At 39.8% G+C, this 288358-nt stretch overlaps 3 protein-coding genes and 1 long non-coding RNA gene across 11 annotated transcripts in view; 2 read left to right on the top strand and 2 right to left on the bottom strand.

The window, feature by feature from the left end:
* The window catches only part of LOC117024176 (uncharacterized), a 52905-nt gene extending 24438 nt beyond the window's left edge, over positions 1-28467 (top strand). For 3 of the 5 annotated variants that reach the window (XR_004423318.1, XR_004423319.1, XR_004423315.1), the window contains exons 4-6: positions 19326-19457; positions 22442-22920; positions 24481-25208. This is a non-coding gene — a long non-coding RNA (uncharacterized LOC117024176). Of the gene's footprint in view, positions 1-19325; positions 19458-22441; positions 23195-24480; positions 25209-27022 lie in introns of those variants that run through there. The other 2 variants (XR_004423317.1, XR_004423316.1) reach the window with 2 other exon arrangements.
* Positions 28468-127177: 98710 nt separating this feature from the next.
* Positions 127178-238608, top strand: PIAS1 (protein inhibitor of activated STAT 1). The gene is made up of 14 exons (XM_033107513.1): positions 127178-127289; positions 156937-157381; positions 199867-199951; positions 200219-200266; positions 201783-201873; positions 202529-202663; positions 209513-209618; positions 219162-219235; positions 228679-228839; positions 230520-230650; positions 231366-231546; positions 235219-235361; positions 237250-237287; positions 238088-238608. Exons 1-14 carry the CDS (start codon positions 127266-127268, stop codon positions 238379-238381), a joined length of 1956 nt encoding a protein of 651 aa, XP_032963404.1. The 5' UTR covers positions 127178-127265; the 3' UTR covers positions 238382-238608.
* Positions 238609-242172: 3564 nt separating this feature from the next.
* CALML4 (calmodulin like 4) lies at positions 242173-251840 on the bottom strand. Its single transcript, XM_033107514.1, is given in 6 exon segments — positions 242173-244753; positions 247472-247660; positions 249315-249455; positions 251575-251605; positions 251696-251767; positions 251769-251840. Coding segments are annotated over 6 exon segments (609 nt in total). The 3' UTR covers positions 242173-244649.
* Positions 251841-256820: 4980 nt separating this feature from the next.
* On the bottom strand, positions 256821-272053 carry CLN6 (CLN6 transmembrane ER protein). 4 transcript variants are annotated; one of them, XR_004423311.1, is made up of 8 exons: positions 271840-272019; positions 265498-265612; positions 261981-262079; positions 260694-260882; positions 260313-260368; positions 258270-258392; positions 257058-257395; positions 256821-256941 (listed from the first exon to the last, which is right to left on the bottom strand). XR_004423311.1 is itself a non-coding variant. In XM_033109582.1 (8 exons), the coding sequence occupies exons 1-8, from the start codon at positions 271923-271925 to the stop codon at positions 257288-257290; spliced, it is 873 nt and encodes a 290-aa protein (XP_032965473.1). In that variant the 5' UTR covers positions 271926-272053; the 3' UTR covers positions 257151-257287. The 4 variants fall into 4 exon arrangements, 2 of the variants coding, with proteins under 2 accessions (XP_032965472.1, XP_032965473.1); XR_004423312.1 differs by having other exon boundaries at positions 256854-256933; positions 257046-257395; XM_033109582.1 differs by lacking the exon at positions 256821-256941 and adding an exon at positions 262352-262448 and having other exon boundaries at positions 257151-257395; positions 271840-272053.
* Between the last annotated feature and the right edge of the window lie 16305 nt (positions 272054-288358).

Here is a 288358-nt window from a genome sequence, read left to right as displayed (position 1 = left end):
CTGTCCAAGGGCTTGGGTAGTTAGGGAGTATTTGTCTACTAATAAGACAATTATATTATTATGTCAACAGCACCTAGTACCTCAAAGGGGTGTTAGGAGGAACGAGCACTTGTAGAGAAATTTGTAACAGTGCCTGGCAATAACTATGTGCCATTATCATTGTTATCCCCATCTTGTAGATGAGGAAATTGAGGCCCAGAGAAGTTAAGAGACCAGACCCTAGGGGCATGCAGCTTGTAGGTGGCAGGGCTGGCACTGGAATCCAGGGGTTCCGTGGTCGCCAGTCACCTGCCTAGCCTGGGAACTAGACAACTCTTCCTCGGCCCCTCCCCCCAACCCCCAGGCTCCCTGGGAACGGAAAGCTGGCTGCCCTCCAAGACCCAGGGGCCCTGGAGCCCTGCCCCCGCTCCACCCTCCCCCATCCTCAGAACAAAGTACACTCGCCGCGGGAACATTCCAGCCCACTGATGGCCAGGCGGGCGCGGCGGCCACGCCCCCAGAGCAGCACAGGGCGTCAGCGCCGGGGGCGAGCTCCGTGCCCGCTCCTGGCCCCGAGCCCGCCGCGGGTGCAGACGCAGTTGCACCGGAGGAATTCTCTCTTTCCTAACCTCCGGGACACAAAACTGAAAAGGCCTAGGGGCACGGTGGGTGGAGCAGATGCCGAGGACGGCATTTGCCCAGCGGACTCAGAAAGCTGCATTCTCTGCGGCGCCAACGCTTCGCCGGCCTCTGGGGCGCTGGGCCGGTTCACCCCGACTGCCACACTTCACTCCTTTATATGAAATTAATGCATGCTTTTGTTAAGAAAATAAGGGTAGATAGAACTAGGAGAAAGATCTCATGAATCCTACCACTCTGAGACAACTGCTATTAATTTTGGTTATGTCCTTCCAGACTTTTCAATGCACAAAAACACTCAGGTATATTGACGTGCAAGGAAAGGATCATGCTACTACTATACTGTTTGTTTTTTTTAACTTCATAGACTTTGGTTTTCAGAGCAGTTTTAGGTTTACAGAAAATTGAGATAGTGCAGTTCCCTTATACTGCATCCCCACCCTCAGTTTTCCCTGTTATTAGCGTCTTGCATTAGTGTGGTAACTTTGTTACCATTGATGAACCAATATTAGTACATTATTAAATAATGCCCATACATTAAGCTTCACTCTTTGTGCCACAAAGTTCAATTTTGATGAATGCATGGCATCATGTATTCACCATTACAGTATCATACACAATAGTTTCACTGCCCTAAAAATCCGACTTTCTTATTGGTCCCTCCTCTGAACTGTGCAACCACTGGTCTTTGTACTCTCTCTCTAGTTTTGCCTTTCCCGGAATGTCATATAGTTGGAGTTACATAGTAAGTAGCCTTTTCAGACTGGCTTCTTTCACTGAGCAATATGCCTTTTAAAGTTTCTCCATGTCTTTTCATGGATTAATAGCTCATTTCTTTTTATCACTGAATAATATTCCATTGTATGAATGTACCACAGTTTGTTTATCCATTCACCTTTGGAAGGACATTTTGGTTGCCTCCGGTTTTTGGCAGTTATTAGTAAGGCTGCTGTAAACATTTGTGTGCAGGTTATTACACTGTTTTCTAGCTTGCTTTTTTTCAATTATGAATGGCTTTCAGTATTGTAAATATAGACATATATCATTTTCATGGTGACATAAGATTCTATCACAGTTTAGTTAACCAGCCCCAGTTGTTGAACATATAGATTGTTGTCTCTGATTCTGACCTCGTAAACCTGCCCCAACTAATTGGTCTACACTTGACAGTCTCTTGTAGTTAAGGCTTGGTTGCCTGATCCTTTTGTGCTTAAATGTCAGATATCCCACTTACTTACTGTGTGACCCTGGGCACCTGGGCAAAGTCTTTAATTCCTGATGACTTGGTTTTTCATCTGTGAAATGGGAATAATTATGGTACTTATTGTGAGAATTAAATGAGCTGATACATGTAAAGTGTTTAGAACAGTTTAGAACTTGCCACATATAAACCCATAAAATTTAGCTCATTATTTATTATCTTTTGAACACCCACTGTGTGTCCTGAACTAGGCATTGTGCAAATTATCAAAGATTAAATCATATATGTAATCGTATCCTCAAGGAACTTTGGTTTATCCCCATTAGGGGGATAACACAAAGTACAGTAATACTGTTTTCTCTGTGCCAGGAACTGTTCTGGAGCCTGGCAGTAGTAGGGCTGGAATTTGTACAGAGGTGTGGTTCTAACCGCCACACTACTCTGCCTTTCTTTACACATAATTCTAATACAAAACACAAAGCAAGATGGATCCTAATAAAGTGGAGATGAAGAACAGAGAATTCAGGGGGCCCAGTGATGGCTTCCAGCTGGGCACACCATCGAAGGCTTTATGTTAAAATCCATTCATTGAACAACACCGAAAGAGCGTATCTATACCAAGCACAGCCCTAAGCACTGGATGAATAAAGAGGCAAATAAAACTAATGGGGAGAATATAATCTAGTAAGAGAGACTGGAAACCAAGTCAACAAGCAAATGTCAGATGACAGCTTGTGACACAAGCTACAAAGGAAACGCAGGCTGCCATGATGGATACAGGAGGCATAGTAAGAGATTGCAGCCTTAATCAGATTTGTCTGGGAGGGGCCTTCAAAGTGGGAGAAGACTTTGAAACAGAGAACTGTAGGATGAGGAACCAGCCATGTGAGGAATTGTGTGCAATACTCTAGCAGCAAGAACCAACAAACTCCTGGAGGTAAAGGGGTTTTTGGTGTGTTCTAAATGCTATCAAAAGCCATTGTGGGAAGAGGTCAGGGAGCAAAAGGAAAATGGCTAAAGATGAAGTTGCAGAGTAGACACGGACCAGTCTAAGGACACAAACTTCAAGGGAATCAGGGGTTTTGTAGAGGAAAGAAATAATAATTAGTCTAGAAAAGGCAAAGAAGAGCCAGGAGGACTGCTACCCCACCTGCAGGCCTGAGGTACATAGGATACAGGAGAAAAACCAGCCACTACATGAGAGGGCTGCAAGAAAATCAATGTCCTCAAGCAGAACCAGATTTTACTGAAAGCAAGAGGAGGGGCAAATGAATGTTTGGAGAAGAGGTTGAGGATTTAGGGCATTTTGCTGAGGATTTAGCGTGAGTTCCAGGGTTACTGGTTGAAGAATGGGGGAAGTAGGAAGAGTGGGAAATTGGATTAGATTAAGGAATGTGCGTAAATCTAGGTGATGATGGATGACCATCAATGGATGTTGAATTTTATTACTATTTCTATTGAAAAGCAATTATATAATTCTTTATCCTGTTCATGTGGTAAGTTTTAATCATTTTTTAAATTTATGTCAATCTTACATTCTTGAAATAACACAAACTTTCAGGACATATTATCTTTTGTGTACATTCTTGAATTCACTTTGCTGCTGTTTTGTTGAGGATTTTTTGCATCTGTGTTCATTAGTGAGATTGACTTATACTTTTCACTTGTTATCCTTGTTAGGTTTCAATAACAAGGTTATGTTGGTCTCGTAATTTGAGTTTGGGTATGTTTTTTCTGTCTTCTGGAAAGTATGTATAATCATAGTATTTTTTTTTTCTTAAATATTTATTAGAATTTGCCAGTGAAGCCATCTGAGACTGGAGTTTTCTTTGTTGGAAGATTTAAATTATAAATTCAATTTCTTTAACAGATATTGTACTCTTCCAATTTTCTATTCCTTCTTTGTTGGTTTTGTAAGTTGCAGTTTTCTAGGAACTTTCTCAACTCATTTTTATTTTATTTGAAGAGATCAGATTGTTCATAACTTATTATCTTTATGTCTATAGGATCTGTAGTGATGTCTTTTTTTCATTTCTACTATTGGTAATTCATGCTTTTACTCTTTTCTTTACCAATTCTTCCATTTTATTGTTTTCACAAACCAGTCTTTTAACTTTGATCATATTTTTTATTGTAAGTTTGTTTTTGTTGTGTTAATTCCTGCTTTTATCTTTATAGATTGCTTTATGCTTTTGAAAATTTAATTGTTGAAACATAGAGTTAATATGACCCAGCATTCCACTTCTAAATATACCCAAAAGAAATGGGAACATATGTTCACACAAAAACTTGTGCATGAATGCTCATAGTAGTATTCATAATAGCCAAAAAGTGGAAACAACCAAATGCTACCAGCTGACAAATGGAGAAACAAAATGTGGTATATCCATATTGCATTTGTTTGCTCGGGCTGCCATAACAAAATAGTACAGACTAGATGGCTTAAACAACAGAAATTTATTGTCTCTCAGTTCTGGAGGCTGGAAGTTCAAGATCAAGATTTGGCAGGTTTGATTTCTCCTGAGGCCTCTGTCTCTTTAATTTGCAGGGAGTTGCTTTCTTGCTGTGTCCTCACACAGCCTTTCCTCTGTCCTTGTGCATCCCTGATGTCTCTTCCTCTTCTCATAAGGGCACTAGTGCTATTGGATTAGGGCCCCACCCTTATGACTTTATTTAACCTTAATTATTTCTTTAAAAGCTCTATCTCATGAAATGTACAGCATAGGGACTAGAGTCAATATTTATATGGTGACAGATGGTAACAAGACTTATGGTGACCATTTCATAATGTATACAAATATTGAATCATGGTGTACACCTAAAACTAATATAATATTGCAGGTCAACTATGATTCATTTTTTTAAAAAAAGTCCTATCTCCAAATACAGTCCCATTAGGGGTTAGGCTTTCAATGTATGAATTTGAGGGGACACAATTTAGTCCACAACAATGTTGTTGCATGTTTGTTAATTGTATAGAAAGTCTTTGTGTGAATATACCATGTTTTATTTATCCATACTATTGTTGATGGGCATTTGATTAGTTTTCAATTTGGGATTACTATAAATAGTGCTTCTATGAACATTCTATGTCTTTTAAGTGAACATTAAACATTTCTGTTGGATACATACCTAAAAATCGCTGAGTCCATTAAATATCCCTATTTTTCAGCTTTACTAGATACTGGTAAGCAATTTTCCCATAGGTCAATTTATACCCTTACCAGCAGTTACTGAGAGTTCTGTTTTCTCTACATCTTTGCAACACTTGGTAGTATCTGATTTTTTTTTTTCATTTTTCAAGTCAATTCCTGAATTAGTGTGCAATATCTTACGATTTTAATTTGCATTTCCTTCATGATTAATGAAGTTGAGTTCCTCTTTTGTGTTTATTCTCCACTGGGATATGATATATTGTGAAGTGCTTGTTCATTTTCTGTCATTTTGTTATTGATTTGAAGGGATTTTAAATATATTGTGGCAACATGAATACATCCTCTGTCATTAAAAATATCTTACACACTGTGATTTGCCATTTTACTCTTTCAACTAGCAAACAGTTTTATTCTTCTTATTTTTTTAATCATTTTTCTAATTTATCATTTTTCACTAATTAATTCATTATTTTGGTCCTGTTTTTAAAATCTTTGCATACTACCAGATTGTGATGATGTTCTCTTATGTTTTCCTCTAAAAGCTCTTTTGTTTTCCAGTCATACTTAGATCTGCAGTCTGTTGGAATTGTTTTTCATGTGTGATGTGAGATAGGGAACACAATTTTTTTTTCCCATATGGACATCCAGTTAGCCCAGCATGTAGTAAAAGATGTTCCTTTTCTCAATGTACTGCAGTGTTACCTTTTCTATAGATTAGGTGACCAAATAAGTACGTATGAGTCTTATTCTATTTATTGCTTTATTCGTCTATGTTAGGATTGATATATATTATCATTCTATTTCTGCCTTCTATTAGCTTTACTCTTTTATTATTCTATTAGGGGCTATCCCAATGATTACAAATAAATCTGTGACTTATCAAAGTCTAATATTACTTGGTAGTTTTACCTTCTTCATAGATAATGTAAGGAACTTAGAACACTTTACTCCATTTATCATCTGCCTCAACTTATATGCGATTTTTTAAAAATGAATTTTAGTTCCATACATATTTTAAACCTCAAAAGATATTCTTATTGGTTTTTAGCAACAATAGTCAACTAGATATATTTATATATCTGCTTATTTTGATGCTCTTCATTTCTTCCTGCATCTCTGTACTTCTATCTGATATATTTTTCCATTTGCTTAAAGAACAGCCTTTAGGATTTCCTTTGAATCAAATCTGCTAGTAATAAATTCTCTTAATTTTTATTTGTTGGAAAATGTTTTTATTTCATCTAAGTCTTGAAGACCGTTTCTGCTGGGTGTAATATTCAGCACTATGATGATATTATCCATTAAATTTTGGACTCCTTAGTTTTTTTGTTTTGTTTTGTTTGTTTTGAACTCCTTAGTTTTGTTGAGATTTTATATGTCATTCTATTTGTTGCTCTTTTGAAGAGAAACTATTTTATGTTTGAGTTTATGATTTGTGTAGGTGTGGTTTTCTTTTTTACATCCTCTTTGGGAGTTTGGAGGAATTCTTACATCTGTGACTTGGTATCTTTAATCAGTTTTGGAAATGTTATCTCTTTAAATATTGTTTCTGCTTCGTTTCTCTCTCCTTTAAATGTGGGACTCCAATTACACGTATGTTAGGCCTTCTTAGTGTATTGCTTGTTTTCACTTCTGCATTTTATTTATTTTTGGCTCTCCTTGCAATCTGGACATTTCTGTAGTTCTATTTTTTAGTACATTAATTCTCTCCTCAGCTTTGTCTAATCTGCCATTAATTCCACAAATGAGTTTTTATTTGTTGGTTATGGTATTTTTCATATCTAGGATTTCTATTTGGTCTCCTTTCATGGTTTCTAGTTCTTTAATAGAGTTCTGAGGGAATACAAAGAATTACTCAGCATACTCACAAGCAGGTATATACTGTTGCCCTCAGACTGGCTTTGGAACCATCTGAGCTGGAACCTATTGCAATACTTCTCTGTTGACCAACAAAAAGCTTCTTGGTTTATGGATAGAAGTTCTAAGGTGAATGGACAGCATCCTGTTTGGAAGACGGCCATTCTGACTGAAAAATAGTCAAAATAAGCTCAGTGGACTGAATTGCCTGCTGTTTGCCCTATGTTTGAGTATTTACTGACTCATGGGCAGTGGGCAGTGGCCTTGCCATATGTTCAGACAGAAGGGCAATGGAAAACTGACATATTAAAGGGATGGCCATAAGGAGCACAGCCCTATGGAAACCACCAAGGGAATGTGAGTGGTGCATTAATTTAAGCAGGACATGTTGATGCCCATCTTATTTGTGCCTGGCTTGTAGTTTATAAAGGTGACTGCGTGATGACACTTAGAGACTAATGCTATTGAAAGAAGATTTTTACTTCTTACATTTCCTGAGACGAGAAGGCATGTTATGCCACACGGGTTCACAAGGAAAAGCACCAGAGTTGGTCAGGAGGCAGAAAGGAATGAGGGGAAGGCCTAAGCCAGAGCCTTTATTGGAGTTTCCATGGGAAAGGCCAGGCAGGGCAGGGTAAACAGCTTATGAGGAGCTCATTTGAATAGTTCTGGTGGGCTTGGGGATGGGGTTGTCCCTGGTTGTCTGGTACTTGCCCTGGGTTGGTTTAGGGCAGGGGAAATACTGAGTTGGCTTGTGAGAGTGAGATGAGGTGGTTCAGAGTATGGGCTCTGGATCTCAGAGGAGATGTAAACAACTTTGGCCGTTAGTTTGGTCCTGTAATTAATGGGTGCCAAACAGACAAATACAGAATCTAAGAAAACACAGTTAGAACACCTGTGAGAGGAACCTCTTTTCAGGATCAGAAGGTCATTGGAGCCAGTGACTGCATATCCTGGTGTGCTCGCTTGAGGTGGCCATGTAGGTCCATGAAATGAATGAACATTATGGGGGCTGCCACAATACAGATACGGGCTGAATTTAGACCTATTCCTTTTGTGTCCTCTCAGGTACAAAGTGCCAATAAGAACTGTTCTATCTGTCAGCAAGAGAAGCAGAGACTGCAGATGGCTTCAGGGAAGATTCCCTGGGGAGAAGGCCCTGAACATAGCTGGCAAGTGGGACGGATGCTGGTAGTACCGGAAGGCTATAGGTAGGTCCTGACAAGAACAGAGCACTGACTCTGGACGGGACTTTGTGGTACGCAGTGGTACATGCAAATGCCCGGAGTACTGTAAAGGAACCAGAACTGAAGAGAGCACACCACGTTGGACTTCTGAGTCCATTTTTCCAGGCCAAGGGACGCACTTATAGCTCATAATGTCCAACAATGGGCAGGGAGCTATCCTCCTCAGAGTAATAGTCTGATAGAGAATTGGAATGGGCAATTAAAACATTAGTTGTCTGAAATGGAAGGAGATGTAGGCATGAAGTGCTGCCTTACATGCCTTCATGAGTGTGTGCTCACACTCCACAAAAGAGGTGTCAAGGCAGTGTCCCCACTACATAGATCCTCTGCTTTTTTGGTGGCTTTGGAAAATGGGGTGGGCTGGGGGAGGATGCTGGTATAACTGCAATTCTTCCGATGGAGGGGAAGATGGTGATATGGCTACACTTTTTTTCTTTCCCACATCACCTCAACTTCTTTTTCCTACCTGATATAGTGATCCTAGGAAGAGGGCTGCGACTATAAGTGTCAAAAGAACGGATGATTTCTAAGGAGGAAACATAAAATTTAAAATATAGTCAGAATTCCTAAGGGCCTGAGGAATAGAGTGAAGAAATAAAATGGAGTCACTATAGTCAAGCTGCTAAATTACTAAAATCAAGTAAGTTGAGGCATGAAGAAATGATCCTATTCTTGCTTTAATGGCCTGGGAACTTAAACTTTTGAACTTTCCAGTCTTGCATCAATGCCTGGATACACATAAGACCTCCAGATAAGCCTCTGATTACTCCGTGAAGGACTCACGTATCCACACCACCTGACATCCATTATCCAGATCATTGGACATAACCAGACCTCCTGGCACCCATCCTCCAGACCACTTGGCACCCGTCAACCAGACCACCTGACATCTGACTGATAACCATCCTGGACCAATCCTCGGGCTAAGAATGCAGGAATGATTATTCTTAAGAATGCACTTTTTACTATAAGAACTCTTAACTTTTCTTTCTTCTTCAGGACACTTTTGGGTCTTTGCCTAGCTGTGTTTCCGGTTTGCAAACCCTAAGACCCTTGAATAAATCTCTCATTTATTTCTAGCCAGAGCCTCCAGACTTGTTGAGTTCATTGGACAGGCCTAATGGAACAGTTTGTTCCTTCATCTGATCTGGCAAAACTGGGGTTAACAGTGAATGCAGCTATATTGCCTAGTGGTAGAAATAACCCCCTAGTTCTGCACCCATGTAACTTTGTCCTAGATGAATGAGAGTGAACTGAGAAGAAGGCACTTGCTAGAAGGTATTGTTGCCTATGATCTAGACCAGTGCAGTGACCCAACCTAACATCCCTTCCAAAGGTGGAAAGTTTTGGGTATAAATGGAGAGAAAGAGGAATAGTAACAGGGTAAAGGAATGAATGAATGAGTTCAATGAGGTAAATCCAGTATTACATTACCACTTCAAAAGAGGCTCAGAGCAAAAGATGATATTGTCTCTTAGCTCAGTTATACCAGATACCTGAAAGGGTGAAGTCATATACATCTGAGACCACTGCTGCTTTTGGAACCTGACAAGATGGAATGGAAACCTGCAAAGCTGAGTGACCTTGTCCTATAACACATTTTGGTCATATGATATGATAATGGACTAGACAAATGATCAGTAACTGAAGGGGACTCTGGTAATGTGCCAATATCTTTTCATTCTTATTTTTCAGACTACGTCTACCATAGTGTGAAAATGATACAACATTAGCATGGTTGACAAGGTAATAATACTAATAGTGATGGTCAAATGTGATGAGGCAGAAAAAGAGTTAACAAAAAGTGAGCTCACGGGGGATTAACAAAGGTGATTTAATCAGTACTTTGCACTGCCCAGTCACCCAGGCCTGTGTTCACTCACCAGGGACCACCCAGGCTCAGCCCCTAGAGATAAATTTTTCTGTGAAACACCCCTAGAAAGGAGATAAGATCCCAACCAGAATTATCTGGTATTTGGTGCCTGCACAGATTGCTGCAGCCTGCCCTTAGCCAGAACTCCAGCCTCATCATAATACAGTAATAAAATGAACATTATGGCTTGGCCCCACTGTGGGTTTTTCTGTATGCATTCTGGGTAAGAGCATGCACAGAAAGAAACCAGTTTTATAACCTGCACATGTCAGTCAAATGACCTCAGTCAAATGTCCTAAGTTTGTACGTCACATCTCTTGCTGTAAGAAAATCACCTACACTTTCCTATATAAGAAAAGCTAATGTGAAATGTGGGGTAGCTGTCTTCTATAGACATGGACATCCTCCTTGCCTAACTTTCAATAAACTTTTTCTTGCTTTCTTACTTTTCTGAGTCTCATGAATCCTTTCACTTTCTGCGAATGACCAGGGTTATCCAAAAACAATATAAAATGTATAAGGAAATTGAGTTAAAATCCTTCTATCCTTATCCCACACTGGCTTCTCCAAATGTTAGGCATATTCATGTTGGACTATTGCTCTATATGTTATATAAACGTTCCTCCAAATTTAGATGTTCAGATAGGGTCGATTATTTTGTTATAAGGGAACCATGGCCAAAGACCAGGAAGTGGCTGTGTTTATAAGAAAGCATTTGTCTGGTTTTTGTCCTGGGTTCCTAGAACAGAGCTTCTAAAACCCTCAGAATTTCCCAAGTGATCTTTATTATTCGTGAGCGTCTTGGATCACTCCTGAGTTTATGCTAAAGAGGTCACTGTAGGTGAGGCTTTAGGTAGCTTCAGGACTGGGGCTGATTGGAGCCCTGTGATAATCAGCCTGATCTCTCGACCTCCAGGGAGAGGATGGGGCCTGGGGATTGAGTTGAGTCCCATGATCGATGATTCAATCAGGCATGCCTACGTAATGCAACCCAAACCAAAACTGGAGACGCTGTAGCTCTGTGGAACTTCCTGGTTGGTGAACACACCAAGGTTCCAGGAGAGTGATATGCACTGAGTCCATGGGGAGAGGGCACAGAAGTTCTGTGTTTGGGATCTTCCCAGACCTCGCCCTATGTGTCTCTTTATTTGGCTGCTCCTTTATAATGAAATTGCAATCATAAAAGTAGTGCTTTCCTGAGTTCTATGTCATTCTATGGAAATAATTGAACCGCAGGGACTTATGTGAACTCTCAAATTTGTAGCCAGTTGGTCAGACATGCAGGTGGCCTGGGGGCCCTCAAAGCGTGGCTGGTGTCTGAAGTGAGGACAGTCTTACTGGGAACCAACTGTGCCTTGAGACCTGTGGAGTCTGAGGCCGATTCCAGATGGTTAGCGCCAGGATTGTATCGCAGGACACCAGTTGGTGTCAGAACACACTCCAGTTTTTATCCCTAACCCAAAGAAGTGGACAAATACTCTGCTCAACTTCTCAACCTCTCAGTTGCCTCTTCTGGACTCATCAAATGCCCAGTGGGGAAATGCAGCACTAAGTAATGAGCTTACCTCTCTAGTTTCCTTTTTCTGAATTTTGGCCCTATAGGTTTTCATTGCCTAGTTAGATCTTCAATCCTCCAGTCAGATGTTTTTCATATTCTGTCCAGATTTTCTGATTGTCTTCATTTTGGTCTGCATTATCCAGCCTACTATTAAGGAAAACATAAATCCTTCTTTCATAGATATTTTTCTTTGTTCTTAAATACACATTACAATAAATTTATCATTTAAAGCATTTTAAAGTGTACAATTTAGTGGCATTGTTATACAATCATCACCACTATCTAGTTCCAGAACATTTTCAGCACCTCAAAAGAAAAAACAAACAAACCTCAGATCCATTAAACAGTCATTCCCCATTCATTCTCTTTCTCCCCAGCCCCTGGCAACCTCTAATCTGCTTTATGTCTCTATGGATTTGCCTATTCTGGGTATTTCATATAAATGGAATCATGTGATATGTGGCCTTTTGTGTCTATCATCTATCACTTAGAATGTTTTCAAGGTCATAGATCTTTATATGTGGTATTTTCTTTGTTTTCTAAATATTCTACAGTTACTATTTTCATTTCCTTTTTGACACAAGGTATTTAGGATACTGTTTTCTAACCTTTGTTCTATTTTTTATTGTCAACATGGTGAATTGTAGTCAGAGAATACAACTGATTCTATTTTCATTTTTTTGTATATCATTTTCTTTGAGGCCTATTGTACTATCAAATTTTCTAAATGTCTCATGGGGACTTGCAAATAAGATATAGTCAGGATATATACATATATATAAAGAGAGACAGAGATAGTGTGTGTGTGTGTGTGTGTGTGTGTATTTTTTTAAACTGCGGTGCCAAAAAATGTATACACATAACTTGTATTCATCTTTTGTTATCGGTATATATTGTGTATTACAATTTTAATACAGTTTTTTCCTTTCTTAAACTGTATACATTTTTTTGGCACCCCCGTATATATATATTTTATACCTGTCTAGCTAGATAGTTATCTATCATCAATCTTATTAAATATATTACTCAAAATCTCAGAATCGTAACTTATTTTTTCTCTGTCCGATTTGTCAAAGTCTAAGAGAGGTCAGTTAAAGCACCTTAATACAATTTTATTTCTGTATTTATTTCAGCATTGCATTCTGTAAATTAATCCTTATAATTTTTGTACTTTTACTTTGTATATTTCAACGCTGTTAATGTCTCTTAGCTTTGTTAAAAAAAGCAAAATTCAACCTAGTAAATTTGAAGACCTGATTGGCTTTATTAAGCAATTCGTGAATCCGCAGTAGGCATCCTATCTAGCTACTAGAAGAGCTCTCCAAGGAGTTGTACAAAATGGAAGGATTTTATAGGAAGCAGGGTGGGGCAAGGGAGCTATTTAGGGAAAGGAAAAGGATTATTTTGGGGCTGGGACATCTTTTCTTTGGGGGATGAGAAGGGGAAGTGTTTTTATTATGTAAATTGCCTCTTCTTTCTATGGGGGACTGAGAGGGCCCATGTGACAGATGACCTTAAGGGTGCTTGACCAGAAAATTCCATACTGGTTGATTAAGATTATGTTTCTGGGAGGGGTTGAAATTGAAATTAGATCAGGAATTAAGTCTAAGTTTGGTGTCATGGGCTAAGCATAAGTGACGTCATTTTGGGCCTCGTTTTAGTAGTTTGAATATAGCTTGTTATTATTAACAGAATTCTTTCCTACTTTTTGTTTACATTTGCCTGCAATGTTTGTTCCTCCATTAATTTCATACTTTTTTGGTTCTTTTGTTTGAGGTATATTTCTTGTTGATAACATATAATTGGCTTTCATTTTCTTTTAAAAAATGAGTTTATATTAGTTTTATTTATCCCTATATCAGATAGGGTTAGTCTACTTCTGTCACATTGTGTGCTCTCTGCTTTTATGCTTTTGTGTGCTCTGCTTTTGTATATTGTTTCCCAACAATTTGGAAAGTATGAGACTTTTTAGTTCTATTGGTGGTTACCTTTGTAATTTTAAATAATATGTTTAACCAGTATTTCTCAATTCATCATCTTCAGAAAAGAAACAATATCATTTACTCTCTCCTAAGAAAAGTAAGGCCATTGGTGATTTAAAAACAATCTCCCTTGCAGTTGCTGTGGAAAACAATATGGCAATTCTTAAAAAACTTAAAGAATTGTCATATGACCCAGCAATTCCACTTCTGGGTACATATCCAGGAGAAGTGAAAGCAGGGTCTTGAAGAGATATTTGTACATCCATGTTCATAGCAGCATTATTCACAATAGCCAAAATATGGAAGCAACCCAAGAATCTATCAACAGATAAATGGATAAACAAAATGTGGGATTTGATTATTATTCAGCCTTAAAAATGAAGGAAATTCTGACACATGGTACAACATGGGTAAACCTTGAAGACATTACAATAAGTGAAAGAAGCCAGTCACAAAAGGATAAATACTGTATGATTCCTCTTACATGAGATTCCTAAAGTAGTCAAATATATAGAGACAGAAACAGTGTCATTGCCAGGGGCTGGGGGAAGAGGGAATGGAGAATTAGTGTTTAATGGGAACAAAGTTTCAGTTGGGAAGATGAAAAATGTTGGAGCTGAATTGTGATGATAATTGTACAATAATGTGAATGTACTTAATGCTATGGAAGTGTACATTTAAAAATGGTTAAAATGGTTAATTTTATGTTATGTATATTTTACCATAATAAAAAGAAACAAACTAACATCAATCTCTTTTCCTTCTATTTCCTTCCATCTCCTTTACTAATAACGACAATTTTGGTATTTTCCCCCATAAGCTGTTATCAACAACAATGAACAACAATAAAAAAAATGTAGGTTTGTTTTTCAAAATAACTGTAACAATTGTATTATTTTCCTGATAAACATAATCATTACAGTTATATATAGTTAATTATATGTTTAAATAGATTTAATGCTTAGCAACAGTCTTTTTGTACCTCAGTTTCTTCCTATGTAAGTTCTTAATTTGAATTCATGTTTTGGTGGTTTTTATCATGTCTTCAAATAGAATGATAGCTTCCCTGACGACAGAATTAATGATAAGAATGTTACTTCTCTTGTGATGTGTTTGGAGGAGGCCCCTTCTGGCCTGGGGATGGGAACAGTTTCCCTGCTGTTGCTAGCTCTGGGGTGCAGCACACACCATCCCTTTTTGTTTTTTCTCACCTCTTGCCTACACTTTGTCAACAGTCCCTTCATAAACTCTCCTCAGTTACCCAGCTGAAGGGTGGCTTCTGTTTCCAGTGGGGATGCAGCCCCTGCCTCCTCTTCCCTCCACGTGGCCCCTGCCTCCTGTCTCCTTTCTCCTTCGCCATCCTTCATTTCCAGTGGGGATGCAGCCCCTGCGTCCTCTTCCCTCCACGTGGCCCCTGCCTCCTGTCTCCTTTCTCCTTCGCCATCCTTCATTTCCAGTGGGGATGCAGCCCCTGCGTCCTCTTCCCTCCACGTGGCCCCTGCCTCCTGTCTCCTTTCTCCTTCGCCGTCCCTCATTTCCACCCCTCCCTATTCTCCCTGCTTTCTTCTGCTCCCTGTTGCAGCGAGGTGACAGGCAAATGTGTAGGTTAGCATATCTTGCTCCTCATCTGGTCTGTGGTTGCCCTTGTCCCTGGGTGGTCAAGAACAGAGTTTTCCTTCTTTCTGTGCTGCTCAAGATTCTGGCTGATTTTCAGAATGTGCACCCCATCGTCCAGCCCCAGAAGCCCCACCCTTGCCAGCAGCCGGACAAAGCTCGCAATTCTGTCCTTTGCTTTCTTCCTTATAGAAAGTCTATTCTATTTCCTAGTCTGACATCTTGTGTGTAGGGGTGGGGGTGGGAGGGTGGGAGGGTGGTGTGGTTGAGACCAAATCTCTTACATCAGTGTCTAGATGGAGCATTAGCTGGTTCAGGCCAAGGCATTATGAGTTGCATTTTTATTGCTTTCCCAATCCTTGTGTGCAGATTTTATTGTGCTAGGAGCTTAAATTGTAATAAACAAAGAGGAAAAAAAATTTTTTTTTAAATTACTCTGGCTAAAGACTCCAGTCTAAAAAATCCTTAACAGACCCTTGTAAGTCCTGTTGCTGGGAAGTATTTGTCCAACAGACCTGGAACAGTTTAAAAAAGGAGGAGTGGGGGTTTGGTTAACATTAAAGAAACACAAAGATTTTTCATCTGGCTCTGGAGGAGACCAGAGCTACAGAGGGAACAAGAAAAGAAAGAGGGGATTGAGCATTTTTGCAAACAAATGATAAAACTGCCTTTTAAAGAAGTGGGGGTGGGGGACCCCTTGTCCAAACAAGACATTTGCCAGGGTAGGAAATCATTTCTGCAATTGTTTACAATGCTCAGGCAGCCTGTCCAAAGTCAACATGGCCTGGGAGCGTTGCCCTGGGGCCTCCTGCTCTTTGCCAGCCGCCTGCCAGCTCAGGCTCAGCTATTTCTGGGACTTAGTTCCCTCCCTTGAAAAACGAACTGTGGCCCTCACTGTCATACCCAATAAAACCCCCAGTTTTTTTGCACCCTTAATCATGTTTTCCAGAAGAGTTGTCCAACTAGGGGCCTGGATGCAAAGTATTGGACTTGGGAGAGCCAGTTTGGGGGGAGGGGACCTTTTATTTGCAAGGTGCCAAGGTGGAAATTTCCACTGCACTACAAGATGGCTTCACCTGTGGCTGAGGAAACCTATTCTGTCTTCAGAGAGGAGACCCTGGCTAATGAACGTCCTGAAATGTATGCCCTTTCCTACAGATTATTCCACAAATCCAGAGCAAAGTTTGCTTTTTCTAAAAAAGTAACCATGATTATTAATAGCAACCATTTTAATCTAGATATCATTTTAGTGTCGAAAGACTTTCACTTCTGTTATCTTATTTGATCTCTACCATGAGACAGGCATTATCCATCTCATTTAATTAATTAATCCATCTATTTGCTTCTTGCTTTGTGGTGTTAACACAGTCACATGGTCTGAAAATTTAAAGGTAGATAAAGTATCCCTTCCACTCTGTCCCCCTCCTCCCAGCCTCCACCTGCCCACAGGTAACCACGATGGTTCGTTTCTTGTGTACTCATACCTTGCTAGAGAGGTTTTATGCATCTGTAAACATGTTGGGGTGGTGCAAGGAGAGAGTATTGCACGGAGACAGAAGAGTCCCAGGCACTCTTCCTAGTTCTGTCTCTAATTGCTCTGTGACATTGTGCCTGCCACTTTCCCTACTCCAGCTCTCACTTGTGTCATATGTGAAAATGGCAATACTAATAGCTAACATCCATTAGGCTCATATGTGCCTGCCACTGTGCTATGCGTTTTCACATGTATTTTGAATTAAACTCACCACAACGCTATAAGGAGGCGTTATTAGCCCATTTATCAATGACAACACTGAGGAATTAAACAACTTGCCCACATCATAGCTAATTAGGGGGAGAGCCTGAAGTTTATGAAGCACTTTCCATTAGACCTCATAGCCACTTCAACCACTGCGCTATTATACTGCCCCTCATCGATGATATTGGCAATACTGAATGATGGCTTAAGGCAGGAGGCTGGCCCAGAACGGTCCCTGCCAAGTCTGATATCTACAGTCCTGTGTCCAGTGCCTGTGAAACTCTGGCCAGGCAGCTCTGACTCACTCAGCCCCATTTAGATGGGATGGTGGACAGCTGGCGACGAGCAGGAGACAGCAGGGCAAGGCTCAGACATGAACCCTGGTGTCAGCCCCGTGCCTCCTTCTCTGTCCCTCCAGGGGCATCAGGACAACTCCTTATAAACAACAAGTTTAAATTTTTATTGAAAGTAGTAATGCACATAATTTAAAAAGTCAATAGTATTCAGAGGCTTATAGCAAAAAGACAGCATCCCAGAACAACCACTTTTAACTCTTTTCACTACTTTATGTGTTTATCTCCATTCTTCTAAATCAGGGGTTTAGTTTTCTGTAAAAAGGCAAACTTTTTCTGTAAAGGGCCACATAGTAAATATTTTCAGCTTTGTGGGCCATACAGCCCTTGTGGCAATACTCTACTCAACTTGTGGCTAGAAAACCACCACAGGCAAAAGGTAAATGAGTGGGAGTGAACATGTCCTAATACAACTTTATTACAAAAGCAGATTTATTTTCAAGAACAGATTTGGCCTGTGGGATATTGTCTGTTGACACCCGTTCTAATTGTTTAAACTCCTGTTTCTTAATTTCCTTAATTTGTAATTTTAGGCATTACCCATTAATTTTCCATCATGCTAGATAAAAATTTACCTTTCTTAAACAGCTTCCCTCTCTGCAGTTGTTTATCCTCCTAAGTCATCCTAATAGGGTTATATTGTCAGTTAAATCAATATTCGATGTTTGCGTTATTATGACTGAGTAAATACTGTTCTCTGCTAAGTCAAGTAGTATACCATGTGACATTTCCTTTCTCATACAACTTTTGTTTTTATCTGGAGTTGATAACTCATTCTTTTTTTCTTTTGCATAGTTTCTTTGACCTCAAACAGCCTCTCTCACACAATTTTGTACAAGGTTAAACAGATAGTGTTTCAGTGCCTTTTTTTTTTTCCTTTTAGTGCCATTGTTTTACTGGAGGCTCTCTCCTGGAGCCCACCAGCCTCATGCTCCAATACGGACTGGGTGCTCTGTGGGCTTGGGCTCAGCTCTTATCCTAGGACCTCCTTTCTTAGGCAGAAAGGAGAAATCCATCTCTTTTCTGTCTTAGATCTTTTTCCCAGATCCCATGTCTTCTTCTGTCTTCCTCATTTTGCTGGAGGATATCCTCTAGTAATTTCCTGAGAAAGAGTACATGGGAAGTAAAATTTTGAAATTTGGTATATCTGAAAATAGCTGTAATATACTGTCACTCTTAAATGATGGTTTTGCAGGGTGTAGAATTCTAGACTGCAGATCATTTTTTTCTCAATATTCTTCTAACAGGTTAGAAGTCTGATATATTTTTGATTCTTAGTTCTTTGTATACAATCTGTTTTGTCTTCTCTAAAAGTTTTTATGCTCTTTATTCCTAATGTTCTGAAATTTCAATATGATGCGCCTTGGTGAGGCTCAATTTCTAGTCATTGTGGCAGGCACCCAGTGTACCCTTTCAGTTTGGATATTCATGTCCTTCAGTTCTGAGAAATTTCTTTGTAATCTTTATTTCTTTCAAAATTTCCTCCCCTCCATTTTCTCTGATCTTTCTTTCTGAAATGCCAGTTCATTGGCTTTTAGACCTTTTGGATTGATCCCTTGATTAAAACTTTTTTCCTATTTTCTGCCCCTTCATATTTTTAATCTACTTGGAGTAATTTCCTAGACTATATCTTCCAACCCTTCTGTCTAAATTATTTTTATTCTGGCTACCATATTTTTGATTTCTCAAAGCTCTGTCTTGTTCTCTCTGTAGCTTTTTATAGCATTGTGTTCTTTTTACATGTTCACAGTATCTTCTCTGACTCTTCTGATGATTTTAAGTATGGATGGGACTTTTTTATTTGTAATTTCTATTCTGTTCCCTGCACTGTCCTTGTTTTCTCCAAGTTGTTTTTTTCTGTTTGTTTTATTCTGTCTTCACTGTTGAAGACTTTCTTCAACTTACTGGTAATCTTTGTCTATTCTTATTAAAGAATGAGACACTGAAAAGCTTTATGGAAGTTCTATATTCGTAATGAGACAGCACAGGGACTTGGGCCCATGCTGAAGGAATGCCAGATGGCCAGGAGGTAAGCTGACCCCAAGAATGCCACCACCCCATCACCCCTTACACAAAAATGCAGAAATTGCTGATCGTTATCTCCCTTCTAACCATTTACTTCCTTACAGATGTTGAAACCACTGTTCCACATGCGCAGTTGATCAAGGTTTGACGGCTACATGACCTTCCTGGGGCTGTGATAATGGGCAGTCTGCCATCTTGACCCCACAGCGCAGACGTGAACAAAGAAAACAGACGTGGTAAGGAAAGTCTACCTTTTTCAAAAAGCCCACCACTTTCAAAAAGCATGCCTTTTCATGCAAGCCCACTTTGTCTCCAGGTTATAAAAGCAGCCATGAGGAGCTAGCCCCCAAGTCAGTTCAGAGGACCTTCCTCTTCTCTGTGCCACTTCCCTTGTGCTGGAGCATAAGCTTAATAAAATTGTCTGGAAATTTTTCTGGGGTTTCCTCTCGATTGCTGTCTTAGGAAACCCAACAACCCCAATGCTGGTAATAATAGAGAGGGTTGTCAACTGGTGATAGAGTGGGGAGAATATTTGGGGGAGGAAACCCCATTATCAACTAAGCTTCTTGTTTTTAGCCCGCTATTCACTTTCTGCATTACCTGGTGTCCCCAGTCACTGAGCCTTTCTGAGTTTCTACAGAGTGAACTGGCTTGCTTCCCATGGTATCACCAATGTACAGTCTCTTAAAAGTCAGCTGCTTCTACTCAGAGACAAACTGGATCTCTCTATGAGCTTTTCATTCTCCCAACATGATGACAACTCTTATCCCGTATTGTTTCCATTCTCATACTCTTGGCCTTGTGGGTTTAGGGTTTGCTCCTATTACAGTGCCCCCTAACTGGTCTCTTGACTTCCACCCTTGTCCCGTTAGTCTGTTATAATTAGTCTGTTATCCACACACGAGCAGGAGGGGTCCTTTAAACACGTCAGTCATGACACCAGAAAGTAGGCATTCCATAGGACCCCGCCCTAACCTCTGAGAGGCAAAGCATGATCAAAAGGGGGGCAGGAACTGAGGGGAGAGACTGTCCTAGATTTAAAATTTTTAGGAGACATACTGAAAATTGCAACGCATGATCCTGAGTTAAACAAAACAACTGTAGAAAGACATTTGGGGACAATTGGCGAAATTTGAATATAGCTATGAAAGAATCATTAATGTTAGTAATGAACACGGTATCATGATTATGTAGGAAATGTCTTTATCTTCTAGAGTTGTATATTTATTTGTATATTTCTATATTTGTATATTTTCTATAGTTGTATATTTAATTATGATGTCTGAAAATTTGCTTTCAAAAATTCAGCAAAAGAAAAAAGATGAAGCAAACATGGCAAAATGTTAATAATTGTTAAATCCGGGTGGTAAATAGGCATTACCCTACTTTCCCTCCTTTTACATATGTTTGATGTTTAAAAAAGGGGGGTAGATGAGCAATATTACGCTATTCAAGACTTTCCAAGGCTTCCCGACTCCTTAAAGTAAATCCCAAAGCTCTTATCGTGGCCTTCATGGCCCTGCGAAATCTGGCCCCAGCTGCCCCTGGACCTCAATGCCCCACTAGCCTCTTCACTGTTCTCACCAAGACATCACTGCTGCCTCAGGGCCACGACATGTACTGTTGCGTCTGCCTGGCACATTCTTCCCGCACCCCCATAGTCAACGGACCACCCCTCTGCCTTGTTCAGGACTCTGCTTCAATGTCAGCCAATCAGAAAGACCTTTTCTTAAATAACATTTCCTCTCTTCTCCACGGCATTTCCTAGTCCCCCTTTCCTGCTTTTGTTTCTTTATAGCATTTATTATCACCTGCCCTTTTTTTATTGTGGTAAAAATGTGCATAACATGAAACTTAGCATTTTAAAGTATACAGTTCGGTGGCGTTAAGCACATTCACATTGTTGTGCAACCATCATCACCATCCATCTCTAGAACTATTGCATCTTCCCCCCGTTGAAACTCTGTACCCATTAAACACTAACTCCCCATTCCTTCTCCCCCTAACCCCTGCTGACCACCGGTCTACTTTCTGTCTTTATGAAAGTGATTACGCTAGGTACCTCACGGAAGTGGAGTCATAGAGTCACTGCCCTATTGTGACTGGCTTATCTCACTTAAGACAATGTCCTCAAGGTTTATCCATGTTGTAACGTGTCAGAATTTCATATCACCTGTCATTTTATATACTTATTTGTTAATTTTCTTACTATCACTATTATCTCCCCCCAACACACACACATGCTCCCTAGCCTCCACTAGAAGGTAAGGTCCTTGAGGGCAAGAAATGTGTCTGTTTTGTTCCTTCATTTTCTCCATGTAAGAAAGTCTAAACCTGTAGAGAATAGTTATAAGAGTTTATTTGAGCCAAACCAACAACATGTGACAGGAAGCAAGATCTCCAAGGCTCTGGAGCAGGGGTGTCCAAACTGCGGCCCGCGGGCCAACTGCGGCCCGCAATCCATTTTTAATTGGTCCACAGCAAATTCCAAAAATATATTTAGTTTACTTAAATAAACCAGGTGAGGCAATAGTACCTCACCACGAGTGAGTGGCCCGGCTGTTTGTGTATTTTACCGCATATGGCTCTTGGTGAAAAACGTTGAAAAAAGTTTGGACACCCCTGCTCTGGAGAGTAACAGCTTTGTAGTTTCTTTTATGCATTTGGAATTAAGGAAGATTACATGAGGGTGGGAGAAAGCAAGGCGGGGAATTGGATTACAAGATTATGTGCTCTCTGAAGGGTGGTCATTCCTTCGAGGGGTATTACTCTGGTATTCCAAAGGTGTGCTAACCTAGATGCACAAGAACAATGGACAGGGCTGGCTTAAAACCTTCCACTAAAGAAGTTATAGGCCTGGGGCGTGACTGTGCTAGAGTACCCGCCCAGTTACGAATTTATGATTTATTATAGCACCCCTTTTTGTCCACAATCTAGAGCAGTGCCTGGGCACAGAGTAAACATCCAATTAATGTTTGTTGAGTAATTTGCCTCCTGTTGAGGTAATTTCCCTTTTTTTGCGGAGCTGTCCTTCTTCTCTGAGCATGACTTGTCCATTCAGCAAGCAATTTTTAGCTTCCACTTGCTGAGGACTCTGGGGCATAGAAAGATAAGACAATGAAACCCATGCAGCTGAGAGGGTAAGAGTGATGGAATGGATATCTGTTTTCTTTTTCTTTTTTGTTCTGCCCAACATTTACCCTACTTTTTCTGATAATAGCAGCGGGATTTTCCTTTGGGAACTCTCCTTCACCCATTCTCAAGTCTATGTGGTTCTGAGGGATCCATCTTAACCTCTGGCTTCAAGGAAACACAAGCAACCCCAGGCTACCATTGAGATCCAGGTGTGGAACTTTTGTTGCAACCACGGAGAAAGAAATACAGCCATTCCACTGAGACTGCAAAACTGGGAGAAGGTTAGCCTAGAGCACTGAAAGCTTCAGTTTGAGAATGAAGACAAGCAGAGTTAAGAAATGGAAAAAATGAAACTGAGTCCTAATAACATTGTTTGGGCTCTTGGATCCAGCCATGCCTGAAGGCAAAGATTCATTTCCTGGAATTTTCAGCTTCCTGAGCCAATCAATTCTCAACTCCTTCCTCATTATTTGTTTATTAGTCTTACTTTGATTTGAATTGGATTTCTATTGTCTGCTATCAAAAGATTCCCGACCCACGTAAGAGAGATGAACAAAATGAAAAGTGAGTAGAGAGAAGCTTCTTGTGGAAACTCAGAGCTATTATCCAGGAAAGGGCTAAGAAGCTGGGATGTTCACCCTACGGAATAGGACCCCCTGAATGATAGGCCTATGTCTTTAGATATGGAAAGAGCTGCCGTGTGGGAGAGGAATTAGATGTGCTGTGGGTGATGCTGGAGGAAACATCAGGGCCAGCAGATGAATGTTTTCAGGAAAAAGATGTCAGTTGAGTTGAAAGAAAAATGTTGAGGCCTCAGGAGCAGCCCAGAGGCCCAGTGGTGAGTTGGGGGTGAATGAGCCCAAGGGCGGGGTGTGTAAAGTGAAAAAGAAAAGGGCAACCCTGCATGGGTCTCATTTTAGATAACCCTTAGGTTCCCCCTAGTCTGGAATTGGGAATTCTCTACCTGTGCTGACCATTGCAGGCAAAGAATACGTTTGTCACATGGAAACATTAAACACATAGCCCCTCCTCCTGGCCATTGGGCCCAGAATCCATGTCCCAGAAGTTAATTATCATTATACAATGGACATGGACTGAAGGTCATATTGGTCCATGGGTAGTAAGAGAAGTACATTTTTCCAAGAATTTTGAAAAAAGTTTTTCTTATTAGATTTTCTTTCCTGTAAAACAATATCTGGAACCAAACCATGCACTTTGGTTTTAAGAATTATTTTTTAATTTGAAGTGTCTGGGTCATAGCTCTGGAGAGTTTCTGGATGGTAACTGCAGCACAGTCTTAAAATAAAAGATGCTCCTAATATGCTACTATCCTGGGACCCCACACTGTTCCCATGGCAATGCAGGAGGTCTACAAAGAGGCCTCAGACCCTCACTTGCTTGTCTTCTCTGGTCCTGTAGACCTTGTTTTTGGAGCAGCATCCAAGCTTCAGAAAGTGTTTCTGGATAAGAAGAAAAGCTGTAGATACAAAGAAAATATATCCATCTAGCATCATTATGGTGTGGCAGGAAGAGTTTGGTCTTTGGAGTCAGACAGAACTGGATTCAAATTCTGACTCTACCTTGGATCCGACACTCAGTTTTTCAGAGTCTTACTTTTCTCACTTATAAAAGAAGGGTGATGATGCTTTCTTAATGGGGTATTTTGAGGATTAAAGATGATACTATTCGGTATTCAGTAGAGAGGATGGATGGAAATTGAAAGAATGAAAATAATATTTAAATAATAATTGCTAGAAGACCAAAGAGCCTTCAAAACCCAAAGGTAGACCTTAAATGGTTTTCAGGTTCAAGGAGAGGCAAGAGAGAGAGAGAGAGAGAGAGAGAGAGAGAGAGAGAGAGAGATTTTCTTGGGAGAAAGTCAAGGAGAGTATGAAGAATAGTTGGAGAGATTTTCAAAGCTTTGTGCAGGAGATCTTGATAGTTACCCAGCCAAATTCATCTCCCTTCCTTCCTGGGCAATTAGCTAGATTATATTTCCCCATCCCCCTTGCAGGTAAGGGGGCCCCTGTGACCCAATTCTCTCCAGTGGAGTATGAGTGGAAATGATATGTGTTCATGATTAAGATCATGAACATGTCTCCTCCTCTTTTTTCTTCCCACCAGCTGCAAACCAGATGTGGCTGCAAAACCAGCTTCAATCATGCAGATCATAAGTGGACTTTAGAGACAGCAGAGCAACGACTTGGAAAAAACCTGGGTCTTGACCGTGTGGGAGAAGAAGAAACTTTCCTCTACCTTTCACGGTTCTTTTAGCTGGTCTAATAATTAAATCGACATGAGATAGATTAACAAGAGAAAATAACCAAATTTAATTTCATACGTATGCATAGGAACCCCACATACATGAGAGAGTCAGAGACCCGACATACATGAGAGGTTCAGAGACAGAAAGGGAAAAGGAAGGATATAAGCCATTCTAAGCTAAGGATCATCTTGGGCCTTCAGAGGGGAAGAACATCATTTGCAGACTGATACAAAGAGCAGACGTTCAGGAATTGATACTTTTCCCTGCCATATAGATAGGTCCAAAAGGTTATCTCTGATAATTTCTAATGATGGGTAATGACTCCTAATTTAAATTCTTCTAGGTAGTTAAAAGGGTGAGGGACAGAAGTTTCTCTTGAGCCCACAGGGTCTTGGTTGCCTTTAGCTTAAAATAATCTGCATACCACAGAGGCACATCTTGGGATGACTCACTCTGAACCCTTACAACGGACTGTGTGTGCAGCAGAGCTGCCAGCCATCATGGATGGACTGTTTGAGAGAAAAATAAACTCTTTTGCTCCTTAAGTCACGGTTTTATCGGATCTCTTTGTTACAGAAACTGAGCCTTGCCCTAACATCTGGTATGGACCATCTTGGGTAGGGCATCCATTTCTCATAGCTGGTTTTCTTTAAATAAACAATAGGCAGTTGTAGTCCAGTGGAAAAAGCTGTAGACTCAAAGTTAAGAAATTGGGCGCTTAGTGAAAACTATAAACATTTTATGCTTCGCCTTATAGTTGACAAAGATTTCCTCTGTGAGGCATCATTTCCTCATCTGTAAAATGGCAACCACAGAAGTATGAGGAGTGAAAGTTTTGTACACTGTCAAATGTTATACAAATGTGAGTACCTCTTAGCATCTGGGCCATGGAGGGCATTAGACGTGCTCTATCTCAGACTGAGAAGCCAGCTGGGGTCCTTTGAAGAGGAACCAGGGAACAAAAGTGGTTGGAGTCTACTGCCTGGTCTCCTGGACAGATTGACATGAAATAGGCCAATGGTGGAATGTATTCCCAGCCAACTAATTGTAAAACTACGCAGAGTTATAGATATAGCGAGAGCCTGTATAACACCTCACATTGCAAAGAACAATCCTGCAGAGAAGCGCTGCACGGAAATAATGGCCGGCAGTCATGAGGCTGCCTTCCGAGATAAATTCTGGAGTTTGGCTCTAAATGCCAACATCCTTAGCTAATCTAAGTAATGCATGAGCAGGAAGAATTTGGTGGCTGGGAGCCCAAGTGCAGTTGTATAAAGAACTCTTAATAGCAGTTAGAAACCTTTGGACCTAGTGCATGATGGGAAATGTAACATTTAATCAAATCTGGGGGAGAGGGGCTGCTGAGAGGGCTGGGGGTGGGGCCTTGGGTCTTGGCAAGAGGCAGGCGGCTAAGGGGCCTCTGGCAGGGTCTCCACCACACCACAGATGGTTTTCATCTCTGTGGTTCCTTTATTCTGGGTGAGATCGACCCCTTCCAAGTCAGGAGTCCCAGATTAGAAAGTCCACCATCCTGTCGTTAAAAAGGCCAAGGAGGGGCTCAGCCAAAACCTTAGAAGGAAAGATGTCTCTCCTATTGAGAAGGGAGGCAGCCTCTTACCTCCGATGGCCTCGTGATTTTTTTGAACTGGAAAGTCCTTCTAGAGATCGTTTCATTCATTCCCTACCTCCTCACTGCCATCTTCAACTCTCATTTTACAGTTGAGGAAACGAGGCCCAGAGTGGGGAAACAAAATTCTCAAGGTCACACAGCAAATTAGGGTCCTTGGAAATCATCTCCTCCAATCTGAACACTACCGATCCCCACCCTGTTACTTTACAAACATGAATACTGAGGTACAGAGAAAGTGACAAACTTGATTTCAAGGTAGAAGGGGGAGGAGTAGCCAGGTTCCCTGGTACAAATCCAGGGACTTTTGACCACACAGTTCAGCATCTTCTCAGCTGAGAGTGATGATTGTGAAAGGCCCCTCTCCTGTTCTGGCTCACTTCGTCTCTGCAGCTGTTATCAGCTGGGCCGTGATGGGGTCTCTGCAGGACAGGGAGTGCTCTGCTGCCCAGACTGGGTCAGATGCCTGCCCTTGAACCAATCAGCTATGGCCAGGAGGCAGGATAATAGCAGATGATGACAGCTCCTACAGTAAGCAAGTAGGTGGAGCTAAGGGGAGGTAGTTTCCAGGAGAAAGGGATGCTGAGCAGGCAATTCCCATGGCCGTGTCCTGCAGCCTCCTTGAACTTGACTCTCCTCATCTGTAAAATGGGGACAGTAATTGTGCCCCACTATAGGGCAGTTATGAAGAGTGTGCATCATAATACGTATAAAATCTCTTTTATATAAGCACCTAATACATATCAGTATCCCTCTCCCTTTGTTTTTTTCAGAACTATTTTTAAAATTGGAAGCTATATCCTATACTACATATGTTAGAAGAAAAAGTGAAAATTTGGCCTGAAAACTCCAGTTTGAAGAAGAAAGTGACATGATTCAATTTTCAATTTTTAATGATCCCTCTGGCAGCCGGATGGAACATGATCAGGATAGAAGGTAGGAGCAGGAACAGGGAGAATGGTAGAAAGTTATTGCAATAGTCTGTCAGGTCCAGGCAGAAGATGCCTGTGCTTTGGTCCAGGGTAGTGGGAGTGAAGGCAGAGAGAGAGGCGGGACAGATTTGAGATATTCTGAGAGTTAACAGCACTTAGACATGGGGAATAAAAGTCAGGCACAAATCAATAATAGCTCCTCCATTTGGGGCTTAATGGATTGCTTTAAAAATTTTTTACCTTTATTTTATTTTTCCTGGGTGATTTTATTGGCTGATTCTTTAAAAAATATATTGTGCCTATTTTTAAAGAGTCAACACTTTCACATGATACAAAATAAAAATATAAAAGGTATACGACGAGTACAGTGAAAATTCTCCCTCCCCCAAGCACTGGGTCCTCTCCTTGGAAGCAACCCAAAAGATGAATTTAATGTACATCGTTCAAGGGATGTATTATACATATACAAGCAAATGTATACATGCACACATTTATATGGATCACACACGTATGGAATATAGATATCGTTCCCCTTTTTGTACAAATAATATTAGACATATTTTCCTGCACCTTGATTTTTCTGTTTAGGAATACATCTTAAAGACTGTTCCTTTCTTATTTATCTATTGCTGCACAACAAACTACCCCAAAACTTAGTGGTTTGCAACAACAACATTTCTAACTCGGTTTCTGTAGGTCAGGAACCTGGGCACTAACCTGGGTCCTCTGCTCAGGGCTTCTCACGGGTTTGGGGTCATCTCAAGGCTAAACTGGGGTCAGAGGCCACGCTCACTCATGAGGTTGTTGGCAGGATTCTGTTCCTTGGGAGCTGTTGGACCCAGTGCTTCGTTCCTCGCAGTTCTGGCCACATGGGCCTCTCTAATACGGCAGCTTACGTCTTCATGATGTAAGCATGCTAGGAAGGAAGAGAGTGCAAATAAGTCGGAAGTCCCAGGCTTTTAGAGCCTAATCTTGGAAGTGACAGCCACCACTTCTCCTGTGTTCTAGTTGTTAGAAGAAGACGTTAGGTCCCGCTGTCCCCCATTCCCTGCTCCCATCACAACACAAGTGTGAACACATTCACACACACAAGGCAGGCATTACACAAGGTGTAAAGACCAGGAGGCAGGGATCACTGGGCGCTATGTCATAAGCTGCCAACCACAGTTATCCAGCAGTCCATGATAAAAAGCATGCGTGGTCTGCTCCAGCATTGGATGGGCCCTTGTCCCTGTAACCAGGGCTCTACTGATAGGTTGACGAGTTAATTGTCTTTCACCCTCACTGGTCGGGAAGCTCATGAGAGCAGGAATCTGTGTATATGACGCTCAGCTAATACTGTGCTCTCTTGGGTACGGAGGGTGGAGAAAGCTTTCTCGGTTCTGTAATCAAGAATGCACGGGGCAATAAACTGTTGTTTGTTCTTATGAAACTGGGTGCTTTGAATAGATGTTTTGGAACATTTTTGGAACTCCAATCCAAAGGACTGTGGAAAGCACATTTGGACATGATTGTCACATAGAAAAGAAACTGTGAAAAGAGCCTGGACCAGGCTGGGCTGGACACACATAATATATATACAATATTCTGGACTGGACTGATCTTGGGCCATTCTGTATTTCTGTAATTGTCCTGCTGTTCACAAGAGCAAGAGGGTACATTCCTCCAAAGGAAAGTTCTCACTGCCAGTCATCCAGGGAGGAAGTCTGTCTTGGGGCCAAAATGGAAGACTCAGGATAAGGGCTTTTGGAATGACAGGGAAGTTTGTTCTCTCCCTCTCGTCTCTCCTTCTCTTTCTATCTTTTGGCTTTAAGAAAGTTGAGTCGTCCCTCTGAGGGAAAATATGCTCCAAGCAACCCTCCAGGTGAAGTTGAGCTGAGCCCAGCCATGTGGAGCAAGCTGGGACTGGAAAGGTAGGTGGCCCTGTGAGATTATCTGGGTACCAGTCTGCGGTCTGTGTGTGGGCACTGAGAAAAACCACATTAATCGTGGTAGTGAGGATTTCTCGTTTTACTCTTCTTCCCTGGTCCCCAAATTTTGTCAGTTCTGCTAGAAGCTGTGCCTGATTTGTGTTAAGTATGATACATTGAGCAAAGGGCCCAGCCATGCTTGGGGCTGAGTGGTTAAGAGGAGGCCAGGGTGGTGGGCTCAGTGGTGGCAGCCAGCTACAGAGGATGGCCACTTCACAGAGGGTGTGGGGACCCACTGAAGAAGCTGGAAAGGAAGAACAGAAAGGCAAGCTCTGGGGCTGGTGTAACCCCACCCTGAGGGCTCTCCAAAATAGCTCGGGACACTCTGCAGGGGCTGACTTCCATGTAAGCTAGTAGGGTTCAAAGTAAATTGTAATTTGAGTATTTAATGGAGATAAGACAGTTTATTATTGTTGGCTGGGGAAGCCTGAGTATTGCCATTCTATTAGATGTTGGAGTAGTAAAATAGATAATACCAATAATCTAGTGTGTCAACATTTTAATGGAACTTTTAACAAAGCATTTTTACATATGCCCATCTCTAGTTGATCCTCAAATAATCCTATAAGGTATGTAGAGAGATATTAGATTAATTATTCTTATTAATTACCAGGATAAACCACATAAATCTCCATATTTATAGATCAAGTGTCAACAATTTATATGGTTATTGGCCTAATATTATTATAAAAATATAACTATAATTATAAATAACAATAGGTACTTTAAAAAAACAAACAAACATTGTATGCCTGGCATATTGCTAACCTCTTAGCAGATTTATCTCCTGCTGCTGTCACAAGAACTTGATGAGGTGGGAACCATAGTGGATAAAGCAGTGATCCTCTTGGGTCCTCCATCAGGGCCCATCCTCCCAGCTGGGGATAGAGGCTACTGATGTCTTACAGTTCCTTCCCTCCCTGGAAATTGTCCTCCGCCACAAGTTGCTGCCTCCACCAAGACAAGGCCCAGGCCCTGAGGGTAGTCTGTAGCCAGTGACTGGCCAATGTGGGAATGTAAAGGCCTGGCCTCCTTGCCTCAATTTAGTTTCCCTCTGAAGGGCCATCCCTGCCCGAGCTCCCTGTAGAATCATCTGAGGTCTCAGTTATAACCACATTGGGGATCCGCTTCTTCCTCTTTCCAGTCCTGTCCTCACTTCTTGGGTGTATGTCCCGAGAGCATTGCTGATAAACCTTCTGCAGACACTTCTCCATCTCAGAGTCTCCTTTCGGGGAACCCAAACTGAGACATTTGGTGCCAGAAGTGGTCCTGGGAAGCAGTGGACTTTGGGGCGGGGTCCTTTGCCAGCCAGCTCTCAGGGAAAACCTCATCACTGGTACAGAAGGAAGGTTAGTCCTTCGCATGTTAGTAACTTCGTGATTGTTAAAGCGCACTCCTGGTGACCTGGGGTGGGATATAGGTGGAAGGACTCATACTGGCTTGTGCCGTGTCTCTGGCATTTAAGGAAAGGAGTGAGTCTGGGGACTGTGGAAGTCAATGACGACGGCTGAGAACAGTGATTTGCTAAAGAGCGGTAATGACCTTCTCAAAGTGAAAAATAACCAAGCAACAGGCAAAAGCCCGAGGGCCTCCTGGGCATTAAATCCTCCCTGCAGAGGGAGGACTAGGCTTAGGACTCAATGGTAAGAGTAGCAGAGCTCCAGAGCAGGTGGAACTCTTAGTCCTGACAAGACTTGTAGGCCAAAGTCAGAGCCCTATAAGAAAGGGGTGAGACCACTTGAGTGGGGTGGGGGTATATGAGTCAATGCAGTTGAGAACCTTGAACTCTCTGATTCTTCTGAATCCACTGGGCCTGCAGAAGTGACCCACTTCTTGTTGACAAATAGTGATCCCCTTTGTTGGAAGATCACATATGGTTTCAAGTGAGGCAGGTGCCCTACAAGATACTGCTTGTCTCCCTCAGAAAATGCCTCCACCTCCTTTCTGACTAGCTGATGGACAATAAGAATCAAATCCTAACTGCTGGGCCTGCTAGAGGAGGAGAGGGACTATACACCGAAGCAGCTACAGGATCGGGCTAACACGTTCAGGCAGAACTGAATCCTGAGAGGGTCACATTAAGAGAAGAGTAAGGTAAAGTTGGATAAGAGCAGGTATTGATATGGATGTACTCTCCCAATGATACAGGATTTAACACCTGGGCAAGGAACCTGGGAGGTGGTACTAACATACTTTAAAGATGGATTTTAGAAGCATGGGAAAAGCAATGATCCACACGAAGTGTGGTAGAAATGTCAGAACTGCTGTGGCAACAGTGGAGGAAGAGATCAAAAGGCTCAGAGACATGGGCATGCTAGAGTGTTTGAGTACATGTTTAAAAAGAGAAACAACAGGCCAAAATGGAGTCACTTTTGCTAAGCCACATCACCAAACCAAAACTTAATACCTAACCTAATTGTAGTTTTAGCCTCTTTGAGGAGTGCAATTTTAAAGCAATCAATCTGGAATTTCCTGATGAAGAGTGAGGTGATCTGTCTGATAAGTCCCCCTGCCTTCCTCTAAGGGAAAGTGTCCTTCCCTAAAATAATCCACTCTTTTAACTTCTTAGTCCTGCCCTCTTTCTGCCTTTAAAAAAGCTTCCCTCAGAGTGTTCTTGGAGTTGCTAGATGGGATGCTGCCTGATTCATGAATTGCTTAATAAAGCCAATTAGTTCTACAAATTTAACCTGTTGAATATTGTTCTTTAACATACACAAGGCCAGAAGACACACCAGCCAACCCTGTTCTTGGGGAGGCCCTGGAGAACACTCTATTTCTCAAAGCAACAGGAATGAGCCGGTGGTGGTGGTGGTGTGAGCCCCAGCTTTACTGACAGTAGGTGAAGCTATTACAGAACTGGGTTCCTGCCACCCACAGGGATTATAGAATTGCAAATCAGTAGAAGTCAGGTGGTGAGGCTTAACCTCTAGGACCCAGATGGGCACAATTATTGCAATGAACAGCAAAATCAGAGTGGCATTCAGGAAGGCCTGACCCAGCGGGCTATGGAGAGGGTTAACAGAACGCAGTGTTCCTAGAGGCCAAATAGATGGGTGGCCAACAGTGTACTCCTTAATTTAGACAATGAAAAGAAATCAAGGATGGAAGATGAGGGGGCTGAAGGCAGCCTGCCCCAGTAAAATGTCCTGAGTCCTTACTCTGTCTCTGGACCCGAGCCATTGACTAAAGGGCCTACAACACCAAGGCAAATGTATTCAGTAGTGTTTCCCCCAGTCCTTTTCAAAAAGAATCCATGGCCATTTACTTGTGTAACTGAGCATGACAAAGGAGAAATGGCAAGGACTTTGAAGAATTGTTGACTCCAGGGTCTGAACTGACACTGAGTGAGGGAGCGTGGGGGCCAGGTAGTAATGGAGCTCTGGCCTTGCTGTGGCTCACCGTGAGTGCCCCACGGATCTGCTGTTATATCGCTTACTCTGAATGTATAGTTGGAATGGACGTACTTGGCTCTTGGTAGGACCCCAACATTGGTTCCTTGACCTATGGAATAAGAGCTAGTATAGTAAGGAAAAGAAGGACAACTAAAGTCTCTAAAAGTGCTCCCCCCCCCGACCAAGATCATAAATCAAATACAAGACTGTATCCCTGGGAGGAATGGCAGGAATTAGTGCCCCCCTCAAAGATGAAAGAATGCAGGCCCTCTGTCATATTCCCACTTAATTCATTGAATAAAATGGCTAATGAGAGTAAACTCCCACAAACTTCACCAAGTAGTAGCCCCAATGGTCGCTGTTGTGCTAAGTACGTATCTTGGCTGGAGCAGATCAACATAGCCCCCACTACTCGGTGGACCTTTGACCTGTTTATTGCCTCCTTTTCTATCCCTATCAGAAAGGCAAATCAAAAGCAGTTCCCATTCACATGGAATGGATGACGATACATTCATGTCTTGCGTCTATCACAGTGTAGTCTGAAGGGACCTCGACTATCTGGACATTTCACAGAATATCACATTTGTGCATCATATCAATGACATCATGTTAATGAGACTAACTGAGCAAGAAGTGGCAAGTATGATGTATTCATTCGAGAGGGTGGGAAATAAGTACTACCCAGGTTATGGCCCAGAAGCATGCGTGAAGCGTATAGAGGTCCAGTGGCCCGAAGACATCCCCTCCAAATGATGGGACACTGCCAGCACATTTGAGTCTGAGTTTGCATGAAAATGTCCCCCACAGCTGCAGCTGATATCACAGGTAGGTGGGGGGATGAGACACCTGGACACTAGAGGTGTCTACTATATCCCATTTTACAAGCGGGGCAACTATGTCTCAGGGAGGTTAAATAAATTGCCAAAACACAGAGCTGGCAAGTAGTGGATCTAGGATTAGAATCTAGACCTGTCTGACTTCAAAGCCCATATTCTTTAATATCTGGGTTGTATAGCTAAGGAGCTTGGGAGCAGAGATTAAGTGGACTCTTGTTGCGTACGGGGCTCCCTGGGGAGCAGGCTGAGACCAATGGCTGTGCAGGAAGTTTATTGGACAGTGTTCTCAGGATCAGCACGGGGAGAGTAGGAAAGCAGGACGAGGCAGGGAGAGGGTGGGCCGTGCTGCCTCACCACGAAGATCCCAGGCAGTCCCATCGGTTGCTCTGGACCCCGTGTCTCTGCAGAGTTGCCCCTTGCTGACACGAAGGGGCTGAACTTTTACAGTCTTACATGGAGGCAGTCTTTGGGCTGCCCCAAGAAGAGGAGGTCATGTTGAAAGAGGTGGTCCTTTCCCGGCCGTGGACAAGTCCCCCAGGGAACTCAGCTAAGAGCCATCAGCTTTCAGCACTTGCAGCTGCTGGGGTAACAACTCCTTTAGCCCTGGAGGGGGCCCTGGAGAGATGCACCACAGCCCCCGCCATGTTCTTCAGGTCCCCACAGCTAGTGGCTGAGCGGGAACACAAACGGAGGTCCTCTGAGTCCAGACCTAACAAGGTTAGCCCTGTTTTTCCAGTTCTGTAACCTGCTCCCCTAGCTCATGGTGCATGACCAAGACCATGGGCTCCAGCGGGGGACCTTGATTGGAAACAAGAGTGATGCACTCCAATTTGATCAGAGGGGTCGGTGTTGTGAAATAGGAATCGTATGGACATCTGAGGAGAGACAAGAAATTTAATTCATTTAAAAATACTTATGGAGTGCATACCATATTCCAAGCTCTGCTGTAAGTGCTGCGAAAACCGGATGAAGGCAGCACAGCTCCTGCCCCATAGTTTCCTTTCTATGGAAAAGGACGCGGGGGAAGCCCTGGTCTTCCAGGGCACCAAGCAGAGGGGCCTTCGTGAGAGAAGGAGGAGCAACATGTCTCATCTTCCGGTAAGATGCCTACAGGAAAATAACACTCAGTTGATTTCTCGTCTGATTATCTGCTACATGTAAGTTAATGAGTAACGAAAGGTTGGTAAGAATTGTTACCTCTGGGAAGGAGTAAGATGGATGGAATGGGCGAGTAAAAGGGAACTTTAATTTTCTTTCTTTCTCTCTCTCCCTCCCTCACCTCTCTCTCTCCTTTCTTTTCATCACTTCTGTGGGGACAGAGTCCCAGAGAGCAGTTTCCAGGCTCTCGGCCTCCTGCGGAAAGGTGCTGGCTTGGGTAGTAGATGGCCATCAGCTGTGACTAGTTGGCCATCAGCTGTTACTGCTTAGCCATTAGCCACTGATATAACTGCCGTAGCTAAGCTAGCAAGCAGGGATTGCAGTTAGCAAGTGGGGTCGGTTGACAGAGAAGCGGACGGCAGATTGTGGATCGTGTGGCTCCTGCCTCCTGTGTCTCCAACGCAGCCGCCAGCGAGAATATACAGGTATGACTCCCCCATCTATGGCTCCCTGGGTGTTCCTTTTTGGCCTCACCATATCCAGCGGTCTAGTGCTGGGAGCAGGATCTGAGACCCCGCATGACAACTTCCTTATTTGTGAGGTGTGCCCAGGGTATATCTGCTGTGTCTATTGGTATGTCTGTGTGGGGACCGAGTCCCAGAGAGCAGTTTCCAGGCTCTCGGCCTCATGCGGAAAGGTGCTGGCTCAGTTATTAGAAGGCCATCAGCTGTGATCAGATGGTCATCCGCTGTGGCCGGGTGGCCATCAGCTGTTACCGGTTAGCCATTAGCCACTAATATAACTGCCATGGCTGTGCTAGGGGGTGGGTTGGTTGGCAGAGAAGCGTGGATTGCAGCTAGCAAGGGTGGTGGGTTGGTTGGTATGAACTCCCCCATCTATGGTTCCGTTGGTGTTCCTTTTTGGCCTCACCGTGTTCTGTGTCCACCCGCTGGGAGCAGGAGCTGAGTCCCTGCATGACAGTCTGAAACAACCCCTACTTTCTCTCCAGCTCTGGTTTCAGGTCTTGAACAGCAGTTGGAACTTCTCTGCCCTGTGTCCTCTGTTCCTTTATTCTGGGGACGCCTCCTGCTGTCAGCTGAGAAGGGGAAAGCATGTCGTTTGTGGAGATTCTATAAAATGGGGCACATGTTTGTGGTGCTTGGGCGAAGGAAAAAGACATTGTACAGACTTTAATTTTTACTCTATACAGTTCTGCCCTACTTGAATGTTTTATAACACATGTGATTTGTGTATTACATGTCTAGCTCTTGCTATTGTGAGGTGTTTTGTTGTTCTGCTTTGTGTGGTTGGGTAAGACAAAGGTCATACCTGAGGCGATTATTGATAAAATACAAGCATTTCCCTGACCGACCAAGGTCTCGTAACTGCAGATGTATTTGGGTCTGCTGGGGTATTGGCGGGCATTTGTACCCCATTTAGCACAAATCGCAAGGCCCTTGTATAACATGATAAAAAAGGGGCCTCATGGGATTGACAGAGGCTATAGAGCAAGCCTTTGTTGCCACAAAACAGGCAGTGCAGGAGGCACAGGCTCTACAAGTAGTAGACCCTGGGCGCCCATTTGAACTTGATGTTCACGTAACACAAGAGGGGTACAGTTGGGGCCTCTGGCAACGGCAGGAATGTCTCCGGTCGCCAGTGAGATTTTGGTCCCAATTGTGGAAAGGAGCGGAAGTCCGCTACTCTCTAATAGACAAAGAGCTGGCTGCTATATACGCAGCCCTAGTGGCCACAGAAGCCATCACAGGAACGGCACGGGTGTTGGTTGGAACAACCTATCCCGTCCAGGGGTGGGTCCGTACATGGACCCAGGGACCCAAAATGGGGATGGTATAGACCACCACCCTCGCCAAGTGGGGTGCCTACTTGGAGAAATGTAGCACCCTTAGTTCAAGCCCTTTGAGCACAGAGCTACAACAGGTCCTGGGGCCTGTGGAGCTTGTAGCCCAGGCTGAGCCAAGCGCTCTGCCTAGAGGGGAGGACTTGGAGCCCTTGCCCTACAGAGAAGGACAGCCCCCAGTACCTGAGGATGCCTGGTATACTGATGGCTCTAGCCGGGGAGCTGCAGCTGTTTGGACGGCTATTGGTGTGCAGCCCAAAACAGACACCATTTGGTTTGATCCTGGGACGGGCCAGAGTAGCCAGTGGGCTGAGCTACGGGCTGTGTGGATGGTAATCAGCCACGAGCCTGGGCCCCTAGTTATTTGTACTGACAGCTGGGCGGTGGTGATCCAGGGCCTAACATTGTGGCTCCCTACGTGGAAACTCCAAAAGTGGTTGGTAGGACACCATCCACTGTGGGATCACGCCATGTGGCAGGACCTCTGGGACCTAGGGCAGAGAAAGGAGGTGACCCTAATGCATGTCACAGGTCACTCTCCCTTAGTGTCCCCAGGTAATGATGAAGCAGATGCCCTAGCAGGATCTGATGGTTAAAACGGGCCCCTGCCACTGATGGGGCCCATTGGCTGCATAGGAAATTGCAGCACGCTGGAAGCCGAACCACGTGGCAGGTGAGCAGACGCTGGGGTCTGCCTTTAAAATAGCAGGAGACAGCAGATGCCTGCTATGATTGTGCCGTCTGTGCCCAGGACAGCCCCCAACAGTGGAGGCTCCCCTGGAGACTCAGCAGAATACGCAAGGGAGGATGCCCCTCACTCGCTGGCAAGTGGATAACAGTGGACCCCTGCCTAAGGCCCGCAATGCGAAATACGCGTTTACAGCACTGGACACTGCTACATGGTTGATGTTTGCTTGGCCGTGCCCAGCTGCAGATCAGCGGCATACAGTGGACGCTCTTACATGGCTGTGCGCCCTCTATGGTCGCCCCCAAGTCATTGAAAGTGACAGGTACTCATTTTATGGGGCAAGAAGTGCAGCGGATTGCAGATTGTGTGGGTCCTCCTTCCTGTGTGTGTCTCGCCTGGCCACCAGGGAGACTGGGGTGCAGGAAGACCCCTTGTTGGGGTAGAGGCGGATGTTTGCTCCCTGTGTCTCCAACCCGGCCGCCAGCAAGAATATAGTGGTATGACCCCCTACCCGTGGCTCCAGTGATGCTCCTTTTTGGCCTCCCCGTACTCTGTGTCCACCCGCCGAGAGAAGGAACAGGACTAGAGACCCTGCATGACACTTGTTTGTGTCTCATTTTTTCACATGGCAGAAAGAAGATTCTGGCTGACAAAGCAGGCCTGGCTCAAGACTTCTCAGAGTAAAGACCTGTAGGCCAGCAGCTGCCTTTGGCCAAACTGTAGAGGTGGTCAGGCAGCAGGCAGGAACCCAGGCCTCTGTCTGGGTTCTCACTCGGTGGACACGTCCCTCTCCTCTCTCATTGAAATCCATTTTCTTGAATGGCTCTGATTCTGATTGTGGATCATCCCGCTGAGGAGAAAGTTCTCTCCAGATGGGCTTTCTTTCTCCTGGGGCCTTTGTACTTGATGCTGAACCTTCTTGCTCAGGGTGAAAGGCTGTGTCCTGAGAAAGTAACACTCAGCAACGACTGATGATACCAGTGATCTGGTGATGGCAGACTCCCTAGAGATGACTTGTGAGTCCCTTGGGGAGAGCCAGGCTGGCTTTGGAGACAAGACGTAGGCAGGCTCTGTCATGGATAGCTTTGAATTGCTCCTGCTCAGCCTTTATGCCCACTTTTCTGGTGGTAGCACCACAATTTGTCCTAGTAATTTACTCTTCTTTTGTTTGATAGTCTTGGTGGGACTGCCATTCAAGGAACCCCACCATCCGTGGGCAGAGATGGGCCATGTCACCCGAGTTAGGCCATCAGGTATTCTCTCCTAGGAAGCTGAATCTTGAGTGGATGATACAAAACCAGAAAATGTTTGGGGCCAGTTCATCCTCGTTCTGGTGACTATCCTCTGGTGTCTGCTTCCCAGATCCCTGGCACTGCCCTCCTGCTTGTTTTTCCGGAGCATGGGGTTTTAGCTTTTCTTTCAGTTCTCTGTTGCCTCACTCCAATAAAGTGCTTTGTGAGTTACTCAGAGTCCATTTCTGTTACTTACCACCTAAGACCACTGACTAACATGGAACACCTGCCACCAAAATCTTTCAAGCCCCATTTTCTCCCCAAACAATGGTTCCGGCTTTTCCCTTTGTGTATGTATGTGTGGCTGTTTTATTTATGCTGTGGGTGTGGGTGGGCAGTGATTGAGCAGGCCAGGTTAGGTGTTAGGAGCTAGGAGACGTGGTGGGGTCAGTTGGATTCCTATATCAGTTCCCGAATCACCTTGTCAAGTTGGCATTGCACAGCCATGGAAGGGGACGTGTGGCACACCCAGTCGGAGCACGAAGCCAAGGCTGAACATACTGCGTCCTTTGGAAGTGCCAATTTGAAGATTTTATAGGGGTGCAGAGGCATGTTTTTTTTATTTTATTTAAAATTAAATACATATATATTTTGGCATAGAATATAAGAATCTGCAGGAATTTTTATGAGAACACAAATGTATTCTAAGAAATTTCCTACTGGCAAGAAGCCAATTCCATATGCATATCTAAACCTCTTGGCAGGATACATTCTTCTCTGCAACTATAAAGGGTTCTTTGGTGGAAATTTAGAGACGCACAGACCAATGGTGTTGGGAGCTTTGATTGCACTATACAGACTGTTCTAATCCAGGTCCCCCTCTGTCCACCCTCGGATTCCTTTTAGGGTTGGGCTAGAAGTGGGGGCCTCTCAGAGTCCTGTTATCCCTGACAGCTTTTCACAGACTCTACTGCTACCTTATTAAAAATGGGCAAACTTGTTAAAAATCATTCACCTAGGAAAGACAGCCCCTGCTTCCAAGGGTAAATGCAAGAAGCTTAAAATCAATGTGGCCGGTCTTATGATGGAGAAGAAGTCAGCAAAAACAAAACAAAACAAAAAAAAACAACCCAAATATCTCTTCTGTAGTGCCTAAGATTCTAAATATAGGGATTCCTACTATGTTCTGGGCACTTCGCACATTTAATCATTGCAACCACAAGGCAAAGATCATATTATTCCCAGGGTCTAGGTGAAGATACTGGGGCTCACTGAGGTTGGGGAAGTAACCCAAGGTCACATAGCTAATTTGACCATTTACCTTAAATATCGTTCTTATTCCACTTCCCCTTCTGAGATTGCACTCACGGCCTGAACAGGGAGTATATTAAGTCTTCAGCGTGAATGGATTTATTGTGTGCTGCCTTCCTCCCAATGGGAGGCCTCTGCTTCCCAGGAGGACCCTGGCCACCTGGGCCTAGGGTGCTGGAGAGAGGCCCAGAAAGGAATACAGGGGCTGAAGACAATTTCCCCCAAGGAGCCTGTACTGTAGAGTTTAAAAATGTGGGCTTTGAGGACGAACAGAGCTGGATTTGAGACTCCACGCTCCTCATTGTATGGACAAGAGGGGCAGGGCAGGGCAGAGAAGCCCACCACGGCCAGCAAGCCACAGGCTCCAGAGGCCGTGGTGGGGTTCCAAAGCAACTCAGTTCCTAGTGTCTACACAGAGGAACGGCAGCTGCTACACCTCCCACAACATCTGATCAAACAGCCTGCAGAATGTTACCGATTACGGAGAAGCTAATGGCAAAGGGACTGTGCATGGGCCTGGCAGCCGGGCCCTGGACAAACCTGCTTCTCAGCCACCTGCTCTCATGATCTCATCTTGACCTGAAGTGTCCATGCTGCAGGTGTTTCTGCCTCTCCCCGGACACTGCTGGCCCGGGAGCCCATCACGGGACCAGGACCACAGAACACCTTCCTGGACTCGTGGGCTGGAATCCACGGTAGTCACTTCTCCTTGCCGAGATCCCTGTGTGGCAAGAGTTGTCTCCCACCTCCAGCTTTCCCAGGACATGCTGCGCAGCTAACTGTACGCAGGCTGGCAGGGCAGACAGACGTCCCTTGTGGCCAGGCTCTGAACCCCTCTGACCCCGATCTGGGATTGTGGTAACCTCTACACAGGGAAGCCAGAATCGGCTACTTCATTGTTAATTAAAAATTTTTCTTTTGAAATTTCCTTTCCATTGTATGTTTCTAAGGGAAGAAGTTTCACTGTGAACTGTAACACTGACCACTGTTATGCTGTGCACAGAATATTCAGTGCCGGTGAACATGCAGGTCCTCGAGGAAGCACTAGAGTTTCTGCTACTGGAGGGCAGGGGCTCTGTCTTAAAGACACAGATGCTCTCGCCTGGAAAGTCCCTAGGGAGTGGTCCAGTTCAGCCCAGAGAGGGAAAGGGCTTGTGTCAGAACCCAAGGTGAGTCAGGCCGGAGTTGAAATGCCCCACAGGCAGTAAGAACTTACTACAGCGTGTTTGCTCCCAGCACAAGGTTATACCCACAGTTCACTCTCAAAAAATTTGTGATAAAGGAATGGATGAAGGAATGACTAGACCAAGCAGGCCCTGGACGTGGTTCTCTTGCTTCTCGATGAGGTGATCTTACTTTGACCTTGCCTCACCTCTCCAAGTGCCACTTTCACTGGCAATTGAAGCCAAACCAACTGCCCAGGTGGCAGCTAAGCCCCTCATGCTGTCACCTGTGACCTCAACAGCTAGGGCTACATTTCGGTGTCCCCATCGCCTAACACAGTGGTCTTTGAAGGGAAAATGCACCGAGGAGTTTGCCCAGTGAATGGATTTGTTGAATGGGTATGTAGATACGATGTTCTGCCCTCCTAGGTCATTCTTCACTTGGAGAGCATGGAGGCGGTTGTCCTTACTTGGATCTCCTTAAAGCAGACCTCTGGGCAACTGGGTCTCAGCCCCACTGGGGACCCTCTGAGGGGCTAGGAAGCTGTTATCCATCAACAGCTGTTCCTGTCTGGGTGAGGTTTACATCTGGGGCTATTGATTTTTACTTTCAGCCTCCCATGCTCCTGCTTCTAGAGAAAGCCCTCAGGCAGAGAAGCAGGCTTTTACATAGAAAGCCTGTGAATGCGGGAACTGTCCACTACAGCTGTAGGTGACTTCCAGGGTGGGCCCTGGGAACACAGGTGGGACACTGACAGCGTCTGCCCCGTCATCCCCACTCCCTCAGCACCAGCCCAAGCTGTCAACAGGTGCAGCAAGCCCAGAAGGCTGTCCGATGGGCACAGCCTGAGTCCGTGACCTTGGCCTCATCCCAGCCTGCGTCTCCCTACAAACAGTTCCAGAATGCCCCCATTGAGTTGATGGTCCCAGCTGCTTTAAGGAGCTGGTGGATAATGAAAGTAAAGCAATCCCTCCTCTCATGTTACTGTGAGTCCTCAAGGGGGTGGGGAAGTCAGGCACCAAGTGGGGAGCACATCTAGGAAGCGGAGTGTCCACTGGCCGGGGCGTCAATGTCTGTCACTAACTCACTGGGTGACCCTGCACAAATCACGTAGCCTCACTGGTCTTTACATGGCTCATCTAATATGGATATGATTGTGTTAAGTCACCATTGCCGCAATGCACTTTATAGTTTACAAAGCATGTTCACTGATCCGCTGTCTCATCGTTTCCTTATAGACTTGAGGCAAGTATTTTTAACCCTGCTTTTGAGTTGAAAATGAGGTCTGGAGAGGGTTAATGGCTTTCTTAAGATCATACAGCTACAAGTGTCAGCATAGGATCTTTACTTTTCTCTTCTGTAGCGAACATGAACACTCCTCCAGGGCCAGGCTTTTGTGAATTGTGGTGAAGAAAATGGAGACAAGATGACAGGTTGAGTGATGTGGTAACAATTGATGGGGAATGATCTATTACTTTTAAAAACATTTTTTGGGCCTTAGCGGAAACATTCATTTCTCCATTCATTCATTTATTAATGCATCTGTACATCAAACAAAATTCTGTGAGGCATCAAATATGTTCTAGGCATGATGAAAGTGGCGGGGGATAAACAAAAGAATCAGTTATGACGCTTGCCCTTGAAAAATTGCCAGTATGTAGGAAGACACACACTGAGACACAACTGTAGAAGAAAGTAACTTATTTATTCCTTTAATTTGTGAAAGTTTTTCAGTTTTCCAATAACCCTTATGGGAAAAACAAATACCCATAAGAAGACCTCGTCTATGGTAATCAAAACAGCATGGAACTGGCACAAAAACATAGATCAATGGAACAGAATAGAGAGCCCGGAAACAAACCCATGCTTATATGGTCGATTAAACTATGATAAAGGAGGCAAGAATATACAATGAAGTAAAGACAATTTCTTCAACATGTGGTATTAGGAAAACTGGATGGATAAATGCAAAACAAAAAAAAGAGGAAGAAGAAGAAATATAACAGACCACTTTCTTATACCATACACAAAAATGAATTCTAAATAAATTAAAGACATAAATATAAGACATAAAACCATAAAACTCCTATAAGAAAACATAGGCATTATACTCTTTGACATCGGTTTTAGCAATATTTTTTGGGGTAGGTCTCCTAGGGCAAAGGGGACAAAAGCAAAAATAAACACGGAACTATGTCAAACTAAAAAGTTTTGTACCATGAAAGAAACTATCGACAAAATAAAAAGGCAGCCTACTGAATGGGAGATGATATTTGCAAGTAATATATCTGATAAGGGGTTAATATCCATAATATATAAAGAATTCATACAATTCAACATCAAAAAACGAAACAATCCTTCTTGCACCAAAAAAAAAAAAAAAAATCCAATTTAAAAAAGGGCAGAGGACCTGAATAGACATTTCACCAAAGAAGTAATATGGATGGCCAATAGACATATGAAAAGATGCTCAGTATCCCTAATAATCAGGGAAATGCAAATTAAAACCACAATGAGATATCACCGCACACCCGAAGGGGTTCAGAACAGGCCTCCCCAAGGTGTGCTACTTTGGCATGTGGGTTATTTTGAGCTGAAAGCAATTGAAACCCTGCAGGCCCAACAGAAACTTTTACCTCAGACTGAAAGAATTTAAATTGGGGCTTTGTCTATAATAAGAGTTATTACAGAGATAAGTTCTTATGACATATCTACATGGCAGGGCAAACGTCTAATTATTGAACATCTGCTCTTCTTACTGTCCTGCAATGACCTCCCTCTCCTCTAAAGCCCCAGGTGCCTTAGTTCATTCTTAGCCATACATACCTCATTTTAACTTTTTGTACATGAACCTATCATGTATGTGGGGCGTCTGACTCTCTCACAGATGTGGGGTTCCCATATGTACATATGTAATTACATTTTGTTATTTTTCTTTTGTTACTCTGTCTCATGTCGATTTAATTATTAGACCAGTTGGAAGAACCTATAAAGGTAGAGGAAAGTTTCTTCCTCCTCCACACACTGTTCAGAATGGATATTATCAAAAATAACAACAAAAAATAAGTGTTAGTGAGGATTTGGAGAAAAAGGAACCCTCAGGCACTCTTGGTAGGATTGTAAACTGGTGCAGCCACTATGAAAATGCCTCAAAAAAATTAAAAATAAAACTACCATGTACCCAGCAATCCCACTTCTGAATATTTATCTGAAGAAATCAAAAACACTAATTCGAAAAGATATATGCACCCTATGTTCACAGCAGTATTATTGACAATAGCCAAGATATGGGATCAACCTAGGTGTCCTTTGGTAGATGAATGGATAAAGAAGATGTACATATATACAATGAAATATTACTCAGCCATTAAAAAAAAAAAGAAAAAAGAACTCTTGCCATTTGAGACAACATGGATGGACCTAGAAGGTATTATGCTAAGTGAAATAAGTCAGACAAAGACAAATACCATATTTTTCATTTACACATGGAATCTAAAAAAACAAAACAAATGAACAAACAATACAGAAGCATACTCATAGGTACAGAGAACAAACTGATGGTTGACAGAGAGGAAGGGGGTGGGGGATGGGTGAAAAGGTGAAAGGGAATAAGTACATCCTGCCAGTTATGGAGTAAGTCATGGGGATATAATGTATAGCACAGGGAATATAGTCAATAATATTGTAATAACGATGTACGGGGACAGATGGTCACTAGACTTACCTTGGTGATCATTTCATAAGGTATATAAATGTCTAATTACTATATTGTACACCTGAAACTAATGTAATATTGTATGTCAACTCTAATGCAAAAATAAATTTTAAAAAGGAGGAGGTTTGGGATGAGGGTAGGAGTTTGAGCACAAACTTGAACAACTCATAAGTTGTGTTGAGGGTCATGTATGCATGTGCGTGTGTGTGTGTGTGTGTGTCTGCATATGTGTGCAGAATCCCCCCACCACATTTCCCATCACGTCTCCCCAGTCATAGGAACTTTGTAATCACATCCAGCCTGGGACTTAACCAAATAGCATTCCACCACCCTCTGCAACCTCTTTGTTTGATCTTCCCCCTGGAGACACAGGTCATGAGGAAGAGAAAGGAGGCGACAAACTGCAGGGAGTGAGTGAGGAGCTTCCTTTGACTCATCTTTTAATGCAGGAACTGAAAACAAGATGCCGTTTCCCAAGGGTGGTTAGCACTACCCTGCATTAAAGGAACTCAGTCACAAAACCCTGGAGCAGGGGCCACCTTGGAAGTCACTAGTCAGCCCACTTGGTTTACAGAGCTCAGAAAGGGGCAGTATCTTCCCTGATGTCACAGGACAGGAAGGAGAAGCTTTGCTTAAAGTAGCCACTCGTGGAGCATGATTTCAGAGGCTTCCCCACCAGTTGCTACTGACACCTACTCTGCCTTGCATGGCACCCAGCCTTCTGTTCCACCATCAGAGACCTGCCTAACAAGCAAATGCACCAGGGGCGGGAGCTCAGTAAAGGAGACTGATTTATGCTAAGGCATAGATGACTGATATCATGGTTTTTGACACTAAGACATTTAGGTAGGGGGGCAGAGAAGAAGAGATCAGAAAGGCACTGGATCCTGAAAAGGCAAGAGGTGACTGGTTTAGAGGGAGAAGGGCACAGAGCTGGGAAAGGCACCAAAGAAAAGCTTAATACCTGCTTTGTAGGCCCTGGGTCCTGTGCCTGATTTTCTCTTTCCTCTGGGAAGGAAGCTGTGAGCTTTCTACAGTGTCAAATCACTCTTCGAGTCTAATCCGGTTGCTTTCTAGAGAGAATGTGTTTTAGATTTATTTTCAAAGTACATCTAAAGGTATCAGCTAGGTCATTCACTTCAGCTACCTGGGTCTGGTGGATGCCTCAGCTTTCATGCACAGCAACACTTCCTTCCTCCAGCCCTGTGGGGAATGAGGTATTTCTCAGGGTGAGGTTTCTGTTTTGTCTTGTTTTGTTTTTGAATAATTTAAGCTCCCTGCTTTATGTTTCTAATCTCTTCATATTTTCAATATGAACATAGTTCTAAGGGCATTTTACATTCTCTGAGTGTGTTGTAATTGTTGTTTATAATTTAAATCTAACCTTTTTCTTTCTTTAGTGTTTTTAATTACTTAAGAAATACATACTCATTGTAAAGGATTAAAAAATAGAAAAGTATGTGAAGTAAAAACTAAACATCACTTTATCGCTTTCTACTGCCAGAGGTAGCCACTGTTAGCTCTTTGGTGTATATCTTGTTTTTGTGGGGTTTTTTAAACAAAAAAGGAGTTATATGCTGCATCAGCAGTTCTCAAAGGGGGGTCTTAGGAATTCCTGAAGATCCCTGAGACAATTTTGGAGGGTCCACAAGGCTAACGCTATTTTTATAATTATATCAAGGCATTATTTGCTTTTTTCACAGTGTTAACATTTGTACGGATGTTACAAAAAGCAAAAGGGGGTAAAATTGCTGGTGCCTTTTATCACAGTGTTAGCCACAAACTGCCCGAGTGTTCGTCATATCCTTCACCACCACACACGCCGAATAACAGAAATGCCAGTTTCCCTGAGAATGCCCTTGGTGATTCACTTTATTAAATTTCAACCCTGGAATACCTGTCTTTAAGATTCTGTATAATGAGATAAGTACACACAGAGTACTTCAGCTGCATTCCAACTAGAGGAGTAAAACTTGTCCAGTTGTTTGACTTGCAAACTGAATTCAACAGGTTTTTTTTTTTGTTTCATGGAACATCGGTTTTATTTGAAATAACAACTAACAGGCAAACTGTGGTAGTTCAAATTTCAGAATTTTTCGGACATTTTCTCGAAAATGAATAAAATGAGCCTATCACTTCAGGGAAAACTGATAGTTTTTATTACTAGTGGTGAAATTCAAACTTGTAAGCAAAAATTAGAATTTTTTTAAACGAAAAAGGTATTTGCCACATCAGTTCTCAGAGGGTTTTCTATGAGTTATAATCGTTGCTGTGAGCTGGACAGCTTCTCAGCACTGAAAGACTTCAGTGGTGAGATTGGTGGTGATATTAACAAATGTGATTTTTTAAAATATTAATAAAATGTGTCAATATTATACAGATCTATATAACTCAGTGAACCAATATTTTTCAAGTGACAAATGCATGTTACAAAATCATGCATGGGTAAAAGTGAAAGACCGATGGCGTTTAATGTAACAGAGTAGGAAAAATTCACTGACATGGTTTCAGAATCCACATTGCAACTGTCAAAAAATTGCCACTTGTTTAATTCTGGTGCCCAACCAAGAAGAATACCCACAATTATTTGAAAAGTTTATTAGAATAATCCTTCCTTTTCCAACTACATATGTGTATGAGGCTGCATTTTTTTGCCTATACTTCAACCAAAACAATAGATTGCAGCAGATTGAATGCAAAAGCAGATATGAGGATCCAGCTGGCTTCTATTAAGCCAGATATTGAATACATTTGCAGAAATGTGAGCCACTGCCAGCCTTCTCTCTAAATTATGTTTTGGCATAGTTTATTTTCATAAAAAAAGTGTGACTTATGTAAACATGTAATGAGTTTATTATTTTTACTTTAAATAAATTAATAAGTACATTGTAAAAATGTCTTCATTTTCATTTCTAACATGGTAAATACCAATAGACATAACCCATGTAACATAAGCTCTTTGGGATACTCATCAATTAATAAGAGAGGAGTCCTGAGACCAAAGGGTTTGAGAACTGCTGCCCGAAATATTGTTCCAAAGCTGATTATTATTACATGTCAAAAAACACAGGTCTAGCTTACTCTTTTTAGCTATTGCATGTTTTATTTTTTCATAGTTTACTTAACCACTCCTCTATTGATGGACATTTAGATTGGTTATAATTTTTCATTATTATTTGTAATGAACAATTTATGTCCTTTGTACTTATGTCTTACATACTTTTGCAAGTATTTTTGTAAGACAAATTCCTAGCATTGTTGAATCAAAGACTATGTGCATTTAAAAAATGAATAGACACTTTCAAATTACATTCTAAAAAGATTTTACCATTTTAAACTTCTACCAAAAATGAGCTCTCTTGTCTTCTTACATCAAATATTTTATGTTTTTTCTTTCCTTTCTTTTCTTTTCTTTCTTTTCTTTCCTTCTTTGTTTCTTTCCTTCTTTCTTTCCTTCCTTCCTTCCTTCCTTCCTTCCTTCCTTCCTTCCTTCCTTCCTTCCTTCCTTCCTTCCTTCCTTCTTTCTTTCTTTCTTTCTTTCTTTCAATATTTTGCCTCAACAATGACTAGAATGGACTTACAATGAAAGTCAGAAAGAAAGATAAACTTAAAAAACTAGATAAGGGGTAGGACTGTGGGGGTGGGTGTTATACTAAAAATCTAGATAAATGGAAGACATGATAACTAAGCACTAAATTTTGCTTTGCCTTACCAGGCAAGTAAGGTAAAAGAAAAACATGGGATTTATGTATCTTCCCTTATCTAACAGTAGAAAGTCAATGAGCACCCCAAAAGAGACAGATCTATTCTTAACATTTATATGCTGAGTATTTCTTCACATGGATTTTTTTCCCCCTTTTCATCTTTAAATTTTTATCTTATTCCGGTTTATTCTATTTTATTGAATAGACAATACCTTTGTATGGTTTCAAAAGCTAAATAATATAAAAAAGTACACACTGAAGTGTCTCACTTTCATTCCATTTCCATCCACCCTGCTTCCCTGTCCAAAAGGTAACCATTTTTATTTATGCTTTCAGTGGTTTTGTGAGAATTCATGCAAATATAAATATGTATTTTTTATTTCTCTCCCTAAACGTGACATTCTCTATACACTGGTTTACACGTCCTGTATCTTGTTTTTTTACTTAACAGTCTATCCTGGAGATCACATAATATCAATGTATTGAGGAACACTGTCCAATAGGATAGCCTACTAGCCACATATGGTTATTTAAACTAAAACTAATAAAATTAAAATTGAATTCCTTGGCTGAATGAGCCACATTTCAAGTGCTCAATAGTTACCTATGGCTAGTGGCGACCAAATGGGACAAAGAAGAATATTTCCATCATCACAGAAAGTTCTTTTGGAAAGCACTGGTTATGAAGATCTTCCTCATTCCTGTTTACAATTAAATAGTATCCCACTGTCTGGCTGTAACATACTCTATGCTTCTAGTCCAATATTGCTGGACATTTGGATTGCTTGCACTATTTTTGCTGTCATAAACTGGGCCCTATTTTCACATCAACTTCAGGGAAGTTTTTAAAAATATTTTTGTTAAAAATATATTTAATATACAATATTATATTAGTTTCAGGGGTACACTATAGCTTTTCAACATTTATATACCTAAAGAAATGACCACCATGATAAGTTCAGCAACCACTTGACACCGTACCATGCTATCGCAATATTATTGACTGTATTCCCCATGACTTATTTGACATTACATCCCCATGACTTATTTGTTTTATACCTGGAAATTTGGACCCCTTCTCCTTTCCCCACCTTTTTAATTTTTCAATTACAGTTCACAGTCAATATTATTTTTATATTAATTTCAGATGTACAGCATAGTGGTTAGATATTTATATAATTTAAGAAGTGATACCCGATTAGTCTAGTACGCACCTGGCACTATACATAGTTATATCACCATATCATTGACTATATTTCCATATGCTTTACTTTACATCCCCATGACTATTTTGTAACTACCAATTTGTACTTCTTAATTCTTTCACCTCTTTCATCCTGCCCCAGCCTCCCTCCCATCTATCATCCCAATAAATCTAGTACCCATCTGACACCATACATTATTGACTATATATTTTTATGCTATACCCCACATCCCCATAACTACTTTGTAACAACCAATTTGTACTTCTTAATCCCTTCCCCTCTTTTCACCCACACCCCCGACCCACCACCCAACTGACAACTATCAAAATGTTTTCTGCATCTATGAGTTTGTTTCTGGTTTGTTTGTTTGTTTTGTTCTATAGATTCCACATAATAAGCAAAATCACTTTCTATGTCTGACACTCCACTCAGCACAGTAACTTCCAGGCCCCTCCATGCTGGCACAGAGGGCAAGAATCCATTCCCTGCCATGGCTGAGCAATATGCCATTGTATATGTATATATACCACCTCCACCTTATCAATTCTTCTATTGACGCAAGGCTAACTCCACATCTTGGTTATTGTAAATAATGCTGCAATGAACATATGGATGCACATGTCCCTTCAAAGTAGCATTCAGGTTTCTTCAGATAAATACCCAGCAGTGGAATTGCTGAGTCCTTCTTTGTCACTTATAGCTTTTTTTTTAAAGTCTGTTTTGTCTGTTATAAGTATTGCTACCCCAGATTTTTTGTTGTTTTCATTTCCACTTTCATGAAATAACTTTTTCCATCCTTTTACTTTCTGTCTGTGTGTGTCTTTTGATCTGAAGTGAGTCTCTTGTAGGTAACATGTACGGGAATTATTTTCTTATCCATTCAGCTCTCCAGTGTCTTTTGATTGGAGCATTTAATCCATTTATATTGAAAGTAATTGTTGATACATATGTAGCTATCACCACTTTATTATTCATAATTTTGATTTTTTTTTTCTGCCTTAAAGAATTTCCTCTAATATTCCTTGTAATACTGGTTTGGTAGTGATGAACTCCTTTAGCTTTTTCTTGTTTGGAAAGCTCTTTATCTGTCTTTCAATTTTAAATGACAGCCTTACTGGGTAGAGTACCCTTGATTGTAGATGCTTGCTTTTCATCACGTTGAATATTTTGTGTCAATCCCTTCTGGCCTACAAAATTTCTGTTGAAAAATCAGCTGATAATTTTAGGAGGGCTCACTTATAAGTTACTAGTTGCCTTTAACCTTGGCCATTCTAACTATAATGTGTCTTGGTGGGACCTAGTTTTGGTTCATCTTATTTGGGACTCTCTGTGCTTCCTGGACTTGTATGTCTATTTTCTTCACCAGGTTAGGAAAGTTTTCAGTCATTATTTCTTCAAATAGGTTCTCAATCCCTTGCTTTTTCTCCTCTACTTCTGGTACCCCAATGATACAAATGATGTTGTCCCAGAGGTCTCTTAAATTATCCTCTTTTTTTTTTTTTCATTTTTGCTGCTCTGATTGGGTGTTTTCTGCTACCTTCTCTTCCAAATCGCTGATTCGATCCTCTGCTTCATCTATTCTGCTTGTGATTTCTTCTGCTGCATTCTTCATTTCAGTTATTATAGTCTTCACTTCAGACTGGTTATTTTTTTATGGTTTCTATGTCCTTTTTTATGCTTGCTATCTCTTTGTTGAAGTTCTCACTGAGTTCCTTGAGCATCCTTATAACCATTGTTGTGAACTCTGTCTCTGGTAGTTTGCTTGCCTCCATTTTGTTAAGTTCTGTTTCTAGAGTTTTCTCTGTTCTTTTATTTGGGACGTATTTTTTCGTTTCCTCATTTTTGCTGCCTGTCTGTTTGTTTCTATGTATTAGGTAGATTTGCTATGTCTCCCAGTCTTGGCTGGAGGCCCTGGCACAGTCTCCCTGGTCACCTGCTCTGGGTGTGTGTTGTGTGTTCCCTCCTGTTATAGTTGAGCCTTGACTGCTATTGGCACATCAGTGTTTGGGATTGGCCTTTAGGCTGATTGGCTGTGAGGTTTGGCCACATCCACAGCTTACAGGCTGCTGTGCCAGGTGCTTACCCAACAGAATGGGATTTGTCCCTATGAGCTCTGGTGCCTGTTGAGACCATCAGGAGGTGGGTATGCCACTTGTGGGGCTGGTCTGCTCTAATCTGAAGCCAGTCTCCAAGTATGTTAGTTCTGGGGCTACTCAGGAGAGGCTCCAGTGCAGGCCCAGGTCACCCACTGCCTGTGACCAGTCAGGGACTACCTGATAGGAGATACAAAGCAAATCCCAGTTGTTCACTTCTTGTGCTAAAGTTGGAAGCATGTGGGAGAGGCCACACTGTGAACCAGAATGGCTGCCACCAGTGCTGGGCCTGTGGTCGCTCCCCAAAAAACCAGGACACCTTGAGGCCTGTTGCCACCTGCCCTGTGCCTTAAGGTTCATCTGCTAATAAAGCCTTGTATGGTACTCAGGTTTGGTGAGGCAGGGAAGACTTTTGGTCAACAGGTTAATGTAGACTCTGGTTTTGTGCCAGTACTGAGTCTGAAGCTACTCAGTAAAAGTCTCAGAGCACACCCAGGACAAATGTTGCCTGCCTGGGGCCCTCGGACTCTGATAGTTTTCCAAGAAAGATTGCAATGTGGGCAGGGCTGGCTGCCCTCAAGAAAGTGCTTCTGGAGTTGGGAGAGTTGGGTAGGGTGGTTTCCCAGTGTGTCAGCAGGGAGGAGCTGTGGAACTCACCAGACCAATCAGATTCATATTTGGCAGGAGAGGGTGGACCAAACACAGGAAAGATGGCACCCGCCTGCCACCTGCACTGGAGAAATCCCCTCACAGGGAAAATGGCAACTCTCCTCTAGTCCTTGCCTTGAAGCTGCACACCACAGTCTGCCCCCCATATGCCTCCGACACCCTCCGAATCCATCCATCTGCTGGAGCCCAGGGTGATGTCTTTGAGCGACTGCGTCTGTGCGTGTGCCGTTTTAAAGGATGTCTGGGTTTCCCACAGCCTTCAGGCCCACCCTGCTGGTCAGAGTCCCCACTGTTTTTCACAGCCAGATGTAGGTCTCCTTTTCCCAGCACCAGTACTCCGGGCTGGGGAGGCCAGTGTGGGTCTGGAGTCCCTTGCTCCTCTGGGAGGAACCACTGCAGCAGCCGAGATATCCCTCTTGATTCTCAACCACCACATGGAGTTTTGGGGCCAGGCCGTTTCATGTCTCTGCCCCTTCCACCAGTCTTGACGTGGCTTCTTCTTTGCATCCTTAGTTATATTACTTCTGTTCAAGCAGAATTTAGATGGCTCTTCAGTTATTGTTCTACGCGTATAATTTTAATGTGTTCATGGAAGGAAGCGCACACAGTGTTCATCTACTCCGCCATCTTGGATCTGTCCCTGAAAGGTGTTTTGTTTTGTTTTAATTTTATATACAAAGAGCTAGCATTGTTTTTTTCACCTGGTCGGTAGATGTCATGGATGATCCATTCAAGGAGGATCACTTAGTACAATCTGATGAAGTCTGTATTCTCTGTGTACTGACACTGGTGGCATGTATTGATGCTGTATTTCCAGGTCAAACCATGCTGGTTTGAGCAGGTGCAGCAAGAGCAAGAACCCTGGCTGCATTTTCACAGGTGGCTCCAATAAATCTGCTCGTCACCCATCTTGCTTTCAGGGGTACAAGGAGGCAAAAGGCACATTAATTTTGATAGAAGACACTCTGCTATAACAAAAGGCATGTTGAGATGAGGACACAACCTAAGTCAGTAATTACTCTGCAGCATGGGATCTCTGCTTTCATGAGTCTATCCAGTCCTTAGCTTTGCATGTCTGGAAATGCTTAGGCCCATATCACCTTAGCCACACTTATGCGAGAATGATGGGCATCCAAATTTAGCAATTAATTGATATTAAATGGAGTTGATTCTTTAGATTTACTGAAATCCTCATGCCTACTGCCTAGGACACTGCATTCCTAGAAGGCATCTCCCACCCAGGGAGATGGATAATACCGAGAGGTATTTCACTCAACGTGATAGGTTCCTGTTTCCCGACCAAGTATGTCTCTCCTTTGATCAGATAACTTGTGTCCACTGGATTCACCATTCTCTGTACAGTATTATCCCGCTGGGACATCTTTTTAGCTGCCTTGGAAGCTAGCCCCCTTCTGTTAACATATTCTTTCTTCAGAGAGAGCACGAGATTTCACCTTGCTTGGTGATGATCAAATATCAGTATAGTTTCAAGTCTTCCCCAAACTCTTCAATCATACAACCACAGTATCTTTCATAATGTTATCATAATATATGGTAGTTTTAAAATATGTCTGTACTATTAGTACAATTCTGTACTCATCTAGTCTTTAGGAGATGGAGTTTAATCCCCACCTCCACCCTTTTCCCCGCCTTCAGTGTGGGCTGGGCTTTGTGACGTGCTTCTAATAAATCACATATGGCAGAAGTGATGGTGTGTAACTTGTGAGACTAGGTCATAAAAGCACTGTGGTTTCTCCCTGCTTTGCTCCCTTGGGTCACTCACTTTGGGAGAAGCCAGATGCCATGTTCCAAGGAAACTCTAACTACCTGTCCTGTGGAGAGGTCCATGTGTGGAGGAACTGAGGCTTTGTGCTGAAAACTAGCACCAACTTGCCAGACGAGTGAGTGAGTCACACAGGAAGTGGATCCTTCAGCCTAAATCCAGCCTTCAGGTGACTGAAGCCTGGACAACCTCGTAATAACACTATGAGAGACCCTGAGCTAGAACCACCCAGCCAAGCTTCTCCTGACCCCAGAAACTGTATGAGATAATAAAAGTTTATTATTTTACACTACTAAGTTTTAGGGTAATCTGTTAGCGCGACAGATAACTGATATTCCCTAGATGGCTGGGATCATCCTCTTGTTTTAATTCCCTTCTCAGAGAGTAACCTCAACCTCTATTCTCCAGAAATACTGAAGAGCACAGTAGCCTGTGAACCATCATTTCCTTATCTGTAAAAGGCAAGAAAGACTGGTGTAAAGGGCACGAAGCAGGGGCTCAAATGGAAGCGGTTACTGATATTGTCGTCGTTGCATTATTAATATAATATTAATATTATTGTCATTGATAACAGAAGCACTGGACATCTTCTGTTTGCCCCTGTCTATCTACGTCTCATCTTTTTCCACTTTATTCTGTGTCCCAGGAAACTGACCTCCGTGGACTATATCTCTTGCACTCAGGCTTCTGGTCAGGTTTGGCAAATGGGAAATAATAATATGAGATAGGAGGGTGAGAGAAAAGTGAGCAGGGAGATATATTTTCTTGATTTCCTCTCTGCCAGGTCATCATAGTTTGGGTTTGTGCTTCCACCTAAGGCCACAACCCCTGTCAGGGGACCTTCTCCATACACTCCCTGTCTTAGGACTGGTCACCACTTCCTCCCTTCTGCCCCCTCCGCCTAAGGGCAGTAACTGCTCCTCCCTGTTGCTTGCCCCAGGGTGCTGTCCTGTTCCTTGGTAGTTTCCCTAAACTCTGCCCCCATACTTTTTAAACAGTCTCTTTATTAAACTCTCTTCAAATTACACCAATCCCCTGCAGGGATCCTGAGGTCAAACAATTAAGTTCACGAACTTTCCACCGAGCACTGACATGTATAGAAATGATGTCGTGGCTGTTTTTAATAATGATCCTGGATAAAAAAAAACATGATAAACTCTGAAAGAGTGCTAAGAACCCAAGTAGATACAAGATTAAACTTAGAAAAATCTCCCAAAATGGTGGTTGAGAATATCCTGAGTTGAATTCTCTGGCACATATGTGTACTGTAAGTATGGGAGGGACCTTGCTTCCCTCAAAATAGCAAAACCCAGGACCTGCAAGGTCAGCTCTGGAAGGAGCCTTGCTCGGAACAGAGAGAGGCAGAGTGGGAAGAATAAGCTGGCCGAGCCTTGACTTTGTTCCCCAAGTGGACATTTCTTAGTCTTAATCTCACCCACCTGCCCACAGGGTGCTTCCGCTTCCCTTTACTGCTTTCTCCTAGAATTTCAACAACAGCAACAAAAACAACTTTATAAATATTTCAGGAGAATGAAAAGGAGAGAGCTGGAGCAGGAACCACCCAGTTAAGCTGCTTCCCAGCCAGCATGGAGGATTAGGAAGTACCCTTTCTGTTTTTGTTCCTGGTCTGGCTAATGCTCTCTCAAGGCTTTAACACCTGTGCCACCTCACAGAAGGGGGCCAGCACCCCTCCCAGGCCCCTGGCTCGGGCATACTACTGTTAGAGGGTTGTCAAAAGGATGCGTGTGTGTGAAGTGCCTGGGACAGTGTTGGCGCCCAGTAGGTGCTATATTCAATAACAGCAGCAGCAGAAGCTGTGGTTATTCGTGAAGATGATGGGTATGGAACACAAACATGTTTTGACATCTAGGCTTGGAATTTCTGCCAGGAGCCCATGTCGAATGGCACAGTCCCAAGAGTGTCTGGGATAGACTATGAAAAAACATTTAAAGCCTGATGTCCACACAGATTATACAAGTAGTTGGCCTGTAGTTGACGTTTGTCAGTGAAATGAAGGAGAAATGACAGATCAATAATCAGAAACTTACGTTGTTCTTAACCACTGAGTAGAGTCTTTTTTTTTTTTAACTTTTTTTTATTAGTTTCAGGTGTACAAAACAATGTAATAGCTAGACATTCATCATTTCTCTCACACAGTGATAACCCCTCCCCCCATCTACTACCCCTCTGACATCGCACACAGCCATTACATTTCCACTGTCTCTATTCCCTGAGTAGAGTCTTTAGAACCCAGCTTAGCATTTCCATGGCTCAGGTTTATTCTGAATCTCAAGTACTATTCAGTGCAGTAAAATAAGGGTCGACTGGGGTTACTGAAGAGGGCAAGGTCTGCCCTGACCCTAAATGGCCCCAATTGGTAGCTTCTTGAGTTCTTATATCTCAATTATACTTTTTTTATTATAATTTTGGGCCTGTTTCCTCAGCAACCATATCTTACTGCTTAGAAAGTGAGAAATGTTGAAATGTTAATTCATATTAGTTGATTATAAATGTGTTGAAATGTTCATAAATATTGGTTGATTAATAATGTTTGGCTAGAGTATGCGGGCCCACTCACGTCCGAGTTCTGGGTGGTCCTGAGCAACCCCATAGCTCAAGAATCAGGATTTTGAAGAAACACGAGTTCTTTGTGGACGTGACCTGTGAAAGCTGCTCTAATGTAGTCACGCGGGTCGTCAACCAGCCGGGAGGAGCTAAGTTCGGCATTGACCTGCCCCACAAGAAAGCTTGCATTGACTCTGAGCACAGGATGGGCACTCTGCTGGAAACCCTGGGGAAAATAGGAAAGGCCATTTCCTACCTCAGCCCCAGTAGCAAGGCCGTGGGCCCATGGGATGGACCAAAGGGAACAGCACACTGACCCTCCCTTGGCTTCCACAGGCCTGGGACTTGGCAGTTCTGCTTAACAAGAGGAGTTCCCATAGAGACCCTCACTTGCCCTGCTCTTCCCTGGCTTCCCTGCAACAAAGTCGAGCTAAAAAAATAAATAAATAAAAATAATGTTTGGCTAATGACTAAATGCTTTCTCATATTCTATTTTCCCTCTTTATCAGTGACCGCTTTGAATCTATTATAAACTGGGTACACGGATGTCAAATCTTCTTGGAGTTGGGTATGCTGCTGGAAGGAGTCAGTTTTGGAAAGCAGCTTTTTTTGTTTTGGGTCCCTTATTACCCATGTGGAGCTCCTTTTGAGGAAAACTGGCTACTTGACCCTGCAATCTTGGAGCAGGAACAGGCAACCAAACCAACAAGAGCTGGCTGTAGATCAACCAGCAGCCCATGAGACAGCCCCCAAAGGACACCAGTAACTAACAAAACCAGACCCTTTCTTTTGGAGAGTGTAAACGTGAGTCTCAAAAGGGCAACCCATGCTGAGGAGGCTGGGGAGGAGGAGGAAGCCTGCAGAATACAGAGAAGGCAGTGAGCAGAAGCTCCAAGATAGAGCAGAGCAGCTTTGCTGCCTGGTGGTGGAACCCCGGAATCAGGGTCGATGGATGCCAACAGCCAGTAGGCAATGCTGCAGGCATCAGAGCTGCGTGATCCCCAAAGACCCCTAAACCATGTCCTGTTTGCTTCCAGGGCTGCTGTAGGGAGAGATTGGTTGGGCATAGGTGCTCCCATGGGCTGTTTTTGTTTGTTTAAAAAGGTGAACTGTGGAGGGGTAAGAAACTCAGACTCACTGTAACTAGAGTATCCTTACGTGCTTGATTTTTTTTTTTTAATTTAAGCATTTGATCTATGGATCCTGGAATATATATTAAAATTCACTCTAGAGGAGACATACTTTTGAGCTGAGGTCCTATTTTCCAGTTTCTTTTCATTTTGGGCCTGGCAGGAGGTTTTTATATTGCCTCCCAGGTGTGGGGACCAGCCACTTGGTAGGGCTTGTAAAGAATGAAATGGGTTTTGAAAAAAGTTAAACAAAATTCATTTCCAATATGCTGTTGGCTTTAAAATTCCTACTCAGAGTATCAGCTAGCATGACTTTTAGATGCTCAATTCAGTCACTGAATTCCTCTCCCTCCTCATCTCTGTTTTCTCAACACTTCAGGTCCACCAACTCCTACCCCACTTCTTTTTTCTTTCTTTTTTCCTCTCTTTCTTTCTTTCTTATATTTCATTATTTTCATCCATTTGAAATAGACCTTTTTGTCAATGGTGTGAACCACAATCCAGTTTGTTTTTCCCTAGATAGATCATCAATAATACCACATCGATTGAATTATTGAAATGTTTGTTTTTTTTTTAATTTTTAAAATAAAACAAATTTTATTCCCATCTTCTCATCCTCCTCCCCTTGGCAACCAGCAACTTGTTCTCTATGTCTGTGGGCCACCCCACTTTTTTCACTGCCTTCTCATACCGTCTTGGCTCCTTCACACTTGCGTTTCTCTGTGTTCTTCTGACACAATGTAATACTTTCCAGCACCAGACATTATTACACCATGTTGACAGATAAGAACCCGAGTGCTGGCATGAGGGACAGAGCAGGGCTCAATGAGGACATTCATTGCCAGCTGTCACTGTGAGCAATGGGCCCAGAAAAGCCAGAAAAGAAAGGCTTTCTAAGCAACCCAAAAAGAAATCCAGAAGGAGAGATGGACACATCTGACTACACAAATTATTTGAAACTTCTGAATGGCAGAAGATACCATAAATAAAGTCAGAAGGCAGTGAGAGAGGGAAGAAAAATATTTGTAATACATGTAACAAACAAAAGGTAAATGTCTTTCCTATGCAAAAAGTGTTCTACAATTTAATAAGAAAAATGTGAAAAGCCCAATAGAAAAGTAGGTTAAAGTTTGAGCAGGCAATTCACAGAGAAGCAAATGCAGATGTAAAATGATGATCGACCTTAGTTTAAGAAAAAAACTAAAAAGACACGGATACATAGTAAGGAAATGGCTGCACCCATACATTGTTTATGATTTATTAAGTGAAAAAAGCAAGTTGAAAAATTAGATAGCATGATTGACTTTCTGTACTTTAAAAAAGCATAAAGAGATAAAGAGTGATCAATGGGTAGGTCCATTTAAACTTAAAGAAACAAATGAAAAAGGATGCCCAGCAAGTTGTTAATCTGTGAAGTGGAAAGTAGGGTCTTGTGAGTCTTTGTATCGTTCTTTCTTTTCAAAAATAGTTGGGGCATGGGTGATTTTACTTTCTGTGTTCTCACTAATTTTCATCAAATTGCAAAATATGGTATCATTGCAAAGATGTTTGTGGTAACTGACCCATCTGTGGCACGCCTATTGGGCTTTAGGCTCTGTATGAGGGTATTTCCATGTTAGTTTCTTTCATCCTCACAGCCCCCTGTGAAAGATACTATTAGAACCATTTTGCAGATGAAGAAAATGGAACTTCAAGAGCTGAAGAGTCTGTGGTCATGGCTTATAGGCAATTCAGATAGAAGATGTGGGCAACACAGGTGACACCCAGGTGGTTTGGATTTAGAGGACTGGATTTAAAGGACTGGTTCATCCAATCTGATGAACCCCCTTTGAAATGCATGAAGAGCTCTTTAAAACTGGGTCTCAACGTGTCCTTCCCCAGCTGTCCAATGTCCCCTCCTTATGGTTTTTGATGTGGCTTCATAGAATTGCCATACTGCAGCCAGGGGACCCAAGTAATAGTGGAGCGAGAGGAGGCGCTTGAGGTCCCCAGCGTGAGAAGGCAACTTCAGCTCCCGCCCGCTTAATCCTGGGTTAAGCAATAGCAAATGGTAGTCCAGGTGTGTCAACTACCCACATTGTCAACACTTTCAACTCTTTTGCACCTTTTCCTCTGGACACAACCCCAGCTGGGAAATCCCCAGAACCCCCTTCCACAAAGCAGGCAGCCCTTGCCCAAGGTGGTGGCAATGACTCCAGACCTCTAATGAGTCTGAGTCTGTGTATAGGGCAGGGGATGCTAATCTTTCACGCTAGGGTTGGGGCACAGGGGGAAGTTTGTGTGGGACCATAGCTGCCAAGAGGAGCTGGAACCAGGGAGAAGGTGACATTTGAGAAGGGAGGGGATAAGGAGAGCAGGAAATCCAGTAGATCTGAAATGAGTCTGCATGGTTTATTACAAAACTGGAGAGTGGGTGAAAGGGTGTTTTGGAGCCATCAACCAATCCTGGGGAATAAGGTAGCCCCCAAATTATAAAATTCTATGAAAGAGACAACTAAACACCTGAGACAGGCCTTGGTTTGTGCTTATCTGATACGTGAGCGCGCATGTGAAGTCTTCCAAGTTCTGATGACTCGATTCACGTATCACGGCACCTGTCCCTTTGAATCTCCCCATCTTCTAGTTGAAGAATCTTCCCTCCTCCCTGACTGCAGTCCTCAGGGCAGGTCACTGCTCCAGCTTTCTAGAGGACGGAAGAATTGCTGAAGAACATTCAGTCCTGCCCACCAAATCAGGCTTGCGATCCCAGGGCAGCAGCCCTTCTCAGCTCAGTGCAGGGGCCTTCAGGAAGTCCCTGGCTGTTACCAGAGCGTGGCCTTCAAACTTCCTAAACTACAACCCTCACAAAGAAATCGGTGTTATAGCACAACCTGGTACACGGGTACTGCCTAGAGTGCACACGTGCACACTGAAACGATGGTTAAACAAACGCTACTTCATACTCACCTTCATCACCTGTAATGCACTCTTCTTTGTCTTCCATTCCATTCTTTTCTTTTTCATTGTTGAAATGTTTGTAGCTGTTCACAACTCACTTGGTTGATATCCAGAACAATGGGTTAAGACCAAGAGTTTGAAAAAAACTCAAGACAACTAAATTATGCAGACATTTTGGAGAGACTACCTCAGTTTGCCACAGCCATGTGTACTAGAGGAGGAACCAGGATTAAGGGCAGGTTGTAGTCCAAGGCCATCCCTCAGACGCTCCTCAGTAAGAGATTTGCAGTAACCATAGGGGTAACTGTATCGACTCATGTGATGAAAGAGACCATTGTAATTCTAGAATAACAATAAGATTAATTATTGAGGGCTTTTTATACACCAGGCCTTGTTCTAAGCATTTTACTCCAATGAATGCATTTAGTCCTTACGACACTACCATGCTGTATGTAGTATTATTAATCCCTGATGGACAGACTGTTTGAGAACTTAACCTCCAGGAAATAGCTAATAAGTATGGATGCTAGGCAAATTGGTTCCTGCAATATTCTGATTTATAAGAAATATATATTTAGTCATTCAGATGACCAAGATATATTTCTCATATATATTTGGTCTTCATTCACAGTTCCATCCAAAACCCTTGGAATTTCCTAAATGTCAAGAGCCCTAAAGGTGTTTTTTGTTATGTTAATGAGGTGACTTCTGGAACACTTGCCGCGCCAGTGGAGCCAACCACAGTAATTAGACGGTTGGAACCTTCAGTCCTGTCTCCTGACCTCAGAGGAGTGGAAAAGCCTGGAGATCAATCAGTTGCCAATGATGTAATCAATTCTGCCTATGTAATGAAACCTCCATAAAAACCCCAAAAGAGAGGGTTCGGGGAGCTTCCAGGTGAACACATGGAGGTGCTGGGAGAGTGGCACCCCTGGAGAGGGCATGGAAGCTCTGCATCCTTCCCCATAACTTGCCCTATGCATCTCTTCCTGAGTTATATTCTTTTATAGTAAATTGGTAATTTAATAAATAAAATGTTTCTCTGAGTTCTGTGAGCCACTCTAGCAAAGTAATCAAACTCAAGGAAGAAGGGGGTCTTGGGAACCTCTAATATATAGCCAATAGGTCAGAAGCACAGGTAACAACCTGAGCATGCTATTGGCATCTGAAGTGGGGAGGGTGGGGAGAGAGGGGCAGTTTTGTAGGACTCAACCCTTAACCTGTGGAGTCTGATGCTATGTTAGGATAGATAGTGTCAGAATTGAGTTGGATTCTCAGACACCATGCTGGTGTCCAAGAATTGTTTGGTGATCGGAGGGGAGGGGGGAGTGGTGGAAACCACCTCCTTCCCTGCCTCAGTCCATGTTGGAATTGAGTACACGAACCCATTTGGTTCAGAGCCTCCAACTCCTAAATGCCACATTCTTGGGACTTTTACTACCGGTTCATTTTGCCCTCTTTTCAAAAGATGCCATCCAATGCTGGGCTCAGCAGGCTCTGGCCAGAATTCCACAGTGGATTTAGGCTAGAGTTGGAGCTGTGGCTGGTTATCAATCCAGGACCTTGATGGCCTCAGCCGAGATTTCCTTCAGCACACATTTACTAAGCACCTCCAACTGCGAAGCTCAGGGCTGGGAAGCATCGCAGAGACTATCCAGCTGCTTAGCTGCGTTCATATGGAGTAAGAGGGACAGACACTCCCTGCCCACAGACCTCATTTTCGTCTGCTTTGGATGTGGAATCTCTGTATAAGCTCAGACTTGAACAAAACAGTTCTGCTGTTAAAATAAGTATATTTGTTTATTTATGGAGAAGCGAGCAAAACTTTTAGGGAGTTAGCTTCCTTTTGGAAAACAATTCACTGAACATTTTATGCTTATAGTAAAATGCACATAATATAAAATTTACCATTAGTGACATTTAGTACATTCACACTGCTGTGCATCAGTCACCACTATCTCACCTCAGAACATTTTCTTCACCCCAACAGAAAACCTCATACCCACGAAGCAATCACTCCCTATGACCCTCTCTCTGCTGCTCATGGCAGCCACTATTCTACTTTCTGTGTCTCTGGATTTGCTTATTCAGGATATTTCATGTAAACGAAATCATACAATACATGGCCCTTTGCATCTGGCTTTTTTCACTTAGTATAATCTTTTCGAGTTTCATCCATAATGTAGCATGTATCCGTACTTCATTCCTTTCTATAAATGAATAATGTTCCATTGTATGGTTATACCACATTTTGTTTATGCATTTATCAGGTGATGGACAATGGTTTCCACCTTTTGGCTACGGTTAATAATACTGCTGTGAACAGCTGTGTACAAATTTTTGTTTGTTTTCAATTCTTTTGGGGAGAGGGATGCTTGGGTCATATGTTGAATTTACGGAGGCATTGCCAAAGTGTTTTCTATAGTGGCCACACCATTTTACATTCCTGCCAGCAACGTACGATGGTTCTGATTTTTCCACATACTTGTTGTTTTCTATTTTTAAAAAAAATGTAGCCATTCTAGTAGGGTGTAAAGTAGAGTATCTTATTGTGGATTTGATTTGCATTTCCCTAATGACTAACGATATGAGCATCTTTTCATCTTCTTATTGGCCATTGAGTATTTTCTTCAGCAAAATGTCTATTCAAGTTCTTGGCCCATTTTTCAAGTGGGTTGTCTTTTTGTTGATGAGTTGTAGGAGTTTTCAATATATTCTGGATACAAGTCCCTCATCAGATATATGATTTGCAAACATTTTGTCTCATTCTGTGGGTTGTCATTATACTCTCTTGATAGCATCTTTTGATGCACAAAAGTTTTTATGTTGAAAAAGTCCAATTTATCCATTTTTCCCTTTTATTTCTTGTGCTTTTTGTGTCGTTTTTAAAAACCACTGCCAAATCTGAGGTCATGGAGATATACCCCTATGTGTTCTCCTAAGAGTTTTATGGTTATAGCTCTTACATTTAGGTCTTTGATTCATTTTGAGTTAATTTTTTAATATGGTGTGAGGCAGGGTTCAAACTTTATTTTTTTTGTATGTGGATATTCAGTTTTCCCACCACAACTTGTTGAAGAGATTCTTTCCCCATTGAATGGTCTCCACACTCTTTGAAAATCAATTGACCATAGATGTATGGGTTTATTCTTGGACTCTTAAATTTATTCCATGGATCTATATGTCTATCCTTATGCTAGTTGCACGCTGTTTTGATTACTGTCCCAGTATAGTAAGTTTTGAAATCAGGAAGGGTAAGTCCTACAACTTAGTTCTTTTTTCAAGATTGTTTTGGTTATTTGCAGTCCCTTGCAATTCCATATGAATTTTAGGATCACCTTGTTCATTTCTGCAAAAAAAAGCCTTTGGGATTCTGATAAGAATGGCATGGAATCTATACATTGCTTTGTATAGTATTGCCATCTGAGCAATACTACATGTTTGAATCCATGAACCTGAAATATTTTTTCATTTATTTAGATCTTCTTTATTTTCTTTCAGCAATGTCTACGATGTATACCTTGCATTTCCTTGGTTAAATTCTTAAATTTTAAAAAAGATTAATGGACTATTTTGGGGAGGAATTTTAGGTTTACAGAAAAATTGAGCAGAAAGTACAGAGTGTTGATACACCCTCTGATTTTATTTTAATGTTTTTATGCTATTATAAATGGAACTGTTTTCTTAATTTCCTTTTGGGGTTTTTCATTGCTAGTGTGTAGAAACACAACTGAGTTTTGTGTATTGCCCTTGTACCCTGCAACTTTGCTGAATTTGCTTATTAGCTCTAATTGCTGTTGCTATTTGACCTTTGCTCTAGTGCACACACACCTTCTCCCACCCCCATTTAATTGTTGAAGATACTGAGTAACTGGGACTTGCCCAAGGTCCTACTGTCCCTTTTGGCTGAGATTCCGCCTAGATTCGTATTTCCCTTGGTATTGGGAGCTGCAGCTCACTCCCTTAATTGAACCCTGGGGGTTTTTCAGTCTAATTTGCAGGCACAAATTCCAGCGAGTTCCTTCTACAAAGCCCCCTTTCCATCCCTTCTAACTCCCCAATCTCCACCCCCGCCTCTTTGCCCCCATTTAACCATGACCATGAGCCTAGCTGACCTCCACCCCATCCTGGCCCCCAGTTCTTGCTGCCTGGTCAGGGGTATAACTGGGGGTAAATTAAACCCCAGGACCCTTTGCTCCAGACCTCCCACTTGGAGCAGACAACCGCTGGGGGCACACAAGCTCTCTACTCATCCAACTCCCATGTGACCTTGGTCTCCCCAGCACCAGCTCAAGTCTCCCAGAGCTCTGCACACGCTGCCCTGGCAAGTCAGATCCTTTGCCTGCAACGTATCTGCCAGGAAAACAGTCAAATTCAGCATGCAAACCAGGATTATTTTAGGACTTAGGGCCCCTGCCCACCTTGGAATGTGGTTTACATGTTCACAAAAGGCACCCCTGAAGGTGGAAGTCAGAGAAGCTGTGGGCAGAGACAGAGGCGTGAGAATGTAGCCTGGAGTTTGAGCGGGTGGGGAGGGAGGGGGAAGGAGGAGCCGCAGGCCCAGAGCCCCACCCGGTTGCCTAGGTGATAGGGGAGCTGGAGGGGGGTGAGGGAGAAGGGTTGAGTGGGCTGAGTTGATCTGAGCATCTCAGATCTTAACAGCATTTACTAGCACCCATCTCTGCCTCTTCTGCTTCCAACAGCTCAGGACCTACTGGGGGCTGTGGGGAGTCCTGAGCCCAGGGAGGTCCTTTCCATTCTTTTACCCTGATACCCAGTGTTTTGTGGCTGGGAGAAATAGAATGTCAGCCCTGGTAAAGGGCTTGCCAATCTCCCGGCCCAGTAGCAACAGATCCTTGTTTCAAAGGAAATCTCACCCAAAACCCCAATATGCAAAACAGACACCTCAGAGGCTGATCGCCCCATTCACCCACCCCAAGACTCTAGGAATGCACTATCTAGAATGTGAAAATCTCTGGTCTGGGCCCAAACCCCCCTTGTACAGGTGGGAAAACTGAAGTCCGCAAACTGTCACTGACTTGCTCAAGGGCACTCAGCAAATGAGTTTGCGACAGAACCAGGATGGAAAATGGCCTCCCAAGACTATAACAGAGCCAGCAGAAAGAAGCAGAACCCTTTATGGAACAGAAGAGAACCGGGGTACAAGTTGTTTAAGAACCTGCAATTGCCAGATCTGTAGAGAGAACATAACTCGCTCATTTTTTTTTTAGATGAGGAAACTGAGCCCAGAGAGGGGGCCGTGGCTTGTTAGTGGAGTGACCCTAAGAGGGAGTAATATTCCCCTAGAAAGAAGACAAATGTGAACATGTGGCTCTTTGGCCAGCTCATGCAGTATTTAATGAAATGCCCAGGTGCCAGATGGTGTAGGGGGAGGAGTACTGGCCTGGGACTTTCACCCCCTCTGCTACAGACGAGCCCCATGACCTTGGGAGATTTATTTGGAAAGCCAACGGATCATCTCCTGGTTTATACGAAGTCCAGAAAAGTAATAGGATTAAATGGTGCTTCAGAGTGTTTTGTATTGTTTCTAAATGTCAGGGCCCCCTTGAGGAGGAAGGTGAGTAAGCATGATGTTCTTTAAAGATTGAATTTGACAGTGGGTTTTTAAAATGTCCGTTATTATTCTTTTCATTTTTTATGACTAATGATAAAGTAACACATGGCCATTTCAGAAAATGTGTAAAGTATAGAACATGAAAAAACAAAGCAGAAAATAAAATCACCCGTAAACATATCACCCAGCAGCAAGCATTGTTCAACATTGCTGTACATTTCTTTTTCGTCTTTTTTTCTATACTTCTTTCCTTGTACAGAGTATATGATGTTGTAATTTTTAAAAATAATGTTGTTCAATGATTAACAAAGCATAACAGGACATACCCGTACGTCACGTCTGGTTACTAGGAAAAAATTACAAAGCATATCAAAAAAGCAAAAAGCACAACTTGAAGAGACAAAGCAAGTATCGGAACAAGGCATTGGCAGGGATGTTGGAATTATGAGACTGGAAATTTAAAACAACTATGATTAATATGCTAAGGACTCTAATAGATAAAGTCGACAGTGTGTATGCAAGAACAGATGGGCAATGTAAGCAGAGAAATGGAAATTCTAAGAAAGAACAACAACAAAAATGCTAGAGATAAAAAAACCAAAAAACAAAAACCCACCACTGTCACAGAAATGAGGAATGCCTTTGATGGGCTTATTAGTAGCCTGGCTATAACTGAGGAAAGACTCTCTAAGCTAGAGCTTTTATCAATAGAATCCTCAAAACCCAAAAAGCCAAAAGAACAAAGACTGTAAAGAAACCTAACAGAATATCCAAGGACGGTGGGACAACCACATAAGGTATAACATACTTGTAATGAGAATACCGTAAGAAGAAAGAGAGCAAGGAACAGAAGAAATATTTGAAACAATAATGACTAAGAATTTCCCCAAATTAATGTCAGATACCAAACCGCTGATTCAGGAAACTCAGAACTGAGCTCAGAAGCTCAGAGAACACTAAGCAATATAAATATTATTTAAAAGAAAAATAAAAACCTACATTTAAGCATACCATTTTCAAATTACAGAAAGTCAAAATTTGAAAGAAGCCAGAGAAAAAAACATCTTACCTATAGAGAAACAAAGATAAGAATTATATTTTCTCAGAAACCATGCAAGCAAGAAGAAAGTCGTAGTGAAATATTCCAAGTGTTGAGGGAGAAAAAATACCCAGCAACTTTGAACTCTGTATCCTGCAAAATTATCCTTCAAAAATGAAGGAGAAGTAAAGACTTTCTCAGATAAACAAAAATGAAGGATATCTGTTGCCAGTAGATCTGCTTGATCTTATAGATAATAGTTTGCTCAAAATAACAATAGCAGTGATGTGTTTGATTACGTATGCCATGTAAAACCTTGTGTGTGTGGGTGTGTTGTGTGTATGTGTGTATTCTTATGTATGCTTATATTTAAGTGAAATGAATGACAGCAATGACACAAGGGACAAAATGAAGGAATTAGGATTATTTTGTTATTATACGGTACTCATACCACCTGTGAAGTGGTATAGTGTTACTGAAAGTGGACTTGGATTTATTGCAAATGTATATTGCAAATTCTAGGGAAACCACTAAAAAAGTATTCACTGATATATTAAGAAAGGAGAAAATGTAATCATATAAAATACTAAATTAAAACAAAAAAAAAGGCAGAAAAAGAGTGGGAGACAGAAATAGAAACAAAAAAAGGCAACAAATAGAAAACAGTAACAAATATAGTGATGATGCATCCACAAGTCAAGAAGCGCCAAGGATTGTCTGCAATCATCAAAAGCTAACAAGAGACCAGGAAGTATCCTCCCCTAGAACCTTTTACTGAAAACATTTTTGGGGGGCCAGCCTGGTGGCTCAGGTGGTTGGAGCTCCGTGCTCCTAACTCCGAAGGCTGCCGGTTCGATTCCCACATGGGCCAGTGGGCTCTCAACCACAAGGTTGCGGGTTCAACTCCTCAGAGTTCCGCAAGGGATGGTGGGCTCTGCCCCCTGCAACTAAGATTGAACCGGCACCTTGAGCTGAGCTGCCTCCCGGGTGGCTCAGTTGGTTGGAGCATATCCTCTCAACCACAAGGTTGCTAGTTGGAATCCTCGACTCCCACAAGGGATGGTGGGCTGCGCCCCCTGCAACTAGCAAGGCAACTGGACCTGGAGCTGAGCTGCGCCCTCCACAACTAAGACTGAAAGGACAACAACTTGAAGCTGAACTGCACCCTCCACAACTAAGATTGAAAGGACAACAATTTGACTTGGAAAAAAAGTCCTGGAAGTACACACTGTTCCCCAATAAAAAGTCCTGTTCCCCTTCCCCAATAAAATCTTTAAAATATATATATATATATATATATATATATATATATATATGTCTTTTATTTTTCTATTACAGTTGGCATACAATATTATATTAGTTTCAGGTGTAGTATATAGTGGTTAGACATTTATATAACTTAAGAAGTGATCACCCCAAGAAATCTAGTACGCATTGGGCACCATACATAGTTATTACATTATTGACTATATTACTTATGCTGCACCCTACATCCCCATGACTACTGTGTAACAACCAGGTTGTCCTTCTTAATTACTTCCACTTTTGCACCCCTCCTCCCATTTGGCAACCCTCAAAATGTTCTCTGTATCTATGAGTTTTTTCTGTTTAGTTTGTTGGTTTATTTTGTTCCATAGATTCCACATTTAAGTGAAATCATACGGTGTTTGTCTTCTCCGAGTTACTCCACTCAGCACAATAGTCTCTAGGGCCATCCATGTTGTTGCAGATGACAAGATTTCATTCACTTTATGGCTGAGTGATATTCCATTGTATATATGTACCACCTCTTCTTTATCCATTCATACTTTGTGACTGGTTCATTTCACTTAGCATAATGTCCTCAAGCTTCATCCATATTGTAATATACATTAGAATTTCCTTCTTTTTTATAACCTGAATAATATTGCATTGTAACACTCATTTTTTTATAACAACTTTATTGAAATATAATTCATATACCATAAAATTCATCCTTTCCAACTCTACAACGGACTGTTTTTGGTATATGCATAGAATCATCCAACCATTACCACTATGTAATTTTAGAACATTTTCAACACCACTGAAAGAAACCTAATAAGCATTAGACTTCATTCCCCATTTCCTTTCTCTCTATCCCCTAACAACTATGAATCTGTTTTATCTCTCTACAGTTTTGCCTCTTCTAGACATTTCATACAAATGAAATAATACAATATTGGGCCTTTTGTGTCTGACTTCTTTCACTTATTCATGTTAAAGTATGTATTAGTACTTCATATCTTTTATGGTTGATTAATATTCCATTGAATGGTATACCACATTTTGTTTAGCCATTCATCAGCTGGTGGACATCTGAATTGTTTCCACTTTTTAACTAGTATGAATAATGCTGCTATGAACATTTGTGCACAGGTTTTTGTATGGACATATGTTTTCAATTCTTTTGAGTATAATTCAAGAGCAGAATTGGTGGATCATATAGTAACTCTATATTTAGCATTTTGAGGAACTGCCAAACTATTTTCCAAAGTGGCTGTACCATCTGAAAGTCTCATGAGGGTTCCAATTTCTCCATGTCCTCACCAATACTTATTATTATCTATCTTTTTATTATAACCATTCTAGTGAGTGTGAAGTGGTATCTGATTGTGGTTTTAATTTGCATTTCATTAATGACTAGTGATGTTGAGCATCTTTTTATGTGCTTATTAAAATTCATTCTTAATATACATTTGCAAATATATTTTTAAAAGAATTTATTGGTATCTGTGTTCTCACATAACAAGACAAAAATGTTGACAAAGAAGCTTTTTTATTTCCCTCCACTTTTCATGGGATATTCCTCACACACTTTTATTTTGCTGGCATCTGAAGTTTTAGTTTCAGGTTGTTATTTTATATACTTTTTCCGGAAGTTCTTATTAAGATTTTTTAAATTCTTGGTTCACCTTTGGTTTTTGTATGACAGTGTTTCTTCTTGGATTTATTATTTCTTTTCCCTTAACTGGAGCACAACATCTAATGTTTATTTTGTTTAGTTTTGTTTTTAGAAGGAATCTAGAAAGGAAGACGTGAGTCAACTTTCTGAGTACTATTATGTCTGAAAATGCCTCTCTTTTATCCTCACATTTAAATAGTAATTTGGCTGTGAAATAATAAATTTAAGTGTCCATTTATGTCAGCATTTTGAAAATATTGAACTGATGTTGCCAAAAAGAAATTTCATGTCATTCTTTTGTAGTACGTAAACCTGATTTTTTTCTATGAGCATTTAATCTATTTTATTTATTTTATTTTTTTACAGCATTTATTTATTTTTAGTCAAATTACATAATAAATAATGTGCTTGTTGTAGAATATTTGGAAAATGCATGAAAGCTCAAATAAAGCAAAAATTATGCATAATCTGTGTACCCAAGTTAGTCACTATTAACATGCCAATAATTTTCCTATGTATTTTTTAATAAAATTAGAATCATGCTGTAGATACTGTTTTGTAACCTGCTTTTGTGTTCACATAACATCTACTATGAACTTTTCCATGGCATTGAATATCATTTTACTGTATCATTCTTTGTTTGTTTGTTTTGTTTTGCTTTTTTTATTAGTTCAGGTGTACAAAACAATGTAATAGTTAGACATTCATCATTTATATCCCTCACACAGTGATAACCCCCTCCCCCATCTACTACCCCTCTGACATCACACACAGCCATTACATTTCCACTGTCTCTATTCCTAGTACTATACTCCATTTCTTGTAACTATATATGTATATAAAATTATAGTTGACATTCATTATTGTTCAGCTTCAGCTTCAGGTGCACAGTGCAGTGATCAGGCATCTACATCATCCCTGAGGTGGTCTCCCTAATGAGACACGTGTCCATCGGATACCCTACAAAATCTTTACAACATTATTGATTACATTCCCCAAATTGACTTCCGTATCCCCGTGGCAATCTTGTGGTTAGCGATTGTGCACTTAATTTAGATTTTCCTGTTTATCCTTGATGTTTTGAAATTTCACTATGATTAGTCCAGATGTGGGTTTAAAAATTACCTTGTTAGTAACTGATGGACACTTTCAATCTGAAGATTTACTTTTTTTTTTTTTAATTCTGGGAAATCTGTTATTATTTCTTTGAATATTGTGTCCTATTATCTCTGCCGTATATTTCTGGAACTCTTATTAGATAGATATGGGCACTTCTGAATCTATTCCCCATATCTTTAAGTTTTCTTTTTGCCAGTCATCTCTGTTGCTTTGTGCTACACTCATTCTAAAAGAATTCCTAAACCTTTTCTTCCAGTTCCTTGATTCACTCTTTAACTGTGTTCATTTTGCTATTATCCCATCTATTTTTAAATTTTAATAATGATATCTTTTATTACAAAATCTCTAGTTGTTTCTCTTTTACAACTAGCTCTTCCTGTTTCATGAATAAAATACTCTTCTTTATCTCTCTAAGGGTTTATAATTACATTAACTTTTAATGTTCTGGTTACACTATTAACTCTCTTTCCTCGGTGTACAATTACTTCTCTGTTCGTTGGACCTATGCTCTCTTTTTTACAATATTGCAAGTATTTGGTGATTCTTGACCATATGTGCATTTTTGCAGTTGTAATGTCTTGTTAGGCTGATGGCTGCCTCTGATCGAGTAGTTTGCATATAGAGAGGGGCAAAACAGCTGCTGGAGCTTATACTCCGTGCTATTTTGACGGGCAGGACCTGCTGCTGGGTGGGAACCTCAGCAGCTGGTCTTCTAGGCTTGGATGTTTTTAATTCCTTCCAGACTTTGACAGCCTTTCAGTACATGGCCCTTTCTCATGAATCCAAGTGCTTACCCCTAGAGCTCTTACACACAAGGTACATGGAGAAATACAAGACCAACAGGCCAGGCTGCTCCTGCTACAGTTCCCCAATTAATTCCTCTATCAATTTCCCTGGCACTTTTTTGTTTCCGACTCCTTCCATCACCTCTAGACATTGACCATCTTGGTGTTTCTCCCTCATCTTGGGAGTTTCACTTCAGCTACTGCTGTTGCTGCTTTGCTCTCTAACCCAATCCTGTCTGCTTTCAGTCTCACAGAGATTCCTCACGTTTTGTGATCATAGAGAGCTCCTATTTGTTTGAACATATATGTCTTTGTCCATCTATCTTTTCTTTTTTCTTTTTTTCAGATTTCTATCAAAGTATAACAAACATACTATATTATATTAATTTCAGGTGCACACCTTAGTTATTCAACATTTATATACCTAAAGAAGTGATCACCATAAGTCCAGCAACCATCTGACACTGTGCTATACTGTCACAATATTATTGACTATATTCCTTATGCTGTACATTACCTGCCCGTGACTTATTTATTTTATACCTGGAAATTTGGACCTCTCATTCCCCTTCACCTATTCCCATCTTTTAAAATTTTTCAATTACAGTTGACATTCAATATTTTATATTAATTTCAGGTGTACAGCATAGTGGTTAGACATTTATATAGAAATGACCCCCCTAACTAGTCTAGTACCACCTGGCACTAATAATTACATAGTTATTAGCATATTGTTGACTATATTCCCTGTGCTTTACTTACATCCCCATGACTATTTTGGAAATACCAGTTTGTACTTCTTACTCCCTGTATCTTTTTCACCCTGCCCCCAAACCCCTCCCATCTATCACCCTAACAAATCTAGTACCCATCTGACATCATACATAGTTATTACAATATTATTGACTGTATTTCTTATGCTATACCCTACATCCCCATGATTACTGTGTAAGAACCAACTTGTACTTCTTAATCCCTTCCCCTTTTTCACTCACCCCTACCAACCCAACATTCTGTCAACCATCAATATGTTCCCTGAATCTATGAGTTTTTTCTGTTTTGTTTGTTTATTTTGTTCTTCAGATTGCATCTGTCTTTCTCTGTCTGACATACTCTACTCAGCACAGTTCCTTCCAGGTCCAGCTATGCCGCCACAGATGGCAAGAACCCATTCCCTTCCATGGCCAAACGATAGTCCACTATATGTATGTACCACTTCTTCTACATCCATTCTTTCATCAGCCGACACCCAGGCTGTCTCTACACCTTGGCCATTGTAAACAATGCTGCAATGAACAGGTGGATGCACACATGTACTCGAAGTAGCTTTTGGGTTTCTTCAGATAAATACCCTGAAGTGGGATTGCTGGGTCCTACTTTGTCTCTTGTTATAGCCTTTGTTTTAAAGTTTATTTTGTCTGGTGTAAGTATTGCTACCCCAGCTTTTTTTCTCTTTTTTTTCAGTTTTCATGAAATATCTTTTTCCACCCCTTTACTTTCCATCTGTGTGTGTCATTCAACCTGAAGTGATTTTCTTGGAAGCAGCATATGTAACAGTTTTCTTTCCTTTTTCTTAATCCATTCAGTTGTCCTACATCTTTTGGTGGAGCATTTATTTAATCCATTTACATTGAAAATAATTGTTGATAGATATGTAATTGCAATTGATATTTTTTTATTCATAATTTTGATTTTTTTTTTCTATCTTAAAATAGTCCCTCTAACATACCTTGTAATACTGGTTTGGTGGTGATGAACTCCTTTAGCTTTTTCTTGTCTGGGAAGCTTTTTCTCTGTCCTTTGATTCTAAATGATAGCTTTGCTGGTTAGAGTCATCTTGGTTGTAGGTCCTTACTTTTCATCATGTTGAATATGTTATGTCAATCCCTTCTGGCCTACAAAATTTCTGTTGAAAAATCAGCTGACAATCTTATGAGGGTTCCCTTATAAGTTACTACCATGTTTCTCCGAAAATAAGACGTAAACAGACAATCAACTCTAATGTGTCTTTTGGAGCAAAAATTAATATAAGACCCGGTCTTATTTTACTATAATATAAGATGCGGTATAATATAATATAATATAATATAATGTAATGTAATATAATATAATATAATATAATATAATGCAATATAATGTAACATAACATAACACCAGGTCTTATATTAAATTTTGCTCCAAAAGACTCATTAGAGCTGATTGTCCAGCTACATCTTATTTTCGGGGAAACAGGGTAGTTGCCTTTCTCTTGCTGCTTTTAGGATTCTCTCTTTGTCTTTAACCTTTGCCTTTTTAATTATAATGTATATTAGTGTGGACCTCTTTGGGTTCATCTTGTTTGGGATTCTCTGCACTTCCCGGACTTATATGTCTATTTTCTTCACCAGGTTAGGAAAGTTTTCAGTCATTATGTCTTCAACTAGGTTCTCAATCCCTTGCTTTCTCTCTTCTTCTTCTGGTACCCCTATGATGCAATTGATGTTGTCCCAGAGGTCTCTTAAAATGTCCTTATTTTTTTTGGATTGTTTTCTCTTTTTGCTGTTCCGATTGGGTGTTTTCTGCTACCTTGTCTTCCAAGTCGCTGATTCAATCCTCTGCTTCATCTAGTCTGCTGGTGATTCCTTCTACTGCATTCTTCATTTCAGTTATTGTATTCTTCACTTCAGACTGGTTACTTTTATGGTTTATATGTCCTTTTTCATGCTTACTATCTCTTTGTTGAAGTTCTCACTAACTTTCTTGAGCATCCTTACAACCTTTGTTTTTAACTCTGTATCTGGTAGGTTGCTTGCCTCCATTTTGTTTAGTTCTATTTCTGGAGTTTTCTCCTGTTCTTTTATTTGGCATGCATTTCTTTGCTTCCTCATTTTGGCTGCCTGTCTTTTTGTTTCTATGTATTAGGTAGATTTGCTGTCTCCTAGTATTGGCCAGATTGTCTTATATAGTAGGTGCCCTGGCACAGTCTCCTTGGTCACCTGCTCTGGGAGCTCCAGGAGTATCCCTTGTGTGGATTGTCATTACCCTCCTGTTATAATTGAGTCTTGGTTGCTATTGGCACATCGGTGAGCAAATTGACCCTCAGGTTGATTGGATTACAGCTGCTGTGTGGGGTGGCTTACCCCACTGAGTGGGATTCACCCTAGCAGGCTCTAGTGCCTGTTGAGACTGCCCTTTGTGTGTGCTATTTGCGGGGCTAATTTGGTAGTGCTCTGCTGTGGTCTGCAGCCAAATTCCAAGTATATTGGTTCTGGGACTTCTTGCGAGGGGCTACAGTGCAGGCCCAGGTCACCCACTGCCTGTGACCACCTGGTAGGAGCTACAAAGTGATCTGTGTTTGTCCACTGCCTGTGGTAACCCTGGAGGCATGTGGGAGAGGCCACACTGCGAACTGAGAATGGCTGCCACCAGTCCCGGGCCTGGGGTCACTTTGCAAAAAGTTAGGACACCCCAAGTCCTGCTGCCACCTGCCAGTTCCCTTACGGAAAAGCCCCTGATAAAGCCTTGTGTAATATACAAGTAGGGTGAGCCAGGGTCTCAGGTAGTCACTAGAGTGGGAAGAGTTATGGTCACCTGGTTAATGTAGACTCTGGTTTGGTGCCAGTGCTGAGCCTGGAGTTAGTCAGCAAAAGTCTCAGAGCACACTGAGGCCACTTGCCACCTGCCTGGGTCCTGTGCACTCCAATAATTTTTCAAGAAAAAGTGCAATTCGGGCAGGGCTGGCTGCTCTTTGAGAAAGTGCCTCGGTGTTGGACTAATTAGGTGGGATGGGGTCTCAGGGAGCAGGGTGGAGTAGCAGAGCTCACTAGGCCAATCATATTCAAATTTGGGGTGTGTGTGTGTATAAGGGGGTGCTCAATACAGGAAACATGGTGCCCACCTGCTGACTGCATGGGAGCAGGACCCCACACAGGGAAAATGGTGACTGTCCTCCAGCCCTCCCTTCCAAGCCACACACCTCAGTCTGCCCCCCATATGCCTCCAACTCCCCACCCCCCCAAGTTACTATCCCTCCACTGGAGCCCAAGGTGAGTGAGTCTGTGTGGGGGCCATTTAAGAGGACATCTGGGTTTCCCAAGCCTTCCATCCCACCCAGATGGACTCCCCATTTTTTTTCACAGTCATATGTTGTGGGGGCTCCTCTTTCCAGCACTACTCTGGGCTGTGGAGACCAGTGTGGGGCTGGAGTCTCTTGCTCCTCTGGTAGAAACTCCATGACTGAGATGACCCTCCCGGTTCTAAGCCGCCATACAGAGGTTTGGGGCCAGGCCTTTCCTGTCTCCGCCCCTCCTACAAGTAGCAACATGGCTTCTTCTTTTATCCTTAGTTATAAAACTTCTGTTCAGCTAGACTTCAGCTGGTTCTCCAGGTTGATTGTTCTATAATTTAATTGTAATTTTAATGTGTTCACTGAAGGAAGCAGGCACGGTGCTTACCTACTCTGCCATATATCTATATCTATATCTATATCTGTCCATATCTATATCTATAGCTATCTATCTGGATATATATATACATATATATACGTATATACATATTTATTTATTCAAAGTCAACATCACCAGTAATGTGACAAGAAGACATCATGTGCCTCCTGAATTGTTAAGGACGAATCATAGTTCTGTCATATTATATATAAAATATATATCATATATATGTAAATTCTGTATCTTTTTCACTTAATGTTATATTCAACACATATTTTCAGATATGCGAGTATAAATATGTGTGTGTGTGCGTGTATGTGTATATGTTTCCTAACTGTGTCTTGATATTTTAATAGAAAAGAGTATACTTATTGCCCAAATCTTGGTTCCTAAATATTAATACTATTATTCACAAAAGACGACCGAGGCTTCTTTGGAGAACTGACTGATTCTAGGACTGAGGCATGGTCAGTACAAGAAAGGCCTGGAACATCTTCTTGCTTCAGTTAGTATGGAAGTGCCAGAAAAAAATGATGGGGTTATATTGAAAAAACAAAGGAATCAGTTGAAGGTGCTCCCACTGGCCAATTCTGGGACAATTTGAGCATTAAAATAAATAATGATATACTAAATAACAATTCATAGAATAAATTAAATAAGAATCCATGCTAAAATAGAAAATGAATAAATAAATGGGGGAGAATGGAAAGTTCTTCTTCAGAGTAAAATTACAACTAATAAATGAGGTAGGATAGATGGAATCAGAAAACCACCTTTTGGCAACCACCATAGTAATGTTTCAAACAAGTACCGTTAACAGATACTGAAAGTAGTGGGTAAAAATTTAGCAGGAAATGGGATATTTTTATAGTCTCCAATCATCTCTCCTCAAGATGGTTATTAATTATAAGGGGAAAAGTAGTAAGTTTACAGTGGAGAAACCTGACAAGTCACCACCTTAATCAAATGATCAAAGTTAATATTACCAGTAAAGTGACAAGGAGACATTTGCCTCCTGATTTGTTAAGCACACACCATAGTTCTGTCATATTTCTAACAAAAATGCACAAACAAAATCTAATCTTGAGGAAACACCAGACAAATCCAAAGTGAGGGACATTCTACAAAACAACTGACCTGTACTGCTCAAAAGTACCAAAATCATAAAACACAAGTAAAGAGTAAGAAACAATTCCAGATTAAAGGAGACTGAAGAGACATGACAACTAACTGCAACCTGTGATTGTATCCTTGACCAGAAGAAACATTTTTTCCTTTTTTCTATAAAGGATATTACTGGGACAATGGTGAAATATTTATGTCTATGGATTAAATAATGCTATGTCATTATTCACTTCCTGATTTGTTTATTGTTATGTAAAACAGCCTTTGTTTTTAAAATAAAAACACAAAGTATTTAGGGATAAACACACACACACGGGCACATGTTTTATACCATTAATAACTCTGCCATGAATATTCATTTTAGGGCCTGCATAATAATACTCCACTGGCTGGATACGTTGTAATTTACTTAATCATAACCTTCATTTTGGATCTTTCTATTATTTCTAATTTTTCCCTATGATAAATAATACTGAAATGAACACCCTTATATTTAATACTCATCCACATTTCAGATTTCTTCCTTTGGATAAATCTGTAGAAATGTTAATTATTGTTCAGGGGTATGAAGATTTTTAAGAACCTTAATACATACTTGGCTCACATTAATTGGAATAACCTAATCGTGTTCGTGCATACTCTCATTCATTTAAAACTTTTGCTAAATTGAGGGGAATTATATTTCATATTGTTTTAATTGACATTTCCTGGATCATTAGAGAGGATGGTTTTTTCCCTAAAAATAGTGAACTTGGTAAGAGTTTGTTCCTGGTTCCTGAGGGACTCATGACAGTCATACATTCCTTTTAGGAGTGAGAATAGCAAAGCTGTTTGTAACTTCTAAGAAGTAATAAATAGTGATTACCATACTAGCGCATGCAATCAAATCATTTGTGACACAACCACATTACTGCACGAGATTGAATTGACAATTTATTTAGGCTCCTAGAATGAGGAAACTCCAGGGAGTGGGAAAGAGTGGGTGACAGGGGGAGGTAATTTCCTTGCCTGCTTGTTTACTTACCACCCCCTTCACATCTTTCCCCTCCTCCCTTCTAAATCTAGGTATGCATAGGTCATATATTGTATATGTATATACACATAATGTGTGCCTTATAATATAACATGTTAAATATAATCATTACTAATATAATATAATATGATCCATGAATATATAATGCGTGTGTGACTTTGCCGGGTATCAAGGGGATTCAGATATGAGGCCATCTGTCTTTCCTTTGGGGGCATACACTCTAGTGAAGGCAACAAGACTCACACCTCATGGTTCTAGGGCAAGGGGCTAAGCCCGGCCCCAGCTCCCTTTATAGGCTGGGGCAATGGTGAGATATTTGCATTGCCCATTAACCTGAGCTCCACCTTTTCTGAAACCCTCCTTGCTTTTCTTCCTTGGCACCTTGTCTTGCCTGGAGTTCCTTTTACTTACTGCTGCTCATCTAGCCTAATCTCCTCCAAGACCCACTCAGAGGCTGCCTCTTCGAAGAAGCCTTCCATAACTCCCCATTCTTAGATGCAATGGTGTCTGCGCACGCTCTGCCCTCTCCACCTCTCCCACGAAACTTAGCACTTTAGACTCGGCACTGCAGCTATTATTGTAGTTGTCATATGTCCTCAAATAAGCTGTGAGTTCCTAGAGGGCAGGACCTGGCCTGACGCATTTCTGTAGCTCTATGTCATCAATCACAGCTCCTGGCATAAAGAAGGCATTCCATGAACATCGGGATAAGGGAAGGAATGAACACATACATACAATATCCTTCATTTCACAGTTTTCCCACATCCTCTGCAATGTGCTCAGTGTGTGTACAAGATTGGTCTAAGTGTTGGGTCATCACTTCTGAGTTTTTGTATACAGTTCAGCCTCGGGGCAAGTTCCCAAAGGGAAAGCAGGAACTGGACATGTGAATGTGGAAAAGGCATTGGATGGAGAATTAGGAGTCTGGTTTTCTACCCTAGCTCTGCCACTACTGAGCTGTGTGACCTTGGAAGGTCATTTCTTCCTCCCTGGGTCTTAATATACCCACCTGTAGAATGGGAGTTAGGAGTGATCACCAAGGTTCTTTACTTCTTATACTTTTACCCATCTGGAACAAAGTGTGTTGACTGCCCTGACAGCTCCTGAAAGCCTGCAGTACTCAGAGACTAAACTAGAAAAGAGAAAGTAGCTGGAAGCCATTGGGTGAATATAAGCTTTCTAGCATCTTGAAGGCCATGGAGTTTCAATAAAGATGTTTCCCACGGATACCTTCTTTCTTTTAGATTTCATAAATTATTTCACTTACATACACTTATATACATGTAGCCTGTCTTAAAAAGTAATCGTGAATATGAAGGGCAAACCTAAGCAAACCCCAGATTAACTGTCTCATAAGCGTGTGTGTGTGTGTGTGTGTGTGTAAATGCATAGGAAAGGGCAGAGATGTTTACACACCAAATTGATAATAATGGTTTCCTCTAGGGAGGCAGGAGGGTACTGGGGTCAGGTACTCCAAAAGGACTTTAGCTTTATCAGCAATGTTCAATTTTTTACAAGGAGAATGTATCCTTGTATTATTTGTATAATTAAAATTATTTGTATAATTAATATTATTTGCATAGTTAAAAATTAAATAATAATCGGTAATAAATTGAAAGCTCCAGGAGATATTTAATGCTGCACTGCCATAATTTGGGGTCTTAGTACCTGTATGAGCATACCTCTTTATTTTTATTTTCCCATTTTTCTGTCTCTATATTTTCTGTCTAAATATGAGGATAGTAAATCATTAAATTTCTAACAACAAGAGATTGGTGAAATAAAGGTATTTCAATTCATAAGAATCTCCTGCAAACGTTAAAACTCCTGTCTCCTAACAGTATATATTTTCATGGAAAAGAAGCCGGTTGTTAAGTGAAAAAAGAATCAAGAATCAAAACTTTAAATAAAACACAAACTTAAAGAGCCATACCGTGGTGCGTGCAGTCCAGGAGGAGGGGACCGGGGGCACACACTCACAAGAGAGGTCATGTGTTTGCTGGGACAGGGCATCCACTTCCTTCTGAGCTTCCTGGCAGCTAGGGAGGGGAAAGGAAAACATAATTCCTTCCATAATGTTTCTTAGCAGAAAGAAGGATGTATACTGATTATGCAGAGGGGAAAAGCTTGCTATGAAAGTCTAAAAATTTTATATAAGTATCATTATTATTGTCTCATGAGGAAAGCAAGGCTCAGATTGATTAAGTAACTTGCCTAATATCCCGTAACCAGTAAGCAGTATGGCCGGAAATTAAATGGTGCTCTTCCATTCATGACCTTACTCTTTGCAACAGCAATAACAAATACATGTTGTTGTCCTCATTTTAGAAATAAGGAAATGGTGGTTCACAAAACTTGACGTGCCCAGGGGGACAGGAGGAAAAGGCAAAAGTAGGATTCAGACCCATGTCTTAGGACTTCAGCTCCAGAAGGGCCTCTGCAGCACCTCATCTCCCACCATCATGTCCTCCCCGTCCCCCAAGGCCCTAATGCCCAAATCCCCCACTGCTTGCTATTCTGCAGACACATGGCCTTTTCACCTATACGTCCCCATTACCAAATGTTCTTCCACCACTGCCTTTCTTGGAAGTTTTCTTATTCTTCAACATCCAAATTTCACCTTCTTTGCTCTCCCTGATTCATGATTATAAGTTATTCATGATCATAACTTCATTTGAGCACTTATCTGGACATACTGTAATTTTGTATTTATGTATCTACCATCATCTCCAGATTCTGAGTTCCGTAATACTCATCTTTATATACTCAGAGCCTAACATTGTGCCTGGCACATAATAAGTGTTCGACAAATGTTTGATGAATGGATGTGTAATATACAGAGGGTGCCAAAAGAAATGTGTACGCATTGTAAGAAAGGAAAAAACGGTATTAAAATTGTAATACTCAGTATATACTAGTAACAAAAGATGAATAAAAGCCATGTGTATGTATTTTTTTGGCACCCGTGGTATATTAACTTGCCCTTGTTCGGAGTGGCAGAGGGCATACAATGACTTAGAATTTTTAAAATAGTAAGAAGGATAATAAAAATTGTTCTGCCAAACAAAAGAGGAAAGGGACGCCCAGAGAAATTAACTTCCATTAGTTTCAACCAATGTTCTTTTTGTAAAATTTAATTTGCTAGAAGCTCAGTGTATTTTTAAATGTTTAAAGCACCTTAATGCATGATTAGAACTTTAATAATTAAAAACTTTAATATCTATGATTGAGAGTTAAAATTTGATAAGCTATTTAATTTCTAAACCTGATCCTTCTATTTTCTCATAAAGTGAAGTGTGATGGGATGACTTTCAGGATGGGCACACCTTCCTTGGCTTGTCATTGAGAAGGTCACTGATGGTCATCATTGTCTTTTCCTTTATTTCTGTCTGGCTGAGACATTTCTTGAAACACGTTATACCTATTCAGGGTTTCTAAACCTGTCCATGTCAATTTCTTTTGCTCTTGCATCATCACATACTGTGACATGAAAACATAATGCCATTCTTATGAAGTATGAGAAACTATCATGGATGCCTACTAGGACAAAAGAGGGATACCCTCTGTAATGGTCAGGGTCATAGCAAGAAGTAGAATTCACCTCAGATGGTTCAAATGAAGATACATGACAGAAGGAGATACTTGAAAAAATATACGAGCAGAATTCAGGGAACCAACAGGGGATGTTGAACACTCAGAGACTAGCATCTGAGAGAGAGAAGGAAGCTGTTACTGTTACCACCTGTAGGCCTGAAGGGACAGGAGGAGTCAATAGTTTTATGGAGCCCAGGATGAGCTGGATCCGGAAGAAGGGACTGCCTGTCAGGAGCTATAGCCATGGAGGGAGGCAGCCACTGCCAAAGACAGGCCAGGAGATAGAGAGGAAGAAAAAATATGACCCATATCTCTTCCTGTCCACAGCCTCCTGCCAACCAGAAGAGAAACGGCAAGGGGGGCCAGGAAATATACCCACAGGGATGGACTTTGGGGAACGGAGTAGGGCAGAGAACAGATCTGCGTAAGGTGTGTGTGTGTGTTGCCAGGGTGCAGGGGATGGCTAGCCAGCATACACTCTGAGAGCCAAACTAGAAAATCCTACACATGGTGGATGCCATCCGCCACTCAAAAGCAACGCTTGGTAGGTGACCGAAAGGGTTGAGTGCACCCGGTACTCCAGCCACAGTGCTTTGGATGTCATTCCCAGGAAGCAGAACTGAAATGGGATTTCAGTAAAGAAACTTGATTGAAGATGTATTGCATTGTACCCAATCTGGCAGTTGTAAGAACTCTCAGTAAGAGTGTGGACAGCTGGGGTGAGGACTCAGAGAACAGAATTTGGTCAGGTGTCTCAGCTGTCAGGGGAGAAGGTAGCCTCACCATCAGTCCTGCAAGGCTGGCTCCAAAGAAGAGATGCATCGGACTGTCGTCATAGCTTAGTAACATCTGCCATGAAGACCACAAGCTTCCTCTCCCAGTTCTGAATCCAGACTCCCCAGAGAGACTTGTGTTTTGTATTTGGCATCCCATATGGCTTTCCTCTAGAGAGAGAATGTGCTTATCAGCCCATGGAGGGTTCCGATTCTCTTGGCAGTTATAGTTCGTTGTGTATTAATAGATTGGCCTCTGGTGTATCTGATGAATTTGGGGATTCTGAATCAGCGTCCCTCCATGGTATTGCTCCCCAATCACATTTACTTCCATTTCCAGGGCTCAGTCACACCCAGATTCAATAACCAAGTATCTGAAGGTTTAGTGCAGAGGACAAGACTCTGGAGAGGGACCTGCACCAGGGCCTTGCCTCTGGACTGTCAGCCAGCCTCTCCAGAACACATCTGCACTTCAGTTCTCCAGCTATGCTGGGCTGCTGACAATCCATACTCCACCTGTCTTTTCCATCCTTGTTCTTATTAGATTTTAGAACCCAAAGCTGGCAGCCATTCCAGTACCTCCCCCTGCTTTTTTTTTCAGAGAAGAAGGCAATGCCAGAAAAAGGAAATAACTTGCCCAGGGTCTTAGCATGTGTTGGTGGCTCACCTCAAATCCTTTTTCATTTGGATTTGAGGTGAAAAAAATCCACCTCAAAGGAGAATAATGGATGGATGGATGGTTGGATGGATGGATGCTTGCATGGATGGTGCATGGCCAGCATTACTCCTCAATACATACTCCGCTGTGGTTGTGACAGAGGCTCTGGGTGCTTTGTGCCACCATTGCAGCCATGATGGATATTTCCTTGCACACTCACAAAGCCCCATCTTAGGCATCTAACCCCTTTTCTGCCTTGAGTCTTCCCCCAAAGCTGAAGAAACTCACTCAGCCTAAATGCAGGGTAGCCTTGAAGTGCAGAGGAGTCAACAACCCCAGGGGTAACCGTCTCCGTGGAGGATGAAAATCAGAGCTGAAATGCCCAAAACTCCCATCCTTCCAAGGAACAATTCTGAGGTGCATGCTATATGATTCCTCCGAGGTTCGCCAGCAGGATTGAGGCCCACCTGTCCACAGCAATAACCGACTCACACCTTCACTGGCTTTTCTCAATTCCCTCTCGCTCTCCCCATTCCTTACTCCTGCTTCCTGGGATCGTATCCCAGAAAACTCCCTGCACTCAGTCCTCGGCTCAGGCTCTGCTTTTAGGAGAACACAAATTCAGACACTGGTCAAATTGGTCTACTTCTCTTCCCCTGCAAGGAAGATGTTGCTGTTTATTCATGTACGTGTGCATTCCTTCATTCCAGATGAAAAATTCAAGGCTCAGAGTGGTTAAGGAACATTCCCAAATTCACAAGACAGTAAGTGACATTGCTGTGGTGGGTAGATACCAACTCGCAGGACAATTCTCCGTCATGGGCTGCGGAATCTCATGGCTGGAAGGACCCTCAGTATCATTGAGTGTGGTATTCTCAACCTGTTATTTCCTTCCTAGGAGCCCTTTTAGGCATCTTTTTCCCCCCATGTCACTGTCCCCATGAAATTTTAATACCACAGATATATTGCATACCCATTTATATACTGTGTGTGTGTGTGTGTGTGTGTTTGGCTAGATATTCTTTCAGATATTGTTGACATTTTCTCTTTTCAGTACTTGGCGTAATTATTTTTTTTGGTCATGAGTAACTCATTTATTCAGCACACATTTTTCTTGACTGTCCATCCAGTGTTCTAGATACTGAGGGTAGCTGCAAATCACCTGGGGGATTTGACTATTCAATGTGAAGACAGATAGGTTCCAAATCGTCCCAACATAGTGCTTGCTAGAAGGAGATATACAAGCTGTACTGAGGAGTGGAGGAAGGAGGGAGACAGTTTCCCTGAGGAGTCCTGAAGTCTCTGCAGAGGTGATGATGTTCCAAGAGATGTATATTCATTTTGTGCTCTGTCCATATGCAGAATCCTTCCCCTTTTCCCATCTGGAAGTTCCCAAGTTTGGAGAATAATTTAGATTCTAAATAATTTTAAATCTCTAAATGTTAAGGACATTCAACACAAAGTTTGGATATTCAGCAGAATACTCAGGGTTTTGAAATATCTCCCATCAGCATCACAAAACTATACAGTAGCCACAGTTCCATTGAGAGCGTCAATAAGAATTTGAATACCAACTATGCAAAGTTCATTACAAAACTAAAATGAAGTCAATCTTAAATGTTGAAAATGTTCAAAACAAACAATGTAGAAAAGGAAAATAGTTTCAATAACAAACCCTCACTTCCAAAGAACACCCTTTCTTCCCTTCCCTCCCCTCCCCTCCCCTCCCTTCCTTCCTTCCTCCCCAACACCAGTCTCTCTCTCTCTCTCTGAACACTTCTTTTTCTTTTCTTTTTTAAATTAAATTTATTGTGGTGACATTAGTTAATAAAGTTATATAGGTCTCAAGTGTACAATTCTATAATACTCCATCTATATATTGCATTGTGTGTTCACAACTCAAAGTCAAATCTCCTGTGTCACCTTATGTTTGACCCCCTTTACCCCTTTCTACCTCTCCTCACCCCCTTTCCCTCTGGTAACCAGTATACTGTTGTCTGTGTCTATGAGTTTTTGACATAATTATTGATGGATTGAATAACTTAGTAGAGTGAAATCATAAAATATAAACTATTTTACTTAATTCCCAAAGCCCAAGTCCACACAAAAACACTGAGAAATAAACATAAACAATACTCACGAGGCAGTGAATGGCAACCAATAGGCAGATACAAGCCATCTCTGGTGACAGGACTTTTTGATGGAGCAAGCAGTAAAGCGAACGTTCTCCAATCACAGCCTTCCAGTTACCACCATTTTGCAGAACTGATTTTGCAAGCATTTTGTGTCTCTTCCATGAACTTAATGTCAATGATGTTCATTTGATACCAAAGAAAATCCGATGAGGGAAATACATTAAGCACAAGGAATAAGACTTTGCCTGATAGGGCTGAGTTTTAGAGGGCCACAAACCACTATGACATCTAAGATTTGTTCACCTCCCCAAGAACCAATTTCCGCCCCCTTGGGTGTGATGAGAATGCATGCGTTGGTACAACACCTTCAGACACTGAGAGCTAGAGGAGCGGTCACACAGTGGGATCAGGTAGAGCTAGAACGAGCACCGGCTCTTCAGATTCTGAGTACAGAACCCATTTTATATCACCCAAAACACTTGCTCACCAGGCGGTACGCATTGGGCCTACGCTCAGCTAGTCTTGGTGCTCTCTGGACCCATTTTTGTTGGGAGAAAAAAAAATCTTCATTTTGCTGTGGAATGTACGATGATTATTAAGCTGTGTTACAGTTGCTCCTCGACCCAATTTCCGTCATGGCATATAAAAGCAGAGAGCTAATTATATGATAGTTATTACCTGGAAATTATATGTTTATTGGTTTTCCGCGAGCGGATACTACTATTTTTGAAGCTTTCATTTTTCTGCTCAGTGGCAGGAGTCACACTGTCTCTTCTCCCCGTGTTCCTTCCAATCTCCTGATTAGCAGATGTTTTAAATGGAGCCACTGCCGCAGCATAGAAAGCCTCAGGCGAGGGACGGGAGCATGTTGACTCAGCGCCCGCAGGAGGCGCCCGGAAGTCCCCATCGCCCACGTTCACATGCCCCTCACTTCTTGGTAGGAGCCTTTCACAACAAAGTGCTCGGCATCCTCTGGTCTAAACGGAGCCCACTCCTATGTTCGCCCTTGGATACTGGGAATAGTATCCAATAGGAAGGGGCCTCATCTGCCACTAGATATATTTATCTACCCTTCAATTATGTGCCTTGGTTAATTGTCCCTTTTCTACCAGCTCTTCTTGCTACAGAGATCCTGAGACTTGCCTGTAATTATAGGGAGGAAATAGTTCTGTGAGCTCTTAAAAGGGGAGCCTAAACTGGGTCAAAACAGTGAAGACGGCAGGTCAGGGAGCAAGGGTCAGTGCTGGCTTTACTTTGATGACTTGGTTTCCAGGGGCCTCGAGTGCTTTCTGCCTCTTGAGGGCTCTTGCCTGCAATTCCACCATCAGCACCTCTTCCTATTGTTATTATTACTACAATTAAGATTGATGGACAACATCTGTGGAGGATTTTCCAGTCTACAAAGTGCCTTTGCCATGAGTGCCTCACTTATCTTCTCCGCAAATGCTGAGAGACGTAAAGTGACTTGGCCGTGCGCACTCAGCCATTAAAATGCATCAGCTCACTCCTCTGGAAGAGCCACCGGGCAAGCTGCTTCCAGTCCCATTTACGCTTCAGTGTGGGTATCAAGGCAGCTCACAGCACTGGTGGCTCTGGATGTGTCTTATTGACAGTAGGATCTCAGCACTTAGCACAATGCCCAACACACGCTCAGACACAGGGAATGTTTATTGAGAGAGAGAATGTGAGCACCTCGCCCAGAAATTGATGCGGTTGTTGTGAATTTATGGGCCCTCTCCCGTTGACTACATTCTCCCCTCCAGGCCTTTGCCGATTGCTCCTGTGTGGACAGCCTCCTGCGTACCTAAATGTGGCCATCAGCATTGGCACGAATTCCACTAACGGAGGCACGCTCTCCAGGGCCACTGACCCATGGGGATCCCTTCCTTTTCTGTACTCTTCCAGCCCTCCTCACCCAAATCATCACTCCACTCAGCCTTGACATGAGGTCGTAAACCAATTAATTACCTGCCCAACCACCTCATTTAACTGATGAAGAAACACGTCTACAGAGGTAAACAGCCTTGCGTGCCCAAACCCCAGGTAGCCCCAGTGAGTCAGAGGCACTGTTGAATCCAGAATCCACGTATTTTGTTTAGCCATCCAGTGTACTTCCCATTACACCAAGGATAGGAAATAGGTTCTGTCACAACTGTCCCCTTTGCTCAAGCTGTGGTGTCTGCCCAGAGTGATGGACTGAGAAGCTTGTGAGGTAGTGGCCCTGGGTGGGAACCAGTGCTGCGACCGTTTAATCCTGTCTGCCAGGCTACGGAAAGGAGGAGTGTTTGGGACGGAGAGGACCTCACATGGCAACATTTGGGACCCGGGTTAACCTGACCTGAATCCTCCACCATGACTGACGTTGGCTGCCCCTTCACTCTCCCAGGGCAACTCCCGTTGGCTCACACGGAAAAGAACACCACAGTCTGAAGGGCAGGACCTGTCACCTGCTTGGCTTGGTGACAGGGATGTGGTGGGGCCTACCTGTCCTTGCCATCTTGCCCTAACCCCACAGACAGTTTCAAAACTTTGAGAGGGTGTTTGTATAATAAGAAGAACAACCTTTAAGGGACAGCAGCTCAGTAATGGAATTTTTAAATTCCAACAGAGCCAAGGAAGCAGATTTGCGAATTAGGAGATAATTAAGAAAATGTTTCTCTTCTTCCTGGCTGGTTGTAAGGGTGGTTGTAAACGCAGATGCCTATAGGGACACATGATATAAATGAGTGTGTCAGCCTGGGCATAGGACACCAGGGACCAGTGGGGACTGTGGCTAACTGAGAGGACATGCCCTATGTAAAGGAATTCAAAGTCACCGACATTTTTAAAAATGCAGCTCTTGCTGAAGATATTTGTAGACTTCATTTAGCTTTAGGGCTTTAGACTGAAAACTCTGTTCACTAGAGATATGTGTTACCTGACATAGCAGTTATCCACTGATTAACCAGAAAAAGAAGCATACCTGATACTCACAGGGTGACGGTAGGCGGAAAGGGGAGGTTCTAAAGGAGATCGGTGAGGTGTTGCCCAACTTCTCTGACTGTTTTGAGGAGCAGGGTGCCACTACCTTTGTGATCTGTCCTGCTGACATGGTTCCAGACTAAATAACTCAGACTTAAGGAATTGTACCGCTGGGGTAGGGAATGCTTTGGTGTGAGATAAAGCCCTGGGGTTTGAAGGTGATGTTTCCTTAAAATTGGGAGCAGATTTACAAGGCAGAGTGGAAAGATTTGCAAGTCAGATCTGCAAGGCGGAAGTAAAAAGAAGCTTTCTCAGAGAAGCCTGAGGCTGGGGCACAGGGTTAGGGACTGGAAGACCCCAAGTAGGGCTGAACTGTGCAATGGGGCAGCCCCGGGGGCTTGTGGTACCAACGGACACACCTGGGATGAAAAATTTTTCTTGATGCTCTCTCTCTGTCTATGGGGGAAATAATTTAGCACGCGTGCTTAAAATCTTTTCTATTGCCACATTGAGATTCCCCCTAGTTACCTTACCCCCTCCCAAGTTTAGGCGCATGTGATCATAGCACAGAGAAAAAAGAGAAGGGGCAGAAGGTGAGAGTGGCCTGCCCCTCCTGAAAGCAGCTTGCTCTCAAGGGGACCATGAGCAAGTTTCCAGGAGGCCCCCCGTGAGCTGTCAGGGAAGAGTACCTGGTGTTAGAGGGTTCCTGCCACACAAACCCCCATCTTCCTGATACTCAGTGCAGGACTGTAACCCCAAAAGGGCAAGCCACTGAAGCTTAGAACAACCCAGTTCAAGCGGCCTGCCTGATCTCCGCCCTAATCCTCAGATGGAGCAGGTAATAATAAAAGCTCCAGCTCCCTCACAGGAGGGCTGGTTGACTCCGTGCAGTGGAAACTGCAAAACGCTTGGGAAAATAGAGAGTCCTATAAATGCAAAATATTATTATGAGCCCTCCCTCTCCACGCACTTTTCACCTTCATGAGATGTTGTCTTCAAGACCCAGTCAGAATGATTTGACTTATACGATTATGAAATGCACCTGACCTGACTAGTAAACATTAGAAAGAACCCCAGCCCCTTGGAAATGGCAGCCCTGGCATTGGCCTAGTCTCTCTTCCCTGGGAGGAGAGAGAATGTGGGCCAGTAGCAAGTGCATGAACTGGGGCTTCTGGCAAGTCTGTGTCTGAATCTCAGCTTCATGAATGTTGGGACTTCGCCTCCCTGAGCCTGTTTCCACAGCTGTAAGATGGGGTGATGACACTTCTCACTGAGCTGTCACGCGGCTGGGTGGAATAGTCCTTTGGCATTTGAAACTTTGAGCAATATAAAGTGGTGTTACAGGTGAATTTATATAGAGATGGAATAGAAGGAATGCCTGCTGTATTCTCAGAAGATGTTCATACTTTGTATGTAATTCAGTTATTTCCTCAAGGAACAGACCAGGGACAAAAGAGATGTGTCTCTAGTAAGGTAGCATTCTTTCGATATAAAATGCATTCCTGGCCAAAAGGGGCCTGTGAAATCTGCCTCTGGGGCAGTTACAGACTCTGAGGCCCTTGAGAGCCTGAGAAGTCAAAGGTCAAGGTCCAAAGAAATGACTGTATCCCAGGACTTGCAGCAGTGGGATTGCTACCCTCCTGAGGCCCCCTTGGTATGGTCACCTGCTACTGCTGACGTCTACACCCCCCTGAGATCTCTCTCAAGCAAAGCTTTCCTGTGACTGGGACTCCTGCAGCCCTACTCAGACAGAGGCACTGACACAGCAGCCTAACTGGTGAGGCAATGAGAGCTCCTGGGAACCTGAGGGTTCAGAACCACCTCGTCTTTAGTTTTTTTCTTACTTTTCTTTTTTTTACTTTTTGAAAGGCAGAGCAATGCTAGGATCAATTGTGTGCTCACCCACCACTCAAAGTCTAGTCATATATTTGACCCCCTTTACCCTCTTCATCTTTCCCCCTTCCCCTCGAGTAACCACCATACTGCTATCTGTGTCTATGAATTTGTTCATTTGTCGCTTTCTGTTTTATATTACACATATGAGTGAGATCATATGTGTAAAAAGGCTCTTGTCCTTTTCCATCTGACTTACGTCACTTAGCATGACACTCTCAAGATCCATCCATGTTTTGCAAATGGCAGTATTTCATCCTTTCTTATGACTGAGTAGTATTCCATTGCATATATGTACCACATCTTTATTCAATCATCCATCAAAGGACACAGGCTGTTTGCGTGTCCTAGCCTCTGTGAATAATGCTGCAATGAACTTAGGGGCACTTAAACATCTTTACAAATAAATGTTTTCAAAATTTTTGAGTAGATACCCAGAGGAGGGATTACTGGGTCATATGGTAGTTGTATTTGTAGTTTTTTTGAGCATCTCTTCTTAATTGAAAAGGTCTCCTCTTTATCTGTAGGATAAAGTCCAAGCCCCGGAACCTGCACCCGAGGCTCCCCCATGTGGCTCAAACCCACTGGCTCCAGCTTGTTGATAGCCACAGCCCCTCTAGCCGTAGCCCGGCCCTTCACGCACTTCCGATCTTTGCACACTTGTCTCCCTCACTCCCTATTTCTACCAGTTCATACCTGCCTATTTATCAATATGTCTGAGGAAACATCCCCTTTTCCCCCTAAAAGAGCAAGATACTCCATTCATCACATCCTTAATCCGCAAACTTGGCTGGTCCACCCATACATCACACCCCTGACAAGCATGTAAAAGTAATCAAACAGAAGCAGGCCTAGCATGCAGCTCTGTCCTGGGGGCCCCTGGTGGGTCATCTTAACCCATTGGTTTCTGGATCCTGGGGAGGTGACAGGGCAGGACAGGGGTGTAGGAGCCACAGAAGGTATTCAGATGATTATGGTCAATCTGGTCTTCTTAGTTCCCCAGCTCCAGGGCTCTGAGCTCCGGCACTGAGAGTTGCCTCTGAGCCCTTTGTCCTGTCCACCTGAGGACTTTCATTCTAGCTCTGGACTTTGGCTTTCTGCATAGATCCTGGACTTGGGCCAAACTTCTGGTTTGGTGGGCCAATTATCTATGATGGGGAATTCCTTGCCCCAGCCTCAGATTCTTAGGTGCTCCCCCAGTTTCCCACCTTCAAGGGAGGAGTCAGGCTGTTTCTTCCTCTGTGCACCCTACCTTTTTGTTCTGTAACTTATCACTTTGTTTTGTAACTATTTGTCTTCATTACTGAGCCCCTCCCTGGGCTGTGAGTGATTTGAGGGCAGAAATATGGTAGAGTGGGTGTTGAAACATTTTCACATATGAATGCATGAATAAATTATGGTCAGTGATATTTTAATATTTATATGATATCACTGTAAATAATGTTTCAGTGCAATGAACTATATGGAAAATTTTTATTATCCAGGACTTCCATTGCAAGCCTCCGAAGAGGGAGGAAAAAGAATCTGCCTGAATGGCCTCACTTAGAGTCAAAGGAATACTTTTACTTCAATTCTTTTCCTTGTAGTTTTCTAATGCCATTACTTTCTTTGGGGCTTGTCCATCTTATTACCTACAACTTGAATTTGGATTAAGTCTGTTGCTTGGTTATGCATTTTGAATTTCATCTTAAATTGGTCACAGCTCATTGCTATTGCTTCACATTTCATCGGTTGTGTTTCCTCTTTTATAACTTCTATAGGTTGTGACTTAGGATAATAACGTCAAGATAAAATCACCCCAAGCCATTTGCAGCTCTGGGAAGCTGGCACAGGACTGTCAGGAGCTGGCTGGGTGCCACCAAGAGGAGGAAATGTTCTTCCATGTTGCCAGCCTTATTGTAACTTCTTGCCAATATTTTAGGAAAATGATAATATACTCCCCTGGAGCCATTCTATATATTTCTATAGGTGGAGAGCCTTTCAACAGGTATTTTGACTATAAATACCTCTCATGTTTTTTCATTGGATTAAGTCTGTAACTTGAGCTTCATACTGTGAAATACTGACATTGAGATATTAATCACTGTGCATAGTTGAGGTCTCACTGTCATCATTGCCAGTCACTCACTCTAACCGAAGTTTTATAGTAGATGGAATCCATTCAGGATATGCTAGTGAAAAAATAATTGGAGACTTTTTCTTTAACTGCAAAAATATTCTTTTGGGGGGATGAGGAACAGGGAGAATAGGACAAGCTTATGAGAAGCTGGTAAGTAATCACAGCTTTATTCTTTTAAATACTTACTCTACATCTCTCAGATACCAATTCAGGTAAGAACTCAATTCAGATCATTCAATTTATTTGTACGTGTGTGGTGTTTTCCTTATTTGGTAGAAGAATTTGTCTATCTGGCGTAGACAAACTGAATTTTCCAATTTTTGTTTAAGCGTTGAGGAGATGTAGCCATAAGCATGTCTTTACTCAGTCGATCAGTTGATTATCAGTCAACAATGCTTCCTGAGCACCAATTATGTGCCCAGGCCTATGTGTAGGATACAGAGAAGAACAAGGCACTGTTTTAGAGTCTAGTCATATAATTCTGGGTTCAAATCCTAGTCCTATAACTTAGTAGCAAAGTGGAACTCTAGCAAGTGATGGAATAGCTCTGAGATTCTGTTTCTGTCAAAATGGGGGTGAAAACACCTACCTCGCAAGGCTGCTGTAGGAATTGAAGGAGATAGTGGGTGTATTTTGCAAGGTGCATCTATAAATGTTGGCTTTCTTATCCTTCCCTTAGTCTTTAGCTTAGAGAAACTGCAGTGGAAAGGGTAGTCCTAGGAGCCCTGTGTGAGGGCCTTATTCTCAGGGCCAAGGACCATTACCTCCATGGTTACATTAAAACAAGCCCAGGGTGGCTGACTCTAAGCAGAGGCTACAAACTGGCTGCCTGCTGGCCATAGCCAACCTTAGACACTTCCAATTTGTCCTGTGTGATGTTAAAATAAGTTGAATACATTGCCAATGTTTAAATATCAGAAGATATCCATACAACCCAGAATTTGGGGATTCTCCTGAAAACCAGAAGTTTCTGGCCTTTAACACTCAGATGGAGCTGAGCAGAAGCTACCTTCTTTGGATGTGTCAAGTATTCTTCTGATCGCTTATGACTTTTCACAGGGAGGCGAGCTGCGGTGAAAGGGTACCATTTAGTTCAGATCCAGCTGGAATTCAAAGGTTAAGAAAAAGAACCAAGCCACGAGTGATGAGGTGGGACAGCCCTAATAGGATCCCCCAGAAGAGTAAAGTGTAGTTTGTTCATTCATTCGTTTACTCAGAAATATTATTATTAAGCACCTTGATGTGCAAGTCACTGTATTGGCTACAAAAGAAAGAACATTTATTGAGAAGCTACTATGTGTCAGGCTCTAACATGAGACTACAATACACTGGACAGCCCCCTACAACAAACAATTAACTAGTCCAATGTGGCAACAGTGTCAAGGTTGAGAAACCCGGAAATATAGACATTAATATGGATGAATCTCATAAATACAATGTTGAACGCAACAAAGCAAGTTGCAGAAGAATATATACAGTGTAATACTTTTTCTCTTTAAGTTTAAAGGCAAGGAAACCAAAAAGAATAAATTGTTTAGGGATTCACACACATATAGTAAAGTTATACTGAAAGCAAGAGAAATAACAACAACAAAAATCAGTTACCCTGGTGGGGAGGCTGAGGGATGGGCTTTGGAAGGAGTATACAAGAAAAGGCAACGTTCTGGGAATGTTATGTAATTCTTTTTCTTTTTTTATTTGTACATTTACAGTTTTTTTTTAATCAGTTTCAGGTGTACAAAACAATGTAAAAGTTAGACATTTCACCCCTCATAAAATGATAACCTCCTGCCCCCAATCTATTGCCCCTCTGACATCTTACATATCTATTACAATTCCACGGACTGTTCCCTATGCTGAACTCCATATCCCGTGACTATATACATACTAAATTATAGTTGACATACAATGTTATTCAGCTTCAGCTTCAGGTGTACAGTGCAGTGGTCAAGCATCTACACAGTCCATGAAGTGGTCTCCCTAATAAGACATGTGCCCATCTGACACCCTACAAAATCTTTACATCATTAATTATATTCCTCACTGTCTTTCATATCCTCGAGGCAATATTGCAATTACCAATTTATGCTTTCTAATCCCCTCCCCTTCTTCCCCATTCCCACGCCCCTCCCATCTAGCCATCTCACCATTTGCAATGATATGGATGGACCTAGAGAACATTATGCTAAGTGAAATAAGTCAGATGGAGAAAGACAAATACCTTATGATTTCACTTATATGTGGAATCTAAAGAACTGAATAAATGAGCAGAGTAAACAGAAATGGTCTCAGAGACATAGAGAAAAAAACTGATGTTATATAATTCTTAAAGTGGGAGCTAGGCTCATGGATATTTATGCTTCATAACTTACATACACATTACATATATTCTTTTATAAGTATCAAATACTTAAATATTAAATTAATATATTTAAAATATATTTAAAAATATATTTTGGTATGTTTTTAAAAGAACATACACCACTTTGTTTATAGTGGTGTGTCTGGGGACTGAGTTTATGGGAAGCTTTCTCTTTCATATTTGATTTTTTTTTTTTGTCTTTCATGATGCATATGCAAATGTTTGTATTGGGAAGAAAACCGTAGAGAAAGCAACACAGAACAAACATATTAGAGTCCTTTCATTCACAAGATCTATGTTTCAAAACTCAGGTATACCTAAATCCAACTACCACCATAAGTCTTCAAATCTAAGGTACCATCAATCATAAGACACACCATCATTTTATGTGTCACTAAGAATGAAAAAAATGCTGCCAAATAAACTCTGACACAATACTTTCTTATCACTTAGACTTTTTATATTATACTTATTGAAAGAGCTCTCTCAGACTCATTTAGACATATGCTTTCATTACACATCACTCATACATAAAAAGGAAAATATGGATGAAAAATTGGCTAAGGTAGTCCTAAAGTATCTTTGCATTCCAACACCAGCTCACCTAGTAGATCACTTTTCAACTGAGAGTAATTGATGTCTGTGTTTTCCACTCAGCTGCCAAGAGCATTAAACATGCAGCATTCTGTCAAAGAATGCTCTGTGACTGTCTCCGGGATTTTCCTCTCAAGCCCCACTGCCTCCCATTCTGCTAGTAGATCTTCCCAGAAGGTGTCAACAGAGGTTTACCAACAACAAGTAGGATTCTTGCTCCTACGTCAAATGGTTCTTAAATGGTTTGTTGATGGAAACATGGATGGTTTGCAGCAGTCTGGTGACACCACGGGAAATAATAACTGAGTTCACACATTCCCGAGCAACACCACCTGCACCATGACCATTATCTGGCTAATGATAATTATAAGAAGCCACTGACTGCAATAGGGCTCTCAGTTTCAGAGAGGTTATAAAGTGAAAATGATGTACAATCAGAATTGATGAATTATGAAAAGAAGATATTATCTCCTCCAAATGAATTTGTTAATATATGTAGAAAATAATAAAGTGAAAATGAGGTAAAAAGCAAATGATTGCAGACAGGTCACAGGACTTCCAGATCTCTTAAAAACAGTGGCATACCAAGAACCAGTGTTGGGAGCGGTACCTGCTAGGTACAGGCAATAGAGGGGTGGATTGTCTCTCAAGAATTTAAACACAAACAAACAAACAGCCTTCTAAGAATCCCTTTGCTTTTTATTATCACAATGTGCTGGCAGTTCTAAACAAGTTGGTAATAATACAGACCTCTCTGAAAAAACGTTTTGTTGGTCTAAGTTCTAAATAATCGCAGTAGTTTACTGTCAAGTTTTAGTTATAAATAAATACTTAAAATTGGCATTATGATCACATATGCCTTAATAAACATTGTATTCTACATGGAAGCTAATTCAGAGAACTAGTTCTACAGTTGCCCCCATCGCACACACAGGCAGACGCGGCTACATGTGTTCAGTTCAAAATCCATCTTGAGCCCATTCTGGACCCAATGCATGTCTCTAACCCTTGTGGTACTACATATTCCTGCATTTAAACAGTACATTTGCAATAAGTAATGATAGCAAATGATCGTAAGAACTTGAGTTACTTCAGTTCTGTCATTCTACATGACCATGTGGAGTTTTTTTTATTTATGCTTAAAATTTAAAACATGGAAGCAAAGTAAGAACTTTGAGATGGAATATTTTTATTTAGTAAGTAGAAATTGAGTTCACACATGAAATATTTTAATGATTTTGAATGATATATAGCATTTGTAATTTATTCATCTTTTAAAATTGTTGATTGTTTAAAAACTAAAAGAAAATCAAGAAAACAGGAACAATAATGATGTTATTCATCACTACAACCAATTAATAAGTAGATATGTTTTCTTTTTAAAAAAGATATATTAATGTAATCAAGATGCATAATGTAATGCTCATTAGTTTTTCCTTTTTTGTGTTGTAGTATTTATTTATTTTTTCCCTGACAATATATATGAAGTTCAGTAAAAGAAAGTTTTTACTGACTGCCTTTTTTTCTGGCTATTAATATTTGTTTTATTTAATTATTGTTGAGAAGACTTTTGTCATGTAGAGGAAGGGAGTGTTAAAAAATGATCAGAATTGTCACAACTCAGAGGAGCCTAAGGAGACATGACAACTAAATGCAATGTGGTATCTTGGAACAGAAAAAGATAGATGAAAACTAAGGAAATCTGAACTAAGTAGAGACTTTAATAATAATGGGTCAATATTGATTCCTTTATTATACTAGTATAATAGTTATATTTGTATATTATACTAATGTATAATGTTAATAATAGGAAAAACTGGGTGTGGAGTACATTGGAACTCTCAATGTCTGTAAATCTAGTAGTTCTAAAATGAAAAGTTTAACAAAAAAATAAAAAGATCAGCTACTGGGTAGATATGCTGGGTACATCATTGCTTAAGAGAACCAAAACCTCAGTTTTGAAATCTGCTAACCCTAGGGGTCTTCTGTAGTCCCTTCCTGTTTTCATGCCTCCCATGTAGTTCTCCACAATCCCTCTAGGCCATCAGCCATTGAGTTATGACTTACTTTGTTTTCTCAATGTCTTTCCTCTAATCTAGCAGCTACAAAATGTGGTTCGTGGACCCCTGTTGATCCCCACTACCGTTCTAGGAGGTCATTCAAAGTAATTTTCATAATAATACCAGATGTTGTAATAGAATAAAATAATCAGTCTTTCTGACTCCATCTTGCTCGAGCCTGCCCAGTTCCCATAACAAATTGGTTAGCAACTTGCTTAGTTTTGCACATACTAGATATGCTATCACTAAAAGAATGTAACCTGTAGCCTAGGAATTACTGAAGCAATCTCCCCAAGGAGATAAGGAAGGTATGTACAAAAATAATGATTGTTTATCAAAAGATTATAGGAATCTCATGACAGAGACCACAGCAGCCAGAGTTTGTTGACCAACAGCAAAGAAGTTTCACCAGCCCCCTTGGACCCTTGCTGACATCCACATGACTGTGGTCATCAATCAACAACTGACCTCAAAGCCCTTCCATTCCCTCCTTCCCCCGACATAAAAGAAGCCTGAATTCTGTACTTTCTCAGGATGGTTCTGCAGGACACTAGTCCGCCATCTTCTCAGCTTGCTGGCTTTCAGAGGAAAGTTGATTTCCTTGCCCCAGCTCCTTGTCACTCACTTATAGGCTGTTGTGCAGTGAGCAGTTTGAGTTTTCACTCGATTACTATGTTATTTGCTTTTGCCCCTAGGTTGACATTTGCTCTGATGGTGCAGTGAGGGGAAAAACTGCTGGCACATCAGCACAAGTTAAGGCAGTGGCCGCGCGTCGTACTGGTAGTCACTGCACTATTCACCACTATGCACGCTCAGTCAAAAAAAACCCAGCCAGATTCACTTAAGAATGTTCTTCAGAAGGCAGTAAAAGTATTAATTTTATTAAATCTTGACCTTTGAGTACATGTCTTCTTTAATACTATTCTGTATGATGAAATGGAAAGTGTGAGGAAAGCCCTTCTAAAGGCTGAAGGACAATGGTTGCCTTGAGGAGAAGCATTTGTGCATTTGTTCTGAGTCACAAACTGAATTCCCTGCTTTTTTCCTGAAACAACATTTTTACATGAAAGAACTCAAGACTGACAAAATGTGGTTATTTAGACTTGGGTGTTTGGCAGACATTCTCTTATACATAAACAAAGTAAGCCAGTCACTTTCAGGAAAACAACTGGTAGCATTGGTTGCCAATGATAAATCTTGAGTTTTTAATTGAAACCTAGAAGTTTGGAAAACCTGAATTTGTCATTGAAACTTTGAAAACTAAAGACTTTTCTGATGAGATTAGTGGTGATATTAACCAATGTGGTTTTTTAAATATTATATAATGAACTATGTCAACATTTGGAAGAGGTGTATAACTCAGTGAGCCAATATTTTCCAAATGACCAAAGCATCATGTTATAAAATCATGTGTGAGTAAGACAATCTATTCAAAGTAGATGGAATTTAATGCAACAGAGTGGGGAAAAGTCCATGCATGTGGTTTCATCATTGCAACTAACTTTTAAAATACTATCACTTAATGAGTTTTAGAGTGATAGCAAAGGGGAAGATCCACAATTATCTGAAAAGGCTATTAAAATACTCCTCCCTTGCCCCTTACATATCTGTGTAAGGCTGGATTTTCCACATGTACTTCAACCAAAACAACATATCACAACAGATTGAATGCAGAAGTAGATATGAGAATCCAGCTAACTTCTGTTAGCCAGACATCAAAGATATTTGAAAAAATCTAAAACAATGCCACTGCTCTCACTACTTTTTTATGTAGAAAATATAGTTATTTTTCACAAACTATGTTACTTAGGTGAACATGTAACGTTTGTTGTTATTTTCAAGTGATTAAATGTTTTTAAATGTTCTCAGTTTTGATTTGTAATACTGTATATGTCAACCGATTTAGCCCACATAAACAAAAGTTCTTAGGATTCTTGATGTTTAAGAGTGTAAAGGGCTCCTGAGACCAAACAGTTTGAAAAGAGTTGCCCTCGTCAAAGATAGATCTATTTCCTTAATCTCCTGGCCCCTTTTGGTCTCTGGAAGAGTTCCATTTATTGAGCACCTACTATGGGAAAACACTCAGTTCCTTCTCATTTATAAGCAGAATGAAACAGTTATGAAATTCCTGTGACGTGGCATTTCAGCCTTTGACTCCTGGTCTCTACTTTCAGCAAATGTCTGAGTGGATTTTCTCCAAGTTATTTTCTTCCTCCTCCTTTCTTTGTATTTACTCATTCATTTAATAAACATTTTAGGACACCTTTTAATAATAAATAAAATTAGTTGACATTTATCAAATACTTTTCTGACCCAGACACTATATATGAGTTAGTTATCTCATTTACTCTCTTAATAACCCTATGAGGCAGGTATTATTCTACTTTACAAGTAAAAAAACTGAAGGTTAAGTGACTGAAGTGACTTGCTCAGGTCATGCAGGAAGGAAGTGATGGTGATGGCGTCAAGATGTGACACTAGGCCTCATGGGCTACCGACCCGGTAAGTTAGTCCCTATTTTGCACACACTTACAAGTTCGCTTGGAAGGAATATGAATAAATTGATAAGATAGATTCTGTGTTGTTTAGAAGCTTATAGTAGAAAAGATTAAACAGTTTTGCAAACATTTGTTATTTTTAAATTGATTTCTATTCTGTTTTGCTCAAGAAAAAAATAATAATTAAGAGCTTTAGTTCTTTGTATTCACTGTCTGATTCTCCCAAGGGTTTGGGAACATTCATAATCATTCAGTGAGGATTGACCATGTACTGAGCAGAGCACTGGTGTGTGGGGAGGGAGGGTGGGGGGGAGCAGAAATAGGCCTTTCAGTCCAAGAGCTTACGGATTAATGTGTATGCATGGGGACCAGGGAGAGTGGACAGGCTCACAAATAGCTACAATATTGTGGGGAATGAGGCTATTTCAATGAAAGAGGCACATCATCTAAGGTGGTGATAGATGGAGACAACACAGTTAATTAGGGGCAAGTAGGAAAGGCTTCTTAGAAGAGGTGGCATCTGAAGGACAAGATGAATGAGGCAGGAAGAGATGACAGGAGACGGAAAATCTAGGTGGGCAGAAGGATATGTATAATTGCTGAAGCTTGGCTTCTCTGGAAACAGACATTGAGACAGAGTGTATTAGAGATCAACATCTATGAAATAGAGAGAAAGCAGAGATGGACAGAGGAAGAAGTGGAATAGCAATGCAGGCTTGACAAAGCCTCAGCCAACCAGGGAGGGAGTTCTTCAGGGAGTAATGCTTGGCAGAGCTCTCTCCAGTCAGTCATGATGGCCAGGCCTTTATATCCCCATCTCACTTGGTCTCACTTTAGAGAACTATAGGCTGCCCTGGGGCATAAGGACAGGTGAGGTGACTGTAGCTAAGGTCAAATTGCTAAGTGAAAGTGACTTGATCACAGGTCTCCTTTGGGGAGGATAACCTTGTGGTGTCTTATGGAACAGATTCAAGGCCGAAGGTGTAAGTTCATCGATGGATTGTTTGTCCAGCTGCTCTTTTCTGAGAATGGCCCTGCCCCTTCCACATGACAATGATGCTTGATCATGAACATCTTGGGCAACAGTGGGACTTTGTCCCCAGAACACAGTTGAGTGGTCCAAGAGTGGGGCCTGACCTGGCTGGATCAGTGAGAGTCTCTTGCATGGGAATTTGGAACTGAGCCTGGGAGATTCTAGTCAGATCTCGTGTAAAACTTGGGCGGTGGGTCAATGGCCACGATTTCCACCATGATGTCTGAGGAACAGGAGGGGAAAGATGAAAAGACTAAAATCACCAAGAAGTGCATGGAAAGAAGCACCAAAAGAGCCTTGGTGACTTTTCTTGCCCCTGACTCTAGCATCTTTTTTGAGATTTCATAGGTCATCTCTGTAATCTCTCAATGAATCTTCCCTTCCAGCCCTTTTTCTTTTTAAAAAATTGGTCTATTACGTTATTGGCCCCATTTCCCAAAATGTCCTTACTAAGAGGAGACCAATTAGCGGAGACCAGCAATAGGAATGGAAAATGGATTAATTTCAGAAACATTTAATTTGGCAGTAAACTGAAAGTGGATCGGGCAAAAAAGAGAGAAAAGAGGAAGACTTTTTTGGTGTCTTTGTGAGTGGGAGGACATTGGCCCCAGGAACCTGAGGAAAGAGTGAAGAACTAAAATGAAGATACCAAATTACTAATATCAAGTAGGCTGAGGCAGGAGGAAATGATCCTATTCTTGCTTTAACAAGGCTGAGAAGTTAAACTTTTGAACTTTTCAGTCCTGTGTCAATACCTGGATACACATAAGACCTCCAGATAACCCTCTGATTACCCCCTGAAGGACTCACATATCCAGACCACCGGACTTGACCAGAACTCCTGGCACCCATCAGCCAGACCACCTGACATCTGACTGATAACCATCCTGGACCAATTCCAGGGCTAAGAATGTAGGACTGATTATTCTCAAGAATGCATTTTTCACTATAAGTACTCTTAACTGTTCTTTCTTCTTCAGAACACTTCTGGGGTTTTGCCGAGCTGTGTTTCCAGTTTGCAAACCCTTAAGACCCTTGAATAAATCTTTAATATTTATTTCTAGCCAAACCCTCCAGATTTTTTTTTGAGTTCACTCAACACTGGGAGAACAGAAGCCCCAGAAACTATATCAGGGACGTCAAGAAGAGGAGCCGGCCTGGAAGTGGGCAGGGCATGGTGATTTCAGTGTGGCCTATGCTGCAGGGGCTGCACGAGCACCTCATTTCAGTCTGGCCTTCCTCCTGTCTGAACATACTCCTAAATAACTTTCCTCACCCTAGGACAAGCACATGCTCTCCCTCTCCCATCTCCCAATTTCCATAATTCCCTTCTTGCACACCTAACCCTCTAGCCCAAGGAAAGATCCTATAGCCCTTGCAACTTGAGTCTTCAATTCCATTCATTCATTTATGTAATCATTTACTCCTATAATATTCAAAAAGAATTTGTACAATAACCACTGTGTGCTAGATACTGGGATCCAAAGATGATGAAGAAAGTGTCCCTGGATCAGAATCTAACAGGACAAATATACCAGCTATGGTAGAGTAATGCACAAAGACAGACAAGCACACAAATCATAAATGCACAGCTTGGTGGATTTTCATAAACTGAACACATCCGTGTAACTAATAACCTAAATCAAGACACAGAATAAGTTCAGAAGCCCCTTTTTGTCACCACCCCTTCCCAAAGACACAGAGGAGTTTACAAAAGCCCACTCAAGCAGCAGCTGGAAAGATGGTTAGGAGGTGTTGAAACTAAAGACAGAGAAATTTGTTAGGAGGCAATAGCAATCAATGATCCGTTGAAGAGATAATGAGGCCGGATCCAAGGTGGTGATGGCAGAAAAGGAGAGGAAATGTCGGATTCAAAGATGGGATCAACTGACAATATCCCCTCTGCAGGAATTCACAATATGCATTTACTGCTCAAGGTAATTGTGATCTGACCCTAAGAATTTCCAGTGGCTTCCCTTATAATTTAAAAGTACCCCAGATCTGATAAGTATAAGAAAATGTCCCCATCCTCAAAAGGACTTGCATCTCAGTGCACTGTAGAAGGAAGGGAGTGCTTTGGTCAGCTTCCTGGATTACTTAAAAACAACAACAAAACCAAACTGGACCTTGTAATAAGAGACTACAGACACTTCCTGAGGATCTTCAGCTTGGAGGAGTCTTTTTGCAGCTCAAAACTGAGGCACTCTGGCAGAGCTACGTAGCACCAATGCAAGTCTGTTAATTTCACAAACACCCACACAATATTATAGGGGAAAATTTTTTTAAAGCAATAAAAAAAAAAGCCTGGATAATTGCTATACATGTTTCTGCAATCCTGACATAGTAATAACTTGCCTGTAAACACTTTCCTTGAAGAATTGATTAATAGAATGTATAATACATGGCCAAAGAAATCGTTTATCCCACAAAGACTTTAAAAATGGTACTTCTAGTGAGCCTGTGATGATTTTAGAAGACTGGAGAGAATAAAGCGACAAGTTTCTAAAAATATCGGGTGGAAGAGATTTTTGTGAAATATAAATTTCCTCTGGCCATGGCTGTATCATCAGCCAAATGACGGCTTGGGTGAGACTGTGGGTTTTTGAATTTGACCTGTGGAGGTGGGTCATTTGACCTCATTTGACACCTGCTTCAACTAGAGCTTCTCTGCTGTCACCCATTTAAATATTGGGTTTTCATGTACAATTTTGTTTGAAAAAAGTGATTGCAGAACTAAAATAGAATTTGAAAACCACTGGATTAGATGACCTCCAAGATCCCTTATAGCTCTAAAATTCTAGAATTCATCTAACATATGCCTGACTTGTGAAAGATGCTGGAGATACAAAGATTTTTAAGAACACAATTCCTATCCACAAGAAATTCACCACTGCGGTAGTCCCTGTCTTATCCACGGTTTTGCTTTTCGTGGTTTCAGTTATCCATGGTCAACCACAGTCTGGAAATATTAAATGGAAAATTCCAGAAACAATTCATAAGTTTTAAATTGCACGCAGATGTGAGAAGCGTGATGAAATCTCGAGCAGTCCCACACTGTCCTATGAATGCCCCCCACCCCCTTCCCCGTAAGTCACTTAGTAGCCTCCTCAATGATCAGATTGACTATCACAGTATTGCAGCACTTGTGTTCAAGTAACCTTTATTTTACTTAATAATGGTCCCAAAGCAAAAGAGTGGTGATGCTGGCAATTCAGACATGCCAAAGATTAGCCGTAAACTTTATCATAGGTAGGTAGGTAGGTATCGGAAAAAAAGAGAGTATATATAGGGTTTAGTAGTATCCACAGTTTCAGACATCCACTGGGGGTCTTGAAATGTGACCCCACAGATAAATAATGCATGTGAATATGGGAGTGAATATGGGGGGTGCATGAAACAACATGTATCATGTTAGTGATACCATAGTAACATGATACGGCCTAAAATGCAGGTATGAATCGAGTATTTGGGAAATGATTTTGGAAGTGTTTTAGAGAAGGTGATATATATATAAGTATTAAATGAGAAAATGAGCTCGCCAGGTATAGAAAGGGGGAGGAGGTATTAGAAGTAGAGATATTAGCATGAGCAAAGTTATGGAGGCCACAAGGGGGTACGTGGTTGGGAACTACAGGTTCGTGTTCCCTGCATACCTAGGGAAAGTGGCTAGTGTGGCCAAGACGGACGCTGAGGGACCAGCTGAATAGACTAGAGACACTCCTCCCAAACACCCACCCCTGGGAGCTCTTTTTGGGCTGATGCTGGATTTAGCAAGTATGTGACCAACTAAAAATAAAGTTGTTTAATCATTGACCACACCACTCCTTCCTTCTATTATTTTGCAGCTCTGCAGAGTTAAGTAAAAGAGGAATGTGTTGATAAGACGGTGGGTGAGTCTACAACAAAAGCTAGAAAAGGGAGAATACTAGCTACCTGCATTGGCAGTGCGCGCCTCCTGCTCTATCTGAGGAAAAGGGAGCCCCAGCCCAGGGACGTGACCTACTCAGGCCAGGCCAGGGTCAGGATTCTCCTCCATGCCAAACAGGTTGCTTCAGGCTGTCAGGGGCCCTTCAGGGAACAGGACTGGGTGTTGAACTTTGAAACTGGTTCCTCTGGGAGAAGGAAATCTTGGAGTGTTGAGGAGGGAGTCATTTCCCCCAAGACAGGGAAGGGACTGAATGCTCAGAGGTAGGAGACCCATTAGTGGTGAACGCCGGGGCACCCACTGGCACACAATGCCCCAGATTGAGGGAGGCTGTATGCTGGGCCCAGAGAAGCCAGACCCCAGACACTGTAGCATGGAAGTCTAGGTGAAAGACCTTTGTAACCTGCTTGAATCGGAGGGAATGGAGCTGCCTCACAGGTTGGGTAAAGAACACCTCAGTTGTGACAACGATGGACCCAAAAGGCGTTTCCTCACACTTTCTGGCCTTTTTAGCCTCCTAGGATTCTTGTACCACTCTAAGAAAGAAAACCCTTCATCATAAGCCACTCTCCTGAAAATAGATGCTCAAAGTTAATTTAATTTGATTTAGAGAGATAATGAGATGCCATATTTTTGGCATCCAAATACTGCAGTGCAAATGCTTGCCACTATAATGGCTTTTCAGTGGGTGTTAAGACATGACCAGACCTGTGTTTTGGAACGATCACTCTGGTAATTGCAAGAGGATGTACTAGACGAGGAGAGACTAATCAAGAAGCCATTATGGTATTCCAGGAGAGGGGGTGATGGAGCCAGGACAGGAGGAATGGAGGTCTGCAGTGGGTTTGGGAGAAGTCTTGGAGACAGAATTAACTGGTCTTTGGCAGCCAATTAAAAATAATAAATATTAAGGATGACACTAAAGCAGTGGTTCGCAGCTTGGCTATACATCAGAATCACCTGAGAATCTTTTAAGCATCCCCTCGTGCCATACCCAGGCCACACCTCAGACCAATTAAGTCTGAATCCTTGCTGTTGTACCCTACCCAAGTGCAGATATTTTTCAATGTAGCCAAAGTTGACAATCACTGCACTAAGAGTTCCAACTTGGTAAACAGCGTGAATTGGGGTGGTATTAAATGAGATAGGGAACAAATAGTTCTTTGTGGTTAGGCTGTAAAATAGGTGGAGGAGGGGAGGAAGAGCAAGTTCAGGCAGAAAATAATGAGTTTGGGTTGGGATGTGCTGACTGCAAGTAATGGCCTGATGTCCCGGAGGAAAAGGCTGAGAGCAGAATCCTGTGGGTGGGGTGGGTGAGCCTTGGAAAAGGTGGGGCATCACTTCTGAAAGAAGGGTGGGTAAAGATTTAGAACAGCTTCCACGGGGAATGAAAAGCTTCTGAGTGAGGAAGAACAACAAAAAAATGTATGCATCAAGCACTAGCACTGAGGGGTTAGGTGAGATTACTCTGAATTAGCTATAATATTAATCTGGTATTAAACTTGTATTTAAATTTGATCGACATTCATCTCCATCAGTGGTGTGCTGAAGCCATCTTGTACCAGTTTGCAAAAGCAAATGGTTGAATTTACAGGAAATTTACCAGTCAGTTATTAAACACAGCCAATATTAAAATTAAAACACATAAATTTGAATATATTGAATGCATTATGCTTAAAACAAAAGTAATAAATACTCATTCAATGCTCATCACTTTCTAATTATTTTACTACGTAATTACTATTATTGGTGCTCTTAAGGTAATTTATGTCTATTGCATGTGGATGTATGTAGAAATGTTACATGATAGTGTGTTACTTGTGCATCTTTTCCTAACTGCATTTTTGCTGACTTCACATGAATAGAATATTTATACCTTGTGAATTGTCAGATGCTACATGTTAGGGCTCTTACCCCCAACACAGACACACAAAGCCAGTTGTTAAACACTTACCAGCATTTCATTGATCTTAATGCATTCCACACGTACATACTTCTTGACAATGTCCTGGCACCATGGCATCCTCTGGATAAAAAAACAGAACAAAACAAAACAAAAAAACAGTAAAAATTAAATGTAGAAATGAAGTTGGAAAATCACCAAACTGCAAACCTTTAGGCCCAGCTCTACCTTGGCTCTGGCACTAACCAGCGCTGTCAGTAATGTCTCCTCTCCCCAACCCCATCTCAATTTAGATTTACCACAATATGGCCTGTGTATTAGTTATGAATCTTTTGACAAACAAATTAAATCAAATTGGTAGTAGAATAAATGCAATTGGTAATTACAAGTTGGTAAGAGAAGCCAATTTGTGCTAACTTAAGCAAAAGGGGGAATTTATTATGCGGACACAGAGGCGTCTCATGGAATCGCAATAAGTAGCCAAGTCTCAGAAAAGAACTGGAATTTTGTCAGAACTTTCTTTCTTATTTTCCAGCCTCTCTTTCTTTCCTTTTTTCTAACTGAACTCTGGATTTCTCTCCTCCACAGACCATGGGGCAGAAATCACCACTCCCAAATCCCGAGTTTACAAATCCTGTCCTTAAACCAGTCACACTGACAATGGAATCTCTTAGTCTTGATTCTAGATTCCCAGTTAAGGAACTTATTGGCTCAGGTTACTCCAGATGCCCAGCCCTGGACCCACCGTCAGTTTCTTCTTCTATAAAATAAAGCTGAGGGAGACATGGAAGCCAGGTAGAAAAAAATGTCTACTTGTCTATGTCCATTTTTTCCTTAGGGGGAAATGCATCTTTTTTGAGCATTGTAAAAGATGACAGTTGTGTCCTGAGACCAGCAATCCAAAACTTCATAGAAGCCCTCATTGTTCTTATTCCTGCCTAAGATAAAATCAAGATATCACATATCTGTGTCATCTCGAGCAGAGAGATGAACAACTCCAGAGAGCAACAGGCAAATAAAATACATTAGCCTAAGTAGCAATTTGTAATTTTAATGGCCCACTGCTTGTCATGGTATTGTGGGAAATATTTTTATCTTGTACAGTTTGCTGTAAGACTGAATTTCCCGCCATTATTCATTGTGGAATGTCTGTGGCTGGTCAGTATAGTCCATGTCAAGGGTTTCGTTGACTTCTTAGTTCGTTAATTTCTCATTGACCAGCTTGAGGTACAGAAGGAGAGCAGAGCACAAATCTGTGGACTTGAGCAGAAGCCAAAGTTAAGATTGGGGATGGTGCACTGTTTATTATCTTCCAGTATGAGACTATAAACAACTGACGGCAGGGCTGTCTAGAATCTAGACTCTAGATTATCTCAGCCATCCCATAGTTCCTGGCATCAGGCCTCATACGAACTGGACCTTGAAATTTTTTTAAGGGGACAAGATCTGTTCCCAATTTCAATACTTTATGAAACACCCCTTAGTTCTGAGTCATGGTAAACAATAAGAAGTTTCGCAGTTAATTCTGTCCCACACTGGTCAAGGAAAGGTGTATTACGTTTACCAGTTACTCAGCAAATGTTTCTCGAGAACTTTCTTAAGCACAATGAGGCAAGCCAAAGAATTATCAAGCCCTTTAACGAGGAATTTGTGATCTGCTTGTGGGTGGTTGGTGACTAGATTTGTTATATCTAAGCTGTATTTGGATTCCCACTTTTCAGGAAATTCAATTATAATAAGACATACTTGGCACTGAAATTGTTGGGACCATGAATCTGCCTTTGATGACTCAGAGGGTCTATTTGTATCTACCTTCATTTAACAGATATTCAAATATTGAGTGTCTGTTATGTATGTGAGGCCCTGTTCTAGGCCTCAGAAATACAATGATAAACAAGATACAGTCCCCACTCTCCAGGAGCTTGCTAGATTAGTTGGAGGGGGCGAGGGCTGTCTGGGAAGAGGAGTGGGATAATGGGCTGGCGGATGGGGGGTTTCAGTGCTAAAAGGGCAGCTCATGCATGGTGGGTCTGCCCAGAGAAGGGGTGTGCCACCTAGATGTTTGGGTGGGGTGGGGTCCAGCAAGTTCCTCCAGAGGAGGTGACGGACATCTTATATTGAGACCAGGAGATCAACAGGAGTTTGTAAAGGGAAAGTAGGGAGGGTAGAACAAGATGTTCCAGGAAAGGGGAGGAGGCTGTACACAACTGAAACACCAGAGCTCAGCCTCCAGGAACAGAATTGCTCTTAAAAGTCCATCAGGGCCTCGGGGCTGGTTATTACATGTGAAAGTCTAGTTGTTGTTGTTTCTGAGATTACTCATAAACCCAGACATGTGTATATTACTGTTTATTCTGTCTCCCTTCTCTTGTCTCATACTCACCAGGAATTCTATGAGGTAAGTGTTGCAGCTCCATTTCACAGATGAGGAGCCTGAGGCCCCGCATTGTCACATAGCTCAGCTTAGGGAATCTAGGCAGTGCTAGCTCAGTTCCTTCACTCCCATGCTACCTCAGGAGAAGGGTCCTTTGAAAGGCTGTCTGATTTATGTACCCTCACGCCTATCAATTGCTCCTCAGGAAACTGATAGAGGTATTAGGCACTGAATTTCTGCAGTCTTGCAGAGGAATTGAGCACGCAGGTGCTAAAGCTGACAGACCTGGCCCAAAATGCCAGCTCTGTCACGTGTTAGCAGCTGTACGTGAACCTGGACAAGTTACTTAACTGACTCCAAAGCCATCCTGCTGAGACTTGACCTGAGTTCCTCCAGCTTCCCCAGCAGGGGTGGTGCCTCACAGCTCAAGTCTCATCCAGTGCCAAGATGGGGGTGGGAAGCACTGTCTCCTCACCAGACACATAGTACTGGGAGACAACCATTGGCCCTGCCCACCTGGTCCCTTTAGGCCCAACAATTCTCTACTACCTAGTATCACACTGAGGATTTGGGCATCTTTCTTGAGTCATCTTATAGTCACCCAGCCTAGATTCAGCCAGCAGCCATTCCTCTCTGAGGATTTACTACCTCCCAGGAACTCTATATTTGCCCCTAAGCATTAGCTATACCTGAAAACAGCTTCCTTCCCTTCTTTCTTTTGCAAACCCTCTAATTTTCCCTCAAACTCCTTGGGTATTGGGGAAACAAAAGGGAGAAAGCTTTGCCAGCTTCTGCCTTCTGGTCTGCCTGAGACCTTTTGAAATTTTCGTAGTCTGAAGTAGCACTATGACCCAGGTCCATTAAACAATGTCATCAGTCGTTGTCATTGTACTTTGACCTTCAGCTACCTGCAAGAATATTAGTTGATTCATCATCCATTAATTGCATTCACTCCACTGAGCACAGTAGAAATAAATATGTACATTTTAGATGGATTAGCCTGGATAATGGGTACATGAGGGTTCATCATATGATTTCTTTTGTGTATTTTTAAAATTTTGCTTTTTGACATTTTTTTAAACAAATAAGTAAACAAATCTATTTTAAAAGAAACTTTTATCGATCCATCAACTTTTATATTATAACAAGACATATTTGAACTAATATTTCAGACTCAATGTGAACACTTTATTCTACTAGTTAGATATACTCTGTAACCCTTAGTTCCGATGTCATAAATTTGTGAAATTTGAGAAGGTCTCTTGCTAAAGAATAAAATATAGAGATCAAGAGAACAAAAAATAACAGAGAAAAACTTAAAATTGTAAGGAGTCATGTCTGTGTTTTCTTAGAGGTGAAACTAAAGCCAAAAGGAAAAGGAGATTTTTAGAACTTGAGTGTACTTGGCTGTACCCTTCAGCATCATGGATTAATGGGGAGAGAAGAGGAGTCATAGCCTGAGGGGTTGGAGCTAGAGAAAATGACCCTGCCATCAGACTAGCCCCCAGGGGAGCGGCAGTAGTCTAAGACAATATCCAAAGGGACTTGCAGAACTCAGAGTCAGACAGGCGGAAGCATCTTTGTTCTGGGTCATCACTTGATTTAGAACAAGACGGCAGCCAGGAGTTGGGGGTATAGAGAACACTGGCCAGACTGTCAAATGTGGGCAGAGTGTTCTGATTACCTGGTTCTAGGATCAAGGCAGGAAGTGGGAAGACAATAAAGACACAGGCAGTTGCCCACCTGAGGCTCTTTCTGGTTGGAAGAGGGCAGACAACTCAGGTTACTTCAATAGATTTTAAGGATGCATTGAGAAAGTGATTTGACCTCTCTCTGCTTTTCTTCAATTTAACTGTAGCTCCTGACTTCTGAATGATTTCTGTGAGATGATGGGGTCTGCTACCTCATACCTTTTGTTCACTGTCTTCTCTGATGGTCTCTAAGCTACTGTTCCACTGTCTGCTTCCCTCTCTGTCTTAGAATGTCTTCCAGAGGAAAAAGACTCCCCAGTAATGCCAGCAGCAGGGCGAATGAGCACCTCAGTCCTGAAGGGGGATGTGGGGGGCACATCACAGCATCCTCTACATCTTCTTTCTGCCCCTTAAAGAGCAGTTCTGGTGGGTCCACCGGTCACTCTGTAGTAGAGAAGGTACCTGCCTGTCAGTGTTCTCATGCCTGGAACCCTGTAGACTTCCTCATTTGCAGTCTAAAACGATGGCTACCACTGACTTGGGCCTGATCCTCCATCTCCTCTGTTGGGTGATGTGTTGCAGAGCTACCTGGCTCAGAGCAAGACCCCTTTCTCAGAAGGGGCTGTGAGAACGTAGTCACATGCTACCGGTAAGACAGGTGTTGGGGAAATGTGGAACTCATACCTAGAGGCCCCAGGAAGGTTGCAGAACCTCACTTAATCCCCAACCCACCTGCGTGAAGGAGCTGTGGCTGCTAATACTCTCAGTACTGGCCTAGAGCCTGTGTGGAGTTGAGGCCACACACAGAGCGCTGGATGATCTGCAGGAGAGAGGGTCTTAGAAAGTGTTCTAACTCCACAATTGACTCACTTTAGGCAGGTCATTGGCCCAAATTTAGTACCTCAGGTGCCAGGAACTGTGCCTAGCATTGATGAGTCCCTCTCTGGGCCTCATGTTCGTTTTTGTTAAATAAGAGTGTTAGAGTAGATGATGTAAATGGATTTAAATGGTGGCCATGGTTTTTTTTTTTCAGAAACAAAAATCGAAGATACACTGTCTGCCAATGTCAGAATATTTGATATTAAGCAGGACCCCAGAAAATCCAGGGGGTGTGATCTCATTGTACACCTACAGATGGACTCCCTCTCCCCAGACCCCCATCTTTGTTTCCCCCAGACATGACATATAAGATTACTTTATTAGAACCAGGAACGGAGGCTATATAAATTATATAGTCTCCTATCTTGCTAATCTTTAAAATCATTTAAGTATTTACCCTTACTTTTTGATATTTTAGGAATTTTTTGTAAGTCTGAGTAAAATAGTGCTGAACACATTCTTTGAACACTCTTATTTAAACAAAGCCCCACCACGGTGATTATACAGCCAGGTTTTTTCCAACCCCTGGAGACTTTATAACAATTTTATCTTAGGGCCAAACCTCCCTACCTCCTAAGCGTTTTGCATTTGAATAGTCTTGCAGAGGTTGGCGCCAGAGCAAATTCTCAACAGAACTCTGTAGTCCCTAGCAGTTCAGGTAGATCTGGTAAGGTGGGGACACCAGCATCACCTTAATCACCTGCACTGTCCCCCTGGTCACAGAGCAAGCTGTGAGAGCTGATTGTTAGGGGGGGTGGAGAAGGGTGAGGATCAGAGAACCAGGATTTGGCTAACCGTTGTAAACAGTATTCATAGTGTTGACATGAGTCAACTGGGGGGGGCACAAAGGTGAGTACTCCTAGTGATAATGGGGGGGCCGTATAGTACATACAAGGCACTGTCCTAAGTAAGAAATATAAAGGGAAGGGAAGGAAGATTAAAATTTATTAAGTGCATGTTTTACATTAGACACTTGTATACATACTAACATTCAATTAATAATGATAATAATAATGACAATAATGATGATAAGGTGCTTGCAAGTACTTACTTTGGGCTAGGCACGGTGCTTTATGCTTTATGTTTTCTTTTCTTTTATTTCATTCACTCATTCAACACATTTGTTTTAGCATCTACTAGGTAGTAAGTGCTAGGAGACATCAGTGGACAAAAATCCCTGCCCTAAAGGCGATTTCATTCTGATGGGAAAGACAGGCCCAGAGACATAATAAATAAGTCAATTATGTGGAGTGTTAGAAGATGACAATTACTGTGGAAAAGAATAGAGCTGGATTAAGTGGCTCAGGAGCACCCAGAGTAAGGAGGCACAGAGGGGGCTTAACTATTAAATAGGTGGTCCAGATAGTTCTCCCTAGGAAGGTGACATCTGAGCCAAGATTTAGCTGAAGGAGGAGAAGGAATGAGCTATATGGATAAGATGGCAAAGAGCATTCTAGGGTGAAGGAACAGCTAGGGCAAAGGGTGAATGGCAGAAGGCTGTATGGATTACACTCACTCAGGAACCCAGGCTGACGGAGGCTATGTCTCAAGATGTGTTTCTGTTGTCACCAAGACAGCGGGGAGAAGAGGAAGAGAAAATGACGGGTAAGCACTGGCTCTTAAAGCTTCTCCCCAAAAGTGACTCACATGATTTCCTTTCACATTTTATTGACCAAATTCAGTCGCATGGTCAGGATGAATTTCAAATGGAACAAGGAAGTATAATCCTAGCATGTGCTTAGGAGAAGAGAACCAAGATATTTGTGAACAGCCATAGGTCTACTACAAGCCACACTTCTGGTCACCAAATGCCTTTCCCACAACCAAAATACCCTCACTCACCTTTTCCCAAAGAAATCGATCCCAAAGTCCCATTCTTGAACCTTTAATCCTGATACCTTAATCCATCCAGAGATTTTAAAGTGTAGATGTAAGAGCAAAGCCTTGATTATATCCTTGTAGAGTTTTCATTGTTTTATCTTTCACCTAATTTGTACTGAGCAACAGTCTGTCTTCCAACTCTGTAATTCTCTGAATTTCTGGACTCTTGCTTTTTATTCCTACTTGCAAACCAGTTCTTTTCTCTCTCTCTCTCTGTTCTCATTCTCTCTTCTCATTCTCTCTCTCTTCCCTTTATCTCTCTCCATCTCTCTCTCTCTCTTTCTCTGTCTCTCTCTAATACCTTGTTAAATATCCCTAACATTATGTTTCCTTATTGTTTCTTGTAGAGCTGCAAATTCATTGTGTACGTAATCTACCTTCCAAGTAATTTCAAGCAACAGCTTTTCTAAATGTTTCACTACTGTATAACATGGCTCACCATCCTCTTCACTGCCACCTTGTCACAAAGCCAAAGACAATTTTTTTAGGTTTTTGTTCTGGCAGCATCTCATATTGGGGATCGGTCAAGATAAGATAGGTTATGCTACATAGCAAACCTCCAAATCTCAGCCACTTAAAACAATAAAAGTTTATTTCTTGCCTGTGCCAAGTGTCCCATGTGGGGCAGCAGGAGCATCCGCTCATTGTAGTCACTCAAAACCCTTGACTGATGGAAGCTCCACTTCAACATATGCTTCCATACTCATCGCAGCAAGGAGAGGGGACATGGCACAGACGCCTCGAAGAGATACAACTTCCTTCTCCTAATACTTTCTTATTCAAAGCAAATCACATGAACAGACCTCATTTCAAAAGGTGTGGGAAAATGTTCATCTTATCATGTTCACAGAAAAAGAACACGTGGGTGTTCATGAACAAATTTGATGACTATCACAGGTTTTTTTGTTTTGAGGGTTTATTACAGTGAAACAGACTATAAGTAACAGTAACAACTTTTCATTATCCATACCCCTGGGTCTAGATTTTTAATTCCAAGTAATGCTTCTGCTACTCTATTTTTATTGTTCTGAGGGTGAGTCGCCATATTCTGAGCCCATCTTCAAATAAAATTTAATTTTGCTTTAAAGCTGAATAAAAATACCGAATCTTTGAGATTGAGTTCCTTCCACTAAGTACACTCACCCAAAATATGTTAAAATTGGGATATTTCCTTATTCTGTCCTCTCTTACCTGATATTTCATTCTGCAATTCTATTAAAGACTGAAAATCACAGTTAATAATGTGTTTTTTCAAGAGGGTTGTTTTTATTAAAAATAAAAGTTTTCTTTTTAATTTTTTCAAAATAAGGAATAGTTTAATTTAGTTCACTAGAAAAAATGGCCATTCTTAAAATTATGGTTATCTACTTTGTTGAATGACAATATGGTAGTGAGACAGAAAATTGGACTTTCTTTTAGGAACTAAAAGGTAATATAAATACCTGGGCATATTTGAAAACTAGCAACATGAGGCAGCTTTCTAATCTTTCATCCTCATATTAGATCCCAGGCCTATCCTGAAGCTTGGCTCACAAGTTAAATATTTAAGTGAAGATGGCTGCTTAAAAACCCTTTGTGAAGAAACAGACAGGACAGGAAGGTAGTAAGCAAAAGAGGCATTCATTCATTCATTCAACTAGTATTTATTAAGTTCCTATTATATGTCAGGCCCTGTTCTAAGTGCAGGGGATAAAGTGGAAAACAAGACAGATGTGAACCCTGACCTCCTAAAGCTTATTCTTAGGTCGGGGTCAGCACCAAGTAGACAAACAATAAATGAATAAAATAATTGTACACTGTGTGATAAGTCCAATGAAAAAAATGAAGAAGAAAATGATGCATAGTCTGGATTCTTGATTGCATGCAAAGAAATCCACTTAAGTAAAAAAGAAAAGAAAACTTATTGGAAGACAATTGGAGGGTTCTGAGGATCAAAGGGTGTTTGGAAGAGTGGACTTGGAAAGTGAGCTAGAACCCTGAGAGATCCAGAGACTGGAAAGCAGGTCAAGCTGCAGAAAGCTGTGTTTGCTGGGTCAGCAGTGAGGTGTTACTTGACTGGGCTTGGTTCACACACCTGTCCCCTTAGTTGAACCATGAAGCTGTTTTCCCTCAGCTTCTGGCCTCTATGTTGGGTGGCTAGCTCTGGGCACTCCCCTCTCACCAAAACTCCTACAATGGGGGCTTTCCTCTGTGAGGTCTCTTATAATGGAGGTGGCTTAGATGTGAGTCAGCCAAAAATAGGGCAAATGTTGACTCTAGGTGAAATGAACTCTGCCAGGTACTGTCTTTAGATAAGAAGGCATCTCAGAGAATTTTACATGTAAACTGAACCAAGCTTGTTCCTTTCTTTCTTCCAAATTTGCCACCCTATGGTTTTAATGAGTGTTTCCTCGATGACTAATGAAGTTGAGCATCTCTTCATACAGAAGGTGCCAAAAAAAAGTATACACATTTTAAAAAAGAAAAAACTGTATTAAAATTGTAATACTCTATCTATACCGATAACAAAAGATGAATACAAGTCATGTGTATGCATTTTTTTGGCACCCCCGGTATAGCTATTGGTCATTTAGAGTATGCTCTTTAGTAAAGTGTCAATTCAAGTCTTTTGTCTATTTTTTCTATTGGGTTGTCTGCTTCTCATTTTGTTAAATTGATTTGAAGGAGTTTGATAAATATCTCGCATAATATTCTAGATGATCTCCTTTACTGGATATATGTATTTCAAATACTTTCCCCCACTATTGGCTTGCCTTTTCTCTTTTCTTAACAGTGTCTTATAATGAAGAAAAGTTTAAAATTTTAACATGCTCCAACTTACTAATGTTTTCCTTTGTGGTTGGCACTTTTTGTGTCCTAGTTAAGAAATTTCGGTCTAATTTAATTAAGGTCATGAAAATATTCTTCTATGTTAACTGACAGAAGATTGATTGATTGATTCTACATTTCATATTTAGATTTATGATCTATCTGGAATTGCTTTTATGGTTTGAAGAAGGGGTCCAGATTTATTTTTTTGCGAAATGATATCTGATTGACCTGTATCAGTTATTGAAAAGATCATGCATTTCCCAACTGTCTCTGAGCTATTTCTTGTGTTCCTTGGTCTATTTATCTATCCTTGTGCCAATATTACAATGACTTAATCACTCCAGATTTATAATGTCTTGATATCTGGTAGTGTGAAGCCTCCATTTAGGTTGTCCCCTTTGAGATTGCATTTGCTATTCCTGAATCATTGCATATCTATAAATATCACAATCAGTTTATTAGTATTTACAACAAATGTACAAAGATTTTCATTGCAATTACATTGAATGTGTTCCAACTAAATACAGAGGGTGCCAAAAAATGTATACACATTTTAAGAAAGAAAAAAACTGTGTTAAATTGTAATACTCAATATATACCGATAACAAAAGATGAATACAAGTCACGTGTATACATTTTTTTGGCACCCCCAGTACATATCAATTTAGGGAGAACTGACATCTTTACAATACTGAATATTCAAATCTATAAAAAGAATATAATCCCTTTATTTAACTAGGTCTTCTCTAATTTCAGTGAAAGTTTAATAGTTTTCAGTGTAAAGACCACTGTTTTAAAGGTGTGTTCTAAGATATTTTTTGTTATTTTAAAAATGTAATTGTAATTGGCATCTTTTTATGAATTACATTTTCTATTTGTTTACTGCTGATATATAGAAACACAATTGATTTTTGTTATCTTACCTTTTATACAATGAACTTATTAATTCTAATATCTAATCATTTTTCTGAGAATTCTTTTAGGTTTTCTCCATGCACAATTATGTTTCCTGTGAATGACAATTTTTTTACTTTCTTTCTAATCCTGATATTTTCTTCAAATTACCTTATCATTTTTGGCTCATTGCCATTATCAAAAGGAATGCTTTCAATATTTTACTATTAACTACGTTTTCTGTGGGTTTTTGGTAGATGCTTGTGCTTATACAAAGGAGTTCCCTTCTATTACTAGTTCACTAAAGGTAATATCACGAGTAGGTATTAAATTTTCATTAAATGCTTTTTCTGCATCTATCAATACAATCATATGATTTTTCCCTTTTTGTTTCTATTAATGTGATGAATTAGAATGGTTAATTTTCAAACATTAAACAACTTTTTATGTCCCTGGAATAAGTGCCTCTTGGTTATATTCCATTATACTTTTATATTTTGCTGGATTCAAATTGCTAATATTTTGCTTAAGATTTTTGCCTTCATGGGAATGAGAGAGAATGTCTATACTTTTCCTTTCTTGTAATATCCTTGTCAGGTTTTGGTTTTAAGGTCCTGGCCTCATAAAGAGTTAAGTTATATCTTTTCTTATTCTTGGGAAGACTTTGCGTAAGATTGGTCATCATTTCTTCCTTCATTATCTGGAAAATTCACTGGTGAAATCATATGTGTCTGGAGTTTTCTTTGCAACAAATTTTTAAATAATGGATTCAATTTCTTTAGTAGATGCAGGACTATTCTCATTTTCTGTTTCTTTTTTAGTACGTTTTGGTAAATTATATGATGTATACAATTTGTTCATTTCATTAAACCATCAGCTGTATTGGAATCAGGATGTTCACAGTACCTTTATTATCTATTTTAGTGTCTATAGGGTCTATAGTGATCCTTCGTTCATTCGTGATTATGATAATTTTTTTCTTTTTTTCTTGATCAGTTTATTAGAGGGTAACCAATTACATTAAAGTTTTCAAATAGCCAACTTTTGGCTCTATTGATCTTTTCTATTTTGTATTTGTTTCAAATTTTATTTCTCCTCTCGTTTTTACTATTTCCTTACTGCTAGTTTGAGTTTGATTTGCTGTTCTCCTAATATCTTCCTGAGATAGAAACTTGTATAATTGATTTTCAATCTTTTAATTTTCCAATATAGACATACATAGCTATAAATTTCCTTCTAAGTTTGTTTGTTTAACTATTTTTTTATTATGGTAAATTACATAATACAAAAGTTGCCACTTAAGAGTTAAACAAATTCAGCAAAGGTGTGAAATACAAAGTCAACACATGAAAATTATAGTCGTATAGTCGTATTTCTATACACTAGCAATGAACAATTTAAAAGAAAATTAAGAAAATTATTTCATTTATACTAATATCAAAAAGAATAAATTTCTTAGGAATAAATTTAACCAAAGGATATTGGTCTGTAGTTTTCCTGAGTGTTTTTGTCTGGCTTCAGTATCAGGCTAATACTTGTCTTATAGAATGAATTAGGAAATATTTTTTAGTAGAGTTTGATGAGGATTTGTGTTGATTCTTGTTTAAATGTTTGGTAGAAGTCACCAGTGAAGTCATGTGGTCCTGAGATTTCTTTATTGGAGGATTTATATTTTTTTATTACTGATTCAATCTCCTTACTTGTTATAGGTCTGTTCAGATTTTCTGTTTCTTCATGAGTCAGTTTGGTAGATTGTGTGTTTCTAGGAATTTGTTCCTTTTTTCTAGGTTATACAGTTTGTTGGAGTACCATTTTATTCTCTTTATAATCCTGCTTATTTCTGTGAACTTGATAGTAATGTCCACCCTTTCATTTCTGATTTTAGTAATTTGAGTCTTCTCTCCTTTTTTCCTTAGGCAGTCTAATAAAGATTGGTCAATTCTGTTGATCTTCTCCAGGAGCCCACTTTTGATTTTGTTGATTTTCTCTGTTTTTCTATTCTCTATTTCATTTACCTCCACTCTAATCTTTATTATTTCCTTCCTTCAGCTATCTTTGGTTTACTTTGTTCTTTTTTTTCCTAGTTCCTTAAGGTATAAAATTAGATTATTGATTTGAAATCTTTCTCCTTTTTTAATGTAGGACTTTACAACACTAAATTTCCATATGAACATTGCTTTCATTATACCCTATAAGTTTTGGTATGTTGTGTTTTGTTTACATTTGTCACAAGGTATTTTCTAATGTCCCTAGTGGTTTCTTCTTTGATTCATTGGCTGTTTATGAATGTGTTGGTTAATTTCCATATATTTATGCATTTTTCAGTTTTCCTTCTGTTATTGATTTCTAGTTTCAGTCCATTGTGGTTGGAAAAGATATTTTGTATGATTTCAATATTTTTGAATTTATTAAGACTTATCTTGTGGCCTAATATATAATCTGTCCTGGAGAATGTTTAATGTGCACTTGCTTCATATATTTTGGTTCATATATAGGTACATATGTGTTTGTATATGTTATATCTTCTTTATGAATTAAACCTTTTATTAATATAAATGTAAATGAACTAAACTCTCCAATTAAAAGACAAAGATTGGCAGAATGGATTTTAAAAAACTTTTTATCAATATATGATATTCTTCTTTGTTTCTTATAATACTTTTTGTTTTAAATCTATTTTGTCTGATAATGATATAACCACCCAAATTTTGGTTACTATTTACATGGAATATATTCTCCATTCTTTTACTTTCAACCTCTTTGTGTCTTTTTATCTAATTAATGTCTCTTGTCGAAAGCATATAAATGGATCATGTTTTTAAAATCCATTCTGATATTTCTGTCTTTTAATTGGAGAATTTAATCCATTTACATTTAAAGGAATTACTGGTAAGAAAGGATTTTTTTTTCTGCCACTTAACTATTTATCTATTTATTTTCTGTATGATTTATATACTTTTTATTCCTCACTTCCTCCACTATTGCCTTTTTTTTTAATCTGGTTGATTTGTTTCTTTTTTCTTTTTGTAGTGTTCTCTTTTGATTACTTCCCTTCTTCTTTCCTTTTCTGTACATATTTCAGTGATTCTCCAACCCAATATGAATAATACCAACTAAATTTCAATAATATACACTCTGCTCTTATACATGTCTGTCCCTCCCCCTTTATATTGTTATTATCACAGATTGCATCCATATACATTATGTGCCCAGTAACATAGATTTATAGTTAATATTTTGTGCATTTGTCTCATATAAGGGAAGAAAAGAAGAGTTACAAGCTAAAAGTACAATAATACTGACTTTTATGTTTACCTATGTAGTTACTTTTAACAGTGTTTTTTGTATCTTCACATGACTTTGAGTTACTAGTTACTGTCCTTTCATTTCAGTGGAAAAAATTCCCTTTATCATTTTTTCTAGGGCAGGTTTATTAGTAACACACTCTTCTTAGCTTTTATTTATCTTGGAATGTCTTACATTCGTCTTCATTTTTGAAGGATAATTCTGCTGGATATAGAATTCTTATTTGGCAGTATTTTTTCTTTTTGAACTTAAGTATGTGATCCCATTACTTTCTAGCCTCTATGTTTTCTGATGAGAAATCAGCTGTTAGTCTGATTGAGGATACTTCTATGTGATAAGTTGTTTTTCCTTTGCTGCTTTCAAGATTCTGTCTTTAACTTTTGACAATTTGACTATGTCTCATGGATCAATTTGAGTTGATCCTACTTGGAGTTTACTGAGCTCCTTAGATATGTAGATTTGTATAGCTTATTAAATTTGGAAAGTTTCTGCCTATTATTTTTCAAGTATTCTCTTTTCCTTCTGGAACTCCAACAGTATGTATGTTGGTCTACTTGATGGTACCCCTGGAAGATCTGTTCACTTTTCTTTATTCTTTCTGCTCCTCAGATTGGATCATTTCAATTGTCTTATTTTCATGTTTATTGATTTTTTCTTCTGACTGCTCAAATCTGCTCTTGAACCCCTCTAGTGAATTTTTCATTTTAGTTATCATACACTTCAGCTCCAGAATTTCTACTCAGTTCATTTTAATAATTTTGATCTCTTTATTGATATTCTCATTTTGTGTCTCATTTTCATGTATCTTTTTCCTTTTTTTCTTTAACTCTCTGAGAATGTTTAAGACAGTGGCTCTAAAGTCTTTGTATAATAAATCCAATGTCTGAGCTTCCTTGGGGATAGTTTCTGTCAATTATTGTTTCACTGAATGGGTCATATTTTCCAGTTTCTTATATCTTTTGTGATTTATTTTTTGTTGTCAAAAACTGACATTTGAACACTATAATGTGTTGTCTCTGGAAATCAAATTCTCTCCCTTCCTCAGGGTTTGCTGTTCTTGTTTGTTGAAGAGTTAGCTTGTGTTCACCCAGTGTTTTTACTGAGAGTTCCTTGAACATGGGAAAGTTGAAAACAAAAAACAAAAAACAAAACAAAACAAAACTTTCCCATTTTTTCAGTTGGGCTCTGGGTAGGGATATTCCTTTAACACTTAGCTAGGCCATTTGAAATTCTTCTTCAGCCTTCTCTTCCTGGTTGCACTGAATATATGTATTAGCCAGTGGTGCGATCTACAGATCTCCTCAGGTCTTTCCTGAGCAAGCATCTTGTCCTCGGCATGGGATGGCTTTCTAAATGTCCCTGTGTTCATGAGTACTGTTGAATTTGAATGCCCTAATTTCCCAGTGAATTTCTGTCCCCAGCTTTAGATGGTTTATTGTATGTACCAACTATAATCTTTGGCCTCAGGCAGTTGCATGTTGTTTGTTTACCTTACCATGTTTTCAAGCAATGTCCACTTATTTTCTGTTTTGGGTTCTAGGTTAGGAAAAGTAGAGATGAATGCCTTGAATTAGTCCTTCAGCTAAACCCAGACAGATTAGAACAAACACAATGATTGCCAGTGATCAGGGTTCCACCTTCAGAGGGTGAGCTGCTGTCTTCAAGTACAGGGGCAAGTAAAAATGTCATAGAATTGTCTTGTAATTTTAAAGATGTTTTACCATTTGCCTTTTAAAAAAATTTTATTAAACATTTGCTTGGTTGCTGTAAACCTTTAACTGTTTTCTAAAGTTCTAACAAAGTTGGTCTGACTGTTTGAGTAGTTTTTTCAGTGTTTCTGTGGAGGTATGGGAGTTTGGAACTGCCTACTCTGCCATTTTACTGATGTCCCTCTTTCCACAGATTTTGATATATTGCATCTTACACACACACACACATTTTTCAGATATACATGTAAATCTAAAAACACATATGCACTTTTATATTGAAGTAATTGTAGATTCACAAGAGATTGGGAAGAAATGTAGGGAAGTCACATGCATCCTTCCCTCCAGTCTTCCCCAAAATTAACATCTATTGAACTGTAGTACAATATCAAAACCAATAAATTGACATTGGTAAGAACCATCCTCTCCCTCCATCTCTAACCCCCTGGCAACCACTAGTGTGTTTTCATCTCTGTAATTATGTTATTTCATTAATGTTACATAAATAGAATTATGTAATCAGCATCCTTTTGGGTTTGTTTTTTTTTCCACTCAGCATAATTTCCATGAGGTTTATTAAAGTTATTGTGTATATCAATAGTTTGTTCTTTTTTTAAATTGCTGAATAATATTCCATGGCAAGGATATATCATAGTTTGTTTAGCTATTTACCCATGAAAGGAGTTTTAGATGATTTCCAGTTCGGGGTACTTATAAAGCTGCTATGAACATTCTTGTGCAATGTCCTGCATGAAAATAAATCTTCAGTTCTCTGGGATAAATGCCCAAGGATGCAATTGTTGAGTTGTATGGTAAGTACATGTTTAGTTTTCAAAGGAACTGCCAAACTATTTTCCAAAGTGGCTATATCATTGCTACTAACAATGTATGTGTGATCCGTATCTAAGAAAGCGATGCCTAATCCAAGTTCATAGAAATTTACTTCTAACTTTTCTTCTAAGAGTTTTATAGTTTTAACTCATATTTAGGTCTATGATTCATTTTGGGTCAAGTTTTTGTGTTGTATGAGGATCACAAATAGTTTTAGGGTCCCACAAAAATGTTTTAAATCTTTAAAATAAAATTAAAAAGTATACTTGGATTACATTAGTCTTTATACCAACACAGTTGTAAAATATAATTTTTGATTTTTTTTTTTTAAGGAAGAAAGGGCCTCTGAGGTTTTCTGACATCAAATACTTGGTGTCTTTACACACCAGTTCTCTAACACCAACTGGGTATGCAACAATTCAATTTTGACCCTAACTCCAGAAGTAAGCTCAGAGCCCACAGGTTAAGGGCTGAGTTCCACAAGACTGCCCCTACTTCAGATACCAGTCACCAGTCCTATGGGCCACTTGTACTTCTGATTGACCAAATTTGAGGATTCTTACAATCTCCTTCTCAAGTTTGATAATTCACTAAAACAATTCACAGAACCCAGGAAAACACTTTACTTAACATTTACCGGTTTATTATAAAGGAAATAACTCAGGAACAGCCAATGGAAGAGGTGCATTGGGTGAGGTATTGGGGGAGGAGATGCAGAGCTTCCATGCTCTCTCCTGGCCCCCTAACTCCCAGTACTTCCACATATTCACTACCCTCCCTCTAATCATGTGTTTGGTCTTTCTAGTGATAACTCCCATCCAGAAGTGACCTACCGTGTTTCCCTGAAAATAAGACCTAGCCAGACAATCAGCTCTAATGCATCTTTTGGAGCAAAAATTAATGTAAGACCTGGTCTTATTTTACTATAATTTAAGACCAGGTCTTATATAATATAATATAATATAATATAATATAATATAGTATAGTATAGTATAGTATAGTATAATATAACATAACATAATATAATACAATATAATACCAGGTCTTATATTAATTTTTGCTCCAAAAGATGCATTAGAACTGATTGTCCGGCTAGTTCTTATTCTTGGGGAAACAGGATAGGAGACCCACTCTTAGTCACCTCATCAGCATACACTTAGGTGTGTTGGAAAGGGACTAATTATGAATAACGAAAGATGATCCTACCAGGAAATTTCAAGTGTTTTAGGAGCTCTGTGTCTGGAACCAGGAACAAAGTTGATTAGATTTTTTATTATGCCACAATCTCTAGAAGGCAAAAAGGCCTAAGGCCACAGAAATCTTAATATGGTCCTGTCATTTGAGTAGCCTTCTCAGCAGTTCCTTTGTGCAATTATGGCAGTTTGGAGTAGGTGGTGATAGTGGAGATCCAGTGAAGTGGAAAGGCTTGGAATGTATTTTAGAGGCACAGTCATCTGGACTGGCTAATGGATTGGATGTGAGAAGTGAATGAAAGAGAGGAACCAAGGATGATTTCCAGATTTTTGGTTTGAACAACTGGGTGAATGATGGTGCCATCAACTGAGAATACTGGGAAAGAAGCAGGATTGGGGATAAAAATCAAGGCTGTCTTTGACATGAGTTTGAGATGACTATGAGTCATGAAGTAGATATATTAAGTAGCTAGTTGGATTTGTGAATCTGGGTTTTGTTGGAGAGGTCTGGGCTGGACAGCAATTTGAAAATCATTAGTTTATAGACTTAAAGTCAAGGAGTTGGAGGACATCACCTGGGGAGAGTAAAACAGAGAAAAGAAGGACTGAGCCCTGGAACACAGCCTTACCATTTAAAGATTAATCTTAATCTTACCATTTAAAGATTAAGCCAAAGGGGAGAAATCAAAGGATTTTGAAAAGGAGTCCCATTGAGGTAACAGGAAAGTCTCGATGGTGAGATATTGAGGGAAGTTCAGGGGAAAAAGGGTTTCAAAAGAAAGGAAGCTTAGTTTGCTCATTTAGTCTATTCTTTAGATTCCACATGTAAGTGAAATCATGTGGTATTTGTCTTTCTCCTTCTGATTTATTTCACTTAGTAAAATGTTCTCTAGGTCCATGCCTATCGTTGCAAATGGTGAGATTTCATTCTTATCATTTTGTAAGGGTGTAAATGTCTAATTATTACATTGTTTTGCACACCTGAAACTAACTAAATAAATAAATAAATAAAACAAATAAAAATAAATAAATAAACACGAAAGGAAACTTGTCACTTGCTTGCAATTCTGCTGAGAGGTCAATTTAGATAAGAATAGAGAATTGGCTGTAGGCTTTGGAAACAGGGAGATCATTAGTAATCTAGATAAGTGATCTTGAGGGAAGTCAAACCTGGATCAGAGTAGGCTGAGGAGTGAACGTCAAGTGAGGAAGTGGAAACAGCACAGTAGAGAGAGCTTGAAAAACTTTTCTGAGAATTTATGCACTGAAGAGAGCAGAGAAATAGGGCAGTTCTGGAGGCAACTTTGGAGTCGACAGAGGTTTGTTTTAGATGGGAGGTACTTCAGTATGTTTATATACTGATAGGAGTAATCTGTCAGAGAGTGGGGAAATAATGATGCTGGAGGGTGAGGTAATTGGAGGAATAAAATCTTTAGGAATGCGGGAGTGAAAGGAATCCAGGTCACTGGTGGATGGACTGGCCTTTACAGGCACAGGAACACTTCATTCATGGTAACCCAAATGTTACCAATGCCTGTAAGAGTAGTTTTCTATGGTGAAAAGATAAGGGAGTTTTTTTCTTTCTTTTTTTGCTGAGATGTGAGGCAAAGTTGAGCAGCAAAAAGTGAGGGTTGGGGAGAAGGTATAGGAAGTTTTCAATAGAGAGGAAAAGGTGTGAAATATTCTTTCATCATGTCTACTTAAATGTTAATTTAGTGGAGGAAGCCCTTTCAGGATTAAATACAGCTCCTCCTGACCCCTTTTCCTCTCCCTAGACCATTTACTCTTTTCTGGTACTCATCACCAGTTGTAATTGTATCATTATTGGTTGTCTGTTCCCTGATTTGAAAACTACAGGTGGGCAGGGACTCTGTTGTATTTAATTTCCCAATGTATATATAGACTTTAGAAACTGGGCCGGAACATGGTCACTAATTAAGGACTTGCTGACACAAAGAAGTTAATGAATTAACATCTTCAGAATTTTGTCTTAGGCCACCCCAGTTAAGTGCTTGCTTGGGCAGGTTACTTTTCTTCTCTGAGCTCTCATTTCTGAATATGTATCACGGGAATTGTAAACTCTTCCCTGCCTACCTTACTGGATTGTCATGAGGATCTGAGCTAATAAACCTGGAAATGCCTTCACCAAGTGATCTTTAAACGTAAGGGATTGTTTTTTTAAGTCTACACGTAGTGTCGTAGGTAGCAGGTGCTGAAAAGGACTTGCTGATTGGGGGAGGGGGACATTATTGTTTCATGTGACAGTAGCCATCGAAGCTTTGCTGAAGGGATACTCAAGCTGCGGAGGGCGGGACTCAGGCCAGCAGCCCTCTCGTTACGGCCTTTCTCTTGGAGGCGCTAGCCAGGCTAGGATGGGGGTTGGGGAGGCCGAGGGGGGAGTAACTGTCAAATCTCCCTGCTTGGCGCCATTATTTAAATAGTACGTGTCCGTTTCGCAGCTGTACGTGCCAGGGGCGGGGCTCTGAGCTCCAGAAGTGAGGAGGAGGCCGGGGGCGGGCCGGGGAGGTGGAGGGGCGAGAGGGGCCGGGCCTAGGCGGGGCCAGGCTGGCTAGATGGGCGGGTCTAGCGACGGCCCCTGGCGAGGTTCAGTGCGCTTGCGCTGACAGACGCAAGATGGCGGACAGTGCGGAACTAAAGGTAAAGCGCAGCTCGAATTCACTTCTAATATTTGGCCGCGGAGACGGCGCCGCTGGTGCCAGGGGGGATGGGTCCGACCCTGGGGGGCCGCTTGAGCCTGACTCCACCCGGGTCTGGAGTTGTAGGGAGGAGCGGCGCACCAGGCCTCAGCTGAGGGAGCCCGGCAGCGGCGGGCCGCGGGCCCCGGGTGCCTCGGGGGCGCTGACGGGTCGTCCCCGGCGTGTTATTGTTGTGGGCGCCTCTGGTGGGGGTGGTGAGGGAAGAGATCCGGAGTCGGGAGGTGGGGGCTGCGGCTACCCCTGGGGCTCGGCTTCCTCCGCGTCCAGTCAGCCTCCCCGCCCCCCATGGGGAGCGGGGGCTAGGACAGGGTGTACATGTAGGGGGGATTGGGAAAGCTCCCCGCCGCCGCTTCCTCTTCCTCCTTTGCACTCCCGGGCTCCTGTCAGGCGCTCTTCCTCAGACCCCCGGGAACTTGGCTCCGGCCGCCCCGCCCCTCCATTGCTCCCTGCCGCCCCCGCCCGGGACTTGGCTTTCCCCAGCTGCCCGCCTGTCAGGAGGCGCCCGAGGTGGCCCGCTGGTGGGCAGCGCGATCCTGGGGCGATGGGGTGGGGATGTGGGGAGAAGCTCCAGTAAAGTTTAGTGAGCTCCGGGCCGGTGTTGGGGTTCAGTTGAGGGATAGCGGGGGAGTCTGCCTGGGCGGGACGTTACTCTCTCTCTGATTTTGGGCAACCGGGGGGAGAAACCCCCTCTTTGGAAGCAGTAGTGGGTGGTGGGAAGTACCTCTCTCTTCTTTATCCTCTCTTCCTTTGGCTGGTGTGGAGGGTGAGAGGGCCCTTTGGGGGTCTGTGCACACACCATGATGGCGATGCTATAGCTGATGGAGGTGAATGGTTCGTGTTTATATCCCCCCGTTGCCTTTTGTTTGTAGGGACATCTTGCTGGCCATATTGATTTGAACGAAATTCTTCCCTCATCCTACTTCAACCCCCAATAAATAGAACGTTCCTCCGTTCCTCTCAACTGTACCAATTACTCACGCCTCGCGAAATTGGATGAAAGGGTGCCCCCCTTTTCCCCGCTCTTTCTCCCACCCCAATCTTCTTTACCTGATGATGGCTTCTTTACCGAAGCAAGTATACCACTACACAAGCAGTTGGGGGAGGGGGGTGGAACCCTTATGATTGGATTGTGACAAATGGGGCTCCGCTTGAATAATTTTGGTTTAGTAGCAGGCAGTTTTTAACTAACGCGTATTATTTCAAGGCTCTGAACGCGATCTTCCTTCTCTGTGGCTTCCTTGTGTGTGAACCAAGCAGCTGGTTATATCCTGACCCAGAGAACTGACATCTCTATCAGTGGAGATTGGGATATATAGTTGTAAATCTTTGAGGGGGTCCTGTTTTTATAATTAATAAAAATCATTTAAACAGTTTTCTCCGTTATAATGTAACGACAACTTCTACAGCAACCAAACACCAGGTTTGTTCCTGCAGAGTTTTTCTGTGGAAAGCTTCGCAGAAAGATCGTTTCGCCCAATGTGAACATTTATGTTAACGTTCCAAAATTTGTATATTAAGGCACTGTCTTTGACTGCTATTCTTTTTTCATTTACTGCTAATTACAAATTAATTTGAGCGAGAGCAGATTTAGAATGGTTAGTTTTCGTTTTTTTTCCATTTTCAAACTATTGGCTGAAATGAAAAAGCCTCAGGAATTAGAATATTTGGAGGTAATTAACTCTTGAAATAAAGAGTACTACACAACTTTAAGATACATGTTTTCTGTAGTTTTACTCTTAAAAAGAGTCACTATGTGATCTTTGCCTGATAATATTTATTTTGTAGAAATCCTTTCGAATTGTAGCTAATCAATTCTGGTATACATGGACCACACAGTAAAGCTGAAAAGCTTGTGCTGGCTATATTGTCATTCTTGATGCTGTCCACAGAAACTGGTATGGAAAGCACATGCTGGGAGATTTCCTCCTTTGTTCTTTCTCATTTTAAGAAACTGCCTTTGGGGATAGATCAGATCCCTGGTGTGAGTCTTGTTAGGTAAAGTTTCTCTTTACAAAAATGAGCCTGTATCAGATAAACGCTAAACAGTTGGGGGAAACATTTTTCTAAAATTGTTCTTTTTCGCTCTCTCCAAAATCTACTTGAGTTTTTCCAGAGGAGTTGTTTTCTACTTTTATGTTCCCGTTGTACAGTTTTTTCAAATTATATAACTGTTTTGACGTACTGGTCTGTCATTGCATGTGCCCAATTCTTTGAGGAGCTGTGATAAATTGCTTAACTAGTGAGCTGTATTAAAATTTTTGTTACTACTTGATTGTGGATAGATTTGCTATTCTTATTTTTGGAGGGTGAGATGATCTTAGGAACGCCTACCATAGTTATTTTAGAATGTGTGTATATAATTTTCTGTACAGTAAGCTTTGGAAGATAGTCTTTTTGGAAATTATATTTTCTGATGGTTTTTTTATTAGTGGTTTTTGAAGGTGAATAGCATTTATTCCTACCATGTTTCCCCGAAAATAAGACCTAGCCGGACAATCAGCTCTAATGCGTCTTTTGGAGCAAAAATTAATATAAGACCCGGTCTTGTTTGCTATTAGACCGAGTCTTTATAATATAACATAATAAATATAATACCGGGTCTTGTATTAATTTTTGCTCCCAAAGACTCATTAGAGCTGATTGTCCGGCTAGGTCTTATTTTCAGGGAAACACAGTTAATAAGACAGGAAAAGTCAGAGTACGAGTTAAGAAAAACCAAGATTTTTCAAAGTTTCAGGTGAAAATACAGTACTTCCAATGGATATCCAACTAGAAGGCTTTGAATAAATGCAGTGACTTTTTTGTTACCTTCACAACCTACATTTCATTTCGCTGTGGATTGTATTCATAATTATTTTCCTTATGGTCCATTTTAGTGAGTTCCTTTTAAATCTGTAACAAATCTGCAAAGATCAGATGGGGAAAGTGGATAGATCTGTATCTTCTGTAGGAATAGTGCAAGCCGCAACACTTAAAGATATTGTCAATAAAAATTGGATTGTGAGTCATACATATCAAAAAGAGTTCTCTGTGCACATTTGTTTATGAAAGGTTTAATTTTTCATTAGGGGAATACCCATAAATGACATTTGTGAGAATGTAGAGTGAGCATTTTATTACCTTTAGGAACTTAAAAGCAGGGGGGTGTGATGACCTGATGATCTTGGAAGTTAATAATCTGACAGTTTCAGGTAGCTCCTCTTAAAATGCTTTTTTCCCCCCATTACAAATGTTGTTCGAATTACAATTCGTATCAAGTTATATTGCCATTTTAGCTAATGGGAGGAACAGTAGGAAGGAAGTTGTTCATCATTTTAGTGGAGTAAATAATGGAATTCAATAGGAAGAGAAACCATACTTTTAAAACCATACTTTTAAAAGTATCAATAAGCATCCCAGTAAATTCTGTTGTCATATTCTGCCTCTTTATTTTCAAGAAATAGCCACTCAATTTTGATCTTTGGGATATAATTTGTCTGCTTTTATTTCAGATAGAAGCAAATAAATATGACAATTTATTCATGGATTTGATTTGAATCTCCGTAACTTTTGTCAGGTGCCACATTTAGATGGCTTTTAAGTCACCATTTTTATGAACATTTTAAAACAATTGATAAAACACTTTAGTTTTTAAGGATTTCATACAATTGTTTTGAAATGGTGCCTTTTCCTGGGTGATTGTATTGTCCTTCTCTTCAAAGAGTCTCGTGTAATCCCTGTTGATTGCTGTGGTGCTTAGTCGTGAGTCCATAGCTGATTAACCTTGGGTGTCTTCTGGTGAACTCCATCAACATGCTGTTGCTGAGGCTTTTGAGTTTAGTGTAATTCGTACCTTTTCTTGCTGGTAGCTAGGGATAAAAATATTAAATAGTTGTAGTTGGAACTGGGAAGAAGTATCTAAGTTTCTGAAAAACTGGGAGTTTACGATGAGATGTAGCTTTTAAAAATAAACAAAATCTCTGTTTCATTATTTCATAGAATTAGTCGTAGTGTTTTCTGAAGTATTCTGCTATGGCATTAAGCGCCCCCCTCCTTTTTTTTAACTATTTGAATAATATATATAGTACTTCGCAGTTCATAATGTATCATATTGTCTCATTTGATCTTTCCAACAGTTCTTTGAGGTAGGAAAGGCAGGTAAATCTCCCTTTTATCTCTAAAGAGAGCTCAGAAAGGGTAAGCGACTAGCACAAGGTCATGCAAATAAAGGTGGCAGGAACTTCACCCCAGGTCTTGTGATTTCAAAGTCCTGTGGTACTGTATAGGCTGCCTTAGCGGTGCCCTGTTCTGGAGCCTTTTCCAGCGCCTCACTCACTAAGAATTCTAGTGATGTTGTTGCTAATATAACTTGGATTTTTTTACAAGGAAGATTTTGGAGTTTGTTGGGATCATAGACATTAATTCTTGCAAATATCATTTTGCTTGGGAAAAATTTCAAAATACTGAAAAGTATGTAGAAAAATAAACAGCACCTGTAATCTCAGCACTTAGAAATATCATGGTTAACATCTGGGTTTCTATCTATTTAGACTTTCTGTGAACATACGGGTTTGTATATTCATCACAAAAAGAGATCACACTAGTCTTCATTTATAATCTATTTTCATGGCTCTCTTTTCAGGTTAGTAAACATAGGTCTATACGATCATTTCAAAGGTAACGTTATTTTATTCCACTAGTCCCTTATCATTGGACAATTAGATTATTTCCACTTTTTTTGCTATTTTAAACAATGTCTTGACAACAGCCTGATATAAAAGTTTTCAAATATTTAATTCTAACTAAGTATATTAATATGACAGACCTTTTGGTATTTTAGGGAGCAATGCAGTGGTATTTTGATTGGATGGAATGTGAGTGAAATAAGTGATTCCTGATTTGATATCAAGTAATTCTTGATATCATCTATACCTTTATTGTTTGTTTTCATAAACCTATCAGTATTATTATTTTATGGCAGAGATAGATTTTATAAAATGTAAGTAAACATTGCTTCTGAATCAGAACATTTGATAAGTATGAAATAGATTATGAAATAGCATGTATAATTTATTTCAAATGTTTGATTATGGAAATTATTTCACAATCAATTATTGCAAGATTATGTACCTTGTTTAGATGCTCATCTGTTTTTAACTGGCATTAAAAAACAGCTCTGCTGAACATTAATATAGAGAAAGTGGAAATGAAAATTTGCCTTACTCGTTATTTTAATCTCACAGAGAAGTGTTGTCATAGTACTAGATTGGTAAGTAGCATTGCTTCCAGGAGACTGTTACAGAAAGGATGTTACATAGGCAATGAAAACATTTTTCTGTTTTAAAAAGGAAACTTTATAGGTTAAATCAATTAATAAATGCATATGTGAATTGAGTCAAGAATATTATTTGTGCAACATCTGAAAAATATTGCATTATAGAAGGAACAATTGGTAAAATTAAAAGTGTGAAATTGGTCATAGTATAAATTGGATATGTCAAATTTAGTCCTCACCTAAACCTGCATTTATGTAACAAATTGTATCATTAGAATTTTTTTTAAATAGGTGATAGAGAAATTTAAAGGTACTTAGTTATCCTTTACTATCAAATTTATAAGCAGTGCTAATTGCCATACACGTTGTGCTTCTCGAACTACAAAATATTTGTTACTACAATTCCCCTTCCATGTTAAAAATTGTGGAACTCCCATTGCTTTTGATTCCCTCAACCCTTGGCTTCATTGGTATCCCATGAAAAGATAACTCCTCCCTCAGAATTTTCTGGTAAACATTTTTGCCATGCATTTCTAAAATTCATCAAAGTGAAGAAACCACCTTTTAAAATTTTCTGCTTCACCTTGGATCGAGCAAGCAAAACAAACATAAACTATGAACATTATTACGAAGTAACTTTGAAATATCACTAACACTCACAGGACTGTTGCACATATTCCTATTTTTTAAAACTTCATCTCTTTTTTACCTTTCCTACTGTTCTCTGCGTTCAGTTTCCTCCCTTTGGTTGCCAGGTTAATTTTCTCCAAGCACTGCTTTCATTCTGTCACTCCAATGGCTTTCCATTGAAAACAGGATAAAGTTTTAACTCTTGGTTTGGTACCCAAGATTTTCTGTAGTCTGAACCCAGTCCACTTTGTGTGTGTGTGTGTGTGTGTGTGTGTGTGTTGTCTCCTCCATTATATTGCAAAAGTCCTTAACTTGAAGCCAGAGCTGTTAGTTTGCTTCTTTTTATTGACTAGTGTTCTGCTTTGTACACCACTCTATTCTCCCCTATCCCTTCCCTGTGGACACAATAGGTACTTAAGATTTGTCAAATGAACAAATTATGTTCCAGATTTCTGTTAGTGAGGGGCCTGTTGCACACGTCTGTTCATCAGTCTAAATTGTAAATGTTCTGAGATAGGGTCATATCTTCACAATTTATTTTTTTTACGGCTATTTCTTAGAGGAACTTGAGGAACATTAAGTCCGCAATAATTTATGAAAGACTGTTTTAGGTTTATTTACATTTCTTTACCGTATATAAATAACAAAGACAGTTTTCTTTGTAATGATATGGCAGTAAAATAATGTAAAATTTTAACAGCCTTCATTATCTTCACCACCCCCCCGCAACTATTTTAGTATCCTCTTTTTTTTTTTTGGTGGGGAGAGCATAACAGCTTTATTGAAATATAATTTACATACTATGCAGTTCATCCATTTAAAGTGCACAATTATATGGTTTTTAACATATTCACAAGTTGTGCAACCATCACCACAACCAATTTTAGAATATTTTTCTTACCCCCGAAAGAAATCATGCACCCTTCAACTATCACCCCCACTGCCCCCAACTCACCTCATCCTTAGGCAACCGCTAATCTACTTTCTGTGTGTAGATTTGCCTGTTTTGGACATTTCATATAAATGGAATCAGATATAGAGCCTTTTGTGTCTGAGCTATTCATTTTGCTTTGTGGGCATTTAATTATGTGTGTCTGTAATATTTGTAATTTATTGTATGCGTATGTATCTAGGTGCAGAACAAACTAGGCACATAGAAGGAACTCAGTATTTACTAAATGAATGTACATGTACATAAATATATTTTCTAAAAACGTAAATGGGATCATACTATATATAGTATCCTGTCACTTGCCTTTTTCACTTACCACATATTGAAGATCTTTTCATGACATGTTCCAAAATGAGATAGGCTCATTATTTTTAACAGTAAATATTTCATATGTATGTTAACATAGGTTTACCTCTTGGACTTATCAATGTATAGGTCTAAAAATTCTTAACTTGTTTTGATGGTTTTGTTACACTGCTTTTTAAGAAAATAATTGCCATATTTAAGGTAACCTCTATAGTATTAATTTTGGGGTTCCACTTAAAAAAAGAAATGAAAACTATAACAGGTAATGCTGAAGGAAAAATGGAATGTAGGGTCTTATGGGGTTTTGGCAAGACATAGCCAAAGCAGTTCATTTTTTTTTTTTAATTTTTATTGGGGAATATTGGGGAACAGTGTGTTTTTCCAGGACCTGTCAGCTCCAGATCAAGTCATTGTTTTCAGTCTAGTTGTGGAAGGCGCAGCTCACTGGCCCATATGGGAATCGAACTGGCAACCTTGGTGTTAGGAGCAATGTGCTCTAACCAACTGAGCCAACCAGCTGCCCCCAAAGTAGTTCATTTTGTATTTGGGTTTCTGAATGTGAGCATGCCTGTTTTTAGCTTCATGGCATAGTGCTTAAAATAGAACTTAACATGCCGTCTTGTGCTTTGGTGAATTTTAAGACTTTTTCTTGTAGTCATGTAGGTCTAACCTTAAAAAAAAAAAGATCTGAAAGATTTCAGGATAAATATTTTTCTCACTTTAAAAATTATCATTCTGGTCTATGGGCTTCTGTAAGTTACCCAAGAAAGGCAATGTAGAGGCACCTAGCTAAGATTCTAGCTTATGATGGGTACTTGGTAATTATTCGTTATTTATTCAAGAAGTCTCTATCATACTCTGTCATTTGTTATCTGTTTGAGTTCTAACAGTGTGTAACAGGCTACCAGTGGTTTGAGTATATCACCAAGTATGTGTGTATTTAAGCACTCTTGTTATAATGGAATATTTACTAAAAATTATCTTTTGTTATCATACAAGTAATTCATCATCTATTACAGTGGCTCTCAAAGTCTATTTCCCAGTTCCATGGTGGTTCTCCAGACTCTTTCTGAGGGGTTCTCCAGGTCAAAGCTATTTTCCTAATAATAATAAGGCATTATTTGGTGTATTTGCATTTGCAAACTAAACAGTGGGTAACATTGCTGTTGCTTTAGCAGGAATTAAGGCAGTGGCACTAAACTGTGCAAGTTTAGTACTTTACCTTGCACTTGAAATTAAAATATAAATGCCAGTTACACTTATTGTCCTTGATGAAACAATGCAACTTAATAATTTTATTAGGTCTCATTCCTTGAATACATTTAAAAATGTATTCTGTATGATGAAATGGAAAGTACCTGTAAAGCACTTTACGAATACCAAATCCAACGGTTAACTCAAGGAAAAGAACTTGTGCAGTTGTTAAATGTGCACTGAACTAGCTGCTTTTTAAAATGGAATACCATTTTTATTTGACATTGTATATATGAAGTTCAATAAAAGAAAGCTTTTACTGACAGCCTTTTTTTCCTGGCCATATTTGTTTTATTTAGTTATTATTATTGAAAGAAATTTTGTCATATAGAGGAGTGTTGAAAAATGATCAGAACTGTCACAGCCCAGAGGAGCCTAAGGAGACATGACCACTAAATGCAATGTGGTACCTTGGATGGGATCTTGGAACAAAAAAAAAAGATGTTAGGTTAAAAACTAAGGAAATCTGAATAAAGTAGACTTTAATAATAATGTGTCAATATTGGTTCATCGTATGTAACATGAATGCAATACTAATAATGGGGAAACTGCGTGTTGTGTATAAGGGAACTCTCAATGTCTGTAAATCTAAAACAGTTTTAAAATGAAAAGTTTAAAAACAAAAAGATTAGCTACTGGGTAGATATGCTGGGTACATCATTGCTTAAGAGAGCCAAAACCTCAGTTTTGAAATCTGCTAACCCAAGGGGTCTTCTGTAGTCCCTTCCTGTTTTCATGCCTCCCATGTAGTTCTCCACAATCCCTCTAGGCCATCAGCCTTTGAGTTATGACTGTCTTCTCAATTTCTTTCCTCTAATCCAGCTGTTACAAAGTGTGGTCTGTGGACCCCTGTTAATCCCCAAAACCATTTCAGAGGATGTGTCAAAACTGCTTTCATCATAATACCAGGACGTGGTTTGCTTTTCCCCTAGGTTGACATTTGCTCTGATGGTGCAGTGAGGGGAAAAACTGCTGGCACATCAGCATAAGTTAAGGCAGTGGCCGCGTGTCGTACTGGTAGTCACTGCACTATTCACCACTATGCACGCTCAGTCAAAAAAAACCCAGCCAGATTCACTTAAGAATGTCCTTTATGAAGCAGTAAAAGTTTTAGTTTTATTAAATCTTGACCCTTGAGTACATGTCTTTTTAATACTATCCTGTATGATGAAATGGAAAGTGTGAGGAAAGCCCTTCTAAAGGCTGAAGAATAATCATCTTGAGGAGAAGCATTTGTGCATTTGTTTTGGGTTGCAAACTGAAACCCCCACTTTTTTCATGAACATTTTTACATGAAAAAACTCAATACTGACGAAGTGTGATTATTTAGACTTGGGTATTCAGCAGACATTTTCTCAAAAGTAAACAAAGTGAGCCTGTCACTGCAAGAAAAACAACTGACTATTTTTGTTGCTAATGATAAAATTCAAGCCAAAATAGAATTTTGAAGACTTGTATTTGCTACTGTGAGCTTGACAGCTTCTCGGTACTTGATCTTTTAAAAAAAATACAATCAGTGGTAATAATGACTGTGATATATTGAAGTTGTGTAGTGCAAGTGTCAACATTTGAAAGAACCATGTAACTCAGTGAACCAGTGTTTTCTAAATAACCAATGCTTAGTGTTACAAAATTATGCATGGGTGAAAAAGAGCCATTTGAAATGGAAGATAGACCAATGGATTTCAATATATCAGAGTAGGAACTGTTCATAGATAGGGTTTTAGATTCCATATTGTAACACCCTTTAAGAAACTGCCACTGTTTAGTTTTGGTGAGGGATCAAAGAATATCCACAGTTGTGTGAAAAGGCTATTGAAATACTTAATCTTTTTCCAGCTACATATCTGCGGGAGTCTGAATTTTCTTCATATAGTACTTCAGTCAAAACAACCTAATGTAGCAGATTGAATGTAAAAGCGGATATGAGAATCAGGCTCTATTTATTAAGTCAGACATTTAAGAGATTTGCAAAAATGTAAAACACTGACAGTCTTCTCACTAAATTTTTGGTTGTTTTGTAATATAATTTAAAAAAATTTAATACGTGATTTATGCTAACAAGTAATGACTATTATTTTTAAGTGATACTAAATGTTTAAAAAATTTCTGTTTTTAATTTCTAATACAGTAAATATGAACGGATTTAATCATCGTTCTTTTGGGGGGTACCCCATTTTCAAGACTATAAAAGAGTCCGAGAACCTGAACACTGTTGAGAACTGAACACTCTTTTTACAAGATTCATAGTACAGGAGTCTATTTTAAAATAGGAATATCTTTTTCACCCATGATATTTCTTATAATTTAAAAGAAAAAACAGTTTGCTTATAGATAATAGTGATCCATTTACAAGGCAAGTTTGCTAAGCAGAAACTGCTTAATTGTATTTTTATAAAAAATGTTAAGCAATAATGGCTTGCATTGCATTGAATGAATGTGCTCCAAATACTTTAAATTAGTAACGGTGTGGGAATGGTATAACTTTTTATTTTCTCACTGTTATGCCTCAATCCTTGATTGCCGTTTTTTCTGAGGTAGGAGATGGAAATAGCTTGGATAAATGAAAAATCCATACAGATGCCCCCTAACCTAATTTTATAGCCAACGATTTCCTCTTCAGATCTTATTAGCTCTTACCAAATATCTAAGTTGATTGATTTGCATTCGACCTATTTTGTTTTCTTTCCCTCTTGTGGAATTAATGTAGGATATAGAAATTACAGGATCTAGCAATTATAAGACTGAATGCTTTTCAATTTCTTTCTACCTTTCCTTAGAGTTGTATTTGAAAAACTTCAGCCTGTGTATTCCTCAAGCATCTTTCCTTAGAGTGTCAAAGTAAGACTGGAAAAGGAAGATTTTTGTTGCAAAAGTTACTCCAATATGTGATTTCAAAGTAAAGTAACATCTTAAAGTTGAAAGATCTTTTTTAAAAAAGTATGATATTTTGTGTCTAATTGAATCCTAATTAGGGAAGAGAACATAAATTTAAGATAGCCATTAGTTTTCACCCTGAATTTAGATAGTAATCCCAGGAATAGTTTAGACTAATAGGAAGGATGAACAGTGAAAATTAATAACCCTTAATTCCAGACTATTTTTAAAAAGTTACTTCTTGGTATATGTGGCAACTATTTAAAAACAGTTTTTCCAAGCGGCAACACTGCTGTACCCAATAGACAGAGTGTTAGAGAAGATGCGTTTGTAATTAGCAGCAGCATCTGCTCGTAAACAAAATGTGCTTGTAAGTATTGAATAGTTTGTACTATTGAGTAGGTTCAACTTTGCTACGTATAGTTTGGTTGGTGATTGTTGAGAACATACTTGATTGTAGGTAAATACTTCTTACTCCACTGAGTTATTAGTTTTCTGAATCTGCTGATCTTAACAGGTGATTCTATTGAATGTGGAGGATGATAATGAACATTTTGTTTTGCAAACATTTCAGTTTTATTTGTAATTTTAGTAAAAGTGGCCCTTCTTTTGTATAAACATCTGTCATCCTAACTGCATAATTCATTTGAAGGAATGGGGTCTGAAGATGATTATATTTGTGTCTGTGGGGGGGGGATGGGAGAGGAGGGAGGTGGTGGTGAGCGTGCTGTGAGTGCTGTTGGAATTCAGAGGGTTTGTCTTCCATCCAAGATGATTTTACAGATAAAGTTAACCAAGGGAAAAAGTGATATCTATGTGAAGTGCAAATAGTTCAACTCAAACTCTTAGTAATTAGCTGGGCATTTAGGGTATTTGAGTGAAGAAGTAAATAATACCTTATGAATATGAAAGAAATTTTTTCATTTGATTTAAAAATTATTTGATCCTTTAATATTTTCCCTTTTGTAGTCTTAGCTCATTAAAAATGTGGTATTAAAGAGAACTTGTTTTGGGGTGACCAGTTAGCTCAGTTGGAGCATGGTGCTAATAACACCAAGATTGCCCGTTTGATCCCTCCATGGGCCACTATGAGCTGCGCCCTCCTTAAAAATAAAAAAGAGAGAGAGAACTTCTTTTAATTTCTATATAGTTAGGCCTTCTCATGCACTTATTTATTCAGTAAATACTTGAGTGTAGACTGTGTCTGGTGCTGTGCTAGTCATCAGTGTACAAAGATAATAAAACCACAATTCCTGATGGAAAGCAATCCAATCTGGTGGACAGATAGACACTATCTGGTAGACAGACAAATAGTACTATCTTTCATTATAATTATGTTGATCTGTATAATTTTTGCTTAACTTTGAATCTCTACATTCCTGAATTGTTTAAGAAAATTAACTGTTTTTCCTCATCCACATATAAATGTTTTAGATTGATAAAAATTAGTTACCATAACTCATTCTTTTGAAAAACTTATATAAAGTGTCTTGTTCTGAGATTCCTGTGTCTTTCCTGTCCAGCTTCCTGCCCACTGTACCCCATCCCCATTCCTGCCCCATGGTTTTAAAAAAGTGTTCATTTTTAGGTTAGTTATTTTGCCGAGCTAAGTTAAAGTAACCAGAAAGTCTTAGGAGTAAAATAAGTTTAAATAGAGTCAACATTGAACTTTCATAATGATCTTACTCAAAGTTACTCAGTTTTTGACAAATCTTAACTTTCAGAAAATTTTTTCTAGTCGTTTTATCTCTTGAGTGAAACTCTAGACAGTTTGAAGTACAGTATAATTTTGAACAGTTAGTATACACATTTTCTTTTCTCTCGCTTTTTTGTAACAAACTGAAGATGATTTCCACATTGTACAGGGTACATTTCAGTTCTTTTTTTATTAGTTTCAGGTGTACAAAACAATGTAAGACATTTACACCCCTCTCAAAATGATAATCCCCTCCCCCAATGTACTACCCCTCTGACATCGTACATAGCTGTTACAATTCCATTGACTCTACTTCCTATGCTGTACTCCATATCCCATGACTATATATATATTTAATTATAGTTGACATTCAGTATTGTTCAGCTTCAGCTTCAGGGGTACATTTCAGTTCTTAAACCTTTGCATGTGACCTGTCTGGAGGATTTAGGAATCTATATTCATGGTGTGCTCAATCTTCATGACGAAATGCATTAATGGGGATATTTTTCAGTCACTATGCTAAGGTACTTGATTGGTGGCCCAGTCTAGAGACACATATCCTTCATTTCTTGGAAATTTCCCTGTATTAGTCCTTTAGTAATTTAGTAATTTTCCCCCTTTTATTTTCTCTGTTTTGTTAGAGGACTGGACCTCTGCCTTTACCTTTTTTCTTTTAATTGGTCAGTTTATTGTCTTTTGCTCTCTGTCCTTGTGAATTAATTTTTCTTCCTTTACTGTCTTTTTGTTTCCTTTTAGGGAGGGAATATGGTAGATATTTGTGTTTGGTCAGTTCATATGTAACTGGTGGACATTGTAAACTTTCTGTGAAGCTCATAATACAAACTATATTAATACATGATAACCATTCTTAAGTAGTTGCCAATGTTGAAATAAAATTTATATTGGGTGATAATAGAAATTGTGTTCTGAGACAAAGCTAGGTTGCTTTAAAAAAATAAATATATAGTATATACAATATAATATGTATAACTTTGTAGAAGAATGTATAACTTGTAGAAGACTAATAAAACAAACACCAAATTTAATAGAGTATCTCAAAACTTTGAGGCCTGTTGTTGTGCACCCTCATCCTATCTCTTCCCCGCTTCTTCCCAGGTGACTGGTATGATAAGTTACTTGAAAAATCAAAACTGGTAGTGAAATACTAGGTTTGTATATTATTTACTTGTAAGGTTTTAATGCCATTACTTCTAATTAAACCATTTAATTACATCATTGTCTTATAAATTGCCAAATTTCATACAGTATTCTTTGAAGAGGAGGAATTTATAGGTGGAGGTGGAGAGGAAAGTTTTGGAGACCTCATTTTGAAAATATGCATAACTATGGCAAATCTACATGCCCACAGAATCTAGCAATTATGCTTAATGATGTTTGGGGAATAAGAAGGGACTTAAGTTAATTACCGCAGTGATCCACACTTGCTTAAGTCTTGAAAAGTGCTTAGATTTATACACATATGTGTCCATGCTGTAATCCAAGAAGTGGAATCAGCGTTATGACAAAAGTCTAGCTTTTTGGTGGAAGCATAAACCATTAAAATCTGTTACACTTTATATATTTTTCTCCATTATTTTGTTTGATACATTTAAAAAATTTTTATGTAAAGTAAAAAGAATTATTCCTTTACTGGGCTATATATATTCTGGGCTAAATCTTGAAAACATACACTCGCTTCCCTGTTTGCCTAGTTCATGTTTGGCCTTTCATATCACAATTGTTTAAAGCAGGGTTCTTAGTCATTCCAAAAATTAGGACTGATTTATGTGCCAGATACTGCTAGATACACAGTAGTCAGTTGGGAATGAAATAGATTGAGTCTGCCTTTGTGAAACTTACATTCTAGTATTCTGATAAGTATATGAAAAATAGTTTGATTCTCTTCACCCATCTGTATCTGAATAGTTTTAAAGAGCACAGGTTTTTATGATTATCAAAAAATGCTGTTTTGTTTTTTATTTTGGAAGTCTTTTTTGAATATCAAATTCTAGTATTGAATGCATTGTTAAAGAAAGTTGAATAGTCATTTGTTTTATGCACGCTTTCTAAAGGTAGTTTTTGGAGGAAGCAAGGAAAAGATCTGAAATAATAATTGTGGGAATTGCTGGCTTATTGGAAAATCTACTGGGATGCCTGTGCTCTTTGAGATGAATGATTATGGATTTGTAGTAACATCTGTTTGCCTGTGTACATTCGTTCTTCTCTGTCCAGAGTTGTAAAGTTAGAACCATTTGACTGTGCCAGGCATAGAAGGGGAAGGGAATTTTGCAGAGGAATGTTTAATGATGTACCGTGGAATCTTACTGAGCTGAACCTGATGGGCCTGATGGATAGTGATAGCATCAGTGAATTAGAGCTCTCTCTGAAGTTGAATTGTTGTAGTAGAGGTTCTTACGCAAGTAAAAATAGGAGGTGGTAGTTGGAGAATAGAGTGTATGAATTAGTGATTTTGGAGATGGTGCAGGTTCTGCTGGAAAGGTCCAAAATGTGGCCATGGAAGTGAGTGGCTGAGGGTGGAGAGTAATGCGGAGTTAGGAAATACAGCCCAGGGTTTGGGGTTGGAGCCTGGGTAATTGAGGCAGGTGCTAAAACCTTCAGTGAATGACAGGGATGTTTTTCAAGTCTGCACTGTTCAATACTGGAGCCACTAGTTAGATGTAGGTATTGAGCTTTTGACATGTGGCTAGTTGGAATTGAGATTTGCTGTAAGTTTAAAATATACACTGGACTTCAAAGACATAGTATAAAAAAATGGAAAGTATCTCAATTGTTTAATATGGATTATTGTTGGAATGGTAATATTTTGGATAGATTTGGTTAAGTAAAATATATTGTTAATTTTAACTTTTTAAAAAAATGTAGCTTGTAGAAAATTTGACATTACAGTGTGGCTCGCATTTGCAGCTTACATTATATTTCTTTTGGACATTGGTTTTCTAGAAATAGTATCACCAGTAAGTCTTGTGAGGACTAGTAGGGAAGACATCTGTAGGTAGAACCTAGTATAAGAATTCTTTGGGAGAGGGGAGTGGACATCTCTTAGACTTATTTCCATTGAGTTCTCTGGTACTTTCTCTCCTAATGGTCTTTGTGCTTGGAATTCCCTTCTATTCAGCCCATCCACATCAACTTCTGTTCCCTCTGCCCCTTAGCTGACCTCAAGGAGTATGCATCCTTCTTGTGGAGGAGAGAAATGTTTAGAGCAAGCATAATAGAAAGCATTATAAAAGGAGTAACCATGTAAATAAAAGTATTCCTAAGAGAAAAAATAGTCACTTCTGGTTAAGCTTATTTCAAACTGGCTCTTAAGAGAGAAGACTTGTGATAGTGATTGCAGGGAGGTTATGTCAAGCAGAGGGAACAGCATGAACAAAGGTAATGAGGAAAGAAAACATTAAAGTATGTTTATGGAACACCCAGTAGATCCATCCATCTGTAGAGATCTATATAAGAGAGTGATGCAAATTCTGGAAAGTTGAGAACAGATTATTATCAGAACTTTTCACATTGAAATTGTGAGTCTGAAACTGTATTAAGTTCTATAAAAGAAAAGGACAAAATTCTGTAAGCACATATAACAAGGAGGCTTCACTTAGTTTGGGCGCTTAAGGAAGGCTTCCCTATTTCTGAACCATTTGAACTACGAACTTTGTCCACATCCAAATCTTGTTAAATCTTTCTTAATGTTACGTCTCCCTGAACTACCACCTCATTATTTCAGATTCTCATAGTTTCATATTGCTATTAACCAGCAACTTTTAAATTCGTCTCATGTCTTAATTTCCCTTCCCAATTTATTTATTCTTCAGTGAGGTTGACTTTTTTTATTATGTCAGCCTCTTATCCATCCCTACATTTCCTGCAATTTGAAAAGTTTTTGTAACTTTCCATTCTTTGTAGGATTAAGAATAAAATTCTGTAATTTAGCTGTCCAAGCTAAGTAAATTATTGTTTGGATACTGGTAACATGCTGAGCAGGCACTGGGCTGAATTATACAATGTCTTTATTTGTGGGAGAGAATATGTATAATTCCTACTAGGTTTGTCCTACCAGTATGGTTCATAATACTTAAAAGAGAAGCCATACCATCATTACTCAGATTCATTGACACTGAATAAGACAGTCTGTATAGACAGAGCTTATAGTTTGGTAGAAAACAAGGAAACAGGGCCTCTCTAACATGCAGCATAAGGGCTTGGGTTAAACTGGGGAGCACATAAGTAAAATAAGACCGGGTCTTATATTAATTTTTGCTCCAAAAGACGCATTAGAGCTGATTGTCCCGTTAGATCTTATTTTCGGGGAAACACGGTATTTTCGAAAGCTCACTAGTGTGGAGAATGACTTGGGTAGATATAATACTGGCGACAAGGAGAACAGTTAGTTGAGTCTTGCAGACACATAGGGAAAAGGCCACGAGAGTCTGAACGATGCAGGTGGTGGTGGGGACTTAAACATTGTCAGGCAGTAGGATTGACATGACTCTGTGTGAGTGAAGGAGTGAAGGAGAAAGTGGTGTAGGAGTTTCTGTCTCTGAAAACTGATTAGGGAGATGGAAGATTAGAGATTTTTTTTTTTTGGTTTGAGAGAAATTTGATGTGTTGGTTTGGATATGTTGCGAACTTCTGAGACAAGTGCATTTGTAATTCAGGAGACAAAGGCTAGGCTGGAAATAAAAATTTGGGAATCATTAACTTAGAAACGGCATTTTGAAGTCATGAGATGGATGAGGTCACCCAGGAAGACTGGGGTGAGTGAAAAATAGAGGCAAGAATTTGGAGGAACTCGCACAATTAAGGCCTGGAATAATTTTTTAAAATACGTTTTAACACTTTAAACATTTTTTGTGGACTACTTTAATGGATTTAAGAGTTGTCCTTTCCTTACAATGAGATATAATGGGCTCTTTTAAATTATGCAGTTACAGATATTTTTCACTATCTACATCTGTTTTGTTCGTGAGTTTAGTCAGCAAGAATTCAGTAGTTCAGAGTATTTTGAAAATATATATAGTATTGCTGGTGAAAAATTCTTTCAGAAGTTGGGGAAAACAGATGAAGATTAATCATCTACATAACATTTTAACTGTAGCAGTAACATAGCCGTGTCCATTTGACATTTGGTAAAGGTAGTTCACATGTTTCATAGCATGTGTTTTGTTAATTTGTCATCCAAATTGGGACACGTAAGAGTGGAAGGAAGTGCTTTTAACAACTTTGCCAGAACAGCAGGCATAAAATGGAACCCCTGGAAAACTTGAAGATCTTGGAGTTTTTTCCAGAATTCTTTTATGAAGTGCTAAGAAATGAGATGATGATAGATTAAACAATGATAATAATAGAGAAGGGTTTTGTGGCCAAGTAAATTTGCAAAATATTAGATGTAAAATTAACATATTTCTTTCTGCTGGACTTCTTGGATCTTTAAGTGTGTTAATATGATTTGAGAAGGGAGGGCCTGGTGGCAAATTAAAGAATTTTGAATTTCCTGAACTTGTTTAGCCACAGAACCCTATTTCTCTGAGTATCTATTAACACTGTGAACCTAGTTTGGGAAATGCTGATTTAGAGTATCCGATCATTTACATTGGAGCTCTTTAATGTGAAGTGCAGTCAGATTGCATCTTAGTTGTAAGTTTTATTTTGGGAGGTTGATTGGTGTTATCTAGGCAGCTAACTGTATTAAAATCAGTAAAATTTGAAGTTTAAAAAATATAACTTCAATTACATTTTCATGAAAAATACTGTATTTCTGTTATTAGGGGAACTTTGAGAATTGAATACTAATTTGTTGAACAGATTTTTAAAGGCATTTTCGGTGTTATTTCTTCCAAACTAGGCAATATGCTTGCATTTGTTTGTTTTTAGTATTTTAGACTTAGGATGCAGTGATAGATATTATTTCTCTGTTACGGAGTCTGTCTTTATGTTTTGATCCTCAAATGGAAAATTATGCCTTCTAGATTTAGGAAATAAAGAATTGAATTTCTACTCTAAAGAACATTGGATGCTTTGAGTATTTGGAGAAATGCCATGGAATTTGCTTAGTTATATATTTAAGAAATGGCATTAAGCATAGGTTTCTACTTATTGTTCTTTTTAATTGATTATGATAAGCTTATCTTTCACTTTCTAACGGCAACAAAAGCTAAAGTACTCTTTTAGCATAACCATAGTAATTTCTTTCTTGTTGGCTAGTTTATAAATTGTCCTTTACAAATAATAGTTAAAGATTCTTTTTCCTATTTCTCTACTTTAAAAAATTAGTCCTTTCTTGTCAGTAATTTTGGCATTGCTTTTTTAGTTTGTTTGTTAGTATTCTGCATATGTTAAAATGGATGTTGTTAGAGTATCACAGGTTTGTGAGTAGCTCATCTTTCCTCCTCTGTAAATTTCAGGAAGAGTATTAGTATGTTTTCATGGTCCTCATCTTGAAATGTATTTTTATGTACATTAATTGAATTTTTCCAAAGAGAATATGCATATATTCTTAAACTTGCTTTCACTACTATAAAAACTTTGCATGTAAATATTAATCATAACGATCTGTTCTGAAGATTATTATCTATGTAAGTTTTGTAGTAGTTTAGTAATTTTACTTTATGTAGAATAAAGGATATTTTTGTTGTGAAGTTGTTTCTCTTATTTATAACTAGTAGAATAATTGGGTGAAAGTGTTCTATTTTGTGTAGAAAAGGAAGGAGTGTTTCATTAATAGATTTCTGATGGGATTTAAAAGAATACTTTTTAAAAGGGATTTCAAAGAATACAAGCTGTCATTGCAAGACTTCCAACAACTTTCTCCTGCAGCCTCTTTTTTTATTTTTAATATTTCTCTGTAGTTTGTGAGGAATCATTCCTAGGACTTTTTAGAACATTTGTGTACATCTTTTTCTAAACTTGTTTTTCTCTGAAATCTATAAATCAAGACTGAAATGTGATAACTTTAATTATTTTTCTTGTGCACCCTGTACAGTGTTTATTGACTATCTTAAGATTGGGGAATCCTGGGGAAAAATAGTTATCCGAATCCTAAATAGTTGAATAATCTTATTTGTTACCTTAAATTTTATGGTTACCTGGAGGGAAATCTCTTACGGTGTTCCATGGGGCTGTATAGTATTGACCCTGTTATAGCCCAAGTTTGTTTGTTTGTTGTTGTTTTTTTAAAGATTTTATTGGGGAAGGGGAACAGGACTTTATTGGGGAACACTGTGTACTTCCAGGCCTTTTTTCCAAGTTGTTGTCCTTTCAGTCTTAGTTGTGGAGGGTGCCATTCAGCTTCACATTGTTGTCCTTTCAGCCTTAGTTGTGGAGGGCGCAGCTCAGCTCCAGGTCCAGTTGCCGTTGCTAATTGCAGGGGGCACAGCCCACCATCCCTTGCGGGAGTCGAACTGGCAACCTTGTGGTTGAGAGAATGCGCTCCAACCAACTGAGCCATCTGGCACTGGCCCATGTAGGAATCGAACGGCAGCCTTCGGCGTTAGGAGCACGGAGCTCCAACCGCCTGAGCCACCGGGCCGGCCCCCAAGTTTTAAGAATGACAAAATTGGCAAAATTCTCAGATTTTATAGATGGCACAAAACTGGGAAAAATGACTGTTAGATGACAGAATCAAGGGGAGTTAGTTTGTCATCGTCATCTCTTGGGCATTTAGTAGGTGTCATGTACTATACTTAGCGTAGGTGATGCAGAGATAAGTGCTTGTCCTTCAAACACCCGAAGTTCAGGGGGAGGACATAGACTAGAAAATCAACGATTTACACTGTGTGACAAGTGCTGCAATAGAAGATGTAGGGTGCAATTCTTTAAAAGAGTTATGAAAGGCTGGAATGAATGATGAGTGAAAAATAAAAAGGTTTAAATAAAATAGGTCTAAATATAAAGTTCTACTTTTAAATTAAAAATAATTATATTAGAGGATGAGGAGGTTTAACTTAATAGCAGTGCATGTGAAAAAAGATTGAATAGAGGTTTTAGTTAACTTTAAGGTTATTATGAACAACAATGTGTGGATAATACTTCCTCTCCGTGCTGAAACAAAAGCATAATACCACATCATTTCCCTTGCCAAAATAAAATAAACCAATCACCCTAAAATGTGAATGCCTTATTAGTTACATAGATAGAAATAGTGGGTTCATAATAAGAGAGGTAGTAATACTGCTATATTCAGGATTAGACCACTATCTGGATTCTTTCCATTCACTCTGAGTAGGATGGACGGGAGAATGCTCAGAGAACAGTGACATGGTGGGAAGGGTCTAGAATGCAGAGCAGTTGAAGGAAAAGAGCCCTCTTAACACATTTGAAAAATAGACTCTGTGCTACACCAACAGGACAAACTTTTAGAATCATTGGGTGGAAATTAAAGGAAAATTTCAATTCATAGACTTTTCAGTAATGTAGGCTGCTATAAAATTAGATTGTGAATTCTTAGAAGTGTTTAAGCAAAGGCTGGGAAACCATGAATTGAGATTACAGATAGAGAGTTGGACATAATTTATAAAGTTCTATTTTATGTTATGATCCTATGATTCTCCTATTTCCAAAAAAACATTTCAAATTATCTAGTAGTGTCTGTCATGGTCAGGACTCTGCAGCATTGCGTGGGCTCTGACTTTTGAGTCTGAGCTCCGCTACTTGCTAGCTCTAACCTTGAGTAGGTACACCTGTTAACTCTGAAATAGTTCTCTTGATGCTTTTCTCGCTATGCTTTTCCTTAAATATTTTTTTGGTACTCAGATCAAAGGCTATGATTTAAAGACTGTTTAGTTACACAATGCATTTTTCCTCACACTTTTTGTTTTATTATTTGTCTCTTTCTCCTTGTAAGTTTCTTTCTCTAGTAGCCTATTTCTTTCATTGCTTCTTGTCTTGTCTGACACTTAAATTAGATGAGACGGTATCCTTAATTGCAAATGTAATGTTTTGTTTGTTTTTAGTTGGGGGATTTGGGAAAGAATGCTCAATCTTTTATAATTTGATAGCGTTAAAATTTTTTAAAGCCCTGCTCATTATTTTTTAATTCTAGATTTTATGTGAAAAGTGACCTATGGGTTTTCTTATCCATAGGTCAGTTTTTTTTTTTTTATCCATAAAATGGGAATAATAATAATAATCTGTTTCTTGGGTTCATGTGAGGTTTAAATAAGATAATCATGTTTACCATAATTAGTATGTAATTGGCATATTGTAAGCATTTAACATATATTAAGTTTATCGTTATTTGTACTCTATCAGCCCAAGTAAATGACACTTAAAATTTTGATTGAAAACATTGCTAATCTAGAAAGATTTCATTATTTGGATTGTTTGTATTTCTTTACAGAAGAGTAGAAGAAGAAGAAGAAAGATTTAATTTTCAGTAGAGTTAATAGCATTATAGAATTTAAAAATTTTAAGGAACTGTTGAGAACCTCTACTTAATCTCTTATTTTTTGAAGTAAGAAAACAGACCCTGAAAGATTGTTATTTAGTACATCAATGGCTGTCAGTACTAAAATCCAAATTTTATATATGCTAATGTATTGTACATGTACCTGGCACATAGTAACTTTTGAGAATTTAATTAATATGATTATATGTGTCGTCTCTGAAGACTAGCGTATATCTCTGTTAATTGTTTGTTCCTATGTTCCATCTTTCTGCATATTCATTTAGGACCTATGCAATGATTCACAAAACGTTTATTGAACATCTGTTTGCAGAGCAGCTTTTTCCATAAATAAAAGTCATAGTTTTCTACCTCTGTGCAAGAAATTTGGCAATGTATTAGCATTTGAACTCTAAATTTTTAAGTTAAGGTAAATTTTGTTTTTTATTAGAAAAAACATTTTATCCAAATTTTAAAATGTTACTTGGGTTTGTTAATTTTAGCACTCAAATTATCTAGAAGGAGCTTTTTGAAGGATATACCCATATGTTTCATCAGATGTGATAGTACATAAATGGGGATGATATTTAAGTTATCTATCGAAAATTGAAGCCATGGTGCACCATTTCAAGAGAGTGTTAGGTTTATACTCTGCATGAGGGAGAATGGGATCTCTGTGTTTTGTCATCATGTGGGAGCTAAAGGCAGCCAATAGGATGGAATAGAACAGGAGAGGAGGAAGATGAGCAACTAGAGGAGTAGGAACTACAGGTCATTTTTCAGTCGTCTTATATTGAGAAAAAAATAAAAGAAGAAATTGGGTGGAACAAGATTATGGAGAAGTATGTAACCAGCCTGATTTGCTGCTTTAGTAGAAACTGGCTAACTAGGTGTTTTGGTTGAACTGGGGCATTGTTGACAAATTGCTAATCTAACAGCTGCTTATTAACTGTTTCAAATGGAGAGGATTAGAAATGATCCAGAAGTCAGTTTCACTGAATGAAGAATCTGACTTGAAAATTATGACTAAGATATTTTTGTTGTACTGTAGTACACATCGTACTGAATGCAATTACAGAATTTTTTATGATTTTTTTGTGGATAGAAAAAGTATAAATGAAGTATGACATTTTTAAAGGCCTGTTTTGTTTATCTTTAAATTAATTTGGTTTACAATTGATTATAAATTGATACCAGAAAAAGATTAAGAATATAGAGTCTGCTTATGACTAATCTTTTAAACTATGGCAGCGGGATGTGTGAATGAGAGTAATTATGTTGTGTAACAGGAAGTACCTAATTCTCATTCACAATTTAGATATGACCTTTAATGATGTGCGGTCATAGCTAATGAGATAATAAAACTGGCACTTTCTATTTAATCGCAAAAAGCACCGTCTGCAATACTTATTGATATTGCTTGAATATTGACTTGTACACGTATTTATCTTTCTCTGAATGTGTTTCTGCCTCTGTAGTTAGAATAGTGTTCTCGTATGTATATATATATATGTGTGTGTGTGTATGTGTGTTTGTAAAACTTGACATATCTGGAAAGGAGATTAAGTATCTTACTGAATTGTGAGCTCTTCCCCTTTCTGGCTCCATATTCTCCTACTCTGCCGTGAGAACACTGGAAGCCAACCTTATACTGCCAAAGAAGGAGATCGGAGGATTCTTCTCTATCAAAAGTGACCAGACAGGTGGCTGGATGGCTCAGTTGGTTAGAGCGCGAGCTCTTAACAACAAGGTTGCCAGTTCAATTCCCACATGGGATGGTGGGCAGTGCCCCCTGCAACTAAAGATTGAAAACAGCAACTGGACTTGGAGCTGAGCTGCGCCCTCCACAACTAGATTGAATGACAACGACTTGGAGCTGATGGGCCCTGGAGAAACACAGTTCCCCAATTTAAAAAAACAATTATTAAATAAAAAAATTGACCAGACAGAAGGAATCCTCAAAATAGCCAGGTTCTTGCCTGATTATTCTACAATGAAGTACCCTGGTCTGCTCACTCACACAGATCTTCTAATCACTTTTTTAGTGTCTTAGATGTCTTACATCCAAGGATTTTCTCTAATTTGAGGAAAATGTCAAGCATGAAAGGCAGAGACCAAAGCAAGCAGCAAAAAAGAACTCAGGGTTACAGAGACAGTGCAAGGAGCAGAAGAAAACAACAACAATGTCAAACACCCAATTTACATCCTCAAAGAGAGAAGAAGATACTGCATTCATGGAAAAATAAGAACAAGATGTAGGGGAAAGAGAAAAAAAGAAATATGCAGCAAACAGAAAAGAGCTCATGGAAATGGAAATTTTAATAGAAGAGTTAGAAGATAAAGTTGAAATCTCCCAGAAAATAGAGCTAAAAGACAAGAGATATAAAATGCAAGAGGATAAAGAAAATAGAGTAAAGGAAATTTAGAGAATCAATCTAGGAAGACCAGTGTCTTAATACAGATGTTTCCCGACTTAGCATGGTTTGTCTTACGATTTTTCAACTTATGATGGTGCCAAAGGCATACACATTGATCTTTTCTCAGGCTAGTGATACGCAGATAAGGTGCTTTCTCAGGATCCTGGGTGGCGGCTTGAGCTACAGCTCCCAGTCAGGCCTGTGATCACCAGGTCAAATAGTCGGCACTCTACAGTGTACTGTGTTGCCAGCCTTTTATGGATATTGTGTTCTGAGTATGTTTAAGGTAGGCTAGGCTATGATGTCCAGCAGGTTAGGTGTATTAAATGCATTTTCGACTTAGAATATTTTCAGTTTATGATGGGCTTATTGGGATGTAAATCAAGGAGCATCTGTAATAGGCACCGGAGAAAGAGAACAGAAAAAAGTCTAAGGAAGTTTATTCTAAGAAAACTTCCCAGAAGTGACGGACATGTATCTGAATTTTAAAAGACTCAGCAGTTATCACTTCAAACCATTGAAAAGCAAAAACAACGACAAAAAAACCAACTCATTCCCAAGACACATTATAGAATTTCAGAGCACATAAACAGAAGCTTCTGTAAGCTTCCTGCAGGGAATATAAAAGTGACCATGAAAAATCGAGGCTCAGAATGGTGCCAGGCTTCTTAACAGCGACACTGCAACCCAGAAGACAATAGGAAAGGCCTTCAAAATTTGGACAGAACGTGTGTTTCTGTCTAGAATTATCTACTGAGTCAATTTCAGTTATTAAATATGGATAAGTGAAGATATTTTTACACAGTGTAAGGAATAAAAAGTATACCTCATGCCCCATTCTCAGAAAACTGCTGATGGAAATGCCCTACTAAAAAGAGAAGATCAATGAAGAGGAAAAAGTGAGATCAAGGAAATGGGATCCACTATGGGAGAGAGACAAGGGAATTCTCAGTATAAGTTAAAGGGAAATTCTATGACCATAGTTGTGTACTAGGCCTAGAGAGCAAGCAGTCCAAATTGGAACCTGATGGAGGAATACAGTAGGTATATTTTAAAGAAATAAAACACATTTACCTGATGTATGTGAATATGTTGAAAGGAAAGTTGCACTTCTAGCAAGAGTTTGCAGATGAATTAGAAAACTAAGCAAATGTAAACATGGTGCTGTTATTTTAACTATTAAGTAAAGCAAGGTTATACAAATAAGGAAGAGTAATGATATACTTTTGGCTCAGCTGTGTCTGTTATTTACAGCCATACTAGTAATAACGTAAACATCAACAATTGATTCAACCTAACTTTATCGTGGGAAGATGCGGGTAAAGGAGATGTAACAGAGCTGAACTATTATCTTTTATAATAGGAAATCAATTTTTTCTTAAAAGAAAAAAAATTAACCATATAGACCTACTACATAGAATATAGTGAAAAATGCCAGAAGAAATAGCTAAAAAAGCTTAAGAGTGCTTGCCTAAGAGGTGAAAAATGGGGACGTGGCAAGGGACATCCGTTTTTCTTGTAAAACTATTTGAGTTTTTAAACTGTGTGCATGTCTGTCTGATTTAAAGAATTAAAAAAGATACCCCTCACAGAATGCACAGAATATATACATTTCACAGGACTTCTGAGTTCCCTAGGATTCCGAGAACTCGATCATTTGGGGATGTGGTCTGCAGAATGCTGTCTGCGAAGGTAACGATTCTAGTAGTAGCAGTGGTTGATGTTACCCTTAGTTATAAATATTCACTTTGTTGTAGTGCTAATAAATGAAGATTTTAAAATTCACCAGGACGGATGAAAATATGATACATTTTAACATCTCAGAGGTGTTTAGTTTTCCTCTGTGTTGCCGACACTTTACATTGTGTATTGACTGCTTCATGCTTCTCTGAAGCTTTTCAGTTGAATGGTGTTTCAGATGTTTGTTTCCCACCCCCTTTTATTTAGCCTTTTAAAATACTGCATGCTTATTACAGTCCTTAAGAGTATGCAACAGCTGCTCCAGTAATAGCAATAGGTACCACCTCATCTTTCAATATACCTGATTATAAGGTGCAATGATTAATTTGAATCTAGATGCATTTTTTTTAACCACCAATTTTTAAAAATCCAAAATGTTGAAGCTTGAAGTGGAGATTGAATGTTAAATGAATTCACCTTGTAAAAGGTTTTTTTTGTTTCCTAATTGGAAGGCATGTGGTTTGTATCATAGTGTAAAAGCACATTTGTGCCACATTTGTGCCACAAGTACTAGTTGTTGTGCCACATTCGTCAAATTTCTTAACTTTCCTAGGCCTCACTTTCCCATCTGTAAAATGAGTACAGTATCTACCTCAAAATTGTGATGTTTAATTGTGTATCCTGTAAAACAAAAACTATACTTATGTCATTAATTTTTTTTTACCACCAAACAAGGGATTATATTTTATGTGAATTGTCAATGTGTTCTTCCATAAAAATAGAACAATAATACATCTGTGCTGCATTTAAATCCTTATATAAACGAGGACAGAAGCTGTCATCAATGAAGAGTTTATAGTTATCTCTGAATTTCGGTTTTTGTTTGTGTTTGACTTAGGAGAATGTAGTTGAATTGAAATGGAAAGACATTCTTCTCTTTCTAAAATTCATAGTTTACTCTGTAAAATGAAGTACATTTGACGAATGCCAGCTTATATTTATTTTTAACCTGTAATCTTTGAAGCATGATTCATGTTATTTCTCTAAAAGCAGAAGCTTATTAATAATATTGCTTTTCTGTTGAAGTCTCTGTTCCTTTTAAATAAGGAATAAAAATCTTTATACTATTTTGTACTGTGAGGACATTTTGGATGGTAGGGAGAAATGAATATCTTGCTGACATTATCATTAGTAATTATTTAATCTGTGATGACATTGTTTAAAAGAAACATTTATGGGGTTTGCGGTAGACTTTGTTTTCAAGTCTACCCCAAATCTACATTATATCTACATTATGTCTTTGCCTGCCTTCTACAGAACATAAAGTTTTGGGACTTCATTTGCATTTATGTTACAGTTATTTGTATAAACTTATCGTTGTAGATTCCACTCCCACTTTTTCTTCTTCTGGTGTGCCTTTCTTATTTGTTTGTCTCTGTCTCTCTGTCTCTGTCTGTTTCTCTCTCCAGTCATTTGAAGAGTGTTTACCGTTGTCAGGCCCTAGTGTTAGATGCTGAGGGTAACATGGCCTTGTGCCCTAGAGGACCTCAGTCTGGTCATGGAATCACTTGTATAAACAGAAAAATTATAATACAGCAAGATAAATGCTAAAATAAAGATAGGAAAAATGGTCAGTAAAAGTAATGAGGGAAAGGCCTAATGGGCAAAAGCTGCACTTTGAGGAAATAAAGCATTTTCCAGGCCAGAGAATTAGAAGGGCTCATATTTCTTTGATTAACCAGCTTTATTGCATATAAAGCTCGTTATATACCTTTTTCCCCCTCACTATTTTATTTTTTCCTTTAATTGTTTTGCAATCTGTAAAGAACTTCTAGAAGATTGGCTGGGGGAGGTTGTCATCTCAGGGAGTGGTGGGGAATTAGGGAAGGCAGTTTAGCGTTTGTGTGTTGGTATTTGGTATGAGGTGAGAGCAGAAAACAGTTGGGGAAATAGCAAATGGTAAGCTTACATGTGTCTTCTATCCTAACACCTCCCTGTCAGTGGTGGTAAGTCAGGATTCTGCTGTTAGTAGATGTATGATCTTGGGTAAGCCATTTCTTCTCTATGGATTCCATTTTCCACCACTTTAAAATGAGAGGATTGCTATAGTTGGACATTGCCTATTGGTAGTCTCTTAATAGTTGCGTAAAAAGGCAAAACAGTGACCCAATAAGTTTGGGTGAAACACAGGGTGAAACAAAGTTAAATAGATTTCTTTACTATAGCCTAACACACATTATGGCATGTGGATTGAATTCCTACACTCGTAGCCTGGCTTTGCCAGTAATATGTTTCCAGCTCCGTCTTTTTCCTTATGCTTTAGTGGAAGGAAAGAGCCAGGGTTTCAGAATCATACATATCTGGGTTTGAATTGTGACTGCTACTTAGTAGCAGCTCTGTGGCCTTAGGTAAATTATTTAACCTCTCTCAACTTTTAGGTTGGTGCAAAAATAATTTCGGTTTTTGCAGTTATTTTTAACCTTTTAAACTGCAATTACTTTTGCACCAACCTAATAGTTTCTACATATGTAAAGCAAGGATAACACCTTGTGGAGTTGTAAAGATTTGGTGACAACTCATGTGAATGTATCAAATGTATCTGGCATATAATGGGTTAAAAAACGTATAGTTTTAAGTCCTACAAATTCCAAAGTTAGTATAGAATGTAATACTTGATAATATGTTATTTATATTCTGCATACATCTGGTATTTGAGGTGGGCTGTTTATGTGTTTCATATATGCTTACATACTTTTACCCCAAGAAAACAAATGTTTTTGAGGGCTTATTATCTTTTGCCATCCACATATAGCACTCAGCATTCTCCTGGAGACTCAAGTAAGTGCTTGATAAATACCTGACAATTTCATCAAAACAGTGGAATGAGGTGAGATGTGGTTATCTTACATCTTTCATCACCCTGGGTAGAAGTCAGTGAATTTATGAATATTAATTTTCTTTAATTACTTACGTTAAATGATTAAACTTTAAGTTTAAAAGAACTACAATTGACTGTAAATGAATTGTCCTTTAAGCAAACAATAAGGATTATAATAAAGTACTGCATAATATTATAAATTATATTATTGGAATACTAATGTTTTACATTTTTTTTTGTCTCTAAGCAAATGGTTATGAGCCTTAGAGTTTCTGAACTTCAAGTACTGTTGGGCTACGCTGGGAGAAACAAGCACGGACGCAAACACGAACTTCTCACAAAAGCCCTGCATTTGCTGAAGGCTGGCTGCAGTCCTGCTGTACAAATGAAAATTAAAGAACTCTATAGGCGGAGGTTCCCGCAGAAAATAATGACGCCCGCGGACTTGTCCATCCCCAACGTACATTCAGGTCCTATGCCAGCAGCTTTGTCTCCATCTACCATTCCACAACTCACTTACGATGGTCACCCTGCATCCTCATCTTTACTCCCTGTTTCTCTTCTGGGACCTAAACATGAACTGGAACTCCCACATCTTACGTCAGCTCTTCACCCAGTCCATCCGGATATAAAACTTCAAAAATTACCATTTTATGATTTACTGGATGAACTAATAAAACCCACCAGTCTAGGTAAGATTATTCTATAATGGTTCTTTGGTTACTTTGGGGGGATACATTTTCATTTTAGAGTATTTGAACCAGTTTATTGTTCATAATGAAATTTACATTTGGTAATAGCATCCAGATGATAATAATCTTTCAATTTTAGACAGAATCAGATATATGAAAGCTATCTTTTAGACAAAGAAAAAAGTATAGTCAAGTTTCTAGTGATGGTTGCTCACACAGTAAATATTAAAAAAGTTTCCAAGAATATAAACTTTTATACTTTAATATTTTAAATTATTGGTTAATATTTTATAATAACTTACAAATTAAAAAATTAAAACCCAGTAATTATTACTAGTCTCTGAATTCAGTTCTTAATTTCTAAGTGTTGATGATATCTGAAACAAATGACTAACTAATTTTGATTATTTAAATGAGTCAATGGTTTTATTATTATAAAAGGAGATTTGAGCTTTGATGTGTAGTATTTCAATTTCAGCTGATTTTTTAAAGTGGATATGTGTGCTTTATAGGTGCACACATGATCATGGTTATATAATACGAATATTTGAAATTTCATTTACTGTGTTTTCCCATCATTTGATTAATGTTTAGCATATTAATAGAATTTAATGTACTAGTTAACTTGTAATTTTAATTGCTATAGTGCAACCTTATTTAATGAAGAATAAAACTGACCTATTGTGATCTCTGATGCCTTTGGTGTAATTTATTTAAAATCTAAGAATTCCAGGTGCTGGTTTGTTGTTATAAATCAGTGGTTGGCAAACTATGGCCAGCAAGGCAAATCTAGCCTGTGTCCTGTTTTTTGTGCTAAGAATTTTTTTAAAAAATATTTCTAAAGGGTTGTTAAAAGAGAAAAAACAAAAAAAACAAATAAGAATATGCAACAGAGACCACGTATGTCTGCAAAATCTAAAATATTTACTGTTTGGCCCTTACAAAAAAAGTTTGCCTGCCTCTGTTACAAATAATTAAACATTTCAGTTTGGGGGATTGTTGAATGTTGAATTTTGAGACCATTTACTAAAATTCTTTGAACTGGTAAATGTTTGTTTTTGCAGAATTTACCTGAATAAATTAAGGTTATAGGAGTCATTTTCTTTTTCTAAATAACTATTTTATTTATTTGAAGCATAGTTTTTTAAAAAAAGGTATACTTTGGATATTCAGTGGCATAGGAGTCATTTTCAAACAACATGAATTTTATTTTACATTATTTTATTTTTAAAATAACCATAACAAGAAAACTTAACACTTGTTGAGAACCCACTGTATACTTATGAAACATGCTCATTATAAAAAATGAAAGTGCCGAAGTTCCTTCCTCATTAACAACTAAGTGTGTATGCATACATAAGCAAATTCTGTTTCTTGTTTTTCAAGGAATCATACATGTATTCTGTGGCTTGGCTTTTTACCCCTTACTCATACATTATAGGCATCTTTCCTTGTCTGATATAGATAGATAGATAGATACACACACTTTTAATTGAAGGCTGTATACATACACATACACACACATTTATATATGGTGTGTTATGTGTACACATGTGAGCATGTATATATATATTCTAGCTCATTTCTTACTAGACTGTATACTATTTTGTGATTTAGATAAGTCCTATATTAAAAGACAAAATTTTCTAGTTTTCTGCCAAAAACATGCTGCAGTGAACATCATCTGAGATTTAAAAGGAAAAAATGTTGGTGGCTTTTATTTGATTTGATTCCCAGCTCTCAAATTTTCTTCTAGTCTTAATTAATATATCTTGTTGTTTTCATTTTCACTAATATGAATTTCAAGTACCACTGTGAATAGATGTTGTTTATATACGTATCTAAATTTTGTTATGAAGAGTAGAAATGCAGATTGGACACACATTCTGGTTCTGTTGGGTAATATTTTAAATTAAACTTAAGAAAATTTTAAAGTTTTTTACTAAGGTACTTTTGCTTGAGTATATGTGTTTATTTCTAATGTCTACACGAATTGTCTTTTCATGTCTTTGTAGTTTAACTTAATATATTATAATTTGTATCTTACTTCTTGTTGCTTTAATACTGCAGGGTACAGCTATCCATATGACCCTTTTAATGTGTAACAGTAATGGGTAAACAGCTGATTTACCCCTAAAAAGATATTAGAAGCAGATAGTTCATAAGAAATTAAGGTGTTAAAGCTGCAGTTTTTGATATCTTTCTATAGTATTTTCCCCTAATGATTGTTGTTTAAAGAATAGGCAATAAATTTTAAATATTTTTCCATCTTTACTCTTCATCTGAAAATTTATAGAATGCTTCAGTGCAGTGTTTTAGTGTGACAATTTAAAAACAGTGTCATAAAGTTTTGCCCATTCTTGATATCCAATAAGTAAACCCTTGCATTTACAAAATTGACGGGTTGAAGTACTAAAATATTTCCCATGAGATATATTTAATTGGGCTTTCTTTGTACTGTCAGTCCTCATTATTTGCACATTCTGTATTTGTGAATATCTGCCATCTCAAATTTATTTGTAATTCCAAAATCAATACAACAATTTCATGGTCATTTAAATACATGCGCAAAGCAATGAAAAGTTTGAGTCAGCTGACAACTCCCATTTTCCCACCTGTGATTGAGCAAGGTCTTGACTTTTGCCTTCTTGTTTTCTTGCTACTTTAAACAAGTGTCCTCTTTTCATTCTATTTAATGCCACGTTTTTGTGCTTTCTGGTGTTTTCACAGTTTCAAAAGGCCCCCAAGCATAATGCTGGAGTTCTGTCTAGTGTTCGTGAGTTCAAGAGGCTGTGATGTGCCTTATGGAGAAAATACATGTGTTATATCAGTTTTGATTAGGCATGAGTTAAAAAGTGCTGTTGGCTATGAGATTGATGGTAACAAATCATCAATATATATTAAATAAGGTGTTTTTAAACAGAAACACACATAAAACAAGGTTATGTATTGGTCAGTTGATGAAAATGTTGCGGCCAGAGGCTTACAGGAACTGAACCCTATATTTCCTCTAGGAGCAGTGTTTCATTATTCACTAATTCATCGTTTGTGGTGACTTTATACAATACAACTACCACAAGTAATAAAAATTAACTATATATTTAAAGTATAATTTGATCTAATACCAGTTTTCATAAATAAATCCATTGTTTGTGGCATACATAAATGTGAATAGGTGGTATATAATTGCTTGGTGGCATGTAAATGGATTTCTAATTTCTCATTGTTATTATAGAATGAAAATAAAGCAAACATTATGGTTATGTATAAAAAGGTCTTACCAGAAAACAATTTATGGAAGTTCATTGATTCAGTAAATATATGGGGTAGGAGAATGCTCAATGAATCTGAAAAAGTTACTGAAAGAAGATTCTGAGTAATCTTTAGAGTTTAGGATGAATATATTTTAAAGTCCTCTCTGCTTTATAAAAAACAATAAAGAACCTATAAGATTCTTGAATGTTATTAAAAGACTATCTTTGTATTTTATTAATAGAAGTGACTACTTCATCACAGTATTCAGTTTGCTAACGGATTAGTTTTGCCAATAGATTGTTTGTTTTGAATCTAGCAAACAATATTTTCTAAAAATATTAAATGGCTTCCAACATCCTCTTTCTTTCTAAAACATGCATGCATTTAAAATCATTACAAGCTCTTAAGAGTTCAGTTTTTCCTGTATAGTTCTTCACAATTATCACTTGAGTCCAGAATGTGACAGTAAATTTAATTTTTCATTTTTTCCCATTTTTGGCCTTAAACACTAGATTTAAATAGATTTTATGTTCTGATGTAAGCTGAATATTTTTATGTGTGGTTCATGTTTCTAAAAAATCAAAATAATTGTTCTGTGATTCCCCATTTTATTAGATAATCCTTATCCATTCTTATAATCATTTTATTTCTTTAACAGTAAGTAATTTTAAGATCTTTATTCATTTTGGAACCACATATTAAAGAGAATTCTTTTCATTGTCCATAGTTAACTAGAAGAATTGGGAGATGAAATAAAGGTTGTTGTAAAATGCTTGATTTGTTGTATATTTTTGCCTGTCGGTATTAAAATCCTGTTTGTTCTGTGAAGCCTGTTTCAAATGCTTTTTAAATCCTTTTCCATTAATCTTTCCAAGATTCCCCACTAATACCTGATATTCCTTCCCCATCCAGAGTCGATTTCACCTTCCTGCGTGCTCATAACATTCTGTTGCTCGTTCCTCAAAATGTAAGAACTCTGCTGTATTCACCTGTGTATTCCTGTAATAGCTAGCTGTGAGCCTGTTACATGGCAGTTGTTCAGTAAACATATATTACTTCTCCAATTCATTTAAATACAGTAGTCTTTTACTTTAATTCAATGAATTTTAACCATTTTATCATCTAAACACAACGGAGGCATACCTCATATCATAAACAGTGACTTATAATAGGGATGGGAAATGGAGTAGGGAGAAAAGGGGTATCCTTCCCTTTATTGTTCCCACCCCCATTCTAGGTAATTGATGACTTGGATATTTAATATACTCTCTTTTTAAAAAAATTTTTCTAATTACAAAGATACCACATGTTTAATGTAGAATCCATAGACGCTACTTACTTTAGAGAGAAAAAAATATTTCTGTTGTATTCTTCTAGTTAGTCATCTGTGTGTGTGTGTGTGTGTTTCTGCTTTTGTTTTAATGAAGAGGAGAATCTCAAATACTGACAACCCAGCAGGATTAGCCACATGTATTATTGATCCATATAAACAAAGGGGCACAGAAAAAATTTTAATCTTTTTGGTATATTGAGTACCACGTGTAGAGTGTACTTCATTTTAAACCTTATTTACATGGTGTACCACTACTGGTGTTGATGAGCTATAGAATTCACATAATTAAAAAAGTTAAAGGACAAATAATTTTGGATTAAAATGTTTTGTAATGTCCTTTGAGAGGGAAGATAGTTCCCTCCTTTAGTATTATTTTATTTAGAATCATTGTTTAGAATATTATGTATATTTATTTAAGTAGACGCGAGTTAGAGCATAATGGCAAAAGCAAAATATTTTTGTAGTGACTGAAAAAATAATTCTTTAGGATGCAGTACTTGATTCAGAATTGAATAAACAGATCCATTAATACTCAGCTTTATATTTGTTGCTAATTTAATTATTTCAGTCTAGCATGTAGAGAACAGCTTTGCATTCATTTGGAGTAGTCATGTGAAAGTTTGGTGAGTTATCTCAAGGTTTGCTTTATATCAATCAAATTTAAACCAAATTATACCTTCTCAAGAGATATCTTCCTTTTCAGATTTTTAAAGATCTTAGCTAGTACATCTGAGTAAGTTCACATCGTGTGTCCATGGATTAGATAGTTCTCATAGATTGGAATGAGGAATAATAATTGTTGATGTTGAGTGTTACTTCTAGTGTTCTAAAGTCAGTGTTCTTCTAGTGGATTACTGAAGGATACAGTATCCCCTCTTATCCCAATTGGAACCAGTAGTTAATAGATAAAAGTAATGAGTGATTAAAACAATATGTAATAAGTTAAACATCTCTAAACCATATTAATCTATCTTCACTTGCCAATATTGTGATGTGGGGTGAAGGACTTTCTTTTGAGACTGCTGAATTCCCAATTTTAGATTGTCAAGCAGAGAGAGAATTTAAAGACTTGTAAAGTAACTTGAGTCCAGAATCTGTTACAACTGGGGTAAAAAATCTTTTATACTTACGCCACTCACCTAATTCCATTGTATTTTTTTTTAAGCAACTTTCTTTTATTGGGTCTTTGCAGAGCATTCAACTTAATTTTCATAAAATCTTTTTCTTTGTACTTATAGTTCATTGATTTTGTAATATTTAATTTTGTAATTACAAGTGCAACTGGCATAAACAAGTTTGAGAATAAACACCTCTCGTTCTTGGTAAGCACATCAAGTGGTGTGAGCAGAAGTGCACAAAAGCACTGAGAGTGGCCTGCTGGCACAAGCAGTCAGCTTGCTAGAGAACCTGTTAGGATGTTTTATAGAAGAGGCAGTGGAGAACATCAGTTAGTTAATCCAGTTAAGAGGAAGTCAGCTAAGAGAGCTTCTCCTGATTTCCTTTTGCGCCATTCTTAACTCTCCAAAGACGATGGAATTAGAAGTTTATGTGTTCTCTTGCTTGAGAATAATTTAAGTGTTTTTTTCCTCTGGAGGAACAATATGGATCATAATTTTTATGGTTGTGGTTTTTTTCTTTTAAGAAATCTACTTTTAGCTCCCTGTCACCCCTTTGGGAGAGTTGTAATGGCGGGAAGGATTGAAAGAAGTAGGGAAGTAAGCAAGTTAAATTTTTATTGTACAGTTTTATGTTTATAGTCTTTTAGAACTCATTGTAGTTTAATCCTTTTCTCATTGAGGACAGTGACAATAAATAACAAAGATAAAATGAAACAATTCATAGGAATCTGTTAATGTCTTTTTTTACTAAAAATTATCATAACAAATTAAAAATTATTAAGTACGTGTGAAGGTGATCTCTCCTTGTTCCTCCTAATTCTAAATGTGTCCTAATATTTTTTGGGAAGTATTTGGATGCTACAGGCTGAAGAATCTGAAACACTGAAATATACTTTAAGTGATCATATGGATGCCATTCTTCAATTTGTAATTAAACAAGTCACTTATTTTATCTTTCTCTTTTTTAAGTCTTGGAATGTGGCTTCTATTTAAGTTTAATGTTTGTCAAACAATCTTTTCCATAAAACATCATGAATATCTGTTGTCTGAGTTATTTATAGTATTTGGATTCCTGAGCTCTGTTACTAGTAGTTCTTTTTAATTTAATTTTGTTTTTTTTATTGGGGAAGGGAAACAGGACTTTATTAGGGAACAGAATGTACTTCCAGGACTTTTCCAAGTCAAATTGTTGTCCTTTCAGTTTTAGTTGTGGAGGGCACAGCTCAGCTCCAGGTCCAGTTGCCTTTGTTAGTTGCAGGACCCACCATCCCTTGCGGGACTCGAGGAGTCAAACCAGCAACCTTGTGGTTGAGAGCCCGCACTCCAACCAACTGAGCCATCTGGCACTGGCCCATGTGAGAATCAAACCGGCAGCCTTTGGCATTAGGAGCACGGAGCTCCAACCACCTGAGCCATCGGCTGACCCACAAGTAGTTCTAACTTGATGTGGAACAATATAGCGATACCTCTAGGGAAAACCAACCAACAACGTAGGTGTACTGGGTTTATAGTCTCAGTAATTTAGAAAGTTAGGTTGATCACTTTCCTTTTTAGAGTATTTCTATGTAGAGAATTACAATTATTTTAGGCTTGGGAGTTGTATGAATAATTTATAGGAAAGGTTTGAAATTTATATATATATATATCAATTTATATATATAAACATATATACGTATATATATATACACATATATACATATACATATATATATATAAACTTGGGTTTTGCCTTACGGAAAAAAAGTGCAGATGCTTCAGCACTCCTAAATAGTTAAAATGATCCATCTTGTTTTGTGCAGTGTGTGTAGGGTTTCTGCTACATCTTAATAACATTGGTTCCCAGTGTTTTCTGCCAAGGGCTCCTTTAGCATTGGATTATATTTCACAGTTTCCTTCTCTCATTTTTTATAATTGAATTTGCCTTCCTCCACATGCCTAATAGCTAGTGCTTAGAGATCAGGTGATGCAAATTCAAAGACGCAGGCTCTGATAAATATTGGAAAGGGCATTCAAAGGTTTTGTGATTCACTCTACTCTACTTTTAGAAAATTTGCCTTCTAACAATTCAACACAAGCTGTGCTCTTCTGTACTTTAATTTTGGGAAGTCAAAAGCACTAATTTTTTCTGTAGGTGGGTTTTTTCCTAGAAACTTTTCTTTCTAATTTGGCAGCACTGGTCTCTGACTTCAAAACAAAATCTAAGATATACATTTCTTTGTAGATAATATTCTTTTTATCTGGTGAATTTAATAATTTTATTACTATTTATATAGAGATTCCTTACAAAGGAATCTAGTGTGTTTTTAATAATGGATGTCTTTATTCTTGTTATCTTGAGAACTAAGAATGATAGACTTTTTGGTTGGAAAGGAATCTTGACAATCAGAATCAGTAAAAAACCCCTCTGTATAATTGTACATATGAAATTTAAAAAATTTAATTGTGAGATTAATGAGCCATCCATTTAGGTTCAGAAACAAGTAAGTGCAGTTTAACAAAGAAATCCACCATATAAAATATTACTGGGATGGAATTTAAAGATCAAGTCTGTAATATATATAGTGCTTGAAATACAGCATTTCAGAATTTGCCAGTGAGCTCTACATCACGTTGGCCCAGTCTCCCCATGAAAATTGAGTCACCATGCTAATTGCAGACCAGCCAGCTGCAGGATTTGGTTGTGGTAATCATGGGGCAGGTAGGATGGTGGAACAAAGGGAGAACTCAGTTTTCGCGATCCATTTCTTTCCTTTAAGAAATTTTCTTGGTAGATATCTGGGTGATTGGAAGAATATTTTAAGCCTTTCTCTTTTTTGAGCCATACTATTACAGTGCTGGCAGTACTTGCCGGTGACCCAGTAGTTTTGTGCGAAGATTAGTCATTCTAATTCTTTGGTACTGCTGCCGATAAATTATTAAAACTAAAATGTAAATAAGCTTTAGATATACCGAAGATGGGGCTGTTGCAGCGCCAAATTAGCTGGATGTTGAATGTAGTATTAGAATTAAATCTCTTTAAGGTAGGTAAAAATAAAAAGGCTGAATTGCTTTTGAAAAAACAAATTCAATTTATCACCTCTCTGTGTTCTCTGCAGTTCCTAGAATTTTGTTTCAATGTTTATTTTGGAGCTATATTTTTGAATGTTTTATTTCTGCTCTTAAAGTTTATTTTAATTTTAAAATTAATGATTTTATTATGTAAGATATAGATTAGACAGGAAAATCACTTATGTATAATATAAATACTCAGAGCATATTGTGCTTTTCACCACTTCCCCATGTGAAGTTTAAATATAAAGTTAGCAATTTATATTTCTATATTATTGAAGACACCATAAAGGAAATGATGGATACAGTTGATTATGTAAATATGTTAAATCTCTATGCATTAGGGGGTTTTTTTTACATCATTAAAAAAAAAATCCCAAGTATAAAAGTAAAGTTGGACTGTGAAGAAGGCTGCTAGGAAAAAATGTGATTCATTTGACATCCGATGTTGGAGGAGGGTTCTACAGATAGCTTGGACCGCCAGAAAAGATGAACAAGTGGGTCCTAGAGCAAATTAAGCCTGAAATATTGTGGAGGAAAAAATGACAAAACTGAAGCTGTCCGACTTTGGGCACATCATGAGAAGGCAGGGTTCTTTGGAAAAGACAATAATGGGAGAAACAGAAGATAGCAGGAAAAGAGGAAGACCAAATATGAGACGGATTGACTCCGTAAAAGAAGCCCTAGGCATGAGTCCACAGGAGCAGAGCAGGGCTGTTGACAGGACATTGTGGACGTCACGCATTCACAGGGTCACCAGGAGTCCATGCAGACTCAGTGGCATGGATATACATATAACAGTATATCAAATAGAAAAATACTTGAATCAAACATAAGACTAAACGAAAGAACTCACTAAGACCTATTAGGCAAAATGTATAACTAGGTAAGTTATTAGAGCGGAAATGCAACTAGGAAACGTGAAAAGATACTTTTACTAGTCCTGAAAGAAAATTCAAAATAAGACAATGAGGTGTTAAATCTTGTCTTAAGTATTAGATTTAAATAATATATATTTTCAATATTGATGACATATTAAAGTGTACGTTTACTGCTGGTACCAATACAGTAGAGCTCTTTGAAAGAACAGTTTGGCAATATGTAGCAAGAGCTTAGAAATACCATTTGATTTATGCCACCTTTGGAAACCCAAAGCCTAAGAACATTCATTGCAACATTATTTCTAGTATAAAAATGAGAAAGAACCTAAATATCCAATAATAACAGAATAATAACCTGTGATATATGTACTGTGTGGAATAATTTAAGGCTCAGTTAAAAGTGATTACCATGAAGTCTAATACATGAATTGGGGAAAGAATGGGATGCATAACTAAAAATTATTGGGCATCTGTTCTGACAAGCAGTAAGCTAGGAGCTTTATAGATTTTTATCTCATTTAAACCTCTAAACTTTGAAATTTAAAAAGTGTAATTGTAAATAGCCTAAATGTTATGAAAGGTAGCTGAGACCTGAAGAAAGTAATTCACAAAACTTCAGTGAAGGGGTCAGGGTTCTGAACCCAAGTAAGTTAGCTTCCAAAGCCAGTGATCTTTCTATTATATAACAAGATATCAAAAATAAATAAGGAGATTTAAAAATCATTCTTTAAAATAGTTTATTTAGCTATTTATAACATTGTTTGCTTCTTTAAAATAGTGTAGCAGTTTATAACATTGTTTGCTCTCATTTTTATTTAGAAAAATCTTGAATATTTTCAGTAGAATTTATTGAATCTACAAATGGGATGACTATTGAAATTTACTTTATAGAAAACTGCAAAGGTCTTTTGTATTCCATACATATATTGAAAGAGGGTTTGAGATTTTAATTTTATATGATAATCTTTACCAGTACATACTGTAAATAAAGAGTTTTATTTCAACAGATCAGTCTGGACCTGTGTGAGATTCACAGTACATATGAAGGATTCTGATGTATTACCTCTAGATGTTAGTCTCTAGGTTTAAAAAAAGTGTATTATGTTAAAATTATAGACCGTTCGCAACACAGTACTTAAATATTTTAAAGAAAAACTCAAATTTTTTTCAGTCTAATCTAGATTTCAGGTTTTTGCTAAGATTCATTCTGTTGAAATGACATATATATGTAGTTAATGTCGAAATCTCCCTGATGATTTTCTAATATTTGGGGGGAGCAAAACCTTTTTTGCCTTAAAGAAAATAATTTATAGTACTTTTTAAGATGTAGAGAGACCTTAAAAATAAGGTGAAGATTATAAGCCTCCTCAAAAATGGAAAAAAATTAAGTAAAATTTTAAAGTTCTTCTAAAATTACTTGAATAAAAGAGAAACATAAAATGGTTTATAGAGGATTCATCAGTTATTATTTTCTTCCTTCATTTCCTTTTTTTGCTGATTTTTATCGTTTCCATATGGATCAAGCCACTATAAAACATTGCAAATGAACAAAAATCTTAATAAAGCATGTTTTCATTTTTACGTAAATACCCATGGTCATGGAAGTAGAATCTTCCTTATTCTTTCCTTCCAAGAGATTTGTGACTCTTTAAACAAATAAATATAAAAATAACTTGTTTTTTATTTTCTAAAAGTTCATTCACCTAACGTATATTAAGTGCCCATTTGTGCCAAGCACCATTCTAGTTGCTGGGAAAGAGTAAGACATTCAAGGAGTTCATGATCTAGTGGAGGAGTCAAACACACATTAGTTCGCCTTAGAAAACACAAGGCAAAATAAACTAAAAGGGCATAACCTAGGGATAAAAATCGAAGGGATTATATTTCCCAGATAAATTTAACATTTTTGTCTTGTGGAGTAGTCAAATCAGAATTACTGAGGGTGCTTATTAAAAATAGAGATTTTCCACCCCCCAGATCTTCTGAATTGTGTTTACATCATAGGGTATTATGCACACCTTCCCACGCAGATCACTTCATTTCTTTGAACTCCTACAGAATGTATCACAGTATGATCATAAACTTAAATTTTCTCCTTTCCATGAACATATAGGTTGTTTCCATTTTTTGCTACTATACCAGTCAGCATCCTTATATATAAAAATATATATTTTTGTACTTACGTATTTCTTTAAATCCAAAGTAGTTTTGCTTGGTCAGAGGATGTGCATACTTCTAATTTGCTATTAAATTGCATTCCCCCCCAACAAAGTTTACACTCCTACCAACATTTTTATGAGAGTGCCTATTAACCACAGTTTTATCAAAAATTTAAAACTTTCATAAACTGATAAAATGAAAATGTCTTATTTTCATTTACATACGTTTGCTTGCTGCTGAAGTTGAACATTTTTATGATTATTAACCATTTGTAGTCGTTGAATTGCTTGTTCATATTCTTTGCTCATTTTCAGTCTGTTTTTTTTCTTCTTCATTCTTTGTATGTGATGCATAATAGTCAACCCTCGATTATATGTTGTAAATATTTTATCTTGGCCTGTCATTCATCTTATTATGTAATTTATAATATCTTTCATTGCACAGAAGTGGAAAACAATTAAGTTGTCAAATCTGTTCGTTTACATTTGGATTTTTTAAAACAACAGCTTCATTGAGCTGTAATTCACATACTTTAAAATTCACTCTGTTGAAGTGTACAGTTCAGTGGTTTTTTTAGTATATTCGTCGAGTCGTGTATCCTTCACCACTAGGTATTTAATTCACATATTTTCATCATCCTAAAAGGAAACACTGTACTGATTAGCAGTCGCTCCCATTTCCCCCTCCCCCCAGCCCCTGAAAACTACTAGTTTATCTTTCTGTTTCTATGGACTTGCCTATTCTGGATATTATAGAAATAGAATCATATAATATATGGCCTTTTGTAACTGGCTTTTTTCACTTAGCATAATGTTTTCAGGATTCAGTCATGTTATAGCACGCATCAGTGCTTCGTTCCTTTTGGGGGGGAATATATAATTATATTTAATGGGATGTGTCTAATTTCCTTACTTAAAGTTTTAAATTGTGTAAAAAAAATTTACCCTCTAAATCATTTGTAAGTGTACAGTTCAATAGTGTTAAGTATATTCACATTGTTGCACAAACGACCCAGAACTTTTTTATCTTGTAAAACCGAAACTTAGCAATTAAATAACTCCCTATTTCTTCATCCCCACCCCCCAGCCCCAACCCCTGGTAACCACCATTGCATTTTCTGTTTCTAACAATTTCACTATTTTAGGTTATGTCATGTAAGTGGAATCATACAGTACTTGTTTTGTGACTGGCTCATTTCTCTTAACACAGTGCCCTCAAGGTTCATCCATATTGTAGCCTGAGACAGGATTTCATTTTTTCCTAAGGCTAGTTGATATTCCATTATATGTATATACCACATTTGGTTAACCATTCATCTATAGATTGACTTTTAGGATTTTTACATTTCTCAGCTATTGTGAGATCCTGCTTTTAGTTCTTTTGGATATATCCAAAAGTGGGAGTGCTGGGTCATGTAGTAATTTTATTCTTAATTTTTTGAGGAACCACCATACTGTTTGCAAAGTGTCTACACTATTTTACATTCCCACTAACAGTGCACAGGGGTTCCAGCTTCTCTGCAGCCTCACACCACTTACTTTCTGGTGTTTTGATAGCGGCCATCCTAATGGGGCTGAGGTGTCATATCTCATTGTGGTACTGACTTGCATTTCTCTAGCGATTTGTGATGCTGAGCGTCTATGTGCTTGTGGGCCATTTGTATGTCTTCTTTGTGAAATGTCTCTTCAAATCCTTTGCCTATTTTTTGTATTATTTTTTATTGTTGAATTATAGGAGTTCTTTATTGTGAATGTTAACCCCTGATTAGATACACGATTTCCAAATATTTTCTGTCATTTGGTAGGTTTCACTCTGTTTCCTTTGATGCACAGAAATGTTTTAATTTGGTTTAGTCACAAGTGTCTATTTTTGCTTTTGTTACCTGTGCTGTTGATGTCATATCTAAGAAATCATTGCCAAATCCAGTATCATGATGCATCTATCCTATGTTTTCTTATGGAAGTTTTATAGTTTCAAGTCTTTAATCAGTTTTTGTACATGCTCTAAGGGAAGGGTCCAGCTTCACTGTTTTGTATGTGGGTAACTTGTTTCCCCTGCCATTTGTTCAAAAAACTGTTCTTTCCTCATTGTGTGGTCTTGGCACCCTGGTCAAAGATTATTTGACCTTATATGTGAGGGTTTATTTCTGGGCTCTTCTCTGTTCCATTGGTCTATATCTCTGTCTTTATGCAAATACCACCCGGTTTTGATTACTATAGCTTTTGTTATGTGTTTTGACATTAGGAAACAGGCCTCTGACTTTGTTCTTTTTCAAGCTTGTTTTGGCTCCTCCAAGTGCCTTGAGATTCCATATGAATTTTAAGATGACTTTTTAAAATTTTTGCAGAAAGTGATAGTGGGATTTTGTTAGGGATTGCATTAAATCTGTAGATCACTTTGGTTAATATGGACATTTTAACAATATTAAATCTTCTAATCCATGAGCACTGGGTGTGTTTTCATTTATTTGTGTTAATTTCTTTCAGCAATGCTTTGTAATTTTCAGCAAATAAGTCTTTTGACATTTTAACAATATTAAATCTTCTAATCCATGAGCACTGGGTGTGTTTTCATTTATTTGTGTTAATTTCTTTCAGCAATGCTTTGTAATTTTCAGCAAATAAGTCTTTTGCCTCCTTCGTTAAGTATTCCTAAGTATTTCATCCTTTTTGATGGTATAGAAAATGAGACTGTTTTCTTAATTTCCTTTTCAGATTGGTCATTGTTAGTGTATAGAAATACAACTGACTTTTGTGTATTAATTTTGTATCCTGCAAGTTTCCTGAATTTCTTTCTTCTAATATATTTTTTAATAAGGTTTTCTACTGATCTGTGAACAGAGATAATTTTACTTCCTTTCGAATTAACATGTCTTTTATTTCTTTTTCTTAACTGATTGCTCTGGCTAGAATCTAGTATGATGTTGAATAGAAAGTTGCCTTGTTCCTGATCTTAGAGGAAAAGCTTTTAGTCTTTTACCATTGAGTATGATGTTAGCGGTGGGTTTTTCATATATGGCCTTTAGTATGTTGAGATAATTTCCTTCTAGGCAATTATTTACTAGGCCTATTTACTAGGCCTAATTTACTGAGTGTTTTTTATCATGAAAGGATGTTGAATTTGTCAAATGCCTTTTCTGTATTAATTGGGTGATCATGTGTTTTTTTTTTCCTTTTCATTCTGTTAATGTGGTGTATTATTACATTGATTAATTTTCATATTTTGAACCATCCTTGCATTCCACAAATAAACCCTACTTGGTCATGGTGTATATAATCCTTTTCATGTGCTGTTGACCTTGAAGAGGGGGGGACATTCTTATCTTTAGAGGGAAAGCATCTAGTCTTTCGCCATTGAGTATGATGTTAGCTGTGGATTTTTTTCATACCTTTTTGTTGAATCTTATCAATCGTGAAAGTGTTTTAGAATTTAATTAAATGCTTTTTCTCCATCAATTGAGATGATCCTGTGTTTTTTTTTTTCTTTATTAATATGGTCTAGTACATTGATTGCTTTTCACCTATTAAAGAGTGGCTTTTGGATTTTGTCTGAGTTTTGATGACCTCATCCTGTCTCCAAGATTAGTAAATTAAAAGTCCCCTACATTTTCCATTTCTGACATTTGTGGGTTTTTAAAAATCAATTTTGGATCTTATTTTTGTTTATCTGAGAGTAATGCTCTTATTTCTCAATCTTTTTTTGAATGAACTTTTTTTGACCTTATTCTGTTTTCATGATCTGTTTGTATATTTCTCCACTAACATGGAATTATTGTATTTAATTTTTGATTATCTTAAAAACTTTTGAGTAGGCAGTACATTTATTTCATTTGCTGAAAAGATCAAGTTGCAAAAGGGTTTATAATGGAAAGGAAGTTCCTTTTCTACCTTTATCTCATCCACAGGTGTTGCTTTCAGTTCCTTTTTTGGCTTTCCAGAAAGTTCTCTGTACACACAGACTTTTGTCTCATTCTTTTTTTAGCATCTACTTAGTATGCAGTTGATTGGACTGCGCTTTATTAAATATTCTCCTATTGGTTGACATTTAGGTACTTTCCTGCTATTGAAAACAGCACTACTGATAATGTTCTATGATATATATCACTAGACACATGTCTAAATATATCCAATATTTTATAAGGTAAATTTCTAGCAGTAGCATGTGCATTTAAAATTTTGATAGATGTTCCCAAATTTCTCTCCAGAGAAGATTTGTGCTAATTCATAATCCTAGTGGCTATACAGAGTGTTTTATTCCCTATGCCTTCAGCGATACTGTGTTACTAAACTTTTTGATCATTTCAAATTAATAGATGAATACTTATAAATCATTATAGTTTTAACTTGCATTTCCCTTAAGAGTGAGAGTTTGTTTTATATGTTTAAGATGACGTTTGTTTTATATGTTTAAGATGATTGTATTTATTTTTCTTTGAACTGTTCATGAACTGTGCCCATTTAAAAATTGAATTTATTGGGCTTTTCCTTCTGATTTGTAGAATTAAGGAATTTAGCACTTTGTGATTTAAATTTCAACTATTTTTTCAAGTGTGATATCTTTTGACTTTATGATTGGTGTTGGAATTTACCATCCATTCCTTTTTATTGCTAAAGAGTATTTCATGGTATGGCTGTATCACACTTTCTCTGCCTTTTTACCTATTGAAGCGTATTTTGGCTGTTTTGTCTATCACAAATAACGTTATTATAAGCATTTATGTACAGGTGTTTGTGTGGACATAAGTTTCCTTTTTTCTGGATACATACCCAGGAGTGAGATTGCTGAGTCATATAAATGTTTAGTTTCTTGAGGCAATGCCAAACTATTTTCCAAGTGTCTGTATCATTTTGTATTTTCATTGGCAATGTCTGAGAGATCCAGCTTTTCTGCATTCTTGCCAGCATATTTGTTGTCAATTTTTTATTTTAGGTGTTTAAATAGGTATGTACGGATATCTCCTTGTGTTCTTAATGTACATTTCCCTGATGGCTGATGCTGTTGAATGTCCTTTCATGTGCTTATTGGCCATCTCTGTATCTTTGGTGAAATGCCTGTGCACGTCTTTCACATTTTTAAATTGTGTTGTTTGTTTTTTTTACTGTCAAATGTTGAGAATTGCTTTATACATTCTAGATACTAGTCCTTGGTCAGATATGTTGCTTGCAAATATTTTCTTCCAGCCCGTAGAAACTTTTGTTTTTAAACTTTTGATTTTGAAATAATTACAGATTTATAGGAAGTTACAAAGAAGTATATAGGAAGGCATGACCTGTGTACTCTTCACCTAGTCTCTCCCACTGTTAGCATCTTTCCTAATTATAGGAAATACCAAAACTAGGAAATAGACTTTGGTACAATTCACAGAAATTATTCGAATGTTACCAGTTATTTATGCACTTGTTTGTGTGTGTGTGTGTAGCTCTGCAATTTTATCACATGTATAGCTTCATGTAACCACCACCACAATCAAGGTATTTAATTTGACTCACACAAGACTCCTTGCTACCTTTTCATAGCCTCACTCACCCTCTTCTCCTATCCCTCATTCCTGGCAACCACTAATCAGTTCTCTTGCTCTCAATTATGTTATTTCACCAGTGTTATATAAAAGGAAGCATGCCTTTGAAGATTGGCTTTTTTCACTAGCGTAATTTCTTTGAGGTTCATCCAAGTTGTGTATATCAGTAGTTTGTTCTTCTTTATTGCTGGAAAGTATTCCATCGTATGGTATGCACTACCATTTGTTTAACCATTGTACCCACTGAAGTACATTTGAATAGTTTTCAGTGTTTGGCTATTACGAGTGAAGTTGCTATGACCATTCATGTACAAGTTTCTGTGTGGAAACAAGTTTTCATTTCTCTGGGATAAATGCCCAAGAGTTCAATTGCTGGGTCATAGTAAGTTCATTTTTAGTTTTAAAAGGAACTGCGAAATTATTTTTCCACCATGACTATGCCATTTTACATTCCTACCGGCCATGTATCAGTGATCCAGTTATTCTGCATCATTGGCCAGCATTTGGTGTTATCACTACATTTTATCTTAGTCATCCGATAGATTTGTAGTAATATCTCGTTGTTTTAATGGCTAAATGATGTTGAACATCTTTTTATTTGCTTATTTTCCATCTGGATATCCTCTTCAGTGAAATTTAATCTTTTGTCCATTTTCTAATTGGAGTGTTTGTTATTTTTACTATTGAGTTTTCAAAATTCTTTGTATATTTTAGATACTAGTCCTTTGTTGAATTTGTTGTTTGCAAATATTTTCTCCTACTTTGCAATTTTTTATCCTCTTAGTAGAGTCTTGTGCAAAGACAAATTAAAACTTTTTTATATAATAGATTGTGCTTTTGAAATAGATTGTGCTCTAAGAATAAGAACTCTTTGCCTAACTCTAGATCTGAAGGATTTTTCTCCTATGCTTTTTTAAAAGTTTTATATTTTTATGTTTTACATTTAAATTTATGGCCCATTTCTTATTTTTTTATATAAGGTGAGGTTTAGGTTGAGGTTCACTTATGGATGTCTGACTGTTCAGTACCAATTGTTTGAAAAGGCTGTCCATCCTCCATTGAATTGCTTTTGTACCTTTGTGAAAAACTATTTGTCCATACTTTTGTGGGTCTATTTCTGGGTCCTTTGTTCTGTACTACTGATCTGTATGTCTGTCTCCTACCTATATCACATAATCTTGATTACTATAGCTATATAAGAAGTCATAAAATTGGGTAGTTTCTCTAACTTTATTCTTTTGTTTAAAAGGTTTTTTTGCTATTCTAGTTCCTTTGTCTTTCCACACAAAGTTTGGAATTATCTTGTCTTATGTCTACAGAAAAGAAAAATCTTACTGGGATTTTGATAGGCATTGCATTAAATCTGCATATCAATTTAGGGATAATTAACAGTTTTGTATATTGAGTCTTCTAATATGTGAACATGGTATGTCTCTCCAGGTATTTAGATCTTTGATTTTGTTCAGCATTTTGTAGTTTTCAGTATACAATCCTGCACTTGTTTATTAGAGCCATATACCTAAATATTTTATTTTTTGAATGATTGCAGATGTATTTTAAATTTTGATTTTCATGTGTTCAATGCTAGTGTGTAGATGTATAATTGATTTTTGTTGTTGATTTTGTATTTTGTGACCTCGGTGAACTCACTTCTTAGTTCTAGGAAGTTTTTTGTAAAATTTGGGATTTTCTACATAGGCTGCTATGTCATCTGCAACACATCGGGACAGTTTTATTTCTTCTTTTACCGTCTATATGCTTTTCATTTACTTAACCTTGTTTCATTGCAGTAGTTGGGATTCCAGTACGGTATTGAGTAATAGTGGTGCGAATGAACATCCTTTCTTTGTTTTCAATGTTGCCAGGAATGCCTCAAGATAAACTGATTTCCTTTCCTGTTTTCTGACTTTTTCCCTTGAAGTCTACCTTGTGTGTTTTTTTTTAAGCTTCTTTTTTGTTAGCATTTGCCTGATAGAAAATTTGTTCTTTATTTTTTCAACCTTTTATGGCATTTTTAAAGAGCGTCCTTTGTGTTTTAAATAATAGCTTTATTGAGATATAATTCATATACCATAAAATTCACACTTTTAGAGTATACAACTCACTGGTTTTAGTATATTCACGGAGTTGTGCAACCATCACTATTATCAATTTTGGAACATTTTCATCAGCCCAGAAAGAGACCCTGTACCCATTATCAGTCACTCCCATTCCCACCTTCTCCAGCTGCTAGAACTACTACTAATGTAGTTTCTGTCTCTATGGAGTCGCCTATTCTGGACATTTCATATAAGTTGTGTCATATAATATGTGACCTTTTGTGACTGGCTTCTATCACTTAACATGTTTTCAAGGTTCATCCATATATGGATATGCCACATTTTATTTATCCACTCATCAATTGATACGTATTTGGGTTATTTATACTTTTGGGCTACTATGAATAATGCTATGACATTTGTGTACAGGGTTTTGCATGGATATATGTTTTTGTTTATGTTGGGTATATACATAGGAGTGGAATTGCTGGGTCATATGGTAACTCTGTATTTAACATTTGAGGAACTGCCAGACTGTTTTCCACAGGAGCTGCACCATTTTCATTCTCATCGGTAATGTATGAGTGTTCCCCTTTCTCCACATTCTTGCCACATTTGTTATTGTATGTCTGTTTTATTATAGCCAACCTAGTGGATGTGAAGTGGTATCTCATTGTGGCAGGATTCTTTCTTATAAATAGCAACCATGTAGCTTTCTTTTAAAATACTCAATCTAGAAATGTAATTTATTCTCCTTTTTATGTAATCACTGTTATATTTGGTCTTTGTTCTGCCATCTTTTTCTGTTGTCATTTATTTTTCTTTCCTGACGTCAGTGAGACTAATTATGCTTTCTTTGTTTCCCTTTCATTTTCTAGTGGTTTGGGAATTCTCCCTTCTATTTTTATTCTACGAGTATTAGGTTGGTGCAAAAGTAATTGCGGTTTTTGCAATCTTTTTTAACCTTTTAAACCACAATTACTTTTGCACCAACCTAATAGTTACTATTTAAAATTTACCAAACACTTTTAAACCTAAATATTCCTACCAACATCAATAACTTTTTGGTATAATCAATGTGTCTTGCCTCTCTTTCCCCCTTGATTAATTTATTCATTGATTTACTTTATCAGGAATGTGTTGATGGCTAGTTCCTCAAAATTTATATTAACAAGTAATGTTTCATAAGAGTCATTGACAGAAGAAGCAGTTACCCTCATTGCATGTTGAGGGTCAAAAATCTAAACAGATTAATAACTATGGTTATGAAAGAATTGCTGTCAAATGGAGAAATAGACATTCCATCTTTAGCACTTGACTTCAGGATGTTTGGAGAAGACTCTAGTGAGTAGAATCCAAAAGCATTTAAGAAGCAATCATTCAACTCAAGGTGGGTGGGGTAGGGATAAGAAAGTCTGATGAATACATTGAGAATTTAGTTAAAGCTCAACTAGGAGAGTGGAGGTGTAATATAACAATATTTAAAATGTCAAATTGCAGTTTTATCCATCTAGCAGATTAGGAAATACAGATTTTCAAATTCACTCAGGATGTGAATAAACTTCCTCTTTAGTAGCTACACTATTGTTGAACAGATAGCCTTGATACTATAACTTACATTTTTACTTAGGGTTGAAGTGTCTCTAGAATTCATCTCATGGTTACTTTTAGATAAAGAAAAATCAGGCCATATATTTGTATTTATCGTTTGTACACATATATATGTGTATAATTTGCTTATGCTTGTGTAGATTATGGAGTGCTTTTGAAGTCAATTTTAAATCAAAATTATATTTATGTATAGCATATACTTACGTTTTTCATATTAATTCTCACCTCATCTTAAGATCTAGATTTGCTGAATCAGAAGAATATTTGGAGGAGAATGATACTTAGTGTGACCATGCTGGAGCTTTTACCTGCAGCTTCCTTTTACTTTGCTCTCCAGTATAGCATTTTACTTCTAGTTATGCCCCTGTAAGCTTTTAATGTAACTTCTGAAATGTGCTTTAATATTATATCAAATGAAATTACAGTTAGCAATGTTAATAGTTTGTTATATACTCGTATCTTATTGCCCTTCGTAAATTAAACTTTATGTAAAATTAGAGGAGAAGCACTATTTTTTTAATATATCTATGAAATCACCTCACTCTTTAACATTTTATCATTTAAAATTATCATTACCAGTCTAATTCAGTTCTTCAACTGAGGGTCGTTGCAGAGTATACTTCTTTTTCCATATGGCAAACTACAATTTAGATACTCATTCAATGAAAGGTGATATTTCCTTTTCCAGTTGATTTTTGTGTACTCTATAGTTTGTATATACATGCATTGGCTTTCCTGAATGTGTGTGTAAGACTTAGAGTGTATTCATTTTCACCCTGAGCTGGACAAAGAGAAATGAGAATGTATATATTAGAACTACTCAACTATTTGTACTCCCCTTCCTTTCCTATCAAGGCTGAAAATTATGGTTAAACACCTGTCTCTCTGTTCATAAAGTAACTTTTGCTTCTAGACTTTCTAGATTCTTTGAATGGAGGGTTTTGTGATACAGGAAAGTGAACTTTAGGAGCAGAAAGAAAATATTCTTTTACCTGTGTGCAAAACTAGCCCAGGCTAAATTTCACTGGGAAGTTGTCTTTGGCATCTTTCCATTTGTCTATCCATGCTTCTCCCACTTTCTTTGGCATCTCATGTCTTTAGTTCCTCATGTGGCCTTTTCCCCAGGCCTACAGATGTACCTCCTATTAATCTCCACAAAGCGCCTCCATTTTCCTTCTAGTACTATCTGTAAAATAGAAGAAAATAATCTGATCTATGCAGTGAGTGAAGGGAGTTGGTTCTGAAAGTCAATATATTAGCCTGACTGCTGAAAATTCCTGAACTTGTCCATCACAGTAGTGTACCATATTTAAATAGATAATACAACACAGTAAGCTTTCCTCCAGTACTGAGTCAGGTTGCTGTTTCATTGGCTGAACACAGATGAAGTTGGCTTATATGCATGGGGCATGTTCTGTGAAAAAAATCATCACTGGATCTTTAAAAGACTAGCATACTCAGCGTGGCGAGATAGCTCTTGTTAGGAAGGGTACAGAGAGGAACAGACTGGCTAAGGGAACTATACGCTTCTCACCTGAGGACTGTAGTCAAACAGAATGTCTGTCATTATTAATGGTTATTTGGCACCATAGATGAAAGATGGTTTTGAGCAATGAGCTAAATCTGAGCCCACATCTGTTTGAGCATTCTTCTGGTTCAGCTCCATTAAATTAATCTTGATAGTCATAACATTTCTACTTTTGAACCTACTTAGGGTTGGGAGTCCAGGATAGTAGTAGCTATTTGTACATGTTTGCTTATTTGTAACTTAGGTGTTTGTCAAAGATTATCCATGAAGTCCAGCTATTTTCTCTGATCACATTGTTCATAGCAGTGTACGTGGGTATGGGCTCACTTGCCACCACCTTCATTCACCTCATAAATCCTCTTAATCCTTATCAGAAGGAAATTCCATTTCTTCCTGGTGGAGTGTAAACATACTAGTTTGTAAGGTTGAGTTCTCTTAACCAGTGTATTTTAGAAGTATAACTCAGTATTTACTCAAATGCCTGGAATGTCTAGTTTGTCTTTTGTAAATATAAAATCAGTTACGGGTAAATGTTATTAAATGCCTTATATTTACACTAGATAATTATAGTCTTTGGAGCCTTCTCTGGGTTCATGATTTTAAGCTGCTACTCAAATTTTAATATTTTCCCCTGATACTTGATTTAAGAAAGAAGGGATAGCGTAGAATGGATTTGAAAATGGCTATTAAATGATACCAAACAAAATGCAGTTATACAACTGATAGTAATTAATGTATGATGAAAGATAAAGTGGCCAACATTTGTAAACAAAAAAAATCGATGGTAAATGCATAATGTTTATACTTATAGCTACAGAAAATACACATTTAAGAAAAAACTAAGTGTACAGTCATTTCGTTTTAGTCTGTACTACTAGTTAGATAGTGAAACATGTAAAATAACCTTTCCAGTCTAGAGTTGTAGTATAGCAAAAACTTCCAGCTGTTTTTATACTACAGCTCTTGTACAAGAAAACTACTAGAAAATCAACTCTGAGGAACTGGTTAGAACTAATTGAGACTTCAGCATGAGAGCTAATTAAAAGTTAATGTTGAAAAAAAATCAGTATTCTTTTTACTGCAAATGATAGAACATCCACCTAAAACTGGCATAAACATAAAAGCTAATCCATTAGTTTATATAAGCGAAGAACGAAGGGCTTGACGCTGAGCAGCACAGTGAGCGTTATTACCAAGATCCTTTTTCTGACCCCTCACCCCCGACTTCCCCTGCCAGCTTTTACCGCGTTGCTTTGCTCCACATTGCAGTGAAATTCCATGAGCAAGTCTTACGTAGTCTCTGTCCCCCATTCCTCACCTTCCATTCTCCTGTAAATGCCCTCTAGTCAGGCTTCTGCTCCATTCACTGCACTGAAACCTCCCGTGTCAAGAAGATCTGTGATGCCAGAGCCAGTGGTTCCTTCTCAGTCGCCAGCTTACCCACCCTATTAGCATTTGACACTTAATAATCAGATTCTCCTGCTTGTAGCACTGTGTCACGTCTAGGGCACTGCGCTCTCTCTCTCTCTCTCTCTCTCTCTCTCTCTCTCTCTCTCTCTCTCTCTCTCTCTCTCTCGATGATTGTCCTTCCATCTCACTGGTCATTTCTTCTTAAACTTCTTTGCTTATTCCTCTTCATCTCCCAGACCTCTTTTCTGTCTGTACTTCCTTGGTGATTTTATTTAGTCTCAAGGCTTTAAATAGTAATTAAACATTGATGCCCCTAAATTTATATCTGCAGCTAAGACCTCACTCGTGAGTTCCAGAGTCTCATCCCACTGCCTATATAAAATCACCATTCAGATGTGCATCTCAAACTTAATATATCCAGAAGTGAAGATTTGTTCTTTCTTCCAAAACAAAGTCTACTCACAGTCTTCTCTTTGCTTAAGCGTCTCTTCATTTTTCTAGTTGCTCAGGCTAAAATCTTTAGAGTTATCCTGGATTTTTCTCTTTTATTATGTCCCAATCCAATTAATTAGGAAATCCTATTGGCTCTACCTTTAAAGTATATCCAGAATCTGACCACTTCTCATAACCTTCACAGCTGTTACTCTGATCTGAGCCACCATTATTTCTCACCTGGAATATTACATTTATCTCTGCTTCTATCTTTGCCCCCTTCTACAATATTCTCAATTTAGCAGCCAGAGTGATTCTTTTAATAGTAAGCTAATTATGTTACTTCTCTATTTAAAACTCAAATGGTCTTCCAGGTGACTCACAGTAAAATCCAAAATTCTTATGATCTAGCCCACTCTATGTTACCTGTCTGATACCATCATCTACCAGTATTCTCTTTCTTAACTTGGCGGTAACCACACTGGCTTTCTTGCTGTTCCTCAAATACACACTGTATGCTCTTGGGGCCTTGGCATGGGTATTTGCTTTACCTGGAATGTCCTTCCCACAGATAGTCACATGGCTGTCTCCTTTAATTCCTTTAACTCAAGATATTAATATTTTTTATGAGACTTACCCAGACTAGCCTGTTTAAAGTTCTGTCTCATTCTTTCGAGTCCCCATTACCCTGCCCTATTTTTTCTATAATGTTTATCACTTTCTAACATTATTTATTATGACATTCATTATTATCTTTGTTTTCCCGTTAGAATGTAAGTGCTATAAGGGCAGAGGTTTTGATCTCTTGTTCATTGACTATCCCAATCACCTAGAATAATATCTTATACATACTAGATGCTCAGTAAATATTTGTTGAATGAATGTTTGTGTAACAAATTTGTTTATGTTCTCTATTTTATGGCTCTGCTTCCTTGATGTTGGTCCCAGTTTTTAGGCGTTATGTAGTTCCCGGCAGTTCCTGGAATCCTTCCAGATTAAAATCTTGCCGAAAAGAGGAAAAGTCTTTGTCCGGACATTTCCAAGAAAAGTCCTGACGTTCACTATGATTGAACTACTTTAAATGCCATGTCCAGCCCTTGACCAATCAATCCTGGTAGGGGAATGCAGTGTACTTTTCAGCCTAGACTTTGGTCATATGTTCCATTCTGAGACTGGAAATAAAGCCAGAAACAACAATGTCTATTGGGGGAATAGAAACTGCTGAATAAGTATACGAGAAATGTCTACTAGCTTATATAGACCACTGTTTTACAAAAGGTGATCCTTGGGTACTGGTTCTGTGGGATCCCAATAGGTATTCTCCGACCATGTCCCATTAAGTTAGGGAACTTAAATAAATTTTGTTACTGCAGAATTTCTTAGGGTTTTAAATACGATGATGTGCTCTATGAATCTCTTAAGTGAGAGATGGTTTGTGCAACAACTTCCCAAAATTCTTTGAGCATGGAATCCTTTTTCTTTTAGATCATCTCAAGGTATTTTTTCATGGACTGCACTCTGAGAAATATTGGTATGTTTGCTAAGAATTAGTTAGAAAATTGAAGAAAAATCTCATGTAACAATAACAAAAAAATACAAAAGAATACTCGTTAGGACTTATTTATAGAAAATAAATATTTACAGACCCCCAAAACTTTAATATATAAAAGACATACTCCTTTGAAAGATGTCTGTTTGCAATAAATTTAATGTAGTTGTAATTAAAAACCCAATTAAATGGAGAGGGAAGTGAAGGGAAGAGTAGGAGAGCTTTATCAAATTCTAAAATTCCTGTGTTGTAGGCTTTTTTCATTGCAAGGAAAGGTAATACCTCAGTTCATCTAAGAAAAGTTTATTGTAAGAATACATGGGAATTAAGACCAGAATCAGAAAGCTATGATTCCATACTTTCTCTGGTTATGTGCATTCTCTCCCTCTATGGCACCTCTATGTCTTTCCAAGCATCTATTTTGTTTGTCTCTGGCTACGAAGAGCTCTTGAAGATACTCTACGTTCCACAATCCAAATCCTGGAAGAAGCTAGTTTGAATTGATTTTAGTTAATGTGTTTCTAATGGATGGATCCCTTCAGGCCTAGTCACTTAATGGTTGCCCAGAAGTCAGTGGATAGGCCACCCTTGGGGAAATTATGCCCCCTGGCCTTATTAATGGTTGTTCAGTGTCGAAAACAGCCTAAACCTGATAGGAGGTGTGGGCTGGAAAGGTTCAACTAGAGGGGAATTTGGATGTGGTAACGAAAATGTCCAGTATAATCTAGAAGAAAAAATGAGGATAGACAGAGGAATTCTGAAAAAGGGTGTATGTCAGAACACATAAAATGTACAATATATGGCAAAGGTATAGTACTTGAAACTGTGGACTTTTGGTGCCTGAATAAGCAGTTAATGAAGTAGAACTACTTCATTTGAAAATAACATAAAAATGAAATTTCTAATTAGTGGCATGAATTGAGTATTAAATTGTTCAGGATTACCTAATTAACCATGATAAAATAAGATTCCTCCCTTGTAACTTATCAGAATAATATAAAAATTGTTTAAAGATTTCATTGCTTAAAATGAAACTATCAGGAAATACAGATTTTATTTATATAAATGCCTAAATAATCATTAAAGTGCATAAATAATATTGGTGAGGAAGGAATTTTCCCTAAGGAAGGAAAACAATACGATTTCATTGTGAGGACTCAAAAAACTTTATTACATTAAATGGCAAAATAACTAAACCAAGGGAAAATACTTACAATATATGACCATATTATATATCTTTAATACATGAAAGGCTCTGGGAGATTTGTGTGTGTGAGCGTAACCCTCCCAAGCCATCAGACAATGTCAGTCACCCTGGTTCATTCCCACTCACTTTGCTAAATGACCATCGCCCATCTTATTCTCACTCAACACACTGTTCTATCACGGACAACTATTCTTTCACTCTCTTTGCTGATGACTTTGCTTCTTATTTCTTCTTCAACAAGAAGGTGGTACCAATCGAAAGTTAACTTCTAAAAGTTCCCACCATCAAAAGTTCTTTATATCCTTTGACTTACATCTCTGACAATACGCTATATTCGTTCTCTTTGTGACTCGGGATGAACTCTTTGGTCTCTGGGCTAAAGCCAGTCCTTACACTCGAGCATCAGATCCTATTCACCTGCTTATTCAAGGACATTGCTTAGTAATTCTTCGCTTGCTCTCTCCTACGTCATCATTTTTTTTGCCTCTTTAATGGATATGTTTCATTAATACATATACAGCTTTATGTTAACTTTCTCATCTTAGCAAACTACTTTTCTCCTAATTTCCCTCCAGTTATACTTCCATTTTCTTTATATTCACCACAAAATTTCTTGCCAGGGGTGTGCTGATTCACTGTTTCTGATTTCTTTTCTCCCTTTTTTCTTGTGAACCTTTTCCAGGTAGGTGTTCACCTACCCCATACCAAAGAAAGTGCTGTTATTTAGGTCGAAATTGTCACTAAAAAGCCGTAGTCACTTCTCAGTTTTGAAGCATCAAAAGAAAAAAGTGATTCACAACACAAAGCCAATAAGAGTATGAAAAGTAGTCGGTTTATAAAGTAGCCAGAGAAATGCAAATGTAAGACAATGTTTTTTATCTATTGCCCAGCGTTGGCAAGGAAATCTAGAACTCTCATATACCACTTACCTACGCAAGTGAACAACATTCTGGAAACAATTTGGCAACTTGTATAAAAGCTTTAAAAATATGTATATCTTCTGACCTACCCATTCCTTTTCTAAGAGGATGTCCTAAGGAAGTAAAGATCATACAAAAATACACACCCACACCCACACACCCAGGGATGGAGGAAAAGATTCATTAAGGCATCGGTTCTAGAAGGAAAATTTGAAAATAACCTAAATGTCCAGCAACAGGAGATTGCTTAAATTGTAGCATATCTATATAATAGAATGTGCTGTAGCCACTTAAAATGGTGACAAAGATATGTTTATTGACCTGGAAAGATTTTTATTATGTTTTTAAGTGAGAAAAATATTCAATGCAATTTTTGTGGGAAGCAAGAGTATATTACACTCATGTATGTATGTATGTATGTATAGGAAAATACCTGGAGAATAAATACCAAAATTTTGTTTAGCTGCTATCATTAAATAGCAGAATTTTAAATTTTTTTCTAATTTGAAGTAGTTGTATTACCAACCACAAAAAATGAAAATGAAAAGACATTTTTGCAGGAGAGAGAGAGAAAACTAACTTCCCAATTATAGTGTGCTTTCTTTTTCTATTTTTGCATTTAAACATTGATCATCCGACATGGTTCATAGATGGCTGGCTTGGTTTGACCCGGTCCTGTTTCTTAACCCCACTGGACTCAAAATAGCCTGATAGCCTGCCAGCTGTGAGAGAATAGATGGGCCAGATAAAATATTTACCATATTTTTAGCTTTAGAGTTACTAAGGAGTCTATATTCGATTAAGTCTGTCAGGATATCAGCTAATAATTCAGTAAACAGAAATAATATAAAGACAAAGTAAATAGGACAGGTAGTTAAACTCCAGAGGAGAAAGATGACAAAAAGCAATAGGCAAGTTTACTGAAAAAGAGTTTATTAAATAACCTGCAATTAAGTTGTGATAAAATGAAATCAAAGGATTTTATAGAGCTACAGTCTAGTATTTCATGTGACAATTGTTTCCTGTTTCTTAGTGTTGGTAATTTTTGTTCTGTATGAGTGGAAACATTCATGTGTAACTTTTGTTGTACCTCAAAAACGGTAGCCAAGTTCTGTGAAATATTTGCCAGCATGAAAATTCTTAAAATCTAGCAATAGAACATTACAGCTGTGTATTTAATGTGTGTGTGTGATATTACATTGGTTTTTTATAAGATACATGAAACAAAGAATTATTATAATATAAAAGCAGTACATGCTCAATGTGAAGAATTTTAAAAGTAAAGTTACAAGGAAATCAGTTTTTTGTTGCCTCTTATTGATCTTTTAATGCATATATAAATGTGCTTATGCTGTATATTTCAAGTTTATATCTTGCCCCTTTTCCCCTTACTATTTTATAACTATTCTCAAGTCATTAAATATTGTTTGCTTAAAAAACTTCCCAATTTTACAGATAAAGTTGTTAGGCGGTGTGAATTTGCTGATAATTCAAATTTTATTGAAGGAAACAAATTTTCTGTTGCCTTCTGTCTTATTGGTTTTTAGTAGTCTAATTGATCAAACTATATCATTTCAGCTGTGTTTTAAAAAATTACATAATTGTCCAGGTTTTTGTTTGTTTGTGTGAATAAACCAGAGAGCTTATTAAAGTTTTCAAGGCTGACATTTATAGATAGGCACTTTAGCTTCACTTTCTCCAAGACGGCAAGAAATATTCTATAACAGAAAGATGGCTATTTTTAGCTTTTCTTTCTGCTGGTGAGGTGGAATAGCGAATATTTTTAGAGCAGTTGAAAGTACAGCCACTTAGATTAGCTCAGTGTTTCTATCATCAGACTCTCAATAACTGTTTATTTTATGTATCTAGGTTTTACCTTCCAATGTTTTGAATTTATGTAAATTGTAACATGATTCCACTTTCTCTTGTTAGTCTAGTTCATCTCTCTGGAACAATATGTAAAAAAAGATTTCTAAAACTGTATCTTTCTCTCAGCATATTATGATTTTTAATTATAATTATATCCTGACTATTGTGGGCAATGCTTTTCTTTCTTACAAAGGAAACATTCGTAATTAATACTTATGAGGGGATGGTTGAAAATGTCCTCCCATGAGCAAAACAAGCCCTTAATATTCACAGGAGATTATCCCCCATGATCTTTGTAAGTCTCCTTAATTGTGAACACCACTAGAACATTTTTTTTTAAATTTATTGGGGTGAGAATTGTTAGTAAAATTACATAGATTTCAGGTGTATAATTCTGTATCACATCATCTATAAATTACAACCACTAGAACATTTTATCTTTTCTCTAAATTGGAGCAGAAAATGTGACTTCTCTTTGGATCCTCAGTGAGAGATACTGACAAGTATACAACAATTCAGGTCCTATTGAGAGGCTGAGGTCCTGCCAGAGGGACATTCATCCTACATCCCCAAAACAGCTAATATTCAAACTCCTCCTATCTTAGCAAAAATTTCAAATTACTGTACATTATAGGACTTTGGATACCTTCAAGATTGGTTACAGTGATACAAAACAGTATGGTAATTCACAAATCTGAGATACTAGTATAAGTTCTTATTGCAGGTAGGAAAACAAAGATCTCATATTTAAGTATTAAAATCAGTGACTTAATAAACCATTCATACCTGAACTCATCGCAGTCTGGATTTTGCTCCTGCCATGCCACTGAAACAGGTCCAGCTAAGATCTCCTGTGACTTGCTTGTTGTTAAATCCAGTTCTCAGTTCTTAACTGACTTCTGAGCATTTAACACTGTCCACACTTGCTTTGAAATTCTGTCTTCCCTTGGTATCAAGGATACCATTGCCCGCCGCTCTTCTTTATGAATTTTTAGCTATTTCTTCCTTGAGTTTTAAATTTTGGTACCAGTTCCCCAGGCTACTGTTGTTCATCTACCCTCCCCCTCTGCCTTTTTTTTTTCCATTTTGCTTTAGTCAACTATTTTTTTTAAACATCTTTATCGAAATATCCTTGACATACCATAAACTGCACATATTTAGAGTGTACAAATTAATACATTTTGATGATGTGAACTCAGTACCATGATCAAGATAATGAACATCTGCATCACTCCCCAAAGTTTCCTCATCCCGTTGGTAATCCCTCCCTGCTACACTTTCCATTCCCACTCGATCCCTAGATTGAATGTGCTTTCTGTCAATATAGATTAGTCTGCATTTTCTAAAATTTTATATAATGGAATCATGGAGTGTATACTCTTTGAGGGTGGAGGGAGATCTAGTTTCTCTTAAGATTATAAGATTTATGTTGTTGTGTATATCAGAAGTTCATTTCTTCTTACTGCTGAGTAGCATTTCATTGTATAAGATATAACACTATTGATTTATTCCCCTATTGATAGACATTTGGGTTGCTTTCAGTTTGGGACTTTTGAAAACAAAGCTACTGTGACAGTTTGGGCCCAAACCTTTGTATAGTTATATGCTTATGGTTTTCTTGGGTAAATTATTTAGACATGGAATAAAGAATAAGTGCATCACATTATAGATGCAGTTATAACTTTTTAAGCAACTGATAAAATGTTTTTGCCAGTGTTAAGCCATTTTACATTCCTACTACCAGTCTATGAGCTTTCCGGCTGCTCTCCATGCTTGTCAGCACTTGACATTGCCGCTTTAAAATGTCTTAGACATTCTAATAGATATGTATCTCATTGTGGATTTAATTTGCATAACCCAGACTAAGGATGTGGAACATCTTTTAATGTGTTTTCTGGCCATCCGTGTATTTACCTTCTTTGGTTAGGTACCTGTTCAGATCTGTTGCCCATTTTAAATATTGTTAGGTTGTTTGCTTTTTTGTTAGTGACTTGTAAGAGTTCTTTATATATTCTGGCTACAAGTCCTTTAATGGATATGTGATTTGTAAATATTTTCTCCCAGTCTGTGGCTTCTTTTCATTCTTTTAACAGTATATTTCCAAGAGCATAAGTTCTTATTTTTGTTGCAGTCCAATTTATCCATTTAAAAAATGGATTGTACTTTTGGTATCATATCATAAGAAATCTTTGCGTAACCCAAGGTCACAAAGACATTTTTTATGTGTTCTTCTAAAAGTTTTATAGTTTTAGGTTTTACCTTTATTAATTTTTTTATTGTAGTTATATGTAATATGAACAAAATTTGTCATTTTATCGTTTTAAGTGTCTAATTCAGTGTGTTAATTGCATTCACAATATTGTGCAACCATTGCCACTATTTCTAAACAGTTTACTATTTCTGAAAAGTTAACCCCAAACAATAACTTTGTATCCATTGAGCAATAACTCCCCATTCCTGCTTCCCCCCAGCCCCTAGTAACCCCTACACTATTTTGTGTCTCTGTGAATTTGCCTATTGTAGAAATTTTGTATGAGTGGAATTGAATAATATTTGCCTTTTTCTGTCTATCTAATTTCATTAACATAATGTTTTCAAGGTTTATCCATGTTGCAGCACATATCAGAACTTAATTCCTTTTTATGGCTGAAAAATATATTCCAATGTATGGATATACATTTTGTGTATCTGTTCATGTATTGATGGGCACTTGGGTTTTTCCACCGTTTGACTATTGTGAATAAAGTTGCTGCGAACATTGGCATACCAAGTACCTACTTGAGTTCCTGCTTTCAGTTCTTTGGAGGAAGTACATACATAGGAGTGGAATGGTTGGGTCTTATGATAATTCTGTGTTTAACTTTTTGGGGAAATGCCAAATTGTTTTCCATGCTATCCGCACCATTTTTTAATATTGATGGTGGCATCAAGATATGAGAAGGGGTTCCAATTTCTCCATATCTTCACTAACACTTGTTATTTTGTTTTGTTTTTAATTATAGCCATTCTAGTCCATGTGAAATGGTATCTGGTTTTGAATATGTGGTATATGATTTTGATTTGCGTTTCTGTAATGACTAATATGTTGATCATCTTTAATGTGCTTGTTGGCCTTTTGTGTCTATTCTCTAGGGAGATATCTATTCAGCTTTGCCTATTTTTAAGTTGGGTTGTTTGTCTTTTTGTTGTTGAGTTGTAGGAGTTCTTTATATATTCTAGACATTAAACCCTTACCATATGATTTCAAATGTTTTCTTCCGTTCTGTGAGTTGTCTTTTTCCTCTTTTTAGTTAGTGTCCTTTGATGCACAGACGTTTTTAATTTTATTGAAGTCTCGTTTACCTATTTTTTCTTTTGCCTGTGCCTTTGGTGTCATTTTGAAGAAACCATTGCAAAATCCAATGTCATGAAGATTGTTTCCTTCTAAGATTTTTATATTTTAGCTCTTAAATTTAGTTTTTTGATCCATTTTGAGTTAACTTTTGTTTATGATATAAGGTAAGGGTCTAACTTCATTCTTTTGCTTGTGGATATCCAGTTTTTCTAGTATCATTTGTTGAAGAGACTCTGCTTTCTGAATAGAATGGTCTTACCATGTCTGTCGAAAATCAGTTGACTGTAGATAGAGGGTTTATTTTTGGGCTCTCACATGTGTTCCATTGGTCTGTATGTCTCTCCTTACAATTTTTTGTTGAGAACTGGCTGATTTGAGTATTTTACTCTGCTAACTCTGGAAATAAGAGTCTCCTCAAGGATTGTTTTTATTACTTGTTGAAGGTTGCAGTTATCCATTTGTACAGTGACTTTTCCACACCATTTTTTCAGTGTATATTCCTTGTGTGTGGTCTGTGAAGTTTGTCTTCCAGTGTCTCTTCAGTCATTCTTTGACTTGACCGATTTCCCCAAACTTCTGGATCCAAAAAAAAGTGTGTACTTTTTAAATCTTTTGATAGCTGCTGTTGGGGAAGCTGCTGAAGCCCAAGGCAATCTTGAAACAAAGAGAAATATTTGCTGTGGTCCCTCAGGGCACCACCACTCCAAACAAAATGCGTAGCCCCCAAATTTTGGAGGACAAATCCTTACTGTCCATACTGGCACAGCCAGCCTCTCTAGGAACTCTGGCACGGTGAGGCTAAGGAATGGGGAATAGTTTGCTAGGTCACTCACACAGCTCTCTTAACAAATTTCAGCAGTCTCTCTTCATCAGGCCTTCCTTTGGTTGCTGTGTCTGATCAGGTTCCAGAGTTCTGAAATCATTGATTCTGATTGTTTTTTTCCAGCTTAATTGTAGTTTTGGAGGCGGGACTAACTCCTGGAGCTTCCTCTTCTACCACTTTCTATGATACCACTTATGAACTATTTTGAGTTAATTTTTGTGTATGATGTAGTATATGATTCGAAGCCCTTTTTTGTTTGTCTTTCATATAGGTATCCAGTTGCTCCAGCACCGTCCATTGAAAAGACTTCACTTGAAATATATATAATGTTATAAACCAATGTTACCTTAATAAAAAAACAAAGAAGAAAGAAAAGACTGTTCTTTTCAACTAAATTACCTTTGCACCTTTGTCAAAAATCAGTTGTTCGTGTATGTGTGGGCATATTTCAAGATGCTCTGTTCTGTTCCATAAATCTATTTTTCTATCTTGACACCAACATTTCTATCTAGAATATCAAGATAGTCTGTCTTGTTGGTGTCTTATTTATTGTAGCTTTATTGTAAGTCTTGAAATCAACTAGTGTTAGCCGTACAGCTTTGTTCTTTTTCAAAGTTGTTTTGGCTCTTCTAGGTCCTTTGCATTTTCACGTGACTTTTAGAAGCACCCTGTCTATTTCTAATCGCCCCCACCCTCCAAAAACATCTCGCAAAGATTTTTTTTTTTAGAAGATTTTATTGGGGAGGGGAACAGGACCCCATTGGGGAACAGTGTGTACTTCCAGGATTTTTTCCAAGTCAAGTTGTCCTTTCAATCGTAGTTGTGGAGGGCGTAGTTCAGCTCCAGGTCCAGTCGCCACCATTAGTTGCAGGGGGCACAGCCCACCATCTCTTGCGGGAGTTGAGTCCGACTGGCAACCTTGTGGTTGAGAGGACGCGCTCCAACCAACTGAGCCATCCAGGAGCTCCGCGGCAGCTCAGCTCATGGTGCCGTGTTCAATCTCAGCTGCAGGAGGCGGAACCGGCAACCCAAGAGCCCACTGGCCCATGTGGGAACCAAACCGGCAGCCTTCGGCTTTAGGAGCATCGAGCTCCAACCGCCTAAGCCACTGAGCTGGCCCCTTGCTAGGATTTTGATTGGATTACATTGAACCTGAAGATCAGTTTGGAAACAGCTGGTATCTTCACAGCGTTGAATATTTTGATCCATGAATACTGTATATCTCTTCATTTATTTGGGTCCTTAATTTCTCTGAGTAGTGTAGCATTTCGCAGTCCACAAGCTTTGAACCTCTTTTGTCAGATTTATCCCTAAGTATTTCATTTTGAGGGGATGCTGTTGTGTTTTTTAAATTTCAATTTCTGATTTTTGTATGTCATCTTTACCTTGGTAAATTCGCTTTTTGTATATTCTATCAGATACTCTACATAGATCATATTGTCTGTGGATAGAGTTTTACTTGTTTTCTAATCTTGATGCTTTTTCTTTTTCTTGCCTTGTTGCACTGGTGAGACTGTCCAGTACATTCTTGTATAGAAGTGATGAGAGTGGCTGTCATTACCATGTTCTTATGTTTTAGGGAAAGCATTTAGTCTTTCACCTTTAAGTACAGTGTTGGCTGTAAGTTTTTCATAGAAATCCATTATTGGGTTGAGGAAGTTCACTTCTGTTCCTGTTTTGCTGAGAGTACTTTTTTAAATCAGGAATGGATATTAAATTTTTGTTGTGTATTTTCTACACATTGAAATGACAATGTGTTTCTTTGTTAGTTTGTTACCTGGTGACTTGAATGTTGAAGCAACTCTGCATTTCTGCGATAAATCTCCCTCGGTTATGATGTATTATCCTTTATATAGTTGGATTTAATTTGCTAAAGTTTTGTTACAAATACTTTTTCGTTTGTGTTCATGAGAGGTAGTGGTTGGTAATTTTCTTTTCTTAAAATGTTTTTGTCTTGTTTTTTGATACTGGAGTAATACTGAATTCATAGAACGAGTTGAGTATTCCCTCCATTTAGATTTATTTTTGGAAGAGTTTGTCTAGAATTTATATTCTTTCTTAAATGTTTGATGGAATTCTTCAGTTTTTTAAAACAATTTTTGTAGAATTAGTATTAGTTTTTTCTTAAATATTTGGTAGACTTCCCCTGAGAAGATACCTGGGCCTAGAGTTTTCTTTCAGGAAACATTTTAACTACAAATTAAATTTCTTTACTAGGTATAGGACTATTCAGGTTATCTTATTTCTTCTTGAGTACACTTTGGTAGTTTTTGTTTTTTTAAGAAATTTGTTTTTTCTGACTTGTCAAAAATTTTGGTATATAGGTATTCATAGTATTTATTCTCTTATTTGCTTTTAATTATCTATAGACTCTATAGTGATGTCTCCTCTTATTCCTGATATTGGTCACTTGTGTCTTTTCTTAGTCTTACTAGAGGTAAGATCAATTGAAGATCAATTTTATTGATCTTTGAAAAGAAACTAGCTTTTGGTGTAACTGATTTTTCTGTTTTTTTTTTTGGTTGTAGTGTATTCCATTATATGAATATTCAGTCATTTAATTTATTAATATTTGGCATAAGAATAGTCTTAATGGGAAATATATAATCTATATGATGAAAATGACAAAACCTTGACGATAGGAATGAATGGACACAGGTACAGTACACTAAGATGGGAAGATTAAAGATATAAAGATGTCAGCTTGTCAGCTCGTAATAATTCATAGGTTTGCTATAATTCTATTTAAAATACCATTGGGCTTTAAAAATCGTAGCAAAAGAGTTCAGAAGTTCATCTCGATGAATAAATGTTTGAGTCAATGTTAAAAGTTCTGAAAAAAGAAGAATGGATGGAGAGAAACATAACTGTAAGATATTAAAACAAAATGAAGCTATAACAATTAAAAAATAGAGTTCCAGCACCAGGATAAAAAGGCCAATGGAAAAATAGCCCAGACATAGAACATGATGGATGTAAGGATTTAATATATGATAAAGGAAGCACATATATCCATCAATAGGGAAGGGAAGGATTATTTAACAAACAATGTGTTAGTATAGCTGTAAGCAATTTGTAATAACAGAAATTTAGATTTTTTAAAATATCACACACTAAAATAAGTTCCAGATGACTTAATAATTACATAGAAACAACAGACAAAACAAACAAAAACAAAACAAAACAAAAAAAGTGAATTGTTTATTGATTGAACCTGAGAAGGGGAACAACTAGAATTTATAAAGATGGTTGATAAATTAGACTATGTAAAAAGTTAACTTTTATATCACCCAAAAATGTAGCAAAAATGAAAAAATGTAGCAGCTGGGAAAATATTTTTAGCAAATTTCCAAGGGTTAATATATATGAACCACTTATACAAATATAAAAATGGGTGTAGGACAAGATTGAACAATTAACTGAAAAGGACATTAAACAAAAACAGGAAATTTCTTAATGCAGATAAACTACTAAGGTGTTACCAGGATCCACCCATTAAATTAACAACAACTCCCATACAGGCCACAGTAAGGTGCAATTAGTAGATGCATATATTGCTAATAGTATTATATAAAGTGTTATAACCATTTGAAAATCAGTTTCATGATGTGTCAAGATTTGTAAAAATCTCCATACTTTTTGACCCAGAAATTCCACATTTGGGAATTGACCCCAAGAAAATTGTAAGTAGCCCTGCCCTATTCCAAAAACACACATATAAACCCAAAGATGTTAAGAGTTGTTTCAAATAATGAAAAATTAGAAACAACGTAAAGGACTAGTCAAGGGAGTAATTAAAATTTTAATATACCCTGTAGATAGAATACAATACAATATAATAATTAAAACATGGTAATAGAGATTGTAATTGAAACACTTAATTGTGATAAGGGTAATTTTTTAAAAAACGAGCTTTCAAATTGTACATACAATTTGATCTAAAAATGACTGGAAGGAAATATGTAAAAATGATAAGTAGTTATGATGAGGGGATAGTGGGTAATTCTTTTTCGATTTTCTGTGATCCAGTATAATGCGAGGCTACGTTAATAGAAGTACAGCACCTTCCTAGGTCAGGGGAGCTAACAGACCTATGTTATGAGAAGAGCATGGGCTTTGGAGATGTGTAGGCCTGAGTCCAATTCTGGTTCACTTAGTACCAGGCTTACTTAGTACCAGGCCTTCACAGTTACATAACTACTTGAACCTCAAATTCTAAATCTGAAAAAGGAGAGGATACCTTTTCTTCATGATTGTTGTGTGGATTAACAGTATTAGATGGTAGTTTTGATAAAAAATACTGTTGTAGTCACATCATATCCAGAATTATGTATCAAGCAACCAAATCTCAATGGCAAACAACTGAGATTTACTTCTCACTTATGTTATGGCTGTGGGTCTGCTCTGTGTTTTCTTCACTCTAGAATCAAAGCAGACTGGAAAGAAAGAGGGTTAAACCAAAAGATAGCTCTTGTAAAGGTCTGCTTGGAGGTCGTACACTTCTCATTTTTCATTTGCCAAGGCTAATGGCAGTGGCACTGGAGTTATAATCCTCCCGTGGGGACATAGAGGCCAATACAGAGGGGCCACAAATATTTCAAATAAACAATAGACGCTGTGACAGAGTGTTCAGTGCCGCTGTCACTTTAAGGGTGTGACCACCTGGGGTGTGTCCATAGGAGAAAGATCAGGATGGTGAGTAATTCTGAAATCTCGCCAGAGATACAGTGGGTAGAGTCAATAGAGAGAGAGAAGCACATTAATACTGTCTAAAATATTTGAAGAATGGCTGTCGCTGGATATGCTGCGTGACATCAATGGGTAGCAGTTACAGCATTATGTATTTTGATTCAGTAGAAGGGTATAAGGAGGAAAGGGGACAGGGAAGGAAATTGTTGGTTGTTTTAAATACCTTACCTCACTTATATTCTTCAAAATGACCCTATTAGGATTTGTGTGTATGTGTGTGTTTGTTTATGTTTATATATTGAAGGAAACAGACTCAGAGGATCAGTACCTGAGGTCATAAGGCAAATATGTGGCAAAACCAGTTTGGAATCTAGGTCTGTGTGATCTCATCTCTTTCCACTAAATTTTGCTGCTCTCTATAGGGCTGTAAGCTTTCTTACAGTTAAACTGTTCATGACCAGCCATCTTCTGCCTGAAAAGGTAATGGCCGCTCTTCCCATCTCTAAAAGTATCCCAAGTATGATTGGCGGGATTGAAAGGAAAGGAAGGTTGAGCCCAAGATCAAATGTCTACAAACTTACTTGGTCACATGCACTTCTCCGCAAAATAATTTAGCGTTTATATATATATGTATATATATGTATATATACATATATATATAAACGCTAAATTATTTAAATGTATCTATATTTATCTATGTAATATATATAAATATAAACATGTTATAAAACAAAAAATAGAAGTTAAAAAAGTTAAGATTTTATATAAAATTTTAGATACTTTTATAATTTAGATTTCAGATTTTATGTAAAAATCTCAACTTTTTAAAGCTCCTTTTTTACAGGCAGATAATTTTTTCCTGTATCCTTATGGATTGTCTTGTGTACTCACAGAGATGCATACCCCCAACATTGGAGGTGATTGTTTTAGATGATTTCTAAGACTCCTTTTTCAGTATGAATGTTCTATGATTATATTTGGCCTGAATTTTTCTGAAAAGGGTAATGATAGCTTAATAGCACTTTCAGAAAAGTTTTTAGATAGTCTGTTATCCAAGACCTAAACCATAAATTGTTCACTGGCGTTCATAGTGGAAATTAAGCCTGAAAATCATATAGTATAAAAAGGTGCTTTTTCAGATAAATAATAATAACTCTATGAGCATTATAACCTATATATAAAAGAGGTTGTTATTATAAAGAAGAGCGGTTATTATAAAGTAATAAGCCTGATTCTCTATGGCACAAGAAACAGCGTTGCTATTTTAGTCATATCTTCTCTGTCTAAATCTGCGTGTGTCTCCAAAAGTTACTGTATTCATATATTCTAAAATGAATCTGAAATTTTGCCTAGAGAATAATATGAATTTTTCTACTTGAAACTTACTTTAGCACTGTTTTAGAATGGAGCCAGAAATCTAAATTAGGCAACCCTACTGGACTAAGTTTAATATTTATGGAGAGAGAAATACTCCTTAAGAAGCAAAGGAGTTACTTATTTGCATTGCCTCACGGAGGAAACTGGCTGCTTTTCTACATTCTGGTCCTGGGTTATTGGCCATTTGTCAGGTTGATACTTCATAATTAAGACAACTTTCTAGTTAATAACTATTTCTTGGGGATAGATTCTTTAAGAAAAATCCTTCCCATATCACAGAAAGCAGAAACACAAATCTAGCCTTTAAAAGATACTCCTATATTGAGATAAAAGAGCAGCAGTGCTCTTTTCCATTTTTTTCCTCATAGTGATACATTTGTACAGCTTTTTCAGCATGACATACTGCAGTTTGGTGGTAATTGTAGGGGAAGTGTTACTTGGAAGTAGGATCAAACCCAGTTTAAGCAAGAAAAGACCAAGTTCAGTTATTGTTTCTTCACAGGTTTAAGTAGCCCACAGGCCAGGAGTTCTTTGGTATTAACTTCTAGGGATCCTTTTGTTTTAGAAAACTACCCTGGAAAACTACAGCTTAAATAGTTTAATCTGGTGTTTCTTGGTTTTCATATTCTTATTGCTCATTCAACAGTCATTCAGTGTTTCTTTGTGCCAAGCACTGTGGAAACGTTAATGAACAAGAGGGATATTTATTTTTATTTTTTATTTTATTTATTTATTTATTTATTTATTTATGAGGGTGCAGCTCACAGTGATCCATGTGGGGATCGAACTAGCAACCTCGGTGTTATTAGCACCACGTTCTTAACCAACCAAGCTAACCGGCCACCCCTATTTTTTTTTTTTATTGCAGTTGACATTCAGTATTATTTTATATTAATTTCAGGTGTACAGCATAGTGGTTAGACATTTATATGATTTATGAAGTGATCCCCCCATAAGTCTAGACTCACCTGGCACTATACATAGTTATTACCATATCATTGACTATATTCCCTATGCTGTACTTCACATCTCCGTGACTATTGTGTAACTGCCAATTTGTACTTCTTGATCCCTTTACCTTTTTCACCCAGCCCCTTTGCCCCACTCCCATCTGGCAACCATCAGTTTGTTCTCTGTATCTATGAGTCTGTTTCTCTTGTATTTGTTCATTTATTTTGTTCTTTAGATTTCACATATAAGTGAAATCATATGGTATTTGTCTTTCTCTGACTTATTTCATTTAGCATAATACTCTCTACCTCCGTCCATGTTGTTGCAAAAGGTAAGATTACATTCTTTTTTTTTTTGGCCGAGTAACATTCCATTGTATGTATATATACCACATCTTCTTTATTCATTTGTCTGTTGATGGACACTTAGGTTGCTTCTATATCTTGGCTATTGTAAATAAGGCTGCAGTGAATGTAGGAATGCATACGTATATCTTTTTGAATTAGTGTTTTGGATTTCTTCAGATAAATGCCCAGAAGTGGAATTGCTGGGAACAAGAAGGATATTGACCATGATTTTTTTCATGTATATAACGTGTATTAAAAGCTGATAGAACTGGTGTTGCTCATAGCAGCGTACTGTGGGATTCCCTGCTCTGCACTAACCTACCTGTGTGTGCCTGCCTGCGCTCTTGCTGTTCTTTCACCCCGCCTCACTTCCCTTTCTCCTGTTTTATCTTTATTCCCTTCCTTCCTACGTGTAACTTTCCATCTTTGAGGTAGTGTCCACAGGCAAATTCTGAAGTCAAGTCATCTAAGCATAGGAGAAATTATATACGATACTTATTGGATAAAACTTGCGTGGTGTAGTTAGACAGGTGATGATAAAATTCTTAATTTGCCTTAAATACTAAATGTCATCTCACCTGTGCAGATCTCAAAGTGCGTATATTTGTTACTTAGCTCAGAAACCACGTACTTTATCTTTAAATGGGTTTATGTTCTATTTTAAGTAAAATTAGTATCACTGTTTTTTTATAAGCGTGCTTTTTAGATGCAAGCATTTATATGATTAGGTGATTTTTTTATTAGTGTTTCTTTGATTATGTTTTTTCTGAATCTAAATCCTGATCTATATCTTCTGGAATTAGCCACTTTTGTGCCTGTTTCTTTTATATTGCAACTGGCACATTTCTTATTTTTCAGTGTTTTAATTGCCTTGTATTCTAAACTCTAGAATACGTCCCAGTTAATTAAAGACATGTGATAATTCCCCAAGATTTGATTGTTTGGTTATCTATCTGTCTATCATCTGTCTATCTATCTATCTATCTATCTATCTATCTATCTATCTATCTATCTATCTAGTAATGTTGTGTTCTCTGTTGATGAATTTGAAGGTAATTAAAAGTATAATTCTTTTTTTCCCTTTAGCATCAGACAACAGCCAGCGCTTTCGAGAAACCTGTTTTGCATTTGCATTGACACCACAACAAGTACAGCAAATCAGTAGTTCAATGTAAGTTGTCTTCAAATGTAACTTGTAGTTGGCCTTTAAAACCAGTATTGTCTATAATAAGTGATTTTTAAAAAAAACAGTGTATTGGGTGAGTATTAGTGTCATGCAAATATTACTATTAAAAATACTATTGTAGTGTTAGTTACCTTAAAAACAATTATATCTCTGATAATTTGAAAAACTTTCTGTAGTAACTACAGTATCTTTGTATCAGCTTTTATGTGCATATTTTAAAAATAATAGTAGTTCTTATTCTGTCTTTTCTAGGGATATTTCTGGGACCAAATGTGACTTCACAGTGCAGGTCCAGTTAAGGTACAGTGTTCACTACAGTATATATCCAAGTTTAAAAGTTAATATTTCTTGAAAGATTTTTAAAAATCCACCTTGATTTTCATTAAGTATATTGAAAGTATTGGATTTAGATGTTTGGGTGAGGGAAAATCTTCTCCTGTTATGAAATACCCTAATTTTTATCCAATTGAGATTTAATATATCAAGTCATGTACCATACATCTAACCACATCTCTTCATTTTGGTTGCCCTCAGTTGTTTGAGAAGCTCCAGCTAATGATATGTTTAAATACCAGAGTGGTCAGCTCTTTAGAAATACCAAGTTTTATGAAAGCAAAGGCCTTATCTGCATGAGTAGCAAACTACTGTAGATAAGGAACTAGTACTAAGGTTAAATCTACAGTGTCTCACGGGCTAACTAACAAAACCAAAATAGTCTAATTTGCTTTCCTTGTATTTTAAAGCATTAATTTAAATGCTCTCTAATTTATATTTCATATGAAATATTTCTTGATAGTTTTGCAAAGATAAATGGAAAAATTTCCAACATGGATTCACAGTTACCTCTTATTCAATTTCTTTCCTTAGCTCATTTTTTCTAAGAAATCTTTTATGTTAACATTTCTCTCTCTCTCTCTCTCTCTCTGTCTATCTCTCTTTCTCGCTTATATAAATCATATTGTGCTATTCTTTTCACTCAATGACTGACTGTCCATGAATATTTCACAGAATTCAGAGACAGCATTCTTTTTAACATAGAACTCAAAGGTGCTGTGAATGTTCTTAAAGGTGGAATGAACTCAGCTGTATATTGGGAATAAGGAAGTAATTAAGAGCAGATGTCATAAATAACAAATTAATAATTTATTTCTTGATCTATATAAGAGTGAATAGAGTGAGAATTTACAAATTATGTAGCTATCCTTGGGTGTCCCAAAAGATTATGCATTTAATTCAGAAATAAATGTTTTCATGAGTTTCTAAAATAGTATTCTCAATACATGTGAATATAATACAAGTAATATTATTCAGATCTTCAGATCTCAGGAAATAATGGAGACTAGTGGACAGAACTTGGTCTGGGGGATAGACTTACAACATTTGGCTGAAAACCAAAAAAATATTTCATAGGCAAATAAGTTTGGGAAATACTGTATATTGTCCCTCCCTCTTAAAAAGTTGCAGTGTATGTTAGCTTAGCTCTGAGAAGTTCTATATTAAGGAAACAGTTTCATTTGTTGATTCAGAATTACTTAAATTTATTCAATGACAGAGCCCTCCCACCCCCCAGAACATGCTTCAACGAATGATTGGACATGTTAGGAAGACAACGACAGGTTGATAGTTGTCATCACTGAAACTATATTGACAGAGTTATTTATTTTAGACATGTTTAAATATGCTTATTCATCATAGAAAATGTCTAGTTCTAATAGTTTTTTGTTAAGTTTGGCCATCTTTCAGATTAGCTATTGAACAAAAATATTAATGAGGTCATCCTTTAATAAAGGAAATTAAACTTGTTCTTATTGTTTAGGTTTTGTTTATCTGAAACCAGTTGTCCACAAGAAGATCACTTCCCACCCAATCTTTGTGTGAAAGTGAATACAAAGCCTTGCAGCCTTCCAGTAAGTCCTAAAAGCTATTTTTTAAACGCATTGCCAACGCTGCTACCAGATAAGTCATCACAGCTGTTGTTAATCGTAGTTATTCATTAAGAAATCATCTTATTTTGGATATATATTCATGTGACTGAGTGAAACACTTGTACTAACTATGTGCAATTAACAGCTGTGACACTAGCTGTGGTGACAAAGTCTGGGACTTGGAGTTGGCGTGGAAGCCTTAGTGTTATACTGGATTTGGGGGAGAAGAAATTTGTTTCACCAAAACCTCAACTGTATTCATGTGAATCAGGAAGCCTGCGGTGGAATAGAGATTTGAAGCGTTCTGTGCCTTAGGCAGAGGATGAGAGTCGGGGCTGTTACCGGTCGACTTTCAAATATTCCTTATATACTTATCTGAGCTCTTTATGAATTCATCCTGATTCTTACATTTTAGAGATTGTTAAGTTCTATCACCGGTATTTTTCTCGGGTTTACTGTAATGAGACTGTAGGGTTTAGAGAAACACACAGGAAACTCTTGTAAATGTTTGCTTCTCTACTTTTTAATGGAAACATTCGTATTTTATAAGTACATAGTTTGTAGGGTGTTTTTTTTAAAATGGAATTGAAATGATTGTGGAAATAATAAGTAGAAACAAATCATATTTCATCCTTAGGGTTATCTTCCACCTACTAAAAATGGTGTGGAACCAAAGCGACCCAGCCGACCAATTAATATCACCTCACTTGTCCGATTGTCCACAACAGTACCAAACACCATTGTTGTTTCTTGGACTGCAGAAATTGGAAGAGTAAGTAAATTTTTGTTTCTACCACGTTTTTCTTATAGGAAGGGTTAATCTCCATGGCTACCTGAGCTTATAGGTAAATGATACTGTAAAATGAGTTACAAAGGGATTTATTTTTGTCTTACAGTGAATTTTCCACGTTCCCATTTAAAAAATGGGATCATGAAGTATCCGGTGTTTTATAATCTGATCCTTTCAATCACCAATTTGTCATAAATGTCTTCCAATGTCATTACATGTTCATCTACATGATTTTAAATGGCTACATCATATTACAGTATGAGTATGCCACAGTTTAGCCTGTTCCCTATTGGTGAGCACTTATTTAATTGATTGATTGATTCATTCATTCATTCATTCATTGCTATTTCAAAGAACATTTTGAAGACCATCCTAGTAGCTATAGTTTTACATATGATAATTTCCTTAAATTCCCTGTGAATTGCTGAGTCAAAGAGCTTACAGAATTTTAAGAAATATTGTATACATTGACAGATTGCCTTATCAAAAGATGTTGTACAAATTTATTATCTGACTTACAGTGTTTATTCATGTGCCTGTTGACTCATACGCTGTCAACAGTTTTATCTACTTTAAAGTCTTTACCACTTTTAATAGATAATGGCACCACATTGCTTTAATTAGTACTCCTTTTATTATTACTGAGATTTAACATATTTTGTTTGTGTTTATTTACATTTTAAAATCATACTCATTCATCTATTTCTCTATCATGTTTTTCTTATTCTTACTAATTTATGAGTTCTTACTATATTAAGACTTAACCCTCCTTCACTTGTTGCAAATATTTGTTTCTAGTTTGTTTGCCTTTTATTTTATGTGGTTATTTAACGTGTAGAAGATTTATTACAGAGTCAAATCTTAACCAGTTTTTTCTTTTATAGTCTTTTCCCCTTAGTCTACATCAATGTTCAATCTATCTGTCCTTTCCAAGATTACATAAATATTGTTTATATTTTCTTCTAGACTTTTGAGGTTTCTTGTTTTACTGAATATGCAACCAGCATAAATTTATGTGCAGTATAAAATAAAAATTTACTTTCATTTTTTAAATAGCCAGTTGTTCTAATACCATTAAATGCTGATTCAGAAGCCACCATTATTATATATTTGATTTTTATTTATCCTGGTGTGTTTCTGAACTTTTAAAATATTATTTCTTAGTCTAGCTTTTTGGAAGGGGGACAGTTTCAGAATGTTTTTGATTATTACAGTTTTTTGATAGCTCTTATCTATTTACTAATTCATTTGAAATTTATTGAATGCTTACTGTATGCCTTGCACTATACTGATACCTGGTAGTACCGTAGCAAGAAAAAAAATTCTTTTTTGGAGCCTGAGATCCAGGGGCCAGATGATCACATGAAAAAAGTGAACTTACTTATCATAAGTACTATAAAGGAGAGATGTGTGTGATGATTTCAGAGTATGTTAAAGAGCACTTTGAACTAGAGAGAGATGAGGCAGGGCTTCCCTGATGAAGTAAGGGAAACTGTTTCCCTGTTTCCCCGAAAATAAGACCTAGCCGAAAAATCAGCTCTAATACGTCTTGGGGCAAAAATTGATACAAGACCCGGTCTTATTTTACTATAACATAAGACCGGGTATAATACATGACATGACATGACCTGACATGACATGACATGAACATAACACCCGGTCTTATATTAATTTTTGCTCCAAAAGACGCATTAGAGCTGATTGTCTTATTTATTAGAGCTGATTGTCTTATTAAGGCGAGGTCTTACTTTCAGGGAAACAAGGTGATGACTGAGCCAAGAGCTGAGAGAAGGGTAGAAGGAAACAACCTGCACAACCCCTGGATGGGTGAGCATAGCTCTTTTCAAGGAACTGAAAGAGAGCCAGTGTAGCAGGTAGCTGAGAATGGGGAAGAGCAATGTACAAGATGAGGCGGGAGAGGTAAGAAAGGGCCCAACTATGCAGGACCTTTGAGGGAATGTTCATATTAAGGATGTTCTCTTTTTAAGCAGAAAGTTTACAGGGCCCTAGTTCTGTTTAGAAAAGGTCACTCTTCAGAGTGGTAAATGGCTTGAATGGAGACTAGAATCATGCAGAGAGGTTACCTCTTAGGAGCAAGCGATTGCTAAAATGTCAGTAAGAGAGAGTCCATTGGCCTAGAGTCGTGATGGTGAGGAAGGAAGGAAGTCGGTGGATCTGTAGTGCTCGGTGATAGATTAGATGTGGGGCTAAGAGAAGGGGATGTCGGGAGTGACTCCTTGGTGTCTGACTTGAGTAACAAGGTAAATGAAAATATTACCGAGATAGAGGAGACACTGAAAAAGGACTAAGTTGTAGTGTGTTTTGTTTTTTTCTGCTTTGGAGGAGGGAGTGTTAGAGGACTAGATAGATGGAGGAAATCATGAGTTCATTTTTGAAGCTTTTGTGTTGTAAATGGCTTTGAGACATTCTAAATAGGCAATTGGGCATATAAGCTCAGAGGATAAGTTTGTGCTGGAAAAAAGAAATGTGGGTTATCTGCATATTATTGGTGGTTATTGCAGCCACACAAGCAAGGGTGACATTACTTAGGGGGGAATGTATTAAGTAGGAAGAGGACAGTTGCTTAAGACTTATTCTTGAGGAACTATAACTTTACTGCTGGGCAGAAGAGAACAAGCCTGCAGAGGACATGGGAAATAATGCCAGAGAGGTAGGGCAGAATGGAGGGTGAGTATGAGAAGCCAAGGGAAGAGTTTCCAAAAGGAAGGAGATGGTAAGCAGTATTGAACAGATGTTGAGAATTCAAGTATGTTGAAGTCTAAAAAATCCCCTTTGGCTTAGGAACACAAAGGTGACTTTAGCATGAACTGTTTTGGTGGATGGTGGGAGGAGAAACCAGAGGGTGACTAGGTGGAGGTGAGGCAGCAGAGATAGTGAGTTAGAGGAGTGTGGCTTTGGAAAGGGGTTGGGTGAGCTGGAGGGAAGTGTGCGAGTTATTTGTTTCTTTTAATGGGAGAGTCTTTAATATGTGTTAAAGATGGTGGCAGGTTTCTTCTTCAGAAGAAGAGGTTAAATGTACAAGAGAAAGAAAGGATAAACAATAGTGAACTGCAGGATAGCAAGGAGGGACAACTTCTTTATTTAATGGAAGAATAAAAGGACTGGATAAGTGTATATGTTTGATACTGGAGAGATGAGTAAGTTCTGATCTGATGACTTATCTGTGAGATGGAAAGTGAGGTAAGTCTGCTGAGAGTGAGGGGATAAATAGAAGCTTCGAGGAGAATAGAAATGTTGGAAAAGTAATTACAGAGAGTGAGACGTGTTCCCCTGCATTACTCCCCCAAATCTTTCTGGGAATTTGAATGAGATTGCTTTAAATTTGTATATTAACGAGGATTAATTTATTTACAATATTTAATGTCCCGTTTTCAGGAACTATATATTTCTCCATTTATTCAAATTCTGTTACGTTCCTCAGTAATTGAATAGGTTTCTTCTTATATAAATCTATGATTTTTATTTCCTATGTTGTTTATTATTACTGTTATTATAGATAGATCTTTTTTCTATTATATTTTCTAAAGAACTTATTTCTTGTTGATTTATTTAAAAACCAGTTATTATTGAGTATTTTGCTTAATACCTAAATTCATGTGTTGGTTCCAACAGCTTTTTAGTTGGTTTCTTCTTGGTATTTCCAGATAGGCAGTTTAGAGTTTGACATGTATCATTATACAAGTAATGATAATCCTAATACTTAAGCCATATTTCTTATTCTTATTCTGTTGTGCTGGCTAGAACCTTACTAGTGGACATACTTGACTTGCTCGTTGTGTTAATGAGAATACTACTGGTGTTACAACATTAAGTATTGTCATGACTGTTAAATTTTGATAAAACTCATATCAATGATGAATTGCTGTATTCCTATTTTACTGGATATCTTTGTGAGAAATGGATTGAATGTTATCAAAATCCTTTTTGACATCTATCAAGGTTATATTTGTTTCCTTTTCCTAATTAATGTCATCGTTAGGTTTTCTGAATCCTTTTTATTAATGTTTCACTTCTAGTGTACGTTGGGGTTCCCCTTTTTGAAGAGGGTGTTGAAAATGTTTGGTTTTTGTCTCTGAAAAGTATAGCCTACCAGGGAAGTGTGATAAACACCAGGCTATTTACAGTGAACTATGAACAAATCTGAAACTGGGGAGGGAGGGAAATGTGGTTGGTGATGCAGAGCTCTAAGAGGAGGGGAGATACTCTTCCCAGGGGAAGTTTTCCATACCTCAGAAAAAAGACAGTGTCTTCAGTGATTTGAAGGTCTGCCAGGTAAGGTCAGACAGAGCTTTGCGTAGACCCCTGTCTATAAGTTGGAAACCTTTTTGAAGTCGAACATTGAAAGAAAATTATTCTCTTTCAAAACCCAAAAGATGATTTATTAGGTTGTTTTTCAATCATTAGTTTTAATTCAACTTGTGAAGATACTCTGAATAATTCGTGTAGGATCTCTTATTGTTTGGGGTATTAATTTGTATTGTTAGTTGCCACTGAGAAATGTTAGAAATATATTTTCAAAGGAAGTAAATGGAAGAACTAGTATTAACTAAAGGTATGATGGTAATCATATTGCAATATATAAATGTATAAGATCAACACATTGTATACCTTAAACTTAATGTTATATGTCAATTGTATCTCAATTAAAAAAAGAAAAAATAACGTGAAAAAGAAGAGCCAATACAGTGCTTGAAGGAAATAAGTGAGGTGAATGATGTTGTAGCTTCTTATCCTACCTCAGGTAGTCAACTGCATTTAGATTTATTAAACACTCATTGTAGAGAAGTTAGTTAGATACTGTTGTGTAGGGCACTTAACGAGTAGATTGTATCTTAATCATGGAGAAAATGCCCTATGAACTTAGTTTTGAAGACATTCAAAAAAGCATTTGACAGAAGCATCAGTGTAATGCAATATCAATTGTTGGAATTAGGTAGTACTTTGAAGGGCTAGTGGGAACAATATAATATCATCTACCTAAAAGAGATCCAATACAATACTTCTGTTAAGTTTGGGAGTTTTTTGCTACTGAATCTCTTTCACGTGATGTAAGATTTAATTCCGTATTATCAGTACAAATGGCATTTGTTAATACTTGACGTTCTTTTTGCTGCTGCTTTTTTTTTTGGGGTGTTACATGTTTCAACTGGAGTGAACATACCTTTTCACTGAACTTGTAGTTGTGGTTTCTACTTGATCTGTCTTTAAAATTTTATATGAAAGCTTTAGGGTAATTCCTACTTCTGAACATTCAAGCTGTTAGTATATAATTTCACAGTGTTAATTAGCATTTCTCTAGTTTCTATCACACTTGAAACATTAATCAAATAAATAATAAAGGCGAATAAGGTTTTTTTTTTCCTGAAAAGAAGGTTTTCAGCTTTATATTAGATTTGTATGTTGTATGCTCTAAAATGTAGGCAAGTTTTAAGGTTACTTGTTCTTCATTAATAAATTGTTAAATTCATTAATGAAAGTAAATTAGCTTTGACACTTCATTTTTCCCCCTCAGAAAATGTGTACCATGTGAACACAAATCTGTTTCTGAACTCTAAATGAAAAAATTGACCTTCCAGAGGTTATTGTAGAGTATTCTGTTGCCAAAAGAAGGGGATGCATTTTTAAAACTGAAAGTAACAAAATTGAAATGTAAGTTGAACTAGGATAGGAGGGTTAAAACAAACCGTGTGTGAAAGCAAGAACTGTGAAGAACTACATTGGCTTTGGCCATTAAGTCATTGTCCTGACATCCCTATTTCCTCTTGGTTTCTAGTGCCAGCTCTATTACCAAGCCAACTCGTGATCATGAGCAGATTACATACGTAACATTTTGTGCCTCCGTTTCATCACCTTTCACTTAGAAAAATACGTATTTTACCTATCCTATAGGCCTTCTGAGGATTAAATGAAGTAGATAGTATAAGTTGAGTGGTTTCAAAACTGTGTCGCTGTTAGAAGATGGCAGTAATTAGTTTTCCTTTTGCTTCTTTCCAAACCTCTTGATCTTCCTCTTGATCCCAACACCAAATGGACAGTGGGCCTTCTCGTTTAGGCCTCTCTTACCCTTCATAAGCCTCAGCTCTCATTTCTTCTTCTTACCAAATCACGTATCCTTCACTCTGGCTTGGCTTGTTTATTTTCTTTGTCCCCCTTTCCTTCTACTGTCTCTGGGTAGTCCCTCTGCTGGTGATGGATATTCATCTATTCATTTGCCAAACTAGCAGCTTCTCTTCGAAAATCTTTAATATTTCCTTTCCTTGTTGTGATAATGGCCCAAGTAGGGTCTTTTCAAGAACTGATTAAAGGCATAGAGAGAGATTAAATAGTGTAGGTTAGGAAGCTAATCTAATTTATAATTTTTTAATAGCTACTATTTTACATGTATCTATTACCTACTCAATATGGTTTATGGTGACTTTGACATCTTATTGGCCTTGGTTTATATTTAGTTGTAAGAGTATTCTTTTATATGAGAGCTTTAAATTGATTAGCTTCAAGCATAGGTAGTCAGGTAATTTAGAAGCATGGCAGACCTGGCTTTATTGCTTGAAAGTTGGAAAATTAGGACGAGTTCTTTTACTTCTCTACACTTCACTTTTCCTCATCCATAAAAGTAGGTTTATGATTCCCTCAGCAGCTTTTTGGTTAGGAGTAAATAAATCTATTCATGAAAACACCTAAGATAGTGCTTGGCACGCAGTAGGTGTTTTAACAAGTGTTAGTTTTCTTTCCCTATTGCTATGGGATTAAAATAGATGTACTATTTACTTACATATGTTGTTTGTTTTCTACATCTTTTTTTTTTTCCAGAACTATTCCATGGCAGTATATCTTGTAAAACAGTTGTCCTCAACAGTTCTTCTTCAGAGGTTACGAGCAAAGGGAATAAGGAATCCGGATCATTCTAGAGCTTTAAGTACGTATGACAAACTTATTTCATTTGTGCAGCTGAACTACTTTGGTAAAAGGTTAGAGTAGTATTTTCTCAGGAATTTTTAGGGTTTGTTTTTTCACTAGAGCTTGTCATAGAGGATTTAAAAACACTGAAAACCTTGTTTTGTGAGCTAGAGTAAATCAAGACTTGCGTAATTTAATCTTTTTTATGACCTATGTTTTATACTCTGTATTTTAACTCATCTTAAAATTAACTTTGTAAAGTGAATACATGAACATGGAAGAATATTTTACTAAAATTTCATAAAATAAATAAATGTTCAAGGAAGCCTAGGAGATAGGAAGGAAATCTTTGTATATATTTCACAAGAATTATTTTACACTTAAGGGTTATCTAGGAAAAATGCGCATAGATACGTGGTGACTACATCCCTGCATTAACAACGTAAAAACAGAGTCAGTGGCGTGGTAGAAATAGTAATGAAGTAGGTTCTGCTGTTAATTATGTGGCCTTGGACAAGTCACTCAGTTCCTTTGAGTCTTACATTCCTCTTCTGGAACAAGGTTTGTACCACACGATTTCTGAAACCCTTCTGAAGTCTGGGTTCATATGAATAACTAGATGGTTCGTTTTGTCATGTTGAATTTGAGATGTAGTAAGGTCTGCAAATTGACTGCTCTGGCCTCAGTTTTGGGGTTAAGGTCAGAGTTTCGCTGCCTTTCCAAAGAGGTGAACTAAGGTTGTCCTTTATTCTCTTCTTTGTGAAAGATAGATTTTTTCATGGATGGATTTGGGAATGGGGCTGGGTGCTTTGGAAACAAAACTTGTGCAAACAGGAGTTGGATAGCTACCCTTTAAGGATTCTTAATGTGATTTGATTAATGAAGCCCACTATCACATTTTAGTCAGGAATACTGGTGGAAAGAACTAAAGTCGTAAGGCCAGCTTTCCTCTCATTTCTCTTTGTGGCATAGCTTTTATCTCTTTTTCTAACCCATTTCTATGCCGGAGTAAAAGATCCCACAACCTCTGAATATGAGCATATCCTCAATACTTCATTGAAGGATTTTTCTGTATTAAAAGGACTCTTTAAAAAGACAAATGTTTCCCATTCTGTGGGACTATAGTCAATAATATGGTAATAACTATGTACAGTGTCAGTTGGGTAATAGACTTATTGGGGTTATCACTTTGTGATGTATATAAATGTCTAATCCCTATGTTGTTTTGTACACCAGAAACTAATAAAGTATTGTGTGAACAGTAATTTAAAAATAAGTTACTTAAAAATTTTTAAAAAGGCAAATAATCCTGCATCAAGAGGAGCACATTTTTGTCTAATGCCCTTGTAGGCATTCCTTGACAGAGAGTGGAGAGCTAGATTGACAGCTCTGGCTTGGGGTCTAGGGGAGTGGAAGCACCCTTTGTCAGGGACAAGGAGATAGTGGGGAATCCTGAAAGAAGAGAAGGAACAGACATCTATTTTGAAGGAGAGTGTAAGAGATTAACTTTCTGCATACGCTTGCTGAAGTCTATTCCTGATCATGCTACTGAAAATCTTTGTATTTGCCACGTAGTGCTAGAATGTCATCCAGTCACAAAGCATTAAGAATTACGTGAGCCTGTGTGGAAAAGGTAATATCAGGAAATAAGGCAGATGAAGCTGTTATAAATAGTAGTAATAATAATAATAATAAGGCAAGCTGTCTGCTCAAGTTGTTGACTCTTCACTTGTAACTGTAGCACCATCTGGAGGGAGAGTGGGAAGGTGAGCCTAGAATGACTGTATTTTCTGGAAGTAACCACTGTTAGCCACTATTAAGCAACAAAAACTTAATTCAAAAGCTGTTTCATCTCTGATGCAATGTTGGAGGTGAAGAGTAATTGTAGATTGGGTAGGATTTTTGAGGCAGTTTATATCTTATCTTACTTATTGGCTTGGGGAACCAACAAAACATTAATTTGGATCCTACCAATAAGACATTTCGTTGTGATTGACTAAAGAACAAACAGATTGTTTCCCATGATGCTATCTGTAAAGAAATAACTTTCCTAACAAATTAATTGTGTAATTAAAAGGTAATTAAAAGATTATGTAAAACAACTTGTCAGAAGAAAATGTTGGCCGGTTTCTCAGATATTTCTGAAGAATCAAGTTGCTTATAAATATGAGTCACCCTTAGTCTTATCAATAAATACTACTGACAAAGTTTCAGTAGTCAAATCAGGCAGTATTATGTTCTTGAAAGAAAGAATAAAGTCAGTAGTATTTAGACTTTTCACAGAGAAATCCATCTTCTGATTCATTTGATTTAGTAGGTTTTTGTATTGAGGTTTTTACCTTTGTGTGGAGTTGTCCCCTCGCAACTATCATAGAAACAGTCTTTTACAAATTCTTGGTCAAGTTCTTGTTTCTTCTCTCTTCCTTTCATCATTTGCTTTAAAACTTGGCCATACTTTAACACTATTCCTCCTCTCTCATCACATTGCCAATGCAAGAAAATTGGGGCTATAAGATATGAATTCTCTAAACTGCCCATTTCTTCCTTAATCTTAGTACCACCATAACTGTTTTTCAATTTATCTGCACCAATACCCATCCTTTATTCTCTTTGGTCTCAGGAGGAAATGTCCCTTTTCCTGCTCAAAGTTAATCTCCTATTCATTTATTTTTCTCATTCAAGAAATTATATTAAGAGTCTGTTGTGTTCCAGGCACAGGAGAATATAGCATTAAACAAGACACACATGGTCTCTTTATCCCCCAGAAGTTTGCAGTCTGATGGGAAAGACAAACAATTACACAAGTCATGAATGAATTACAGTTGGGATATGTGCCTTAAAGAAGAAAGGGAGCGCTGGAGGTAACAATAGGAGAACATAGTCCTCTCTGGTGCTGTGGTATTTAGGATAAGATTATGAGGAAGAGGAGGAGTCAAGCCCCAAGATGGGAGAGGGATGTGCCAAGAGATAGGGCCAGTAGAGCTGGAGAGGAAAGAACAAAGGAGAAGTGACCAGAGAGATAGCCATGGGGTGAGTTCATATAGGTGATTGAAAGATAGATGATAGAAAACCCTGAAAGGATTTTTAAGCAAAGTAACATGATCAGATTTGGGCAATAAAAAGATCTCTTTGATGACTGAATTGAAGGGGGCTGAGGCCGATGCAGTGAGGCCAGTTAGGAACCTGTCATACAGATGAGAGATGATATTATCTTGAACTAAGGTAACGATGATGGGAAAAGAAATTGAAAAGTGTTGAAGGGTAGAAATGGTGATGGATTATATGTGGGGAGTAAAGAAAAAGAAGAGGTCAAGGAGGAGTCCCAGGATTCATAGGCACCAGGTTACATGGCAGTGCCATTTACTGAAATGGAAAACAGTCTTGAGATGGTCAAGTTGCAGGGGAAAGATCAGAGTCCATTCTTAGACTTGTGGTATTGGAGACATCCAGGAGGAGATGCTCAGAAACAGAATTGTGACTCATTTATCTCTGTCCTGTATTTTCACTTCCTCTACAGGCTCTTCCTGTCAACCTTCCCTGTCAAGTCCTTTTCACCTTTCAAAAATATTAATATAAAAACAAGTTACTCTCTAGATAGAGCTCTATGTTCCTCCTATTCTCATCCTCATTTCTTGAAACAGTAGTCTACACTGGCTCTTTCTACTCCTCACTGCAACCAACTGTGATATTTTAACTTCCATTGTTCCACTGAAAGTGCTTTCACAGGTGTTACAAAGCAGCAATCTGATTGCCAAATTTAAAGTTTATCTTTTCAGTTTTCATCTTGGATATTTTTGCTGTGTTTCATACTAACCACGTTCTCTTTGAAATTCTCTTCTTTGACTACTACATCTCAATCACTTGCCTTTATTGGGGTCTGTTAAGGGAAGCATCCTAAATGTTTGTTTTCCCTGTGGTTTCATCCTTGGTCCACTTTTGTGCATACTTTCCATAGAGATAGTCACATCCACTCTTGTGGTTTAAACTAGCACTAACTCCCAAATACATATCTTCACCACAGACCTTCCCCTGAATTTGAAATAATGATATGTATAGTTAAAACTGCCTTCACCAAAACATTCTACTAGTTCCTCAAATTCAAGTATTTAAAACTGAACTCACCAAATACTAGCAAACCTACACCTTAAATATTTCTCAAATTTGTCTTTTCTTTCTCCCTACCATCACTGTCATTGGTTAAGCTCTCATATCCTGCCTTTATTTTATAAAACTTTCTTGGTCCCCGTTCATCTCTCTTTTGGTAGTAACCTAAGTGATCCAATTTATTATTCCTTTGCAATTCATGTCTTCTCAACACCAGTGAAATAAAAACTCCAACTTCGTTAAGCATGACATGTGCAGCTTTCCATGATGTGACACCTGCTTATTACTTTCCAGTGTCATCTTCTTCTCATAATTTATATTCCAAAAATACTGAATTCTTTTCTTTTCATCAGTGTTGTTTTCTATGTACTGTTTTCTATGCTTCAAAACTTCCATGTTGCTTCCTTTGCCTAACTCCAGTTATCCTTCAAGTTTCACTTTTTCTAAGAGGCATCACAGAACTCCCAGAATACATGATTTGACTTTCAGCTAGCTAGCTTCCTGAACATACCTCCACCAGTAGTATCTTTACTCCCTGCTGGACTATGAGTTCCTTTGGGCAGAAATTGAATCACATTTTTCTTGGAATTCTTAGTGGCTTAGCACAATGTCTGGCACATAGTAGAACCTCAGGTTTTTGTTGAAGTCAACTATGAAAAGAGATCCAAAGCGAAAATCAGGTCTCTGTTCCTCTCTTTCCTTGCCTTTAAAATGGAAGTATTGGACTAAATATGTTCAATTGTTTCTAACCTTAAAATTCTAAAAGGCTGAATGTAAAATAATCTGATACTAAGTAGGAAGGACATAAATTATTTTTAAAAACCAAACCCAGAACAGCACTGTCTAACAGAACAGTCTGTGATGCTGGAAATCTCCTACATTTGTACCGTCCCATATGGTCTCCACCAGCAACATGTGTTTATCGAGCACTTGCAATGCGGCTAGTCCAACTGAGGAACTGAATTTTAAATTGCATTTAATTTAAATTTAAATATAGCCACATGTTAGTGGCTAACTCTCATAGCTTGTGACAAGAATTTTTAAAACATGAATTTTAAGTGTGGCTAGCTATAACTTTATTATAGGTCATAAAATACTGTTACCACTGCAATTCACAATGACACAAGAAAACTTTACCTCCCAGAGACTTACCACGTTTTGGTTGATGCAACTGGATGAATATTATATCTTGTTTTTATTTATTTTGCTCCCTTGTCCACAAAGGATAAGTACTTTATTTTTCCTCCACACTTCCTTGTGATTAAATTTAACATAGTGGGTTTTTCCCCCTCTTCTGTCTTTTAGTTATGTTTATTGAAGTATAGCTTACAAGTAGTAAAAATTCACCCTTTTGAAGTGTACGGTGTGATGAGTTTGACAGGTGTATGCAGTCATGAACCACTGCCACAATCAAAATACAGAACATCCTTTATCCCAGAAAGTTCCCCTGTGGCCCTTAGTCCATCTCATCCCCTTACCTCCATTTCCTGTAACCATTGATGTGATTTCTGTCTGTAGTTTTTGTCTTTTCCAGAATGTCAGATATTGTACCCTTTTGTGTCTGGCTTCTTTCACTTAGTATAATACTTTTTGAGGTTCATCCATGTAGTTTGTTACTCTTTATTGCTGAGTGTTACCATAATTGGTACATCCATTTATCAGTTGGTGGACATTTAGATTGTTTCCAGTTTTGCGCTGTCATAAATAAAGCTGCTTTTTTTTATATGGATATTTATATGGATATGCATTCTGTATATGGATATCCCAGTTTTATAGACATAAGTTTTCATTTCTTTTGGGGAAGTATTTAGGATTGGGGTTGCTGGGTCACATAATAAGTGTATGCAAAACAGATTGGCAGTTTCTTACAAAGTGCATATACCATTTTTGCATTCCCACCAATAATATATGAGATTGTGAGTTGTTCCTCATCCTTATTAGCACTTGGTATTATCAGACTCCTTTGATTTTAGCCATTCTGGTCAGTGTGTAGTGGAATCTCATGGTTTTGATTTGCATTTTCCTAATGACGTTAAACGTATGTTCATGTGCTTATTTGCCATCCTTATAGCTTCTTTGATGAAATGTCTGTTCAAATCTTTTCTCCATTTCTTTCTTTTTATAGTTTGTGCTTTTTAAGTCAATATTTCTATATGATGCAAGGTAAGGTTAGAGGTTCATTTCTCCCCATATAGACACTCAATTGTTCCAACATCTATTGAAAAAAATATCTTTTCCTTCATTTAATTACCTTGGCACCTTTATTAAAAACCAATTGACCGTAGATGTATGATTCTATTTCTGGATTCTGTTATTTTCCATTGACCTTTAATGTCTATCCTTATGCCAATACTACAGTCTTGATTACTTACTGTAGCTTATAGTAAGTCTTGGAATTAATCTTCCAATTTTGTTTTTCTTTTTCAGAATTGTTTTGACTACGTCAAACAATTCTAAGTATATATAAAGGTAATACATAGTGATCAAATCGAGTTTATTCCAGGAATATTAGGTTAATACAACATTCGAAAATCAATCAGTATAATTCACTTTTTCAATAAACTAAAAAAGAAAAAGATCATATGATCATCTCCATAGTGCAGAAAAAGCATTTGGTCAAGTTCAATATCCATTCATGGTAAAACTCTAAGCAAAATTTAAAGAGAAGGGAACTGCTTCAGTGTAATAAAGGGTGTTTATAAAAAGCCTTTAGCTAATGTCATAGTTTATGGTGAATGCTTTACCTCTAAAATTGGGAACAAGGCAAGAATATCTGATCTTAATACATCTCTGTTCAGCATTGCCCTCAAGATCCTAGCCAGCACAATAAAGCAATAAGGAAGAAACATACAGATTAGAAATGAATAAATGATTATTGTCTTTAGTTAAAGATGACCTCAGTGTCTATGTAGAAAAAATTCTTAAGCCACAAACGCTGCCAGAACTAAATATGTGAATTTAGCAAGGTCAAATACACAAGGTAGCAGTGAACAGTTGGAAATTGGAATTCAAAAAACAAGAATTTACTGAAACATCCAGAAATAATAAAATATTTAGGGATACATTGCACAAAATATGTGCAAGATTTGTATGCTGAAAACTACAAAACATTGCTGAAATTAAAATAAAACATGAATAACGGAGAGATATACCATGTTAATGGATCAGAACACTCATTGTTATTGGAGAGATGACAGTCCTCTCCAAAATGATCTATAGGTTCAGTTCAATCCAATCAAGATCCTAGTAATACCTTTAAAATCATCTTTACATGAAAGGATTAACTCAGATTGAGTCTATAATGGCAAAGGCAGAAGGGAAAAGCTTTTTAAAAAAATAGAAATTGACAAGATGATTTGAAAATAACTGCAGAAAATTCTCCCACCTCTGAAAGTGAATATACAAACCACATTTTGTTTTAAGTAACAACATCTAGTTTTTATTAAGAATGACGTTAGGTTATTTTAAAGAATTTTATGTATGTTAAATCATTCAATCTGTAAAACAGTGCCATGAGGTACTAAATTCACCATTTACGAGATGGTGAAACTGAGGTATACAGAAGTTAAATGACTTGACTAAGGCTGAATTCTAATTTAGACTAGCTTTAGAGCCTGTTTTCTTAGCCACTACCTCAGGTTGCCTCTGCTGTTTTCAATTTCTTTTAGAAATACTAAACGCTGAACTTTGTTTTGCATAAGACTAATATTATGATCTATCGTATTGCTTCATTAAATGGCAGTTTGAATAGACAAAACCCCTAAATCAGTTACTGTTCCCATTGCTGTGTATATGGTAGGTGCTAGAGGGATAGTGGATGAAGGCATTCAGAATGGTTGATAATCATATTAGAATTCTATTTGCACGTTTATTTTGTATGGCAATTATTTGTTACCTTTAAAAAGATAATATTTATTAAATGTATCTCTTTAAGAAAGGGTTGACTAAGATTGGGTCTATAATGGCAAAGGCATACTTTTACAATTTACATATGATACTAATTAGCCTAAGTGATGTGACAACTATGTTTCCCAAACTAAAACCCAGAGATTTTATGCCTTTTCAGGTGTGAGAGGCAGCCTATAAATTATACAGACTTTGAAAATTTGGAATTTCCAGGCCATGAAATGACTTACTGGTCTGGCATCAGAATTACATCTGCAGCTTTTTAGAAACTACCCGTTAGTGTCTCTCTTCCCCATTCTGATTCAGTGGGCAATTATAAGTTAGAAAGCTCTATGGGTCTTTCTGATGTACATCTTAATTGAGATCCACTAATTTATGGAGACAGTTGGATAGAATATTTTATGATTTGGACCATCTCAAATAATCCAGACTGTATGATGAGCATGTTTAATAAAAGCAGGATTCCTAATTCTCATAAATGGTTATCAGCACAACAGACAACTACTCTGAAATCATCTTCCTTATGTGAGTATTTTTTCCTCTCCCCATTTTGTTTATTATATGTTAACTATTTGGTCACAGTTAGTTGTGCTACAGCTCTAGGATTCTACGATTGGTTATGTATGTACACAGCCACTCCACTAGGGCCCCCCCTTACACATAAAGACTTTAAAGGTATTGTGGAACAGTTCTAAAATTATTAGGCTTTTCCAGTGTCACTTCTATGTTAAAGTTCAATTGAAGTTCTAAGTAACAGATGCCTCAGGTTTCCAGATGAGAAGTATAAAGGTCCTTGTTATATTAGACTGATGAAGAATAACAGAATAGCCTTAAAAGAAAATTACTAGTATCTCCTCTGTTAAGAACCATAGGAATTTTGAACTGAAAAGACTTAAGAGATTATCTAGTATGGGTTTTTATTTTACTAGAAATAAAATTAATCTCAGAGAAGGATTGACCTACCTAAGGTAAAATTAGTTTATGGATAAATAAATGTAGGACTCAAATAATTACGTGGTAAAAAAGCTGTTGAACTTTGTTGTTTTCATAATTTGAAATTTAAATTACTGTGCTTTGTAATATTTTGTTATTTCTGAGCTTTGGGGAAATTTGTAAATATTAGTTTTATAGTTGGTATTTATTAATTTATTTAAAAATAATATTGTCCATAGTTTAAAAGAAAGAGCTATAAAAGAAAAAGGGTCTGCCATCAGTTGAATATGTCAACCTGCTATAGAAGTTTCCTTTATGTTACTGCAATGCAGTTTTTGCTCCATGGGTGAGAAACAGGAAACTTACAGGAAATGTAGTCAGGCTGCAGATACACAGTTGTTTTCCTTCCTTTGTTTATTGTAGAAATTATAAACTATATATTGTTTTTATCTTTCCATTCAGTTGATTGGAAAATAATTGAGCAGATTATTTTTTAGTTCCCTTTTTTTTTTAAGGTGTCTTATTTTAAGTTCCCTATTCTTTTTCTTATGTTGCATTAGTGATGTATCTTGCATAAACTTGTTCTATTTGTTTGTTTGTATTCTCTTCAATGAATCAGTTAAAGAGAAATTGACTGCGGATCCAGACAGTGAGATAGCTACAACCAGCCTAAGGGTTTCTCTACTATGTCCAGTAAGTGTTAACTAATATTGCTTTCTAGAAGATTTAACATACATATTTTCTTTTTGTTAAGTATTTTTAGTATTTGAGAACTGTAGTTTACTTTTGAAATATGCCTACCTTTGTTACAGTTTATGAAACGTGGAAAGCCATTATTATTGTTTAGTCATAGGATTTGGAATCTGAACAAATTTATTAAGTCCATAAAAATTATCTACTCTTAGTAAGATATATTTAAATATTGTTTGTGATTAATGACTCTCTCAGACTCAAATGTAAAATCTCCGAATAAGGGATGTTTATTTTCTCAGTGTATTTATAAAAATTTCATTTTTTAAAAATAGTATCCTTCTGAATAAAAATCTGGCCATGATTACCCATTTAACCATTTTGCCAACAATGACTACATTATAAGACTCTACCAGTTAAAAACTATTCTATTTAGCCTGAATAATGGAATTGGTTATGCACATAAAAATAACCTAGATATATTTTTAAACCTGAAAATGAGGTCAAAATCAATTATTTGTACAAAATAAATATAAAGCCCAAGACATGCCAAATAATTAAACTTGTAAAAAAGTTTCCCAAAAAAAATGTGTCGTTAAGGTTTATTTTTTAACTAGCTTAATGCTAGGTTCACTAATGGTAGGAGTGGTAGTTCATGTGACTTTTATAGAAAAATAGGTGAAAAACTAAGATAAATTACTTTGACATTTTGATTATCTTTCATGTATAATTAATCAAATTAATCATACCTCAATTGGAGAGAAAGTATGAAGATTGAGAGGACACAGCTGTTTCCTGATTTGCCCGGATTATTCAGGCAGGGCTGATATTGAAACCTTTTAATATTGAAATACTACTAATCTAAGATGAAGAAACAGAAATTAAATGTTATTTGTTCTACATCTTAGTCTTTTGTAATTTATAAAACCTCAAACAATATGAAAAAGTCATTAGCACATGCATTTATTTATAACACTGTACTGTACATAACTCTTTAAAAAAATTTTTTTGTTTTATAATTACTAAAGGAACTCCTGTTCATTATTAAACTTCTGTAAATTATAGAAAAAATACATTGAAGTTAATTAAAAACCACCAAATCCTATCATTTTGTATATATCCTTCTATCTTTTTATCCCTTACTATAGGGAAAATATTTTACTCCAGGCTTTATATTATTATTAAATATTCTTTCCCGGGGGCCAGCCTGGTGGCTCAGGCGGTTAGAGCTCCATGCTCCTAACTCTGAAGGCTGCTGGTTCGATTCCCACATGGGCCAGTGGGCTCTCAGTCACAAGGTTGCCAGTTCAATTCCTCAAGTCCCTCAAGGGATGGTGGGCTGCGCCCCCTACATCTAAGACTGAAAGGACAACAACTTGAAGCTGAACAGCACCCTCCACAACTAAGATTGAAAGGACAACAACTTGACTTGGAAAAAAGTCCTGGAAGTACACACTGTTCCCCAATAAAGTCCTGTTTCCTTCCCCAATTAAATCTTTAAAAAAAGAGAAAAAATTCTTTCCCAAGTATATGATAATAATCATCAACAGAACTGAAGGGAGAAATAGACAGTAACACAATAATAGTAGGAGACTTTGATACCCTATTTAGTTATGGATAGAACAACCAGACAGAAGGTCATTAAAAAAGCAAGAGATCTAAACAACACTATAGAGCAATTGGACCTAACAAACTTACATAAAATACTCCACCCAGCAACAGCATATTGCACATTCTTCTCAAGTGCACTTGGAACATTACCCAAGATAGACCACATATTAGGCCACAAAACAAGTCTTAACAAATATAAGATTAAAAGCATACAAAGTATCTTCTCTGACCACAGTGGAATAATACTAGAAATCAATAGCACAAGGAAAACAGGAAAATCCAAAATATGCGGAAATTAACACACTCTTAAACAACCAAGGGGTTAAAGAAGAAATCACAAGAGAATTTAGAAAATATCTGGAGATAAATGGAAACAAAATCCCAGTATACCAAAACTTACGGGATGCAGCAAAAGCACTAGGAAGAGAAAAGTGTATAGTACCAAAGGCTTACATTAAAAAAGAAGAAAGATCTCAAATCAACTTCCTAACTTTATACCTCAAGAAACTAGACAAAGAAAAATAAACTAAACCCAAAATCAGAAGGAAGGAAATAATAGAGATTAGAGCAGAGATAAATGAAATAGGAATAGAAAAACAATAGGAAAAAAATCAATGAGACCAAACATTGATTTTTTTTTAAAGATCAACAAAATTGACAAACCCTTAACTAGACTAAGAAAAAAAGAGAGAAGACTCAAATAAAAAATGGAAGAGGAGACATTACAACTGACATCACAGAAATTAAAAGGACTATAAGAGACTACTATCAACAGTTATATGGAATAAATTGGATAACCTAGAAGAAATGGATAAATTCCTAGACTGAATCATAAAGAAATAAGAAATCTGAGCAAACCTGTAACTAGTGAGGAGATTGAAGCATCTGTCAAAAACCTCCCAACAAAGAAGGGGTGCTGGGCACCCCACGGCATCACTGGGGAATTATACCAAACATTTAAATTTAAAGAAGAATCAACACCAATTCTTTCCACTCTTCCAAAGAATTCAAAAGGAAGGAATATTGCCAAACTCATTCTATGAAGCCAGTATTGCCCAATCGCAAAACCAAACGGAGACAATTAAGAGGGAAAAAAACTGCATACCAATATCCCGATGGATATTGATGCAAAAACTTTAAACAAAATGCTAGCAAACTGAATTCACCAGCACACTAAAAGAATTATGCACCATGACCTAGAGGGATTTATAGCTGAAATGAAAAGATGGTTTAGCAAACACAAATCAATCAACGTAATATACCACATTAACAAAATCAAGGACAAAAACCATATGATCATTTCAATTGACGTGGAAAAAGCATTTGATAAAATTCAACAACCTTTTCTGATAACACTCAACAAACTAGAGTAGAAGGAAGCTTCCTCAATATAATAAAAGCCACATATGAAAAGCCCACAGCAAACATCATACTAAACATGGAAAGACTGAAAGTTCTTCCTTTAAGATTATAATTAAGGCAAGGAAACCCACTCTCACCGCTACGTTTCAACATAGTATTGGAAATTCTAGCCAGAGCAATTAGATAAGAAAAAATACAGATTGGAAAGGAAGAAGTAAGATGATCTCTGTTCATAGGTGACATGATCTTTTCATGTAGAAAGTCCGACAGAGTCCACAAAAATTGTTAGCACTAATAAACAAATTCAGCACAGTTGCACAAATCAACAGTCAGAAATTAGTTGCATATCTATACATTAACAATGACCAATTTGAAAAAAAAATTAAGAAAACAATCCCATTTACTATAGCATCAAAAAGGATAAAATATTTAGAAATAAATTTAACCAAGGAGATGAAAGACTTGTATATTGAAAACTACAAAACATTACTAAAAAATTTCAAAGAAAAAACAAATAAATGGAAAGACGTCCTGTACCTATGGACTAGAGGACTTAATATTGTTAAAATGTCCATACTACCCAGAGTGATCTACAGATTCAGTGCAAAGTTTATCAAAATCCCAATGGCATTCTTTTGCAAAAATACGAGGGAAAAAAATCTTAAAATGCCTATGGAATCTCAAGGGACTGCCAAATAGCCAAAACAATCTTTTAATGAGAACAAAGTTTGAGGCCTCACACTCCCTGATTTCAAAACATACTACAAAGCAACAGTAATTAAGATGATGTGGTACTGATGTAAAGCTAGATAGTATGAACCCATTAACTGAACAGAATAGAGAGCCTAGAAACAAACTCTTGTATGTATGTCCAAATGACTTTCAACAAGAGTCCAAGACTATGCAGTGGGGAAAAGACAGTCTGTTCAACAAATGGCTTTAGGAAAACTGTATGTTTATGTGCAAAATAATGAAGTTGTACCCTTATTTTACACTATATGCAAAAATTAACTCAAAATAGATTAAAGACCTACAACGTAAGACATTAAATTCCAAGAAAAAAACATAGGAAAAAAGCTTCAATTGAATTTGGCAGTGATTTCTTGGCTGTGACACCAAAAGCACAGGCAATAAAAGCAAAAATAAACAATGGGACTATACCAAACTTAAAATTTTTCTGTATGTCAAAGGAAATAATCAGCAGAGTGAAAAGACAACCTATGGTATAGGAGAAAGTAATTGCAAATCATATCTGATAAGGGGTTAATATCCAGAAGATAAAAGGAACTTCTACAACTCAGCAACAAAAACACAACCTCATTAAAAAAGGGGCAAAGGACTTGAACAGACATTTCTCCAAAGAAGATGTACAAATGGCCAACAAGTACACAAAAAGATGTTCAACATCACTAATCATTAAGGAAGTGCAAATCAAAGCACATGAGGTATCACTACACATCCCTCAGGATGGCCACTATCAAAAGAACAGAAGATAACAAGTGTTGGCAAGGATGTGGAGACGCTGGAACCCTCGTGTGTTGTTGGTGGGAAAGTAAAATGCTGCAGCTATTATGGAAAACAGTATGGTGATGTCTCAAAAAATTAAAAATAGAACTACCATATGACCTAGAAGTTCTCTCTTCTAGGTATATGTCCAACAGAATTCAAAGCAGGATCTCAAAGAGATAAATTGCACGCCCATGTTTATCACAACATTATTCATAATAGCCAAGATGTGGAAGCAACCCAGATGTCCATCGAGAGACGAATGGATAAAGAAAATGTGCTATATACATACAGTGGAATGTCATGCAGCATTGAAAAGGAAGGAAATCTGTCATATGCTACAACGTAGATGAACCTCAGGAACATTATGATAAGCAGAATAAACCAGCCACAAAAACATAAAGGCTGTGATTCCATTCATAGGAAGTATCTGAAGTAGGCAAAACTCATAGAAACAGAGAGTAGAATGGTGGTTACCAAGGACTGGGTAGTTTAGGTGCTCTCTGTATTATTAGAAAATGTTAGTGTTTAGTGTTTAGAGTTAGTATTTAGTGGGTATAGAGTTTCAGTGTTGCAAGATGAAAAAGTTGTAAAGATCTTGCAAAACACTGTGAATATACTTAGCACTACTGAGCTGGACATTTAAAAATTGTTAAGGTGGTAAATTTATGTGTTTTTAACCACAATAACAAATACTGGCTGGGGGTGTGTAGGGTCAATTCCTAAGTAACCAGGTAAATGTTATAACAGCCTATAGTGTAAAGGAATCTGGTATTTTTTAACATTTAGAAAGATGGTTCACAGCCTAGGTAAATGGAGAGTGGGAAGAAGACAAAGATTTAAAGGAAAAAAAAAAGATATATACTTACCCTACCCTCTTTCCCCCAAATCCTGATTTATAATTCCTTGCGCCCCGTTCCATTATAAAACACCAACCAGTTCAGAGAACATGAGAAATTTAGAAAAGTGCATAAGCTTCATCTTCCATTTAAATCACTGGAAGAAGTTCTTTTTTTTTGTAATTTCATTGTAAGTGTTTATTGTTGTGCTAATATACATATGTTGTTGTCATTTACTATGTAGATGAAACGTTTATTCATATATTTAAGCTCTACATTATAAATCTTTGACATTTTTATTTGTAGAACTAGTTTTGAATTTTATAGTTCAGGTGATCCCTATATTATTAGAAAGCGTTAATCACATTTTGCTGCTTGCACCTCTTAATTTAGTGGGCCATCTTTTAATTTGCCTTTCCATATTCCCCCCGTTCCTCCCTTTCTGGTTTCAACAGTTTTAGCAGTTCATTTTAAATTGACATCTGCTTTCAAAATTTAGATTATAGAAAAAAACTATATATAGTCCATAATTATAATGATTTTATGGATTTCTGTTTGGCTAACAGGACAATCCCTTTTACAATTATTCTAGAACAGTAAGGCAATATATTTTAGGTATGTTTTTACTCTAAAAAGTAAAACTTAGTAATGACAACTCATCTATATATCAAATTTATAGAATAATAAAAATGATTTGTTCCCTTTGAAATATGTAAATATGATGTCTGACTGTGCATTTGAATTGCCCTTGTTTTGATATACACAGCTCAAAATTAATGAGTTTCTGTTGTTTATGTGCCATTTAGCTAAAGGCAATGAAAATAATTAAAAATGTTTTTGCTCTTTGGGAAGTTTTTAGTTCTGATTTATTAAAAATAGAGCTGGAAGAATATGTGAAAACCTGCTTTGTGAGATACTCTTAAGACCTGTAAACTCAAATACAAATGACTTGGAATTGATAGAAGAAAAAAAGTAAACTCCTTGGAAATTTATTTATGAAATAATGATGATGATGATGAAGAAGAAAGAGTTGTGAAATTATTCTTAATATCACACTATTTCTTTTTACAAGGAAAATACACATTTTATTGGCTTTTGAAGGTCCTTTTGCTATAAACTGGTTTAAACTTATATGTAGCTTGGGTACTTTGCAGCATCATCACTTACTAATATAATATAGCACTATTATGTTACAGGAACTTGACTGGCATTAACAAATTTATTTGGGAGTTATCTTCAGTGTTTGTTTGCAAATGATGCACATATACACCATATCTTATAAAAGAAAAAGGGGAATTTGTAGTTACAAGATGAAGATGTTCAGAGCTTAGCTTCTCTGCTGATACATGTTAGAGAAATCAGTGTCCATTTGCAGATAAGTATTTAGAATTTAGTGATTGTTTTTAAAATTCAGGAACATGAGGAGGATATCATATAATAGTTTGTGATTCTTTGAAGCATTTGTACGACAGCTAATAAACCATGCATTTGAAAGTGAACTTTTTCTTTCTTATACTTATTTATGAATGTCCTTCCTGGGCCATTCATGTAGCAGTGTTCCTTAAACACTGTAAGTGAACTTGTCAGTGTGGCTGCTCGTAAAGGCTTGAGAGTTGCTCTCTCATCAAAAAGATGAACTGACAGCTGGGGATTATAGGGATGAAGGTATGTGAGATGAAGAACTTACCTTCTTATCTATTGGCTTCATAAACTATCAGAAGTAGCCTACTAGTTAAGCAGTACATGAACCTTGTCTACTATGACTGTTTGTCTAGGATTCTGAGTCCCTTATTTCTCTTAGTAATAAGTCATTAGGAAAAATACCTACTCCGTAGGAATTTGCACTTCACAGGTAAGTTAAAGTCTGATTTAGGATATAAAATTTTAATTTAGCATCACCAACCAGATTGTTATTTGGAAAATGTCTCCAGACTAATGAAGTGTGCCTTGGCTAATGGTATATAGATGCTTTTTCTGTTACAAGTGCAAGTTTGTTCTTTTTTGCCTCTTCACAGGTGCTTATGTAAATCAAATCATAAAAATTGAATAGAAGTATAGAAAAGGAGTAATGAGATTGTAAATATTGTGTGATCATAGCTAGAATAGAAGAGTGATTGAGCTGAGGTTTGGGTGCGTTTCCTACTAGCTTACAAAATGACTTGAAGCAAATATGTTCCTGTACTTGAATAACGGGTACACATATTGAGTGCTTACTATGTTTCAAGTACTATACAGTAAACAATTTTAACTCCACAATCTTATGATGTAGATGCTAATTTTTTCCATATTTTATGAAACTGAGGCTCAGAGACACTAAATAACGTTCAGGATTCCCACCATAAGTGGTAGTGGGGCCAGCATTCAAACCAGGTCGTCTCACTCCAGAACTCTTACTCAGGGCTGCCTGGTACAGTGCTGCCTACAGCCTGCGCACACTCCCTGAATGGTGCCTCCTCAGCCAGCTCACCCCACACAGCCAAAGCCTTATCAGTACCCCAGACCACCTTCCTGCTGTCTGGAAGATACACACTTCCAAGTGCCAGGGGTAAGGAGATGAGTCCAATGTGCTCCTAGTAAGCAGGAGGAGACACACATAAATAAATCGTATACTCACATGCAGGGAAGAGGGGGAGCACAGACAGAAGGGAGCTACCAGTTTTCTGTGTCCCTCCTGTCCATTATCTCATTCTGTAAACTGGCATTACTCCCTTCTCATAAAGTTATAACACGTTCTGTGTTCTTTTTGTTCTTCATCCCCACATCCTGTTGAAGTAAGGAGGAAACAGTGTTACTCCTAGATAGAAAAAAAGGCCCGGAAAGGTTAAGGGCCTTTCCTAGAGGCATAGTAAATCATTGGTATCAGAACAATAATTTAGGGCTCCAAATGACAGTTAATTTCCTTGGTAGACTAGGAAATTGCACATTTCCCTGAAATTCTTCTAAGCCAAGAATCTTTTACCTCTTTTTTCCCCTCATGTAACTCATGTCTTTTTCAAGCCTTTGTATTTTCTAAGCTAGCAAATATGTGAAAAATCTTTTCCTGGTATTTAGCAAATAATGTGGCTATTGAAAGTAGATAACTTCTAGACTACAGGCATACCTCGGAGATAGTGTGTGTTTGGTTTCAAACCATTGCAATAAAGTGAGTTGTACAATCTTTTTGCTGGTGGAGGGTCTTGTCTTCAATTTGTAAAAGACAACATCTGTGAAGCGCAGTAAAATGAAATGCACTAAAACGAGGTATACCTCTATATGGCCTTTGTGGCCTCCGGGGACTCCCCCGGGGTAATCCAGCTGCACTGGTGTTCTCCAGAGAAGGGGGTCGTGATATAGCAGCTCCGTTGGGAGGTCTCTGGGCACCTTCTCTGCCTTGGGCCAAAGCTCAGGGACCAGATGAAGCAGATGTTCCTGTTCCTAGGACAGACTCAGCTATGTCAGCGTAAGCAACATTTGCAGGACAAGAAGATAAAGTCTCATACCATGCTGGAGGTGTTAGAGGTCCAGGAGTGTTTGCTGAATCACCTGTCATGGTGCCCAGTGAGGGAGGAAGTACAGAGAGTGCGCACACTTGGTTTCCTTCTCAGAGCTGCCATCTGGCAATCAAGCCAAACATTGTGACCTGGAAACTGCTCTCATTCAGCTGTCAGGTTGATAGTAAATGTCATTGTGTCTGTATACTGTAATGTTTGATAAAACATTCTCCTCACCTTTCCCAAATCCCTAGTTAAATGGTTCTTAATTGTTCTGGATCAGAGACTACGCAAAGATTTTGGTGTAAGCACTCTGGAAAAATGCACACACTTGACTTCCAAAGTTTTGCTTATTTCAAGGAGTTCGTGGCCCTTCCTCCTAAAAGCCAATCTGTGAGCTGTCGAGTGAGGGTAAACAACCCTTACTGTAGACTTTCCATAGGCACCGTGTCTAATATTTACAGAACTACTGGAATTTTTTCACCTGTAAATGTTTCCCAGAAAAGATGGTTAATGTTCTTCCCTATTGATGAAGAGTAAACACAATATGTTTTAAATCAGAACACATACGCGTTGTGCTCCAGGAAACTTTTATCAAAACCTAACTTTTGAATAACAGTTGTCTAATTTAATTCACTTTTATCTCCCTCTTTTAAAGCTTGGTAAAATGCGTCTGACAATTCCATGTCGGGCCCTTACGTGCTCTCATCTGCAGTGTTTTGATGCAACTCTTTATATTCAGATGAATGAGAAAAAACCAACATGGGTTTGTCCTGTCTGTGATAAGAAGGCTCCATATGAACACCTTATTATTGATGGGTACGTCACTTGAAAGTTTTTCCTTGTACCTTGAAATGAATGACATTATTTGGGTTTGTTTTCCATCAGGTATGGGATAAAAATTCAACAGGTAGTGTTTTCTGAGTCATATATTAGGATTTTCATGATTCTAGAAATCAGTATTGTTCAAAGTAAGTAATATTGTGACATTTTTCCGTTTTAACTTGGTGTCCTCTTGTTTTGGAAATGCATGCTTCACTGACCTTTACCATTTAAAGTACCAATAGTTCTAAGCAGGGTATGCTTACGCCTTCTCCTAACATGAGTCATCTATCTCTAGACATGTAGACCATATTTGAGAAAGAATGAAAGAAGTATGAAACGGGTTAACTAAGGTTGCCAAAAATTGGGTGTTTTAATAGAAGTTAGCCTGTTTTTTGAGATTTTTCTCGTGCTTCAGTCATGGTCAATTGTACCTATTCTCTGCTGTAGGGCTCCTAAAACTGATACAACACATTGACTGAATAGCGACTTAACTTTGTTTTTCTATTTCCTCTGCAATACTTGCCTTTGTCTTTCTTGTCCACCTACAACATCACAACAATCTATTTTTTTAACACTCATGTTTTATCTACCAGACATCTTGGAATGTTCCTCTAAATTTTCCCGTGTTCTCTAGCCTCATTTCCCCCACCTTTTTTGCCTGAACAAAGAGAAATTGTGAAAAGAAGGATCTTCTTGATATTTCCTGTACTCCCTAGCAAAACACTTAAAGCAACTTACCTGTAGTATTTGAGAAAACATAGGCACCTGAAGGTATAACATAAGGAATGGAATACATTTAGCAATACAAGGGTAACCCAGACCTTAAAAGATGTTAGACCAATCATGCTGGAAAAAGGAAACATAACTTAAATGTTTTATGTTTAATTTTTCAGAGATAACAATTATTACTAATAAATCTGAATTGAATAATATTGTACCAACGCTATATATTATTTTAGATCCCCTGTCAATTGGGACTTTTCTTTTTTATAAAAGCTCCCAACACAGACACACACACACACACATACACACATACACACGCGTGTGTGCGCGCACATGCAAATTTGAAGAACAGTTGGAAGACATAGGATAATTAAAAGCTTTTGTGGTGTTGTTTTCACATAATTGTGATTGTACAGTATTAATATTTTTGTTTTAATTTAACATTAAAACTTAAGAATTTAACCATTAGTTTTATACATTTTTTGCAAATCTTTTTTTAATATCTGCATGATATTTATCAAGGAGAATTAACATGCAATACATATTTTGTATGTATTGCTTCAGTTTATCAAATAAGATATGCTTATTGTAAGCAATTTGGATTATATTTAAAAAGTATAAAAAATAAAAATGTCTATAATGTCACCACTCAGAGATAACTGCTGTTTATTACCATGTACACAAAATTTTATTTAAAAAAAAAAAAATCTTTGGAAACCTCATTTTTCATGGTTACATAATATTTTCTTGTATAAAAGGTACCATAGTTTAAGTAACTATTTTCCTATTTAGCCCTAAATTTTGAGAACAAATATTACGTGTCTAATCTATTTTCTTCTTTCTCATTTATACTTGTACAAAACATAGGTCTGAATGTTTTTTGAACAATAATAATTCTAATCTATCTCCATATAGAATATGATATTCAAAGGACAAATTGTTTTTTTATAGCTTGTTTATGGAAATCCTAAAGTACTGTACAGACTGTGATGAAATACAGTTTAAGGAGGATGGCTCTTGGGCACCTATGAGATCAAAAAAGGAAGTACAGGAAGTTCCTGCCTCTTACAATGGAGTTGACGGTAAGTGTTAGTTTTCTAAAAGAGAGGGGCAGTCTTCCTGCTTGTTGTAAAACCTTGGTTTAAAATATTAAAATGCCCAGATTTTATAGAAAACAGCAGTTTATGGATTGCTCAGTAACTCTTATTAAATTATTGATTGAATGTTTAGAAGTAGTGAAACTCCTTTTAAACTCACATTTTTGCCAGTTTTTAAATTTTTGTGGTATAAGATTTCAAAGTAACATAATCTAATAAGTCTTTGTAAAGTCATGCTTTTGAAATGGTATCCTTTTAAATGTTTAACAGATTTGGTGCGGATTTGTGAACGTTCTTTCATTTACATTTTTTTCCTGGCTTTTAATATATTTTTGCTGGAAAGAGGCTATGACTTTTTTAAAATGTTACCATAAAATTTCTTAAGTATATCAGGTACTGTACAGGTAAACATATGCAATATGTAGTCTTTGCCCTCAAACTGCTTTTATTCTGAAGTGGACATATATTTTGATTGTTTGCCATAATTCAGAATTGTTTTTCAAATAAATCCTTTAACAACCAATAATAAATAATAGGTTTAAGCTTAGGGGAACAGAGCCACTGTTGGTTTTCTACTCTCTGACACCAGCAATATTGTTAGTCTAAACTATAACTGATAAATTAATCCATAAGCACACTGAAAAAAAGAGAGAGGTGTCATCGGTCTTTTTTGCCTTGTGTTTTAATCATTCAAACACAGGATGCTTGAGCTCCACACTGGAGCATCAAGTGGCTTCTCACCACCAATCGTCAAATAAAAATAAGAAAGTCGAGGTGATTGACCTAACCGGAGACAGTTCATCTGATGAAGAGGAGGAAGAGCCATCTGCCAAGAGGACCTGTCCTTCCTTATCTCCCACATCACCACTAAATAATAAAGGGTAAGTGCTGAGACCTTAAAAAAAAGTCATTATGAAAGTTAATTTTGCAAACTTGATTAAAAGATCTGCCAAATAAAATGATTTTGCATAATTGTAAAATTTATCAATTGAAGAGTAAGTTGAATTTTCCTCTTATATGTGATTATTCTTGAGGAGTCAGAATAATGCATTAAAGGGGTCACTTGAATATAGTGTTTATTACATCAAAGGATTGTTGTAAGACACTGGTTCTCAAAGTCTGATGTATATCAGAATAACCTGGAGGCCTTATTAGAGCACACATTGCTCTCATGTCCACCCCATGTCTAATTCAGGAATAGGACTGAGAAAATTTGTATTTCTAGTAAGTTCCCAAGTGATCCTAATGCTGCTCCTAGGATTTAGAACACTTACTCAAACTGGAAAACATATGCTGTAAAAATAACCCCAAGTATTTCAAATAGAAAGCAGAGGAAGATCAGATAAATGTTTTAAACCTGCCTTGGAATGTGTAAAGCAGGCAATGAAAGAAGTCTAAGACTTCTTACAATATACATGACTTCTATTTTGCAGACTCATTTCCCGTTACTCTCATAATAATGTACCTTGGTTATGCTTCAGCTCAGTTCATGAAACATTGTAATCTATTTTATGTAAAACACCCTGTGCCGAACATGGGTGATAGATACTAAGATGAGTAAGTGCCGTCCTACCTTAAGAGTTTAATATTTCGTAGATGGTAAAACAAGTAGCTAACCCTAGTTGTACTCTTAAACAGACCATTCCTCTCATGAAACACATTGGGGATTCTCAGCAAAAAGCCTTCATATTTTGCTGAGGCACAATTGTAGTGTACTAAAGGCTAGAAATAGATGTGCCCCTTGTAAGGTCTGTATCATGAGAATTACCTGGCTGGTTGTAACCGAATGGGAGCTACTCAGAAAACCTCCTTCCCGCAAACAGTAGCACCTGGAGAAAGAGTGTAAGTGAGAGAAGTCCACAGAAGGCATTGTTACAGATTTCAAGATTCAGGAGGGCAAGTTAATACCAGAACAAGAGCAGACATTTCTGTGCTTGGAATCAAATTATTTTCAGGTGTGATATTGTTTGATGAAATAAAAAGATCTTCTATTTGAATATATCTGTAGTTACTTGAAAGATAAAGTTGCAACAGTAAAAGAACATAAATCATAATAAATGTAGTTCCTCATTCTTTAGAGGACTTTGATTCTTTCAGAAATACAGTCAAACACATTACACAGGTTGGTATTTTCACTCTACAATAGCTTATCTCAGCATACAGAGACAAAACTAAAGACATTAAAAGCAGTGTCATTATTCAAAACAAAATGATTCTAGAAATCAGTTCAATTCTATTTTAAATCCTGCTTTATAAACATTTGCCTCTGATGAAAGCCTGCCTTAATGGCTATTACCCAGGAAGCCTGACCTTGTTATTACATCAACCTATGTTATAAATCTGAGTGGGAGAAAAAGGAAAATCAAATTACGAGAAGCTGGCATAGTTAGAACAAATATCTGTAAAATTTTGATTCTAAGATATTTTATATCTAATATCAAGCCATAGTCTGACCAAATGCATATTATCATATTATTTCTTTAAATGCCATAATTGCAACATTAAAAGATATTTCTTACATCTCTAGATGTATAAATACTTTATGGATTAAATGCATCATTATGTGTGTTGTTAATCCTATTCGTCAGAATATTAATAGTAGCCATATAATATATAATAGTAATATGTATATAAATTGTGCAGTAATTTTACTGTCTGAATATACATTTTTCCTTAAAGTAAACTTTTTTGAGTGTTTAGAAGTCTAATTATTTCTTTGGATATTTACTTGGCTATTTCTCCAAAAATAGCTGTGTTTATTGTATTTGGAAAATTACATTAGATGCATTAACTACTTTCTAAGCTTCCCAGTGCATAATTGAACCCAGACATAGTATTTGCAAATGCCAGATCTTTCTCTTATTTTCAGATAAAACAAGCAACTGAAAGTTTATGACATCTTTAGAAGAATAACACCATATTCAATACTAGTGGCCCTTTTATAGTAATGACTAGCCAATAAATAGAAGCATATTGTATTTGTTATTGTGTATTGTAAAGGTGGAAATGCATTTCTGAATGTTGTCACAAAAATTGAAAGAAAAAGATCTAAGCAGGGATTAGAAAAAGGCAAATAATAAATGTAAAACACTTTGCTGTCTTCAGCTACTGAGAGTTTAGTATTCACCCAGAAATTCCCTTTGCTGTTTGGTATATCAAGATGTTTTCAAAGACTAGCGTTTCAACTGCTTTCTTCTCTCTTGTAATCCCTCAGGCATTGTCAGAGACAGCTAATGGAAAATAGTGCTTTTTATAGATGTAAGAGGTTTAATTGTTTCCATTAGATGAAACATTTTTATGAAGCAGATGAGAGTGTATTTTATGCTTCATATCCCATTCATAAAATGTGGTAGATGGTCATAACTAAAACTCCATTCCTGGAAATCCAATCTTAGCATCTTTTGAAATACTCTTTGCCATTGAAATTGTACTGCCACACCCCAAGTACTTCACATGAAGTTTTAAAAGCAAAAGATAGCCTCTTTATGCCTCACCTCCGCCCTTTATTTTCTATAATTTATATACATATTAGCTTCCTAATCATTAGGGTAGCATATGTTCCTTATGTTTGCACTCAGGACTATTAGAATTCTTTTTCTTTTCAAAATCATTTCTTTTTCCCTCCTTTTTGCTTTTTGCCTAATTTCTGGTAATGAAAACAAGATTTGACTATTCGGCTACTTAAACATTTCATTCTATTCCAGAATCCCCCCCGCCTTTTATTTCTTTTTCCAATTATGCTGTTCTCCCTTTAAAAACTCCACACCTGTTCATTTTGGAGCATCTCTTTTCCTTGTCTTGCCATTTTTGTTCATTCAGCAGGCCATGTATGTAAATAGTGTGCTGGTGACTGCTGGGCATTGCATATACCAAGATAAACAGCACCTAGTTTTTGTTCTCAAAGCTTACAAGTCTTGGGGCCAACTCCTCACTGCTCTGATTGCTCCATTCCCCCAGTCTTATTTTCTTTTCAAGGACTTAACATATACTTTTTACTAGCTGACACTCCAGTGCTTATTTTTAAAAGTTTTCAGAATCTCGTCTGCTGTAGATACTTGCCACTCATGTCCCACTGAAATGGCTCAGCCATGCCTTCCTGCTTTCTAAAAGTGTAGGTGATGGTGATCCTAAGACAGCATACGATTTATGAATGTTGGATACCATTGCATCCATCCATTTCTCCCTATAGCTTCTGCAAAGTGCTAGTAAGTACACAATTATTTCCTAATACAGTCAGCTCTTCATATCTGCAGGTTCTGCATCCGCGGTCTGTGGTGGGTTGAATCCGCGAATGTGAAACCTACAGACATGTAGGGCCGACTAAGGGACTTAAGCCTCTGTGGATTTCGGTATCCATGGGGGTTCCCGGGGCCAATCCCTTGTAGACACCAAGGAGCTACAGTAATTATGGTAGTCTAAATTATATATTGCTTTTCTTTTTTGTTTTTTGTTTTTATTTCTAGCATAAAAGCTAGGACTCATTGTGAGATGCAACACCTTTTTTGTTAAAAGTTCAACTGACTCATGAAAATTATGCATACCTTTTCTTCTAGCATATTAAGTCTTCCACATCAAGCATCTCCAGTGTCCCGCACCCCAAGCCTCCCTGCTGTAGACACAAGCTACATTAACACATCCCTCATCCAAGACTATAGGCATCCTTTCCACATGACACCCATGCCTTATGACTTACAAGGTGAGTCACCGCTTTTCCTATATTGTTACATAGCATTATGAATGCCTTTGATTTGTATAGTCTTCTGGGTGAGTCTAAGGAAGAATTGAAAGATTGGGAAAACAGGCTTGGACCTAGGGAACTGGGAGGAATATATACTCTGATCATAAATAAATACTGATCCAGATTCTTATTTGTACCTTCATCAATAGCCAGTGTTTTACCGCCAGTGGTAAAACTAGTGCAATGATCTTTAGGTTTTGTGAGCTTCAAAGTAGTCTACAAGTTGATTTTGGATGACTTATATATTGATTTGAATTTTGATATTTATGAAAATTATTTTTTCTCTGTACTCAGTGATAATGCAACAGACATTGTGGGTAACTATGTTATTATCTTTTAGATAATGCTGAATTGAGACATGGAAAGTTTTAATTTTTGTTCCAGTGAAACTTACTCTTCTTTTTTAAAGTAGTTTGAAATGTCAGTATACTCATTTGTACAATGTATTTTGAGTTCATAATAATGATTTACATTATCAAAAAGAATTATTCATTGTTCTCATAATATCTTTGTAATTTAATAATTTTTATATTAGCCATATAATCTAAGAACATTTTTCTTTTTTATTACAAAAAGCCATATATGCTCATTATAGAAAATGTAATACAAAAACACAAAAGTGGAAGTTTCCTTCCATCCATCCCCAGCAAAAAAAAAAAAAAAAAAAAAAATACCCAGGCCACTGGCGAGGATTCTTAGGAGCTGAGATAGTTGAGTGGATTCTTAGTAATTGTAATGAAAACCCTGTTTCAGCTCTGTTGAATAGAACCTTCTGCAATCAGGGAAATGTTGTCATCTATACTGACCAATGTAGTAGCCACTAGCCACTTAAGGTTATTAAGCATTCGGAATGTGGCTAATGTGACTAAAGAACTGAATTTCTCGTTTTATGTAACATTAGTAACTTTACATCGCCAAATCCTGTCGTTAGTGGCCACTCTGTTGGACACTGCAGACCTATTTTTCTCTTAGTGCACTGCCAAGTCTCACTAGCAAGAACCACAGTGCCATACATTTTGCAGGTCCTAATGTTATAATCTGTTCTAGTGTAGACAGTGGATGGATCCCCAAAGTATTTGTGTTGCTGTCATATTTTTATTTATATCTGCTTGTACTTTTTCCCGAGTTTAGAGGTCCTAACGAGGTATTTTATTCATGTTGCTTTACTTGCTCTTCATTGCATTACACATTAGGCAATATGGACAAGAATGCGCAGTGGAAGGAGCGGGCCTGCAGTGATTCCCTGGTAGCCAGGGATCAGAGCTGGTCCTTCTGTAACAGCCACCCCTCCAGCAGTCGGGCACCCCCTCTCATCTCTGCCTCCCTCGTGCCACTGCAGAGTCTCTGAATTAGGACCTGGTACAGATAGTGGCAAGTGAGCAAATTTGAGAAAGAGAAACTCTGTGCTACAATTTGGTTAACTTCTTTTAACTTCACACTTTCTCATCCACAAAATGAGGGCAAAAATAATTACAAACCTCATGAGGTGCTTGTGAGGAGTAAATTAGAGTAGATTGAAAGGTTACTTAAGAGGAGTTAATGAGAGCATTTGGTGAAAAGTGCTGTGTCCGTTTAAAGGGTCAGTGTTAGATCTAACAAGGCCTAAGTCCCACAAGTAGAGTCACAGGAAGGGCAAATCATTGCTAAACTTGGCCTTCATTCAGCCTTAGTAATCTAAAGATGGGAAGGATATAAAACATTCCGTTCAACTCTTCATGTTTTAATAAAATTGTAAATGAATTAGAATTAGATTTAAGATTTGCATTTGATTTTGAAGTATTGGGGCATTTGGGAGGGTTTTTGTTTTTCTTTTTATCAAAACTGAAATAATTTTTTTGTCCCACAGGATTAGATTTCTTTCCTTTCTTATCAGGAGACAATCAGGTACGTATATGAAAAAAATTGCTGTTATTTTAATTGTATATTAAAATATTTACAAGTATAATGTAGAGCCAACAGAAAGAAATAAACTTCATAGAGAATTCAGAGTAGTCATACCCATTATTATTGTTATGGTTAAGAATTTAAGTAAATAGGGGCGGCCGGATGGCTCAGTTGGTTAGAGTGCCTGCTCTGAACAGCAGGGTTGCTGGTTTGATTCCCACATGGGCCAGTAAGCTGCGCCCTCCACAACTAGATTGAAGGACAACGATTGGGCCCTGGAGAAACACACTGTTCCCCAATATTCCCTAATAAAATAAAAAAAAAAAAAGAATGGAAATAAATATCCTTTTGTCAGCTGTGCCTGAGTATACAGTAAGAACAGTATCTACTTGTTAGTTTCCAGTACTGATTTATAAAGAGGGCAGTGAATCATATTGACTGATAAATTTCTTGGCCAAGTAGCCCCATAAGAGAAAGAGGGCAGACTGTCCTCTTTCCTGCCATACCTGAGGATACGCCCCTTTGAAAATAGAATTATGAGAATTGCTTGCAATCCGAGTTAAAAAATAAAAATTTTATTTTGTTTTTTTCTCCTAGTTTCAGAATCAAAAATGTCTCTCAGGATCAATGATGCGATCATTTCATAAGACGATTTGATTTTGCAAAACATTTTATTAAATATTTCAGAAACACCAGATCCTCAGAATTGTATTAAAGTTAGGACTTTGTTCTGCTGAGAAGAAAGCGTATTCATTGATAAGCTTAATTAACACTTGTTTTGTCTTTCTTACCCTCCCCAGCATTATAACACCTCCCTCCTTGCTGCTGCAGCAGCAGCAGTGTCAGATGATCAAGACCTCTTACACTCGTCTCGATTTTTTCCGTATACCTCCTCACAGATGTTTCTCGATCAGTTAAGTGCAGGAGGCAGTACTTCTCTGCCAACCACCAACGGAAGCAATAGTGGCAGTAACAGCAGCCTTGTGTCCTCCAACAGCCTAAGGGAGAGCCATAGCCACACCGTCACCAACAGGAGCAGCACGGACACGGCATCCATCTTTGGCATCATACCAGACATTATTTCATTGGACTGATGGCCTTGACCCTGCTGCTCCCATCCCCACCCCAGATTAAATGAACGTGGCAGAAAGAAGAGAACTTTGTGCTATGTTTTACCTTATTCTGTTTAGAAAAGTACACAAGCGTGTTTTTTTCCTTTTTTTAGGGAAAAAATTAAAAGAAATGTACAGAGAACAAAACTATATTTTCAGTTTTACTTTTGTATATAAATCTAAGACTGCCTGTCTGATAAAACACTTGTAAAAAAGAAAAAAGGAAAAAAAAACAAAAACAAAAGAAAAGAAAAAAAACAAGTACCCACAAACCACCTTCAGTTCAATTTTTCTGGATTCTGAAGATTTTTTTCGTCATTTGTTCTATGGTTTTGGTTTTATTTTACTTCAATGGCATTATTTTATTTGCAATAACAGAAAAGGAATTGCATGTATGAAGTTTTAAATTGTGGGCTTTTCTTTGTTGTGGGGAGGGGGCTGCGGGGATAGTTTTAATTTCCATTTTCTAAAAATGACTGACTTGGATTCTGTTTGTGTGTGTGCATATTTTATCCAGCCTTAAATTATAAATCTCATCTGTCCCACTGCATTCCCTGTGTATTTTCAGGACATAGCTCGTGGGTGTGTATGTTCAGTGTGTATGTCTGTGTATTTTTCTGTCGTTACTGTTCCTTCTTCTCCCGAGTTTGCATTCAGTTGATAAATCAGTTGCCTGCTTCTTTCAAAGTGCTTTGAAGGTCTTGAACTCACATATGAGCATCTTTATTGACTATCCCAATTGCATGTTCTCCATCACATATTCTCTCTTATTTGCTAGATACCCCTAAAAACATACCCCATATATTTTTTAGAGATTGGAGTAAAGCTGTCTGGGTAAGGAGTAGGCTTAGCAGACCTGTGAATAATACACTTTAGTCTAGTTCTTTATTCTAAATTTGGATTGCCAGTATTATGTATTTAAACCAAGTCTGTGAACACCTGCTTTTTTGGCCACAGGGTAATAAGTTTTATGTAAGATCTTCATACCAAAATAGGAGGTAAAACTAGCTTAGAAAGTCCTGTTGGGTGTCTTGTGCAGCTGACAGAGGTATAGTTACATCACCTCAAAAAAAAAAGTCAGTAATCTTAAAAGTAAATTTAAATTCTCTTCAGAAAACACAATGTACCACACATGTCAGTCTATAAATCTGTTCGATAAAAACAGTTAAAATTCAAAATGGGCTTGATCCTTAGTCATTTACTCTCCAGTTCTGAGTGTACTTATTTTCTTAGCTATTGTTTGTTTTATTTTTTTCTTCACCTTTTAAAGACAAGCATGACATAGGAAAGTCAATTTTCTTTAGAATTCATGGGTCAGTCTGATCTATTCTTACTAATAATGGAACATGTAAATATATTGAAAACTGTTTTTCAGGAGATGAGTGAGGGTTGAAGTGAAGGAAAAGTGGTTCTACTTGTGTTCCAAAATCCTCTTCAGAGGAGATATTACATTCTTCAGGTAATAACTGAAGGTATGGAAAATATTTTTTAGCTGATTAAGAGGCTTAGCAGGTTTAACAGAAAAGATAAAGAAGGGCATGATAATGACCAGTTTTCCAGACTGGATTTTTGTATCACAGCTGTTAATGTTCTCAGAGTTGATGAAGGACCACCTTTGTGTATAAGATTGTCGTTTTAAACCTTGCAGTGGTAACAAAATGACCTGCTTTAATACAGGTAGAATTCAAGATGGCTGTACCTTTGGTTGTATGATAAAATTAATGGTTCACATGACTATGTGGCATCTAAAAATAATATGTTTCTTACAGCATCTCTCTGCCACTAAATTGTTGACTTGAATTTTGAAAAACAAGTTGGTGTTGATATGTATATGTGTGTGTGTATATATGTATTTATAGACAAGTGTGTGTGAGTGACAAGTGAGTTATATAGTCTTCCCCTACGCATGTGTATTCCACACATACATGGCTAAACAATTCGTAATAAAAAAATTCATTGTCGGTTTAAACAGGAAATAGTTAAGTTTTTAAATGAATCTGGTGTTATGGTGAGTAAATACTTTAAAAACTCTCATTGCCATGTTAACTTAGGCTATTGTCTAATAGTATCGTAATTTGTGTCTAAATTCGGATTGGGATAGAAATTACTTAAATTGTGGGGAGTTGCTTCTTATTTCACATTGCAGTAGGAAACATTTGTATTCAACTACCTAAGGTAAAATGAATAGTTTTCTGTATTTGTTTTATTTTCTTTTTCTGTCGTTGTTAGTGGCCTCAAAATTCTGATCAATAACTGTGTGTGATGCTGAATTACAAACTCTTTGAATGATCCAGTTGAAAACCCATTCCTCTACTTTCTTGAGCCCATTTTGAGAGGGTTAACTTCCCCTCAGTGTCCTGCATTATACCAACCTAAAGGAAGAATGGATAATAGGGAGAAATAAACGTCTGTCTAGTGGCTTTGGTTATGTCTCCACAGGAGAAACTAACCACTCAGTTGTCCCTTTATTTTAGTTCATTCCACTCTAAGGAGTTTGTTCCCTTCGGTTGTTGACTTTCCGAAATGTTGGCATTAGTAGTAGCTATGACTCTGTTGGTCTCATGGCCGATATTAGTCAGACTTTCACGATCTGTAGTCATTATTGGTAGTCATGCACTGCATCTTTGTCTTCTAAGTTTAAAAAAGGAAAAAGCACATAGTATTTCATGTGTTTGTTCCTTAGCCCGCCCTCACTCCCAGACCCATGCCAACGTGAACATGCTGTTTGTGGACAGATAACGATTAGGCAAGTGGCCACCATCGCCCTTCCTTGGTGTTTCGTCGTCGGTGTGCATATGTTTGGGTCGCTGAACAGTACTGTGTGCGTTTCACATCTTCGGTAAAATAGCTGTTTGACTAGCAGGGTTGAAGTGGCTTTTAGTTACTTTGTGGGCATTATTGGACACATCTTTTTAAAACAATCTGAACTTTAACCATCCCACACTTGTTGACTAATTTATTTTGAGCATTAAAGTTTTTCTACTTTATTAATTTGGACATTATCACAATTCTGTATCATTACTGACTTAGGAAAGATTCACTTAAGCTTCTGAAAAATGTCATTTCTTGGTAGGTTTTCCTTTGAGTCAAATGTCTGAAATCGAAAGAAAATATATCCCAATTTTAAATTGCTAACTGTGGAAGGAACACTTTTTAAATAATTCCAGTTTTAAATACATGAAACACTTCAATATCTTCAGGACTTTAAAGCACATTTGAAATTATTTTAGTAAGAATTTTGTTTTACCAATACATGTTGAATTGTTTTTTAATTTAAAAAAGCTTAGATTTCAGAAAGAGGGAGGGAGAGTAGCTGGTGGTCCCAGAGTGTGCTGCTGTTAATTGTTTAATTAACAAAGGGGAAAATGTATATATACAGATATAAAAGTTACCATAAATTCCATGAACTTAAATCTGTGATTCATTGCCTTAAAACTTTCTCTCTTAGAATTTCCATACCGCATGCCAAACCAGTAAAATGGCTTTTAAAAATGTATAGTAGACCAATGTCGGTTTGTATAAAAGTACCAAGTGAAAATATTTATTACATGCATTGGAAAAAAAAATTGTTTACCTATTGAATGTTACCTGTTTATGTAGAGCTCTTTAGATGTAATAAAAGAAAAGCCTTCAGTTAATTTGTCTTCTGTAAAATATACTACTGGGTATACAAGGGGACAATCCCTATGAGAAAAGTGATATGCTTTGTGCTTCCAAAGCACCTTTCATCCAGAGATTTCAAAGCATGACAAGTAATTCTTTGGCCACATGCTTTGAGGTAAGTAGTGAATGCACAGCCATCATTCCCTTTTCTCAGTGAAATATGGCTAGCTGTGTAATGAACCACAGCATCTGTTTAGTTTTAATTCTGTTTAATAATCTGCAGTTTGAATGCTAAGAGCACTGTCACCTTTTTTTGTAAACAATACTAGGTGCTAGGTAAACCAACTGGAATTTCAGGAATGAGCATAAAACCCAGACACAAAGTAGTGTAAAAGCCTTTCTTGGGGTAGAGATTGAAATCAGAACATGTCACAGGAGTTTAGAATCCTAGCCTGAGCAGCTTTAATTAGGGACTCTGAGTCAGTGGAGATGAGCCCTAGGTTCTAATGACTACTCCACACCACTTAATGTGGTCTGGGCAAGCTGTACTTCAGATTCCTGTGAAGCAAATCAGATTAATGCAGGTTGCTTTAAAACCATACTGGGGCCATTCATTAGTGAAGACAAAAAGTCTTTGAAGGAAAGTACCCTCACTTACTATAGCCGAGAACTTTCTTGCCCTATCCCATCTAAATCATAGGTGTCTACTGTCTATAGTCCGTGGTGTTCCAGATTGACCGTGCAGGATTTGCTTCCAAATGTCCATGATGAGGTAAAAAGAGATGTGGGGCTGGTACCCTTGATCTTGAAAGTGCAACGTAGCCGTTCTCTGTGGGTGCCAACATCTAACCAGCCCTGGAGGTTCACTGTGAGGTGATGGAGTTTACGCCCCTGGGCCCTTCCTTTGCTCTGGCCTCTTCTAGGGAGCAGCTCCGGCAAGCCTTTATTTCTGTTTGCGTATTCTTAAAGGTGGTGCCAAATCAGAGCCCTCGGGGCCACAAAAGCTGGCGCTGCCCCTGCACAGTGTGCACCAGAGGATCCCAGCTTCACCTGCTCCGTGCTGTGGGCCGTTGGTGGCCTGCCCTGCACGGTACCCTTCTCTACAGCTCCCAGCAATTCCTCCCCACTCCATTGGCAGTTACACTGTTGGGGCAATGAAAGAGTCTCCTGCCTCAGGACCTGGGTTTGGTCTGAAGCCACACAGCATTGTGAGATCGTTGCTCTAAGACTATGACTGTTTTGTCCCGTGCAGTTTCCCTTGCGCCTGGCCCTCAGATTTGTGTCTTGTATAACCTCCCAAAAGACATACCTCCCTCAATTTGGTTTTCTTTTGCTTTAGCAACTAAGCACCATTAGACAAAGCCACAGCTCAGGGAGCCCAATTTTGATACATATAAGGATGAAAAGCTCTGCACTTGGAGCTCTCCCTGCCCCCCACCGCCCAACATGCCAGTGTGTGACTCCAGCCCTTTTTAGGGCTGTGCTGACATTACCAATGGGTCCACAGATTTGACGAGCACATAGGCAGCCCCAGCCAGCGCCTCCTGGCTACAGAACACTTCAGCTGCTTGAGCTGAAATTGCACCTGGCAGGACTAGTACCCCTACTATGGTTTCCCATAGTTCTTGCTGTGTCGTGGCTGCGGCCTGTTACATCCCCTTATTACCTTCCAGTAGTTGGGGGAAATGGCTTGAAGCTAGATCACTTTGACCCACTTGAGCAGACCATCCTAATCTTGCAGTCCTCTCTGATTTCCAATTAGGAGAAAGCTGGCAATTCTGACAGGAGCATCAGAAAGGGCCTCCCAAGCTCTACAAGACCTCAAGAGTCACATCTGGTCTTCTTTAGTTTCTTTATGGTGTGAGCTGTAAAGTCGGGTCACTTACCGCTGTTTAGCCAATGCCGCCCTGGCTCTACCATGAATGCTTTCACCCGAGACTCGGTGTTAATGAGGGAATATCCTCAGCTATGGCACTGTGTGTGCACACAAGAACGAGAACTTGGAAGTAGCCCCCCGTGGTGCTGCAAGAAACGGTGCCATAGATATTTTGTTTGTTTGTTTGAACTCTGCTTGCTGCTGTTTCTAAGCGCTTGGCTTCATCTTGGAAATGTGGAAGATGGTCCCAGCACCCAAATATAGAATATAGTCTTTTGGTAGGCTGCCCTTTTTAGGAAAGCACTACCATGGTAACTCAGTAACGCACAGCCGCGTCCTACTGTTCGCAGAGACATTTTCAAGTCAATATCTCAGACTATCCTCAAAAGGCTGCAAGAGGCAAAAAGTAGGGATCTACCTTTGGGAAGATGCTGAGGCTTCGAGGGGTGGAATGCTTTACCCAAAATCAGACAGCTGGGAAATAGCAGTCGGGACTGAAACCCAGGCCCAACTCCAAACCATAGGCTCTTTCCATTGTGTTAAGGGATGGATTAATGGCACTTACTAATATCTATAAAAATCTTTTATTAAGGACATGTTCGTAACCATGGCTGAAGTCATTTATTTTCATTGCTAAGTTATCTTCTGCTACAGTCTGGTAATGCCTTGCCACTGTGTTTGCCATCTGCCTACAGTGAAAGGGACACTTTTCTTTTTAAAAATTCATCTGTCTGAGTTTTCAGTCCCGGGGGAGGCTGTCTTGCTTTCCCTTCACTCAGTATAATCCCGTGCAGGAATGGTGATCTTGCGGATAAATTCATCGTACTTCACTTTGCCATTTGGTTCGACATTTGCTTCCCTGAAAAGATCATCCACTGCAATAAATCACATTAATTTTTCAATTTGGCTTTAGTGTTACATTATAGGACATCGAGTTCTTGGAGGTGGGAGTTCCCCAGAAGTCTTCCCTGAGTGTCAAGTTGACTGTTCCCATGGACCAGGAAATAAACCACACAGCAGGACAAGCCACCCCCTACGCCTGCAGACCACTGATACAATTGTGAGTTCATCGGACTTTCTGCAGGAGCCAGGCTGCTGGGTAGAGAGGTGTATCAGTGAGGATTCAGTCACTAAAGCTACCTTATGCTTTTTTTTCCCTTTTAAGAAAAAGTCTGACCCCTGTACCTATATTTCTAGAAACCTTTGGCATAGATTTTACCTTCCACAGCCCAACCTCCCAACTGAACAGACACCCTTGGCAGCTGCATCCTGGGCCACCCTGGCATGCCTGCCTTCCCTTCTAGATTGGCATGCCCCATCCCAAGAGGGGACATGGTGACAAGTGGTGTCTGCCACCATCACCTCTTTTTTAAAAAAGTGTGTGTGGGGTGGATAGTATAAGAAAAATTCAGCTGTCTAAAGCTGAAGGCATACAAAACTGCCATTGTTCTCGGACATTGCTCAAAAAAAAAATCACTTCATTTACTTCTTTCTCTGGATTCCTCGGACAAAATACTAGCTTGTCCCGGATGTTGGCAAGAAGAGACATTTCAGATTACACTGCACAGCGGCCCCTCAGGGCCAACCTACTTTTGGCTCTTTGAATCCCTAACTCTTGCAAAAACTGTCTTAACTGCCCTGTGTCAACTTCCTTGGCCTTAGATGTCCCCAGCATATAATTCTGGGCAGTTGGAAAATACCCTGTGATTCTCTACTTAACCAGCTTCCTCTAAAATGTAATTACTGTGCACTGGGCCTAAGCTGGTAGTAGTGCTGAGTATTTTTAGAAGGTTGAGGAGACTCCAGTTTATCTTATTTCATGGAGAAGCTTCTGTCCTCCAGCCACTTGGTTCAGACCATCTCAGGGGACAGGTCCAGCATCATCCAGCACCAACCACTGAGCCTCCTCCTGGCCAGAAAAGGGGCCACACTTAGGGTCTGCTTGCTGGGTAGTACAGTGGTTCACTCTGAGCCCAGAAAGGACCAGGGTGCTGAGGTCAGCCTGTCCCAGGCCTTAGAGGGGAGGCCTCCCTGGCAGCCTTCTTCAGCTGCTCCAAGGATGCTTCTTAATAAAATTGAAGATTTTCTTTCAATCACCCAGGGTAAAGGATTCCTACTTCTGGTATCATGTTTCCTGTCTCCCACAGCCAAAGGAAGGGAAACGGTTCTCCATTTGCCAGCTTCTTTGAAATGTTTCTTTACTGTTTAAACGGATGAAAAATGTGTCGAGTTTTGAGCCGGTGGTATTGCTTTAGACAGCATTAACCATAAGAATTAAGGCCCCAGCTGGCCCTCTCTGCTAACACTCCACCTGGTACATAAAAGGCCGAGCAGTGTCCTCAGAACTTGAGGGAGGCAGAGCCCATGTTCCCTCGTTCACATTAAAACAGCCACAATGAAAGACGAGATGGTGATAGCTGCCAGCCTGAAAAAGCGGGGGAAAGCTGAATCTGCCTTCTGTAGCACTATTTTTAAATGCGTTGCTCTGTGCCTTTGTGACTGCAGATAAAATCTAAGCAGACTGCTTTATAGAATGTTAGCTCTTGGAGGGACCCGAGGGATTGTCTATTGTAGCCTCATTTCCCAACGAGGAAACTGAGGAGGGTGAGAGAGGTTAAGAAACCCATCTGAGGTCCCTAGAATGAGGGGGAACCAGGATTCAAATCTAATACGAACCACAACCTTGCAACCCCTCCTCTGGTTTGTTACGATTTAACCAAAGGCTGACACTACTGAAGCTTTTCTCCTCCACCCACTTGTGTCCTAGCCCAGCCCACCCGTCCCAACCATCGGCGAGCTGGGTGGAGCTGGGTGTCCTAAGTAGGAATCCCAGCCTCTAGGGTGGGTGGGTATACACTGTGGTGGTGACAAAAGGGTACTGTGGCAGGACGGGTGCTAGCCAGGCAGGCCCGGCTTTGGGGTCTCCCTTTACCACATGCAAAGGGCTTTCCCGGAGGTCCTAGACCCCTTGTCCTGTTCTGAGGCAAAGGCCGCTCGTGGGGGTTCTGTGACTAGCAGTCCCAGCAAAGGCCACCCCAGACAACCTTCTGGAATTGCTGTTAGAGCTGGCTAAGCCATGAGGAGAGGGAACAAAGGAGCATCTCAATTTGTAAACTTGGCATCAGCAGCAACTTCAAAAGACAGCTGTGGCGAAGGGACAGAGCCCTAGATGGGTTGGCGGTGGGGGTACAAGTGTCTGACAGACCTGCGTGCAACTCCCAGTTCTGCTGCTCACAAGCCACTCACTTCACCTGTTTCTTCCTCAGTATACGGGGGCACTAGTGCTCCCAGGGGGGTCATAAGCACTGAAAAGGTCCACAGTGAAAGCCTAAACTCAGGGTGAGGCCCAAGTAGACCCTTGCTGGGCTTCCCCAGGCCACCCCTCACCCTGTCTGACGTCTGCCCCAGACTTCCCAGCTCTTCCCCTGGATGCCAGTCCAGGACTCACCAATCTTGACATCTAGTTGCAGTCTTCTGGGGCATGCATAAAATGCAGTGTCTGCACAATCCTAGTGGCATGGACCAGGCTTTGATGTCCACCCCACCAACTCCCTAATCTCCTGCTGTGGGGAAAGAGGGACCCAGGCCATTACCTTCCTTGTGGGTGAGCTTCTCCCCCAGTTTCATGAGTTTTGACCGCAGCTCAGATGCCATGATGTAGCCTTTCTTCTCCTTGTCCGCCATCAACATGGCCAAAAGAATTTCTTTCTTTGGGTCCTCTTGTTTTATTTGCATGTGCATAATGGTCAGGAAAGTGGAGAAATCCAGCTCTCCATTTCTGTCTAGGAAATCCCCAAACACAGCAGTGAGCGGGGAGGGAAAGGCTCTTGGTAGGGAAGCTAACATGCCTCCTGCCCAAGCCTTCATGGCCAGCTCAACGGCACCCTAATTCAGGAAGTGCCGTAGTGGCGGCCGTGGTCATGATAAAGAAGATGCAGCCCCTTCTGCTGAGCTCCCCCCATAGGTTTGCCTCATTTCATCCTCCCAACATTCCTGAGGGACTATGGTTTTCGTCATCCCATTTTGCCCACTTAGGAGACAGAAGCTCGTCACCTCACAGAGGAGTGGCAGGACCAGGATGGAGTACCACCACCTCTGCTCCCTTCCAGGTGCTTCTCTCCTGCCCTGAACTGGAGGGAAGTACATCTATGTGTCCATCCCCCCCTTAGCGGCCACTACAGCACATGCACAAAGGTGGACAGGTGACCACACCTGGCACCTCAAGCCCCAGTCCCACCAGGGCTGGTCACTTGCCTTTCCCTTCAGTGCAGCCTCCCTCCCCGGTTCCCCAGCCCATGCCCCTCCTCCAAGCATGCCTGGGGACCTCAGCCCCGGCCCTGGCAGGAAAACAGAACTTCCCCTAACCACAACTTCCTGTTTGGAGGAGACAGAAACCAAAGGAAACCACCACCCCTTGGAGGTGGAAGCAGGTGATCTCAGTAGCTGGGCTCCCTGTCACCAGGCTCTAAGCCTTTAGAGGGCCACCCCAGGCCCAGCCCACTCTGCCCCAGTGGGCTCCCAGTGCTGCTTCAGGCACACTCTGATGAGAGCTTGGGTAACCCCAGCGGATGGTGGGACACCCATCTGAGAGATGAGGAAACAGGTCCAGACGGGCTGCAGATCAAGTGATCTTTCCTGGCCATCCTCTCCCTCGGTGCCCCTCTTTCCTTCCTAATGTCCAGCTTCCAATACAGATAGCCAACCCAGCCTCTGACACCTGTCATTTTTTCTTTCAAAAAAAAACAAACAAATCTGTTTCTGGTTATAAAAGTCCCTATTGTCGAAAATATAGGGAACAACAAGAAAGGGAATGAAAATCATCCATACTCCCATCACCAGAGAGAACCACTCGGCAATGTTTTGGGTGGGTTTTCTTCCACATATAGGTGGGTTTTCTTCAGCCAGTATTGCATAGCTTTTAGGTCAGTCTTGGACATCAGAAGAACCGGGTCCCAATCCTAATTCCATCATTGGCTTAAGCACGTGGGCAAGTCACCTAATGGCTCTGAACCTTGATCTCTACCTGTAAAATTGTGCCTCCTTCATAGGGTTGTTTGAGTTAAGCACATGACAAATACTCAATAAAGGGAATTTGTCAAAACAACATTGGGATCACTATTCGCATTGTCTTGACCGCAGGGTTGTGATAATCTTGTTGGAAAGCTTAGATCTCAAGGTCCTCTGTGAGATGGGGGTGGCCTCAGTTGCTGTGAGGATTCAAGGAAGCCTGAGTGATGCACAGCACACCTGGCCAGGTGCCTCCACAGCTCCCAGCTGATGACCTCTGACTACCATCTGCCCCTCAAACCTGAGCTGTTTACACCTTCAACATCTGCACCCACCTGTTGGGCCCCTCCCCAGACCACACCTGCTGGGCTCAGGGCCCACCCACCAACCCAGACTGCTTCTTCCCCAGCCCTGGCCCAGCCCACTCACCTATCCCGTGTGTCCGCAGGTGCTGCTGCACCTCCCCCGGTGTTGGGCTGGCCCCCAGGCACCTCATCACCACTATGAGGTCAGGGGCTTTTATCTTCCCCCGCTGCTGCTTGTCATACAGGGAGAAGCATTCCTTGTACTCTGCACACAGCCCAGAAGGGAGAGTCAGGAGGGCTCCCTCACCCCCACGCCCTCTTTGTCCCCTCCCTCCCCTTTCTCTTCTCTCCCCTCCTTGTGCCCACTCCCTTTCCCACCTCCCCTGCCAAGGTTGCCCGATACAGCAAATAAAAATACCGCACTGGCAAGTTAAAGTGAACTTCCAATAAACAAGGACCACAGGTTTAGTATAAGTATGTCCCAAAGTTTTGCATGGGATATACTTATACTATTAGGTTGGTGCAAAAGTAATTGAGGTTTAGAAGGTTAAAACTAATCTCAAAAACCTCAATTACTTTTGCACCAGCCTAATAAAAAGTATCTGTTGCTTATCTGACACTGAAATGTAACGGAGTATCCTGTGTTTTATCTGACAACTCTATCCTCTCCTCCTGACTCCTTCCACCTGCTCCTTTTCTCCTCCCTTCCTTCCCCTTCTCTGCTTCCTCCTTTCTCCCCTCCCACAGCTGACTAAAACCACAGGGAAGCCCTCCTGCCCCTACACCGGTCCAGGGAGACCAGGAGCCATTAGCAGGGCATCCAGACACCGAGGGGACAGTTGTAAAGACAACCGATGTGGGGAAGGGGGGTAATAAAGCCTCTGACTTACTGAGAGGACCAGAAACCCCCTCCGGGAAGGCTTGGCAGACAGTGCTCTCGTATGTGGTAACAATTATTATTACAGTTGTGGGCACTTCTGAGCCCACGGCTCTAACCCCCGGCCTCCAGGCTGCTGAACTCTCAAGATGCCCTCTGCCACAGGTCCAGGTCCTGTTCTTAGAGATGTCAAGGGGTACTGCGGGGCCTTCTCCCAGGCTCAGACTAGATCCGGCTTGCTGCTTTCTTCGAACCCCTTCTCCCCTGGTGGAGAGATCCATGTTCTCACAGTTCAGTGGAGCAGGCCACCCACCTGCATCTCTGTCCCCAATGCTTAGCCCTGGAGGCACAGAGAGGCCACCTGGGAGCTTAGGAGGATCCCTGCTCCTCCACCCCAGCCCCAAATTCAGATTCAGGGACTGGGGGTGGGGCTGCCAGTCTGTCATTCATTCATTAAACATTAGCAGCCACTTTCTTGATGTCAGGCCCTAGGATACAAAGGGAAGCTTCCCTTTTCCCTTCTGGGAGCTTCAGAGACCCCCGAGGGAGGGTCCGTGAGCCTCAGAACCATGGGTGGGAGGACACAGGCGATCGGCTACACGCCAGTCCTCCGACCTGTTCGGTCTCACCTGGAGACCAGCACGAGGGAGGCCCTGCCCTGGGCTTGTGTTCTTAAAGTTCCTGCTCTGGACCTCCTCTTGGGGTGAGGATGCCCAGGGGTCTCTGAGGTGGTGCCCACCTGGAGCCTACAACCCATCCACCCACTCTTGTAGACCAAGGTCTGTGTACCCATACCTCTGAATCCCTGCCCAGGTAAACTTAAGCCCACAGCCCGGGCCTGCAGGACCCTACCTGGCCTACACTAGGCCTCCCCTAATCCAGGTCTGGGCCCCTGAGTTCTGGGTCACCGCCGTCTTCCGCTTGGCCTTGTGGAAACAGAACTGCACGCTGTGTGGAACTGAAGGCTGCTTGCGGAACAGCAGGGTCGGGGATTCAGGGAATAAAGTACTCTCAACACCAAAACTAGGCTTGACGGCAGGCAGAGGGGACCTCAAAGACCACCTTAGCTGACCCGCCCCCTTACAGAGGGGGAGACTGAGGCCCACTGAGCATTCTGCCCAAAAGTGAACATCTGGGCTCTTTTCTGTCTCTGCCACTTACAAAGGCCCCCTCTCTGTTGGGCCCTCAGCCCTAGCCAGATAATGGTGTCTCTCTTTCTTCCGCCCCTATTGTCCAACTGCCCCTCAGGTTCTGGAGGAAAACCTAGTGAGCTCTCTCCTATCAGCCCCATTTGGAAATCACACTGACAAATGTAACACCAGCGTTTCTACCTCTGAGCCTTACTTCTACCTCCACCGCAGCGGCCTCCCCTGCAGCTCGGTGCCTCTTCCCTGTGGGTGGGCCCAGAGCCGCCTTCTTCCCACCAACAGAAACTGAGCAGAGCAAATTGCCTAATGAGACCCATATTTTGCTGTGAATTGCTAATTAAAGAGCAAACCCAACCTACCATTAATTTGGTCCTGGGAAAGAAACTTGGCCTGCAGCAGACAGAGGAAAACAGTCAGGGAGGGACTCCAAGAAAGCACTTTGCCCTCCCCACCCCAGTCAGCCCGACAGGTGACACAGACCCTCGCTTACCATCGCGGGGGACCTGGGGCGGCACCGGTGGGCTCACTGCTTCCAGGATTGACCTCTTGGTTTCCTGTCTCCCGCTTCAAGTCGAAAGTCCGCCAAGCTGGGTGGAGGCCCCTGTAATAAATCCGCGGTTGCCATGGAGACCAGGCCCAGCGCCAGGGGTCAGATTCCAGCTTCCCTGCACAGCTGATGCCCGTCTCAGCCTGGGCAGAGCAGCAGGTTGGGTTTGGAGAACACAGGGCTGCAGAAGGGCTCCCCGGGGCCTCGTGTCCTTGGTCCTGCATCGGGAAGCTGATGGGCTGGCGCTAATGGACAAATGTTCCTTTCTGGGAGCCCTTCCTGGACACAGAGAAGGGGTCAGTGACACACAGAGAGGGGGGACAGGTGGGGCTGCCCCTGGGGGTCTCTTCTCTCTCGCTCTCTCTCCTGTGACTAAGCTGAAAGCTGACAAGGTACCAGGCACTTTGCACGCCCTTATTTAGGGGTTATCACACACCATCTTGTGGGCAGGGAGGAAACTCGGCCAGGATGGCACAGCCCCGTGATGGCCTCTGTCACCACCCAAGCCTTGGGATGCAGTGTGGGAAAGGGACACAGGCTTTGGTGCTCTCAGCTTGGATTCCAATCCTTTTGCACATGCCCATTTGCTGAGTGACCATGGCGCATCATTTCACTGCTCTGTGTCTCAGTTTCCTTATTGGGCCTCATCACAGGACTGTTGAGAGAATCAAGTGGCCAGTGCATAGCCAGTCTTCAATGTGTCAGTTCCCTTCCCTCCTTCCAGGGGCCCTGGGGATGGGGAAGGGACCAGCTCTGCTGTCAAGTCCCACAGTGGGCTCCCAAGGGGCTCAGTGGGAGTCCTCTGAGGTGACTTTCCAGGGCAGGAAGCTCCTCCTTTTCTTCCTTTCCTTTCTCTACCCTCCACAGCCCCCACTCCTTCCTGCAGAAGCTGCTGACTCCCCATTTCCTCAGTGGTTTGTGCTCCTCCCCACTCCCCACCGCGTGTACACACACACACACACACACACACACACACACACACACACACACACACAGAGGAAGTGAGGGTAGGGTGGGGTATTCCCTAGAGCCGCTGAGCTGGGCACAACTGGGTTTTCACCCTGCAGCTCTTTGTCCACAGTTTGTGGCTGCCGTATCTGTCGGGCTCCGACTCCAGTGTTCTGCCTACTTTGTCAGAACTGGCATGTATGGAACCTCATACAATTTGTCAGAACCGGCCTGTATGGCCGCACAGGTTGTGTCCTGCACAAGGGCACTGGGCCCTGGGGACAAGTGAATCCAGTGAGGGGCTGTGAGGAAGAGGGACCTCTGGCTAATTTGTACAAGGCATGTAGACGGGTGGGCCTACTTTTGGTCCATTCCTCTCCCTCCTTTTCTGACCACCTCCATGTGGAAAGTTTCTCTTTTCCCCCAAACTGTGTCTTGAGTCATCTCTGCACGCCTGTTTCTAGGCCCAGACAATTTCAGCTGGAGGATTCTGACTCCTCCCTGTTGGGACTGAGAAGAGGAGAGGCTGGCCGGGGTTCAGGAGGCAGGAGAGGAGAGCTTCTTACTAACAGCCTGGCAGGGAAGAGGAGGTGAAAGAAAGTCAGGTCGGGCCTTGGAAGTGCAAGGGGCACAGGACTGAGGCTTTTGGGGAAGTCTGGAGGGGCCAGGCCAAAGCACACACTTGGGATCACCCTGCATTTTAGAAGGGGCTCATGGTGGGGAGACAAGACATTTCCTTGGGTTTAGGTCAGTGTATGCTGGGGTTTGGGGCTATGTGCCCCCCCAAAGCCATCCCCACTGACACTCCCTTGCCATTTCCTTCCTTAGGTTTTTAGGTGTCTCCAAGGGGTGTCTCTCCTATGATCGAAACACCTGTATGAGGGTGGTGGCTACATGAGGGTTCGTCGGGTTGTGTGTTGTACTGTGTTGTATGTTATACTTCAACTCATCAGGAAAAAAACAGAGCCCCCTCCATACCTCCTGGGGGTGAGCTTTTGTTCACCTGTAGGGCCCCACCACCAGGTTCTGATTCAGCAGGTGGAAAGGGGCAAGGATTTGCCTTTTCCTCTGCCATCCTGATGCTTCCAGCCAGGACCACATGTTGAGATCCACTGGCCTAGAGTTTTCCAGGTGGAGTAAAGCCAGGTTGCAATTAAGAAGTATTTCTCGGGAAACATTTCCAGTAAACTGCCCAGAGATCTCTATCAAAAGGAATCTCCAAGCCTCCAGTAATTTGCTGCAATTTCTTTTCCAGTCTAAATACATTGACCCTTGAACCACACAGGTTTGAACAGTGTGGGCCCACTTGGAATTTTTTCCGATAAATAGAGTAAATGTATTTTATCTTCCTTATGATTTTCTCAATAACATTTTCTCTAGCTTACTAGATTGTAAGAATAAAGCATATATATATCATATAATAAAGCATATATATATGTGTATATATATATACACATATATATGTGTGTGTATATATATATACATATAGGTGTGTGTGTGTGTGTGTGTGTGTGTGTATATATATAAATAAATTGTGGGGACAGAACCAGGAGTGCAGTTTCCAGGCTCTCGCCCTCACATGGAAAGGTGCTCACTCGGGTAGTAAATGGCCATCAACTGTGATCAAATGGCCATCAGCTGTGGCTAGTTGGCCATCAGCTGTAACCAGTGAGCCATTGGCCACTAATATAACTGCGTGGCTACGCTAGCAGCAAATGGGGGCTAGCAAGAAGACGGAGGCTGAGCTAGCAAGAGGGGGTGGCAGTTAGCACGGCGGACTGCAGTTAGTAAGTGGTGTTTGTTGGCAGAGAAGCAGACGGCAGATTGTGGATCGTGTGGCTCCTGCTTCCTGTGTCTCCAACCCAGCCGCCAGCGAGAATATAGTGGTATGACTCCCCTACCTATGGCTCCGTGGGTGTTCCCTTTTGGCCTCACCATGTCCTGCGTTCTTATGTGGGGAGCGGGACAGAGACCCTGCCTGACACCCTGCATGATAAAATATGTGTTAATTATGTTATTGGTAAGGCTTCCGGACAACAGTGGGCTATTAGTACAGCTGGCCCTCACATCTGTGGATTTTCAATCACGGATTGAAAATACTGTTTGGATCCGCAGTTGGTTGAATCTGTAGATGTGAAACCCGAGGACGCGAAGGGCCTACTGTAGTTGCTTTCGGTGATTGAAAAGTTCTATGTGAATTTTCGACTTTGCGTGGGGTTGGTATCCCTAACCCCTATATTGTTCCAGTATCAACTGTATTCACTTTCATACCTAATTTTTTATTCACTTTAAAAGATGTTTTCTTATCAAAGGCCCCCCAAATCGTATAAACTTCAGGCCCCACACAGCAGGCCTGTGCTTGCTCATAGGATGTCTATTAAGTCCTTTTGTGAGTAGGCCTCGGACAGGGGTTTGAGGTAGGGAAGGAATCACAGGAGGTTGCTGGGCAGGTGGGAGCACAGGGCGTACGATGGTGTGAGCGCCCTGCCCGTCTCCTGCCAGTGGCCCCTCTGTATTGTCTGATACAGTAGCCCAGTAAGCTCCCAGTGAGTCTGCGTGGAGGCTGTGACCTTTGAAGATCGAGAACTGAGGCCCCAAAAGATGAAGTGACTTGCCCAAGACTAAGGACCAACCCCCCACAAACCAGCCTCCCCACCTTCCCCCAAAGGGCACCCTCTTCGCTTCAGCCTCTGGAATGGGCTGGTAGCACAGCTGGGAGGCTCCTTGTGACATCTCTGAGGGACAGGTCTGGAGATGCCCTCACTTAGCCCCCCAGCCCCGCAGCCCCCAGGTTCCTCTGAAGAGGGCCGGGACTGACTGAGGCTCTTCTTGTCCACCTAGCTTCCCAACCCCGGGATCCTACAAAGTGACATGGAGGGCCAGTGGGCAGCAGCCACGCTAAGCCAGATGGGACTGAGTGGGCCTTTGGGGTCTGCCCAGCACTCTGGGGCCCGGACCAGCCACACTCTCTCCTCCTCTAGGGACTTCTCTCCTGCCTCCCCAGTTCACACCCAAATTAAGTAGCAGCCACCAGCCAGGCTTGACTTCACACCACCTTTATTCACACCTCACCACCTGATGCTGCCAGCAGACAGGAACTGACCAGGGGTTGGGGGACCCTTCAGGGGGCTGCAGAGGGTCCCCAACATGAAAGGAGAACCTGAGGCCTGGGGCTCCCTGAGAACACAGGAGAGGAGGCAGTGCCCAGGGAAGGCAAGGCAGGCCCGAGACCCACGAGCACGGGTGGGGGGGCCAGTGCTGGCTGAAAATGAGGCTGTGGTGTCCGCAGCTGTGTGAGGAGACCTGGCTCCAGAGCCTGGTAGAAGGCAGGGGGTGTGGGGTTGGGGTGGACATCCTGCTGGGAACAAGGCCTCCCTTTTCTGGGAGCAGGGGCCTGGCAGAAGGCATGAGATTCAGACTGAGACACGGCCAACTGGAGAGGCCTCAATACTCCTCCCCACAACGCAAAGGGGCTCAGGGGATAGTGCAAGTGTTTGAGAACTCTGTCTTCAGCTGCAGCTCCAAAACCTGCAGTCAGGATGACATGAAGAGGGTGCAACAATTCTCCTGGAGGGAGAGGTGGGAGACACAGCCTCCGGCAGAGGGACATGGTTGGAGAGCTACTGAAGCCAGCCCTCTAAGGTCAGGCTGGTGGTTAGGGGAAGGGGCTGGCCTCTGGGTCCTTGGGGTCGGGTGGCTCAACACCTCATGCAACTTGACGTGGGGGTGAGAGTCTGGGGTGCACATACCCCTCCCAGGGTAGGAGAGCACTGACAGGATAGAACATCCCCAGGCTGCCCCAAGAGAAGATTGCAGAGGGCTTCTGAGAGGTTATCTGGTCCACCCCACTGACCTACTTTGGGACTCTGGACACATCTAGTATAAATGAGGCCCAGAGAAGGGACGTGATACACAGAAGGTTCACGTAACTTATGTAATCAGGGCAGGTCGGAGGACTATGCCAGGTGGTGGCCAAGTCCCCTCCTGACTGCCCACCCAGGCCTCTCCTGCATGGCTCCCGGAAGACTTCCCTGGAAGAAGGGACGAGCCCTGCCCTGAGCAGTGTGAGTGAGAAGGGCCCCGACTCCAGTCGGGTGCACAGGAAGGCGGTGCCCATAACTTGACCTGGACACACTGCCTAAAACTAAACCCCAGCCTGAAAAGATCCAAACCAAACAAACTTGACCAGAAAAAGTCTCCTGGTGATGCACGCATGCACACATGTACACACACACGTGCACACACACACACACGCACATCTGTGCACAGTGCATATTCTCACCCATGTTCTCAGTCACGGGTTGCACACACATGGGTGGAAACGCATGCACACATGTGCACACACACGTGCACACACACACACACACACACACCCCTCTGCTCAGCCCATCTGCCACCCAACAGAGCCAGGGACTCAGTGTGGGCTGCTGATGTGGAGGGTGTAGAATGCCCAGGGCTCAGGGACGTAGATGACGCCGGGGTACTTCTTCCTGAGCACAGGGTCATTCCATAGCCAGGCGACCCAGAGGGCCACGAGCAGGAGGGTGAGGGCAAAGGAGTAGAAGAGGAAGAGGCCATTACTGTCCAGGAAGAGGCGCTTGCGCTTCTGGTGCAGGACGAGGGCCAGCATGGCGAAGAAGGTGAAGATGAAGAGGATGAAGATCTGGCCCTCCGTGACCAGGTACCTGAAGAGGCCAGGAGGTGAGGTGAGGCGATGCCATGACAGCCCATGCTGCCCAGCATCCCTCCCTCCACCAGGCACCGGTCGGTCAGAAGAGCTCATCTAATGAGAGGGCTCAGGGCACGCACCCCTGAGCCATAGGCCACATGCAGCGTATTGATTAGGCTTGGCTTGGAGAGTGGCGCACATTTATTTTTAAATGTGAGTTTGTTGCCAATATTTAACTAACAAAGGACCTGAAAATGTGGATTTCTGGTTTATCTGATCACATTAGACTTGTATTCCCACACGACAACTGACGAGAGGAAAACGCAGCTGTCCCCTTTAGAGAGCTCTGTGCTGCAGTAGTCCCCACCATTCCGTTGCTTCACTTGATATCTGCTTGAAGCGTCTGTTACCAGCTTGGTTCCTACAGGCATCTGAGTTTGGGGATGCAGTTACAGCTTATGGGAGCTGTCATTATTGTCTCCTGGAAGGCAGGGACACAGTTGCAGATCTCCCAGGGTTCCCTGCAGCTCCTAAGGCAGCGCCTAGCACATGGCCAGGGCTCTACAGGGCTGAGTGTTGGAGATGGATTCTATTGGCCCCAAGGTAGCACTGGGGTCCTGGAAGGGGGAGCACAGGGCAGAGGGGCATGAGGATAGAGAGGCCACACGCAGGCCTAGCTTCCTGGTAACAGACAGGCCACCACTAGAAGAGTTTAGCATCCATATTTAGGGGCGCATGTTGAGTTTAGGGTCCATGCATGAGACGGGGGCCCCAAAAGGGAGGTTTGTCACGTGGGGTCACATAATAGCTGTGGTCAAGAGCACATTTTTATTGCCTAGCTCACTGAGCGCCCCCTCCCATTCTCCACGGCAGGTCCAATGTCCACTCACCAGTAGTACAGGCCACTGGGCACCACCAGGAGCAGGGCTGCCCCTGGCATCGAGCTCTTGGCTTGGGTGGGGGTGAAACAGCCGCTGAAGTACATGAAGAGGATGAGGAAGAAGGGGAAGTACCTGCAACAGGGAAACCAACGCCTTCGAGGCCTGCCCAGCTGTGCTGCCCTCTTCCCCACCAGTGCTCGTACTGGTTCCTTGCACCATCCATGCAGTGTCACTTCATGGTTTACCAAACGCCTGGTTTGCGGGAGAGCACTCAGAGTCCCTGCCAGCCTTTCCTGCGTTGGGGGTCCAGGATGGGACAGGAAGGAAGCAGGACGATGAGGCCTGCTCCCCAGGCACATGCAAACGGGAGGCCCACAGGCTGGCTGAGTGTGTGTGTGTGTGGGGGAGCCCTCCCACACTGCTCTGGCCACCTCGCTCACTCCATGTGTGTGACAGGGGTGCCTCTCCCTCAGGCACAGACTAAACACCAGCAGCCCCAGCACCTCACTGGCCTGGAAACAGGTGTGCGCAGCAGGGCTTAGGAAGGAGAGGCCTGAGGTCTAGGTAAATAAAAAAGAGGACAACACCTGCTGGGGGCCTCCAAGGAGCTCTGTGATGCCCCTACACTCACACTGCGCCCAGCCTCGTCCTCTTCCCACACACACACCTCACCTGAGAGGACCACCCTCTCTTCCCCCCACACAGGCTGCTTCTCCCATGCGTGCTGGCTCTTACATGCACACGGAGCCCTTTTTCCACACCCCATCTTGTCTCCTTAACCACCCTCCTCACCCCCTTCTTATGGCCCCCATACACTCCCATGCCCTCTCCTGCTAGTTCACGTCTCAGAAGAGGCCTCTGTGCCTCTCTCTGCCTCCTTTCCCCAGCCTTCCATAGGAAGGGTCTTCTGGCAAAAGTCACAGAGAGCTGGCAAGGGGACCCTCTGAGCCAGGCAGATCCATTTTCCATGCCCCCACATTACTCTGGAAACACAAGTGTAGGGCACATGTGACATGAGTGAGCTCACCTCACTCAGGAGTGAGGCCACTGTGGTGACAGCCCCAGAAAGCAGTTTCCAGGCTCTCGGCCTCACGTGGAAAGGTGCTGGCTCAGGTAGTGGATGGCCATCAGCTGTTACTGGTTAGCCGGTACCACCGATATAACTGCTGTGACTGAACTAGCAAGCGCAGATTGCAGCTAGCAAGGGGGTTGGTTGGCAGAGAAGCAGACGGCAGATCGTGTGGAACCTGCTTCCTGTGTCTCCAGCCCAGCCGCCAGTGAGACTATAGTGGTATGAATCCCCCATCCATGGCTCCCTGGTGTTCCTTTTTGGCCTCACCATATCCTGTGTTCTTGTACAGGGAGCGAGACCAGAGACCCTGCGTTAGAGCCACCCAGCTCCAGGGCTGGCTCTGTCATTAACTAGCTGTCAACGCATGGTCAAACCTCCTCCCACTGCCTCCCAGTCTATCCTGTGTAAAGTGGGGTTTGGCACTGATGATTGTTCCCTCCTGGGGCCTTGAATCTCCCGGGTCTGAGTCCCCCGTTTGTGAGGGGTGAAGGGGTGGGGGCAGCTCTCCTGTGAGTTTTGAGGAAGGGGGAGGGCACAAACTGCACCCCCCCACAAACACACACCTGGTCTAGCTGGCCCTCCTCAGCTTCCTCCCCTTTTCCACTCCCAAAGACAGACACTGGGGGGGTCTTTACCCCAACATCACCATTGGGGGGTTGTTTATCAGCACAACGGCCTGCGCCTCCCCCACCAGCCTCAGGCTCCCAGGGACCGGGAGAGCGCGGGACGGCCGCTCGCTGCCCTCTAGTGGCCGCCGCCGGCACCGCAGGGCTGGAAGGGGGCGGAGGGAAGCCGGCCCCAGCGCGTCACCCAAGCCGAGATCACGGCCTCCCCTCAGGCGAAGAGAACGCCATTTCAGCCACTGCATTTGACACCTGGAGGCCCGAGGCCCAGAGTTTTTTCCAGGGTCCTCCGAGGCCGGTGGCAGAGCTGGCGGGGGGCCAGGGCCCCTGCGTAGACAGACTGGCCCCATCACTCACCACATGGAGTGGCCCAGGTACTCGTCGTAGTAGTAGAGCAACTCGAAGGAGTCGATCTGAGGACGCAGGGGCGACAGGGTTAGAGGGAGGTGCTCCTGAAGGGTGCTGGCCCACGCAGCCTCTGGCCACCCTCCTGCCCCAACGCTGGGGCCTGCCCCCAACTGCTCTCATTCCCTGCCTGCCAGTAGCAGGGGGCCCGGGTGGGAACCAGCTAACATGCCACTTATTAATAACACGAGTGTCCTAGCTTGGCGGGGACACTGTCCTCACTAGCGTATTGCCTTCAGCGGGTCACACAAAGTGCTAGGTTGGGGACTCGCTTCCGCCTTCAGGACAGGCTGTGCCTGCAGGCTTTACATGGGGTGGGGGAGGCAGACTCACCAGCGTCTCTGGTTTGAGATTCTTGATGATGGGGTTCTCGCGGACAGACAGGTGGTGCTGGTAGCCACTGAAGAGCAGGCGGTGGTTCACTGAGTCGCCCACCAGGTGGATGCTGGCGCCCATGATAAAGGTGATGATGCTGACGTAGATCACGGAGCGCGGCAGGGTGCGGGGCGACCGCTCGATGAGCTGAGGTCAGAGGGAGGCCCCGCAGCATGACCCGGCCTCCCTCACAACACAGGACGCCCTCTGCATCCCTCCCTTGCACCTGGGTTGGGGTGGCTGCCACCAGCTGGAATGTCACTCACAAATTGGTGAGTCTCTATAGTGGGCCAGCCCAGCCTTCAGAGTCTCACATGATCCCTGTGAACCCAGCAGGGCCAGGGGAACAGCACCCCTTTTTCCCAGAAAGGAAACAAACTCAGAGGGGCTGGCTCATTGCCCAAGGTCCCACACAAGCCTCCTGCTGGAGGTGATGCCAGGCCTTCCACACAGGTGCTGGGGCCCTAGGCTCAGCCCTCCCACTGCCAGTTGTGCCCCAGGGTGGCTGGGCTGGCCTGCTGAAGAGATCGTCCAATTTCTGAGCGATTGGTTCACAGCAAACATGAAGAAAATGACCGGGATGGGGCTGAAACTAAATTATTTAACTGAAAAGACTCCTCTGAATTCTGAGATTATACATTTCCAACTTTTAGAGATTTGAAATATCTTTCTAAGAACAACATGATGGGGATAGCAGACAGTGAGAGTTATTTTAAGAGCCCTTATTTGGCAAACTGCAAAGCTGGCAGCCCTGGCTAACTGTGTGTTCCTGGTGGCATGTCAAAGTCAGGGATCTCTGGGCCAGAGGATAGAGTTCACCCTCCGTTGCTGCCATTTCTGTCACCTGGCCCCCATCTGCCCTTCCCAACTCGTCCCTGACTTCTGGGGGCAACCCGGCCACTCCTGCCTCAGCCTCCCCAAATGTATTATGGTTCCCAAGCATGGCCTTGTCTTCAGGTCCTTCTTCCTGAATGTTTCTCCCACTTCGCCCCCTGGCACAACAGGCTGAGGCCCAAAACAAACTCACCTCCTTGGGGAGGCCTTCTCCATCCCTCCCAGCCAGAGGCAGCCCTGCCTCTCCTAGGTCCCTAGGCTCCTGATGTGTCCCCTCTATCACAGCCTCCATGTCGCAGACTCAGGCAGGCAAAGCCTGATTCAAGGCACTCCAAGAGCGTGGCACCAGCTCCCTGCTGGCTGGAGGAGGGAATGAGGGTTGGAAGGGACAGCAGGGAGCCTGGGCTGTACCTTGAGCAGGAGAAAGGGTGTGGTGATGTTGTAGGCCATGTGGAAGTAGTCCCCCACGCTGGGCTTGTTGAGCGGAAACCATTCGAGAGGGAACACCAGCTGGGGAGCAAGGGGAGGAAAGGGGTTCAGCAGGCACAGCCCCCCAAGGCCCTCGGGGGGTCAGCCCCCACCTCTTTCACGCATTCTTAATTCTTTCTGTGATCTCTCAGGATCCTCTCGGCAGCCCCAGGGTGAAAATGTTTCTGGACAGAGAAACTGAGTCCCAGAGAAGGTAAATGGACTTGTCCCCAGGCACACAGTAGATGCAAATCCAGGCCTGACCCTGTGGCCCTCTCCCAGTGGGTCCTAAATAAATGTTCCTGGGTACTGGCCTGGTAGTTGGAGGCTCCTTTGGGACTCAGTTGTGCCAACAACTGTCTTGCTGAGCCTGGGCAAGTCCTTCCCCTCTCTAGGCCTTGGTTTCCCCATCTGTAACACAAGAAATGTGGCCCATGTGGTCTACATGGACACTAAGGGATCTGGCGCTCCAGGTCTTAAGATGATGACAAGCTCTCCTGGCCACTCGGCCCAGGTGTCGTAAAATGCTCTGTCCACTGAGCAGATGCACTGCTTCCAAATCAGGTCAAAAGTACACATTAGGAAATAAAGGAGGAAATAAGTGAGTGCCACAAAGTAGCTTTCGTTCTTCCTTTCCTACCTTCCCTGAGAGAGGAGGCAAGCCAGGGGCAGTTCTTACGTCTGGAATGCCCTCACTCCTACTGGTGTATTCCAGTGAGTCCTGGCCTTGTTGGGGTCAGTGTGAAAACCCCTATTCGCGGTCAAACATTTCTCTCTCTCTCTCTCTCTCTCTCTCTCTCTCTCTCTCTCTCTCACACACTCACACACACACACACACACACACACACACACACAGCCAAACTATACTTCCAGTATCCATTGATTGAAAATATGTGTAATAACCCAAAATTTCAATCAAAAATTTATAAATTTTCTCTCTTTTAATTAGAAAATGCCACATTGGATAAAACTAATCTGCAGAAATACAACTTCTAGGATACAGGAATCTCAGTTTTTCTGTTTCCCTTTCTTATGTGTGTGTATTTCTGTATCTTTATCCATAGCAAGATATATATGGTGGCTGAAACACTCTTTGTGATAGCAAAATACCAGATATAGGCCAACTTTTCAACCCAACAGGACTAGCTGAATACACTGTGGTACATATTTACTATAGAGGTTAAGTAGCCATTAACAGATATGACACCTTATATGTATTGACATGAAGAGATATCCATGATAAAGTAAAACAAGCATGTTATAGAATAAGGTATAAAGTAAAATCTCATTTTGGCTAGATAAAGATAAAAGAGGTGTATATACGTTTGTGCGAGTAGAGAAAGGAGTGAAAGGATGTGCCCTAAACTGTCGGGGGGCCTGGAAAGGGAGAGTCTCACTTCTTTATATACCTGGGTATGAACTGACTCGTTACAACTACTACATATTACTTTGATAACTGTAAAGGTTTTATTTTGTAGTTATTAGTAGTTTGGGACTATCCTGTGTATATTTGAAAAGCACCAGTGTATACACAAGCTTTTCAACTATATATTCTCCCGATGAGCCCACTTGGGGTTAGAATGGATCCAGCAATATAGGCAGGATGGGGGAAATGATTTACCCAACAGAAAACCCCCCTTAGGCCAGTTGAGTCTGAGTCCTAGTGAGTGAGCAGAGCCACCAGCCAGCACCTGGCCTCTTCTCCCCCTCCCCAGAGCACCAGGTTGATGGGCAGCTCCTTTATCTACCAATGTGTGGGACCTTCACATTGGAAGGGGGCTCAGAGCAGCTCGTTCACAGTCTTCTTACAGGTGAGAGAACTGAAGTCCAGGTGACAGTGACTTGCCTATAGTCACCCAAACCTGACCAGGTGCCCTGACTCTTGGCTCAGTCCCTTTTCTTTCTCCTACATTAAAAAAAACATGTAACCCTTACAGAATGTCTGCAGAAGGGAGAACCAGCATCCACCGTAACTCCTCCCTGACACACTGCCGGGAAAGCTTTTCTTCATCCCTCCGTCTTTGATCCATGTATACAAGATTAGGATTGTTACTGACTTGCCATCAGTGAGTATGCATACACCCCTCAGGCACTTTTCTCCTTAAACATTCCAGGTTGCTCTATAGTATCCATAATTGCTGCTTAATGGCCAGGTAACATTCCTTACTGGATACAGCAACGTTGATTTACCCAGTCCCTAGTGCTGGACACTGAACTCACTTCCAAGTTTTAGCTCCTGTAAACAACGCTGCAGTGAACATCTTTGGGTAGAGAGGCTGTTGTCTTATTGCTGATTGAGTCTTCAGGGCAGATTCTTGGAAGGGGTCTTATTGGGTCAGGAGGGATGAACATATCAGGGTTCCGGATACATACATGCTAGGAAGGGGGTGGGGCTCTGGGGCCTGACTGCCTGGGTGCAGATGCTGGCTACTCCACTTGTTAGCTGGCTAAGCTTGAGCCAGTTCCTCACTCTCTCTATTCGCAAGTCGTTCTCATCTATAAAGTTGAGATTAATAATAGTGTTGATGTGAGAACTACATAAGTTTAAACATATAAAGAGCTTAGAACAGAGTAAGCACTCAATGTATATTAACTGCTCTTTCTAACTTACTGTTGTTATTATTCATTCCATAAAAGTGTATTGAGTACTTATTATGCCAGACACTATTCTAGGTACGAGTTATCACCTTGACAAACCGCTTTCCAAAAGGGCTTTGCTAATTTGCATTATCACCAGCACGTACAGGTGTCAGTTTCAGCGGTGGATATTGTTATTTTTACCACTCCCACACAAAAATTAACAACTTGGTACTTGGTGGTAACTCGCTCAATTTTTTTCACATTCTGTCATCTACCTACTTACCTACATACCTACCTACCTGCCTATCTAGTACACATGAGAGGTTTTGGTGCTCTTCCGGTATTAACCTCCTCCATGGAGGCCATCACTGTAACTGATGCATGAAGTAGCCTTAGAGGGAAGGGGACGGTTTCACCAGATGGCACTAAAAATTACCTGAGGCTCAGTGTCATACATAATATCTAAAATTAGCCTATACGCTTTGCCTCCAGAAATAAATACTATCACAAGGCTTTGGGGAAGGCGGGTGGGGAGGCCCTGCTTTCTCTCCCACATCCCTCTGGCTTGGTGATTTGGTTAAACCTGGATGCAGGATATAGGCAGGGCACAGTATGACTGTTCAGAGCTACCAAATCCCCCGTGAGAGTCAGGGCATAATAAGACTATTCAGATCCCCCAACGCCCCACCTCCCCCACCCCCCACTTACTGGCAGTTGCCTCACTGGCCATAGTCACAGAGTCAAAGGACATGAAAGCATCCAGGTCTATTCTCACAGTTTACCAGAAGGGGAAGTGACTTGTCTAAGGTCACTCAGCTAACTGAACTCACACTAAGTCTCCTCCCTGCTGCCCAGGTTCTGTCTGCAGCTTTACACTCACCATGGCAATCGGGCGGCCAAAGTCCAGAACCCAGTTCTGCAGGGTGAAGTAGAACCAGAGGTCAAGGTGGAAGGGAGCTGTGCCCGCGGCCTCATCAGCCTTGACAGAGCTATGCCTGTGAAGGAACAAGACAAGAGGGGTCAGCGCTTCTTCTCTCCAACCATGGGAATCTTTCCCCCTCCCCCAGTGAGCCACAAAAATGTCTGGGGATTTGGGGGCAGGAGGAAACACATGATTAAGTTTTAGGAAAAAGATTTTGCAGGAAATACTGGGGTCTGGGCCTGCGGCCAAGGGTAAGGCGTCCTGGGAGTGGATTCCAGCTGCCCTGACCTTAGCTTCTCTGTGATTCAGGAAGGAAGCTGCCAAACATGTCTAACAACTGTTTTCTCACCTATAAAATGATGAGGAAATCAAATGGAGCAAAGGATGTAAATGCGGCTGAAAAACATGAAACACAATGATGGAGGATAGCCGCTAAACTTTATTGAACTTAGTATATCCAGGTACTATTATGGCTGTTTGCATATATTATCTCATTTAACTCAGAAACCATTTGAGGTTCGAATATCACCCCCATTTTATAGGTGAAAAAACACGCCCAAGGTATTAAGTAACTTGCCAGGATATCTAAATATGTGAACCTAAATGATGAGGCTTGAGCTTGTATTTTTAACCTGTCTCATGGTTGTGTCCACAGTGACTGGTCTGTGGGATGGGTATGTGACCTGAGCTGGACCAATGAGCCCTCTACTGAGATCTGCCTTCTAGACTACAGACTAGAATGAATAGGACCTCCCTCCCCCTTGGTTCCTGAACAATGAGGAGGGAAGAATTGGGCTGCTGGTATCCCTCTGCTCACCAATCCATAATGAAACTTAAGAAGGAAGCCAGCAGGGACAAGTTGATGTGAGAGCTATGGCATAAGTGGAACAGCATCTGACAACACATCTTTGGATGGCTGTTCCTCCTGCAAAGCAGTTGGCCTTCTGCTCTTCACAGATGAGCTGAAGTTCGAGGGCCAGTGCATATGTCACCTCCTCCAGAAAGGCTCCCCTGATGAAGCTTTTCCCAAACTCCCACCAGTCCCACTACAGGGAGTGCTTCACCTCTAACTGCCAGCTGGCCATGGCATCAGGGGGCTGGAGTTTTCTTCTTCTCTAGATCCTCAAGAGGAGTGACATTTAAGTTTCCCTCAATTCACCCACCTCCCAAAGTCCAAATCCTCTTCACAGCATCCCTGTCACTACTTGCACACCTCCAGTGACAAGCAACTCACTACTTCCAAAGATGATTGAGGTGTGTTTTATTGTCCCATTTGTGCCAAGAACAGGAGCTGTGTGACACAAATTCATATTTTCCACAGTTCTCAGCTCAGATCTGGTTTATGTTCAGTGATTTATGGCTGATTTGAAACAACCCCAATTACCAGTTACTCATTCTTTTTAGTGGCAAACATTAGCTTAGAGGCACCACAGAGGTTTTCCTCTGTCAAGGCTGCTATTGCTTCCATGACTTTCCCGGATCCTTTTCAGCCAATTTCAAGAATGGTCTACACTGGGCTAGTAGAGCAACCCTACGACCCAGAAGGGAAGCTTCTGGGGGATCTTGTCATCCTCTAGTTGCCGGCAAGACAGGTGGAGTGGGCCTTTCCAGGTCAGCTAAGTCTCTGTGTCCCCTCATCACTGATCGAGTCTGACGTGTGCTATGTGAAACATCACCTGTACCATCTCCTCTCATCCTCATAGCAATACCAGAAAGCAGTGCTTTTACCCTCCTGTTTTGCAGATGAGAAGACTGAGGCCTACAGGGGATAAGTGCTTAGCCAAGGTCACCCCTGTAGTAAGGAGCTGCAGCAACTATTCCTTTGGTAAGCCTATTTCCCACTCCTGCTTCTTCTGGTAAGAAATGATGTTTCTTTAGCCACAGGGAGGGCCGGTGACCCAGTCCGGCCCAAGTGGGACTTTTTAAATTTGAGTTGATGGAGAGAACTCCTTTCTTTCTGGTGCTGGGGCACAAAGCATAGAAACCTAGAGCTGCCTGTGGCCAAGGTTCCAGCTTCAAGGGACAGCCAGGTGAGAATGAAGCAGTCACCCTGTTTAAACGAATCAAGGAAAAAGCGGAGAAAAATTCCCAGTCCCAGGCATCTCAAAGGCCAGTGGTCTGGCCACAAGAGCGAATACATTCCCCTTTGCCACAGGTGCTGCAGTTCACACTGGCTTTCTGTCACTTGCAGCCCAAGAGTCCTGAATAGCATACAATTTAAGCCTGGGTCTATATGAATTTAAGACTTGTGTTGTTGATCACTTGCTAGTCTGTTTGTGATCATTATAACAAGCTATGCAGCATATTAGGAGATCAAGTTAGAGAAGGATCAGTGCAGCCTGGAGCCATATGAAAAATGCAGAAGGAAGGGAGCCTCAAAGCATGGATGGGTCGGTTTAACCAGACAGGAAAGCAGGATCAAAGGCTTGCAGGTGGAAGTGAGAAGTTGAGACGCCTGGCTTATGGTGGAGGAAGAGAAAGGAGGGGCTGGCTGGGCCTTCAGATTGGGTAGATATTCAGAAAGAAACTGTGAGGATTGCTCAGGGATCTGAGGCCAGTGACTGGCATAAAGGCCCCGCCCTGGCCCTGTCCTATTGTGACCATCAGGGCAAGGCCTCAAAAGGCAGACATTGATAACCTCCAAGCCTGCAGAACTTGGATGGAGGAAGATAAGAGCCCTCAGTGTTTTGCTCTGGAAACCTCCAAACTGGGCAAAGAGAAAGATGTTTGGTACAGGGAATAAAGGCATTTTGAAAGCCTGCAAAAGCAATTAGGTGTGGGTCTCTAGAAGCTGTGACCATAGTAGGGCTCAGTAACTATTTCCTCTTCTACCTCAGGAGGCACCTCAGTCAGTGGGATCCCTGTCATTAGTCCAGCCTAGCTTTGCTGAGCAGGGAAACAAGGGCAGGTATAGGACAGACGCCCAACTGGGAATCTAGGTTGATCAGCATCTGACTGGTTTTCTTCTATTGGGTCTCTGACCACAGGAGGCAGATCGTGGAGGGTGAGGGCATCCTCTCCCCCAGCCCATCCTGGGAATGAACAACCTCAAGCTTGTGCTAACTTGCTGACTCCACAGACTTCACACTCTGATCCCCCAGCCTGTGCCAGCTCTAGGTCTCAATCCTCAGAAACTGCTGGTACAAGCAATGGTGAAAGCACAACGGTAGGTAACCCAAAACATGCTGGCCTTTTCTCTCCTCCACAGCTTTACAAGTCTACCATATGGGGCAACTGATACTACAACAGTTGGGGAGTGCGCACTCTACAGCTGAAATATTCAAAGCAGTCAGCAGCATATGTGAGACTGCTTAGCAGGAAAGGAAGGGGTCTCAGCCACGGTGGAGTCAAGCGGGGACCATGAATGCGGACAATACAAGGGCTGATTTTGGTCCTACATAAGGAATGGTGAAATCCCTATTTCACCATGACACGATGCAAAGTTTGAACAGAAAAGTGAGGAAATAAAGGCAAATAATGAGAAAAAAAGAAAGGCAATTAGAAACTCCAGGCATAACAAAAGCAACATAAGATAAATGTAATTGTTAAAACATGACTTGGCTCTGTGGAGAACAGTAACTACATGGCTTAACTAGTGTAAATATGTATATTGATTTTCAAAGTTTAGAATCAATCCACAGATAAAACATTGAAGCCAATTATGGTTAAAAAACAGTAGGTAAATATTGTCAACCTTGACAACATGAAGGCAAAACTACATATAACAGAAGTTGGGGAAAAGGGTAAAGATAGCTAACGGTTAGGGCAGGGGACGATTATTCGCCTTTTAAAAAGTAATCAAAGGATACTGCATACAGTTGATCAAAAAAGTAATAATGGTATATGCATATTCCCTAAAGCTACAAAAACTAAAAATAGTGATTAAAAACACCATCTTGTGAAGAAGATGAGTGAGCCAAATCATAACAGAGAATAAGCAGTTGGTAAACATTAGCTTAGAGGGTAAAATTGATAAACCAAAAAATAGCAGTTGAGCATAGCTTTTAAGAGTGTAGACTTTGGAGACCACCTAGGTTCATATCCCAGAGCTCTGCCACTAACCAGATCTTGAATAAGTTACTTAATCTCCTGGACCTCAATGTTCTTATTGGTAAAATAGGGGATAATAGTAGATCCTACCTCAAGAGTTGTGGTTGAATTAACAAGTGCAAAAACTTAGAGCAGGGCCTGCTCCACAGAAACTGCTATACAGTGTTTGTTATTATTTGGAAATGTGAATTTAACTTGGGTAGAAACAGCTAAAAGATGCTAACATGTTGTCTCTGGTGCCAGGAAGAGGTAGAACAGGGGCCATTGCTTTTTACTCTAAGCCCTTCTGTGCTATTCCATTTAATCATGGGCTTTACTTTACCACACACACACACACACACACACACACACACACACAGAGTCAATAGAGCAGGAATGGATTACCTTGAAAGGTAATGAGCATCTTGTTATTAGAGGTATGTAAGCAAAGCATAGATGCAGCAGAGGAAATTCAAGCATCCTAGGAAACAGAATGATTCTACCTACTGTCAAGAGCAGCAATGACACTGAGAATGGGCCCAGGCGCACCCAGTGATGGGGGCAGAGACACGCAGGGAGAGAGCCAGCTCCTCACACCATCCTCAGGAAGTATCCTAGCTGGTCTCCTAACTGGGACACTGAACTTCACTGGACCCAGGATGCCCCCAGGAAAAGAAGAGAACCGGAGGTGGGGGCTCATGCAGAAGTAAAGAGGGACATTGCTTCTTAGCAGCCAAGTGTAGTAAGAGCAGGTACCAGAAGTTAGAAGCCCTGGGTTTAGGCCCTGGTTCTTGCCACCAAATGATGAAACCTCTTGGGACCTCAGTTTGCCCATACACAAAACACACACAAAAACGAGTAAAATGCTGGACATAGAAGCCCCACATGAGATAAAGTGGTGACCATATCTGATACCCAGTTTTAATTGGGCTAGTACAGTTCAGGGCAGTCAGGAAAGGGGTCCTGATCAGAGATGTCCCTCAGTAGCAGGAGAGCTACCTTCAGTCAAGACTCTCGGACTTCTCCCTGCATCCCAAATCATACTACAAACTTCCTAGAATTTCCTCTGAGCACACTAGTGCTCAAAAACCTTCCATGGCTCTCCTGTACCTACAGAATAAAGGCTGCATCCTTAACCTGCCATTTAGAATAGGCACTAGGGTGAGGCAAGTAAGGCACATAGCGTCCAACACTTAATTAGGCACTCTGAGGGTTGTACCCTGTCCTGAAAGTGTCTCCTTAAATTTTGCACTCTAGTCCCAGCCCTGCTGCCATGAAAGGTCCTTCACAATTATTCTCCATCCTCCTGCCACTATACACCCAGAAAGCCCCAGCATTATTGAACTTCTTGCCTTTCCCCAAACTCTCCTCGCTGGAACAGGCTTTCTTCCCTTTGTCACCTACAGAGTCCTTTGAGACTCGGCTCAAGTGCCACTTCCTCCAGGAAGCCCTCCAAGATGATCTCCCAGCTCCTTCTGGACTGTGAGCTCCTCCCGGTTCACCTTGCCCACCCCCTTAGTGCCAGGCAGAGCTCTGGGCACACTAGATATGCTTAATGAATGCCTGCAGAACGCAATGATGTGTCTAGTCTGTAAAACAGGAAGAAAGCAGAATGGAGGGAAAGATTAAAAGGCGGCTTCCATGCCTCTTCCTCTGCCCCGCCTGGCACCATCTACAACAACCAATAACGTCTTCCCCTCGGAGAGAAGGGAGCAGTGGCGGTGTGAGGAAAGCCCTTCCTCATTCTTTGTCTGGAGGGGGGGCGTCCGCACGTCTGCTGCTGTTTCTGCCATTTACATTCTCACATTCTTGGGTTCCGGGGGACAAGGAGTGAGCCTCCTGATTAATACCAGAATCCAAGTCCTATTCGGGGTTGGAGGGACTCCAAGAACTTGGGAGGTGGCGCCCGGGCTTGCGGGTGCGTTGGGGGCCCGAGTGAGCGGTGGTGTCCTCTGGTCCCGCAGCCCCCACCCCGAGTTTTTTAAGGCCCCTGGAGAGGTCTTCCCAGCTGAGCGACTGTGCGACAGCCGGCCCTATCGTGGGGGAACGCTGAACTTCACTGGGCCCGTGGGGCCCCCACGAAGAGAACGGAACGAAAGGCGGGGCTCAGGCGAGGGGGCAGCGGTAAGGGTAGCGCAGGGAAGCCGGACCCCACAGGCAGCATCCCGCCCACCCCGGCCCGGCAGCACGAAGGTCTGCCCCAAGCCGGTCACAACGGTCACGTGGGGATGGGGGCCGCGGTGCCGCTGCGCCTTGCCGGCGCGCTCCCACCTGGCCTGCAGGAAGGAGGCGCCCGGCTGCGCGCCCTGGCCGCCCGCTGCTCCCGGCTGCTGCCGCCTCCGCACCGCTGCCTCCATGGCTGCCCCGCCGTCAGCTGGCCCCTCCGCCTTGCTTTCCCGAGTCAGAGAAGCGCTCAACTGGCCTGGCGGCGGCGACAAATACCCCGCGCAGGGGCGGCCTAGGGCGGGCGGGCGGGAGAGCGCACGGCCGGAGGCGCGGGCGGAGACGCGGCCCGGGGGCGGGGCCGACGAAGGAGGGCAGAGGGGGGAGGGACACAGGAACCGAGGCAGCAAGGGAGGCGGGGTCAGCTCTGAGGGAGGAGGGGCGCGGTGATCTTACCGCCCCCGGGGCGGAGCGGGGCGGAGGCCTGCGCGCGCAGCGCGTGTGTCCTGTGCGGAATGGCATTTGCTGGGGTCGCCTGCATTTCGGGGGGCGGGAAGCTTTGCCTCAGCTGGCGGAAGCCGGGATAATGGTCTAGGGTCGGGTAGGGACTTGGGGAATGACTAACCTGACCCAAATGCTCCCCTGGGCAGGAGGCGAGGCGGGGTTCCTTTGTTCTTGGGGACAGGAAGGCTTGGGGGTTCACGTCCCAACTTCCGACGATGGAAGATGTCGCTTCCTATTATGTCAACTCTGTGGCCCTCGACACTAGGAATTAAATGATCGGTGGAATAAGAGGGTAGCGAGCCGCGAATTCTTTCCGAGTTGGCGGGGGTGGGGGGGGATGCAGATTGCAATTCTGGCATTATCACTGTCTTGGATTTTGGATTTTGTGGCTTTCGAAAAGTCACTTTCCCTCTCTTCCGTTCGAACATGTAATAACGCCTGGCTGTGAGCAGCACACTGTGTGGGCAGGAACGGATAAACTCCGCTCTAGCAGGGCTCACGCAGGGGTGGAGGAGGGTAGATTGGTGAGTGGTGATGGAGACCAAGTTCTGAGTATTGTGCGAGCTGAGACCGGAGGGGGTGGGGTCAGACAAGGCTTCTGGAAGATGGACATCCTCGCTGTGACTTTGGACTTAGGAGCTGACATGAAGTCTGAGCAGGAGTCAACAGGACACACACAGTGGTGGGAAAGAGTGTTCCAAGCAGTGGGAACAGCCAGGAGGCCTGGCATCCAGAGAGACGCAGGAGTTGGGAGGAACAGAAACAGTTTCAGTGAGAGAGCGGCAGAGTGAGGGAGAAAGAGCAACAGAGCCCACCCGGGGAAGGGATCCTTGCAGAGGAGGGCCTTCATCCCAAGAACAATGGGAAGCAGTTCAAGAGTAGAGGGCAGGGCCTGACTCCATCTATTGCATTTTAGATCCTTTCCTCTACAGCGATGGTGGATGAGAAGAGGCAGGACTGGAGACTGGGAGCTGGGGCGTGAGGAGCACAGTTCTAGCGAGGGGTCTGGATGGCTGACACTGCCTGGGAAGGAGAGGTGACTACATCGAGTTGTGTGGGAGGTACCGTGGCTGTGACTTGAATGTCAGGAGTGAGGAGAGAAGAGGGCTGGTGGTGGCCAGGTTCTGCAGCTGGGTGGTTGGTGGAGGCTCCCCTGGGGAAGTGAAGTGGGAAGCAGGTTTCGCGTAAATGAGAGTTCATCCGTGGCCACATTAATCTTGAGGTGGGTCAGGAAGGCTGTTGGACCTGGGAGCTGGACCTGGTACATTAAAGCTTAGGCCAGACCTGGGACCTGGGCAGACAGACTTGTGTGTCAAGGGAATAGAGATGACAACCAAAACCTGAGAGGCTGCCTGGGAAGACAGCGTCCCTGTGAGAAGAGGCAAATGGCAAAGCCCGACAACAGTCTGAAAGGCAGATTGCCTGGCTTTCAGTCCTGGTACCACTCCTAACTAGCTGTGACATTTGGGCAAATGGCTCAACCCCTCTCAGCCTCAATGTACTCCCCTGTGACAAGGAGAAAGCTGTGGCATCTACTGCACTGGGGTTGCGGTGATGACGTGAAGTAACGCACACGAAGCACTTAGCACAGAGCCTGGCACTGGTGGGTGTGTTGTTTACAATAGTCTGTCCCCAGACCTGATGTTCCCCCCCGAGAGGTGAGGGGTTTAAGCTATGCCTATTTCCATTCTATTTTCTGTCTTTCCTCTTGGGACACTATTAGGTTTATTCCTTCTCCTTTTACTCAGAACCTACTTGTCCTCGCTCAGTTGTGGAAGGTGCCTGCTTCTAAGTCATTGCCCATCAGCCTCATCCTGGGCTCCAGCAACCCACAGGCCACACCCCCGTGTCCATAGTTAGCCGTCCAGGTCCCTCGCTAGAACTGCCCCTCAAACTCCACTGAAGGATATGTTTGCTTTATAGGTTTCTTTCATTTGCTTCTCACCGTGCCGTAAGCACAGCCCGTGATGTCCCTGTTTTGCAGCAGAGAAAATCAATATCCTGAGCAGAAGTTGTATGCCCAAGGTCAGCCAATGACAATGCTCAGACTGGATCCGAGGTTTAATTTGGGTGAATCTGATCTTCCATCTGCAGATTGATCTATGTATACACCAGAGAAGGATTGACGCTTCTCGCGCTGACCCCAATCTCTCATTCTCTGCTGGCTTCGCCAGCCTGCTGGGCTCCAAAGGAAGGGGCCTGAAGTACCCATGATGTAATCATAGGTTTAATAACACCCGCTGGGCTTCCAGCCATTAGAGGATGAGGCTGTGTGGAGGGGGCCTCTCTGGCTCATTAAATCCTCCAATCCTTTAAATACCAACAAATCTGTGTCCTGTCTGGAGCCAGCAGCTGGCCCTTGGGTGGAGGGGAGTCCAGGCTGGCAGGGAGCCAGGCTATCCTGAAAGAAGTTGAAAAGTCCCGCCAGCCGAGTGGGATATGAGTCCTTCTCTATCCCAGCCCATCAGGACTCTTAAAAACACCATCTGTATTAGGTCTCACATTGCACAGAAATTCTGGGGGGTGGGAGGTTAAGCAAAGTTGGCACCAACTCTTGGCTACTGAGAGGTACACATTTCCAGGGATATTGCTTGCAACTCTCTGGGGACATGGTGCCTGCATACCAGACGGGCAGATGATCTCAGCTCTGAGCTGCCATTTTAGTGAACAGCATCAAGAAACTTTTCAACTGTAAAAGTCCTTTAGAATTATCCAGCCCAGTGGTTTCAACTTTTATTTTAACAAACGTTCTTACTCTTTTTCAATTACAACTTTTTAATGCACCACCTTTTAGCTCCTCTCAGCCACACCTGTCTTCCAGGTCCTTGCCACTTGTTTCATTCCAGCACAAGCCAACAGCACCCTCACCCCTTCTGAAATTCTGGCCTCAGAAGTGCAGGAGTGTTGGACACTCCATGGGGTGAACCATTGACCAACAAGAGATAGGAGTTGGCAGATACATTATTTTCTCTTCCTCTTTCTGGATGAACAGCCCTCAGCTTCGCACAGCCTCTTTCAAGAAGGTCCCACGAGACCCAGAATCAGCTGACGCTCTTGGTGGCCAGCTCAGTAATGCACTCTTGTGTGCTCTTCCCCTTTCTCTGTGTCACCCCCACTTTCCTCACTTCAACTTTCTTAGCACTGCACTGCCTCATAAAATGTTAGCACAAACGCTTCTGCCTCAAACTCTGCCTCTTAGGGAATCTGGGCTAAAACAGCATCTTACAAGGATGCTCAGTGTGTAAGACAGATACAAGTAGGTCTGCTCTGAGTGAAGAGAAACAGGGCCCCAGGTGCCATCTCTTTTTCTCCTATGGTTTCTAAGATGATGACCTCAACAGGGCTCCCTGGAAAGCCTTTGATTTTATCCGATTCTGTCATTCTGCAGCTAAAGAAACTGAATCCTAAAGTCACACAAGTTAGAAACAAAGCCAGGACCAGAATCCAGACTCCTTACATGTAATCCAGCACTCTTTCTATCAAGTCAACTGAAGAACTTAAATGTTTTTCATTTCCTAAAACATCTTCCTGCACTGATCTGCTCCCCAAAGGCTTGGAGGGCTCCTGTTAGACTGCAGCCACCACCACGGAGGCATGACATACTGACCCCTGAACTCACATGCTGCGAGACAAAAGGGCAAAGGAAGTGGAACAAGGAAAAGCTAGTTATGTCAGAAAAAAGGCCTGATTTAGGTACCTCTGCACATGGAAATGGATGATGCATGGCTAGAAGGCTACACAAGGACAGACCTCAAGGGACTGGGGGAAGCATGAGGGAACACAGAAGGAGATGGAGACTGGCTTTCCCTGTCAGCGGGTATCACCTGTAGGACACCCTTCTCCATGCTGAAGTCGCCCTTTAGGAAGCTGGGAGGGTGCCCAGAAATCACGCTGTGGGGGAAGAGACAAAAGGAGGTCTTCGCCTCACGTTGCTTTTAATAAGATTCTTGTGGTTGTGACTGCTGGAAACAACTGGGGACAGGTTGATGACAAAATGGGATTTTCTAGCATAAGGTTACAGGGGCATCTTAAGGAATCTAAGCACAAAGATACAGCTGGGCTTTGGGTACAGACAAGAACTAGTGAGACTTAGAGAACCCCAAAACTCACCTCTCTCCAACTCTGTTTCTGTTTTGTCTTCTCTTTCTGAAGACTGGCTTTCCATGTGTCCTAGGGAGCATGGCAGCAAATGGCCTCGGCCAGCAGCTTCCAAGTTTATCTCTTTTCCTTCCAAGAGATAAGCAAAATGAGCCTGGACTCTTCTGGGCCCAATTCTGAATTCCCCTGGGGGATTCTGGTTGGCCCAGCTTGAGGCAGGTTCACCCTGGACCCGTCAATGGGGCCAGGAGGTGTACAGTCAGGGCTGCTCCCTCTTTACCAGACAGACAAGGGAGGGAGAAGAGAGCAGCTCACTGCCTTGGGCTTGCACATGTAACAAAAGTCCCGAAAGAGATTCCGTTCTCTTTCCCCTCTCCTTATTGGGAGAGATCACTGTCTTCTACATGTGGGTATAAATTCAAACCTTGTCCAAACCCTGCCTCCTGCATTGCAGCCCAGAGCGGAATTGCTCCCAGGTAGTGCCTTCCCTCACATTGGCTGCTGAAAGCTGGGAGAAGCTGACAGAGTCCCAGGGCCTGCCACTGTCCTAATGTCTCATCTCTAACACTCACGTGAACACTAGCAAAGTTTACTTCAGTCTGGTCTTAGACTCATTTTTTAGGCAGGTCAGTGGGCCTCAAAAGAATTCCTGAGGACCTGCCTCTGAACCTATGGTGGGAAAGCCTGAGGCAGGATTCTAAAACCAGAATTTACGTGGTGTTTTCTGTTTCAGGAGTCTATAGGTTCAAAGCCCAGAAAAGAATTCAGGGTGCTTTTCTTTCACTTCTATCAACTAACAATGACCACACAATTGCTATGTGCTATGCCCTGGTCTCAAGGCTTTACGTGTATTATCTCCTTTAATCCTTACAACAGCGTAGGAATTACTTTTACCGTGCTTACAGACAAGGAAACTCAGGCCTAGAGAGGCTGAATCATCCACACAAGGCCACATGGCCTGTCTGTGGCATAGTGAACCAGGGCAGCCTGCCTCTGGGGCCTGCACTCTTCAGAAACCACTACACAAATGGCCTGAACAGACAAGCCATACAGGCTTGAGGGAGATTTTTTCCACGGCCATAGCAAATAATGAATAGTATCTGCTTTTAAAAACGGTTTAAGAATTGTCAACTCTGAAATCTGAGTGGTTGGACTTTGCAAGTTACCCATCTATTGGAGTGTTACAGAGGCCCGGAGCTGTTACTTTTTAGAAAAGCTTGGCTTTTCCTGGAGGCATCTTCATAGGCCTAATCTTTTAAAAGTAGGAGAGCCATTCATTTGAGTGGACAGCCATGTTGCTGAAAGCGAGGGCTTTGAAGAGGAAAGCTTTAGGTAGGATCTGGCCCCAGCTAGGTTGATTCAGGGCTGTGTAATCCTAGAAAAGCCACTCAAGCTCTCTGAGTCTTGGTTTCTTTACCTTTGTAGAATGGGATGATCTCAACAGCCCCATCCAAGGTTATTGGGAGGCTCTGAGAAGGCGGTAGAAGCTTGACAATTGATCATTGTCCTCATGGCAAGAAATGTGTTTCCCAGTGAGAGGCTCAGGGAAGGCAATGCTTAATCCAAAGGAGGCACTAAGACTGGAAGTTTAGCAGCAACGTGGGGTCATCTGAGGAAGAAGTTCCTGGGTCCCCTTCAGACCCCACCAGATGGTTCAATATCCACCTGCCCCACATCATAGGAGTGACCCTGAATTCCGTTTAGGGTTTTGAACCTATGGACTCCCCAAGCAGAAAATAGCACATAAGTTCTGGCTGTAGAACCTGTATCAGCCTTTCCCACCACGGGCTCAGAAGCAGGTCCGAAGGAATTCTTCTGAGGCCCACTGACCGCCTGAAAATTGAGTCTAAGATCAACCTTAAGTAAACTTCACTAGTCTCAGGTTTTATTGAGAGAGAAACATGATAGCTTCGAGTCACCGTTTTTGTAAAAATCAACTTTATTGAAGTATAATTTATATGTAATAAAATTATTTAATTTTAAGTACAATTCAATGAGTTTAGACAAAGGTATAGTCTCATATAACTACCACCACAGTTATGACACAAAATACGATAATTTCATCACCTCAAAAATTTTTCTTTTGCCCCTTTGCAATCACTTCTACCACCCTCAACCCCTGATAACCACTGTTCTTCTTTGTGTCATTATAGTTTTGTCTTTTCTTAAATTTCATATAAATGGAATCATCTAGCTTTTTCTGTCTGGGTTCCTTCACTTTATATTATGCTTTCGCAATTCGTTTGTGTTGTTGAATGTATCAAGAGTTCAGTTCTTTTTATTACTGAGTAGAATTCTATTGTCCAGATATACCAACATTTGTTAATCCAGGCACCAGTAGGAGGGCATTTGAGGTGTTTCCAGTTTGTGGGTATTAGATAAGGCTGCTAGCAATGTTCATGTACAAGACTTCGTGTGACAGATGTTTCATTTCTCTCAGGTAAATACCTCTCAGGTAAATGGGATTGCTAGGTCACATGGTAAGTATACATATAACTCTATAAGGAATTGCAGACTGTCTTCCAAAGTAGTGAACCATGTCAAGTGATCTTTAATTTTAAAAACTTCCAATGTTCTGTGTCTCAGTAGGAGTCAAGAAAGATTACCTTCTGGACTATAGCAGAGGTAACCACAGCAATATCACCCTAATGACGAATTAACTCCTACGGCCCTGGAGGTCCCTTATCCCTGCAATTTGAGAAGGAAGCTCTAAACCGGGTCATTCACCCCTACCCCGTATCTCATCTTCCTCTGCGCTTCCGTGATCTTCCTATACTGGGCTCAGGTCAAGGCAGTCTATACATAATGTATGGACCGTCTGGGAATTAAGTTTCCACCCAAAGCAAAAAGTCCTAGTTGCCTGACTTTAACTATTCATTTGTTTGGCTATAGGATCCTTCATTGAACAATGGGCAAGTCATAATTATATATGGACCCAGCAGACAAAGCTGGATCCCTTTTCCTAGTTAGACAATTAACCAGAGCCAGTTCTCAGTTACCCAGTCAATAAACATTTGTTGAGCTGCACCACAGAGCCAATATTTCTTGCAACCTTACTGTCCTTGCCTGATCACTTCGTGGATATTGTCATTGCTCCTTGACAGATGATTAAATGGAAAATTGGAGATGTGAACTCACCTGCCCAAGGCGACCCTGCAGAAGCCAGAATGGAGTCCCAGGTCTTTCTGCTGTGCCAGTCCTTTCTTGGGGAACTTGTTAGGTAGCCAGGAGGTGGGGCAAGTTTAACACGTATAAAATAAGACAATCCATTTTCACTCACAGCTTTCCTGAAAACAGTTGAAAAAACTGATCCTTGCATAAAACTCTGTTTTCCCCAGATGAACATTGTTTGAGTTGGGATTTTCTTCTTTTTCTTTTTTTTCCCAAAGATTTTTTATTGGGGAAGGGGAACAGGACTTTATTGGGGAACAGTGTGTACTTCTTCCAGGCCTGTTTTCCAAGTCAAGTTGTTGTCCTTTCAGTCTTAGTTGTGTTGGGCGCAGCTCAGCTCCAGGTCCAGTTGCCGTTGCTAGTTGCAGGGGGCACAGCCCACCATCCCTTGCGGGAGTTGAATCGGCAACCTTGTGGTTGAAAGGATGCACTCCAACCAACTGAGCCATCCGGCAGCTCAGCGGCAGCTCAGCGGCAGCTCAGCTCAAGGTGCCATGTTCAATCTTAGTTGCAGGGGGCAGAGCCCACCATCCCTCAGCTCAGCGGCAGCTCAGCTCAAGGTGCCATGTTCAATCTTAGTTGCAGGGGGCAGAGCCCACCATCCCTTGCGGGACTTGAGGATTTGAACTGGCAACCTTGTGGTTGAGAGCCCACTGGCCAATGTGGGAATCAAACCGGCAGCCTTCGGAGTTAGGAGCATGGAGCTCTAACCGCCTGAGCCACCGGGCCGGCCCGGGATTTTCTTCTTGATTAAGGTCTTGACATAAATGAGTGATGAAAATCTCATATAAGTAAAGTTATTACAAATATAAACCTTTTAAATAACTTATTAGTGAAACTGTCCTGTCTTTATGAAACAGGCATGAAGGTATTGTAGAAATTAATCACACAAGGGGCCCTGGATTTTTTTACTACAACATGAAAAACTTTAGTATGTATTTAATATAATACAAAACTAATATGCGAGATGTGGTGAGAAGTAAATAATTAGAAATGTTTTTATTTATGTCGAGAAAAGCATTGGGAGAAAAATTCTGATGGCTTTGGCCTCTTCATAAAAGCTGGACTGAGATTTTTGTATATGACCTTATTTCTCTTTGATCAGGTTCTTACTCTCCACAGACAGGGTCCACAAATGGGCATCGGGGGTCTTTAAATCACCTGAAATTGTATGTAACATGTTTTGAGGATATTATTTTTTGTGGAATTTCTAGCTTTCATCAATCAGATCCTCAAAGGTCTTTGTGAATCAGTTATTTCTTAGGTTTTTTCTGTTGCAAGCAGTGGCATTAAAATTATTTTGTTGACTTTAGAGGAGTGTTCAGAGTTAGAATCATTCTTTTAAAAAGTATCCTGAATCTTCTGCTTTTGGCAGTGTGATGGACTAGATTCTCTGAAGGTTTCCCTCCTTATTAAACAACTGGATCCTGGAAAATAATACTTTTAATGTATTGTTTGGTTTCAGGAAGTAGGGGGAATCTCCAAGGTCCCACAAAAAAATCATGAATCTGATACTGCAGTAGGAAGCCCTGATTGAAAAACAAAGGGAAGGCTGAGCGGCATAAGGGCCAATGCCCATTTCAGCTGCTACTGTGAAGCCTGCCCTTGGGCCAAGGTAACGTGAGGGATCTGATTCAAGACTCCATCTTAGCTCAGGTCTCTAAAGGATTATGTATTGTCACTGCCCACTCCCGTTTTCTGAAGTCTCCTCTGCGATCACAGAGAAGCTGAAACTACATTTCCCAGAATCCCCTGCCCCACAGCCTTCCTCTAGGCTAGGACCCAAGCCACCTGGAAACTTCTCTGCCATCCAGTGGGTTGCAACCACATCTTCTCCAGTGCGGTCTGAACCTCAGCTTTGGGGTGGGAGTCCCCCTTCAAACTCTGTCTTCCTTTGGTACTTTCTCTCAGCCCTATAGTTATTTATACATCTTATAGTTCTTTTATCATAGCTTAATAATTCCTACCAAATGTCCATTGATAAGAGAATGGATAAATAGCTATTCATGCAGTGAATGAACTACAGCTATATAGACCATAACCTGGTCTATATAATGTATGAAAAGGCAAGTTGTGGAAAACTACATAAAGTCACAATACCACTTTTGTGAAGTTCAAATAAGTATACTACACTATATTTTGTTTAGCGATTCATACACATGTGATAAAACCACGTATTTTTAAAAGTCAAGAAATGGTGTCAACATAAAATTCAAGCTAGTATTACCTCTGGTGAAGAGGCAGGATAAGATAGGAAAGAAGTATACAGGCAGACGCATCAATAGGTAACGGTCTAGTTCTTAAGTTGGATAGTGGGTTTACAGGAGTTTATTTTATGCTGTATTTATTCTTTTGATGTGTGGGAACACGAGGCATTAAAATTTAAGCGGCCTGTAGTTCCCTTATTCCACCACTACGTGGCAGGCTAGTCCGTCAGTAAAGTAACTCCTGGAAGGAAAAGACTGGTGAAAATGGAAATGTATCTAATGGCTGCAGCATTCACTCTCTCCCATAGAACACATAAAACAGGGCTTTGTGTTCTCATGCACAACCAGGGCAGCTCAGGTGCACATGACGCTGGCATGAATTTTGAAGCCACGTGGCCAGGTTTTGTTGTCTTTCTTTCTGCTTGGTTATGTAACCGTTTTTGCAAACCTAGTGTTACCTGCTTGAATGTTGATTTTTATTTCTCAGAATTTCCCAAGGTGTTCATTCCTTAAATTAACAAATGGAGCATGAGGCTGGTTACTTGGCTTCCCTCATGGCAATTGACACATCTAACTTCCCCTTCTATGTTTAGTGATTTGTGGCTCCGTTTTTCAGCATCAGAACCACAGTTTAACGAATGTCTGGATGACACTATTATAATACATAAAGAGTCTAAATTTAGTAACAATGTTAAAGTAGCAACACAATAGTTATCAAAATCACTCACAGTAATTCCGGTGCCAAATTGTGACTGACAAGTGTTGGCAGGTATTTCTGTTTTAGCAGCCAATGTTAAGCCACCAAGCGGCAATAGCACAAACAGTACTCCAGCCACCCACTTCTGTTTCCATTCTCCAGACCTGCCCTGTCCACTTCATTAGCCACTGGCCACATGCATCAATTGAATTGGAATAAGATGTGCTGTAAGTGTAAAATACACCCTGGATTTTGAAGTCTTACTAGAAAAAAAAGGTAAAATGTCTCTTAGTAATTGTTAATATTGATAACATGTTGAAATAATATTTTAGCTATGTTAAGTGAAATAAAATATATTGTTAAAATTAATATCACCTATTTCTTTTTATCTTTTTTTTACTAGATAATTTAAAATGACATACTTGGCTCGCATGTGTGGCTCATATTTTATTTCTATCGGACAGCACTGCTCTAGATGTTATCACCAATACTTGTGATCCCTACTTACGAGAAGGGCTCATGGGTGTAGGGCCACTATGTTCACAAGGGCCTCATATTTGGTTTGATGCTCTGCTGTCATTGGCTTGACATCGTTAGTTTTATCTTTGAATTTGAGTTTTAGAGCTGAAGTCTCACAGGACACTGGAGCATCCTGCAGGGGCTAGAAGCCTTGGCTCAAGCTCTGTCCCACCCCCCGCCGCCTCCCGGGGAGGGCTCCCGAGCCTCCCAGTATCCGTGGCCCCGCCCCGCGACTCCTGCCCCTTTTCGTCACCCGGCGGAGTGCTGGGCGCGGTTGTGGGAAGTGCGAAGGCGGGGTGTGGAGGTGGCCATCCCTTCCTTGGGCTGGCAGCGCAGGGTCTCTCCCTCAACCAGATCCAGGTGCGGAGCGCGACCAGCGCGGAGCTGGCAATACCCTCGGGGGTTGCCTGTCTGCCCTGTTTTGCGAGGCGGACCCTTGGGAAGGAGAGACACCTGGCCTCATTTCTCCAGACTGCGCTGGGCCGAGGCGCGGCACCGCGGTCAGCCGGGACCCAGACGCTCGCAGGCCTGAGCGCGCTGGCGCATACCTAGGATAGAGGCGTCCGCGGTTGGGGTAGGATGGAAAAGGACTGCGCTCGCCTTCAGAGTGTCGGCGTACACGGGGGAGCGCGCCCCAGTCTGGCTCCGAACTTGGGGGAGGGGTGTGGGGGATCTACTCTTCCTCCATCCAACCTGTGTCAGTCTGTCTTGTGTCGGCCTCTCCTGGACAGCTCAAGGCACCCTCTGGAAACAAGTCATAATACACAAATGGTGATTCCACATGCGTGTTAAATGCTATGATATTTGCATTTAAAAGCGGGGATTGCACAAGATAAAGATGAATGGTAAAATTCATGCTAATTAAAATTTTAAAATTGTATTTATTTATTTGTTTGTTTGTTTATTTATTTAATTTTACTTAGACATTAAGTAACAAGTAGAAAGACCATGACAAGTCAAGAGAGATCACTGGAAGAAAGGAAAACTCTTTGTCCTGCTTTTTGGACAAGGGGCCCCCGCATCTTCATTTTGCATCAGTCCCATAAATTATGTGGCCTGTCCTGTTCCCATAATCTCAATTTCAAGCATCGCAGGCGATGACCCTTCCTTCTAGTTGTCCAGCTCTCTCCCTTCGGCACCCCAGGTTCAACTACTGATCCCAGAGGGACCTATGATTGATTGATTATTCGCTGCCTCCCCTCCTTACCCAGTTTTAATATCATTTTTCACTATTACAGTCACTCCCGTGAATACACCCTGGACTCCCTTGTCTCCCTTCATAATTCTCATCTGATAAAAGCAAATTCCAGTACAACTCAACTCTCTGCTCTATGCGAGTTCTCATTCTCCACTTGGCAGCCAGGGGTTCTTGGCTTGGCATTCTCCAGATTTCAGAGCAATCAGAGAGTGAGACCCAGTGTGCAAGCATTTTTCACGCCTCTATATTTGCTTTAGTCATATTTGCTAAGGTGCCATTGGCCAGAGCAAGTCACATGCCCAAGACCAGAATCAAAGGGTGGAGAAATAGACTCCACCTCTTGACAGAAGGAGCTGCAAAATCACATTGCAAAGGAGATTTTGCACAGGGATGGGAAAAATTTGTGGCCATTTTTTCCAATTTACCACAGACCTTAAAAGGAAAGAAAGTGGATCTTAATCTTTCTCTTTCCAGGAGGCATGTAAGTTTCTGCAAATATGACTATTTTCCCAGCAACCTGGGTTATTAAGACAATGGGAAGAAGAGAGGCAACTTTGTCAAGTCATTAAATTTTCCAGAGTTATGATTATCTGATCACCATACATAACTAAAAGGGACTAGTCAAAAAAACAAACAAATACTAAATATCTATTTCACAATGTTTCACATGGATTATACTACTGGTTTTACATAACATTATGAGGTAGGTAGTATAAAGCCCATTTAATAGACGAGGAAATACATAGGGACACAAAATAATTTAAAAATCTTTATAAAGTCACACAGCTACGAAGTGGCAGAATTCACATTTGAATTCAGGTCTGTCTAAAGCCTGAACATGGCTCTTTCCTTAGCATAATATATATGCTATACTGTCTCCTAACTTGAGTGGTTCTTTCTAAAATAAGGAAGGCTTGCTTCAGGTGACATACTCATGGCTGATAACTACTATTTTGCAAGAAATTTGCATTCTATAACTTTATTACATGTCAACTACATACTAATTTTGAGGAAGCCATTTGTGGAGACAGAGTACCAGAGAGCAGTTTCCAGGCTCTCTGCCTCACATGGAAAGGTGCTGGCTCGAGTAGTAGATAGCTATCAACTGTGACTAGTTGGCCATCAGCTGTAACCAGTTAGCCAATTAGCCACTGATATAACTGCTGGGCTGGGTGGTTGGTTGGTTGGCAGTCGGAGAAGCCGATGGTGGATTGTGGATCCTGCTTCCTTTGTCTCCCCCGGCTGCCAGAGAGACTGGGGTGCAGGAAGTCCCCTTATTGGGGTACCGGCGAATGTTTGCTTTTATATCTCCAACTCAGATGCCAGAGAGAATTTAGTGGTATGACTCCCCTATCTATGGCTCTGTGGGTGTTCCTTTTTGGCCTCACCATATCCTGTGTTCTTATGTGGGGAGCAGGACCAGAGACGCTGCATGACACCATTGTACCAATCTGTGAGGACAATCAACTATGGCCTGAGGAGTGTAATTTATTAATTCTCTGTACCTGAGAACGTAGTACCATTTATAAAACAAATAATTTCAAAAATTAAATAGAACTAGGAAACAAATATATTAAAAATCCTAACATTTTTAGGAATCAATACAAACCCATATAAAAATGAGATAAAAGTTATACTATCAAATTAGTAAATATTTAAAAAGTATTAATAGCCAGTGTTACGGAGAGTTTGGTGAACTAGGGTTCATTATATATGGCTGGGAGCTGTGTAAGTTGTGTAAATTATTTAGGAAAGAAATTGGTAATGTTTATGAAAGTCTTAAAAAGTTTACACCTTTTGTTTCAGTAATTCAATTTCTTGGAGTCTAGCTAAGGATATATTCCCAACAACCCAATGTTCAGTAATAGTTTTTATAAAGATTGCATAATATGATGGGAAAATGTTTATGATGCAGTATTAAGTTCTTCTAAAAGCAGGAAATTAAAAAAAATTATAACTAGTGTATAGTATACATTTTGAATACAAATATATAGGGAAAAAACAAACCCCACATCTAGGAGTTTGAGATTTAGGCCCTCCCCAGAGTAAATGCACAGTTTGGAAAGGACAGACACCAAAAATAGGCAAAAATAAGTAGGCTTCTGCTTTTGTGAGAAAGGGGACTCAGGCTAACCTGGTCTCGTGGAGTAAGAACTGAGACTACCCATATCTACATGACACAACTGTTCCAGGAAATTCTTGCCCAGGAAGATGAATAGATTAACTATGTCCTCCAGAAATGAGTTTATCTGGACAAGTAGTTTGCTCTCCTGGGACAGGACAGGTGACTGATTTCCTATCAGGACTACAGACTGCTAACGTAGGTAAAGACATCGTTTCTGTGACTAAGTTTCTTTCTCATGATTTGCTTTAAGACTCACTTTTCTGTGTCTACAAATCCTAAACTCTTACATGTCAAAAACTGTGCCCAATCCCTATCAATTTCTTGCTTTGAAAAACCACGTAAGCCCAGACCCCAAATCCTATAAATACCCTTTCTTGAAATCTCCCTTTTGAGATATTACCAAATCTCTTATCAAGGTAGTACTCTCCCTCACTGCAGTAAATACCGAACAGATGGAGACTGACTTTGCTTGATCAACAGGTTTTTCTGGTGTTCTTTTGGGGAGTTGGCAGTAACAAGAGTTCTTGCAAAATCTGCGGACTCGAATAAGAAAAAATCCGACATTTATTTTTATAATCCTTTAACTGAAATTTAGCATTTCCTTCAATTATGAATGTAAGCAACTAACTGTGGTGACTTTGTCACCAGTAAAAATTACAGGTATTTTCAGTCTGCATTACAGCTGCTGCATATTTTCAAAATATCATGTATGCTTACCACCGCTTTGAAATTTATAGGGTCAGTGCTGTGAAGACTCTGAGATTTTGTCCTACTTGCAGGCTAACAAGTCAGCTTGCCACAGTTTCATTGATAATGACAGAGACACGAAACTCTTGGATCTTAGATGATAGACTATTACCCGTAGCAAAAACAGTGGCCAGAGTGTCACTGTATTTGTGCTGTTTCCCTGATCTCTTATTCCCACAGGGCAATATGGAGGACCGGGTGACAGGAGCACATGTAGTAGTGTATGTTACAGGAGAGGAATTTATGTTACAAGAGAGGAAGGGTCCAGCATTTTTTGAGCAAGCAGCAAATGGGCTAGTCTGTTTGTCTGAGTGACTAGCTACCAAAACTGCTCAGTATCAAGCAATGGGTAAGTCTTGCAGTCCGGCACACTCAGCAAGAACATGCAGGGACATTCAGGACCTATGGTGGACTGCCTCTCCAACATAGAGTACTGGACCTTGTTATTAATGCATTTACAAAGGAGCAAGACGTATTACTATATTATGATTTTTGCTTTCATATTTTAATATGACTGGTTTCCTTTGTAATCCTATGTATTTGTTATATGCATATAAATACATTATTCTGAGAAGGGGATGGTAGGCTTAACCAGAGTGCCAAAGGGGTCCATGGCAACAAGCTGAAGATTTAAAAAAATGTATTTACCAACAAATGTTTATTGATATAAAAAGAAAGTTTTACACAACTCCATTACTCAGGAAAAGCTCTACAGAATTCACCTTTTCTGGAAGGCAGAGTGGGGAGGGCCCTGGTATCAACCCCAGAAGAGTCTGGCTTTCAGTTGTAAGAACCCCAGCTAGTCACTTAAACTCTTTGTGCCCAGTTTTCTTCCTCTGTAACATGAGACGCCTGTTACCTAACTCACTGGTTTCCAGGCTCAAAACACTGGAGAGTGTAAAGTACATCCTCACAGGTTGCAGGAGGGAGTGTAAACTGACTACATCGGGGGTGCCAAAAAAAATGTACATATTTTAAGAGATGTTATCTGTGTATTACTTTTCTAAGTTGAATTGAATTACAGTAGCAATGTGTAGTATGAGTTCGCTCAAAAGATGGCTTTAATCAAATGAATGGTACCGTCATTCATTGTATTACAATTTTAATACAGTTTTTTCTTTTCTTAAAATGTGTATACATTTTTTTGGCACCCACTGTATTTTCTGGAGAGTAATTTGGCTATATGTACTCAAAAATATTCAAATCCTTCAAGCTAGTAATTCTATTACTAGAAATTTATTAGATCATAATTAGATATAGAGACAAAAACGTAAGCAAACAGATATTCATGGCAGTATTATTTATAATAGTAACATTTTTGTAAACATCTTGAATGTCCAACACTTAGAGCATAGCTACAG

Source organism: Rhinolophus ferrumequinum, chromosome 6 (genome assembly GCF_004115265.2).
Source record: "Rhinolophus ferrumequinum isolate MPI-CBG mRhiFer1 chromosome 6, mRhiFer1_v1.p, whole genome shotgun sequence".
NCBI classification, from domain to species: Eukaryota; Metazoa; Chordata; class Mammalia; order Chiroptera; family Rhinolophidae; genus Rhinolophus; species Rhinolophus ferrumequinum.
The sequence above is the reverse complement of the archived record's forward strand: the minus strand, read 5'-3'. Positions and strand labels throughout refer to the sequence as shown.

Bases quoted from the DNA above. Each gene is read 5' to 3' on its own strand.
- PIAS1 (XM_033107513.1), top strand. From the start codon at position 127,266: ATGGCGGACAGTGCGGAACTAAAG. The intron at 127,290-156,936 runs GTAAAGCGCAGC...TTTGTCTCTAAG, and splicing joins CGGACAGTGCGGAACTAAAG to CAAATGGTTATGAGCCTTAG. The intron at 219,236-228,678 runs GTAAGTGTTAAC...CCTCTTTTAAAG, and splicing joins GGGTTTCTCTACTATGTCCA to CTTGGTAAAATGCGTCTGAC.
- CLN6 (XM_033109581.1), bottom strand. From the start codon at position 271,925: ATGGAGGCAGCGGTGCGGAGGCGGCAGCAGCCGGGAGCAGCGGGCGGC. The intron at 265,613-271,839 runs GTGGGAGCGCGC...GTTCCTTCACAG, and splicing joins GCCTCCTTCCTGCAGGCCAG to GCATAGCTCTGTCAAGGCTG. The intron at 258,393-260,312 runs GTGAGTGATGGG...TCCCTGTTGCAG, and splicing joins TACCTGGGCCACTCCATGTG to GTACTTCCCCTTCTTCCTCA.